Source organism: Carcharodon carcharias, chromosome 7 (genome assembly GCF_017639515.1).
Source record: "Carcharodon carcharias isolate sCarCar2 chromosome 7, sCarCar2.pri, whole genome shotgun sequence".
NCBI classification, from domain to species: Eukaryota; Metazoa; Chordata; class Chondrichthyes; order Lamniformes; family Lamnidae; genus Carcharodon; species Carcharodon carcharias.
Window position 1 is genome coordinate 180,539,701 of NC_054473.1, and position 288,358 is coordinate 180,828,058.

The following is a 288,358-nucleotide window of genomic DNA, read 5'->3' on the forward strand; positions in this document are numbered from 1 at the left end:
CAATTGTGACAAAACACTCTTGAACTCTTAAGAACTGAATGCATACTATGTTTGTAATCACAATCTGTACAGGTTCATGAGTGGGTGTGGTTTTATATAAATGTGTTGAATAAAACGCATTTATCTTTCTATTAAACTTACAAGAAAAACTATCATTTGTCTGTTCCTGACACTTACAACATTCGGGGCAGGGGGTGGGGCGGTGGTGAGGTGGGGGGGGGGGGTTAAAACACCTTGCATTTCCTTTTTAAAACATGCTTTGGTCAGCCAACATATGGGAAAAAAGGGGAGCCATCCCTATCTTCTGTGTACAATATAAAGATAAAAATACCTGGAAAAACTCAGCAGGTCTAACAGCATCTGCGGAGAGGAAGACAGTTAACATTTCGAGTCCATATGACTCTTCAACAGAACCAAGGAAAAATAGAAAAGAGGTGAAATATAAGCTGGTTTAAGGGGGGTTGGTGGGACAGGTAGAGCTGGATAGAGGGCCAGTGATAGGTGGAGATAGCCAAAGGACGTCATAGACAAAAGGACAAAGAGGTGTTGAAGGTGGTGATATTATCGAAGGAATGTGCTAATGGGGACATTAAGGGTAGAAAGCAGGATGAGCAAGGTACAGATAGCCCTAGTGGGGGTGGGGTGGGGGGAAGGGATTGAAATAGGCTAAAAGGTAGAGATAAAACAATGGATGGAAACACATTTAAAAATAATGGAAATAGTTTGGAATAGAAAAATATATATAAATTATTGGAAAAAAGGGAGATCAGAAAGGGGGTGGGGATTGAGGAGAGAGTTCATGATCTAAAATTGTTGAACTCAATATTCAGTCCAGAAGGCTGTAAAGTGCCTAGTTGGAAGATGAGGTGCTGTTCCTCCAGTTTGCGTTGAACTTCAGTGGTCCAGTCCCTTCCCACCTACATCCGTGATTCCTCTGACACCCTACTTCATATCAACAATTTCCAGTTCTCTGGCCCCAACCGCCTCTTCTTCGCCATGGACGTCCAATCCCTCTACACCGCCATTCCCCCACCAGGATGGTCTGAAGGCTCTCCGCTTCTTCCTCGAACAGAGGCCCGAACAATCCCCATCCACCACTACTCTCCTCCAGCTGGCTGAACTTGTTCTCACACTGAACAATTTCTCCTTCAACTCCTCTCACTTCCTCCAAATAAAAGGTGTGGCTATGGGTACCCGCATGGGCCCCAGCTATGCCTGTCTCTTTATGGGGTATGTGGAACATTCCTTGTTCCAGTCTTATTCCGGTCCCCTCCCACAACTCTTCCTCCGGTACATTGATGATTACGTCGGTGCTGCTTCATGCTCTCATCTGGACCTGGAAAAATCTATTAATTTTGCTTCCAATTTCCACCCCTGCATCATTTTCACATGGTCCATCTCTGATACTTCCCTTCCCTTCCTTGACCTTTCTGCCTCAATTTCTGATGATAGACTGTCCACCAATATTCATTACAAGCCTACCGACTCCCACAGCTACCTCGACAACAGTTCTTCACACCCCGCTTCCTGTAAGGACTCCATCCCATTCTGTCAGTTCCTTCGCCTCCGTCGCATCTGTTCTGATGATGCCACTTTCAAAAACAGTTCCTCTGACATGTCTTCCTTCTTCCTTAACTGAGGTTTTCCACCCACGGTGGTTGACAGGGCCCTCAACATGTCCGGCCCATCTCCCGCGCGTCCGCCCTCACACCTTCTTCTCCCTCCTAGAACCATGATAGGGTCCCCCTTGTCCTCATTTATTACCCCACCAGCCTCCGCATTCAAAGGATCATCCTCTGCCATTTCCGCCAACTCAAGCATGATGCCACCACCAAACACACCTTCCCTTCACCCCTCTGGCGGCTTTCCACAGAGATCGTTCCCTCCGGGACACCCTGATGGAGGTCCATTCCTCCATCACCCCCCACACCTCAACTCAATTGAAGAGTCATACAGACTTGAAACGTTAACTGTGTTCCTCTCCGCAGATGCTGTCAGACCTGCTGAGATTTTCCAGGTATTTTTATTTTTGTTTTGGATTTCCAGCATCCACAGTTTTTTTTCTTTTTGCTCCTATTTTCTGTTTGCCTTACTTGAAATTAGAATCTGATTGGCTGGTAGGGCTATTTACAAAGTATTAGAAATATTTAGGCATAGAAGCAGGCCCTTCAGCCCAACAGGTCCATGTTGGTGTCCACATGAATTTCCTCCCATTCCACTTCATCTAACCCTATCAGCTTCTCTGTCTATCCCTTTGTCCTTCATGTGTTTATTCAGCTTTCCCTCGAAATCATCAATAATAGTAACTGGAATGTTTAATTGTTCAGTTGTTCAGTGTTTGATTATGTATATCTGCTGACTGTTGACTGCTCACTCTGTATGATTCGTTAAGCCTGGGGGTGTTCACTTAGAAAAATAAACTCAACTGATGATTACGTTGGTGCTGCTTCATGCTCTTGTCTGGAACTGGAAAAATTTATTAATTTTGCTTCCAATTTCCACCCCTGCATCATTTTCACATGGTCCATCTCTGATAATTCCCTTCCCTTCCTTGACCTCTCTGTCTTACTTTTACGTAATCTCAGCCGTAAGCATGAGAAAGCAGACACTTTTAAGCATTAAATAAAACCCGCCACACAAAAAGTGCATCGTCTCTGCATATCTCCGAGACATAATATACAATGTTCACTTCAACTACTCCTTGTTCCACATGATAACCATTCTTTGGGCAAAAAAGTTTCTCTCAAATATCCTTTTCTTAGTGATCTTATATTTATTGTCTTTGGTTCTTGTCTTGCCCACATTTTCTGTTGGAACAGAGGGGAATTAATGGCGTATTTGACAGGAGCTTTTAAAATTATGAATGGGCGGAGAAAGTGTAGATAGGAAGGCTATAGTGGGAGTATTAACTGGGAGACGGATGCACCAGGCATGGGCAGAGTGAGTACCAGCAATTCTAACCTCATCTTCACGCCACCCATTTCAAACGGGTGAGGAAAGCATAGCTGCCCGACAGACAGGAGCACAAGTTCAGGGGGCAGTGCTGGCTGGCACCAAGAAAAGGCATGTTGGCAAGGTGGTGAATCGTGAGCACTGGGATCTTGGAGGGTCTTCTGCCCCTCCTCTCCCACAAGAAGCATGTAAAATGCCTTCTGCTGGTCCCAGGCTCTCTCCCTGGTGTTTTCACCTGGCAGGAAAGTCATAGTGGCTGTGCCCCATTCAGAATGAAAATTACAGTGGGGTGAGGCATTGATTATGTCGTTGAACTCCCCATTTGCATATTTAAAGAAGAATTTCACAAGTGCGATGAGAGGGAGGATGGTGGAATCAAGGTGGGACATTACAGGTAAATCACCCTTTTGCTTTTAACTGCTCAGTTTCCAATACTTCTTTGTCTTTGCCAACCTTTAGATATTGGTCAGGCAGATGGTTAAAATGACTGGAGGAACGAGGGATGTGGGGGTTGTGGGGCAACCAATATGGGAACAGGATAGGCAAATGGGATCAAAATAGCTGCTCATATGAAGGATTAGCACCAAAATGCAACCAAGCTGTTTGGGCTTGTGACTTCCCTGTAGTTTTATAAAGGACCCCATAAGCAGCAAGCGGAAGATTCTATGGTACAACTGAAGCCAGTTTAATGGACTTGAGACTTTCAGTAACTCACACTTTCTTTTCTATTCATTTCTACTTCGCCCTCTGAAACAAGCGTGAGGTCTTCATTCACAGTAAGAAACCATAATTGTTAATGAATAGCTAGTCACCACAAAGCAGCAATCGATAAAGTGAGTAGAATCCTGAGCTGTTTAGTGCTATCAGGAGAGAAGGGGTCACAGAGAGGCTTTGTGCTCTGGTTAAGTAGCACCTCTGGACCAAATTCACTCTCCTATGTTCTCTAGGATATAGTTGTGCTCAGGGGTATCACAGGACACAACTGGTGATCTCTCTCCCACTGAGGCTAAGAAAATAATAACAACATTTATATAGTGAAGTAAAATGTCCCAAAGAACCTCTAAGAGATACAATAATAATAATATAAAATGAACTTTGAGACAAAGGAGGAGACATGGGGTGGGAGGGCAAATCGAAAGTTGGTCAGAGGTGAATTTTAAGGAGCTATTAAAGGAGGAGGGAGGGGGTTGCTGGTGGAACTGGAGAGATGGAATGAGTGAGGGAAGGAATTTCAGACTGGCAGGGCCTAACTGACTGACAACTTAGTTAGTACTGGTTCTGTTGAAGAGTCATACGGACTCGAAATGTTAACTGTGTTCCTCTCCGCAGATGCTGTCAGACCTGCTGAGTTTTTCCAGGTATTTTTATTTTTATTTTAGTTAGTACAGTTGGGTGAAGGGGAGAGTGGTGCACAGAAGACTAGAGCCTAAGGAATGGAGAGTTTGTTGTGATGGGAGTGGCGGGGATGGTTAATAGTTTGGATGAGGTTACCGAGATTGGGAAGAGTAAGGCTGTAAAGGGTTTCTGCCTGGTAGGTAGGATAAAAGTGCCTCTCAAGTAATTACATTTTTTCCAGAGGTTATAATTGAAGCAAAAGTGTTCAGAGCACCAGTAGAACTCTTGTGATCCTGGGATCTTTAACGTCCAGTCGACAGACAGGCGGCACTTTGTCTAAGATCTTATCTTGTAGACAAATGCCTGACAATATAACACTCCCTGACTGAATCACAAGCTTAAGTCCTGCATTGTGTCTTAAATTAATTAGTCGTTACTGTCTTTCAGATAGAACGTCTGCCCTCCCAGGCTGTTATCAAGTACCCCAAACCACCATTTCAAAGTGGAGCGAGGAGTTCTCCCCAGTACATTGGCCAATATTTATCCCTCAACCAACACTGATAAATGTATTTGGTTAGTTGTCATATTGCTGTTTGTAGAACTGGCTGTGCACAACTTGGTTGCCGCATTTCCCAAAATTACATTAGTGACTGTGCTTTAATAGTACTTCATTGTCTGTGAAGCGCTTTGAGGTTTTGAGTTTGGCGAAAGCACTGTGGAAATACAAGGCATTCTTTTCCTTCTTCTCAACCAACAGTTGCTTCTGCAACATTTTAGGGCACGGATGAGAAGCCACTTGCCTGCAGGAGCCTAGAACTGCGAGCAAGCCCCAGCTGCCATCAACAAACTCCAGACAGACCAGGTATCAAACCCCGTATCTGAGAAACAGCCAATCAGCCAATTGGACAAGAAACAAGCGGTTCAGTTAAAATGCACCCGAGATGCCAAGCAGCCAAGCATCCGCCGCTCCACCACCCCCGTCTGATTAAACCCCCCTCTATCACCGAACTTGCTACAGAGGAGGCATTAAATACCATTCAATGTGTGAGTTGACATTAGGTAGCTATTAATATCTGCCAGTAACCAGTTTGCATGCTAAATAAAGGATCACGCAAAATTTCATAGAACAGAATCATAAAATCACAAAATGGTTACAGCACAGCAGGAGGCCATTCAGTCCATTAGACTATTAGACCGTAAGACATAGGAGCAGAAGTAGGCCATTCGGCCCATCGTGTCTGCTCCACCATTCAATGAGATCATGGCTGATCTGATAATCCTCAACTCCACTTTCCTGCCTTTTCCCCATAACCCTTGATTCCCTTACTGATTAAAAATCTGTCTGTCTCAGCCTTGAATATACTTAATGACCCAGACTCTATGGTAAAGAATTCCAAAGACTCACTACCCTCTGAGAGAAGAAATTCCTCCTCATCTCTGTCTTAAATGGGTGACTCCTTACTCTGAGATTATGCCCTCTGGTCCTAGACTCTCCCACAAGCGGAAACAACCTTTCAGCCCCCTAAGAACCTTATATGTTTCAATGAGGTCACCTCTCATTCTTCTAAACTCTAATGAGTACAGGCCCAACCTACTCAACCTCTCCTGATAAGGAAATCCCTCTATACCCATGATCAACCAAGTGAGTCTACCCTGGACTGCCTCCAATGCCAGTATATAATTTCTTTGTTCGTGGGATGCAGGCATTGCTGGCTAGGCCAGCAATTATTGCCCCATTCCTAATTGCCCTTGTTCAGAGGGCATTTTTAAGAGACAGCCACATTGATGTGGTCACATGTAGGCCACACCAGGTGAGGACAGCAGATTCCCTTCCCTAAAGGACATTAGTGAACCAGATGGGTTTTTACAACAACCAAGAATGGTTTCACAGTCACCATTAGGCTTTTAATACAAGATATTCATTGAATTCAAACTCCACCATCTGCTGTGGTGGGATTTGAACCCAGGTCCCCAGAGCATTACCACAGGACTCTGGATTACCAGTCCAGTGGCAATGCCACTATGCCACTGCCTCCCCAGATCTTTCCTTAGATAAGGGAACTAAAATTATTCAAAGTATTCTAGGTGTGTTCTAATTAGTGCTTTGCCTAGTTTTAGCAAGACTTCCCTATTCTTATACTCCATTCCCTTTGAAATAAAGGCCAACATTCCCTTTGCCTTCCCTATTACCTGCTGAACTTGTATATTAGCTTTTTGTGATGCATGCACGAGGGCTCCCAAATCCCTCTGTGCTGCAGCTTTCTGTAGTCTTTCTCCATTTCAGTAATATTCAGCTCCTCTATTCTTCCTGCCAAAGTGCAAAACCGCACATTTTCCCACATTATATTCCATTATACGCCCCGTGGGCTGGTGTGTGCCTGACCCAATCAGGTGTAAAATCACATGCAGTGACGTCGGGCGAGGGTCCCAACATCACCATGCGCTCTTGTGACCTTTTGGTTGGTGGGCAGGCACAAGAGACGGTGGTGTGCCCGCTGACAATTAAGAGGCCTATTAAGGCCTTCAAGCAAGTAAATTAATTTGTATTTTTTGCTGCCCGTTCAACTGTTTGGTTGGCGGACGGGCGAATAGGCCAGGCAGACTTCGCATCTTTTACGAAACCTCATCCATGGGCGGGATGAGGTTTCCAATGGTAAATAAAAAAAACAGTAAAAACGTTTCCACTTCATTTTAAACATGTGTCCCTTCATGTGCCTGAGTGGCCTGTGGGGACATGTTAATGTCATTTCCAAAATCTTTATGTTCCTTTGTACAATTCTTCAGCTCTCTGAGGCAGCTCTGTGCCTCGGGGAGCTTTCAAGGCGCCTCTCACGTTAGCTGGCCGCTAATTGGCCAGCCAGCATGAATTCACGGTCAGGGGCTGATCGTGGGCAGCGGACTTTTCCCGGCTGCTCCCGGGTGGCCCTCTGTGCCCGCCCGATGAACGGAAAATCTTGCCTGCCAAGTTTTTGCCCCCCACTCACTTAACTTGTCTATAACCCTCTATAGACTCCCTGTATCATCCCCACCGCTTGCCTACCCACCTATTTTTGTGTCACCTCCAAACTTGGTGATAGTACTTCCCTCATCCTTGTCAGTAATATATATTGTAAATAATTGTGGCCCCAGCACTCACCCCTATGGCACACCACTAGTTACAGGTTGCCATCCTGAAAATGCCCCCCTTATCCCAACTCTCTGTCATCTATTAATTAGCTAACCCTCTATCCATGCTAATATACTACCCCCAGCACCATGTGCTCTCATCTTATCAAGCAGCCTTATGCACAGTACCTTATCGAGCCCCTTTTGGAAATCCAAATATATTACATCTACTGGTCCCTCTTTATCTATCCTGATTGTTACTTCCTCAAAGAATTCTAATAAATTTGTCAGGCATGATTCCCACTTCATGAAGTCATGCTGACTCTGCTTTATTATATTATGCATTTCTAAATGCTTTGCTATTACATCCTTTATAATAGACTCTAACATTTTCCCAATGACGGGTGTTAAGCTAACTGGCTTATAGTTACTTGTTTTTGTTTCCCTCCCTTTTTGAATTAGGGTGTTATATTGGCAGTTTTCCAATCCTCTGGGGCTTTTTCAGAATCTAAGGGTTCTTGGAAGATTACTACCAGTGCATCCACTATCTCTGTAGCTACTTCCTTTAATATCACAAGATGCGACCCATCAGGTCCAGGGACATATCGGCCTTTAGCGCCATTAGTTTCCCTAATACTTTTTCTCTGGTGATAGTTATTGTATTTATTTCCTGCCCCCCTTTTGCCCCTTGATTATTTGGTATTTTTGGAATGTTTTTCGTGCCTTCTACTATGAAGACTGATGCAAGGTATTTATTCAATTCCTCTGCCTTTTCCGGGTTGCCCATTATTATTTCTCCAGCCTCATTCTCCATGGGGCCTATGTTCACTTTGGCCTCTCTCTTCCTTTTTATATATTTAAAGAAGCTCTTACAATCTGTATTTATATTACTTGCTAATTTACTCTCAAAGTTTATTTTCTCCCCTTCTATTATTTTTTTCGTAATCTTTTGTTGGTTTTTAAAACTTTCCCAATCCTCTGGCTTACCACTAATCTTTGCCACATTGTATGTTTTTTCTTTCAATATCATATATCCTTAACATACTTGGTTAACCATGGTTGGTTTATCCCCTTCCTTGAATCCTTCTTCCTCCCTGGGATATTGAGAGGCGTGAACTACTTCTGCCATTGTTCATTAACTGTCTTTTCTGCTAAGCTCCTTTCCCAGTCCACTCCAACTAACTCTGCCCTCATTCCTTTGTAATTACCCTTATTTAAGTTTAGCACAGCTGTTTCCGGCCCAAGTTTCTCAATCTCAAACTGAATGTTAACTTCAACCATGTTATAGTCACTATTTCCTAGGGGATCTTTTACTCTGAGACCATTTATTAAATCTGCCTCATTACATATTATCAGATCCAAAATAGCCTGATCCCTGGTTGGACCCACAACATATTGTTCTGGGAAACTGTTGCGAATACATTCTATGGGCACCGGGTGGGTGGGCCTGACCCAATCTCTGGTGGGCGAGGAGCCGATCCCTGCTGGAGAAGCGGGCCCCATGTGACAGAGGTCTCTCATTCCAGGAACCATTCTCACAAACCCTTCCTGCATTTTCTCCAATGACTTTGCATCCTTCCTAAAGTGTACTGCCCAGAATTAGACACAATACTCCAACTGAGACTGAACCTGTGCTTTATAAAGGTTTACTGAAGCATCCTCACTTTTCTGCTGTGTAACTCTATCTATAAAGCTGTGGATCCCGTCTGCATTATTAACTGCTTTCACAAACTGCTGTGCCATTTTCAATGTTTTTTTCTCCCCCCACATACACCGTCAGGTTTCTCTGCTTCTGCTCCCCCTTTAGAATGGTATCTTTTATTTTATATTGCCTTTCCTCACTCTTCTGACCAAAACGTATCATTTCACACTTTGCTGCATTTAATTTCCACATTTGCCACATGTCTGCCCATTCTGCCAGCAGTGGGGGGAAGAGGTGCTCCTTTTTCTACATTTTTTCAGGCTCCAGTTGTTGGTGAGTTTCTTTCTTGTCTCCCAGCTAGGTGAGTGCAACTTCCTCTTGCTTTATCTGTGTAAATTATTAACTAATTAACTAATTAAATAAGTAAGGTTGGACAGAAATGGCAGGGCTGGTGGTGTGCCCTAGCCGCAACATGTGGGAATCTGTGGAATGCACTGCAATCTAGGCGAAAACATGTCTGCAAAAAGTGTTTGCAGCTTAGGCAACTTCAGTTCTGAGTTGCCAAGCTGGAGTCTGAATTGTGGGCATTGCAGGGCATTGGTGGAGGAGATGCTTTGTTTCAGGAGGCAGTCACTCCCCCTGGGTTAGGCAGAACTTTAGAGTTGGTCAATGGTCAGGGACAGGAGGATATGACTGTGAGTCAGGCAGGTAAGGGGAACCAGCATGAGGTGATGGAGAAGCTTCAGCCCTTGACTTTGTCCAATAGGTACGAGGTGCTTGCTACCTGTGTGGCTGAGGAGGTGAATTGTAAGGTGGATGAGCAGATTAACTGTAGCGCTAGTGTGAAGGATGCCATTGAAGAGGGGGAAGTGAAGAGGAATGTGGTAGTGATAGGAGACAGCATAATCAGGGGATAGATACTGTTCTCTGCAGTCAAGAGCATGAATGAGATGGCTGTGTTGCCTGTGTGATGCCAGGGTTCAGGATATCTGCTCAGGGCAGGAAAGTAGAGAGGGTTTTAAACTAAATAGTGGAGGCAAGCGGTCAAATTTGGGAATAGGTGGTAAATCAAAGAGTAGAGACAAGCCAGAAGAGAAAGGTATTAATATAGGATAAACGAACCGTGACAGGAAAGGACAGAGAGTACAAATCTAAGAGTAAATCAGCAGATAAGGCTAGAGGCTACAAAAATAATAAAATAACCAAACTAAGGGCTCTGCATCTGAGTGCACATAGCATTCAAAACAGAACAGGTGAACTGATAGCACAAATAGAAATACATATGTATGATCTAATAGCCATTACAGGGAAATGGCTGCAGGATGACATAAGTTGGCACATGAATATTGAAGGACCCATGGCATTTAGGAAGGGCGGGAAGTTATGAAAAGGTGGAAGAGAGATCCTGTTATTAATTATGCTATTAGCACAATGGATAGGGATGACCTAAGTTCAGGAAACCAAGATGTAGAAGCGATCTGGTAGAGATGAGAAATCATAAAGGCAAGAAGTAACTTGTCAGACTAGGGTACAGGCCCCTAACAGTAACCACATGGTAGGACGGGATATAAAGGAAGAGGCAATGGGAGCTTGTTAGAAAGGTACAGCGATAATCATGGGGGATTTTAATCTACATATAGGCTGGAAAAATCAGACGAGCAAAGGTAGACTAGATGAGGAATTCATAGAATGTTTACAGGATAGTTTCTTAGCAAGCTTTTTTTGTTCAAAAGTTCTCAGTTTCTATGGGGATCATAACGTAACCTTCAAAAAATTTCTTGGTTCCTTTCTGGTGCCAGCTAGGGCGGTGGCTATACTAGGCCTGGTATTGTACATCTAGATAGGATTAATTAATAACCTCATAGTAAAGGCACCCGCTAGGTCACAGCAATCATAATATGATTGAATTTTGCATACAGTTTGAGGGGGAGAAGAATGGATCTAAGACTAGTACTTTAAACTTTAATGAAGATAATAATGAGGGCATGAAAGCAGAGCAAACTAAAGTGAATAGGCAAATTAGCATAAGGGATGAGTCAATAGAGATGCAGTGGCAGACATTTAAGGGCTTATATTTCAGAAAACACGGAATAAATGCATTGCAACAAGAAATAAAAATTCCAAGGGGAGGACTCACCATCCACTAAATAAAGTTAAAGATAGTATCAAACTTAAAGAAAATGCCCCAAAATATTCAAAGATGAGTGGCAGGTCAAAAGATTGGGCAGAATATAAAAACAGCAAAGAATGACTTAAAGCTTATTAAGAAGGGAATAAGGAGAATACGAAAGAAGACTAGCTAGAAATATAAAGACAGATAGTAAGAGTTTCTATAGATATATCTAAAAAAGAAAAGATTTAACAAAGTGAATGTTGGTCCTATAGTAAGTAAGCCTGGGAAATAATGGAAATAATGGAAAATAAAGAGATGGCAGATGTATTGAATGGATATTTTGCTTCAGTATAAAGGATAGAAGTGACATCCCAGAAACAGCTGCAAATTAGGAAATGGAGACGAGGGAGGAACTCACGAAAATTACAATCACCAGGAGAGTGGCGCTGAATGTTGTTGGAGCTGCAGGCTGACAAGTCCCTGGTCCAAATCGAATTCATCCTAGGGTCTTAAAGTAAGTGGCTAGTGAGATAGTTGAGTGTTGGTTTTAATTTTCTACAATTCCCTAGATTTGGGGAAGGTTCCATTAAATTGGATAATAGTGAATGTAACTCCTTTCTTTAAAAAGGGAGGGAGACAGAAAGCAGGAGATTATAGGCCAGTTAGATGCATATCTGTCCTAGGGAAAATATTAGAACCCATTATTAAAGAATGTATAGCACGGCACTTAGGAAACTTCAAGGTGATCAGGCAGAGTCAACATGGTTTTGTGAAAGGTAAATCATATTTGCCCAACATATTAGAAATCTTTGAATGATTCATATGCTCTGTGGATAAAGGGGAACCAGTGGATGTATTGTACTTATATTTCGAGGATGTATTTGATGAGGTGCCATGTCAAAGGTTATTACAGAAAATAAAAGCTCATGGTGTAGGGGCTAACATATTGGCATGGATAGAAGATTGTTTAGCTAACAGGAAACAGAGGGCAGGCATAAATTAGTCATTTAATGGTTGGCAGGATGTAACAAATGGTGTGCCATAAGGAACAGTGCCGGGGCCTCAACTTTTTACAATTTATATGAATGACTTGGATGAAGGAACCAAAGGGATGGTTGCTAACTTTGCTGATGACATAAAAATAAGTAAGAAAGTAAGTTGCGAAGAGGACATAAGGAGGCTATGAAAGGACATAAGTAGGTCAAGTGAGTGGGAAAAGATCTGGCAAATGGAGTATAATGTGGGAAAAAAATGAAATTGTCTATTTTGGCAGTAGGAATAAAAAATGAAGCATATTATCTAAATGGTGAGAGATTGCAGAGCTCAGAGATACAGAGGAATCAGAGTGTCCTAGTACATGAACCACAAAAGGTTAGTGTGCAGGTACAGTGAGTAATTAGGAAAGTTAATAAAATGTTATTGTTTATTGCGACGGGAATTAAATACAAAAGTAGGGAGGTTATTCTTCAGTTATAGAGGGCATTGGTGAGACCACATCTGGGATATTGTGTACAGCATTGGTCTCCTTATTTAAGGAAGGATGTAAATGCATTAGAAGCAGTTCAGAGAGGTTTACTAAACTAATACCTGGAATGGGTGGTTTAAAAACATGAAAGCATGTTAGGTTTGAGGTATTCTGCAGTTTGGATTTTCACAGCAGAACGGAAGAGAGTTACAGGTCACATGGTATGCCTTCATTGAAGCTACGGAAATTTCCCTTGGGTAATATTAGTGGATTTTTATAGTGAAATATCTATAAGGGAGTGTTGCCTGGAAGGTGTTTACTTGTGGGTCTTACCCAGTAGAGAGTCTTTGTAGGAGGATGTTTTGTAAGACTAGGTTTAACTGGTTAACTGTAATCTTGTGTGGTTAGGTTTTCTTCTATTCTTGTTAATAAAACCTTTGCTTCTAATTTTTTAAATCCCAAAAGTGTTACTGGACTTCTTGCTGCTGAGATCAGAATGACCTCTTGCTTTCAGAATACCAAAAAAAAGGGCATGGTCCATAAGCCAAGTTTCCCTTTGGGATTTTGTTTGCACAGCAATTAACCTTGGCTGTGATCATAAGAATGGTTTTCAAGGAATGCAAAGAAAAGGCATGAAATGACGTTGAGGTACCCACCCACCTATGAGGTAAATGAAATGGGACAGGCAATTGGCAACGAATGTGTCATAAACATAAGATCGTCATTAAGAAAGTCCAATAGGGAAATTGCCCAAAGTGTGGTGAGAATATGGAATTTGCTACCACAGTGATGGGGAGATGGCGGTGCAACTGGACTAGAAATCCAGAGATCCAGGCTAATGCTCTGGGGACACGGTTCAAAATTTAAAATCCCACCACGGCAGCTGGTGGATTTTAAATTCAATTAGTAAAATCTGCAATTGATAGCTAGTCTCAGTAATGGTGACCATGAAAGTACTTGATTGTTGTCAAAACCCATCTGGTTCACTAATGTCCTTTAGGGAAGGAAATCTGCCATCTTTACCTGGTCTGGCCTATGCGTGACTCCAGACCCACAGCAATGTGTTTGATTCTTAACTGCCCTCTGAAATGGCTTAGTAAGCCAATCAGTTAAAGGGCAATTAGGGATGGATAACAAATGCGGACCATGCCAGTGACATCCACATCCCATGATAAAAAAATTTAAAAACACATATTAGTTGAGGAAAGTCACATAGATGCATTTAAGAGGAGGCTCGATAAACACATGAGGGTGAGAGGAGGGTATGCTGATAGGTTGAGGTGAATTAGGATAGGAGGATGAGGTGATTGGATGTGATGGGAAGAGGCTCATATGGACCAATTGAGCAGAATAGTCTGTTTCTGTGCAGTGCAGGGCAGCAAGCACAAAGGCAGCAGACACATGGGAACACCACCACCTGGTAGTGCCCCTCTTAGACTCACCATCCTGACTTGGAAATATTTTAAAAAATTCATTTATGGGATGTGGGCATCACTGGTTAGGCCTCAAGGTGGGGGTGAGCTGCCTTCTTGAACTGCTGCAGTCCCTGTGGTGTAGGTACATCCACAGTGCTGTTAGGGAAGGAGATCCAGGATCTTGATCCAGCCGACAGCGAAGGAGCGGCCGATATATTTCCAAGTCAGGAGGGTGAGTGGCTTGGCCGTTATTGTTTCTGGAGCCGAGGTTGATACCAGGTGGTCCATCCAGTTTCATTCCTTTTTGTTGGCTTTTTAGCAGCTTGATACAACTGAGTGGCTAAGCCGTTTCAGGGAGCATTTAAGAGTCACCAAATTTCCTTCTCTTAGTGAACCAGATGGGTTTCATGGCCATCATTAGACTTTTCAAACACAGGCCCCCAGAGCATTAGAGCAGTGACAATACCACTATGCCACCGCCTCCCCTTCACCATCACTGGGTCAAAGTCCTGGAACTCCCTCCCTAACAGCACTGTGGGTGTACCTACACCACATGGACTGCAGCGGTTCAAGAATGCAGTTCACCACCACCTTCTCAAGGGCATTTAGGGATGGGCAATAAATGCTGGCCCAGCTAGCGATGCCCACACCCCGTGGATAAATATAAAAAAGGAATTAACCCAATGTTCTGCTTGCAATCAGCACCATACACCTAGCTCCTCCCGAATGATAGAAAACAAGACATCCAAGCAGTCAGTGTAGGGCAGGACACACAAACCTGTGTCTGGGTTAGAATCATGCTATTCTGATGGCAATGATAGAGACCCAGGAAGGGTCAGAGGAAGCAGTCTAAAAAATATTTTGCACTGAGGGAGCAAGTGGATGCCTTTAGGAAGGTTAAAGATTCCTTCTGTGATCAGTTGCCTTTCTCTAGTTCAGTCTTGGGGTTTTTTTCAACCTCCGACATGACTCATGGGCAAAAGTCTCACCTGCCCTCCCCTACCCCCATTGGAATTTTGGGCTTGATTTTACAAGGGCTGATGCTGTACCACCCCTCCAAATGGACACTTTCACATCCTTTCCAGCCTCCAATATATTTAACCCTATCAGAACTGATTTTTTTTTTTCCACATGAGCTTTGTGCCAATTTAGCACTTAAAATGAGATGGCTGTTTTGGCATGGGGCCCACCGTGGGCTTATTGAACTGCATACTCACTTTTTGTCCAGTTAATTAATCACAGGTGCAATGCATTAGTGCCCGAACAAATAATCATCAATTAAACCAATTATTAAAGGGCAAAACAATAACCTGTTTTCTGGCACTTAGGAAAACCAGCAAAAGTAATGAAAGGCTTTCTAAAAAAAAATCATCAGGTCTTAACCCGCCTGATGTTTTTAATTACTGATTCATTCTTGGGATGTGGACGTGCTTAGCAATGCCAGTTTTTATTGCCCATTCCTAGTTGATGCAACTGAGCGTCTTGCAAGGCCACTTCAGAGGCCAGACACACAGGTATGGGGCTGTAGTCATTTGTCGACTTAGAATTACAGCCAGGCTGTTCAGAGCGATATCAGGCAGCACTTTTTCACACTAAGGGTACTGGGCATCTGAAACTCTCTCCTGCAAAAAGCTGGTGAAATTGTGTGGGGTGGGGGGGGCGGGGGTCAATCGAAAATTTCAAAACTAAGATTGATCAAATTACCTTGGGAAAAGACACTAAAGAATACCAAGCCAAGGTGAGTACATGGAGTCAAGAGTCAAATCAATCGAGATCTAATTGAATTGGTGGTAATGGCTCAAGGGACTGAATGGAGTAACCCTGTTTCGATGTTCTTAGGCTAGACCTAGGGGTAAGGCAATGGGTTGCATTCCCAAAAGGACATAATGAACTAGTTGTGCTTTTACAGGTTACTTTCTAATTCCTAGTTTTTTTTGTCCAACTGAATCCATTTTTTAAAAATGAAAGCAGAAAGTGTTGGGAAAACTCAGCAGGTCCAGCTGTACCTGTGGAGCCAGAAATAGTGTCAACATTTCCAGTCCCATATAACTCTTCTTCGGAACTGAAGAGTGGTAGGAATATGATGGGTTTTATGCTGTTGAGAAAGCGAGGAGGGTCAGGTGGAGCAAAAGAAAAGGTCAGGGATAGGTTAGAGAGTGGAGGAGATTAAATATCAAAGCTGTAATGTAACAAAAGGAAAAGGGAGTTGTAATGGTTGTACTAAAGAAACAAAGCATTGGACCAGAGTAGGTGTTAATAACAGAATAAAGGACAGCTCTGAAAGCAACAACATGAAAACAAGTTACAAACTGACACTTTGTGGAAAAAAATCAAAATGGAACGCAGAGTTCACTGTCGGGAGTCGTTGAACTTAATGTTGAGTAGTGAAGGCTGTGAAGTTCCTAATTGGAAGATGAGGTGCTGTCCCTCCATCTTGCTTTGGGCTTCACTGGAACATTGCAGCAGGTCAAGGACAGAAATGTGAGCATGAGAGCAGGATGGTGAATTGAAATGAACCAAAAGATTGGGCTCATGCTTGTGGGTTTAGTGGAGGTGTTTTGCAAGGTGGTCACCCAGTCTGCATTTGGTCTCCCCATCATAGAGCAGACTATGTTGTGAGCAGTAAATACTGTAGACTGAATTGAAAGAACTGCAAGTGAATTGCTGCTTTACCTGGAACGAGTGTCTGGGGCCTTGGACAGAGAGGAGGTAAAGGGACAGATACTTGTAAGAAACAAGGACCTTTAAGAAATGGTGTTTTTTAGAATTGTGTAGAATCCTCATGGAACTAGCTGGCACAGCATTTAATTCTCTTACTCTCTCTGAAAAGAAACCTAAACAATTCTAAGGAGTCAGGGACCAAGACAAGATAGAGATAAAGGTCACAAAGATTGCGCTCCCCACATTGAGATCTCTTTACTCCTGAACATTCCTGAACTGAAAGCAGAAAGCCTGTCAGGTTACCTTGACAGATTTTTTTTTTTCAATATTCATTCAAGGGATATGTGGGCATTGCTGGCAAGGCCAGCAAAAAAAAAAATCTGTCACGGTAATCTGGCTCATTGGTTTTGAGTCTTTGAATAAAGAGTGGGGATCTCTGTGGCAACAGCTGCCTCCATGCATCAGTCTCCCTGAGGCACCATACTTGGTTACCTAACACCATTTTCAGTAGGTGCGTTGGAGGAACAAGTGTAAACATTTGCAGAATGTTGTGAAGCATGGGGCACAGGAAACTTCCTTTGCACATGTGTCAGTGTTGCCTGATTACCATTGGGAGCAGCTAAGAGTCAGCCATATTGCTGTGGGCCTGCAGTTGGCAGTCACGTGTAGGCCAGACTGGGTAAAGACAGCAGATTTCCTTCCCTAAAGAACATTAGTGAGCCAACTGAGCTTTTATGACAATTATACAGTCACTATTACTGAGACTTTCAAATCCCAGATTTAAAAAAAATAATTGGCAGCTGCTACGATGGGGGTTGAACTCATGTCCCAGAATTAGACTAGGCCTCTGAGAGTAATAGTCCAGTGACATTACCGCTATACCATCATCTCCCCATTTTATTGAGTAGCACTTGAGTAATACAAGCAGCCTATACATCTATATACTCACCCATGGGACACTCATCATTCCTAATGTGAAGAGTATTTCTCTCTGTCCCATTGAATCCTTTTATCATTCACCCTCAGTTCAGCTAATTATTTGTTCTGCATATAGGTACACACTTGATTCCTTCACATCGTAAGCCGGTTACCCTATTGTGCTCTTTGCTGATGCCAAGCTGTTTAACCTGTCATTGTGCACTATTCTGCAGCATCATGCATCCAAAACTAGTGTACATTTTTACCTGGTTATGGAGAGCTTGGCACCTTTCAATGGTATTTAGTGGAACAAGTTGTTCTCCCTGATCTGTGATGTATTTTGGTTGTTTCGCTTTTGTTTTGTGATTGATGCCTGCTTTATTCAGTGTCTTCCTGTATTAGCAGAGAGGTGGAGCTGGATGCTTTGGAGCATTGTGGCAAACTCCTGTAAACCTCAGGAAGGGTGAGGTTAAACAATGATGGTCGTGTAGAAAAGAACCGCAAGGGCTTTAAGTGGAGCGATCAAGCATCGACTCCTGGTCCAGGTTGTTACCAGCTGCTCGGTAGAGTGCAGCGTTCAGAACCAAGGTGACAGAAAGAGTTCAAATACTGGTGTGTAACTTGGAGCCCGAGGCACCCGTTTCTCTTCTATGACCTACACACCGAGGTACAGTAGTGTAGTGTATATGTTACTAGACAAATGAGTAGAAGCCTGGTCTAGTAATTCACGGGATGTGAGTTTGAGAATTTGAAGCCTGGAAATCAAAGGCTGGCATTGGTAAAAGTAACCATGAGGCTGTATAACCCCCAACTGGTTCGCCTGTATCCTTTGAGGGAAGAACCTACTGCCCACACCAGGCCTGAACCTGTATTCGACTTGCATCAATGTGACTGAATCTTCATCGCTTCCTGAAGTGGACTAGCATGTGTTGTATCCAGGAGAACTAGGGCTGGGCAATTAATGCCAGAGATGCCCACATCCTGAGAATTACTTTTGTTTTAAAGTGGAGGCTTCCCTCCTCCCCACCCCCCCAACACTTCCTCAATCCTATGCTATTAACTGCTTGGTTTGAACTCATCTATCCTTCAGTGCAGATTATATTTCTTTCAGACTTAGCACAAAGGAGAACTTGTAATAGCAAGGTTCTGTTTTCAAATCACAGAAAGGTACCCATCATGACTGCGAGCAAATCTGACAGAAACATGAACACAGATGACTTTGCACACTTGGATATAGAGGACCAACCAGAGATGGTGCAAAAACAGCCTTCCAAGGATGATACCAGAATTGAGTGATTATGTCTATCAGGAAAGGCTAAACTGGTTGTGTTTCTCCCTGTAAAAATAAAGGCTGAGGTGTGACATAACCGAGATCTGTAAAATGATGAAGCGGTTCAATAAGTCAGAGAGTCGCTGTGCCAATATGCCATTGAAGGAAGCCATTTGTCCCATCAAGTTCATGCTGGTTCTCTGTGGAGCAATCCAGTCAGTCCCAATCCCCCACTCGATCTCTGTAGCCTTGCAAGCTTATTTCTCTCAAATACCCATTCAATTTCCTTTTGAAATGATTGATCATCTTCCACCACCCTTGTGGGCAGCGAGTGGCAGGTCATTACCACCCCACATTCCCCTGCATCTCTTGCCAACACCTTGAATCTGTGTCCTCTCGTTCTTGTACCCTCAGCAAATGGGAACAGCCTTTTTTTATTGTCTACCTTATGGCCAGGATTTTCCCGTTGGCCTGCGGGGGTAGGCCCTGCCAGCCAGCCCATGAAATGATGGGCGGTGATGTCGGGAGAGTGTCCTGACATCACCACGCGCCATCACGATATTTAGGTGGGCGGGCACACGATGTTCTCCGATGCGCGCCCGCCATTAATTAATCACCCAGTTAAGACCCTTGAGGCAGCAATTGACTACAATTTTTCGCAGCCCGTGTGATCTTCAGGATCTTGCATGCGCGCAACGGGCAGGCGGGTAGGAGATATTTGTATAAACCTCATCCACGGGCGGGATAAGAAGGGTGAACGGGGTTGCGAATGTGACCTTTCAGGTATTTAAGCGTGAAGGTCATTGATACTTGCCTGTGTGAGCAGGAATATTTCAAAACTCATACCCGCTGCTTGGACAGGAGTAAAATCCTTCAGGTCAGGACTCTACAGTAAAGATCATTTCTGGGGCCTGCAGCTTTCTTGAAGCCTTCCCTTAGTCTGGGAATGGGAGTTGTGCTCTCCGCTGGAAGCACCTCCTCTGAGGAGGAAGGGAGGGCCAGAAGGGGGAGGAGGCCAGGAGTCTACGTTCAGTCTCCAGAGGAGCCACCTTTGGGAGGAGAGGCACAGGCACAAGGGGCGCAGGGCCAACAGGAAATCCAAGGCGGAAGGGGCCGCAGAAGATGCCACTATCCCGCTGTCGGGGTATACAGGTGGAGAAGCAGCTACCTCAATATGTCTGAGGTCCAATGCCAAAGAAAGCTCCATCTCTTAAGGGAGACAGTCACCTCCATCTGTCGGATGATAAGCCCTGAGATCTCTGCAAACTGTGTGGGTGGGCACCACATGCCAGTGGCTCTAAGGGTCACAGCTGCCCACAACTTCTATGCCTCCGGCTCTTTCCAGGGCTCGGTGGGTGATCTTTGCGGTGTCTCCCAATTAGCTGTCCAAACTTGTGTCAAGCAGGTGACAGATGCTCTATTTAGGTGTGCATTGACGTTCATCCACTACCACTTGGATGATGCCAGCCAGACACAGCGAGCCAGAGGCTTCATGGCCATTGCTGGCTTCCCCCATGTCCAGGGTGCTATAGACTGTACACATGTGGCCATCAAGGCACCAGCAGGTGATCCCGGTGCCTTCGTCAACAGGAAGGGCTTCCACTCCATGAACATGCAGAGAGTGTGTGACCACAGGATGCTGATTCTACAAGTCCATGCAAGGTACCCAGGCAGCTCCCACGACACCTACATCCTCAGACACTCCCAGGTGCCGGGGCTCTTCAGTGCTCCAGCCCGGCTGGATGGTGGCTGCTGGGTGACAAGGGCTATCCCCTCAGAAGGTGGCTCATGACACCTCTCCGCCATCCTGAGGGGGTAGACGCTGACCCGGGCACACTCCAGGGAGGCAGGGACACCCGGGAAGATCTTCAGCTAGCCCAACACAGATAGACCTTCAACACACGCCAGGGCTGCAGGCTCCACACTCGGTACCTGAGTGCTAAATCAGCCTGGATACTAACATCAACTAAGGCCCTTGTCAATAAAGCTCAATGTCAAACAGCTCACTCATAACATCTTGGCTTCCCATCCACTTGCAGAAGTAAGGAACCACCCTGAGGCATGGCAACATGTCAAAATTTATTGAGGGAACAAATGTAACTTCACAAACCTAAAAAAAAAGCTGTTGGACATCAGACCAAGTCTTCCAGAAACTACTATGGGCCAACATAAAAGCACCAGTGAAAAACCCGTGATGTGCCTAAGGTGCCTTAAATTTACGCTTACAGGTGCTACGTCTGGTACTGTCCCCTCGCTGACACTGGCATCTGAGACAGCCTGCTCACTGTGCTGTCCTGTTGGCCTCGATGACCTTGGCAGATGCCCTCTGGCTTGTGGAGCATTTCTTCCCAGTCGCAGCAGCCTCATTGGATGCCATGGTCACTGGCAGAAGGGCGGAGGAGCTGCTGCCCTCACCTGGAGTGCCCTGAGAGAAGCTCACAGAGACAACAGGCAGCTGCTGTGTCGATGTGAGGTTGCTTTGGACCTCCCTGCTCACCGTGGATGGATGAGCAACAAACTGGTATACTTGGTGCCCAAACCATCTCCCATACGGGCAATGACCAGCTGAGGTCAATACCACTGTGAGGGCTTGCAGGTCTGAGTGCAACCCCAAGAGGCCCTGATTGTTCTCCTGGAGGAGCCTCTCCATGAGAGTCACCACCCTCTCCATGGAGGAAGCATGGTGCTCGGCCATGAGGCTCATTGCATCAGTGATGCTCCGCGTGGACTCCTCCAGCACGGGCACCATGCCACGCATTGCCTCATGTATCTCTGCCAGATCTGCCATACCCTGCTGCACTTCCAGCATTTGCTGTCTCACAGATAACTCCAGAGGCACATCATCAGCCACCGACCGAGCACGTGACCAGGATCCTCCAACTACCAGCGCCCTGGACACTCTCTGTCTCTGTCCACACCTCAAGCAAGTGTGAAGTACCCTCACTGCCCCGGGACACTAACCGAAGATCTAATTCCCACCAAGGTGCTAGTATCTGCGCTGGTGCCTGCCTGGCAGAGATGGTGTGACGCTAGTGAGTGGATTCGCTATGGGGCTTCAGGGGTGAGAGGTGACCCCTCTGCCTCCTCCGCCCAGCCCTGCTCTGGTGAAGCTGAAAGGAAGAAAAAGGGCATTTGACTAGTTTCAGTGCAGACAATGTCAACTTGCATGCCACTCCCCCAGATCATCCTTCTATAATCAATGGTCAACCCATGTTGCTAACTTCAATCACTGAGCATTCAGCAGCCATGGCTTCTGGGACACACATGGAGACCTGAGTGCTCGCTAAACATACCTCCCCGTGGCACCCCAGCCTCACCACCACTGGTGGACCTGGGGGCATGGCCCCTCTCCAGATCCATGGTCTGCCGCTCGAAAGGTGTCAGGATTACCAACTGGGCCTGGCCTTCACCAGTCCATATCCACTCTGCGGAATTGTGCTCAGTCTTCTCCTGAAAAGGAGAGAGGAACATTGATTAGTCCAGTCTGCACCTGAATTCCCATCACGTCCCTGCCAACCCAGCCAGAGTGGGACATTGCGGGACTCCAGTTCTTCGTCACCTCGCAGCTGGCGCACGCTCACTCAAAGAAGCTGGGGCTGACCCACCCCCCCCATTGCCCAAATGCTGCCTCCCTCACATGTGGCACCACAAGGTGTAACGTTGCTAAGCAAGGAGGCACAAGCACGTGGAGCGCAAAGACCAGCAGATGGATTGGTCCCCTCCACCTGGAAGCTCCCCTCCCAGCATGTTAGCACCCTGACTCTGACATGCTTCCCAGTTTCAGCCCTCTGCCTAGGGCAGACCCTTGACTTTCACCCCCATTCTATACTCTGGGTGTCAGTGTCACACATGCTGCGGGTGCAGAACCCATCCTAACTTCACCCTTTCAGGGTGAATGAGGCATGGGCAACACCTGCTGGCACACCCAGCGATACATGCCGTAAGGGATTCAATGCCGTTATTGTACTCAGAGTTGCTGGGGGCTTGGGGGGGGGCGGTGCGGGCGGTGTGGGGAGTGGGGGGTGGTGCTGGGGGGGGAAAGAGTGACGGCTGCATTAAGTGACCTGAGACAACATGGTACTCACCCTCCCCGAGCACAGGAGGTCATTACAGCACTGGACCCATGAACGTTGCACCACAACATGGAAGCTCACACTCTCGGCCACCTCCTCCCATGCACAGTTGGTCAGGTGGGGAGGGCCTCTGCCTCCAATCCCTCGGAATCAGGACCTCCTGCTGTACTGCCACCTCCTCCAGGAGGGCAGCTAGGCACTGGTCGGAGAAACAAGGGGCACACACCTGCTCTCCGGCCTGGCCTGTTCCGCTGGCCTACCTTCCGGACTTGCGTGATGCACAGTAGCCCTCTGCTGTGTTCTTCTCCTGGCCATTGTGAGCAGCCTTGCTAAGGCCTTAACTAGCCCGACCCCATAAAACTGCGATCGGGTAGGTGCCCACCCGTGCCCAATCCCACACAGCCCACCTGACATGGGGAAAATTCTCCCCTACGTGTAATTGGAAGAAAATTTGTCTCACCCACTACTTGATGACAGCTAGGCAGCGCTACTGGATAGAGGAAGTTACGGAGATGAGGGAAAATGTAAAAAGTGTAGAGCCGCGTATCATAAGTCTAAGTGGAAACTAGCTACATGCCTATGGATGCTATTGTCAAGGTGCTGCTTGTAGATGAACAAGAAGAACAGACCAAGGATAGATCTAGAGGTGATAACATGGGAGTAGGAGGTTGCAGAACCATTGATGTTTCCAGGAAGCCTTTAGGCTCTAAGTGGTGACAATCATAAAAACTATTACCTTTCATTCTTCACAGGAAAATCACTGAAAATTTTCCTTATCATTCTTCTGTGAGTCTGTTTGTTGAATAATAGTTTTGTTTTCCAATAATCTTTAGTGTATGCAACTTGGATAGTTTCCTATTCTTTCCTAACCTGGACCTATCCTCCTAATAACTTAACTACTAATCTTCAGTCTTATCCACCCTCAGATAAACTGCACACTGAAGGTCCTAATCGCACCTTTGGCATATAAAAGGTGGGTGTTAATTCTGAAACTTGGGAATGCCTTAATACAGTGGATGTATTGTTCAAGGATTGAGCCATAAGTCCATTAAATCCATTCTCTTCAGCTATCTATTACAGCGGCACTAGTTCCTCTCCATGGAATCTGGTTACCGGGCAACCTTAACACAAGTGTTTGCCTCACACCAAACTAATTCAGCAAGGCTGGCAGGATTATATCAATTGTCACGCAGATATTTTTATTCCCTTTAAAGGAAAAGGTGCATATAAGCATAAAACTTGAATACTTGCCTTGGAAAAGGGAAGGAAAGGTGAACTGCTTTCAGTTTTCTTCTCAACTCCTTACCACTACACAATATGTTGAAAGGGGCAAGGCCGGTTAGCAAAGCAGTTCATAAAGCACATAGGATCACAGTTTCTATGAACAGGAGCCGAGAGCGGGATTTTCGGGGCTGAAAATTCCCACTTGAAGTCAATGGACCTTTTGCCGGTTCATCAAATTTTCTGTCTCACCCGCTCTGATTCCCACAGTAGGCGGGACCAGAAAACCCCACCCAGAGAGTACAAAAGCCAGAAATTTATGCTAAACCTATAGAAAACATAGCCAAAATCTTTCACCCCTCCCCCAATGGTGGGATCCCCCCACGGCGGGGCTGGCAAGCTATTGAAAATCTCTGTTCACATCGGCAGGACTGGAAGATCCCACCAGCGTAAGGCGCTGGAAAATTCCGGCCCATGAGTTCAATACCAGCTGGACTATTGTGTCCAGTCATAGTCATCACGCTTTAGGACGAATGTGAAGGCTTTGGAGAAGGTATGGAAGAGATTTGCTGGAATATATCCAGTGATTCCAGTTACATGGATAGACTGGAGGAATTGGCATGGTTTTCCTTGAAGCAGAGGAGGCTAAGAGGAGATTTGATAGAGGTGTTTAAAATCACGAAGGGTTTAGGTCCAGTAAATAAAGAGGAATTGTTTCCAATGGTTGAAGGGTGGGCAACTGAAGAGCACAAAATTTAAGGTGATTGCAAAATAACTGGCAGGGACACAGGGAAAAATTTCCTTACAAGTGCACAGTTAGGATTTGGAATACATTGCCTGATAGGGTGGTGGTAATCACTCAAACAATAATCTTCAAAAGGGAACTGTTTAAGTATTTGAACAAGAAGTAATTGCTGGCATATGGGGAAAGAGTGGGAGAATAGGATTAACTGGATTCTTCAAGAGAGCTGGCACAAGGGAAAGACTAATGGTATGACAGCGTTTATCGCAAGAGGATTTGAGTACAGGAGTAGCGAAGTCTTGCTTCAATTGTATAGAACCTTGGTTAGACCGCATCTGGAGTCCTGTGTGCAGTCTTGGTCCCCTTAACCTTAGGGAAGGATATTTTTGTCATAGAGGAAATGCCATGATGGATCACCAGACTTGCTCTGGGGATGGCAGCACTGCCCTATGAAGAGAAATTGAGGAAACTGGGCTTGTATTCTCTAGAGTTTTGAAGAATGAGAGGTGATCCCATTGAAACCTACAACATATTTAAAGGGATAGACAGGGTAAATTCAGGTAAGATGTTCCCCCTAGTTGGGGAGCCTAGAACCAGAGAACACAATTTCAAAATAAGGGGGAAGCCACTTAGAACTGAAATGAGATTTTTTTTTTCACTCAGAGCATTGTGAATCTTTGGAAATCTCTAGCCCAGAGGGCGGTGGAACCTCAGTCATTGACTATGTGCAAAGCAGAGATTGACAGATTTCTAAATACCAATGACATAAAGGGATGTTTGGTGGGGGAAAAAGGCATTGAAGTGGATGATCAGCCATGATCGTATTGAATAGCAGAGCAGGCTAGATGGGCTGAATGGCCTACTCCTGCTCCCCTATTCCTATGTGCTAGACCCAGTGGAAGGTGATGTGCTATTCTATGATTCTATAATTCCACTGGGATTTCAGACCTCCCCATGATTATTCTTCATGACTGACCAATAGTGAATGTCAGTCGGTTAAAGGGCCCCGAAAAGCTTGAGGTGACTGAGTAGAGATGGGGTGCCAAACCCAGGGCCTTGCTACTTTGTCGCCTTGTTTCAGTTCATGCAAAACACTCGATCAGAGCTCAATCCATTAGAGGTTCTCATTTTATATAGCACCTCATCAAGCCTCTGGCAAAACTTTGCATGATGTTTCTGAAGTGCAGAGTTGGGCTGCACTGAAAATGTGTAGAAGGTAATTAGGCTGCTCCGAGGTCTCCCTGTGATGAGATTTAGAAAGTGGATCACTTCAAAATTGAGTGGAGAAGAGCTATCCACCAGCACAGCTGATGCAATTTCAATTTATGACTGAATTCACAGCCACGTTGCAAAGGGACACTCAGATATAATAGAAATATTGATCTTCAGCTATTTCAGCCATTTTGAAAAGGGACTTTTGGAAAGGAATTTGCAGGCAAAATTAAAAAGGATTTTAAGATGAATTGGAAGGAGCTTCTCGGACATATTAGGAACGACTTTCCAGAAATAGGTGAGGAATTCTTATTTGCTCCAATATTTAAAGGGAGGCGATGGGACCGAGTTCCAGATGGGACTCACAGAATTATGATTTCACAGAGATAACCTGCTGATATTAACGGTAAGGTGCATTTTAAGTTCTTTTTCCACCAGGTTTATCACCAGCAGCCAGCCTGGGTGAGACAACGATAAACTCTGAAACACTACGGGCAGGAGCAGGGAGGGAGAGTGTGGTTGTGGTGAAGAGTGGTGGGGCTGGTGAGTTGGTCAGGGGGGTGGGGAGGTGGGGTCAGGGCAAGTGGGGCTGCAGATCACGTTGGGGTGATTTTGGGGCTCCCGTGATCATGAAAACGGGGAACTGGCAATCGCAGGGAGGGAGTTGCAAGCGAGCTCCTCAGGCTTGTTCTTTCTGGCCCACCAGCAGTGTTGTAAAGGCCTGATGGGTTCATCCATTCTCGCCTCCTTTTGAGGTCAGAGAAACAAGGGTCCCATGAATAAAATATAAAAAGCCTGTAAAAACGAAGGCACACGGCCTCTTGCTTGCACTGTCCGTCCCACCTTCTGAGGCAAACTAGCTGCCGGCCCCCGACCTGCCACCTTTTCAACTAGAATTGGGCACCTTTGAAATTTTTAAAAAGTTAAACCTCCCACCCATAGCTAAACCATCCATTTTGAGAAGTTAAAATGACCCCCTTTGCTTCTAGATTAGAAACAACCATGTGGTCAATTCTTGTAGACTTGTAAAATGTCTGCGTGTAAGTAGAAGTGCATAGTACTTTTATGTACATTGTACTGTCTACAATGAATAGTCTCTAAACAATTTATACAATGATTTTTCTTTAGATACTCTGACTCAGCGAAAGTATTATTCATTCTGCACTAACAATGTGCAATGAACAGCCATGGGGTGAATAACCAATTCATCTGTTCCGAAGAAGAGAGTCATACAGACTCGAAACATTAACTCTGTTTCTCTGTCCACACATGTTGCCAGACCTGCTGAGTTTTTCCAACACTTTCTGTTTTAATTTCAGATCTCCAGCATCTGCAGTATTTTGCTTTCAATTCATCTGTTTGTTTGGGTGGAATTGGTTGAGGGGGGGGGAAGTTGGTCAGGAGGTTCGGAACATCCTTCCTAAAATAGTGTTGAATGTCTTCTAATGTCTACCCAAACCTACTTAACTAGCAGACCGGGTGTCACCGTGATGCCTTGCTTGAAAGGTGGTATCTTCAATAATTCATTGCTCCCTCAGTACTGCATTATTGTGTCAGCCTAGATTAGATAGCTAGTCCCTCTTGTGTGATGAATTGTAAACAAGTCTAGAGCAGAAGGACAAATCATTCTCCGGGAATTTTCCTGGAGCTTTTCCCACTTTGCTGGCATACGTTCACGGAAAGTATAGCAGTGGCAGAACTTGGGAAAAGTTGGCCCCTGTGACCTCCTGGAATGGGGAAGGAAATTCCCCAGGGTATTTTCTTTTGCCTAATTAGCCCTTGGCTTTTCCCTCCTTTCCTTTTAACATCTCCCAGGAGATCCTGTGGGGAGGAGGGAGGAAAGGAAGAGTCAGGTATTGATGCCATGAACATCATGGTCTGGCAGGGGGTGGGGTGGTGGTGGTGGGGTGGGGCAGACTTGATGGACACGTTGCACATTTTCTGCCTGACAATTTTGTACATTGGTATGTGGCCAACTGTTTTTCCAACAGAACTTGCCATGTGTTGTGGTGAAGGAAGAAATGTCTTTTAGTTTGTGAGTATGTTGTGGAACAATTGAAAGAATTTGGTACATTGGGGTGGATGCCAATATTCTAAATTTTGTGTGAACACGGGTACTGAAGGGGGCATACAGACAGCAGAAACATTGACAATATGAGTGACGGTAAGTGGGATGTAGGATAGCTTTAACCTAATTCGCCAAGTGGGAACCCAACAGGATCAGATATGGAATGCAGGTTTTGCACCCTACCCAATATCACGCTTTGTTGACTGCATTGGAAAGTAATATCAGATGGGGTGGGAAACCAACATTGCGCCCGATCCCATCTATTTCCGAATTATGGGCGGGAAGGTTAAAAGTGCATTATTTCCCAATTTTATCCCTTCCCCCTAAAGGTGCAACGTTATGTCCGCAAATCGTTCAATGGACATTTACCACTCAGCTTGTTCGATTGGCTATTCTTCACACGCGGACCTGGACAGTGAGCATTGACAGTTAGCGTTCATTCACAATCCAATCATGATTTTAAACCCCCTGCACATGCTTTTATACCCCCTATACATGATTTTATACCCCTGTACATGATTTTATACCCCCATACATGATTTTATACCCCTGTACATGATTTTAAACCCTCTGTAAATGATTTTATACTCCCTATACATGATTTTATACCCCTGTACATGATTTTATACCCCTGTACATGATTTTATACCCCCTGTACATGCTTCTCAAAAGAGTGCAGAGAACAGGGGAAACACATCCTGACCTAGTCCAGGGGTGCAAGGCTTAAATATAGTACACCTTCTGCAAATAAACCTAAGGTCAGGCTAGGGATTGAACTTTAAGTCTTCCTCAGCTTTATAATTCTGTTTCTCACTGCCTGAATCAATGTCAGTGCTCCTGCCTTTGCATCAGAACTCTGTAGCCTCCAATTCCACCACAACATTAAGCATATAACCTAAACTAATGCTTCAGAGCAGTGAACTGAGGCTAGTGGTGCATTGTCAGGGTGGGTTGGTGGGGGGGTCGTTGGGGGTGGGGGGGGGGTGCCTTTCAGATGAGATGACTAAAAATTAAAGCCCAGACCCCTGTTCATATTGACGTAAAAGATCCCAAGGTACTTTTAAAAAGAAGAGCAGAATGTTCTCCTGGCCGATATTTATTCTTAACCAACGGCACCAGAATTTGTTGTGTACAAATTAGCAGTAGCATGTGTTTCTTTTTACCCAGAACACCGACTAGCTTTCAAGCGCAATGATTTTTGGCTGTGAATTGCTCCAGGGTATTCTGAGGATGAATCAGCCCCTACACAAATGAAAGTTCTTCCGTTCTTTGCTTTTTAAGAACTGAACCACGAGAGAGACAATTGAGGGTGTATTTTTATCAACTGCAAGACTACTCAAATTGGGCTGGATTTTATCAAGCACTGGAAGAACAGGCTGGAGGCAGGGCAGCCCCACAGAGTTGCAAAGGAGGAGGAGGACAAGGGATAACCTGCCCATCCTCCTCTTGCCGCCGCGGCATTTTACCAGGGACTGGGAGAGTGGAGGACGGCACTGCTACCAGAGGCCAATGGGGGTGGGATGGGGGAAGGGGTGCTCAGCTGCATGGGGGACCTGCCCACTGAACCCTGGTGGCCTCCAGGCAAGGTCGGGGTAAGGGGCCCTCCTAATTGGGTACCCTGTGCCCCACCTGGGGGTCCTCAGGCAGCAACGGCCTGTCAATTACCATATCATTTTTAGGTTTCTGGTTCAATTGGCATCAGAAAGTTTTCTAATAACGTTAGCGGGCATAATGACGACCCACATGACACGATTTTAACTCGCTTTCACCTCTTCCCACTCTTAGGGCTGAAGTTTATATTCACCTGGTGGCATATTTGAAGGTGGGGTGGCCCATGAAATTAAACAGTGGCCAGCCTTCCTGCCCAGCCCCGACTTTCCCCCGCCACCCCCGCCCCCCCCCCCGCCACCATATTACAGGGGTGGGATGGGTAAGGTGTCAGGCAGCCCAGCTCCCTTAGGCCTATTGAAGCCCTTAAGTGGACAATTAACTGCCACTTAGGGGCCTCAGTCCTTCTCTGTTGCAATATTTCGGCCTATGGGGAAGGCGAGCAGCTTGGCATCTTTGACTGCTGCTCTCAGGCAGGAAGGGGTGGTTACCTCCTGTGGGGAGTCCCTTGTGCCCACCAGAGGCACCTGCCCACACCTAAAGATGGTCCCCCACTTGACCTCTCTAACCTGACAACTCCACTCCCATCCCCTCCCCACCTTGCTGATATCTTTCAGCTACGCCCGCCAAAACCACCCAGAACTCCAGTATCCATCTTCACACCTTCATGGGGACTTGTTGTAGCCCAAGCAGTGGCCACTACCCTCTGCTGGCACGACTGGAACCACAGAGCTGCTGGCCAATCCGAGCTCTTTAGGGTGTAAATTCCTCCCTGATGGGGGCAGAAGTCCTGCTCCACATTAATCAACACAACACAACATCCACACCACACACCACTGCACCCCACCGACCCCCTCAGCCCAAGCCCCCGACCCCCTGCCCGCCAGCAAGTGTTATATCACTGTGAGACAGCCAGATTTCATGTTGGAAAATCGCTGGTCAAATTTTAGGTCGGGGTGTGGGAGGTGGGGGGTGCCAGGTAATCCTCCCCCCTGTAATATGCACCCCTTAGTTTCTGTTTGGCGAGTAGCCTTTTCAGTTGTTTGCTGATGAATGGGAAGGTATGAACTGATGCTGAGCAATAGAAAAGTGTGCCTTGGTTGACGTAGGACTACTCTGTGTTAGTGGCATTTTGGGGAAGGGTTCAAATGCGGCTTTTGCATGTGGTTGTTAGATGCTTGCGCTAGTGGAACCTAAGCAAACCTCAATAATGAGGAGCACTGTGGGCCATTGGTGATGCATTGCCCACATCACCATCCACTCCCTCCTCCTCAGAATCATCCAAAATGGCTCTGGGCCTTGTACTTCCTGCAGGTCCAAGCCTCGCTGCTAAGCACTGTTGTGCACAACACAACACACCACAACCATTCTGGAGATCCTGGCCACTGCATACTAAAGGGCACATTCACATCTATCCAAGTACCTGAAGCACATCTTCAATGTGCCAATGTCTTTCTCAATGATGCATCTAGTCCTATGGAATTCGTTGCATCACTCCTGGACATCATTGTGCAGGTTCCTGAACAGTTGTCACCAGTCTTGTTTTAAGTAAGTATCTCTTGTCTTCTACCAGCCAGCCAGCAATTCTGCTTCTGGGTGTGATTACGCCTGGGACGGGGGACTGCCAATGGTCGAAGTTATCATGGGCAACTATCAAGGCTCCTTGACACACCTGCATAAAGATTGTTTTTGATGTTGCACACCGGCTACACATTGGTGGACTGTGAACAGTTGATCAATACTCCTGGGTGACCTCGGGGTGCCCAATTGCCACACACGTGGGGTCGATGATGGCCTGCACTTGTGGGATGCCAGTTAGAGCTGTAGACCTGAATGTCTGCACACTCCGGCTGGCATCATTGCCATTGGGGTTGATTGAATTGCCAGTCCTGGCAAACAAGCCATCGGTCACTTGTCTTATGTATTTATGTGTCGCTGACTGTGAGATCCCAGACATGTTTCTGGTGGAGCCCCAGAAGGAGCCAGAGGCCAAGAGGCTGAGGGCAGTGGTGACTTTGAAAGCCACTGGGAAGGCATGACCATTAGGACCATTTGACAGCAGGCTACAAATACCTGCCACCACGGATGTGATATCTCCTGAGGCACATGAGGACATCTTGAGGAAGCTGAATTTTTGCCTGTGCCAACCATGGTGGTAGGTATTCTTTCCTGTGGGTTGCACCCCTCTGCTGATCCCCTCCTGAGGAGATGCAGGCCTGAGAGTAGCAGGCATTTTCCATTCCTCCTCTGGGTGTTTCCGGTGTTCATCTGAGGCTCAAAGTAACACAGCTTAAGCTCAATTGCAGAATGGATCTCCAAACGTCCAAAGTCAAAATGACACCTCCAAAATGTATAAAGGAACCTCTCAGCACAAGTATGGTGAGCAAGCCCTTTCATACAAGCAGATCAAAAAGCAGCTGAGATGTCAGTATTATTGGCATATTTCCTTCCCATATATCCTCAACCTCCTCAATTGCCAATTTCTTTTCACCTTTGGCTGGTGAGTTTCCATGGGAAACGTGTGGAGCCAAAGTTTAATTCCAAAATCCACTTTAATCATGTTGTGTTAAGACACTAATCACTCATAAGTGATTGGATAAACACATTGTACATTCATTTATTAAGACGAGGCACAAGAGAACAGTTATACATTGGTATCAAGCTTGAAGACATCAGAGCTGTGTGTGTGTGTGCTCTACTCAAAACAAAAGTGAAACTAAAACTGGATCACATGACACATTTCTCTTCTAGTGATGAAATGCTGATATCCCATAAAGGCACATTATCACAAATCTCACTATAATTGAGTGATTAATGTATTGAAATTGATAACCTGTCTCCCTTAAGGGAGTTGCTCATGCGCAGCCCACTGCGCTGCGGTTAAACGCAGAAGTTGTTGGGTTCAAGTTGGCTTCTTGACAGGCTCGCATTTTTCTGGGATTTTACCCCCCCACCCATATACAAATTCAGGTGCTCACCAAATTTAGAATCCCCTCAGTGTCTTAATGGCTCTTAAATTGCTAAACAAATAATGTACCTCCTCAGAAATAAATCAACCCATTCCTGGGTTCGTACACAACAGACAAATTATGCATATATATTCACAGTATTGGCCGTCTGGATTTCCACTGAAGACGAACACCAGATCTATTTAATGCAACGGTGTGTCAAGCTTTGCCTAGCTCCAAACATTATACTGTTATGAGACCTGATATTCTAACGAATATCATCAACTATAATAACAATAGATTTCAGGGGATTATTCAGCATTAAACAGCTCCAACTATAAGAAATAGCACAAGCCAAACAGTTCACAAAGCTCATATTCCAAATTGGTGCAATAGGATAAGATATAGAATTACTGCTGTCTTGTGATTTATTAATGCATATTACAATGTCTTAAATGTTAACATAAAATATAACATTGGGTTAGCTGGTTAAGGAAGGAGAGGGAAGAAATAGCTTTCTAAAACACCATTCGTGACCTCAGGACATCCCAACTGTAGTGCACAGTCATAATGTAGGAATGTGGCATTCAAATTTGCACGCAGTAAGATCCCACATACAGCAATGTCATAATCTATTTTTTTGTTAAAGTGATGTGTGCTGAGAGGTAACCTGTGGCCAGGATACATAGTTAAAGAAGGAGCAGCTGGTTGCAGAAAGGCTACTTGAACCAGGCAGCCCAGAGTGCTTTCCTGACCAGTTTGCTGACAATACGAACAGGAGCTCCTCAGCCCTGATCAACTATTTAATAAGACATGATTGATCCTCAAGCCCAACCCCACTTTCCCAAAGGAAGACACGTCGGTGTGAGTTTTTCTTTCATGTTTGTTTTCTTAAAGCTTGTCCTGGTCCAAACTCTCAGTTGGGGTTTTTATATGGCAACTTGACAGCTGATTGTTCTCTTTTTACAATTAACAGTTTTTAGGTTGATAGGTAATCGATTTATTGAAGAACCACCATAGTGGCAGGTGTTGAATTGTGATGACAATACAAATAAAACAAGTCATCATAATGCACACCCTAGGGCGGATTGGCACCAAGTGCGATAGCGGGCGGGAGAAAGGGCATCTTACCCGCTGGCCGCAATGGCAGCTAATCACAACCTCTCGTCCCAATCCCCTCTCATTAATCATGTATTTCCGGGAATCACGCTGTTTCGATGGCTGGCAGGATCTCATTTGCCCGTCACCTCATCGCTTCATCACACCGGGTGCCACATTTAAAGTGCAGCCGTGCGCACACCTCTCAGGTGTTTCCAGCCGAGGGCTGCTGTACAGATGATATGGCCTTGAAAGGCAAGAAGAAGACAGTAGCCACCCCCCAGTTAAGTGATGTATTCCTCAATGTCTTTTGGATGCCGTGGAGGCCCCGATGTGATGTCCTCTACCCCTACTCTGGCCGCAGGGGGGGCAGCAACATTACCACTCGGGCTTGGTAGGCGATGGCAGAGGTTATCAATGCCAATGCTGCACAGAAGAGGTTGGCCATCCAACACAGATAGAGGATGAATGATCTCACCTATGCCACCAGAGTAAGGCACCCATCTCATCACTCTAAACTCACATGCTCAAGCCCATCACACATTCACTGGCATTTCACCCACTGCCAGCACAAAGCACATCACCCATCACTCACACACACACCCTCACATCTCCATCTGGCCTCATCTCCTCTGGAGGTTGCCTCCTCAGCCCTCACCACCTTGCACAGATCAACTTGCGCCCCCACACACACCCCGGGATACCCCTCCTTCCCCAGTGCAGGCCTTGCCCTGCCGCCTCTTCCCTTGCCTGAGGCCACTTCTCCCCCTTCGCCAAGCAAGCCTTTGCCTTCCAGCCAATGAAAAGCCCCCCCCCCCATCTTATGGCTATTCTGGTAGGTAGTGAGCTGCCCGTGACCTCCCCCTAAAAGTGATGTGGGGTTGCCTGCGAAGCCTGGTGCTGATGACTGTGGGAGCTGCCCAAAGCAAGGGAGGCAAACAAACCTCGAAGTCCCGAGCGAAGGTCAGCTCGCCAGGAGCACGCCACTTATGTACAGTTGTGAAACACGTCAGTGTACAATCATGCTGACGTGGCGATCCAGCGTGCGGTGGGGGTGGGGGGGGAGGATTCCGGTGAGCTGCGCTTGTAATGATATGCAAATATATTACAGTGAGGTTCCCGACATCCAACAGCAGGAATTGAGGCTCGCCACTTTGGCGTTCTCGCCATATTGTCCGCTCAGGCTGCCAAACAGGCCAGGACGCCAATGGGCATGGAAAATTCTGCCCATAGTTATAGACAATCATTAAAATAAGAGTAAAGTATAAAACAACGAAAGACTTGCAGAATCACAAACACTTCAGTGTACAAATAAATAATATGTCAAAAGGTGCAGGTCTCCTTAATTTGCAGAATAAAAATAACAGATCTGCGTTTCATACTGAACTCCGTAGATCCTATTTTCAGAGTGACGGCAAGAGGAACTGAAGTCAGCTTCAGTGTTCCAGGTCAGGCAGTGGAAAGGAAAATAAAAATAGCAGAGATCCTGGATGCTGATTGACATCCAGTTCTCCATCTGAGAGTTTACACACGGATGGCAGGTGAACAGAAGATTGGATTTGACTGTGAGCAGTTGAACAATCTGCCAACACTTGCTGTCCAATCTTATATGTTTTAGTGAGTTAAGGGCATGTGGCACAGCCTGGATGAGTCAGGAGAGGTAGATAAGAGTAAAAAGGACAAATGATCAAGAATATAAGAGGCTGCCAACATGACTACTCTTGCCTGACATGTTTACTAGCACTCTTAAAGGAGGTAACTATATTAGTGCATGAGGGATAGCCACTGCATACACTATATACTTGGAATTTACAATGCATTTAACAGGGTATTTGTTTTGAAGAATGTTTAATGGATCAGAGCCAGAGAAGTGTTGCAATGCTAACTTCTGTTTCGAGGCGAGAAGAACATGTGTGAGTGAATGTTGGAAGTATACACAGGTTCCAACAGATTTGTACCTCAAGTACCAACCAGTTCTTTCAATAGGTCTACACCTAAATATTAACCAGTACTTAAAATTGACCGACACCTGAAAATATACATCAGCTCTTACAATGACCTGTTGTAACATTTGTTAACCACGTGAATAAGCTACCTGGGCTTTAATTAAAGTAGATGAAAGGGCCAGTGCTTCTTAAAGAAAAAACAAAAATCTAAGAGAAACCTGCAGTGATATCACAAGCAGGTTAAATTAAAGGACTTAATAAAACATAAACATGTCCTTTCAGCTCCAATGCTCACTAAATAAATAACCCTAATTCCAAGGGCTCCTCTGTTGTGTTGCGCCCAATCCAGGTGGACTTGGTGAATTTGGAGGACATGAATGCTCGTTTTAGTCCTAATAAGGTACATAATCCTTGCTTCCTGTGCCTGGTCTCTGATTGCTCCTTAATTCTTCGAGGGCAGGATTTTGAGGCCGTCAGGCTGGTGCGGTGGATGGGCTCTGGTGCAGCCGCGAAACGGTCCGCCGCCCGATTCAGGCCGGCCAGGGTGAAACGTGGCTCCGCACCGGCTGGGAGGGGCAGAGCGGGGGCGGCGGCCTTTCGGCCGCTGGGTCCAACGGCGAGTTTAAAAGCAGCCCAGTCGACCCCTGGAAGGCTGCCGCGGAAGGATTGTCTCCTGCACTTTCATAACGGAGCCGAGTGAGGCTGGACACAGAAGGCGGCGGGGGGGTGTGGGGGGGGGGCAGCAGCTCGGGTGGGCACCCGGCCCCCTGCTTTTCTGATGAGCGCCTCGCGGCCCTCCCGGAGGAGGTGGCTCCCAGGAGCAGCACCCTTGTCCCCAAGGGATGGGAGGAAGAGGCCACCGCCCCTCGCCAAGGGGGCATGGGAGGAGCTGGCAGCATTGGCGGGGCAGCCATGACGTGGTGCGGCGTACCTGGGTCCAGTGACGGAAGCGCTTCAATGACCTGCTGTGCTCAGGAAGGGTGAGTACTGCGTTGACATGGGTCAGGGTGCAGAAGAGTTAAGGTGTGGCCATCCCCTGCAGACCTCAGGGGGGGCTAGAGTCTGAGTGCCAACTGTCCATCACGCCGGAGCTGGCCAAGGGGGTGAGCCTTGACCGCTTGGACTGAGTGACTTCTGGCTCGAGGGCTATGGGTCGGATGTGCCCTGCCAGGTTCTCCTCAGCTGGGTTTGGACAGACTACAATGATGCCGAAGGTACAGAGTGGACCAATCAACGCGCCTCTGCTGTTTCAGGAGAAGCCCACAATACTGAAAGGTCACGGGCAGATGTGTGCAGGTGCCACACACGCCCGCCGACTGAAATATCACGCGGGTGCACCCTAATGTCGGGACGCTCACCAGACGTCACCGTGCACAATTAGATGCCCGATTGGGTTGGGCAGGCGCCTGCCCGTAGGGCGTAAAATTCAGCCCCAAGTGTGCAAGGGAAAAAACATGGCATCTCCCATGCATCTGGTCCTGCCAATTGGACTTTTAGCAATATATATTCCGATATCTTGGATCAATAATTACCAGCAACCAGTCCCTCAATGTCGAAATCAGCACCAGGATTGCCAAGGCAGCAGCTGTCATGTCAATGTTGAGGAGCTGAGTATGGACCAGTAAGAAATAGAAAGCTCTGCGTGTACAAGGCCTCTGTTCTCATTACCGGCCTTTACAGTAGTGAAGCATGGGCAACTTATGCAAGTCAAGAAAGGAGGCTGAACAGCTTCCACCTCTGCTGCCCTGGATGTATCTTCGACATCTCCTGGCAAGACTAAGCGCTAAATATGGAAGCACCACAGCATATCTTTTTATCATTCATTCACGGCATGTGGCCTTCGCTGGCTGGGCCAGCATTTATTGCCCATCCCTAGTTGCCCTTGAGAAGGTGGTGGTAAGCTGCCTTCTTGAACCACTGCAGTCCATGTGGTGTAGGTACACCTACAGTGCTGTTAGGGGGTTTCAGGGTTTTAACTCAGCAACAGTGAAGAAACAGCGATATATTTCCAAGTCAGGATGGTGAGTGACTTGGAGGGGAACATCCAGGTGGTGGTGGTCTCACCTATTTCCTGCCCTTGTCCTTCTAGATGGTAGCGGCTGTGTTATTTGGAAGGTGCTGTTGAAGGAGCCTTGGTGAATTCCTGGAGGTGATTGAAGAAGCACACGTGGTTATAAAAACAAAAAATTGCGGATGCTGGAAATTCAAAACAAAAACTGAATTACCTGGAAAAAACTCAGCAGGTCTGGCAGCATCGGCGGAGAAGAAAAGAGTTGACGTTTCGAGTCCTCATGACCCTTCAACAGAACTAGGTAAATATTAGGAGAGGGGTGAAATATAAGCTGGTTTAAGGTGGGGGTGGGGGGCGGTGTGGTGGTGGTGAGACAAGTGGGGGGATGGTGGTGTGGTTGTAGGGACAAGCAAGCAGTGATTGGAGCAGATAATCAAAAGATGTCACAGACAAAAGAATAAAAGAACACAGAGGTGTTGAAGGTGGTGATATTATCTAAACGAATGTGCTAATTAAGAATGGATGGCAGGACACTCAAGGTACAGCTCTAGTGGGGGTGGGGCGGAAAGGCTAACAGGGCAAAAGATATAGATTTAAAAATAATGGAAATAGGTGGGAAAAGAAAAATCTATATAAATTATTGGAAAAAACAAAAGGAAGGGGGAAGAAATGGAAAGGGGGTAGGGATGGAGGAGGGAGTTCAAGATCTAAAGTTGTTGAATTCAATATTCAGTCCAGAAGGCTGTAAAGTGCCTAGTCGGAAGATGAGGTGCTGTTCCTCCAGTTTGCGTTGGGCTTCACTGGAACAATGCAGCAAGCCAAGGACAGACATGTGGGCAAGAGAGCAGGGTGGAGTGTTAAAATGGCAAGCGACAGGAAGGTTCGTGTCTTTCTTGCGGACAGACCACAGGCGTTCTGCAAAGCGGTCACCCAGTTTACGTTTGGTCTCTCCAATGTAGAGGAGACCACATTGGGAGCTACGAATGCAGTAGACCAAGTTAGGGGAAATGCAAGTGAAATGCTGCTCCACTTGAAAGGAGTGTTTGGGCCCTTGGACGGTGAGGAGAGAGGAAGTGAAGGGGCAGGTGTTGCATCTTTTGCGTGGGCATGGGGAGGTGCCATAGGTGGGGGTTGGGGAGTAGGGGGTGATGGAGGAGTGGACCAGGCTGTCCCGGAGGGAATGATCCCTACGGAATGGCACCGGGGGTGGGGGGGGGGCGGTGGGGGGGGGGGGGGGGGTGGGGGGTGAAGGGAAGATGTGTTTGGTGGTGGCATCATGCTGGAGTTGGCATGTTTTAAAGCACACACGGTGTTAGTCCTCTGTTTTTAGTTCCAATAAACTATCACTGTTTGGTCAGTTAATCGGTCTCTCTGCTTGTAATGTTTCAAGCAACATTTGATGTGTTAATATCCAGGGCAAAGCTAGTGTTCCCTGGACAAAGTGAACCTGATAACCAAAAACATAAAAAGAGGCTTGGTATGTTCCTGCAGTGTATCTTGTAAATGGTACACACTGCTGCCACTGTGTGTCAGTGGTGGAGGGGGTACCAATCAAGTGGACTGCTTTGTCCTGGATGGTGTCAAGCTTCTTGAGTGTTGTTGGAACTGCACTCATCCAGGCAAGTGAATAGTATTCCATCACACTCCTGACTTGTGCCTTGTAGATGGTGGACAGGCTTTAGGGAGTGAGGAGGTGAGTTACTTACCACAAGATTCCTAGCCTCTGACCTGCTCTTGTAGCCACAGTATTTACATGGCTAGTCCAGTTCAGTTTCTGGTCAATGGTAACCCTGAGGAATTTGATAGTAAATATCAAGGGGAGATGGTTAGATTCTCTCTTGTTGGAGATGGTCATTGCCTGGCAATGGGTGGCGTAAATGTTACTTGCCACTTCTCAGCCCAAGCCTGGATATTGTCCAGGTCTTGCTGCACTTGGACATGGACTCCTTCAGTATCTGAGGAGTCATGAATGGTGCTGAACATTGTGCAATCATCAGCGAACATCCCCACTTCTGATCTGCTGATGGAAGGAAGGTCATTGATGAGGCAGCTGAAGGTGATTGGGCCCGGGACACTACCCTAAGGAACTGTAGCGATGTCTGGAACTGAGATGATTGACCTCCAACAACCCCAACCATCTTCCTTTGTGCTAGGTATGATGCCAGCCAGCGGAGATTCCCCCCCTCCGCTCCGATTCCCATCCTGTTTTGCTAGGGCTCCTTGATGCCACACTTGGTCAAATGCTGACTTGATGTCAAGGGCAGTCACTCTCACCTCACCCGTGAATTTCAGAGATCCCCAGTTTATTTGCTTTCATGAGACAGCTTGGGCTCCACTGGCTGGGTCACATGAACCAAATGGATTATGGCTGCTTCCCCAAAGACATGCTCCATGATGAGCTTGCCATCAGCATGAGGGCAACAGGTTGCTCAAGTCTGTGATATAAGGATTTCTACAACAAGACATCAAGTTAACTGGGATTAGAGTCAATGCACGCAAAGTCCTTGCTACTGACTAGAGTGCCTGGAGACACGCTATCAGGAAGTATGTGGAAAATGCAGAGGACAAATGAAATGACAAGATGGTGGAAAGAGAGCCCACTGGAAGGGAAAAAAAAGCAGTCAACCTCGGGCCAACACTATTCACCTGTGCCAGCTGTGGAAGGGATTGCCAATGACGAGTTGGCATCTATAACCACAACAACCTATGGTCAATCCAGAAATGATATAGACTCCGGGTGCATTCCATCATCTCTGAAGGTGAATGGATGCCATCATTCATATTCTTGTGATGTGAGAGACACTGGCAAGATAGCATGTATTACCCATCCTTAGGCACATTCGAGGCATTGAGAGTCACTCACAACAACAGCAGCTTGTATTTATATAGCACCTTGATGTAGTAAAAAATCCCAAAGCATTTTGCAGGAACATTATCAAAGAAAATTTGACAGCCATGTGAGAAGATATTACAGCAGGTGAAAAAAACTTGTTAAATAAATAAGTTGTAAAAAATGTCTTAAAGGAAGAGAGAGAAGTAAAGAGGTGGTGACAATTAAGGAGAAAATTCTAGAGCTTAGGCCCTGGGCACCAGAGTCACAGCCGCCAAGAGGCTAGAATTGGAGGAGAATAGAGATTTTGTAGCATTATAGGACCGGAGGAGGTCGCAGAGATACTGGAGTCACATGTAGACCAGACTAGATTGAATTGCCATTTTCCATCTGTGACAGACATTGGGGAACCAGCTGAGCTTTTACAAGAATCCAGCTGCTTTCATGGTCATTTTTTGCTACCAGACCACCAATTATGAGCTCCATAACTCATCACGATGGGATTCGAACTTTCAACTTCTATGTTGCTATTCCATTAAAGTAACAAGCTAAGCCATCAAATCTGCACCACCCACGCAGCACCTCGATCTACCGTCCATTGGTTGTGTGAAGCGTACTTTTACAGCTCTTTTCCAATGATCATCCTGCCTGTCAACTGTGGCAGTGAGAGATTACTGAAACTAGCTCCAAACTTTCAGCGACGCCAGTCACAGCGTTTACAAGAGAATGCTATCCTTAAGCTTGCTCCCTTATGACACTGTGCTTTCTAAGCAATGATCATGAACATAAGAAACAGGAGCAGGAGTAGGCCATTCAGCCCCTCAAGCCTGCCCCGCCATTCAATAATATCATGGCTGATCTGCCCCAAGCCCCAACTCCTCTTTCGTGCCAGCTCCTCCCATAGCCCTCAACTCCCCGATATTTCAAAAATCTAACTACCTCCCCTTTAAATACTTTCAGTGATCCAGCATCCACAACAGTCTGGGAAAGAGAATTTCAGGCATTCACTACCCTCTGAGAGAAGAAATTCCTTTGCGCCTCAGTTTTAAATGACTGTCCTCTTATCCTGTAACCATGTCCCCTAGTTCGAGATTCCTTCACTAGCGGAAACATTTTCTCAACATCTACCCTGCTGAGCCCCCTCAGAATCTTGTATGTTTCAATAAGATCACCCCTCATTCTTCTAAGCTCTCATGACTGAAGGCCTAACCTTTTTAGCCATTCTTGATAAGTCTACCCCTTCATCCCAGGAATCAGCCTAGTGAATCTCTTTTGAACTGTGTCCATTGCCAGTGTATCCTTTCCTAAATACAGGGACCAAAACTGTACACAGTGCTCCAGATCTGGCCTCACCAACACCCTGTACAGTTGTAACAAGACTTACCCAATATTTAAACTCCAGCCCCCTAGCAATACAGGCCAAAATCCAATTTGCCTTCTTAATTACTTGCTGCATCTGTATGCTAACTTTTTGTGTTTCATGTACAAGAACACCCAGATGCCTCCGTGCTGCACTTTTTTGGAGTCTCTCTCCATTTAATTAAGTCTGCCTTTTGATTCTTCCTACCAAAGTTCATGACTTCACACTTTCCCACATTAAACTCCATCTGCCAAGTTTTTGCACACTCACTCAACCTGTCTATATTCCCTTGCAGATTCCTTATGTCCTCATCACAACTTGCCCTCCCACCTATTTTTGTATCATCAGTAAATTTGGATACATTACACTCTGCCCCCTCCTCCAAGTCATTAATGTAGACAGTAAATAATTGAGGCCCTAGACTGATCGTTGTGGCCCTCCACTAGTTATGCCTTTCCAACCTGAGAAAGACCCATTAATCCCAGCTCTCTGTCTTCTGTGTGTTAACCAATCATCAACCCATGTTAATACTTAACCGCCAATACCTTGAGCTCCTATCTTGTGCAATAACCTTTTATGTGGCACTTTATCGAACGCCTTCTGTAAATCCAAATACACTACATCTACCAGTTCCCCTTTATCAACTCTGCCTGTTATATCCTCAAAGAACTCTAGCGAATTTGTCAAACATGATTTCCCTTTCACAAAACCATATCGATTCTGTTTGACTGTGTTAAGCTTTTCTAAATGCCTTGATATTTCTTCCTTAATAATGGACTCTAGCATTTTCCCAACGACAGACGTTTGGCTGATTGCCCTATGGTTTCTTGCTTTTTGTCTCCCTCCCTTCTTGAACAGGGGTGCCACATAAACAGTTTTCTGTGCAGCTTGCTAATGATGCCTTGCAATTGAATTAACCCCTCTTGCAGGATTGCAGCATAATCTCAGAAAGCGTCTCTAGGCTGCAAAGGATGTTTCTCAAACCTTCAGCTCAATCATTGACCTCCTGCAGGCAAGTCCAGTAGAACATCAATTCTTTGACCTTGATGCCGTCAAATGGTATAGGCTCACACCTACAAATAATTGCATAAAAGCAAAATACTGTGGATGCTGGAAATCTGAAACAAAAACAGAACATTCTGGAAAAACTCAGCAGGCCTAGCAGCATCTGTGGAGAGAGAAACAGAGTTAATGTTTCGAGTCCGTATGACCCTTCTTCTAAAACACTCCTTCTTCACCTCTGAAGAAGGGTCGAACGAACTCAAAACATTAACTCTGTCTCTCTCTCCACAGATGCTGCTAGATCTATGACTAATTGCCTCTATATAAAACCTTTCACACAGTAAAACATCCCAAGGCACTTTGCAGGAACATTATCCATAAAATGTAGCCCATGCAGATACTTCTTTTTACTTTACTCACTTGCTTCTCACCCCATTTCAATTTTGCTTTTATCAAATACTCCTTCCTTAAACTTACTAGCTGCAATTCCTTGAGGTGGTAGTACCTGTGCACACCCAGGGGAAGTGAGGGAGTTGGTCATAGCGTGTTGTGAGATTCCTGTGTTCTCCTCTTCTCACCTTGGAAACAACCTACAAAGTAGAGAAAGAGTAAGGTTAACGATTCATTGCCCCAGAGGCTAGCTTCCAGATCAGGGAAGATGATACAACTTGAGTGCATCAGGCAGTGCTGATTGTGAGGATTTGATTCATTAGTCCCTATATGAATGATTGTGACAAAAAGAAAATAGTCACTGGGTGTTAATGCCGTGGCTCCATATCTTCTGGAAATAGTTATATCTTCCAGTCCGCAAAGGATGAGCGCAAACTCTTTTCTTGGGGTGTTGGTGATGCTTTTTCCTCCTGCTACACTGAATTACACAGAATTTACAGCACAGAGACAGGCCATTTGGCTCAACCGGTCTATGTTGCCACGTTACACCGGACTTCACCTTACCTGAATGGCAAGGGCAGCTTTTTCCGGTTGGTGAGCAGGGGCGGGGCCTGCTCGCTGATGCTTAAAGTGACGTGGGGTGACGTCAAGCGTGCATCCCGAAGTGTCCCCGGGTCATTTCGATTTTGAGCTCGGCGAGCATGCAGCCGAGTTGGCTGTGCACCCGCTGACCTGGCAACGGCCTATTGATGTCATTAAAAAAGTAATTGAAATGATTAATGGACCTGCCCATCCAACCTTAAGGTTGGCGGGCAGGCAAAGAGCCCAGGTGGTCTTCTGAAAAAGCATGAAACCTCATCGACAGGAGGGGTGAAGTTTCACGAGGGATTTAAAATTTTCGGAATATTTTTGAACAAAAGTAATGGACGCGTCCCAGCTCTTGTGACAGTGTCACGTGAGGGAACATGTCAGGAAAATTTTTTCTAACCTTTAAAAAATTTTTATAACTTCAACCGATCTCCCTGAGGCGACACCTTGCCTCAGGGAGATCTGTGCGCTCTTTCATGCGCATGTGCTTGTTATGCATTAGCTTGTTCATGAGTGCCATGTCAACCTCCTCTTTATTATCAAGTGCTGTTCAATTAAGAGATTAAGAGGGGAAAAAAAAAACAGATTCTTCCACGTACTATGTCACCCGATAGATCATCGTTTAAAACAGGCGGTAGACGTTCAGGAATTCTTCGTGGAGAACTGTGATCCACGTTAAAAAAAAGTTAATCCATCAGATCAACTATCAAGATCCATGTTGTCAGATGACGGTGGATGACTGTAATAGACTGGACAAGTGGAAGGAATTTTCAACAAATTGAAACAAATTGCGCAGGTAGCGCTCAGCGCTTCTGAGTGGACGTCACAGTGGGCGGGCCTTAATTGGCTCACCCATGTGAAATGGTGGCGCGCCCCCGACTGGGGGTGCCGATCAGCCAATCAGGAACCCCGCCCGTCTGCGCCTGTTCCCACACCACCCCACCCCCCCCGCAGCTGGGGTAAAATGCTGCCCTGTGCCAATCGGTATAACCCCTATCCTTCTATTGTCCATCTCTAATTGCCTTAGGGAGGTGGGAATGAGCCTATTCTTGAACCACTGCTGTCCTCTTATGTTGTCAACTTGTTGACTAGGGCTATCTCGCTTCCTGTCATTGTTCCCCTGATAGTTGTTGGAAGTATAAGATGAGCACATTGCTAATATTTTTATGTTTCCCTCCACTTCGGTAAGCTTAGGCACAGTCCCGTGGGGCACTTGCAGCCCAAGTTACCCTTCTTCATGTGTAAGTTTAACTGTCGAAGGCCATTCATCCACAGGAATCTCAGGACCCAGCCCAATTTCACCCTCCAATGGGCATATTTTCCAGAATTAATCGGAACTGGAAGCCCTTGCCAATTTGTTGAAAATTCCTTCCACTTGTCCAGAGAGGGTGAAGACTATTACAGTCATCCACCGTCATCTGACAACATGGATCTTGTTAGCTGATCTGACTAATTAGCTTTTTTCACATGGTCACAGTTCTCCATGAAGAATTCCTGAATGCTTGCTGCCTTGTTTTAAGTGATGATCTATTGGGTAATGTAGTACGTGGAAGAATCTGTTTTTTTCTCTTAATCGAACAGCACTTGATAATAAAGAGGAGGTTGACATGGCACTCATGAATATTCACCCCAGCTGATTCTGCCATCGTTCTTGACCAAGTGTGATGTGCCAGCCTAAAGAACATAAGTTGAAAAGGGTCCAGTAGATCCGTAAGGTGTACTCATTCAAATGATGGAGCTTCAAACAAACATGCTATTGGTTTGAGCTACTTTACCTATTCAATCAGAACAAAATGAACAGCAATCCTATGGTACAAATTGCCACCCACTAGGGATTAGACTGTGTGGCAGCTCTGAAGTAATTTGACTGTTTTCATACATATTAGATGAGTCAAAGTAATTTATGGAACAAATGGAATCAGAGAATTTCAGTAGCAAAGAGCACTTAGAGATGTTTTAGACTCAGTGAAAAATACAAAAAAAAATATTGTGACACGTGTCTTCAATTTCTGAGCCATTTGATTAAGCCCTTGCTTCTGTAATTCAAAATCTAAGCATAGAAACATTGGAAAAGGAAGAGGCCATTCAGCCTCTCGAGCTTGCTCTGCCATTCAATTAAATCATGGCTGATCTGTATCTTAATTCCATTTATCTGCTTTGCCACCATATCACTTAATATGCAAAGGCAGTCCATTCTACTTTTGACTTGATTCCAAATGTCATCTCTAATAACTAGCGATCTGCAAAAAATGCATAACAAGCTAATTCGGAGGCACGCCAATCAATGTGAAAATACTGGAGTTATTTGTGCTTCGACCAAGGCAATTAGAGCAGTGTGGGTTCTAAGTGAAGCAGATTTAATTTTTGCAGGTTAAAGGGGCCAAATCTGTGTGTTACATTTTACATTCTGCCCTGTCTTGGACTCTCAAACTATTTAATCCTCTGTTCTGGTATCCTTGCCCCTGCTGATGTCCTCCCACCTCCTGACAAAAGAAGTATTTTCCAGGGTATCTATCTAATCCTACACTTCATGTATGATAAAGGTTTGATCAGTTGCTGATGGCGGTGTGACATTTGTCTCCTGAGCAAATCAGGAGTCACACCATCCTGCACAGCATTCTTTACCTGCATTTTACTTAGACTCCTCAATTTAATTTCTAACCAGATATTCATCGAGCTGTCCCCATAAAATGAATTGCAAATTATTGAAACATTAATAGATCAGTTTAATTGATTTGGGAGTTGAGAGAATAGAGAGGTCATAGGTCAAGGAACAATAGGCCTGCTGAGCCAAACAGATTTTTGTCTTTTCAAGCTTTCTAATGTACAGGCGTGACTGTCTGAATGATGGCCTCCCCCTGTGCTGTAAGATTCAATGATTAACTCATCTGACGGTGATTTTCAGATACCAATCAAAGATCAGAAAAGTGGATAGATAAACTCTAACCGAACCTAGAAGTACGAAAGCAACCAATCCAGAATGAAGCAAGCCAGTGACAACAGGAGGAAGCAAACTCAAGGGATGTTGTCACCAACGTTCAGCCGCCAACTTGAATTCACAACCAAGTTGCAATGTACTACTGGAAATAAGGACTTCAAAGTCAAATCCAGTGTTCTGGGGCTTTGGACACCCAGAAGACTTATAATTCCTCCCTGCCCTCAGCACATACAAACATACCCTCCCCCACAGCCCTTAAAACAGATGCCAATAGAGATGTCTGGTCCACTGGTTTGTGTTGGATCATTTGATTGAGTGTGACATCAAGGAGCCTTCAGAAAATTGAAATCAATGGGAATCAGGGGGAAAACTCTCCATTGGCTGGAGTCATCTAACACAATGGAAGGTGGATGTGGCTATTGGAAGCCAATCATCTAAACCCCAGGATATCACTGCAGCTGAAGAAAGCGATGGGATGGAAGGATTTGAAAATAAGGATGTGAGTGTTAAAACTGAGGCATTTCTGGATCAGGAACCAATATACGTCAATGGGGCAGCATTAATTAATGAAAGGGACTTGGAGCAAGTTAGGATTCAGGTGATTGGATGGCTTCAATTTTATGGACAGTGAAAGCTGGGAGGCTGGCCAGGAGAGCATTGGAATAGTTTCAGCAGTGGATGAGCTGAGGCAGCAGTATAGATGGGGATCTTGTTTCGATGGGATTATTTTCCAGCAACCAGTCAAGATATCATCATCTTCATGGGGTTTTAACATATCTGTTGAAAATTCCTTTCCAAATGCTTTTGCTGAGATTAGGTAGCCCTACCCCATCTGAACATCTGCCTAACCTTTTGACTCAGTGTGAGCAACACCACAGGAGATCAGCTAATTTAATTATACTTAAAATATCAAGTTAAGTAAGAGGCTGTTCAAATTCTCTGTCATAAATTTTACAAATTTTCAATCATTATATTTACTGAAACATTCTTTTCATATTCCTTCATTAAAATTAATGGACCTTGTAGCTTTTTCAATAACTCCATGGTAAAGGCTGATACAAATGCAAATTAAAATATTTAATTTAATGTAAAATGCTTAATCATTAGGAGATGGAGCAGCTTTAGAAACTGAAATATGCATCTCCAGGACTCTCCTGAAGGCTCAGTGTGATTATTGAGTGGTTAGTTGAGGTTCCCAGGTTTAACCCCCACCCTACACACACACACATACATATACCACCCTCTCCCACCCCAACCTGCCCCAAGTCTGAGTTGAGGTAATTCAGTTGATCTTCCCATAGACTCATAGATGGTTACAGCACAGATGGTGGCCATTCAGCCCATCGTGTCCACTTCGTGGCCAGAATCTTCTGTTTGGCGAGCAGGGGCGTACAATGACGTCTGTGACATCGGGCACGAGTCCCAATGTCACCGCGCGTCATTCAGATCCTCAGTTTGGTGGGCGCGCAGAGGAGTCGGCTGCATGCCCACCGAACAATCAATTAAGGTCATTTAGATTGGGGAGAATTTTCTTCCTGTTGGGGTGGGGGTGGGGAAGGGGTGGGGGGGGCTGGGTGGGAGCAGGCACAGGCGGGCGCGCAGCTGATTTCCACCCACGATCGGCAGGGCGCTGCCATTTTGCGTGAGTTGAGTGCTCCCTGTGCAGTCTGGGGGAGTAGGCTGAGTCGGGGCCTGCAGCTCTTTAAGGTTGGACAGACAGCTCAGTTAATGATCTTAATTGGAATCTAAATGGCCTTAATCGGCCTTTGGCAGCCAACTCCGCTGCGCACCCACCGAACTGAGGATCTGAATGACGCGTGGTGACACTGGGACACACGCCTGATGTCATTGCGCGTCATTTTGCACCTCGGTAAGCGGGGTCCACCCCTGCTTGCCGAACAGAAGATTCTGACCTATTAGCTGAGCTGTCCGTGCAACCTTAAGGTTGGTGGGGGAGGGGTGGGGTGGTGGGGGGGGGATGCAGGTGAAGAGCCCAGGCACCCTTCATGGATGAGGTTTCATGAAGGGTTTATAAATTAATTAACTGTTTTAATTAAAGTTCATTGTCATGTCCCAGCTTATGTCACATGAGGGGACATGTCATAAAATTTTCTAAAAAAAAAAAATCAAACTAACCTCCCTGAGGCAGCTTTGTGCCTGAGAAAGAGCGCAGGCCCCGACTCACCCTGCACCCGCACAGGGAGCGCTCAGCACTTCCGGGTACACGTCGCACTGGGCGCGCCCGCCCACACAAAATGGCGGTGCCCAGCTGATCGCGGGCAGTGATTGTTTGCGCGCCTGCCCACGCCCACTCCCACCCAGCCCCTCCCGACAGGGAGAAAATTCTCCCCCATTTTTAAGCACTTGACCCATGGTCCTGGAGGCTATGGCAATGCAAGTGAACAACTAAATACTTCTTAAATGTTGCGAGAGTTCCTGACTCAAACTCCCTTTCAGGCATTGAGTTCCAAACTCCCACCACCCTCTGTGTTAAAAAAAAAAATTATCCTCAACTTCCCTCTTAGCCTTCTACCTCCTAAATCTATGCCCCCGGTTATTGGCCCCTCTACTAATGGAAAAAAAAAGTGCCTTCCTATCCACCCTTTCTATGCCCCTCATAATCTTATACATCTCTATAAGGTCACCTCTCAACTTTTGCCCATCCAATCTTTCCTCATATCTCAGACCTTCCAGCCCAGGTAGCATCCTGGTAAATCTCCTCTGCACCCTCTCCAGTGCAAACACATCCTTCCTATAAGGTGGTGAATAGAATTGCATGCAGTACTCCAGTTGTGGCCTAACCAGTGTTTTATACAGGTCCAGCATAACCTTCCTGCTCTTGTATTCTACGCCTCAGCTAGTAAAGGCAAGTACCCCATATGACGTCTTAACCACCTTATCTAGCTGCCCTGCCACCTTCCGTGATCTGTGGATATGCATACCAAGGTCCCTCTGGTCTTCAGCACTTTCCAGGTTTCTACCATTCATGGGTATAATCCTTTGCCTTGTTAGCTCTCCCCCAAGTGCTTAACCTCGCATAAGATAAAAGTAAAATACTGCAGATGCTGGAAATCTGAAACAAAAACAGAAAATGCTGGAAAAGGTGAGCAGGTCTAGCAGCTTCTGTGGAAAGTGAAACAGAGTGAATATTTCGAGCTTGTGTGAGCCTTCTTCAGTGCATTACCTCATTTTACCATGTTAAATTCCATTTGCCACTGCTCTGCCCACCTGACCAGTCCATTGATATCCTCCTGCAGTTTACGGCTATCCTGCTCAATATTTACCACCCGACCAATCTTCATGTCATCCGCAAACTTCTTGATCATACCCCCTACATTTAAATCCAAAACATTTATGTATACCACAAACAGCAAGGGCCTCAGCACCGAGCCCTGCGGAACCCCACTGGAAACAGACTTCCAGTTACAGAAACATCCCTCTACCATCACCCTCTGCTTCCTGCCTCTCAGCCAATTTTGGATCCAACATGTCATTTTGCCTTGGATCCCATGGGCTCTTACTTTCTTGACCAGTCTGCCATGAGGGACCTTATCAAAAGCCTTACTAAAGTCCGTGTCAACCACATCAAATGCATTACCCTCATCAACACTCCTAGGTACCTCCTTAAAAAATTCAATCAAATTTGTCAGCATGACATTCCCTTTTGCAAATCCATGCCGACTATCCCTGATTAATCCGTGTCTCTCCAAATGCAGACATATTCTGTCCCTCAGAATTCTTTCTAGTAACTTCTCTACCACCGAGGTTAGACTGACTGGCCTGTAATTTCCTGGTCTGTCCCTTCCTCCCGTTTTTAATTATGGGACAACGTTAGCAGTCTTCCAGTCCTTTGGCACCTCACCTGTGGCCAGAGAGGATTTGAAAATTACTGCCAGGGTCCCTGATATCTCTTCCCTTGCTTCCCTCACCTGAGCCTGCAGATTTATTCACTTTTAAAGCCGCTAAACCCGCTAGTACCTCCTCTCTCTCTATGTTAATTTCCTCTGATATTTCACAGTCCTCCACTCTGATGTCTATACCTGCATCATCCTTTGCCATTGTGAAGACCAATGCAAAGTATTCATTGAGGACTGTACCCATGTCTTCTGGGTCCACACACAGATTACCTCTATGGTCCCTAATTGGCACTACTCTTGCCCCTTATATATTTAAAAAAAACCCTTTGGGTTTTCCTTTATTCTACCCACCAATGCTTTCTCATGCACTCTCTTAGCTTTCCTAATTTCCTTTTTAGGTTCCCCCCTGCACTTTTTATACTCCTCTAGGGACTCTGCTCTATTGAGCCCTCAGTATCTGCCATAAATGTCTCTGTTTTCCTTAATCCTAACCTTTATGTCCATTGACATCCAGGGTTCTCTGGACTTGCTCCCCCACTTTGTCCTGTACTCTTGCTATTTCTTCCTTGAATACCTCCCACTGTTCTGACACAGTTTTTTCTGCAAGTAGCTGCTCCCAGTCCACTTGGGCCAAATTGTATCTCATCTTAGTAAAATTAACCTTTCCCCAGTTTAAAACTTTTATTCCCGGCCCAACCTTATCCTGTTCCATAACTATCCTAAATCTAACTGAGCTATGATCACTATCTCCAAAATGCTCCCCTACTGATACACCTTCCACCTGCCCAGGCTCATTTCTGAATGTTAGGTCCAGAACTGCCCCCTCCCATGTTGGGCTTTCTACGTACTGGCTAAAAAGGTTCACCTGGATGCAACTTAACAATTTTGCTCCATCCCTCCCTTGAACACTTAAACCACCCCAGTTAGTATTTGGTAGTTGAAATCCCCTACTATTCCTGCCTTATTATTTTTACACTTCTCTGAAATTTGATTACATATTTGATCCTCTATTTCTCCCTGACTGTTTGGGAGCCTATAAGGAAACACTCAAGAGTGATTTTGCTCCTTTTGTGTGTTGTACTTCTACCCATATGTCCTCATTTGATGATCATTGATTCCTTGATCAATATTGCGACTCCCCCCACCCCTTTCCTATCCCTCTCTCTATCTCGTCTGAATACCTTATAACCAGGAATGTTAAGCTGCCAATCTTGCCCTTCCTTTATCCAAGTGTCGGTCATAGCTCTGATATCATACTCCCACATGCCTATCTGTGCCCTCAGCTCATCTGTCTTATTCCAGAGGCTCCTTGCATTAAAATATTCTTATCTAACCTATGTTTCCTTTGCCTTCCAGATTCACTCATTAGCTTTTTAACTTCTAATTCCATCTCAGCTTCTCTCCCCTCTGAACTACTTTTCAGGGTCCAATCCCCATGCCAATTTAGTTTAAATCCACCCCAACAGCATTGGCAAACCTCCCCGCGAAGATGTTGGTCCCGTTCCTGTTCAGATGTAACCAACCCAACTTGTACAGGTTCCCCCTCCCCCAGAAACGGTCCCAATGCCCCAGGAATCTAACACCTCCCCTCTTGCACCATCTCTCCAGCCACACATTCATCTGCTCTATCCTTCTGTTCCTATAATCGCTACTGCGTAGTATCAGGAGGAATCCGGAGATTACTACCTTTGAGGACCTGCTTTTCAATTTCCTACCTAACTCCCTAAAGTCTACTTGCAGGACCTAATTTCTCTTTCTTCATATGTCATTGGCGCCAACATGGACCACGGCCTCTGGCTGTTCACCCTCCCCCATCAGAATGCCCTGCAGCCATTCCGTAACATCCTTCGCCCTGGTACCCGGGAGGCAACATACCATCTATGGCCGCAGGAGCACCTGTCTACTCCTCTCACTAATGAATGCCCTACCATGATTGCCCTTCCACACTTCTTCCTCCCCGCCCCCCCCCCCCCCCGCCCCTCTACTCGAGCAGCTGGACCACCCACAGTGCCATGGCCTCGGCTCTGGTTGACCTCAACAGAGGAACCGTCACTCTCACCGTTTTCCAAGGTCGAAAAACAGTTTGCGGGTGAGATGCACCTGGGGGATTCCCTGGCTACCTGCCTGGTCCCCTTCTTCTGTCTGGCGGTTACCCAATCCCTCTCTGCTTGCACTTCCTTAGGCTGTGGGGTGATCACGTCCTGAAATGTGCTGTCCACGAACCTGTCAGCCTCATGAACGTAGCGTAGCGCCCCCCAGCTGCCGCTCAAGCTCCAAAGCCCAGAGCTTCAATTGCTCCAGTCGGAGGCACCTCCTGCGCACATGGTCAGCCAGGAGTTTCTAGGATTTCCCACATGGCGCAGGATGTGCAAATCATGGGACTGAGTTCTCCAGACATATCTGAACTAAATAGCTTTTATTTTACCCTTACTCCTACTTGAATATGGACAAGATGCTAGATCCTCGACGTGCTGCCTATCCCAGGGTCCTCCTGTCACACAATCCTCTCAGTGCTGCTGACTACCTGTCCCAGGGTCCTCCTCTCCAATTCTCCTCTAGGTGCTGCTGACTACCTGTCCCAGGGTCCTCCTCTCCAATTCTCCTCTAGGTGCTGCTGACTGCTTGTCCCAGGGTCCTCCTCTTGCACTGTCCTCTTATTCAAGGCAAGACCGCTAAAAAGATGACTCAGGCAACCTTGGTTAGGGAAGGGAAGGTCATAGAACAGTGCAGCACACAAGGAGCACATTTGGCCCATTGTCCTATGCTGGCTTTTTGGTAGAGATAACCAATTGGCCACAACCCCCCCCCCCCTCCCCTGCTCTTTCTCCATACCCCCTCAATTATTCCCTTTAAAAGCATATTCCTTTTGAGAGTTACTATTGAATTTCCATCTAGCAGCACCCCACACCCCAGCCCCCCACCCACCACCCCGAACTCCTGAGTCGTCCTTTGATTTTTTGGTAATTAGCTTAAATATTGTTCATGGCCATTTTGTCAGTGGAAACACTTTCTCCCTATCTACTTTATCAAAACCCTTCCTAACTTTGAACGCACCTATTAAGCCTTCCCTCAAACTTCTTTGTTGTAAGAAGAACAATTCCAGTTTCTCCAATTTCTCTGTATAACTGATATCCTTGATCTCTGATATCATTCTGGTAAATCTCATCAGCCATGCTTTCCTGCCCTGATTTCTGTTCAGTGTATCGTGCTGGAAATGCTCGTATGTGGATTTGGGTGAGACTGAGTTCGCAGGGCCTTCACTATGATTGAAAATCTTCAGATACACATGGATAATGGCAATTTGTACAAAGTGTCAGCTGCAGTTCTGAATCAAAACAGTTTACAGTTTAAAACAGCGAGAGGAAAGCTGGGATTTTTACAGTTTAAAACAGCGAGTAAAGAGATAGGATTTTTACAGTTTAAAGTAGTGAAAGGAGAGCTGGGATTTTCACAGCTTAAAACAGCGAGAGGAGAGCTGGGATTTTTACACAGTTTAAAACAGCGAGAGGAGAGCTGGGATTTTTACAGTTTAAAACAGCGAGAGGAGAGCCGGGAGCAGATAGGGAGCAGGCCTGCATGAAAAGGGCAGTGGCAGCAGAGAGAACTTTCAACCTGTTTCTACCTGTCAGAGCTAGAGCGTGACATCACAGGAAAACAGGTAGGTGATTGGTGGGTAACTCTTCCTTGTCTCTTTTGATTGGCCAAGTGGTTTAAATCAGGAGACCTTATTACAGCTGAACAGTACAGTTAAGAAATTAACTTTCAAAATATTTAGAATCCAAATTAATTACTTAAATAGAATAGACTTGGCTGGGCAGGTGATGTGTTGCAGCTGTAATATGTGGGATAAGGTGAACGTCGGTGTGATCAACAGTGACCACATCTGCAGCAAGTGTTGGCTGCTCGAGGAATGTTGACTCAGAGTTGATGAGCTGGAGTCCGAGCTGCGGATGCTGCGGCACATCAGGGAGGGGGAGGGTTACCTGGGCAGTGTGTTTCAGGAGGCAGTCACACTCCTTAGGTTAATTACATCAAACTGGGTCTGTGGTCAGGGATAGGAGAGTGTGATTGTGAGGCTGGTATGGGGATCCAGAATTTAGCTTTGGGAGAGCCTCAGCTGGTGCCCTTGGCCAATGTGTATGAGGTTCTTGCTCCTGGTGTGGACAAGAGCACAGACTGCAGGGAGGATGAGTGAACTAATCACAGCACTGTGGTGCAGAGCGCCATTGAAGTAGGGGGGGGAGAAAAGAGAAATGTAGTAGTAATGGGGGTAGCATAGTTAGAGGGATAGATACTGTTCCCTGCAGCAAAGACAGACAGTCCCGAAGGCTGTTTTGCCTACCTGGTGCCAAGGTTAAGGACATCTCTTCTGGGCTGGAGAGGAATTTAAAGTGGTAGGGGAAGGATCCTGTTGTCGTGGTCCACGTAGGTACCAACAACATGGGTAGGTTGGGAAAGAGATTCTGCTGAGGGACAATGAGTGGCTTGGGGCTAAATCAAAAAGCAGAACCACAAAAGTAATAATCTCCAGATTACTACCTGAGCCACATGCAAATTGGCATAGGGTAAATAAGATTAGAGAGGTAAATGCGTGGCTCAAAGATTGATGTGGGAGAAATGGGTTCCAATTCATGGGGCATTGGCACCAGTACTGGGGAAGGAGAGAGCTGGTCCATTGGGCTTCATTTGAACCATTCTGGGATCAGTGTCATAGTATAACTAGGGGTTGTAGATAGGACTTTAAAACAATTAGGTGGGGGGGGGAGTTCAATTGAAGGGAAGTTTAAAAAAAATCAAAAAGAAACGAGAGAGCAGAGGTGCAGGGTAGTGAAAAGGTGAATAATAATCAAAGTGTGACAGGAAGGGGCAGAAAATATAAGGAGAATAGAGCAGCAGAAATTAGAACCAGAATGAGTAATAACGGTAAAAAGTTGAAGCTTAAGGCTCTTTATCTCAATACACGCAGCATCTGTAACAAGATAGATGAGTTGACACCACAAATAGAAACATATGGATATGATCTGATAGCTATTACAGAGATGTGGTTGCAGGGTGACCAAGACTGGGAACTCAATATTCAACGGCATTCAATGTTCCGGAAAAATAGGCAAAAAGGAAAAGGAGCTGTGGTAGCTTTGTTAATAAAGGATGGTATCAGTGCAGTGGTGGGTAGTGATATATGTGCAATAGACTGTGATGTGGAATCAGTTTGGGTAGGAATAAGGAATAGTAAGGGGAAGAAGTCATGGGTGGGAGTCATTTATCAGTCCCCGGAGAGTTTCCCCACTGTAGGACAAAGTATAAATCGGGAAATAATGGAGGCATGTAAGAAGGGTGCTACAATTGTCATGGGTGATTTTAATCTGCATATTGACTGGGCAAATCAGACTGGCAGGGGTAACATGGAAGACGAGTTTGTAGAGTGCATCAGAGATTGTTTCTTAGCGCAATACACTGCACAAGCCACCAGGAACAGGCTGGTAATGTGTAATGAGGTAGGATTAATAAGAGATCTTAAAGTTAAGTATCCTCTAGGGGATAGCGATCACAACATGGTAGAATTTCAAATTCAGTTTGAAGGTGAGAAACTCGGGTCTCAAACCAGAGTCCTTAACATAAATAATTTGTCTAAAGCAGGCTGGGAAAACAGACTAAGGAGAAGGTCAGTGGCAGACATTTAAGCAGATATTTCATAACGCTCAGCAAAAATTTATCCCGGTCAAAAAGAAAGACTCCATGAGAAGGATGAACCACCCATGGTTAACAAAGATGGTCAAGGAGAGTTTCCAATCAAAAAGGCATACAAAATGGTGAAAATCAGTGGCAGGTCAGGGGATTGGGAATTTTTTAGGAACCAGCAGCAGGTGACTAAAAAGCTGATAAAGAGGCAGAAAATTGATTATGAAAGTAAATTGGCAAGAAATATAAAAACAAACAGCAAGAGCTTCTACGGGTATATAAAAGGAAAGAGGTAGCTAAAGTGAGCATGGGGCCCTTGGAGGATGCAACTGGAGGACTGATAATGGGGAACAGGGAAATTACAGATAATTTAAACCGATATTTTGCATTGGTCTTCTCAGTAGAGGACACTATGAGCATTCCAAAGATATCAGATAAGCAAGGAGCTAATGGGAGGAATGGTCTTGTAATAGTCTCTATCATGAGGTACAAAGTATTTGACAACCTAATGGGACTAAAGGCAGACAAGTCACCAAGGCCTGATGGCCTGCACCCAAGGGCTTTAAAGGAAGTGGTTGCAGAGATAGTGGAGACATTGGTTGAAATATTCCAGAACTCACTGGATTCCGGGAGGGTTGGAAAACCATTAATGTGATGCCCCTGTTCAAGAAGGGAGGGAGGCAAAAAGCAGGAAACTATAGGCCAGCCAGTCTAACATCTGTCATTGGGAAAATGCTAGAGTCCATTATTAAGGAAGAAATAGCAGGACATTCAAAAAAGCTTAATGCAAGCAAAGAGAGTCAACATGGTTTTGTGAAAGGGAAATCGTGTTTGACAAATTTGCTAGAGTTCTTTGAGGATACAACAAGCAGAGAGACTCCAAAAAATGCAGCACAGAAGGGATTTGGATGTTCGTGTGCATGAAACACAAAAGGTTAGCTTGCAGGCACAGCAAGTAATCAAGAAGGGAAATGGAATGTTGGCCTGTATTGCACAGGGGGTTGGAGTTTAAAAATAGGGAAGCCTTGTTACAACTGTACAGGGTGTTGGTGAGGCCGCACCCGGAGTACTGTGTACAGTTTTAGCCCATGTATTTAGGAAAGGATATACTGGCGTTGGAGGCAGTTCAAAAGAGATTCACTAGGCTGATTCCTGGGAAGAAAGGGATTGACTTATCAAGAACAGCTGATCAGGTTAGGCCTTTATTCGTTAGAGTTTAGACGAATGAGAGATGGTCTAGTTGAAACATACAAGATTCTGAGGGGGCTTGACAGGGTAGATGTTGAGAAGATGGTTCCATGAGTGAGGGGAATCTCGAATAGGGGACATAGTTACAGAATATGGGGGCACTTATTTAAAACTGAGATGCAAAGGAACTTCTTCTCTCAGAGGGTAGTGAATGTCTGGAATTCTTTACCCCAGGGTGTTGTGGAGGCTAGATCACTGAAAGTATTTAAAGAGGAGGTAGATAGATTTTTGAAATATCGGAGAGTTGAGGGTTTATGAAGAGCTGGCACAAAAAAGGAGCTGAGGCTTGGGGCAGATCAGCCATGATCTATTGAATGGTGGGGCAGGCTTGAGGGGCTATTTCTTATGTTCTTAAAAGACTGTTGATTCAAGAACCACTACAGAGAAATAATGACAAAAATTTAGGCTAATGCCCCCAGTGTACTGATGGAGTGCTGTTCTGTCAACATTGCTGTCTTTTGACTGAGGCCTTAAATGGAGGCTTTGTTGGCTCTGTCAGGTTAATTTACAATATCCCATGGCACTATTGAAGAAGAGCAGGTGAGTCCTGCCCAGTGCTCTGGGCAGTATTTGTTCCTCAACTCCCAAACACGAAAGAAACATATGATTTGGTTCATACCATGTTGCTGTTTGTGGAATCTTGCTGTGCATAAATTGGCTGAAAGAGTTTCCACGTTACAACAATAATGTTTGGGACATGTTGAGGGGAGCAAGTGGGTGATATTAGTTCCAACATGGAGGCTGAGCCTAGTGTGGAGTCAGTGCCTGGTGCAGGGGACAGGAAACAAAATATTTACAGGAAAAATAAAAGTTTTCCAGTTTTCAGCAACAACAATTTCCATTTAAACAACAGCTTTAAAACATCCCAAGGTGCTTTGCAGGAGGGTTATCAAAAAAACGTTTGACCTCGAACTAAGCAGTGGGTATTAGGAGAGGTGACTAAAAGGATATTTATGGGTGGCTGGGGAGGGTCGACGGAGGCAAGGGCAATTGTGATTGGGGGAGGAAGAGGGAAGTCATGGGCAACAGAGGTCCAAGCTTTCCTTGTGGAGTCTTAGGAACCCTCCCGCTCCTCTTAGCCCACAAGAACACCTCAACGTTTTTACTTTAGAAAAATGCTCACCTGCCTGGATCTCAACTGACCCATAATCCAGTTAAGAGTTGGTTTGCTCAGGCATCAAATTCATCTCTTTCTCCCCATCAGGTCTTCAGTTAAAATAGTAGGTTAGGCCCTGTGACATCATCAAAGCCTGATATACATACTTGGAGAAGATCCCGCTGGCTTGAGGCAGATGTCCCAGGGGCTTTATATTTCAAAGTGGATTGGAATGTGTAAGGCCTGCTTAAGCCCCAAACCCCATTCTACCTGGTGGAAACCAGCCTTGGGGGAATGGGGGAGTTGGGGGAGCAAGTGGGTGATATTAGTTCCAATATGGAGTTCAGGTGAAGCATCTTTACCCAAATTACAAAGGGAGGAATTTTACGGCCCTGTTACAATGGGGGCGGGGCTGTAAAATGCGGTGAGCCGTTCAAAAGTCCATTGACTTTTGGTAGGACAGGAAAATCCTGCCAGCGGGAGGAGCCATAAATTTTCACCCAAAGTAATTCATAGGCTAGATATAGAGAAGATATTTCCAATTACCGGGGTTTCCAAACCTGGGGCCGTGAATATGAGATTGTCACTATTAAATCCAATATGCTATTCAGGAAGAAACGTCTTTACCCTGAGAGCGGTGAGAATGTGGAACTTGCTGGAATGGTCGAGATGAATGCATACATGCATTTAAGCAAAGCGTGAGGGAGAAAGAAATAGAACTACACTCTGGTGGAGGTGGATGAGGTAGGGTTGGGAGAAGCAAAAACAAAAATACCTGGAAAAGCTCAGCAGGTCTGACAGCATCTGCGGAGAGAACACACAGTTAATGTTTCGAGTCCGTATGACTCTTCATCAGAACTGAGGGAATATTCCCTCATTCTCGTATTCCCTCAGTTTTGAGGAAGAGTCATATGGACTCGAAACGTTAACTGTGTTTCTCTCCGCAGATGCTGTCAGACCTGCCGAGCTTTTCCAGGTATTTTTGTTTTTGTTTCAGATTTCCAGCATCCCCAGTATTTTGCTTTTATCTTAGGGTAGGGAGAAGGCTTGTGTGGAGCATTAATGCTGGTACGGACCTACAGGCCAGAATGGCCTGTTCCTGTGCTGTGCACTGTAAAATCATTGCCTATGTTTGAACAGGTAACTATAGGAGGCTGCCGTTTTCCTTGATGTATATCAAGGGATGTTAATTATTCTCCAGATGTAATCTGGTGATGTCTCAGCTGATCACTCTGCTGCATAGTCAGTCATGAATCTGAATGTTGATGATGGCGAAGCTTAATTGGAAGTATCACCTTAAAAAAGAAAACATATTTTGTATTAAAAAGAGTTGGCTCTTTGCTACTGAGGGGTTTTCATCTCTTCGTCTTGGCCAGGATGCGGTCATCAGCAAACATTGTACAGGAGCAGAGAAAGGGGATTCATTTGCAACATCTTATCTCAGGACTTTGTGTAGCGAAACTTGCCATTTATTTGCACTTCATCAGAAAGCTCAAAGGGTAATTAGCCCCTTGTGAACATTCATGATTGCCTATTGTACTGTTCTAATGTGTCAAAGCCTATTTCTGGTACTTTCCTGTATTTAGGAATAAATATGCTCAAACACATCTTTGTGTTTTCAAATCCCCACTATAATGGGCTCTGCTTTAATCAGACACTCACAGATGATGTTTTAACATAACTTTTACTTCACTGAAATATGAAATATGGTGGAGAAGGAAGTCAGTCAGTCCATTGTGCCTTTGCCAGCTCTTTGAAAGGGCTATCCAATTAGTCTTACTCATTCTCTCTTCCCCTTTGGCCTGCAAATTTCTCTTCTGACAGTCACAATTGAATATGCTTCTATCACCCTTTCAGGCAGATCATCACAATCCATGGCTTAAAAGAAAACTTCTCCTCATTTCCCTTCTGCTTGTTTTGTCAATCATGTTATATGTTTATTCAACCTCCTGCTGGTGGTAACAATTTCACAGTTATAACCTGCTGTGCCCACCACACCGACGCCTGTGCTTTACCCTTGTCTGTTCCAGATGGACGTAGTGAGTGCCGCAGGAGAGAAAACCCGGGCAGCGTTTTCCCTGTGGGCTTTTACACCCAGCCGTCAGCCTGAAACAGTCGCTCATTGTGATTTTCCTGGGGCGGCCAGTTAATAATCTGAGGGCGGGCTTGACTTCAGTTAATGACAGTGGGAAGGCTGTCCAAGCTGGAGGACCAATCACAGGCCTTCCAGCTTAACAGGAGCAGCAGGCTGCAATGGAATTGGTAAGTAAGGGGGAGGGCACTTCAAAATGGAGGCATCTGCTCTTAACTTTTTCAATTTAAATTTTAAAAAAGTGGCTTTTGCTGTCAGGCCACCATTGTGATTGGGGGGTGGGTGGGCTAGGGGCGGGGTGGGGGGGGTGGGGGGGGGGAGGTGGGGGTGTCTGGGGGATGGGGAGAAGCCCCTGTACAGGGCGTCTTGCAGCTCCAGCGGCACCGGGCAGGCATGGAGGTGCATGTCGGGCTTACGGGAGCAATGGTCCCCTCCCCTCGCCATGCTGCGGCCAGCTAAACTGGCCCCCGCTGCCCAGGGCAGGCCTTAATGGGCCGATAACAACTTTAATCGGCTACCCGCTGCCTGTGCAAGACGCCTCTGCAAATAAAATGGCCCGGAGGTGGAACAGAGGAACCAGCAGGCCAGCCGGCACTGTCCTTTTTAACGGCTGCCTGCCCCCAAACCCCCCTGCCCTGGCCGGACCTAAAAATCAGGCCCCTGTCGCTCCAGGGAACCATGCACGCGATTTCCCTCCACGGAATGTTCCAGAAGCAAGCCGGGGCACATGTGACGAAAAAGCAGTATAGTGCAAAAGAAATCTAGTCAGAATTTATTAGCCGATCGTCGCTCCACAGTTTGACTGTTGTTGTTGTCATTTATGAAGGCATTAGCCGTGATGGAGATAGCAACAACTTTGTTTACAACACAGATGTCAGGTGGCAACAAGGGATGCTTAATCACTGAATGGGCTCCTTTTAATGAGTTCTGGAGACTGTGCCTTCCTATGTCTTTACCAGGGTCGACGTGAATATCCACGAGACCCAATTCATTACAATCCGACAATCCTTGTCTCCGCATTGTCATTTCTAATGCATCGACAGCCTAGCTTTTCACGGTGAAGGAGTCACTTACTATATTGATAAAATACTTTTAACAGAGCTGCGACATCAAGTTAAAGCTGTGTTACCAGTTTTGTCACATTATAACAAGTTAATTTACAGATAAGATCCCCATAAATGATTGCAGCACACCACAGGCATATTTAGAACTGCTCACAAGGCACTCTGCTCTGTGACTGGTGTAATTTCTAATTTCCATTCAAATTGGAATTGTATTGACTTAATTTTCTTCTGGCAAATTTGCATCTGTTTTAGCAACAGAGGCAGCCTGACTTCAGATCAGCTCAAAGACGACAATATTTGGATCCCTGGTTGCTCATGATTGTCATGCCAGTTGTACAGTTCCATTCCAGCAATTCATCAAACTTGGAATATCAATTTACCTTTGAAATGATCAATCTGTGCAGAGGCAGCCTTTGGCCCACAATCTCCAGTGATCTGGTTAACAAAAAATCTCTTATTGTTCTGTTTTCCTTTCTTCCTTCCTTATCTTCTTTGGCTACGACTTCACGAGTTTTAGCGAAGTGCAAAAATGGGCCAATATCCCACCCTGCCCTTTGCCCCTGACTTCTGCCTCCACACTCTGCAGGAGCTGAGATGACTCAAATTAATATTTTGGACTCGCCTTTCGCAGCCTCGCATTTGTTAGTGGTAATGGTTGATGCGCTCAAAGAGGTGGGTCTGGAAGATGGTTGACCGCTGAATGCACAATTTATCTGGTGAAGAAACGGTAAGTCTAAACAGGAAGTATTTCACTCTTATTAGTGATGTAGATGGCATAGATAGACTTTTTTTGGCAAGTGCTACAAAACCCGTGTTAGTTGAACGCTGCAGAACAGGGCACAACATATAACACACCCTCCATTTCTTCATCCTTTTTGTCAAGACGCTGACATCTTGAAGAAGCTGAAGGTCATTTGAGGAAGACCCAAACATATTATCGGAACAGTTGAGCTTTTGCCTTTTGGGCCTTTCTCTATGTCCATAAACAATTCAAGATTGTTGCATGGATGTCTTTATTATGGGAAAGTGCACTCGGTAAATACTTTAGCTCTACTCTTTGCTTTACAAGACACAGGTAGAAGTTCAAGTAAAACAACATTGCAGTCATGTAAATTATTTCATGTTACTGTGGGCCAAAGTGTCGTTTTTAGACTTTGTGGCTAAAAAATCCAACTCTTGACAATTCTCACATCTCCTGAAGGACAACCCCCAAACTGACAAAAATTGGATACCATGCGGGCTTCTGCATATATTTCATGGTAATCTCTGTTGATTAGATAAATTGTGAATGAAATATGTTCTAACTACTGATGGATCCATTTAGCCCTATCATTGTCAGCAATCAGTCTTAATTGGTTTGACATGGATTCTACTTGCTCTACAGCTTCAGGAGTTGAGGGCAATCAGAAAGTATTCACTACTATATGCTTTGAACCTAATGAAGCATTCAGCACAAGGTCATTCAACTGAACAAATGAGGATAAATTGGCGAGAACTTTGGGCTCCCTAAATGTAAAAAGAAATCGCAGCTATGTAAATAGTGCCTACATTTTTATTTCATTATTTTCTCCTCATTTATGTTACTTCTTCCAGGTTATTAGTGTTCTGAAGGCAGAACTCATTTAAGAATGTCTTACCCTGAGGTTATTTGCTGGTGGCAGAGTGCACTGTCATCTTAGTGGGTACGGGGCAGTGAGATGTTTCTGCTGAAGGGAACTGTCCTCTGTGGGAAAAGAGATGCAGCTTATTATAGTCTGAGTTTAAAATTGTCCCGTTAGCTAACTTGTGACATAGTAATTTCCCTAGTCCTGCACGTTAGTTGCTGAGTAAAACAGTGTGGTTACTATTAGAGAGTGGCATACTTTTGTCATGGAGAATGTCCTGCAGGGAATGTCCCACAGAAGTTGGAAATCAGGAGTCAGGATGAGGATGCTTTTATTCTTGGCACAGCTCATGCAATTAAGCAAATCCCGAATTCTCCATCATGTCATATTTATTCTTCAAGAGACACACACTTAAGAGGATTCAGCGTTCAGTAAACTGTAATACAAAACTCCTTTAATTGAAAACCTGCTTGGTGCCAGAGTAACAAGCCTCAGGATCATTTTTAAAGGAGATAGTTATTTTTGGGAGGAAGTGGAATCATTTCACTCATTGATTAATTCAGAGGTTTTCAAACTGCAACTCATGGGATGTGGGACTATCATTGGTGTTTAATCCAGCCCTTAAAACTGAGATAATTCACTTCTATTAGGAAAAATCACACTGAACACATGAAGGTTCCCATTCACTGACTCTTTATTCCACTAGCACCGAACATATGAAGTAAAAAGAGTTATTTTAAAGATACAAAAACATCAAACATGTTGAGAGCTCACCCTTGATCCAAACCGTTCTGAGGCAGTCTGCCTTCTGCCTTCGTGCTCAAAGCACTGGCTCCACCCATAGCACTGGCCCTACCCCCTCAGGAACCCACTGGAAACACTTCCCAATCCCGAGGGAGACCCAGGGCAGAAAATGTTTACTCACCCGACACCCTCCACAGCTACTGCCACCCGCAGGCGGATCCACACCTGATCCAGCCGTTAGCTTCGACGGCAACCGTGAGGTCCAGTGTTCAGCAGAGAATGTCCTGTAGCGAGTGTCCCACAGAGGTTGGAAATCGGTGGGGGGGGGGGGCGGTCAGGGTGAAGACGCCCCCTGCTACACGCTCTTATGTTATGCTCCAGCTTCCTGTGGGTCTGTAGATTTGGAAACAAAGTGAGGGAATGAAAGAAGGAGGGAGAGAGGGGATGAGACCCAAAGAGAATGATTAAGCATAAGAGCAAGAACAAAGACAATCTGAGAGATTGGAGCTTTCTACCCTGGAGACGCTCAGTCGTTGGGTATGTTCAGGACAGAGATCGACAGATTGTTTTGGACATTAAAGGATAGGGAGACATGATAAAGAGATATGAGGAGCAGCTCTTCATCATTTAACTGCGCACAATACTCATTACTGAACAATCTCTGCCCCATTTTATTTTGTGCTTCTTTGCTGGTTTGGTTTCTCCCTCATTTCTCTCTTATCTCCTTTACTGGGCATTCAGTTGACGGCTATCTGCCATTCACACCTCATCTAGGCATAGCTTTTTGTTTCTTTATTTGTCCCATTTCCACTCCCTTTGGTCTTGAACAATGAAACCTTTCACCCTTTAATCTGTCCTGCCCTCCGTCTGGTTATAGACCTTCCATTTTGTGCTTCTTCCCACAAGCCTCCCTACCCATTTCCCCACCCCTGCGCCTTTCACTTGCTCAAAAACTGTAACATTTCTAACTTAATGAAAGCTTCACAGATCTGAAATGTCATCTCTGTTTTACTATCTCTACAGATGCTGCTTGACCTGCTGAGTATTTCCAGCATTTTTTGATTTGATGCCTGTTCTTTGCTTTTGGATCTGGAGATAGGATTGGGAAATGAAGATGAGGTGGAAGATAGGCCCTGATCTGATTAAATGATGGAGCAGTCTCAAGGGTTCACATGGCCAACTCTTGCTCCCATTTCATATGTTCTTGTATTGATGAAACTGCCCTTCCTTGTATAATCAGATGGAATAGCCTCCAAACATTGAGAAAAAGCACCCCAAACAGCCTCTGCAGTGCAGGTATATTAAATAAAGAAATAGCTTTTTCAGTGGGTCCGCGAATCAATGTGCACATGTAACACAGAGCCATGGCGAATACTTTCTGAACCTTCTCCCAAGTTGGCGATCTTTGCCAAGGCTGCGTGTGCTAAGGGGCTGCATTTGGGTAACAGCAGCCCAATGCTAAGAAGGAAAATTTAAACAAGGTCCCTGCTGCAATTCACTGTCCAGTAATTCACTCCCATCAACACCCCAGCCCTGCAACCCTACCCCCACCACACTGCGTCTTCAGTGGAAAGTGTGTAGGCTTTCACCTTTGCCAATGAGCAGTGATCCAGGGGAGTGGGTCACCCACCCATTATACAACCACTTGATTTCAGTCCACCCATTTTGCTGGAATTAAAAAATCAGCCAGTTTCCATAAGGAGCAGGTCCATCTACTTTGGCAGATTATCGTGCACGTGGGAAAAAGGAATGTTTACCTGTGTTAAAAAACTAAAAATGCCGGAAAAGCTCAGTAGGTCTGGCAGCATCTGTGGAGAGAGAAGCAGAGTTTATTTTTATTCCTTCATGGGATGTGAGCTTTGCTGGCTGGGCCAGCATTTACTGCCCATCCTTAGTTGCCCTTGAGAAGGTGGTGGTGAGCTGCCTTCTTGAACCGCTGCAGTCCTTGTGGTGTAGGTACACCCACAGTGCTGTTAGGAAGGGAGTTCCAGGATTTTGACCCAGCGACAATGAAGCTGCTATATTTTGAAGTCTCTGTGTGGCTTGGAGGGCAACTTGTAGGTGGTGGAGTTCCCATGCGTCTGCTGCCTTGTCCTTTTAGGTGGTAGAGGTTGCGGGTTTGGAAGGTGCTGTGGAAGGAACTTGGTGAGTTGCAGATCACTCACCTCAATCCTGTCCCTCAGTGCTACAGTAACTTCTACCGACCAAGCAATATCTCAGGAGACTGCCAGTGCTCTTTTTCCAATGACAGGCAAACCTTCCTTATTCCCACATGTACAACGACCTGGCAGTGAACCTTGTAGATGGTACACACTGCTGCTACTGTGCGTCAATAGTGAAGGGAATGAATGTTTAAGTTGGGGTGTCAAACAAATGGGCTGCTTTGCCCTGGATGGTTTCGAGCTTCTTGTTACAGCTGCACTCATTCAGGCAAGTGGATCGTATTCCATCACACTCCTGACTTATGCCATGTAGATAATGAACAAACTTTGGAGAGTAGGAAAGCAAGTTACTCAGCCTCTGACTTGGTCTTGTAGTTTTTATATGACTGGTCCAGTTAAGTTGCTGGTTAATTGTAGGCCCCAGGATGTTTATAGTTAGGGGTTCAGCGATGAAATGCCATTGAATGTCAAAGAAAGGTGGTTAGGTTCTCTCTTGTTGGAAATGGTTATTGCCTGGCATTTGAGTGGCACAAATGTTATTTGCCGCTTGTAGACAGAGGTACTTCTACTCCAATGTGAATCAGGGCTGGTCTATGTTCACTGTGTGGGAAGTATTTTTTATTCATTCATGGGATGTGGGCTTCGCTGGCTGGGCCAGCATTTATTGCCCATCCCTAACTGCCCTTGAGAAGGTCATGGTGAGCTGCTGCAGTCCATGTGGTGTAGGTACACCCACAATGCTATTAGAGAGGGAGTTCCAGGACTTTGACCCAGCAACAATGAAAGAACAATGATATATTTCCAAGTCAGAATGGTGAGTGCCTTGGAGGGGAACTTCCAAGTGGTGGTGATCCTGTCTATCTGGTGCGCTTGTCCTTCTAGATGGTAGTGGTCATGGGTTTGGAAGGTACTGTTGAAGGAGCCTAGATGAATTCTTGCAGTGCAACTTGTAGATGGCGCACACTGCTGCCACTGTCTGTCGGTGGTGGAGAGAGTGAATGTTTGTGGATGTGGCGCCAATCAATTGGGTTGTTTGTCCTAGATGTTGCTGAGCTTCTTAAATGTTGTTGGAGCTGCACTGATCCAGGCAATTGGAGAGTATTCCATCACACTTCTAACTTGTGCCTTGTAGATGGTGGACAGGCTTTGGGGAGTCAGGAGGTGAGTTATTCACAGCAAGATTCCTAGCCTCTGACCTTCTCTTATAGTCACAGTATTTATATGGCTAATCCAGTTTGTTTTTGGCCAATGGTAACCACCCACGATATTGAACGTGGGGGATTCAGTGATGGTAATGCCATTGAACATGAAGGGGTGATGGTTAGATTCTCACTTGTTGGAGATGGTCATTGCCTGGCACTTCTGTGGTGCGAATGTTACTTGCCACTTGTCAGCCCAAGGCTCGATATTGTTCAGGTCTTGCAGCATTTGGACATGGACTGCTTCAGTATCTGAGGAGTCATGAATGGTGCTGAACATTGTGCAATCATCAGTGAACATCCCCACTTCTGACCTTAAGATGGATGGAAGGTCATTGATGAAGCAGTTGGAGATGGTTGGGCTGAGGACACTACCCTGAGGAACTCCTGCAGTGATGTCCTGAGACAGATGATTGACCACAGCCATTTTCCTCTGTGCTAGGTATGACTCTAGGACCTTCTGTGATGCCAAAAGAGGGCATCCAACACCGGAGACAAAACCGAGGTCTGGATTGTAGTCCTTCCTTTATCCACATGAGTGGAAAGTGCTTGGTTGCTTGGCATCATGGAAGAGATAGCAATTGCCAGCAGGAGCCCAGATCCCAGCAGTTTAATTGCCTCGCCAGCTGAATTATACCCCCGTGATGCCTGATGGTTGTTGAAATGTTGCAGATTATGACAACAAAGGACAACTGGTGCAACATCTCAGCTGACACCAATATCACCAACAAAGATCTGGTGATTGGCCCAACAATTGATAAGGGCAAATGGTGGCATACTGGTAATGTCACTGGCTTAATAATCCAGAGGCTCCAGGCTGGCCCTGGGGACATTGCTTCAAATCCCACCACTGCAGAAAGTAGAATTTAAATTCAAATATGGAATTAAAAGCCAGCCCCAGTAATGGGGATGATGAAATTATCAACACTTGCCATAAAAACCTATCTGGTTCACTAAAGCCCTTTAAGGAAGGAAATCTGCTGTCCTTACCTGGTCTGACCTGCATGTGACTCCAGACCAACAACAATATGGTTGACTCTTAATTGCCCTCTGGAATGGCTTAGTCTTCCACTCAGTTCATGGGATGGGCAACAAATGCTGGCAATGCCCAGATCCCATGAAAGAATTTTTTAAAAAGTATCTAATAGGAGCAGAAGTCGGCCATTCAGCCCCTTGAGTCTGCTTCGCCATTCAATAAGATCATGCCTGAGCTGTTTGTGTTTCAAATTCTGCATTCCCATCTAACCCCGATAACCTTTGATTCCCTTGTTGAAAAATAATCTATCTACTTCCACCTTAAAAATATTGAATGACCCCACCTCCAACCCCTTCTGAGGCAGACAGTTCGAAAGTCACACAACCCTCTGAGAGAAAAAAATTCTCCTAATTTCTGTCCTAAAAGGGCAACCCTTAATTTTAAAACAGTGCCCCCTAGTTCTGGTCTCACCCCACAAGAGGAAACATCCTTTCCATGTCTACTTTGTCAATACCGTTCAGGATCTTATATACTTTAACCAAGTCACCTCTCACTCTTCTAAGCTCCAGTGGAAACAAGACCAGTCTGCCTAATGTTTCCTCATAAGGCAACCCGTTCATTCCAGGTATCAATCTAGTAAACCTCCTCTGAGCTGCCGCCAACATATTTACACCTTTCCTTAAATAAGGTGACCAAAACTGCACACAGTATTTGAGGTGTGGTCCCACCAATGCCCTGCACAACTGAAGGATAACATCCTGACTTTTATGTTCAATTGCTCTCATAATGAAGGATAGTATTTCAAGTAGAGGCCCCGGTGCTTGAGCCTCTGGAAAATGGTGATCTACACTCAACAGGATTTGGACTCTGCATACAACTCAGAAGGAAGAAACAGTTCAGACCAGTACTTTTATGTTTTTACTGGTATTTTTTTCATTCTGGGAAGGGCATCGCATCTCCTCTGCAGATAGAGTTTCAGGAACAGTCCAGCATGCGACTGTGGTCGCCTGGATCAGACTGTTCACCAATTTGTGAATGAATGTGACCTACGAAAATTTGTCACAGGATTCTAAACAATCTCCATAACAGGCACACAGTGCTGTGACCTGGCTGTCCAACTTGGGCTTAGACTTGTCTAACTGCAAGATGTCATGTGCAAGAAGAAAGAGTGACATTGCCTTGGCCGAATTGTGAGTGTTTGCCATTCCACTCCATCGCACTCATTCTCCATCTTTCCTCGAAGACAGGGAGGAGGTGGGAATTAGGAACTGACTAACTTTAATTTTTAACTGATAATAATTCCCAACATTAATTTTATTTGCATAATTAGTCGAGTCTTTTTCTCTGAAGGATGGTAATGTTCCAGGTATATTAATCTTGGCCTGGAAATAAATCTAATCATACACTGCTGTGTTTGCACAGCGTGTTGCAGTGATGCAGTGGAGTGCAATAAAATAATTAATCACATGGAATTTACATAGTTACTTTATTAGGTATTCTGGCAGAATCCACCAAAGTACTGCGTCTTTGTGAATAAGGCTTACATTAATAACAATATCAGAGAGCCTGGAGATGAGCTTTAATCAAAATCCACATGTGCTATAGGTAAGGTCATGTGTTGGGATAGGCATTAATTGCTTATTGCTTTTGATATTTGCAAGAGAAAAAAACTTGCATAATTAAATATTATTTAAATCTACCTTCGTTCTTGGGGTGTGGCATCATTGGCATGGTTGGTATTTATTGCCCACCTCTCATTGTCCTTGAGAAGATATTGTTGGGCTGCCTTCTTGAATCATGTGGCGAAGGTGCTTCCACAATGTAAGTTAAGGAGCTGCAGGATTTTCATCCAGCAATGATGAAGGAATAGCCATATACGTCCAAGTCAGATGGTGCGTAGCTTGGAGTAGAAGTCAGAGGTGTCGTGTTACCTTGCACCTGCTGTCCTTGTCCTAGGTGGTGAAGGTCATGGGCTGGGAGTTGCTTTTGAAGAAGCCTTGGCGAGTTACCACAGCGCATCCTGTGGATAGGAATCACAGAGGAAGTGAGATTTTAAGCTAATGGATTGGGAGCTGACCACGTGAATGAGTTTGTCCTGGATAGTGTTGACTCCCCTGAGAGTACTGCACGCAGTGAAGCAAACGGGAAATTGAGACAACAATCGGGTCAGCAATGATCTTATCGAATGGCAGAGCAGGCTCAAAGGGCCAAATGCCCTACTCCTGCTCCTAAGTGCTATGTTCCTATGGAGAATATTCCATCATACTCATAATTTGTGCTTTTTAGGTGGTGGAGAGGCTTCACTGGAGTTTAGAAGAATGAGAGGGGATCTCAATGAAACATATAATATTCTGACAGGGATGGACAGACTAGATGCAAGGGTGGTGCCTCCTCTCCGGCTGGGGGGCGGGTGGGGGGGGCTGCTGTCTAGAACAAGGGGTCACAGTCTCAGGAATACAGGATAGATTATTGAGGACCGAGACGAGGAGAAACTCCTGCACTCAGAGAGTGGTGAACCTGTGGAATTCTCTACCACAGAGGGTTGTGGAAGCCAAGTCACTGAATGTATTTAAGAAGGAAAGAGATTTCTGGACTCTAAAGGTGTCAAGAAGTAAGGGGAGAGCGCAGGAGTATGGCGTTCAGATAGAGGATCAACTATGACCATATTGAATGGCGGAGCAGGCTCCTACTTTCTATGTTTCTATGGGCAGAATTTTAAGGTCAGCGGGGGCACACGATTGGCAGGACCGTGAGCAGCTGGGGAAATGGCTCACTGTCCGCGATTGGCCCCCCAACCACGATTTCACGCTAGTGAGCCAATTAAGGCCGGCCCAGCGTGAAACGCGGTTTGGAAGGGCCGAGCAGGGCGGGGGCCTGTGGGCTGCCGGGGTCCAATGGTGACCCGGCGGCCAGTTTAATAACGGCCCGTAGAGGCTGCCGTGGAAAGATGTCTGTTCTGCGTTCTCTTGATGGAGTCGAGTGCGGCTGGAGACGCCAGGCAGGAGGGCAGGTCAGGTGGGCTCTCGGCCCCTCGCTTTTCGGACGAGTGCCTCGCAGTTCTGCTGGAGGAGGTGGCTGCCAGGAGGGACACACCCTTGTCCCCAAGGATGGGAGGGGGAGGCCACCGCACCTCACAAAGAGGGCATGGGAGGAGGCAGCAGCGCTGGTGAGCAGCCATGACGTGGTGCAGCGCACGTGGGTGCAGTGCCAGAAGTGGTTTAATGACCGGCGGCGCTCAGGAAGGGTGGGTATCATGTTGGCATGGATAAGTGTGCAGAAGTTTTAAGGTGTCCCACAGTGGACCTCATGGGTGTTAAGAGTCTGAGTGCCAACAGTCAATGATGCCAGCCATGGCCAAGGGGGTGAGCCCTGTCTGCTTGGACTGAGTGCCTTGCGGCTCGAGGGCCACCACTCAGATGTGCCCTGCAAGGTGTTCCTCAGCTGAGGTTGGCCAGACTGCAATGGTGCAGCAGGGAGAAAGTGGACTAATCAATGATCCTCTGTCCTTTCAGGAGAAGACGAGCCGTAACTAAGCAGAAAGTGCAGGCGGAGGCCTGCCCAACATATTGCTGCTCACCAGGTTCAAGCAGGATGCCCTAGAGATAGGGAACCAGCACACTCCACGTACGGCTGGGCGTGGAGAGGCGGGTGTGCCAGACAAAGGTAAGAGCGAAGTGCACAGAGGTGAGAGTTTCAGATTGTGCAACTGTTTGAGTGTAGCCTCTTCATTGATGGGGACCTCAACCCTGGAGTCCCCATTGATCATTGAAAAATGAGGGCACCATGATGCAGATCTCCACTGTCTCACCAGGGTGCCTGGCATGCACAGTGACAGTGTGATGACTTTAACTAAGGACATGTCCTTGTTCTCCCTTTTAGATTCGCTAGCACCCACTCGCTCTCTGAACCCCGAAGGGCCACCCTTGATGCCAGAGGAGCACCCAGCTTCAGTTGCACCTGCGTCACACCCGATCTCTGAAGCAGGCATCAGTGCAGGTACCAGCACCCCGGTGGGCATTAGATTGGTGGCTAGAATGTCGATGCACATTGGTGAGGGCACTTCACACTAGCTTGAGGGTGCAGGCAGAGGCAAAGAGTGCCTAGGCAGTCACTGGCAGAACGATGCTTAGTTGAAGGCAGGCCTCTGGAGTTGTCCATTAGATGGCAGATGCTGGATGTCCAGCGGGATATGAGGGAGGATTTGGTGGAGATCTATGAGGGTCTGCATGCTATGCTTTCTGTTGTGGAGGAGTCCATTTGGAGTATGAGCACTGCATTGACCATCATGGCCGAGCGCACTGCCTCCTCCATTGAGAGAGTGGCGACTCTCGTGGAGAGGCAGCTCCAGGAACAGAATGAGAGGTTCTTGGGGTTACGCTCGAACCTGCAAGCCCTCACACTGGCAATGACCTCAGGTGGTCGCAGCTCCTCTACCCCTCCTCTAGAAACTGTCGCATCTGATGAGGCCTTGATGACTGGGGAGATGCCAGCCTTGCCATTGGCCGCTCCCTTCCAGGCGGGGACAGCACAGGCTCTACTGGCCAGAGGACAACCGCCAAGGTCATCAAGACCAACAAGATACTGGAGTCAGCAGGCTGCCTCCAATGCAGGTGCCAGCAGGCAGAGGGCACCAAGTCGTAACATTCATAAACATAAGTTTAAGGCATGATGAGTACGAGAGGTACAGTTCACAGCTGATTTTCTGTTTATTTATGTTTGGTTTTTATGTCGGCTGGTATGGACATCAACACCAGTAATTGTAACGTCATAATGATTTCAATGTGGCAACAACATTAAATTTGTTTTGGTTCTGATGGCCTGAGCATACTTCACATCTTTTCTTTCTGGTGCAGGGTATGCCAGTATGTAATGCTGGACATGAGTGGCTGGAGACTTTGTTGCACAGGCACTGAGTGGACCTTGGGTGCAAATGAAAGGGTCCTTTCAGACATCCTGGATGGGGGCGGCAGCCCTGTCATGCAGTTGAAGCTGATCTTTGGCAGCCTAGCTGAAGGACCGTTGGATCAAGGCGTCCCTGGTGTCCCTGGTTTCCTGGAGGTTATAGGGGTCTACCTCGATACCCTCAGTGTTCTCCTCACCCCATAGTCCTCTTCTGGCTCACCACTGGATTCATCATCTGTGCCTATACCGCTGCGTCAAGATTCTCTTCCTCCCGTGGGTACCCCCTTGCCTGTGCCAGATTGTGGAAAGCAAAGCATACAACCACTATCAGTGACATGCGCTATAGGGTATTGTTGTGCTCCCCCTGAACAGTCCAGGCATCAGAAGTGCATTTTGAGAAGTCCTATGGTTCTCTCTATTATTGCCCTTGTGGAGGCATGACTTGTATTTTACCGCTGCTCTGCCTCTATTCTTGGGTAGGCATCATGAGCTAACTTTTCACCCAGCAGTCATCCACCCTGCTGGGCTGGAGCACTGAAGAGCCCCGGCACCTGGGAGTGTCTGAGGATATAAGCATCATGGGAGCTGCCAGAGTACCTTGCACAGACTTGCAGAATCTGCATCCTGTGGTCACACACTATCTGCACGTTCATGGAGTGGAAGTCCTTCCTGTTGATGAAGGCACCGGGCTCACCTGCTGGCATCTTGATGGCCATATGTGTGCAGTTGGTTGCCCCTTGGATGCGGGGGAAGCCAGCAATCACTGCAAAGCCTCTGGCCCACTCAGCCTGGCTGGCCTCATCCATACGGTAAAGAATAAAGGTCAGTATCTGCCTGAACAGAGCTTCTGTCACCAGCTTGATGCAACTGTGGACAGCTGATTGGGAGACTCCACACAGATCCCCCACTGAGCCCTGGAAAGAGCCGGAGGCATAGATGTTGAGGTCCACTGTGACCTTCAGAGCCACTGGCATGGGGTGTCCACCCATACAGTCCGAGCTGATCTCAGGACCGATCATCTGTCTCCTTTGCGAGGCAGAGCTTCCTTCGGCATTGCACCTCAGACATTTGGAGGTAGCTGCATCACTGTCTGTAAACCCTGGCAGTGGGATAGTGGCATCTTCTGCAGCCCCTTTCGCCTTGAACTTGCTGCTGGTCCCGTGTCCCTTGCGTCTGCGCCTCTCGTCCGACAGGTCGCTCCCTTGGAAGTTGCATTGGGACGCCTGGCCTCCTCTCCCTCCAGCACCTCTCTTTCTCCTCAGAGGAGTTGCCTCCAGCAGAAACCACAATCTCCATTACAAGGGTAAGGGAAGGCTGTCTGATACCTGGAAGGGTCCACATGGTCTGAATCCTCCGGGGGCCTTGTAGACACCAAGGGGACCTGAAATGAAGTCTGGAAATGCTAATAATGAATCCCCAAACAGAGATGAAGCTGCCAAGTACTGGTAAATCACTAGCGGAAAACTATGTACCAATCTCCCCAGTACTGACACTGGCAATGCTGCTCACTCCTTTTATCCCGCCCGTGGATAAGGTTTTCAAAGTTGTTGGCTGGCCGCATGCCTGTGTGACGAGCGCAAGATTGCGCGGGCCACAAAAAATTGCTGTCGATTGGCTTTTTAATGGCCTTAAGTGGCCTCTTCATTAAGGGTAGGCACTGCTCCACCACCCGCTCACACCCGCCAACTGAAATATTGCGCGAGTGCGCAATGATGTTGAGACATCCACCCAACATCATTGTACACTGGAGCGGAGAGGACTCGAAACGTCAACTCTTTTCTTCTCCGCCGATGCTGCCAGACCTGCTGAGTTTTTCCAGGTAATTCTGTTTTTGTCATTGTACACTATTCGACGCTGGAGCATGTGGGACGTGCACCAGCACGCTGAGCAAAACCTTCTGCCGTGTGTTTCTATACCGCAATAGCTGTGGCAACTATGTGATTGGTCAAGTTGGGTTCCTGGTCTTTGATGATTCCCCCAGAATTTTGAGGCTGGGGATTCAGCAATGGCCTTATTTTTATACTCATGAAGGGTGAGTGTTGGAGAATGGATTACACTCTTATTTCAGGCACCCAATTTCTGCATCGTGCATTCAGGAGTGTTGTAGTGAAGTAAACTTTCCTCGACCCCATTTGAACAGTGTACCTGATCCTTAGCCTCAAGCCCAGAAGATAATCTCTACCACCCCAGCTTGATGTTTCTCATTTCTGACTTGAACAATTATGAATATCTTCATACCTTTTAGGAGTATAACCCTGAGCATTGGGAATTGAAATTTTTAAATGTAAGATAAGTGGGGAAAAAAAACACGGGTTTGACAAATTGTTAAACACTCCCTAGTTAATTATAATTCCAAGGATGCTCCAAGGTTATTTAAAGGGGTTAAAATTCGAGGCGTAAAAACAATAAACAATAAGTGTTCATCTGGTAGATTCGTAATGGAGCCAAAGCAGATACCCCCATTGGGGATATAAATTATCATTAATTTCCCCAGATCAAACTTTGAAACCATTGGGTGAACGAGGGAAGGTCTTAAAATATCTATATACTTTGCAGATCAAAGTTTGAGATTTAAAATTTGAGATAATTAGTGTACAGTTCTATCTGGGAGATCCCAGGGACACCACTTTGCCATGGAATAGATTGCAGGGAGGTTTTCTTCTCCGGTTTTGAATATTTTGGGCAGAATCGTCCCAGATTTACACCAAGCGCGGTAGCAGGTGGGGAACTGGACATTTTACCTGCCAACCGCAATATCGGATTATCACGCCGTGTCATCCCAATCCTGCCTCATTAATCATGCGTTCCCAGGAAATATGCCAAGTCGCTGGCCGGGCAGCCTCTCATTTGCCCACCCCCGCTGTCACCTCAGGCCTTCAGTAAACTGGTGCCATATTTAAAGGCCGCTCCTGCAAGGAGCTAGCACTCTTCAAGGAAGCTGCTGCAGGGTCATGACTGCCAAAGGGAGGGAACATGCTGCTCCCAGGTTTAACAATGCCTCTCTTGAGCACCTACTGGACGCGGTGGAGACTCACCGCGATGTCCTCTACACCACTCTGGGCGAAGGCCAGCAAGAAAAGTGACAGATCAAGCAGGGGAGGCGGTGGCAGTGGTGGTCAGTGCCCACACCCTGCAAAACAAGCCAGCCACCCAGTGCTGAAAGAGGATGAATGAGCTCCTCCGTTCCGCTTGGATAAGTCACTTTGCTCATCACTCTCAACTCAGAAACCCATCACACATCCACAGGGATCTCACTCACTGCCAGTCAAGGGACATCACCATTCACTCTCTCTCTCACACACACACACACACACGGTACCACTCATGGTACCACTCACCACCCACACGTGCCAGGCAAACTTATCATCTGGTCTGGCAGGCTTCCTGCTTACTCTCTCTCCCTCTCTATTCTTGCAGGACAAACTGGCACACAACAAAAGGGTGAGGTTGTAGATTGGTGGAGGAATGCCTGAAATCAAGGTCCTCAGGGACTTTGAAAATAGAGTCATCCAACATCCAGGCCAGTGAAGACCTGGGGCAGAATATTTCAGTCATTGGGTGAGCATGCGCCCGAACCGAATGAGCATAAAGTGATACGAGACGACGTTGGGCGAGCGTCCCAATGTCATCGCAATATTTTGGTCAACGGATGGGTGCGGAATTCAGCAGCGCGCCCATCGACAATGAAGCGGCCTATTAAGGCCATTAAGGTCGTAATTAAAATAAATTTTTTGCTGCCCGGGCAACCTTACAGTTGCCAAATTGTGCAGCAGGCAGAAGATGTGACCGACCAGTTCCCTGGACATACACATTCTTCGGCAACACTTGTTCTCGGTCATTTGCAAGAACGACAAGCACCGTCTATAGACCCTGGGTCTAGCTAGGTGCCGACCAGTGACAGGTCACTGTGGCTCCTCAGCGATGTGCGTGGGACCCCCAGCCATCCCTTCTTCCTGAGGGTGCTGCTCCTCCGTCTGCCCAGCCAGGCACCTCTGCCGCTCGCTTCAACTTCATTTCCGCTCTCTATTAGCCATGAGGCATACAGCTAAGTCACCGGACTCCATGCTCCTCCTGATGTTCTCCTCCTACAGGATGAAAGAAAGAGACATGTGGGCTAGCTTGGGTGTGCTAAAAAACCCTCTCTTGGTTAAGCCTGAAGGCCCTTTGACGCATCCCAGAGAGTGTTGGCCACCACTTGGATGGCCAGAGTTTAATGCGCTGCCCGTAACCCCACCCACTCTGCCCCAGTTTACCTGACTGATTGGTGACAGCTTTGCCCACTGGACTGCAGGCTGTGCTCACAGCTCAGGCACAGGCATTCTCCTAACCCACGTTGCAAGGCTGCACTGTTAGCTAAAACCACAGGGGTGACTGGTCCAAACTGGGATGATGACATTGCAAGGGGCTGTGAGCACCTCCACCAGTGACTACTCCATGGCCACCTTTAGCAAGGAGATTGTACAACATGCTAAGTCGTCCAATTGTTCTGCACTTGGTTTACCATCCTCCAAGTGCTGTGGGTCAGACAGTGCAATGTGCCCACCATATTGTGTAACCGAGGCTACTCTAAAGCTTGGTCCCACCGAGGTATGTGTCTCTGCACTGGTGGAGCGTATGGGTGAGCATGGGTCTGCAATGACAGTTTCAGCAGATTCCTCTTCTGAGGTATCTTTGGGGCTTTAGTCGAGGACCTAGGTCTTGGACTCCCTCGGATGTTTCTCAGGTGTGCCTGTGAATAGAAGTCAAGATAATTAGTGCAAATCTGGGATGATTCCGCCCTGAACCGTTATTTTTTTTCTTTCGCTTTCATGTAACCTCTGCATTCCTGTGCTTTAAAGCTTTATACGTTCAGAGTAGCGTTCTACATGTATGTTGCCCATTGCAGAGTGAGGTATTAAACATAGAAAATAGGAGCAGGAGTAGGTCATTCGGCCCATCGAGCCTCTTCCACCATTCAATATGACCATGGCTGATCATCTATCTCAGGACCATAATCCCGCTCTCTCCCCATACCCCTTGACACTTCTAGAGTCCAGAAATCTATCTATTTCCTTCTTAAATCATTCAGCGACTTGGCCTCCACAGCCTCTGTGGTAGAGAATTCCACGGGCTCACCACCCTCTGAGTGAAGAATTGTCACCTCGTCCTGGTTGTAAATGGCCCACCCCGCATCCTGAGACTGTGACCCCTTGTTCTGGACACCCCCAGCCAGAGGAAACATCATCCCTCATTCAGTCTGTCCAGCCCTGTCAAAATTTTATACGTTTCAATGAGATCTCCTCTCATTGGACGGGAAGTCTTGTGTTGAGAGCCTCGGAAACCTTTTGCTTTGCAAAACACATCCACTGAGTTGATTTTGTTTCCTGTTTTTTCCTCTCCCCTGAGCCCCAAGCCGGGACTTTGTAAATCTTTAAAACTTCAAGCCATGAGTCTGGTGGTCTCCCATTCCAGTTGCAGTTGTAAACACATCCTTTCTGGGGCCTCTTATGTCTGCAGGTCCTCCTGGTATAAGGTCAACAACTTGCATTGATATAGTGCCTTTAATATAAAACATCCACAACAGGATCATGATCAAATCAAACCAAAGCAGGAGACATTAGGACTGATGACTAAAATCTTGATCAAATGGCTAAGTTTTAAGGAGTACTTTAAAAGAATATAGAAAGGTGGCAAGGCAGAGAGGTTTAGGAAGGGAATTTCAAGTCTTAGGGTCAAGACAGCTGAATGTGTGGCTTCCAGCAATGGGATGAAAGGAAGTGGGAAATGCACAGGAGGCCCATGTTGAAGGAACCTAGAGTTCTTGGAGGATTTTATAGCCGAGGGAGGTTACAGACATAGAGAGGGAGGTGAGGCCATGAAGGGACTTGAATACAAGGATGAAAATTTTAAAATCATGGCATTGATGGACCGGGAGCCAATATAGGTCAGGGGGCACTGGGGTGATGGGTAAATGGATTGGTGTGCGCTAAAATATGGCCCTTGTAACCACTGCAAGATACGTATTATTGCTTAAATATTTGGCGGCTAATTCTCCTTCATCAACTATAACAGCGACGATTTACATTGAGCCCTTCACGCAGAGGCCAGTACTCAGAGCACTTTGATAGGGGGGTTAGAGATTGACAAGTAGAAGACACACAAGATGAAGGAGAGGGGAGGGATTGAAATTACTATTAAAACAATAGTTAGATAAAATGGGATTTGAAGGAAGAAAGGGGGGTGGGAAGGTAACATTCCTCTGGGAGAAAGCTCCAGTGGAGTGGAGAATAAGCAGTAATTCAGTGCCAGATTGGCTGTGGTTCTAGGCTGCAGTACAAGGGAGAAGCAGGATCTCGCTGCCAATTTTATGATCGAGTTACTACTGCATCATTTTTAAAAATGGACAATCTACAGTATGTTACAGGGATTCGTCAGTAAGAACACAACGACGCATGTTTCAGCAGGCACAAGATCACTATGTACTTACTCTGGAACAGAGTGGAGAGTACCAAGGAAAGCATAAATCTGGAAGCACTTATTAATTTCGTCAATGTGAGGAAGAATTCATAATATTTACCAATTAATTAATCACTTGTTAATTACTTATCCAGGAGAGGCACAAACCGTTCCTTCTAAACGTGCAGTTCCACAATCACAAACACCAGGCATTCTGAGTGACTGGTGATATGCCAGCCAGCTACCAGCTAGAAAATGCTCACAGCTGATGGGTGCTCTGCTAAAAACTCATTTCTTTCCCTCGTGCCTTTGTTGAAATGAACATCAGGTCAGCCATGATCTTTTTGAATGTCAGAGCAGGCTTGGGGGGGGGTGCTGTATGGCCTACCCCTGTTCGCATCGCTCATGTTCTTAACGTTGTTCATTGTGGGCAGTGGACAAAGTCAAATATTTTGCATCACCATTTGAGGTAGGTCAGATATGATGCAGGGCAGGTGTAGGATGAGGCTCGCTCTGCACTCGGCCAATGATGCACCTAGACAGATGATTTCATTTGGATTGGCCAGTATTAAGAAATAGAGATAGTTTAAGTAAATTAAAATTTTATTTGTTGATGTTTGGAATGAGTTTTAGCTTTAAAGTTTAAGTCTGATTTGTATTTCTGTTTCTGTGTGTTAAGGGACATCAAATTGAGTTTTAGTTTCACTTTAAAAGGTGCTTGCATTTCTAGTGAGAGTTTTACAACTTAAGAAGTTAAGAAAACACAAGAGTAGAAAAAAAACAGTGCTGTTGCCTTGCAACAGGGTCCAGAGAGGCAGTTCCCTCCCACAGGCACACATCGAAACCTGAAGGGACAGCAGTTTCGAGTACAGTTTTGAAGACTGCTGCCAAACAGAAGCCATCTGGAAGGGACAAATAGCCAGTTTCAATATAAAGTTGGTTGAAAGTAGCTGCCAGGGAGAGACTGGATCTAAAGGGGCAGATAGCAAGTCCCAAGCTAAAGAAGCGACCCCAGAATCCAGGGGAGTGGAACAGGAGAAAGTCCCAAGCAAGCCTTCTAGTCAAAGGAAGGGCAGGAACCTGGAAAAAGTCCTGTTAAGTAAAGTTAAGAGCAAGGGGCAGAAAGAAAGGCTCAAAGCTTCAGATTTAAAGAGACAAAAGCTGCAGGAAGCAGATTTAAAGTGAGAACACTTGCAAGAGGCCAGAACATGCTAAAAAATGGCTGAATATCTGTAACTCTTTGCTATGGGCATGTGAAGCAGTGGTGTGCTGTTGACAGCTGAGTCAGTGAGAGAGAGAGTGTGTGGAAGACAGCTTGAATGCATATGATGACCCAGGGAGGAGGAACATCAGAAAAAGAGTTTGAAACCCTGGAGATGAACCCTTGTGGAAGGCATCTGATAGAAAGCATTGGTTTGGGAGAAGATTCCAAGGCGAGTCCTTGGAGACTGGAGATTGGAAACTCTCGTGTGAAAGACGGAGTGTAGTAAGACTGGTTGACTCATGGTGTACAAGCATCTGGAGGGAGTTGAGGAGAATCCATAGCATCTGGTTGAGGTGACATCTGTCACTTGGCTTCAGAGTGTGGTGTGTCTGACCACGAGGTGCCTGTTGGTTTACATGGACTGTGTACTTACTGTGAACATCAGAGTAAAAGGTAGCTCTGTAACTTGTGTTATCCTTACAAATCTGTATATATCTGTAAAGGTATAGTTGTGGGTGAAGAAGTATTGCAATATAGTTCATATTTTCCTGTTTAATAAATGTTTTACGCTTTTGTTAAAAGTTCATTAGCTGACTCCGGTGTCTCTGTTCAGTAGCCCCTCTCCACGTACCTAAACAAAGAAATAACGTTAGGATCTATCAATCTGGGTTCCACCCTGGGATCAGGCTTGTTCAGTGGCAACATCAGATGGGGATCATAATAGGCAGGGAGGATCAGATGGTCATGCACATAAATTATTTAAAGGAATAAATAGATAAGGCGTTAGCATCGTAGTTCCCAAACTTTTTTCCAGTGTTATCCCATTTTAACATCTTGAAGATTAACTTGGCCCTAGTAAAAACAGAATGGCAATAAAACAGCGGAGTAACCTTCAGTATATAATTATTAAAGTTTGCATATTACAGATCAACACATAACATCAATGTGGAAAATTGCCCAGGTATGTCCTGTACAAAAAAAAAGCAAGGCAGATCCAACCAGGCAAATTACCACCCCATCAGTCTACTTTATTCAGTAAAGTGATGGAAGGGTTCAGCAACAATGCTATCAAGCAAAACTTGCTTAGCAATAACCTGCTCACTGAAGCTCTGTTTGGGCTCCTCCAGGGCCATTCAGCTCCTGACCTCATTACAGCCTTGGTTCAAACATGGACAAAAGAGCTGAACTCCAGAGGTGAGCTGAGAGTGACTGCCCTTGACATTAAGGCAGCATTTGACAGAGTGTGGCATCAAGGACCCCTAGCAAAACTGGAGTCAATGGGATCAGGGGAAAACTCTCCAGTAGTTGGAGTCATACATGGCAGAAAAGGAGATGGTTGTTGGATGTCAATCATCCCAGTTCAATGACATCGCTGCAGGAGTTTATCAGGATAGCGCCCTAGGCCCAGCCATCTTCAGCTGCTTCATCAATGACCTTCCTTCCATAAGAGCGGAAGTGCAGATGTTCACTGATGATTGCACAATGTTCAGTACCATTCGCGACTTCTTAGATACTGAAGCAGTCCATGTCCGAATGCAGCAAGACCTGGACAATATCCAGGTTTGGGCTGACAAGTGGTAAGTAACTTTCACACCACACAATTGCCAGGCAATGACCATCTCCAACAAGAGAGAACCTAACCATTGCCCTTACATTCAATGCATTACCATCACTGAATGCCACACTACCAATGTCCTGGGGTTTAGCATTGACCAGAAACAGAATTGGACTAGCCATATAAATACTTTGGCTACAAGAGCAGGTCAGAGGCTAGGAATCTTGCTGCAAGTAACTCACCTCCTGACTCCCCAAATCCTGTCGACCATCTATAAGGCACAAGTCAGGAGTGTCATCCAACTGCCAGGATGATTGCATCTCCAACAACACTCAAGAAACTTGACACCATCCAGGACAAATCAGGCTGCTTGAATGGCACCCCATCCACAAACATTCTCACCTTCCACCAACAACGCACAGTGGTAGCAGTGTGTGCCATCTAAAAGATGCGCTGCAGGAACTCACCTCGGCTCTTTATATAGCACCTTCCAAACCCATGACTCCTACCATCTGGAAGGACAATGGCAGCAGACACATGGGAACATCACCACCTGGAAGTTCCCCTCCAAGGCACTCACCATCCTGACTTGGAAATATATTATTGTTCCTTCACTGTTACTGAGTCAAAATCCTGGAACTCCTTCCGTAATAGCACTGTGGGAGTACCTACACCACATGGACTGCAGCAGTTCAAGAAGGCAGCTCACTACCACCTTCCCAAGGGCAACTAGGGATGGGCAATAAATGCTGGCCCAGCCAGTAATGTCCGCATCCCATGATTGAATAAAAAAAATGAAAATCTGTTTTTCAAGAGCTTTTTAAAAAATGTTATCTTTTTATGAACTCCCAGACATTTCGGGTGAGTCAAACTTAATTTGACAGAGAGCTTCAAATGAGACAAAATGATATTCATAGTCCCAGAAGCTACAGTTTTAGTGTGGGTTGTGCTGCACACAATGCAATTTTGAAATAAAATGTACTTAATTCACAAGGCAAGTAATTTAGTTGAACATGGAGTAGTACTCCTCCCAGCCCAGGGAACGTGGAAAGTGGAGTGCTTCTGAACAGAAATTGGGCAGAATTTTACTCTTGTCGGGCAGGCACACACCTGACCCGAATGAATGTAAAATGACGTGTGATGATGTCAGGCAAGCATCCCGACCTCATCGTGCATTTGCGCAATATTTCGGTCAGCGGGAGCGGGCGAGTGTTGGCAGTGCGCTTGCTGTCAATTAAGCAGCCTATTAAGGCCCTTAATGAATTTATTGACTCGAATTTTTCATTGCCCATCCAACCCTTTGGTTGGCGGGCGGGCTGAAAGGCCAAGCGTCCTTTGCATTTTTGGCAAAACCTCATCCATGGTTGGGTGACCAGTGATTTTAAAAAAATTAAAAACTTTTAAAACTCATATTTAACATGTCCCTGCTCAAGTGACAGAGTCACATGAAGGGACAATCTTCATCTCCCTGAGGCAGCCTTGTGCCTCAGGGAGCTTTTACTGTGTGCACCCCCACGCGTGGGCACGCTTCTGTGTTCACGTTCCTCCCACCCCTCCCCACCCCCCCGCCCACCCTCACTGCCGTGTGCATTTCACACTGGTTTGCGGTTAATTGGCCAGCCAGCCATGAAATGCATGTCAGGGCCCAATTGCGGGCGGTGGTCAGTTTCACGACCATTCTCAAGCCCGCCCGCTGAGCCCGTCCAATGAGAGTAAAATTCTGCCCATTGGACATGCTACGTCAAGTAGCCAGTCCTTCATTAAGAAGACATTCAACTTAAAGGAAGCCAACATTTCAAAGTTCAAGAGGCAGTGCTGCAAAAAAAAAGCCTTTTGTAAAGGCCAATTTTCAGAAATTGGCCAAGTTTTGCCTCCCAGCATTCCACAGGACTTGGCACTGGATTTAAAAATAGACTTTGAACTGAAATACAGACACAATGAAGTGACTCCTTGAATATGCTAGTCAAGAGGTGCCAGAGACAATCAGACTGTGGATTCAAGTCTGACTGAATGTGTCCCCACACCCCATGGAAATGCTAATTCCAAAAACTGTTTCATTAGAGTGAAACTCATTGACCCACCTGATGACGCTGATAAACCTGAATCTTCCCCATTGAAACACCTTCATATGTCAATGGGCTATTCACGAACCCAAAGGGCTGAATTTTCCCCCCGTTGGGGGGGAAGTTGATGGGCAGATGCATATGGGCGCACTCCCGATCAGCGCCCCCTATCGGAGGTGCAGTGCCATTTTACGTAGACGGGCCAATTAAGGCCCACCCAGCTCCTCACCCCTTTTCTCCGAAACCCACTGTAATCAGTCTCTATCTTTTTTGGTCCAGTTGCCAGTGCCTGCAAAGCATGTTCAGGGTAAGGAGCCTGTACATCAGGTGGGCAGGAGGAAAAACACAGCAAAGCTTGAAGCTGCCACTCACTTTCTCGGCTCAGCCGCATGACCTCCTGGTTTTTCCACACTCCATAAGTCACCCTCGCCTACCTCTGCCTGTGCCAAGCTGGCACACAAACATCCCGGGTCCATGTGTGGCTTGCTGCCAAACATGTTTTCTGAATTTAAAAGAAGTGCTTTGGGGTCACTGTCCACCCCTTGCTATTTGGCGGCATTGATCCTGTATGCCCAGGGGTATCCCACCAGAGCCTCCGGGCGAGGTAGCTTCCTCTCCACATTTGTCAATACTGTCTCAGGGGAGGGAGGGCTTGTGACTCTAAAAGTTATCTCTGTGACCCCATCGGGGGGTCGAGACGCACAGTTTGGGAACAGCAATTATAGATCAAGTGAGTGTGAAGTGAGTGTATGCCTTTAAGGAAGGCTTCAGGCTGGGGTAGACACCATGGAACACAATGTGGTAGGTGTCAAGTCATGGTCAATGTGGTCTTGCGGACTAGTTTTAATCCCCTAGAAGGAGGGAGGGAGGAATTTTCCAGGTTTTCTTTTTTTCTTAATTGGCCTTGGATTTCTGGATCTGGTTTCTTACTTCCCTCAGGAGCCTAAATGGCAGCTAGAGGATAAGGAGCCTCTGGAGGTGATCATAAGGCATAACAAATCTCTGGGACAGGATAGATAGATCAGTTGATCTTTCCCTGTCTGTTGATTTTGTATGTTTGTGCTTTATAATAACATCTACTGCACTACCCTGACATTTCCATTTGTCGCAATGCCTTCTTTGAGAGGGAGCGGTGAGTGCACTACTGCATCTGCCAACCACCCTTCTCCCCCTCCCCCACAATGGCACAGCAAGAATTAGTGAATAGCTGAGTAATAGAAATCAGGAATCTCTGGGTTCAGCTCCCTGTCTGTGCTAGTCATTGAGCTGTGACTGACGGAGTGACAGGGTGCAGAGAAGTAAGAAAATCTGCCCCAATTCCTATTCTTCATTATCATTAAATATAACTCCTGGTGTGTTCTGTTCCTTCTATCAGGTCACTTGTTCAGTGAACACAATTGCACGCCTATCCACTGATGAGTGAGTTGGTAATCAAGATGACATAGACGAGGAGACCATTGTAAAATGAAGCACATGCTGTTTAATCACATAAGGAATGGAGAACTAGCACATGTGTGCTTCTCAAACCAAAACCCTTTCTAAAACTACTGATTGACAATGTAGCCCACGCTATACAGCAATTGGGTAAAACAATCACGTGATCAATCTGCTTACATTCTTAAAAGTGCATTGTGCCTCAGATTACCACATAATGGAAAAGGCAAGTGCTTGAACTTCATCAAAACAATGGACACCAGTAAAAAAAGTTTCTCCACAAATTTGAATGGCTGTTTACTTCATCTCTCATATACATCCCAGAACAAATATATAAAGCTTAGCAAAAGAAAAAGCAGTGTATTTGCTTTTTGATTCCTGGTTAAAAGGAAAACATGTGCATAAGAGACACTTTGTGAAATGAATGCCATGTTAAACCTGACAACTTGGTGAAATTAATAAACTTCTTAGATATCAAGTTAATGAAGTTACACAGTCAGCAGACTTGTATAGTATATTGAAGGATATTGCAGTGGACGCTACTCCGAAACATTGAATAAACTGAGGAGAAGCTACAAGGCATAGAAAACCATGGATATCTTTGTTACGCGGTAGCCACTAGTAGTTGACCTAGTCTACTTCTCCTTCAAAGTTCTACTCAATGAGGGAAAGCAGGTTTGGTGGCAGGTTGCTGCTGCTTCTGGTTTAGCTTCATGGGATGGGTGTATCTTTTTGCTGAGTCATTAAGTGATTCCTCACTACTTGCCTGATTCTGACTGCGATTCAACATCTTTAGCGCTTTGAGGGTGTTGGTGGTGGAGGGGCATCTTGTTTGCTGGTTGCCTTATTCCCATGAGAGGCAGCTCCCTCATCAGTATCCTCTCCTGCCAGACATAGCATACCTCAGTCAGCAGGGGACCCTGCCTAGAGTGTTGATAAGGTCAAATTTCCTAACACCCACTCATGTCATAACATATCCATTTTTTCTGACCTTTGGACAGGAAGCAGGAGCAGAGCTGCTTCACCAGTGGGACACATCTCTCCATATTATTTTCCCCACCCTTTGATTTTGTCCTTCACTAATTCTTTACTCGACATAAATTTAAGCGGCTGCATTCCGTTAAAGGTGTGCAGCAGTTCCTTACCATCTACAGGTCCATATAAACACCAATTGTGCAAGGAACAAACAAACTTATATTAATGAGCTAAACTCCACTGCCCCACAAGGCCAATGAGGCAAAAGGGAAACAGAAATACCTGGAAAAACTCAGCAGATCTGGCAGCATCGTCGGAGAAGAGTACAGTTGACGTTTCGAGTCCTCATGACCCTTCAGCAGAACTAAGTAAAAATAGGAGAGGGGTGAAATATAAACTGGCTTAAGTGGGGAGGGGGGGTGAGAAGGGGGTGGGGTGGTTGTTGGGACAAGCAAGCAGTGATAGGAGGAGATAACCAAAAGATGTCACAGACAAAAGAACAAAGAGGTGTTGAAGGTGTGATATTATCTAAAAAAAATGTGCTAATTAAGAGTGGATAGCAGGACAAGCAAGGTACAGATAGCTCTAGTGGGGGTGGGGTGAAATAAGACTAAAAGGGCATAAAAGGTATAGATAAATGATGGTGGAATACATTTAAAAATAATGGAAATAGGTGGGAAAAGAGAAATCTATATAAATTATTGGAAAAAACAAAAAGGAGGGGGAAGAAACGGAAAGGGGGTGGGGATGGAGGAGGGAGTTCAAGATCTAAAATTGTTGAACTCAATACTCAGTCCGGAAGGCTGTAAAGTGCCTAGTCGGAAGATGAGGAGATGTTGCTAGCTAAGATTAAGCCTGGCATTGTCTTCTTTCTATCTGACTTGTACATAAGGAAACCGGATTTACTTACAGAACTCATTTCCCAGCTGAACAATAGCAATGACTTGCATTTATATAGCACCTTTAACATAGTGCAACATCCCAAGGCTATTCACAGGAGGGTTACCAAATAAAATTTAACACCTAGCCACGTAAAGAGATATTAGGGCACAAGCAAAATGCTGCTGATGCTGGAAATCAGAAATAAAAACATGATTTGGGAATTACACAGCATGTCCGCTAGCTTCTGTGGAGAGAAAGGAATAGTTCATATTTTTGGTTATTCTGATTAAAGGCTGTTGACCTTGGGGGCGATGGTGGCATAATGGTAATGTGACTAAACTTTAAATCCAAGGGTTCAGGCTCATATTCTGGGGACGTGGGTTAAAACCCACCACGGCAGCTGGTGGGATTGAACAAAATCTGAATTGGAACCTATGGTTTTGGTCATGGTAACCATGGGTTGGATCTTACGGTGCCACTGAGGTCAATGGACTTTATGCATTTTACAGCCCCACCCCGGCTAAGAAGGGGAGGTAAAGTTCCACCCATCAGAACTACAGCTGATTGTTGTAAAAACCTACCTGGCTCACCAATGTCCTTCGGGGAAGGAATTGTGCTGTCCTTGCCTGGTCTGGCCCACTTATGACTCCAGATCCACATCAACGTGGTTGACTCTTAACTGCCCTCTGAAATGGCCTAGCAAGCTATTCAGTTTGAGGGCAATTAGGGATGGGCAGCAAATGCCAGTGTTGCTCAAGTCCCTCAAAAGAATAAATAAAAAAAATCTGAAATATTAACTTTGTTCCTCGCTCTCTTCAGATTTACTTGACCTGCTGAGTCTTGTCAACATTGTTTTTCATTTGCGAAGGAGATATTAGGATGGGTAAACATTAAACTTGCCAAAGAGGTATGGAGCGTCTTAACAGTGAGAGAGGGAGGTAAAGGGCCATGAAGGTTTACGGAACGAATTCTAGGACTTGGGCCCTAGGCAGCTGAAGGCACAGCTGCCAAAAGTGGAACAAAGGAACTCAATCCTTTCCTCACTGTTAAAAACGGGTGCAATGATGCTAATGTGATTAGTCTACTATCCTTCGTGAGCAGTAAAACTAAGACGTACAGAATAAAGACTATGTCAGCCATGCACTATTACTGGACCCAAATTTATATCGTGCAACAATTTTGCAGCCAACATCAACAGTTGGCACTAGCATCACTGAATCCCCAACTATCAACATCCTGGGGGTTACCATTGATCAGAAACTGAACTGGACTAACCATATAAATACTGTGGCTACAAGAGCAGGTCAGAGGCTAGGAATTCTGCGATGAGTAATTCGCCTCCTGACTCCCCAAAGCCTGTCCACCATGTACAAGGCACAAGTGGAATACTCCGCACTTGCCTGGATGAGTGCAGCTCCTACAAGACTGAAGAAGCTTGACACCATCCAGGACAAAGCTGCCCACTTGATTGGCACCACATCCACAAACATTCACTCCCTCCCCCACCGACGCACAATAGCAGCAGTGTGTGTACCATCTACAAGATGCACTGCAGGAATTCACCAAGGCTCCTTAGACAGCACCTTCCAAACTCACTACCACATAGAAGGGCAAGGGCAGCAAATAGATGGGAACGCCCCTCCAAGTCACTCACCATCCTGGCTTGGAAATATATCGCCGTTCCTTCACTGTCGTTGGGTCAAAATCCTGAAACTGCCTTCTTAACAGCACTGTGGGTGTACCTACACCACGTGGACAGCAGTGGTTCAAGAAGGCAGCTCAGCATCACCTTCTCAAGGGCAATTAGAGGTGGGTAATAAATGCTGGCCCAGCCAGCGAAGCCCATATCCCATGAATGAATAAAAAACAAAGTTAGCAACACCCTAAAGAGGAGTCTTAAACAAGACACTTAAACTCGAGCTCCTCCAATGAGTTGGATCCCATCGCTCAACCATCATCTCACCATCTGATAAGATACCAACAGTACCAATGCCTATCTACACTGAGCCACGTAGCTCCTACACACCAGGTGTACAGTGAAAGCTGAAAGAAATTTAATTAACATTTCAATTTGCCTGAAATCAGCAGAGCTTCTCAAAGGGTAAAGTAGTGAGAATTAAATAATTAAGGTAATCACACTTTAACAAGCTTAGTGAATTGCCCGAAATAACCGGCACGCTTAATGCCTTGTAAGTGTCACCTTTGTAATTGGCTTCTAAGGTGAAGGGAAATTGCCCAATACAGATAGTTACTCCCCATAAACATGGGCGCTATTAGCAACAAGCACTGTGTACTGCTACTGTGGTAAAGCTGGTTAGTCGTTGGGCAATTTGCTTCTATTTCTGACCTCCTGCCCATGTCTCCTTTCACTCTGCTCATTTTATTTTTACATAACAAAGATTTCTGCTTTGCCATTTGGGCCACAGCCAGGACGTAGAGAAATTCTTGGAGCCCTGGCCTCCTTCCCCTCCACCCTCCCCCACCATTCCCTTGCAACTCTCATCCAAACCCAACACGGCGACTGGGTCACAGTGCTCCCCCGCTCGAACAACACCGTGGGAGCACATTCATCACAGGGACTCATAGACGCTGACAGCTGAGAAGGAGGCCTTTCGGCCCATCGTGTCCGTGCCGGTCAACAAAGGTCTGACTACACTAATCTCAGCAGTTCCGTGCAGTGGCTCTGCAAAACCTCTTTTGAGGGCAATTAGGAATGGATAATAAATGCCAGCTTTGTCAGTGGTATCGAGAATATTTAAGGTAATATTTTGCCTCCCGATCAGCACGAGCTGGGATGTTCACCTGCGGCAGCATTGAACGCTCCCAGATGGAGCTAAGGAGAGCTCCATCCTTAGCTCCAATGTGCCAGTTGTTGTTATTTTCAAACCATAAATCATGAGCAGCATTCGGCTTGAAATATTGCCATTTTGCGAGCAGTAACTTGATGGGATGGCTTTCAGCTTTCTTGCTTTTCCTCTTCTTCTTATTTTCCTGAATCACCTTCAATTAGCTAAAGAAATAATGAAACCACTTTGCTGAGTGACAGTGTAAAACATTAATGAGTGCAAGAAAAGCTCTGTGTGAGCAGAATTTAGAAAAGAATGAGCAAGTGGGATTTTAATATTTAATATAAAAATGTAATAACAGTTGAATGAATTTATAATTCATCATCCACTGCAGACATCGCATTTAATAACACGTGCAGATTCAAATCTCAGGTTACCAAAATACTTCAAAAATGCAATATAGTTACAAGTGTTGCACAGAAGGCACTGGCATCTGCTTAGAGTTTCCTAGCATTATTGTTCTCGTAAATTTCACATCTTGGTATTTCTGAAATGGCTCAGTGGAGAGTTGGTTATTAAAACTGCCGACATTCCCAGCAAGTTCGTTTGCTGGTCGTAATGAGACCATCTCTTCAGGGGTTTGTTACTGTTAAGGGTTTCCTAGTATGTTAATATGTATTGTGGAATAAGGATAAATACCAACACACAGGCCTGATAGAGTGAGTAAGAGAGAGATAGAAAGAGAGAGAAAGAAAGAGAGAACTGGAAATATGCGGGATTCTTTCCAAATCATTCCTGGCAGATTTGTTAATGAGTTTAAAGAAGAGAAGGGTCCTAAAAAGAAAATAAAGATTTGCATTTATATAGCACTTTTCACAATCACTGGACATTTCAAAGCACTTTGCAGCCAATGAAGTACTTTTCAAAATTTAGTCACTGCTATAATGTAGGAAAATGTACAGCCAATCTGTGTACACCAAACTCCCATAAACAACAATGTGATAATAATCAGATAACATACAAACATACGGATTAGAAGCAGGAGTAGACCACTCGGTCCCTCGAGACTCCTCCGCCATTCAATAAGATCATGGCTGAACTGAATGTAACCTCAACCCTACATTCTTGCCTACCCCTGATGACCTTTCACCCCCTTGCTAATCAAGAATCTATCTAGCTCTGCCATAAAAATATTCAAAGACTCTGCTTCCATCGCCTTTTGAGGAAGAGAGTTCCAAAGACTCACAGCTCTCAGAGAAATAATTTCTCCTCATCTCTGTCTTAAATGAGCGACTCTTTATTTTGAAACAGTGACTCCATAGTTCTAGATTCTCCCACAAGAGGGAATATCCTTTCCACATCCACCCTGTCATGGTCCCTCAGGATCTTAAAGGTTTCAATTAAGTCTCTTCTTACTCTTCCAAATTCCAGTGGATACAAGCCTAACTTGTCCAGCCTTTCCTCATAAGACAATCCGGCCACTCATGGTATTAGTCTAGTGAACCTTCTCTGAACTGCTTCAAATGCATTTACATCTTGCTTTAAATAAGGAGACCAATATTGTACACAATGCTCCAGATGTGGTCTCATCAATGCCCTGTACAACTGAAGCATAACCTCCCTACTTTTGTAATCAATTCCCCTCTCAATAAATGATAGCATTCTATTAGCTTTCCTAATTACCTGCTGTACCTGCATTCTAATCTTTTGTGAATCATGCACTAGGACACCCAGATCCCTCTGAAACTCAGACCTCTGCAATCTCTCACCATTTAGATAACAAGCTTCTTTTGTTATTCTTCCTGCCAAAATGAATGATTAAACATTTGCCCACATTATACTCCATTTGCCAGATCTTTGCCCACTCACAACCTATCTATGTCACTTTGAGGTTCCCTTATGTCCTCTTCACAATTTCCTACCTATCTTTGTATCACCAGCAAATTTAGCAACCATTCCTTGGTCCCTTCATCTGTCATTTATATGAATTGTAAAAAGTTGAGGCACTAGCACTGATCGCTGTGGAACACCGCTTGTCAAATCCTGCCAACCAGAAAAAGACCCATTTATGCCAACTATCAACATTCTGTTAGCTAGCCAATCTTCTATCCATGCCAATATGTTACCATCTACACCATGAGCTTTTATTTTCTGCAATAATCTTTGATGTGGCACCTTATCAAATGCCTTCTGGGAATCTAAGTACAGTACATCCACTGGTTCCCCTTTATCCACAGCACATGTGACTCCTTCAAAGAACTGTAATAAATCGGTTAAACATGATTTCCCTTTTACAAAACCATGTTGACTCTGCCTAGTTCCCTTGAATTTTTCTAAGTGTCCTACTATAACAAGTTTAATAATAGCTTCTAACATTTCCCCTATGACAGCCGTTAGGTTAACTGGCCTGTAGTTTCCTGCCTTCTGTCTCCCTTGCTTTATGAACAAAGGAGTTACATTTGTTATTTTACAATCTAATGGAACCTTCCCTGAATTTAGGGAATTTTGGAAAATTAAAACCAATGCATCAACTATCTCACTAGCCACTTCTTTCAAGACCTTAGGGTGAAGTCCATTTGGACCTGGTGATTTGTCAGCCCACACCCCAACAATTTGCTCAATATCACTTCCATGATTATTGTAATTTTCCTGAGTTCCTCCCTTCCTTCCATTTCCTGATTTACAGCTATTTCTGGGATGTTACTTGCGTCCTCTATTGTGAGGGTGGAAGCAAAATTCCCTGCTTAATTCATCCTCCACCTCCCTACTTTCCATTATCAATTCCCCAGACCCATTTTCTGTAGGACCAATGCTCACTTTTTAAAACTCTTTCCTTATTTAAATTTCTATAGAAACTCTTACTATCCATCTTTATATTACCAGCTAGCTTTCTTTCATACTCTAATTCTTCCCTCCTTATTAATCATCTTGTCATTCTTTGCTGTACTTTATATTCTTTCCAATCTGACTGCCACCCGTCTTTGCACAATTATATGTCTTTTCGTTATGTTTGATACTGTCTTTAATATTTTTAGTTAACCACGGATGTTGGGCCCTCCCCTTGGCATCTTTCTTTCTCACTGGAATGTATATATTATGTGTATTCTGAACTATCCCTTTAAATATCTGTCACTGGACTTCTATTGAACAACCCTTTAATCTCATTTGCAAGTTCACTTTAGCTAGCTTTAGCTTTCATGCCCTCATAATTGCCCTTATTTATGTTTAAAATATTAGTTTTGGCACACTCATTTCTCCCTCAAAATGGATGTAAAATTCAAACATATTATGATCGCAGCTACCTAGGGATGCCTTCACTGTGAGGTGATCAACTAATCCTACCTCGTTGCCCAATACCACGTATAGCCTGCTTCCTGGTTGGCTCCGGAACATGCTGTTCTAAAAAATATCCCAAAAACATTCTATGAACTCCGTATGTATGTTACCTTTGCTCATCTGATTTTTCCAATCTATATAATATAACCCCTCTATTCAAGAAGGGAGGGAGGCAGAAAACAGGAAACTATAGGCCAGTTAGCTTGACGTCTGTCATGGGGAAGTTGTTAGAACCGATCATTAAGGAGGTTGTAGTTGGGTACTTAGAAGAGCTCAAGGCAATCAGAAAGAGTCAGCCTGGTCTTGTGAAAGGAAAATCATATTTAACTCCAATTTATTGGAGTTTTTGAAGGAGAAATATGCACTGTGGATAAAAATGAGTCTCTAGATGTGCTGTACATGGATTTCCAGAAAGCATTTGGTAAGGTACATCAAAGGTTATTATGGAAAATAAAAGCGCATGGCGTATCATGGATATTAGCATGGATAGAAGATTGGCTGGCTGACAGAAAGCAGAGGGTATGCATAAATGGGTCTTTTTCGGATTGACAGGATGTGACGAGTGGAGTCCCACAAGGGTCTGTGATGGGGCCTCAACACTTTACGATTTACATCAATGACTTAGATGAGGGGAGTGAAGACATGGGGCTGCATCTTCCAGTCAGCGAGTGGGGTGGGGGGGGGGGTGGGGGGCGAGGCCCACTCGCCTACAGGTAAAATGACATGGGGTGACATCTGGCGTGCGTCCCAATGTCACCCTGTGTCACTTAGATTTTCAGTTCCGTGGGTACACAGCCGACTTGGCTGCATGCCCGCCGAACTGTCAATGGCCATTTAAAGCCTTTAAAGAAGTAATTAAGCCAATTAATGAACCTGCCTGACCAAACTTAAGGTTGGCGGGCAGGCAAAGAGCCCAGGCAGCCTTCAGAAAAAACATAAAACCTCCTCCATGGGCGGGATGAGGTTTCATGAGGGATTTAAAATGCTTATAAAATGTTGAAATAAAATAAATTGACATGTCCCAGCTCATTGACAGTGTCATGTGAGGGGACATGTCAGGCATTCTTTCATTCCCTTCCAAAGATTTTCACAACTTCCAATTCACACCAATCTCCCTGAAGCAACACTTTGCCAATGAGGGGAAAATATTGCCCATGATAGCTAAAGTTGTCAATAAAAAAGATAGGTAGGAAACTATGTTGTGAAGAGGAGGTTGCAGATGGATATAGATAGGTTGAGTGAGTGGGCAAAGATCTGGCAAATGCAGTTTAATGTGGGAAAATGTGAAGCTCTTCACTTTGGCAGGAAGAACAAAAAGCAGAGTATTACTTAAATGGAGCCGGCTGCGTAATTCTGAGTTGCAGAGGGATCTAGGTGTTCTCGTATATGAGTCACAAAAAGTTAGTATGCAGGTAGAGCAAGTAATTAAGAAGGCTAATGGAATGTTATCCTTTATTATGAGAGGGATTGAATATAAAAGTAAAGATGTTATGCTTCAGTTATACAGGGCATTGGTGAGACCACACCTCAAATACGGTGTGCAGTTTTGGTCTCCTTATTTAAGGATGGACGTTAATGCATTGTAGGCGGTTCAAATGAGGTTTTCCAGGTTGATACCTGGAATGAGTGTGTTGTCTTATGAGGAAAGGTTGGACAGACTGGGCTTGTTTCCATTGGAGTTTAGAAGAGTGAGGGGTGATTTGATTGAAGTATACAAGCTCCTGAACGGCCTTGACAAGGTGGACGTCAGAAAGATGTTTCTTCTTGTGGACAAGTTCAGAACTAGGGGGCGCTGTTTTAAAATTAGGGGTCGCTCTTTTAGGACAGAGATGAGGAGAAGTTTTTTCTCTCAGGAGGTTGTGCGACTTTGGAATTCTCTGCCTCAGAAGGTGGTGGAGGCGGGGTCAGTGAATATTTTTAAGGCAGAGGCAGATCAATTCTTGTTAGCCAAGGGAAGCAAAGGTTATTGGGGTTAGATGGGAATGTAGAAATCGAAACACAGGAAGATCAGCCATGATCTTATTGAATGGTAGAGCAGGCTCGAGGGGCCAAATGGCCTACTCCTCTTCCTATTTCTTATATTCCTATGTTCTTGTGTAGATTAAAACCCCCATGATTATTGCTGTGCCTTTCTAGCAAGCTCCCATTATCTCTTCTTTAATACCCTGTAGTCCTACCATATAGTTACAATTATGGGGCCTGTACATCACTCCCACAGGCCTCTATCATTCCTCGTCTCAATGCAAACTACTTCTACACTCTGGTTTCCTGAACTTAGGTCATCTCTCTCCAATGTGCTTATATCAGAATAATTAACACAGCTACCCCTCCACCTTTTCCTAACTTCCTAAATGTCACATACCCTTCAATATCCAGGTCCCAATCTATGTCATCCTGTGGCTATGACTCTGTAATGGCTATCAGATCGTACTTATTTATTTCTTTATACGCTATTAATTCATCTGTTTGTTTTGAATGCTACTTATGTTTAGATATAGAGCCCTTAGTTTGTCTTTTATTAGTTTTATAGCATCTAGCCTTACCTGCTGATTTACTCTTAGAATTGTACTCTTTGTCCTTTCCTGTCATTGTCTGTTCATCATTTCCCATATCCTCTCTTGCCTTGTCTCTTCTCTTTGGTTTACCACATCTTCCCAAATTTGATCCCTAGCCCCCATTATTCAGTTTAGATCCTCTTTACTTCCCTAATTATGTAGCTCGCGAGGACATCAGACCCAGCACGGTTCAGGTGTAGACCATCCCAATGGTACATATCCAACTTTCCCCAATACTGATGACAGTGCCCCATGAACCAGAGTCCACCTCTCCCACGCCAGTCCTTGACCTATGCATTAGTTTCTTTAATCTTATTTGTCCTGTGCCAGTTTGCATGTGGCTCAGGTAATAATCCAGAAATTATTACTTTTGAGATTCTGCTTCATAATTTGGTGCCTAGCTCATCACACTGAGTAACCAGAGCCTCCTTCCTCATCCTGCCTATGTCATTAGTAATCTGCTTTTGTGCTGTTGATTGAGGGGTAAATATAAGCCAGGACATTGAGGATAACTCCCCTGTTCTTCTTCGAAATATTATAAGCTCTTTCACATCCACCTGAGCAGGCAAACAGGACCTCAGTTTTAACATCTGATCCAAAAGCTGGCACCTCCGGTAATGCAGCACTCCCTTAGTACTTGATTTTGATGCTCAAGCTCTGGAGTGGAACTTAAGCAGGGAAACTTGGGGCTCAGAGGTGAGGGAGCTACCAACTAAGCAACAGATGACATTCACCACTTAGCTTGGCATATTTTTCTTCTACCTGAGGAGGATCTGAAACATTTATGTCTAGGCTTTGCGGTCAGCAGTGAAGCAATGAAGTTTGTTTAAAGAAAACTGTGCATAAAGATCTAGCAATCTTTGTAACATGATTTCCCCTCTCCCAACAGCAGTCTGATCTAGCACCAACCAAAGGGCATCACCAGCAGTCCAATGACAATGATATCAGCAAATGGGACAAGCAGCCAATCATATTGAAGTATTCTCAAAGACAGCAAACCAGGAAGTTAAAAGCATTGAATGCCTTCACTTTTAATTTAAGTCTTCTGATCGTGAAATAAATTATGACTATGGATTAAGATGGAAGCTAAAATACTAGAACTAGACCTTGCATTTAAAAAAAATGTTTTTTTATTTCTAATGTGGAAAGCCGGCAATCCCCAAATGTAAAGGCGTGCTTGCTTTTAGCAGTAATTATGAACTTAGCACCTCATTAAAAACCCAGTTACACTTCATTCAACAAGTTGTAACTTTTTCAAAGGTTTTTACAGAGAGATCAATGGCATATAAGTGGCATTTTCAGAATTTCACTGATTGCTTGGGGGTAGCCATCAAGGGATAACTCAAAAGTGCATCCTCTGGAGAAGCAACAACTTCTGGATTTCCATATTTTTCTGCACATAAGCAGGCTCCAGAAGTTAGAGTTTCAGTGAAGTACTCATAGCAGACTCGGACAGGTTTTGCCATCATTACTCTCCACAAATATTGGGCCATTGTTACATGTACATCAGGAGGCGATTCTTTCACTTCTAACCTACAGTAATTTAATGTTATAACTTTTCCTCACTTTCTCTCTCTCCTCTTGGTTATGGCCCATATTTCTATGAACTTTTTTCTGCCAGTTGTCAGCCTTGGTGATAGTAAACACATCTCTAAGTAAAGGTCATGGATTTAAATCCTGCGCCAGAGATTTGAGCGCTTAATCCAGGCTGAGACTTGAGTGAAAGAACAGAAAAGTTTTCCCCAGTGCCGTAACCAACAGTTATCCCTCAACAAACATTACTAAAAATAGACAACCAGGTCACTATTTCATTGCCGTTTCTGGAACTGTGCTGAGTGTACTTTAGTTGCTGTGTTTGCTACATCACAAAAGTACCTCATTGGTTGTGCAGCAGTTTGGAACGTCCTAAGTTCATGATGGAGATGTGTAAGTGCTGTGGACTGGTACATAATTGGGACTTGAACATAATGGTGGGTTACAGTGCATATCAAACTCTTATCTAACTCCCCAATGAATTGCACCAACTTCTACTCTGAATCAGTGCTTCCTAGAACTTCAAATCTTGTCTTCTTCAGTTTTTGCTGTTATGATGTTGCTTTAAGAGAAAATATGCTAATGAGCAGGGAGCCAGGATGTAAACCCTGTGACCAGCAGAAATCGTTACTAGAAACTTTCAGTCTAGCCAGCAGCATGTGGTGTGAAGAAATTGCAACTATATTTTCCTGCTGACAATAGCTGTTGAATCTTTGGCTGGGATTTACTGATCCCGCCCATAGCAGGAACCTTTGTGTGCGGGAGCAGAAAATTTGGAGAGGCAGCCAAAAGTCCATTGACTTTTAGTGGGCCTAGAGAATCCAGGCTGTGGGCGAGACCAGAAAATCAGCCTTTACAGTAAGTCTATCAGCTGAGCAATCCTGTACTACATCTCCAAATAAACCAAATGCACGTTTAGTTTACCAGTCCTGTATGGAATTGGTAAATTTGTATTAAGCAAACATAGGAATGCAACATTTGCTTCCTTTTATAATCCACAAGGCTTTTCGTTTCAGCGAAACATGCTTATTTTTGATTGGCTTTGGGTTGCTGTCTTAGTCATTTCAGCCTTGGCAAGGATAGCACTACAGGCTTTGGTTCCTCATCTAGCTTTATCCACTAAGCGATAGAGGACGTGAGAAAGTAAATGCCAGAAAAGAGCACCCAGCCCACGGAACTGTCCTGTCATCTCGATCTGTCTACCGCACTCATTCACTGGGCACTCATTCTGAGCAATCTGATCTCCCTCCCGGTTTGATACCATTCTATTCCACTACCCTCAACAGAGACAGGAACCTCTCCATTCCTCCTTTGACTGTATTAGCTGGGTTTTTTATTTAGCTTGCTAAGTGACAAAGTCAAACTCACTTTTCTTTCTAAGTGGGAAGGAGCTAGGCCGGTGACACTGGTGCTTAAAACTTTAAATAACTGAGCTTTACAGGGAGGGAGGGAGGGAGGGAGGGAGGTCCCAACTTCCAGCGATCCCTTCCAGGGATTGCACACTTGTGAATGATAGAAACAGACCCGACTGTGACACCCCTCCCCCACCATTGTTAATTATAAGTGCTAACACTCCCCACCACGGTCAAAGCTCTGTGTTGAAGAACGGTCCGTCTGTGCGAGTTTCAGAGAATAGCTGGTACCATATCTCAGCAGGAATGGAGTACTTCAGACAACCAGCAAGCTGTTAAAAGGAGCACAGAGAAAAAAAAAGCAGCTGATATGTAGAATGATTCCTCACGTTTTAATTCAATGGGAATGGTGGGCTTTCTCTTCACAGCAATTAACGTTCCACCCATTATGATTTCTAACCAAAACCCAAAAGTTATTGTCCCCGGCATTAAGCACTACCAGCACCTCGCAACAACAGACACCACCCTCAGCTTTTACAAATTGAACATATATCATTGTTAACAATTCTCCTGCTTATCACACATGTACCAATCACATGGCAAGGATTGGTGAAACATTAATGTGGGTAATTTATTTGAAGATAAGACTATGCACTGATGATGCAGCATCGGCGGAGAAGAAAAGAGTTGACGTTTCGAGTCCTCATGACCCTTCGACAGAACTAGGCGAATCCCAGGAAGAGGTGAAATATAAAACAAAAACAGAATTACCTGGAAAAACTCAGCAGGTCTGGCAGCATCGGCGGAGAAGAAAAGAGTTGACGTTTCGAGTCCTCATGACCCTTCGACAGAACTTGCGTTCGAGTCCAAGAAAGAGTTGAAATATAAGCTGGTTTAAGGTGTGTGTGTGGGGGGGCGGAGAGATAGAGAGACAAAGAGGTGGAGCGGGGGGGCGGGGGTGTGGTTGTAGGGACAAACAAGCAGTGATAGAAGCAGCTCATCAAAAGATGTCAACGACAATAGTACAATAGAACACATAGGTGTTAAAATTAAAGTTGGTGATATTATCTAAACGAATGTGCTAATTAAGAATGGATGGTAGGGCACTCAAGGTATAGCTCTAGTGGGTTTTTTTTTATTTATATAATGGAAATAGGTGGGAAAAGGAAAATCTTTATAATTTATTGGGAAAAAAAAAAGGGAAGGGGGAAACAGAAAGGGGGTGGGGATGGGGGAGGGAGCTTACGACCTAAAGTTGTTGAATTCAATATTCAGTCCGGAAGGCTGTAAAGTCCCTAGTCGGAAGATGAGGTGTTGTTCCTCCAGTTTGCGTTGGGCTTCACTGGAACAATGCAGCAAGCCAAGGACAGACATGTGGGCAAGAGAGCAGGGTGGAGTGTTGAAATGGCAAGCGACAGGGAGGTTTGGGTCATTCTTGCGGACAGACCGCAGGTGTTCTGCAAAGCGGTCGCCCAGTTTACGTTTGGTCTCTCCAATGTAGAGGAGACCACATTGGGAGCAACGAATGCAGTAGACTAAGTTGGGGGAAATGCAAGTGAAATGCTGCTTCACTTGAAAGGAGTGTTTGGCTCCTTGGACGGTGAGGAGAGAGGAAGTGAAGGGGCAGTTGTTGCATCTTTTGCGTGGGCATGGGGTGGTGCCATAGGAGGGGGTTGAGGAGTAGGGGGTGATGGAGGAGTGGACCAGGGTGTCCCGGAGGGAGCGATCCCTACGGCATGCCGATAAGGGGGGTGAAGGGAAGATGTGTTTGGTGGTGGCATCATGCTGGAGTTGGCGGAAATGGCGGAGGATGATCCTTTGAATGCGGAGGCTGGTGGGGTGATAAGTGAGGACAAGGGGGACCCTATCATGTTTCTGGGAGGGAGGAGAAGGCGTGAGGGCGGATGCGCGGGAGATGGGCCGGACACGGTTGAGGGCCCTGTCAACGACCGTGGGTGGAAAACCTCGGTTAAGGAAGAAGGAGGACATGTCAGAGGAACTGTTTTTGAATGTAGCATCATCGGAACAGATGCGACGGAGGCGAAGGAACTGAGAGAATGGGATGGAGTCCTTACAGGAAGCGGGGTGTGAGGAGCTGTAGTCGAGATAGCTGTGGGAGTCGGTGGGTTTGTAATGGATATTGGTGGACAGTCTATCACCAGAGATTGAGACAGAGAGGTCAAGGAAGGGAAGGGAAGTGTCAGAGATGGACCACGTGAAAATGATGGAGGGGTGGAGATTGGAAGCAAAATTAATAAATTTTTCCAAGTCCTGACGAGAGCATGAAGCGGCACCGAAGTAATCATCGACGTACCGGAGAAAGAGTTGTGGAAGGGGGCCGGAGTAGGACTGCAACAAGGAATGTTCCACATACCCCATAAAGAGACAGGCATAGCTGGGGCCCATGCAGGTACCCATAGCCACACCTTTTATTTGGAGGAAGTGAGAGGAGTTGAAGGAGAAGTTGTTCAGTGTGAGAACAAGTTCAGCCAGACGGAGGAGAGTAGTGGTGGATGGGGATTGTTCGGGCCTCTGTTCGAGGAAGAAGCTAAGGGCCCTCAGACCATCCTGGTGGGGGATGGAGGTGTAGAGGGATTGGACGTCCATGGTGAAGAGGAAGCGGTTGGGGCCAGGGAACTGGAAATCGTTGATGTGACGTAAGGTGTCAGAGGAATCACGGATGTAGGTGGGAAGGGACTGGACAAGGGGAGAGAGAAGGGAGTCAAGATAACGAGAAATGAGTTCTGTGGGGCAGGAACAAGCTGAGACGATCGGTCTACCGGGGCAGTTCTGTTTGTGGATTTTGGGTAGGAGATAGAAGCGGGCCGTCCGAGGTTGGGAGACTATCAGGTTGGAAGCTGTGGGAGGGAGATCCCCAGAGGAGATGAGGTCAGTGACAGTCCTGGAAACAATGGCTTGATGTTCAGTGGTGGGGTCATGGTCCAGGGAGAGGTAGGAGGAAGTGTCTGCGAGTTGACGCTCAGCCTCCGCGAGGTAGAGGTCAGTGCGCCAGACAACAACAGCACCACCGTTGTCAGCGGGTTTGATGACAATGTCAGGGTTGGACCTGAGAGAATGGAGTGCAGTAAGTTCAGAGAGAGACAGGTTAGAATGGGTGAGAGGAGCAGAGAAATTGAGACGACTAATGTCGCGCCGACAGTTCTCAATGAAAAGATCAAGAGAAGGTAAGAATCCAGAGGGAGGGGTCCAGGTGGAGGGAGAATATTGGAGATGGGTAAAAGGATCCGTTGAACTTTGGGCAGGAGTTCTCTCCCAGTTCAACGGATCCTTTTACCCATCTCCAATATTCTCCCTCCACCTGGACCCCTCCCTCTGGATTCTTACCTTCTCTTGATCTTTTCATTGAGAACTGTCGGCGCGACATTAGTCGTCTCAATTTCTCTGCTCCTCTCACCCATTCTAACCTGTCTCTCTCTGAACTTACTGCACTCCATTCTCTCAGGTCCAACCCTGACATTGTCATCAAACCCGCTGACAACGGTGGTGCTGTTGTTGTCTGGCGCACTGACCTCTACCTCGCGGAGGCTGAGCGTCAACTCGCAGACACTTCCTCCTACCTCTCCCTGGACCATGACCCCACCACTGAACATCAAGCCATTGTTTCCAGGACTGTCACTGACCTCATCTCCTCTGGGGATCTCCCTCCCACAGCTTCCAACCTGATAGTCTCCCAACCTCGGACGGCCCGCTTCTATCTCCTACCCAAAATCCACAAACAGAACTGCCCCGGTAGACCGATCGTCTCAGCTTGCTCCTGCCCCACAGAACTCATTTCTCGTTATCTTGACTCCCTTCTCTCTCCCCTTGTCCAGTCCCTTCCCACCTACATCCGTGATTCCTCTGACACCTTACGTCACATCAACGATTTCCAGTTCCCTGGCCCCAACCGCTTCCTCTTCACCATGGACGTCCAATCCCTCTACACCTCCATCCCCCACCAGGATGGTCTGAGGGCTCTTAGCTTCTTCCTCGAACAGAGGCCCGAACAATCCCCATCCACCACTACTCTCCTCCGTCTGGCTGAACTTGTTCTCACACTGAACAACTTCTCCTTCAACTCCTCTCACTTCCTCCAAATAAAAGGTGTGGCTATGGGTACCTGCATGGGCCCCAGCTATGTCTGTCTCTTTATGGGGTACGTGGAACATTCCTTGTTGCAGTCCTACTCCGGCCCCCTTCCACAACTCTTTCTCCGGTACGTCGATGATTACTTCGGTGCAGCTTCATGCTCTCGTCAGGACTTGGAAAAATTTATTAATTTTGCTTCCAATCTCCACCCCTCCATCATTTTCACGTGGTCCATCTCTGACACTTCCCTTCCCTTCCTTGACCTCTCTGTCTCAATCTCTGGTGATAGACTGTCCACCAATATCCATTACAAACCCACCGACTCCCACAGCTATCTCGACTACAGCTCCTCACACCCCGCTTCCTGTAAGGACTCCATCCCATTCTCTCAGTTCCTTCGCCTCCGTCGCATCTGTTCCGATGATGCTACATTCAAAAACAGTTCCTCTGACATGTCCTCCTTCTTCCTTAACCGAGGTTTTCCACCCACGGTCGTTGACAGGGCCCTCAACCGTGTCCGGCCCATCTCCCGCGCATCCGCCCTCACGCCTTCTCCTCCCTCCCAGAAACATGATAGGGTCCCCCTTGTCCTCACTTATCACCCCACCAGCCTCCGCATTCAAAGGATCATCCTCCGCCATTTCCGCCAACTCCAGCATGATGCCACCACCAAACACATCTTCCCTTCACCCCCCTTATCGGCATTCCGTAGGGATCGCTCCCTCCGGGACACCCTGGTCCACTCCTCCATCACCCCCTACTCCTCAACCCCCTCCTATGGCACCACCCCATGCCCACGCAAAAGATGCAACACCTGCCCCTTCACTTCCTCTCTCCTCACCGTCCAAGGATCCAAACACTCCTTTCAAGTGAAGCAGCATTTCACTTGCATTTCCCCCAACTTAGTCTACTGCATTCGTTGCTCCCAATGTGGTCTCCTCTACATTGGAGAGACCAAACGTAAACTGGGCGACCGCTTTGCAGAACACCTGCGGTCTGTCCGCAAGAATGACCCAAACCTCCCTGTCGCTTGCCATTTCAACACTCCACCCTGCTCTCTTGCCCACATGTCTGTCCTTGGCTTGCTGCATTGTTCCAGTGAAGCCCAACGCAAACTGGAGGAACAACACCTCATCTTCCGACTAGGGACTTTACAGCCTTCCGGACTGAATATTGAATTCAACAACTTTAGGTCGTAAGCTCCCTCCCCCATCCCCACCCCCTTTCTGTTTCCCCCTCATCCGACGCCTCAACAAGAAACTTTTTCTCTTTCTCTCAAGTGCTAAGGAACGCAAGCTCCAACAACTCATCGACACCAACACCCATCTAGGACCGTCCACCCCTGCCTGTCCCTCCGTCCCCACCCCATCTTCCAATCCCAGCCCCAGCCGTGTATTCACTATACCCCCTGACTTCCCCCTCTCCGATGCTGAACGTTCAGTGCTCAGCAAAGTACTTAGTTTCATACCCTTACGCCCTCACATTAATGAATTTCGGGCTCGGCACGATGCTGAACCCCTCTTCCGCCGTCTTCGTCTCCGAGCTCACTTCTTTGGGCAGGAGTCCTCTCCCAGTTCAATGGATCCTTTCACCCACCTCCAATATTCTCCCTCCACCTGGACCCCTCCCTCTGGATTCTTACCTTCTCTTGATCTTTTCACTGAGAACTGTCGGCGCGACATTAGTCGTCTCAATTTCTCTGCTCCTCTCACCCATTCTAATCTCTCTCTCTCTGAACTTACTGCACTCCATTCTCTCAGGTCCAACCCTGACATCATCATCAAACCCGCTGACAAGGGTGGTGCTGTTGTTGTCTGGCGCACTGACCTCTACCTCGCAGAGGTTGAGCGTCAATTCACAGACTCTTCCTCCTACCTCTCTCTGGACCATGACCCCACTACTAACCATCAAGCCATTGTTTCCAGGATTGTCACTGACCTCACCTCCTCTGGGGATCTTCCTCCCACAGCTTCCAACCTGATAGTCGCCCAACCTCGGACGGCCCGCTGCTACCTTCTACCCAAAATCCACAAGCAGAACTGTCCTGGTAGACCAATTGTGTCAGCTTGCTCCTGCCCCACAGAACTCATTTCTCATTATCTTGACTCCCTTCTCTCTCCTCTTGGCCAGACCCTCCCCACCTACACCCATGATTCCTCTGACACCTTACCTCACATCAACAATTTGCAGTTCCCTGGCCCCAACCGCTTCCTCTTCACCATGGACGTCCAATCCCTCTACACCTCCATCCCCCACCAGGATGGTATGAGGGCCCTTAGCTTCTTCCTCGATCAGAGGCCCGAACAATCCCCATCCACCACTACTCTCCTCTGTCTGGCCGAACTTGTTCTCACACTGAACAATTTCTCCTTCAACTCCTCTCACTTCCTCCAAATAAAAGGTGTGGCTATGGGTACCCGCATGGGCCCCAGCTATGCCTGTCTCTTTATGGGGTATGTGGAACATTCCTTGTTCCAGTCCTACTCCGGCCCCCTTCCGCAACTCTTTCTCCGGTACATCGATGATTACTTCGGTGCTGCTTCGTGCTCTCGTCAGGACTTGGAAAAATGTATTAATTTTGCTTCCAATCTTCACCCCTCCATCATTTTCATGTGTCCATCTCTGACACTTCCCTTCCCTTCCTTGACCTCGCTGTCTCAATCTCTGGTGATAGACTGTCCACCAATATCCATTGCAAGCCTACCAACTCCCACAGCTACCTTGACTACAGCTCCTCACACCCCACTTCCTGTAAGGACTCCATCCCATTCTCTCAGTTCCTTCGCCTCCGTCGCATCTGTTCCGATGATGCTACCTTCAAAAACAGTTCCTCTGACATGTCCTCCTTCTTGCTTAACCGAGGTTTTCCACCCACGGTCGTTGACAGGGCCCTCAACCGTGTCCGGCCCATCTCCCGCGCATCCGCCTTCACGCCTTCTCCTCCCTCCCAGAAATATGATAGGGTCCCCCTTGTCCTCACTTATCACCCCACCAGCCTCTGCATTCAAAGGATCATCCTCCGCCATTTCCGCCAACTCCAGCATGATGCCACCACCAAACACATCTTCCCTTCATCCCCACTGTCGGCATTCCGTAGGGATCGTTCCCTCTGGGACACCCTGGTCCACTCCTCCATCACCCTCTACTCCCCAACCCCCACCTATGGCACCACCCCATGCCCACGCAAAAGATGTAACACCTACCCCTTCACTTCCACTCTCCTCACTGTCCAAGGGCCCAAACACTCCTTTCAAGTGAAGCAACATTTCACTTGCATTTCCCCCAATTTAGTCTACTGCATTCGTTGCTCCCAATGAGGTCTCCTCTACATTGGAGAGACCAAACGTAAACTGGGCGACCGCTTTGCAGAACACCTGCGGTCTGTCCGCAAGAATGACCCAAACCTTCCTGTCGCTTGCCATTTCAACACTCCACCCTGCTCTCTTGCCCACATGTCTGTCCTAGGCTTGCTGCATTGTTCCAGTGAAGCCCAACGCAAACTGAAGGAACAACACCTCATCTTCTGACTAGGCACTTTACAGCCATCCAGACTGAATATTGAATTCAACAACTTTAGGTCTTGACCTCCCCCCTCCATCCCCACCCCCTTTCTGTTTCTTCCCCCTTCCTTTTGTTGTTTTCCAATAAATTATATAGATTTTTCTTTTTCCCACCTACTTCCATTATTTTAAAATATTTTTAAATCTTTTATGCTCCCCCCACCCCCACTAGAGGTATACCTTGAGTGCCCTACCATCCATTCTTAATTAGCACATTCGTTTAGATAATATCACCAACTTCGACACCTATGTGTTCTTTTGTTCTGCTGTCGGTGACATCTTTTGATGATCTGCTTCTATCACTGCTTTTGCCTACAACCACACCAACCTCCTCCACTTCTCTCCCCCCAGCCAACCCCACCCCCCCCACCACCTTAAACCAGCTTATATTTCACCCCTTCCTGGGATTCGTCTAGTTCTGTCGAAGGGTCATGAGGACTCGAAACGTCAACTCTTTTCTTCTCCGCCGATGCTGCCAGACCTGCTGAGTTTTTCCAGGTAATTCTGTTTTTGTTTTGTATTTCCAGCGTCCACAGTTTTTTGTTTTTTGTTTTTATGCTCTGATGATGTTCACTGGGAGGCTACATAGACACATCTGCCTGTAGGACTGCTGCAGTGTTCTGTCTACAGAGTTGTGGGATAATTCATCACATTCTGTCCTGTAGTGTGTAGTGATGGATATCAGTTTAAGCAATGCCCCCTTACAGCCACATGTACAGCAGATCCACGACAATTTTCATTCCAAGTACTTGCCATTTCAGTATGCATCAGTTCCAATGCCTAATAATTCACATGAATTACTATTCCCACCGTCTACCATTCCATTACTTGGTTCTTTTAAGATTTTCTGTCCTTAGTGCTCATCATTCCCAGTGCATGTCAATCCCGGAACTTTGCTATCCCATGTATTTTCCAGTGCCTGAAAAATACTCTTATCTTTAATGAGAATGTGCACTATTTGTCACCAAGAGTCTTTGATAGTCTTACTTCTGCTAAATGTCAGTTCTGAAGAAACTGTAATAAATTGCTGCTTAGTATATTAATGTATTATTGAAGTATTTTCAGTTACAACAACTGCAAATTAATGGCTCATCTGCTGTGAAATGAAATGTAATGAGCACAGGATATTCCTTTTGAAAACTTGATGAAGTTCCTTGACAGAATAATAATTATATTACTTATAATAGTGCAGCTCCTGAAATACAGACTCGGCACTTCAAATCCCACTTGTGCCAGTCTTCGCATTTATTCCATTCTTTCTAAATCTCTGCAATTATCGCCAGTGTCTGAGTTTGTCGGCACGATCAGAATTTCTTGCATTTTTCTCCTTTCCGCTTTTTGTTTTGAATTTTTTCTTAGGGTGGGGGTGAAATGGGTGCCTATTTGCCCTGAGAAGATTGCGGTGGACATTTTTCTTGAGCCCCATGCGGTCCTTGCGGTGATAGATTTGCGAGGCTTTTGTTCTTATCACGGTGTTCACACAATAATGTTAGGTAACCTCTGTAATGTGCGTTTTTACAGGTGAGTGGCCTGGTAGAGCACTTCTGAAGGTCTCAGCTGTGGCTCAGCCAGTACTGTTCTCACCGCTGAACTATAAGGTTCTGGGCTTAAGTCCCCCTCCAGGGCTTGAGTACAGAAGTCAGGGCTAACACTTCAGTATTGAGGGAGCATTGCGCTACTGGAGGTGCTGTTTTTCGGATGAAAATATTCAACCATGGTCCCATCTGCTTTTCTGGATGGATATAAAAGGTCCCATGGCACTATTTGAAAGAAGAGCAGGGGAGTTATCCCTGATGTTCTGGCCCATGCCTGACCCTCAGTCACCAACACAAAAAAAAACGATTATCTGGTCATTATCACACCGTTGTTTCATCCATAAATGTTAGCAGAATCTGGATGTTAGTCTCCAATGCCGACACAACACGACTAGAATTGAGGATCAATCATGTCAGGTGAAACTGATACCAAATGTAGGCCAGAGGTTGATAGGAGCAGCAGGCTTGCTTTCCTCTGAAGGACATTTAGTAAATCATTCGGAGTTTCACAACAATCTGGCAGGTTTCACAGTCATTTTCTCACAGAAAGGGTAGTGGAAATATAGAATTCTTTCCCTCAGGGGGCTGTGGATGCTGGGATCAATAGAAAATTTCAGGACTGAGCTCCACAGATTTATGCAAGGGATGTTATCAAGAGATGTGAAGTAAAAACAGGTAAATGGAGTTAGGACACATCGGACATGGACTGATTAAATAGCAGAATTGGCATGAAAGGCTGAATGTCTTTCCCCTGTTTTTATTCCTCACTTATTTTTAGTACTAATCCACAAATTACTAAATTCATTAAATTTCACACATTCCGAGATGGGATTTGAACTCATGATTTTAGTTTGCTCGTACAGCAGCCCGAACTATCACTAATTGTGTCAACCATGCTTAACCACTGGCTTCATTCAGCAAATTTCTCCGATCTTCTCCTAAGTCTGTCATTTGGAATTCCACCACTTCAAGTTTCACCCTTCTCCCAGTGGGAATGGGTAATCATTATACCGATGGCCGGTTTGCCCCAGTGTGACCCCACATTTACCAGTCAACCGCCAGTGGTCAGTTTCAGTGTGGGAGGTCAAACAGTGAATGTTGACAGGCGTGACAGGCTATTGAGGTTACAGGAGGTACCTCAAGCCAGCAGCACCCTTGGTCCTCATGACAGTTGAAAGCTGAAACCTTCTGTGAAGGATCACTAGGTGGTGACCAACAGCACATGGTTCCCCCTGCCAAGAAGCCTCCTGATACCATTGAACCTCATATAAGGAAGCAATGGCCACTTCAGAACCTTATCCTCAGACCTGTCCTTTTTCTGAGTGCAGTGATGAAAATTGATAAAAGGTGAAAATACTACCTGCCAGCTCTTAGCTACTTTGTTAATAAGTGATGCCAAGCATTATCATGCCGAGAGGAAGGGAAAATTGGAACGCTTTACCCTTTAATGCATAACGTAGAAAAGGCCAAGGCAACTTTGGTGAGTACATGCGTCATAAAATAGGCTGTCTGGTCGTTGGAGAAATATGGGCTGAAGAAGGCAAATCAGAGGTCTTCCAGCGGTCCAAGTCTGGTTAAGTGACCCTTGCGTTACGAAAGTCATCTTACCTTCCCGTCAACAAGCAGAGGTCAGGAGCTCCGAGTCCCGACAGACCTTGGAGTTTCCGCACGGGCACAGGCCAAGCGTGGGCTGCACGTGCGGGGTTCAGCGTTTTGAGTTCTTTGGGCCGAGGATGAGCCCACCATGCCTGCTTCGAAAGGGGTAAACAGCGCAAAAAAAAAAAAATGGGTCATGAGGCCGGGAATGGAGCACCCAGGGATGGGACGGGGTGGGGGGCAGCGAGCAGTCCCCACTGAAGCGGGGACAGGGAGAGGTCCCTAAAGGTGAGTCCCAGACAGAGGACAGAGACAGGACCCAGTTAGGTTAAGGAAGAAAGAGAGAGAAGAGAAGGAGCCTCCAATCAGGGAAAGGGACTGCGGTTGGCAAAGTTTAAGTGATGGGGGCTCAGGAGAAGCCCTGAGGACCTAAGAAGGCAGCAGAAGGGTGGTGACTCCACGCTGCGGGCCGTTGGGGCAGTAGCGTTCTGCTCAGCTTGGCTAAAGCGCTGGGCCAGGATTTTCAGCTCAGTGCACAGGCGCGCGCCTGACACGTCTGAGCATGAAATAGCGCGCCACGATGTCGGGCAAGCGCTCCGATGTTGGCGCGCACTCACGTGATATTTCGGTTGGCGAGCGCGCGTGCAGAATTCGGCAGCACGCCCGCTGACAATTAAGAGGCTTCTTAAGGGCTTTAAGCAGCTCATTAGGCTGAAATTTCCTGTTGCCCATCCAACCTTATGGTTGGCGGGTCGGTGAATAGTCCTTTGCATTTTTTTGCAAAACCTCATCACGAGCAGGATGATGTTTCCGACAGTGAACGCATCAGCAATAAAAGCTTTTAAAACTAATTTTTAACATGTCTCTCTTCATGTGACAGAGTCACATGTGGGGACATGTTTATATCGTTCGTTGGTTATTCATTTTTCATTCCAAAATCCTCCAGCCCCCTGAGGCAGCTCTGTGCCTGCAGGGAGCTTTCACTGAGCGACCACCACGCATACGCTAACTTCTGCGCTCATACACCTCCCGCGCCCCCCCCCCCACCCCCCACCCCCACCCCCCCACCCAGCTCCCCCCCACCCTGGCAGCACTGAGGCTCCCACTGCGTGTTTCACGCTGGCTGCTCATTAGTTGGCCAGTCAGGGTGAAATCACAGTCAGGGCCCGATCGCGGGCAGTAGGCCATTTCACAGCCACTCCCGGGCCCACCCACCACACCCACCCGACAAGGGAAAAATCCTGCCCCTGAAATTGTGCTTATACCTTTAACATTGAGAGCAGCGGTCGGGAACTTCAACTTCAGACCCGAGAGCAGGCTATACAAATGTAGATTGGCATTTTTACATTCTTTGGGCCCGGTGCTCCTGTGCATAAAGAAAAAGCAGCTTGAAAATCCAGTTCAGGTGACCGGGAGGGGAGCACCATAGAAGACAAGTGTCCCAGGCAGGGGACAGGGAGAGCAGACAGGGAGAGATCCCAAAAGGGAGTGGGAACAAGGAGGGGGTCCCAAAGTGGAGAGGTCCCAAAGGGAGTGGGGGACAGTAGAGGTTCCAAGAGTTCCAGGGAGGAGATGGGCACAGGAAAAGGCCTCCAGGGGAGCAGAGAAACAGGCTCCAAAGAGGGAAAGGGCTGCGGGGAGAGGACTTTCAGTGAAGAAGACAGCCGAAGGTTGGTGACTCTGTGCTGTGGGCCGTTGGGACAAAGGTACCCCTTTGGAGCAGTAGCTGTTCTGTTTGACATAGACGATGAACTGAGACAGTTGGTGCTTGACTGTATATTCGGGAAGCCAGGGGGACGGAATCTCAGGAGATGAGGTTGAAACCCTACAATGTGGGCCGTTGCTGATGCCATCCAAGTTGGAGCAACTTTTGGAGAGAATTCCAAGGCGAGATCTTTGAAGGTGAAGATTGGAATCCCTCGCAAGAGAGGGAGACAGAGTTTCAGTGAGACTGATTGACTCACAGTGCTTACTGACACCTGGGTAGGTTGTTGAGAAGTCCATGGACTCTGTATTGGCTGCATCTGCTATCTATTGTTTAGTGTGGTGTGTTCGACCACAGTTTGCCAATTAATTCACTTGCACCTCATACTTAGCCTGAACCTTTGAGTATAAGATAGATATTGCAAATTGTTTTATCTTTCTGACCTCGTCTAGTAAAGTTTATCTTGTTTGTTCAAAACCCGTGCAATCTTGTGGTTTTATTCACTGGGAAAGTATCTTGAATCTCAAACCCTGTCTACATTTAATGAAACAGATCTTACTAAAAACTTGGGGGTCTGCTCTAGGATCATAACACCTGTTAATTCACATGTACCTCATATTACCCCTGAACGTTAGAGTATAAGACAGGTATTGTAAATTGTTTTATCCTTCTGACTGCTTTGGTGGTATAAGGACTCAGCAGAGACTTTGGTTTGGTACACCGATCGCTTTTTCAAGCGCTCACAGGGAGAAGACTCTTTTCCACAGGGTCAAGAGAATTCTGAATTCCACTGCAAACAACAGCAACTTTTCTGCTCAAAAAGCACAAGTAGACAATGTGTTATTCTGCACATTCACATTCAGAGTAAAAAATCGCAGACACTGCTTCAACCATTATTCTTAGTACCTATTGCAGAGTTCGGCCTTCTGTTACAGTCACTTGTCTATCACCCCAGTTGTAAGAACTGCTCTCTTCCTCTAGTCCCAGGCCCTAGTCTTTTCTGGCTAGAGGTCATCCAAATGCATCCTCAAGTAGCTGAGCTACTTGACTATATTTATAAAACAAAAACAGAATTACCTGGAAAAACTCAGCAGGTCTGGCAGCATCGGCGGAGAAGAAAAGAGTTGACGTTTCGAGTCCTCATGACCCTTCGACAGAACTTGCATGCTTAGCTTGCCTACCCACCCTGCGCTTTTCATTGTCTAGATCACAATGTTCCATCCTAGACTCAGTTCCCGAAGTCCAGCATTTAACAATTTTGGCCAAGCTTCCCAGTGCTCTCTGTGTTTAGTTATGTTAGCCTGTGCTAGCGTTCGTTATGTGCGATCCTAACGTACTCCCTAACACTGACCTTGCACGGTAACGTTTATTTCTGTTTGTTGAAAACCCATGGAATCATGTGGCTTTATTCTCTTAGTAAGAGCCTTGAATATCAAACTTTGCCCACTTTAAACAAAACGTTATTTGTCCCTAACCGGATCTTACCAACAACTTGGGGGTCTGGTCTAGGATCATAACACTTGGCTCAATAATTTATGCTTAACTTTGCAAGTGAAATTCTGCATACAAAGGACAAAGTTCTAGGGTACCATGAACAGGAGAAATAGTGCATAAATTTTCACTGCAGATACTCGCTGCAGAAACCTTTGGATTGATATGAGAACAGCCCTTTTATTCCAATCATCAACAAAGGTCTCTGATTTAAATGCTTGCTAAGTTTGCAGTGCTGTTGCAGCTGTAATCCTATTGGGGACCATGATGTGTTGTCTGTTCTAGGTGAAGCCAAGTTTGTATTTTAAATGCCTTTAGCGTGTAGATAAGGAGGAAGACTGAGGGAGGCAAAGAGCTACACAGCTTTGGGTAGATGGCACAACAACGTGCCTTTATATAGCACTGTTGGCAGTGTAAGACACCCCAAGCCTTATGACAGAAGTGATTATCAAATAAAATTTGACACCGAGCACACAAAATGATATTAGGACAGGTGACCAAGAGTTTGGTCAAATAAGTTAGTTTTTAGGGGCATCTTAAAAATGGAAAGAAAGGTAGAGAGGCAAATTTATATCTACCTTCTCCTTCATATGTAACTTTCAAATTAAATCTCTTATTAATAACACTCTTTGGGCATAAGGAATGCAGATTTCCAGCATCTGCAAGCTTTCGCTTTGGTTTCAGTGATCAGGAAAGATAGTTTAGCGACAGATTAAAAAAATAGCAGAGAAACTGGAATAGACTATCACTAGTTGGGCAGCAAACGTCAGCACACGCTCAATGGCTTGAAAAGCTGCCTCCTGTGCCTCAGTTTCTATCATAGAAAGGCTGAAAGCAGTAGGTTGTGAATTGTTTCAGACAATCAATACAAAATTAATCAAGCAGCTGAGGAGTCCCTGAAGAAAAGGAGGGTGTGAATTATGAGTGATTTTAATTATGCAGGAAATAAATGAAGTGGTAGGGGAGATATTCAGAAAGTTTAACTGATTCAGTTTTGATTAGAACAAGAACAGTGTTCCAGATTTTGAGGCAGTGAGGGAGCAGTGAGAGATTAAGAATAGGATCAAACACAAAAAGACACACCATAAATATGTAGGCCCTCAAATGATAATCCCAGGTCCCGGTTTCTTGCCATAACTTTAACAAAGGAGTTGGAAAACCCCAAGTAAAATGGTGGAAACAAGGTTCCTCCTAATGGAGTTACATCATGCCTGGATGAATGCAGCTCCAACAACACTCAAGAAGCTTGACGCCATCTAAGACCAAGCAGCCCACTTGATTGGCACCCCATCAACGAACATTCACTCCCTCCATCACCAACATACAGTGGCAACAACATGTATCATTTAAAAGATGCATTGCAGGAACTCACCAAGGCTCTTTAGACAGTACCTTCCAAATCCAGGACCACTACTATCTAGAAGGACAAAGGTAGTAGACACATGGGAACACCACCACCTGGAAGTTCCCCTCCAAACCACTCACTATGCTTGGAACTACAACTCCATTTCTTTACCGTCGCTGGGTCAAAATCCTGGAACTGCCTTCCTAACAGCACTGTAGGTATACCGACAGCAAATGAATTCTAGAGGTCCAAGAAGTCAGCTCACCACCACCTTCTCAAGGGAACTTAGAGATTGCAATAAATGCTGGCCTAGCCAGTGACACCCACATCCCACGAATGAATTTTTAAAAAAGAAACTAGGCGGATCCTGGCAGAATAACAATGCGAAATAGTAAGATCCCACACATGGCATTGGGTGAATTGACGAGATATTTTAGTTATTTATTACGCTGTCAGTTGAGGGATAAAGGTGCCTGCTGTTTGAGGTGCTTCATACAATATCATTGTGAAGTGAGTTACATGGAACGACATCGCTAAGGTTTAAGTTATATTATAGAAAGAAGAAGTAGTCACTTACATTTATATAAGATAAGGAATATGAGCAGGAATAGGCCATATGCCACCCGCCCCCCCCATCCCCCCACTCAGCCCCCGTGAACCTACTCTACCATGATATAAGATAACGGCTGAATTTTTACCTCAACTCCATTTTCCCAACCTATCCCCATATATTGTGTTTTCCTCAGTGTCCAAAACCTAGGTCAGATGATCTAACACCTTCCCCAACCACATAACGTCCCAAAGAGCTTTACAACCAATTAATTACTTCTGAAGTGTAGTCGGTATTGCAATGTAAGAAATGGACAATGTAGTGTACAAAAACTATACACATTGAGAGACATGGTGCACTGTTATAGCACAGCCATGTATGAAAGAACTTGCCAGCACTGAAGTTCATAATCTCTCCCAGCTCGCATGAAGTATGCAGTACTTGTGCAAACGTTATATGGAATAGCATTTTCAGGAATATACTTCAATCAGACACATTCCACTGAGTGTTATTCTGCATGAAGTAGTTAGGATATAATGCTTGATGGTTTTATTCAATCCTCTCCACTGACTACCTAATGGTTGATTTCTCATGTCTATGGTAGTGCCCTTTGTGGTTGCCATGGCGCTTTAAGAGAAGAGGAATTCCTGACGAGGGTTGAAAACCATATTTTTTCATTAAGCTAAATAATCCAGATGAGCTGGAGGGGGTCATTCAGCTCCTTGAGCCTATTCCTCTATTCAACTAGATCATGACTGATTTGTACCATACTTTTCTCTTGCTTTGATTCCATATCCCTCACTCACCAACCTGAACTTCTTTAACTGGGGGAAGGAATCCCAGATTTCCACTCATCTTTGTGTGTAGTGTCCCGACTCACTGAGGACAGCGCGCTGTAATATCAAGCTCCACTGTTCCCCGAGCCACGACAAATGTGAAAAGTTTGACCAAACCACCAGATTGCCCCAGTTCTACCGAACTGTTTAACTTAGGCTTACAGAATACAAGCACCAGGCTTGTAAAAGTATTAAGTAAAAAACTGTTCAATGAACAAATTGCCTTTAACTAGTGGCAAAAGAAAGAAATTTGAACTGCTAACTTCTAACATTATAACTTAAACTCTACTCCTGAGGCGTGAGTATTAGCCAGCTAGTTATTTTGGCAGAATTACTGGAATCTTACAAACACAAGAGAGAAGAGAGGTTTTAGGTCTTCCCTCTTTGCAGGCTAAGAGCTGTTCTCCCTGTACTGGTACCAAACAAAACCCCGGTCACCTGGTCAGGAGCTAATTAAAATGCCGTCATCAGGCAGTTCCCCTTAGTCCAGCGCTTCTTTCTAGCACCATCCTGTTTTTTATGGCACATTTTCTTTCAGGGTAGCAGTATTGTAGCTATTCCTCATCCTCTTCTAGTGAACATGTCTTTCAACAGCAGCCATTGTAGTTTTTAAAGCCACAGTCCAATTTTAAAGCCACAGTTCAAGAAAAGATATAAATAGGTTCTTTACAATAGATGTGTTTCCTGGTTTCACCCCTGAACAGCCTAGCTCCAATTTTAATTTTATGTTCTCTTACTCAGAACTTCGCTACTGGAGGAAAGAGTTGCCCTCTATACCCTATCAGATCCTTCAAATACATGAAACATTTCACAGACTACAGATGTAGAAGGAATTAATGGTAGGCTAATGTTTATTCTGTGCTAGCACCCAAGGGCTGTTTTCCTATTTAAAATGAAACAACAAAAGAGTTTTTAATCGTCCTTTACAAAAAGTCATCTGGAATTTCCATAGGGTTTCCCGGGGTGATATCAACAGCAGATTGGTAGAAAAGGCAACGCAGGTGGAAATGAGTAGAGGTTTGTGCCATTCTCCCCAGCATTTAGAACAGTGGATAGCTTCCTGCAATTCCTTCAATGCCCCCTGAAGTGGACCAGGAAGCCACTCAGTTGTCTCAAGCCACAACGAGTGCTTCAAGATGCAAGTCCACCACCATCTGCTCACGTCAGCTACTAACTGATGCCAAATTTGCCAGTGATGCCCATATCCCAGGAATGTTTCTTTTTTTTAAATTCAGTCATAACACTGCAGTAATAAAATTAAGCTCTAAAGCTGCACTGATCAATCTGTATAGACTCCTTCATGGAACAATGATATGATACAGCTGCAGAATCTTACAATGCAGCATGTTCTTTGAAGAATCTCTGGCACTTAAGGGAATCAAGGTATGTGAAGATGGAGCAGGAAAGTGGAGTGGGGCAGAAGATCAGCCATGATCTTATTGATTGGCGAGGTAGGCTCGACGAGCTGTATGGCCAACTCAGATCACAGAATCACAGAATGTTAATGGCACAGAAGGAGGCCAATCAGCCCAATGTGTCTGCACCAGCTCTCCAAATGATCATTATGACCTCGTGCCATTGCCCTGCCTTTTCCCCATAACCTTGCACATTATTTCTATTCAAATAACCATCTAATGTCCTCTCGAATGCCTCTATTAAACCTGCCTCCACCAGACTTCCAAGCTGTACACTCCAGACCCGAACCGCTCGTTGTGTGAAAAAGTTTTTTTCTCATGTCACATTTGCTTCTTTTGCAAATCATTTTAAATTTGTGCCCTCTCACTCGTGATCCTTTGATGAGCAGGAACAGTTTCTCCCGACCGACTCTGTCCAGCTCCCTCATGAGTTTGAACATTGTGCTCCTGTTTCTTGTCTTCTATGGGAACTCCACAAGAGAAATGATATAGTCTGGCAGGGCTGAAAACCACAGGCAATCTCCAGCCCTGGGAATAAGTAACAGGAATGCCAAATTCCACGAGGGCCAGAAGCAACAAACGTTCAGTCATTAACCGAGCAGGGCAAGGAGGGTGGAGAGATCCTGGGAGACTCCATGCAGCTGGGGATAACTGGGAAGGAGATGTGAGAGGTCATAGGCTGTCACTTCAGCTTCTATGAGGAGCATTGCATTGTCAGGGCCGATGTCTCTCAATAACCTTAGTTCACGGTCAGTGCCTGATCAGCCGATGTAAAAGCTTGCAGGCCACGATTGAAATAAGGAGCAAAGAGTTCTCCTGGTGTGCTGAGAAACATTACACTCTCAACCAACAACACCAAGACAGATTATATGGACACTATCCCATTGTTGTTAGTGGGACACTTGTATGTCAATTGACTGTTGGGCTTGCCTGCAGCAGAAGGAACAACTATTCAAAAGAAAACTCTTGGCTGAAAAATATTTTGGAACATTCTGAGGATTTGCTAAGATGCCACATATAAGTGCAAGTGCTTTCTTGTAGGCCCAAACACTCGAAAATTGATTTGGGATGAAGGTGATGTATCAGAATACCAGTCCTACTGCTGTCGCTTTGCAGCATCTAGTTCTTTCTTAAACTAACCCCATAGCAGCTGGTGGAATTTAAACTCAATTACTATGATCTGGAATTGAAAGCTAGTCTCAGTAATGGTGGCCATTAAACTATCAGCAATTGTCTCAAAAGCCCGTTTGATTCACAAGTGTCATTTAGGGAAGGAAATCCGCCATCCTTATCTGCTCCGGCCTATATATGACCTCATATCTACAGCAATGTGGTTGTCTCTTAACTGTTTTCTGAAATGGCTGAACAAGCTAGTCAGGTCAAGGGCAGGAAGGGATGGGTAACCAATGCTGACCTTGTCAACGTTGACAACTCATCTGTTACAACCGGTTCCTGGGCAAGATCTCCCAATTTGTTATGATCCCAGATGAGATACCCCAAATTGTTAACTTCCCGAATGGGACCCCAATCTCTTTATGCTCCCAGGTGAGGAGGAACGAACTGGCTCCCCTTCTTTATTCAACCCCCTTGGTTGGTTGCAACAAGATTAATTTAAAAAGGATCTCTTCCCTCATGGATACCTTTCCCCAAACCAAACATATTCATGTTTTAGAAGGAGCCAATTTAACCAGCCTTTCTTGAGTCAAAGAAAGAGTAAGTTACTAAAACCCGAGAAAAAATAATAAAAATGCATCACATCTACACACATCAGAAATGAGAAGCTGAGTCCAAAAATAAAAGTTAAAAAAAGTATACCAATCAGTCTTTGAACTGTCCGTGAGGAATAGATGGCAAAACATTGTGGCTGTTAGGTTGGGAGAATCTGGTAGAGTTGAATTTGGCAGTTGAGTAGTTGGTTTGGAGACACTTGGTTCGACATGTTAGCTGAAGGAGCTGTCCCCGTTTCCCTTTTTGACTGTAGCTTTGCTGACCTGCTTCTCGCCAGAGAGAGAGAGGAGAAAGAGAGACTTTTACCTGCAAGGTACAGGGATGCCAGTTGCTGTTCTTCTGCAGTGACCTTCACAGCACAAACTAGCACACCAGAACTAGAACACACCAATCAGGTTTGCAGCTGGCTTTTTAACCCAGTCTCTTGTGTATTCCTGGAATGGAAAAAAAAAACAAACATATCTTTTGCCCAGAATCTACTTTCTTTCAAGTCAGAAAATTTCCACATTCTGAGATATCTCTCAACAGGAGATAGTTTCTGCTGAGATTTGGTAATCAGTCTCCCTTGTCCCGCAACTGCAGGAAATTAAAGTTCAGTCTTATGCATTGCATCTCTCCCTTTCGAGTGTTTCTGTCTTACTGAGGCCTTGACACCTTTTTATGTACGATATTTCATGTTTTCTGGGCTAGTAGTTAAATGTAATTGATAGGAAATAGAGACTGTTTAGGTAAGCCATATTGATAGTTATGGGTGTTAGGAATGAGTTTTAGCTTTAATGTTTAAGTTTGATTTGTATTTCTGTATCGCTGTGTTAAAAAATGTCAAATTGAGTTTTAGTTTCACTTTAAATGATGCTTGCATTTCTGATGATAGTTTTACGACTCAAGGAGTTAAGCAAACATGAGTAGAAAAGAAACAGTGCTGTTGCCTAGTGGGAGGGTGTACAGAGAAGTAGGTTCCTCCCACAGGCAACACACAAAACTAGAAACAGCAGTTTTGATTTGGAAGCTTTTGGAGTTTAGTTGGTTTGAACTGCAGGCAGAAGCAGCCTAGAAAGGACAGATTGCCAATCCCAAGCTAGATTTGGTTGAAAATAGCTGTCAAAGAGAGAGACTGGAGCAAACTGGACAGATAGCAAATCCCAAGTTAAGAATAGATCCCAAAATCCAGGGGAGTAGAACAGGAGACAGTCCCAAGCAGACCTTCTAGTCAAAGGAAGGAGAGGAAACTGGAAAAGGTCCTGTCCATGAAGTTAAGAGTGAGAAGCAGAGAGAAATGCACTAGGCTTCTGATTTAAAGAGACAAAAGCTGCAGGAAGCAGATTTAAAGCCAGAACAGCTTGCGAGAGACAAGAAGGTCCAAAGATATGACTGAAGGTCTGTGGCTCTTTGCATTGGACATCTGAAGCAGTGGTGGACAATTGATGGCTGAATTGATGAGACAGAGGATGCATGGAAGAAAGCTTGAATGTACGTGGTGACCCAGGGTAGAGGAACTTCAGAAGGAGAGTTTGAAACCCTAGAAGTGAACACTTGTGGAAGGCATCTGAGAGAAAGCGTTGGTTTGGGAGAAAATTCCAAGGTGAATTCTTGGAGATTGGAGATTGGAAATCCTTGTGTGAAAGATGGAGTTCAGTGAGACTGATTGGCTCATATTGTAACAAGCGTCTGAGGGGAGTTGAGGACAGATCCATAGCATCTGGTTGAGGTGGCATCTGTCAATTGGTTTCAAAGTGTGGTGGGCCTCACCACAAGGTGCCAATTGGTTTACGTTGACTGTGTACTTACTGTGAGCATTAGAGTGTAAGAGAGCTTTATACTTGTGCTATCCTTACAAATCCGTATACATCTATAAAGGTATAGTTGTGCATATAGGAGTATTATAATATAGTTCATCCTTTTTTGTTTAATAAATGTTTTATTCTTTTGCTAAAGGTTCACTAGCTGACTCCAGTGACTCTGTTCAGTAGCCCCTCTCCACGTATCTAAATAAATAAAAGTTAGGATCTATCAAGCAGGGTTCCACCCTGGGATCAGGCTTATTCAGTGGGGGATCATAGCATAATCCATAGGAATTTTCCAGAAAGTGGTTACTTTACATTCTCAGCCAGCTTTTGCTTGTAGGTCTTTTAAAAAAACACATGTCTTACTTAAGAAGTTCAATATATCTGTAAGTAATTCGGGGCTATGATCCGTTGTCATGACACTCCCCCACACGATGAATAAAATGAGATTCATTCTCATTTCATTACAAAGGGAGAAAAAAATTATAAAATAACAAACACACTCACACACACATTCATTCTTCTAGCCTTGGTCAATATTATCTCTTCAGTTCTAACCAGGCCTCTTTAGGTTCTGGACAAGTCATCTGCACAGACATTTGATTTCCCAGCAATGTGGGTGGTTTTTAGGTGGTTGGTTGAAGATACAAATTCCAGTGGAATAATCTGGCATTCTGTGTCTTAAACTTTTCCACAAAGGTTAACGGGTTGTCAGTGCGGACTGTGGTCCCTCTGTATCCATTTCGGACATATATCTCAAAGTGTTAGAGAGCCACTAATAAACCAGCGGTTTCCTTCTCCACTGTGGAGTACCATTTCTGATGCGTGTTTAGGTTTCTTGGAGAAGTACCCGACTGGTCTCTCTATCCCTGATTCTTCTTCCTGAAGGAGGACAGACTCACATTGATGACTACTTTAAATGCTCGGTCAAAGTCGGGAACTACCAGTTCAGGCTCGCCTATTAAAACAGCTTTCAGTTTTTCAAAAGCAGTCTGGCATTTCTGAGTCCATATTACCTTTTCTTTTTGTATAATAGGTCTGCCAGCGGGGTGACTACTATGCTGAAGTTTGGGACGAACTTGCAGTAGGACCTACACATCCCAAAGAATGTCATGACTTCCCATTTCATTGTGGGAATGGGGAACTGTGCTACTGCTTGTGCCTTTGTAGCCCTGGGCAGTAGTTGTCCTTGACCTGCTATGTGTCCTAGATAGGTCACCTGAGCCTTGGTGAACTCTATCTTTGCAAGATTGACCACTAAGTCAGCTGACTAATTTCTGGAACAAGGCGTCCAGTTGCTCTATGTGATTTTTGCAGGTGTCGCTATATACTAAGACGTTTAGGCACACCACGCAATTGGATAAGCCTGCCACTAACTGGCTCATCAGCCTTTGAAAGGTAGCTGGGGCATTTCAAAGTCCAAATAGCAGGACTCGACACTGGTATAACCCACCTGGAGTTACGAAGGTGGAGATTTCCTTCACACGGTCAGTCAAAGGAACCTGCCAGTATCCCTTGAGTAAACCTATCTTTGCAAAGTAGCTACTTTACCTATCTTATCTATGCAGTCTTCCAGCCGGGGTATCGGGTAGGAGTCGGTCACCGCATTAACTTTTCGGTAATCAAGGCAGAGCCTTGTGGAGCCGTCAAGCTTGGGCACGAGCACATCTGGGGAGTTCCAGCTACTGCTGCTAGCCTCTATTAGTTCGTGATCTAGCATGTATTTAATCTCTTCCCAAACCTGGGCCAGCTTTTCTGGGCGGAGGCGAAAGGGATGTTGCCCTATGGAAGGGGCCACTACCACATCCACATCATGTAGAGCTAGTGTGGTGCAGCCTGGCTTGTCTCTGCATAAGCTTTAAAATGCAGTGAGCAGCCTCATCACGTCCACTCGCTGTCCTGCACATAGGTGGGTGAATAAGGAATCTAAGTTCGCTTATATCTCCGTGTTGGTTAGCCAGATGGTAGGGGGTTCAGTGTAGGCCTCACCCATATCTCCCTCCAATTCATCCCCACTGCCACTCTCACCCTCTAGGTTGGTGGCAATGGGGCAGGCTGTCACCTGCTTGTCCCCCTCTCGGCTGTGATATCACTGTATCATGTTGACATGACACTGATGTTGCTTTTCCACATATCCCCATCTTGGGTCTCAATTAGATAGCTAATTCCCCAAGCTTCCTTGCTACTCTGTATGGGCTACTAAGCTGGGCTTTTAAGGGTTCACCTGGTATTGGTAGGGGCCCTAACACATGGCCTCCTGGCTGAAAGGATCGAGCCCCAGTATGTTTGTCTGCCTGTTTTTTCATAGCTGTCCACTCACATGAGTCGCTCCTGGAACACTGTTATGCAGTCTAACATGGAGACTTCCTCCTTCTGTTCTAAAAACCTCTCCTTGATTCGTTTCAGAATCCCTTGCATTTGGTGCCTGTAAGCTAATTCGAATGGAGTAAAGCCGATGGACTCATTGGGTGAGTCCGTGATAGAGAACAGAAGAAAACCTAGTCCTTTATCCCAGTCATGGGGGTACTCAGGACAGTATGCCCTGATCATTGTTTTTAGGGTCTGGTGGTACTATTCTATCATCCCCTGTGACTGCAGGTGATACGCTGAAGACCTCAGCTGAGTCACACCTAGGTTACCCATGACTTTCTGGAACATTTTAGACATGAAATTTGAGCCCTGGTCCGACTGGATCTTTGTGGCAGACCATATCTGGTAAAGATTGGGTCAATTCCCTCACCACTGTTTTGGCTGTGATGAAATTTTAATAATTTTCGTAATATTTTTCTGATTTATTGTGAAGTAGGTTTATGGGTGTAAGTATAGGTGGTTCTGTCTGTGTGATTTAATTACATTTGGAGTCAAGTAGGTAGCAAGTTTGGAATTATCAAAAGAAGCTAGGTGTAGAAATGCGCTTGACATGTTAATGAGTAAACATGGATGCTGGCTTAACATATAAGATGTGAAGGGAATTTGTATTTTTAGATAAATGAAGGGATTGTTTGGATTTCAAAGGGATCTTAGTCTGTTTATAACTAGCCAGATAAGCAAGGCTAAGGAGTGTGTTTATTTTTCCCAAATGTTACTGACAATATTGGCAAAATGAAAGTTTTATATTATGAGGAAAATGCTACTTCAAAACACATGAACAATAACTTTACATATTAAAGAGAGAGAAACATATATGAAGGAGAATGAAAGGCTATGTGAGGAGTGGGTCATGTAAGATCTAAGATCAGCAGTGTGTGAAATAGCCTTCAAGAAGCTTCCAGCCATTTGTGCTTAAGTCTATGTAAAATAACTGAAGCTGGAGAAGCCATTTGGAATTCCACGGTCAAGTGGGTGCTATGTTAACTTGCTGGTTTTGGTTTTAAATCTAAAATCTATTTTGGATGATTGCCTTAAAGCGGGTATATAACTGGGAGTCAGGTTAATTCATTTTAGGAGTTGTTATGGCAGTAAGTAGTTGTAGTCTTATGTATATGTTTGAAATCTTTCATTTTGTTAATAAACATTTTAATTTATTATTTAAAATCTCTAAAGACCTTGGTGGACTCATTACTTCTGAATTCAGTGCACACATCATCTTGTAATAAATTCAAATTGCAAAACCATTGTGATAGCATGACCAAGTTTCCTTTGTGGAATTGGTCTGCTTGGCACATATCATCTGCCACATCATACCATGGTAGGTATAGTTCTCAGGGGAATAGCCTCTGGAAAGCAGGTAGACACGGCCATGATGGTAAGCATATATTGGTAGCCCGCTCTTGTTTTAGGCAGGGGCCCCACACCAACACCTTGCTGAATGGTTCCCCAAAAGCTGATATGGGGAATTTTAGGAGTTGTTATAGCAGTAAGTAGTTGTAGTCTTATGTACGTGTTTGAAATCTTTCATTTTGTTAATAAACATTTTAATTTAATATTTAAAATCTCTGAAGACCTTGGTGGACTCATTACTTCTGAATTCAGTGCACACATCGTCTTGTAATAAACTCCTGATATAGATGCAGATTTTATTGCAGGCTGTGGTTTTCCCACAACCTGACAGGTGTGGCAGGTTCTGCAAAACCTTATTACATTTCTGTGGAGGTGTGGCCAGTAAAAATGATGGCTGATACAGGCTTGGGTTTTGCATATAACAACATGCCTGAGCCATCAGAATTTCATGAGACAGCTGTAATATTTCCCTATGGTTCTGCGGCGGCCCCACTACCTGGTGGATCACTGTCCACTCCTCGTTTGCAGGTCTGTGAAGGATCTCCATTTCCTCATCACCACCTTATTTTTAATATAGTAGTTTCAGAGACTGATTCTGCCTTAGCTTCAGTGTGTGCAGTCTGAGCTAATGCTTTTAACACTGGGTCAGCTTGCTGGGTCACTACCAAGGAAGATCTATTTATTACCTCCTTAGGGTTTTCTAGACTCCTGAAAAAGGTTTCAGATAACCAGATCTTAGGGTCTTCGGTCTGCAGTACCACCTCAGCTTCCACTGACAGAGCTTCTCTTGCCATAGACCGCTTTAGCACGTAGTCAGGAAAAACGCAAGTACTTTATCTTGCAGCTGTTCTGTCTCTGGCCTCAGTAGGCTTCTCTGAGACCACTGGGGTGTTATTATCTTTGATACCACCAGGTCATTGTCGAGGAGCAGGTCAACCCCACCCAAAGGCAAACTGGGGACAACTCCCACAGTCACCGATCCTGACACAAGGTTGCTCTCTAGATGCACCCATTATAAGGAGATGGGCATGCACCCTCCTTCAATCCCCTTTACCAACACCTTGGCACTGGCTGTGCTCTCTGGTGGAAAGGTCATGCCTTTACCCAGCAGTAGAGTTTGGCTGGCCCCCATATCCCTCTGTATCACTACAGGTTTACTCGCCTCGCTCTGGGGAATTGTGGCCACCCTTCCTTTGGATACAAATATCCTTGTAATTCTCAGGGATTTGGTCAAGTTCATCCACACTCTCCGAAGTGCATCCATAGGGATTCACAGCTGGAGTCAGAGCCATAGCCTGGTCTGCTATGTTCTCTGACTGACTCCCTGTCTCTGCACGTGGTATATGCGCCCTGATAATTCCCGTAGCATCCAGCAGTTAGCCTGGAGGTGCCCTACCTTTTGGCAGTTAAAACACTCAGGCTTCTTGGCCTCGCTTTTCATTTCAGCTTCACTCTTTCTGTTCTGAGGAGGGCCCTCAGCATTTCCCTCTCATCCATGGCCGCTCAGTTTCCAATCACTCCCTCCATCTCTATCCTTTCCAGTTGCCTGGGGATGATGAGGGGAGTGTCTCAACTGGGACAAGGGTTTGTGGATCAACTCATAAACATCAGCCCGGGTGGCTGTCTGCCTGGTCCCTGTTACCCTCTGTTCTTCTAGGTGTGTTCTTATTGGGAAGGGAGTGGAGTTTTTAAACTCCTCAAGGAGAATTATTTCAAGGAGGTTCTCGTAAGTGGCCTACATTTTAAGTGCCTGTACCCACTGGTCGAAAGCATATTGCTTAAGCCTTACAAATTCCAGGTACGTCTGTTCAGGCCGTTTCCTGAGGCTACGAAATTTCTGACGGTACGCCTCTGGCTCCAACTGCTATGCACTTAAAATTGCCCTTTTGGCCTCCTAGTCAGTGGCGCTTTCCTCAGGCAAGAGAGAGTAAACCCTGTGAGCTTTTCCTGAAAGTTTACTCTGCAGTAATAGGCACCAACGTCAGGCCAGCCACTTTAACCTGCTGTGCTAACTGCTCAAAACAGACAAAGACAGCTGTTTCATCAAACTTAAGGGTTAAATGAGCATCCTCGCTCCTGAAATTCTAATTTCTGCTGCTCCAACCTGAATCTCTCCACAGCTGCTCCATTCATTTCATGGTCTTCAATTTCATGGCCTGTAGGCCGCTGGCCACCCCTTTCAAAATTTCAGGTTTTCTGGCTTTCGAGTGCAATTCTAATCCAAAGTGCCTTGGCAGTTCTTTTAACTGTTCGAGGGACAGAACCTTTAAAGCCTCAAAAGTATCGTCCCCTAATTCTCCTAGAAAAGCACGACCATCAAATGTGGGCATTTCTACACTTTAGCAGTGCAGACTCAAGAAAAACCTTTTGCATTTTTTGAAATTAGTCTCAAAGGAACAATTTTCTTTCCTCACTCAGACTCTTTTGTTTGATCTTTGGGAACTGTTCTGGCACCAAGCCCCCGATTTGTTATGTTTGGCAAGGTTCCCCAGTTTGTTATGATGCCGGATGAGATGCCCCAAATTGTTAACTTTCCAAACAGGACCCCAATTTTCTTATGCTCCCAGGTAAGGATGAATGAGCTGGCTCCTCTTCTTTATTCAACCCCTTCACTTGGTCAGAACAAGGTTAATTTAAAAAAGGACCCCTTCCCTCGTAGATAACTGTTCCCAGTCCCAAGTGTATTTATATATTAGAAGGAGTCAATTTAACCAGGCTTTCTTGATTCAAAGAAAGAGTAAGTTTATTAGTTACTAAAACATGAGAAAAAAAATAATATAAATGCAACACATGTACGCACAGATCAGAAATGAGAAGCTGAGTCCAAAAAACTAATGCTAAAAAGGTGTACAAATTAGTCTTTGGCTTGTCCACAATTATTGTGCGGTGGTCACTCCTACCAATACTTTCATGGACAGATGCAGGCAGGTTGGTAAGGATGAGGCGAAATGTTGTGGCTGTTAATTTGGGTGATTCCGATAGAGCTAAATTTGGCAGTTGAGCAGTTGGTTTGGAGACGCTTGGTTCGACAGGTTAGCTGAGGAGCTGTCCTGTTTCCTTTTTGACTGTGGCTTTGCTGACCTTCCTCCAGCCAGAGAGAGAAGCAGAGAGAGACTTTTACCTGCAAGCTGCAGGGATGCCAGTTGCTGTTCTTCTGCGGTGACCTTCACAGCACATACAAGCACACCAGAACTGGAATGCATATATCAGGGGAGGCGATGGCGTAGTGGTATTGTCACTGAACTAATAATCCTAAGGCCCAGGGGACCTGGGTTCAAATCCCAAATTCCATAAGGACCAATGATGACCATGAAACCATCGTTGATTGTTGTAAAAACCCATCTGGCTCACTAATGTCTTTTAGGGAAGGAGATTTGTCGTCCTTACCTGGTCTGGCCTACATGTAACTCCAGACCCACAGCAATGTGGTTTTAACTCTTACATGCCCTCTGAAATGCCCTAGCAAGCCACTCAGTTGTATCAAACTGCTACAAAGTCACAAAAAGGGAATGAAACCAGACCGACCACCCAGCATCGACTGAGACACTGGAAATGACAATAGCAATTTCAGCCCTGTTGACCCTGCAAAGTCCTCCTTACTAACATCTGGGGGCTAGTGCCAAGATTGGGAGAGCTGTCTCACAGACTAGTCAAGTAAAAGCCTGACATAGTCATCCTCACAGAATCATATCTTACGGATAACGTCCCAGACACCACCAGCACCATCCCTGAGTATGTCCTGTCTCACCGGTAGGTCAGACCCAGCAGAGGTGGCAACACAGTGGTATACAGTCAGGAGGGAGTTGCCCTGGGAGTCCTCAACATCAACTCCAGACCCCATTAAGTCTCATGGCATCAGGTCAAACATGGGCAAGGAAAGCTCCTGCTGATTACCATGTACCACCCTCCCCCTCAGCTGATGCATCAGTGCTCCTCCATGTTGAACACCGCTTGGAGGAAGCACTGAAGGTGGCATGGGTGAGAATGTTGCCTCGATGGGGGTCATCAATGCCCATCACCAAGAGTGGCTCCGTAGCACCACTACTGACCGAGCTGACCGAGTCCTAAATTGCACAGCTGCTAAACTGGGTCTACAGCGGGTGGTTAGGGGGGCAACAAGAGGAAAAATCATACTTGACCTCATCCTTACTAACCTGCCTGCCACAGATGCATCTGTCCATGACAGTATTGGTAGGAGTGACCACCGCACATTTGTTGTGGACAGAAAGTCCCGCGTTCACACTCCCTCCCTAACAGCACTGTGGGTGTACTTACACCATGTGGACTGCAGGTGTTCAAGAAGGCAGCTCACCACCACCTTCTCAAGGGCAAGAAGGGATGGGCAATAAATTCTGGCCCAGCCAGTGAAGTCTACATCCCGTGAATGAAGTAAAAAAACGGTTTGCAGCTGACTTTTTAACCCATTTCCTTGCGTGATCCTGAAATGGAAAAAAAAAACATATCTTTCACCCAGAATCTGCTTTCTTTCAACTCATACCATTTCCACATTCTGAGATATCACACAACAGGAGATGGTTTCTGCTGAAATGTGGTAATCGGTCTCCATTGTTTCCACAACCACGAGAGAATATAGTTCAATCATTTGCATTGCATCTGTCCCTTTCAGGTGTCTCTGTCTGGTGTAGGCCTTGACACCTTTTTAGGTGCAACATTTCTTGTTCTCTGGGCTAGTTGGTCAAATGTAATCCACATAGGAATTTTCCAGAAAGTGGTTACTTTGCATTCTCACCCAGCTTTTGTTTGTAGGTGTCTTTAAAAAACATGTCTTACTTAAAAAGTTCAATATGTCTGTAAGTAAATCGGGGCTGTCATGGCACATTAAAGAATAAATAAAAGAAATGTGATGGCCTCAGTTCACCCTAGCTACATCTTCCTCAGTATTGATGAGAATCAAGCCTTATCCTTCTTGTTAAAATTATTCTCTATTTTAAGGTGATATTTTAGATCTGATTCCAAAGGCTGAAATTTAATTACTGTACGATAGAAGAACAAAGTTCAGGTGAGGGTCAATCCACTCAGGTGGGTTTACCTAACAAATATTATGGTCAACTTTTTTTTTTAAAGAATTAAATTTATATGGCACCTTTCACAATATCAGGACATCCCAAAGCACCTTACAGCCATCAATAGTGTTTTTGAAGTACAGGTATTGTAGGAAACGCAATAGCTAATTTGCGCACTGCAAAGTCCCTAAAACAGCAGTGAGATAGTGGCCAGGTAGTATGGTTTTAGTTGAAGAATAAATATTGGCCACAATGCCCTGCACTTCTTTAAATGAGTTTCACAGGGGACACTTTATGTTCACCAGAAAGGGCAGGTAAGGTGATATTTGAATACCTCATCTGAAAGGCAGTACCTCTGAGAGTGCAGCAGTCCCTCAGTCCCAAGTAAGAGCTTCAGCCTAGATTTCTAGAGTGGGATTTGAACCCACAATCTTCTGCCTCGGAGAGGAGGAGGCTACCCACTACACCACATGCATTAAGCACTTTGAATGCCACAAGCTCTGAAGTTAAAGATAAAGTAATTCTTTCTTTAATATTACTCTCAATTCTCAGCACTGCTTGACAGCCATACTCGATGGAGAGCATCACAGCTAGATCTGAGTGAAGCTCCTCCGATGATGCTGTTTGGAATGTAAATAGCACAAAGCACAATCAAAGCTCTGTTTCATACCCAGTGATTGGCAGTGTCTAAAATAGTCTCTAATTTAGTGCAACCATGCAGCCAAATGTAATCCCCTGTGGTCTGAACAAACGAAGATGGATCTGACAGAAGATGGTACTGTAATTAGAATCAGTGATCCAGTTAAGAAGGGAAGAGACACTCAAAGAAAAGGGCAATGAAATGTCCTAGTTAGGATGAACAAATATGAAAATTGTGAAAATACTAAAATTCCATCACTGATTAATTTCCCGAATGCAGTGCTAGATTTTTTTTTTTTGGCAAGGCGTGTGTTTAAGGACAAAGAATCAATTATATAAAAATAATAAACTATAATGAAATGAGCAGCAAATCTAATAGCCACTTACTGACAAAATAGGAGGGGGAGATAATCAACAGGTCAGTGAATATCTGAGGGAAAAATTACAGTTTTAACTTCTCAGATGGGATGCTTTGCTGGCCCAAATCTTCTGATCTGGGTCGGAGCCCCTATTTCTGACCCTGATCAGACGAGTGAAAAACCCACTTGCCTTCTGTAGAACCATGCTCCGGGAGGCTTCTTTGTTAAACAAAACGAGGTTTATTTACGTGAGAACTTCCGGGGCTGCTTGTATCCAGCCAGCCCCCTCATACTGCCATTTTGGCCAAGGAAACCCCTCCCTGGAATTTATTCCCCCGCGCCAGCCACACATTGGTCGAACAAATCAAGTGACCCCCTACTCAGTTGAACTGATCTTAAAGCGACAGCCATCACACCTTCCTCCAATGGTCCTTCCAAACTCACTCGGTGCAGGAAACCTTGGAGACATCAGCGCAGGGAATCCGTGCTGAAGCCACAGGCTCTTTTCATGGCAATAGCTGCCATATCCTGGTCAGTAAAGAGTTTAAATGTCCCAAAGTTCCTTTGAAAAGCTAAGGAGAGAAAGTAAGTGGGTAAGGGGGTAGGTTGGCAGCTGGGTAGGGTGTTAGGGTAGCAGGTGAGTAAGGAGTCAGGGTGGCATAAAAACAGAAAATGCTGAAACAGCTCAGCAGGTCCGGCATCAACTGTGGAGAGAGAAACCGAGTTAAAACGTTTTGAGTCCGTGGTGACTCTTTGAAGAAACTCAGAACATTAACTCTGTTTCTCTCCCCACAGATGCTGCCAGACCTGCCGAGCTTCTACAGTATTTTCTGCTCTTTACTTCAGGTTTCCCAGCAGCACCTGCACTTTGCTTTGATCATAGTCAGAATGGCAGGTGGGTGAGATGGTAGGATGGTAAGTGCGTAGGGTGGTAGGTGATTCGGGAGGGGTAGTAGGGTCAGGTCGGGAAGGGTCGTCGGATCGGGGCTTACTCAGGCTGGGTCAGGGGGAGTGGTCAGGAGGTCGGGGAGGTGACGGGGTGTTGGGGGGGGTGGTGCAGTTCCGGTGGAGGGGGGTGGGCGTCAGTTGTATAGTTCCCCAGGAGTTAGACTAGGATTTCTCTGCCTAACATTTCCTGGGTAATATCCAGGTAAGTAAGTCAGAAGCGTCTGAAGTCTCCAACCCTAACTCAGAGTTGGAGACTTTCTCAGGGGGTCCTGGGCAGCATGGAATTGCCCGTCAGAAGTTCAACCTTCCCAGGAAATTCCCATGGGGTCAATGCGTTGGGACACCTGAGGGCCCAGAACGAAAAAGCAGTAAAAACTGGGAAATAAGGATACTGGTCCAGACCAGTCTTGTATACCTTAAAATGGAGCACCAATAAAATCTCAGAAATACTGGTCTGAACTGTTTTTACTTTCTCGGCGGGGGGGGGGGTGGTCCAGTAGTGGCCCTTGGGGGGTAAGTTTGGTCTCCAACAATCTGGAGACAGGGAGATCTGGGCCAATTATTGTGCGCGTGTGTGTGGAGTCCAGTTCTGGTTCTTTATTTATTTCACTTATTTATTTATTGAATTCACAGCCCATCTGGTCTAAGCCGTAGTTTATGCTCCACATGAGCATCCTCCTACTCTATCCAATCCTATCAGCATATCTTTCTACGCCTTATCCCTTATGTACTTATCTTACTTCGCTTTAGAGTTGCCAACTCTCCAAGAACGGCTGGGAGTCTCCTGGAATTGACATAAGTCTGCTGATGGCCAAGGCAGTCCTCCTGGGAGATTTTAAAATGCAACATCAGTGGCGGAGGGAGAAGGTGGACATGCCAAGGCAGAGTTTTTTTTTTCTCTCATCTATGTTTGTGTGGTTTGCACCATGTTTAATGCAGGCAGCTGACACCGCAGGTGTCCATGTGTGGGGCCTCTGGCTCCGCCTTGGTGTTTGCCGGAAGTTCAGGCACTCTGGCTGGCCGCTTCCGAGTGGAAAGCGCAACACTGAAGCGCTCCGGCTCCGACTGGCTATAACAGCTCTCCGGCCCGGAACTTTTAACTGATCCAGGGGCAGCTGGACCTGGAGCTGGCAGTTTAAAGGTATGCTCTCCCTTCAACCAGACAGCCCAAAACCAGGGGAGGGGGCTTATCATCTGGATAATGTGCACTCCTCTTGTGTAGGCAGGGAGATATATCCAAGAGGGGATGTGAGAACATGTTGGTATTTTCAAGTGTTCCCGGACCTGTTCACGCCACTCTGCCTGCTTTCCGTGACATTACTTCCAACGACGTTTCCTGGAATATATCCAGCTAGAGCTGGCAACCCTACTTCCCTTTAAATCCATCTATGCTATTTGCTTCAACTATCATACAGGAGGCAAATTCCACATTCTTAACCAAACCCTGCATAAGTGTTTTGATTTTAAAAATCTCATTTTTGTTTCCAAATCCTTCCATGGCTTCGCCCTTCCATCTCTGTAATCTCCTCCACCCTCACAACTCTTCTTGTTATCTGCACTCCTCTATATCTGACCTCTTACGCATCCGCGATTTGAATCACTCTGACATTGGTGACCAAACCTTTCTTTGCCTAGGCCCTAAACTCTGCAATTCCCTCACTACCTCTCTCCACCTCCCTACCTTGCTTTAAGATACTCTTTAAAACCTACCTCTTTGACCAAGCTTTTGGTCATCTGACCTAATATCTCCTTATGTGGCTCGGTGTCATACTTTGTTTCATAATGATCCTGTTAAGCACCTTGGGATGTTTTATGACGTTGAAGGCGCTATATAAGTTGCTGTTGGTGAGATTTTTCATGAGGTTTATCAATGAGTACACGTTTATGCCACTTAGTTTTGGAGGTCCCCTACATCTACCCCTTCATAATTTTAAAAGGTCTTTATTAGGTCACCAGTGGGCCTTCTTCCTTCGAGAGAAAAGAGCCCCAACATGTTCAGTATTTTCCTGTTTCCTTTCTATCTCTACCATTTAAATGACATTGTAAGATGACAGTGGGAGAATGTATGGAGAAGACTTTTCACAACAGGTGCAAATGGGATTGGAAATGTTATGGGATCAGACTGTGTGTCTGCTTGATAAGAGTAAAAGGGTAAGCCCAGTGGAGCACTTGGCTTTGACTTCTACTTTTGGCTCCACATGATGCTGGCAGATTCAGGGACAGTATGTCTGGTACTATTTAAAGGGCTGCAGCACCCATTTAACGGAAAAGTCATGTTTGAAGTTGTCAACCTCAGTTGGTAGCATTTTCTCATATTCTTCAAAAGGAAGGGTATACTGAATGAGGAAAAACATGGATATGATTCTCATCAGGAGAAATACTCCTCACGTTCATGCCTATTACTGGTGATTATGTGAATAAAAATTGTAAAGATGTCAATTTGACATTAATGAATTTAAAAAAAATCAGAGTCTAAAATATTCACATTCCACCAGCAATTTGCAAATTTCAAAAATTATTAGACAGTGGAAAAGTTGGCATTTATGGAACATAAAACAGAGAGAGAGAGAGACACACACTCAATAAATCATTTCTGCAGATGTTTTACCAGCACATTACTATCTTGAAGGAAAGAAAGTTAGAACACTATCTTCAAAAAATCTTTCGTATTAGCTTTCTCACCTCCTCATTATCCCCTTCTGAAAATTTTGACTCCACTGGGAGCCTCTAAGCTCCAGTGATACTCCCAATCCTCATCAAAGTGATCATTCTTATGGATGAGCCGAGAGAGTGGCCTGGGTTTTGTCAAAAGCGTTTTGCTCCCGGCATCCTAACCAAAACCGTGCACCATTTACACTCTCTCTCCTACCCGTTTGCAGTACGATTATGCAGGCTATTCCTACCATCTGTGTTTGGAGATTCTCTGCATATCAATGACCCAAAACTCGAGACTTCACCCAAAACAACTGCACTTAGTTGTTTGAGTTCTGTTACAGACAGTTCAATAATACTTATCCCAGTGACTACTCACCCCATGCTTTAGTTGTTTGGTTTCCCCGAGGATCAGACAGGATTGGGTGGTTGATCCGTTCTTGTCCGTTCTCTGTTCAGATAGCTGACCAGGCTATCCCCCTTCCTTAACAAAAACCGAATTACCTGGAAAAACTCAGCAGGTCTGGCAGCATCGGCGGAAAAGAAAAGAGTTGACGTTTTGAGTCCTCATGACCCTTTGACCGAACTCAATGTAACGTCAAAAGGTAATGTCTTAATGTAACACAACTGATGATTGGTGTTTGGTTAGAATATCATTGAATAAGTTGAAATTTGGCAGTTTGTAATTGCCCTTATGCAGTGGTTGCTTGGTGGAACAGGGGACATATGGGGGAGGTGCTGAAGCAAGCAGATGTAGGAGGAGTTTGGCCAAACTTGCTTTCAGGGACTTCCTGCTCTAGGCAGGGTGGCCGGGGGTGGGGGGGGGGGGGGGGGGGGTGGGGGGGGGGGGTGCGGGGTGCTAGTGACGGTGCATGATTGGTTCCTTTCTTTGATGGCAACGGTCCATGTTTGGCTCCTTTCTCTGAAAACGAAGGTCAGTGATTGGCTCATTCTCCCCCTTCCTTGTCTGCAGCTGCAGCGATGACCTCGAGCTTAATGAACACTGTGCATAAATTGGCCTCTGTTTCCTGCCCTGCCAAATACACACTTTCTGATTGGCTCCTTGCTCTGATACAATGGTCCATGATCGGCCCATTTCTCTGATAGCGATGGTGCATGATTGGCTCCTTTCTCTGAAAGCGATGGTGCATGATTGGCTCCTTTCTCTAAAAGCGACGGTGCATGATTGGCTCCTTTCTCTGATAGCGATGGTGCATGATTGGCTCCTTGCTCTGATAGCGACGGTGCACGATTGGCTCCTTTCCCTGATAGCGACGGTGCATGATTGGCTCCTTTCCCTGATAGCGACGGTGCATGATTGGCTCCTTTCCCTGAAAGCGACGGTGCATGATTGGCTCCTTTCCCTGAAAGCGATGGTGCATGATTGGCCCCTTTCTCTGATAGCGACGGTGCATGATTGGTTCCTTTCTTTGATGGCAACGGTCCATGATTGGCTCCTTTCTCTGAAAACAAAGGTCAATGATTGGCTCATTCTCACCTCCCCGGCCACCCTGCCTAGAGCAGGAAGTCCTTGAAAGCACATTTGGCCAAACTCCTCCTACATCTGCTTGCTTCAGCACCTCCCCCATATGTCCCCGGTTCCACCAGGCAACCACAGTATAAGGCCGATTACAAACTGCCAAATTTCAACTTATTCAATGATATTCTAACCAAACACCAATCATCAGTTGTGTTACATTAAGACATTACCTTTTAACGTTACATTGAGTTTTAAGCCAACAACTTTACATGATATCTGTAATCAAAAAGGTCACAAGCTGGAAAGTTAGCCTGATAAATAATGTCAAATAGTAATTGTAAGCTTAGCTTTTCCCTGTATCCATAAAAAGCTTCCACAATGTAATGGCCCTTTGATTATATTGGAAATGCAGCAGCTGCCCACCTTTACAACTAAAACTCTAAGTGCTGGTGGCGTTCATGGAAAACACACTCGATTCAGAGGCAGGAAAGCTTTTCATTCATGTTACCCGCTGCCGACCGGCAACACAGCAGGTATGAGTGAGCTATAAAATAGCCTCCTGGTCAAACAAATCAAACCCGCTGTCCGCCCCTGGGTTGCGTCTCCACCCTTCTATGCCCCCAGCTCCACTCCACAGCATCCCTGATTCATCAATGACTCATCCCTGCCAGTCCTGAATCTCCATGCAAACTGCCGTTCCCCTGCTCCCCTCCCTCGGGCTGTAGAGTCCAACAAGGAAAACTGCTGTCTTTACCGCACCAGGCCCAACTGGTGCGAGTCACCCTTAAGCAAACGTGAACCGGGTGCCATGAGGTTTTCGTGGCCCGCTGACTTTATGCCGAGGGTAGGATTTTATTTAAATCTGTTTCAAGCTAATGGCTATTCGTGACATGCAAATGTATTGCAAGTTGGAACCCACCACAGCCCAGCATAATGCTCAACACACTGCAAACACGGTGCTGGCTCCATCCCTGCATCTCAACCCACCATCAGGAAATCAAAATTTTGGTATCTCTACTAATTAGGTCACACTGTATTCCCACTCTCCATAAAACAACCCCCCCACCCCCCACCCCAGCACCCACCACCCTCCCTCCATTGTGTTTGGATAGGTACTCTGCCATGTGATGGTGATGGTACATTTCAACAGAAATGACTTGCATTTATATAGCACCTTTAACACAGGCAAATGTCCTAGGTTGCTTCTCAAGAATGTAATCAGGCTCAAATCGCTACCGAGCCAAAGAAGGAGCTCTACGGTGAGGGTGATTAGAAGAGTGATCAATGAAATAGATTTCAAACATAGTTTTAGGGCACAGACAATGCTCGAGAAGTTTCAGGAGGGAATTCCAGACAGTAGGCTTCATCGAGACAGTGAACATTGAAAGGGAAGTATTGACTGAGAAGTGTGATTGAATGTTTGAGGACAGGAACTGAGCACTCAAGAATTTTAACAGCATGTATGGAGTTAGGAATTCAGGGTGCATGTTTAGGACTGTGTATGAGGCAGACAGAGGAGGAAGACCTTTAATGTCCTAGTAAGTAAGCACAAGAAGTATGATTGTCGTGGCTGCAGTAGTAGGCAACACTCATGCTCAATGGGCTGAAATGGCTTATAGTGGCCATCTGCACATCCATCAGGTCAGTTGAATCAGTCTCTCTGTCAGGTATCCATGCACAAGATTAATATGTTGCTGAAAAATCTATATGAAGCAGAGGTAAATTGAACTAGGCCTAGAGGCCCAAAATCATTGTCTAAAAATAACATCAATGCAATATCTTTACAGAAGATAATCCTTTAGACTTTTTGACAAGACAGTTCTAATAATAGATTTTAATGGTGTACTGGTCAGTGGAAACTGGCAGTGAAGAAATTATAGCTACTTAACTCCATGGGTCCCATGTCCAGTTGCGTCTTAATTACACTTTTATCTTTGGAGTTGCTTCTGATGCATCTTTGCATTTTTAAATGCAAGAAGAAAATGAGAGACGCCTCCCTCTTAGTCTCAGCTTCCAAATTTCATTGGAGCACTAATTGACTCTACTGATATATTTACAATCAACAGTCCTCTGAACTCAGTCCCCCCCCATCACCCACTCCTGCCCCACCCCATGTTCTTTTTGACTCCTTTCTCTTCCCTACAACCTCACTCGGCCATGATTGTCATATAGTCTCCTGCTTTTTTCTTGGATTTTAAAATGGTATATCCTCTTTCTTTCCCCACCTCTCCTTTCTTCTTTTCACTATCTGTGGGCTACTCACACTCGAGGATGGGCTCATTTTATCACAACTTCCTGATTTACCTGTGCTTTCACTCATCTAACCCTTGGTGGTGTCTACACTGTGGACTCAGTCACTATCCCAATTTTATATGAATTGTTCCACACATAAAGTGACCTTAATGTAATAAAATGTCCCAAGGCACTTCACAGGAGCGTAATCAGACAACATTTGACACTGAGCCATTGTGTTTTCCTCACAGCAGAGAAGGTTAAGAGGAGATTTGATGGTGGTGGTGGTAGTGTGTTGCAGTTCATTCCGGGAGTCCGAGTTGCTGTGGCAACATGAATTTTTACAGATTTTAGTCTGGAGCTATGGAGAGTGATGGTAGAGCCTCCAACTTTCTTTCCATCACGTTGCTGACCAGGAACGTAGGAACTTAGGGGCAGGAGTGGGCCGTTTGGCCCTCTATGTCTGCTCCACTTTTCAGTAAGATCATGGCTGATCTGATGATGGGCTGATCTGATGATGCTCTCAATTCCACTTTCCTGTCTGTCCCCCACCACCCCATAACCCTTGACTTCCTGACAAAAATCAAAAATGTAAAATTCAATAACCCAACCTCCACTGCTTTTTGGGGAAGAAAATTCCACAGGCTAACCACCCTATGAGAGAAATAATTTTTCTTAAAAAGGAGAGCTCTTATTCTTAAACTGTGCCCCCTAGTCCTAGTCTCTCCCCATAAGAGGAAACATCCTCTCAGCATTTCTCCTGCCAAGTCCCCTCAGGATCTTACATATTTCAATAAGATCACCTCGCATTCTTCAAAAGGTAGAGGCGCAACCTGTTCAACCTTTCTGCATAGGATAAGCCTTTCATCCCAGGAGTGAGTCCAATGAATCTTTGCTAAACTGTTATTAATGCAATTCCATTTTTTTTTTCCAAATAAGGAGACCATAACTGTACGCAGCACTCTAGGGATGGGATTTTCCAGTCACGCCAGCGGTGGGCATCATTGCGGGCAGGCTGGGAAAATTTGGAGAGCTGGCGACTTTTAATGGCTTTCCAAATTTTCCCATCCCACCTGTGATGATGACCGCTGGCATCGGGGCCGGAAAATCACACCCTACATGTGGTCTCATCAATTCTCTGTACCGCTGCAGTAAAACTTTGCCACTTTTATATTCCATATTGCAATAAATGACAACATTCCATTTGACTTCCTTATCACTTGCTGCACCTGCAAACAAACATTTTTGTGATTCATGCACCAGGACACCCAGATCCCTCTGTACTGTTACGATCCCAGCTGACCTTAATATTGGACAAGTCAGGTCTCAGAGTGAAACCTGGATGGATAGATCCTGACTTTTTTTTTTAGAAACTGTGGAGGTAAGTTCCTGAACAAATTCACAGGAGTCTGCTGAGGAACTTTTAATACAAAGAAAAAAACATTTATTAAACAAGATAAATTAAGTTTATTATAACAGACAAAAAAAGACATAAGAAAAGCGTTAACAAAGTGAGCATTGGTCTTTCAAGAAGTGCATCTGGGTAATTAACAATGGAAAAAAGGGAGATGGCAAATGAATTGAACAGATATTTTTGCATCGATCTTCACTATAGAGGGTACAAGTAACATCCCAGGAATAGCTGTAAATCAGAAAATGGAAGGGAGGGAGGAACTCAGGAAAATTCTAATCACCAGGGAAGTAGTACTGAGTAAATTGTTGGAGCTGCGGGCTGACAAATTCTCGGGTCCTGATGGACTTCATCCAAGGAACTTAAAAGAAATGGACACAGAGATAGTTGATACCTTGGTCTTAGTTTTCAAAAATTCCGCAGATTCAGGGAAGATTCCATTAAATTGGAAACTAGTGAATGCAACTCCTTTATTCAAAATGGGAGGATAAAGAAAGCAAGAAGCTACAGGCCAGTTAGCTTAACATCTGTCATAGGGAAAATGTTAGAAGCTATTATTAAAGATGGTATAGAAGGGCACTTAGAAAAATTCAAGGTGGTCAGGTAGGGTCAACATGATTTCGTGAAAGGAGCATAGGGCAGAATTTCGCCGTCGGCAAGCAGGGGGGGCAGGGCCCACTCGCCGACGTGTAAAATGACACGGGATGACATCGGGTGGTACCCCCGACATCATCCTGCCCCATTTAAATTTTCCGGAAGGCGGGGACGCAGCAAAATCAGCTGCAGGCCTGCCGACCCGTCAATGGCCACTTGACGCCATCAACAGGATCATTTAACTAATTAAGGGACCTGCCCATCCAACCTTAAGGTTGGCAGACAGGCCAGGAGCCCTGGCAGGAACTAGAAAAAACCTGAAACCTCATCCAACGGCGGGATGAGGTTTCATGCAGGGTTTTAAAATTGTAATAAAGCTGTTCTGTAAATTATGAACAATGTCCCAACTCATGTGACATTGTCATGTAAGGGGACATGTAAGGGACTTTTTTTTCTTCTATTTTTAATATTTTTCAAAGTCCAGGAGATCTCCCTGAGGCTGCACTTAGCCTCAGGGAGATATGTGCTCTTTCGTGCGCATGCGAGAAAGAGCGCACTCTCGATTTCAGGGAATCCCACCCCCCCCCGCCCCCCCCAAGCCAGGCACAGGGAACGCATAGCTCTTCCTGGCAGACATCACGCTGGGTGGGCCTTAATTGGCTCGCCTGCCCGACAGGCAGAAAATTCTGCCCGTAATGTTTAATCAATTTACTGGAGTTCCTTGAAGCAGTAACATGTGCTAGAGATAAAGGGGAACTGGTAGATGTACTGTATTTCGATTGCTAGATGGCATTTGATAAGGTGCCACATCAAAGATTATTGCAGAAGATAAAAGCGGATGGTGTCAGGGATAACATATTGGCATGGATAGAAGATTGGCTAGCTAACAGGAAACAGAGAGTGGGCATAAACAGTTCATTTTCTAGTTGGTAAGATATAATGAGTGGTGTGCCACAGGGATCAGTGCTGGGGCCCTAACATATTACAATTTACATAAATGACTTGGATGAGCGGGCCGAAGGTATGGTTGTTAAATTTGCTGATGACACAAAGATAGGTGGGAAAGTAAGTTGTGAAGAGGACTCAAGGAATCTGCAAAGGGACATAGGTAGGTTAAGTGAGTGGGCAAAGATCTGGCAAAAGGAGTACTATGTGGGCAAATGTGAAATTGTCTATTTTGGCAGGAAGAATCATGTCATTTAAATGGTGAGAGATTGCAGAGCTCTGAGATTCAGAGGGATCTGGGTGTTCTCGTGCATGAATCACAAAAGGCTAATATGCAGGTACAGAAAGTAATTAGGAAAGCTAATAGAATGTTATCTTATATTGCGAAGGGAATTGAATACAAAAGTAAGGAGGTTATGCTTCAGTTGTACAGGGCACTGGTGAAGTACCACATATGGAATACTGTGTATGGTATTGGTCTCCATATTTAAGGAAGGATGTAAGTACATTAGAAGCAGTTCAGAGAAGGTTTACTAGACTAATACTAGGAGTGGACAGGCTATCTTAGGAGGACATGTTGAACAGGTTAGGCTTGGATCCGCTGGAGTTTATAAGAGTTAAGAGGCGACTTGATTTAAACCTTTAAGATCCTGAGGGGTCTTGACAGGGTGGATGTGGAGAGGATGTTTCCTCTTGGGGAGAATCTAGAAGTAGGGGTCACTGCTGAAAAATAAGGGGTCGCCCATTTAAGGCAGAGATGAGGAGAAATTTTTTTTTCCTCTCAGAGGCTTGAGAGTCTGTGGAATGATTTACCTCAAAAGACAGTTGAAGCAGAGTCTTTGAATATTTTTAAGGCAGAGCCAGATAGATTCTTGATTAACGAGGGAGTGAAAGGATATCGGGGGTAGGCAGGAATGTGGGGTTGAGGTTACAGTCAGATCAGCCATGATCTTATTGAATGGTGGAGCAGGCTCGAGGGGCTGAGTGGCCTACTCCTGCTCCTAATTAATATGTTTGTACATTTGCATGCAAGGTCGGAAGGATCTCAATAAAAACAAAAGGGGGGAGAATGTTTCCTATGGCGGGTGGGCCGGGTGGGATGGGAGGGTGGTGGGCGTGCAGCTGATCGCCACCCGCGATCAGCGGTGTGCCACCATTTTACGCGGGCAGGCCAATTAAGGCCCACCCAGTGTAATGTGGCGGCCAGTAGCGTTCAGTGCTACTGGTGCAGGTGGGGGGAGGAGGGAGAGTCGGGGCTTCAGAGTGCGCCAGCCCAGGTAAAATGGCGGCACACAGTTGATTGTGGGCTGCGGGCTTCCAATCCACATTCAAAGAAGCCGCCTTGGAATTCTCTCCAAACGTCTCTCCCACTTGGATGGCTTTAACAACGTTCCGCCTCCACCATTTCAATCTCACCTCCTGAGATTCTTTTCTTCTGGATCTCCGCATACGCTCAAGCTTCACCTTCCAAACACACTTTCAGATCTTCGACCATGCCAAGCAGAAGCCCACTGCTCGAAAAGGCTTGCAGTAAGGAGTCACTAACTGTCGCTTGCCTCTCCAGATCTTCTAGCTTTTCTCAAGACCACTTTGCTCCAAGTCTGCTCCCCGCAGCTTTCTGTTTAACTCGGAGTCAATTGCTCTGCTCCTTTCTCTCAACTTTGCTTAACAGGATCTACTTCTGACTTCCATCCTCGTCCCTTATCTCGTGGGATCTGTTTCTGATCCCCGTCTTTGTTCCGGCCTGGGACCTTCTTCAGGAACCTCTCCCTGTCCGCCTCCCTGTGTCCTGCTCCCTGGGACACTTTCTCTCTAATGGCACCCCTTTTTAGGTCACCTGACTTGCCTTTTACACCATACGAACATACAAACATCTGAACATGTGAGCAAAGAACAGGAATAGGCCATTCGTCCCCTTGAGCCTGCTCCGCCATTTAATAAGACCATGGCTGGTTTGATAGTAACCTCAAATCTGCATCCTGCCTACCCTCAATAACCTATCACCCGCTTGCTTACCAAGAACGTATCCGCCTTTGCGTTAAAAATATTCAAAGACTGCTTCTACTGCCTTTTCAGGAAGAGAGTTCCAAAAACTCACGCCCCTCAGAGAAAAAACTTTGTCTTTTCTCCATTTTAAATGGGCGACCCCTAGTTCTAGATTCTCCCTCAAGAGGAAGCATCCACTCCACATCCACCCTGTGAGAACCCCTCAGGATTTTATATATTTCAATCAAATTGCCTCTTACTGTTCTAAACTCCAAGCCGACAAGCTTCAAAACTCCAAACTTACAAGCCTAACCTGTCCAATCTTTCCTCATAAGACAACCCGGCCTTTCCAGGTATTAGCCTGGTACTGAACAGCTTCTGACGCATTTATATCCTTCCTTAAATAAGGTGACCATTACTGTACTGTGTACTCCAGATGTGGTCTCATTAATGCTCTCTATAACTGAAGCGTAACCTCCCTACTTTTGTATTTAATTTCCCTCAAAATAAATAATAACTTTTTATTAGCTTTCCTAATTACTTTTACTGTTTCACTTCTTTTCCTTTCCTCTTTTCTGAGCATGTGTGCAGGGCTGGTACCTGGCCCAAAGACGTAAAAATGAATGAACTGCGCATGTGCGGCCCTTTCCCAGCTGGCGCAAGCGCAGGAGTACTGATGCCCGGTGGTCACTGTAGCTCCCGAACTCCACACTTCTGACCTCCAACTCCGATTTAAAACTAAGGTAAGAATCTGGAGAGCGTCACAGCACCACATAGCCCTGCGATCTTTGGAATTCTCTATCCCATAGGGCTGTGGAAGCTGAATCACTGAGTATGTTTAAAGCAGAGCGTGACAGATTTCTAAATACCAATGCCCTAAAGGGATAAAGGGGTAGTGTGGGGAAAAGTCATTGAAGTGGATGATCAGCCATGATCATATTGAATGGTGGAGCAGGCTCAAGTGACTAAACAGCCTACCCCTGGTCCTATGTTCCTAATCTCTCTCCATTTAAATTGTATTCTGCTTTTTTATTCTTCCGTCAAATTGCACAAGTTTATGTTTTCCCATATTAAACTCCATCTGCCAATTTCTTTGCCCACTTGCTTTATTCCTTTGTAGACTTTATACCGCCTCTTGACAACATATTTCCTACCTATCTTGGTGTCATCGGCAAATTTAGCTACCGTACCTTTGGTCCCTTTCTCCAAATCATTGATATAGATTGTAAGTAGTTGAGGCCCCAGCACTGATCCACGTGGCACTCCACTAATTACAGCTTGCCAACCGTAATATGACCCATTTATCCCTACTCTCTGCTTCCTATTAGCTAACCATCTTTGATACTGATAAGTTTTGGTCCCCTTATCTAAGGAAAGATATACTGGCATTCAAGGCAGTGCAGAGAAGATGCGCTTAGTTGATCCCAGGTATGGAGGGATTTTCTTATGAGGAGGGATTGAGTAGGTTGGGCCTGTACTCATTGGAGTTCAGAAGAATGAGAGGTGACCTCATTGTAACATATAAGATTCTTAGGGGGCTTGTCAGGTTAGATGCTGAGAGTTTGTTTCCCCTTGTGAGAGAGTCTAGGATCAGACAACATAATCACAGAGTAAGGGGGTGCCCATTTAAAAAAGCGATGAGGAGGAATTTCTTCTCTCAGAGAGTAGTCAATCTGTGGAATTTTTCACTGAAGGGGGCTGTAGAGGCTGGGCTGTTAAGTATATTCAAGGCTGAGAGAGACAGATTTTAAATCAGTAAGGGAATCAAGGGTTATGGAGAAAAGGCAGGAAAGTGGAAGGGAGTGGATTATCAGATCAGCCATGATCTCACTGAATGGCGGAGCAGACTCGACGGGCCAAATGGCCTACCTCTGCACCTACGTCTTATGGTCTTATGGCCTAACCATTGCTTTATCCATGCTAATGTGTTACCCCCTACACCATGAGCTCTTATTTATTACTAAATGCCTTTTGGAAATCCAAGTAGACCATATCCACATGTTCACATCCATTTGAATCTGAGGCTTCTGACACAGAGGTAGGGACACTGCCTGATGTGCCAGAAGGGCCTAAAGATTTGATTGAGATGTTCATACTTATGAATGGATTTGATAGAGTAAATTAAGGGGAATTTGTTTCTTGTAGCAGAAGGGTCAGTGACCAGAAGGAGCAGAATTAAGATTCCGAAGAAGAGTCACATTGGACTTGAAATGTTAACTCTGTTTCTCTCTCCACAGATGCTGCCAGACCTGCTAAGTTCTTGAAGTACTTTTTTGTTTTTAGTACAGAATTAAATTGGTTGGCATAAAAACCAAAGTTGGTATGAGGAAATATTTTGATTACACAGCGAGCTATGATGATCTGGAATGTGCTGGCAGAAAGAATGGTGGAAACAGATTCAACAGTAACGTTCAAAAAGAAGTTGGATAAAAACTTGAAACAATGATTAAGTGGATTATGGGGAAAGAGCAGGCAAAGTAGAACAAATTGGATAGTACTACCAAAGAGCCGACACAGCCATGATGGACTGAATGGCCTCCTGAGTGTATGATTCCTATGACATTATGACCAACAGATATCAGGTGACCAAAAGCTTGGCCAAAGAGGTAGGTTTTATGGGGTGACTTATCGGAAAGGAGTGAGAGAGGCGGAGTGGTTTCATCAGGGAAATTCCAGGACTTGATGTTACACTGCTGCTGTTGCTTGTAGCTACTCCTGCCAGGGGATCTGCTGTCATGGTATGTCATGCTCATCTGTCTTACACCATCCTCACATAACTATCGTAGCTCGTCTGCACCCGCTCTGTGACAACTTACAGTTTGATCATTTATCATATACATCCTCGATCATGTGTTAAAGTCCATTAGAAATGGCTGCAGTCATTAAAGGAAGGCTAATTCTTGGAGCCATGGTTATTGTATATGCATTTTCTTTAAAGTATTCCTGTTTTGTAGTGGTTTCCTGTCAGGAAAACAGATGAGTAGATTTCTACCCCTCGAGTATTTGCTGAAAATTGGGGAAACACAAGAAATGCTGAGAGAAGAATGAAAACTGGATGTGAATATTTAAAAGCTAGCCTGTTCCGACGATATTCCCTATGGATTTCCATGCTGTTTCAGCTTTAAAATGGGGATTACACAGATCGCCATGAAGGAGGACATGAATGGAATATAAAAAATTAACTTGTTAAGATTGCCTGTTACAGCATACTGCGCACCATTGAAATCAACATCCCCTTTAAATGCAACCTATTTTAATACTTAAAGCTGCAGTAACCTTCATTAGGAACATGAGAACATAGGAACTGGGGTAGGTGCCTTGAGCCTATACCGCTATTCAGTGAGGTCATGGCTGATCTGTATGCTAGCTCCATTTACCTGCCTTGGATCCATAATACCCTTGGCTAGAAAAACTCTCATTGATCTCACATTTAAAATTATTAATTGAGTTAGCATCTGTTGCCTCTTGTTGGACAGTCCCCCACTCTTCCATCCTTTGCAAGAAATATTTAGCAATTTTCTCCTCTAAATGGCCTTTAAGCATTCAGCAATGGCAAGGTGGTAACACTTGTGTCCTTGAGTCAGAAGCTCAGGGGTAGAAGCCTCACCACAGGGAGCTGAGCACAAAACCTACACTGACACATGAATGCAATAGTGAGGGAGTGCTGCACTGACTGAAGGGTTGTCTTTCAGGTGAGACATTAAACCAAGCTGCCATCTGCCCTCTCAGGTGCATGTAAAAAAATCTGATGGTATTATTCTCCTCACTGTGCTCCCCAACATCCAAATTCAGATTGCAAGATCATTATAATACTGCTGATTGTGGGAGCTTGCTGTGTATAAATTGCCTGTGTTTCCAAGGTTACAATGGGGTCACTACTCTTCAAAAGTACTTAATTGGGTGTAAAGTTCTTGGGATATCCCGAGATTGTAAAACGCCTGCAAGCTCTTTCTTTCTGATGTAACATTTACAGCTAAGTACCTTAAATTCATAGTATTGATCCCATTCACAAATCACCCCTAAATGTCAACTTGGCCAGATTGTTAGAATTGTTGTCTTTATGTCCGAAAGGGTGAAGACCAATTGAAGGACTTGAACACATAACGCAGGCTGGCATTTTAATAGGGAACGAGGGCAAGATCTCTTTCAAGTCCAATTGGAAGGTATCTTAAAGATAGATTACCATAGATTTTAGCTGCCAGAGAAGCAAGAAGGTAGACTTGGTGAATCTAAGGGTCTGTTTCAGATTTGAGATTTGTCTGCATATCAACAGTGATTAAACTTTAAAAGCAGTCCCTTTGTTATGAAGCAATTTGAGATGTCGTACGGATAGGCATGACATGATGTAAGTTTATTTCTTTCAGAATTACTTTCTCCTTTAGCTAATTCATGTTAAAATTAGTGACGCAAAAAAGTAACCATCCCCCTTTTAAAATTTCAAAAGTCAGCAGCTTTCCACCAGCGATTCTGCAGCCATTAGAGTAGCATTGAGTTGGAGCACTGGGACAGGTAGAGCCATCGGTAAGACTAGAATTAAAGGGATTGTGAGGGCAATTAGTTGACTTTTGTTGGAGTATTGTTTTGATTGATACAGTTAGTTTGGAACGTTTGTTTTGTGATATGGCCAAGAGGACACAGTGTCATTCAGTAACAGAGGTAAAATAAGATGTAAGGCTGTTGTTGAATGGAGAGTTAGGGTTGTGTTCACTAGTAATGCGGCCACTAGAACTGATCACAGACAACGCCATCAGGAAGGCAGCGTTGGTTTCCTCTTTTCTTCCCCTTCATCCTCCTCCTCAGCTATTGCCATATAACTGGTGGCAAGGGCTGCTTCCCCATGATGGCGCAGTTGCAGGCTACAACAAATCATAAACATAAATCTCAAGGCTCCTCCAGAGCAGCTCAGGCAGAAGCATTGTTTAAGCATCCCAATGGTCTGTACAATGAAGTTCAAATGTGCTTGGGTTTCTTACTGGAGTCATGAGCCAGCTGGTCAGTGGATAACTACCCTCTGCTTTCTCTTGATGGCTCAGCAGCCTGAACCATGCTGCAGAATAAAGCCATTGGCAGCTGCCGGAATATCCGGCATTGACTTGGATGATGCTTTGATTATGGTCGTACCACAGCTGGAAATTGAGGTAGTTGAAGCCTTTGCCAATGTGGTAGATCTCTGAATTTACATACTACACCCACAAAGTAATGCGTGCGCATTCAATGGCATCCTGTACCATGGGGACGCCCATTATCATGGCCAAGCCCTGCACTCACTCCAGATACTTCTCTAGAAATAGAGAATGCAATGTATGCCTCTCTGCATCAGCAGCTTCTCTTACACAACAGTTGGATGACGAACTGTCAGATGTTGGAAATGTTGCCTGCTCCAGTTTGAAAGGGGTCTGATGCAATGAGATTCATTGCGACAGGCATCTTTACAGACACTGACAACGCTGATCGGCTAAGAGGCTGCAGGCCTTGCTGAGGTTGAGAACGGAGAGTTGTTCCCTGAAGACCCCTGTCTCGGAGCCTTTCTCTTCCTTCTCCCTATCTGAACAACTTGTCCTCTCTTGAATTGCCTTTGCTCGTTCTCCCTGTCATCCTACAGGCCAAGGTGGAGGGCGAGGGTAGATACTATAGCACCCAAGAGAGCAAGTGGTCTAAGCAGAACCCTTGAATTCCAAACCAAGGCCTTCGCCACATGCCCTGAAGGGTTCATCAACATTAAGTCGCAGTACAAACTTCCAAATCCCTATTAACTCAGCAACAGCCAATAAAATCAATCAGCAAGTAACCTAGGGGACGCTTTCTGCTGCTGAACACATGTTCAGCTGTGCCAAGGTTAAGTAAGAGAGGCTGTTAGCTGGAATATTCAGGTTAAAAATGGAGTCAAGTCAGCATTACACACTGACTGATATCTCAATCTTCCAACTCTACATATTTCCAGTGCACACTCCTAGTGCCCGTACAGACGGTGCATCCAAAATTGCCCCGGCATGGCACACACCAGAGATTTATACACAGCGCAGATGCCAATTTGGGGTCTGAATGGCACCCCCTAGCACCAAAAATATAGATGCTACGCAATCAAATTTTGTGGTCACTGTGTCGGTAAAATGCAAATATTTTAATTGCAATAACACTAAGAGCAGATCTTCAACAATTATTCATTCCAATCTGGACCATTTCCTTGAGCCATTTGTCAGTGGAATGTGTAAAAGCACTGGAATTGTTATACTTTTTTAGGTGGGAACATTATTCAAGCAGATGACCTATTGCCCATATCTCACTTTCAAAGCAGAGACTGTTTTCAAAGGGTCTTTATTTTATAAAAAAAAAGACCTCCTGTGCATTTGATGTGCTGGCTGTTTGGTTTAGTCTGGCTGTGGGATACGATGACATCTCCAGAGGTATATTTTCACTTAAATCCTGTAAAGATTCTACTCTGTTGGTTTGCCAGAAAATCAGACTTTTATCTCTCTCTGTGAAAAGCCCTTGTTTTATCTCAAGTTCTGTGACAGAATTTTCAAAAGAATCTCATCTGACTGGTTTGCCTGCTTAACCCTTTACAAACTAGCTTCTGACTGCTTTATTTAGACTTTCATTGTTAGCTTCTATGAAGAACAAATTGAATGTATGTGGATTTTAACATAATAAATTGTCCAGAGGTGCTTCAAAGGACTGATTATCAAACGAAATTTAGCATCGAGCCACATAAGAAGACACTAGGATAAAAGTAAAAATACTGCGGATGCTGGAAATCTGAAACAAAAATAAAAATAGCTGGAAAAACTCAGCAGGTCTGACAGCATCTGTGGAGAGGAAGACCGAGTTAATGTTTCGAGTCCATGTGACTCTTCATCAGGACTTCATCATCTTCTTAAGAAGATATTAGGACAGGCGATCAAAAGCTTTGGCCAAAGAGGTAGGCTGTTGCCATTGTTTATGATACAGTTTTAATATGAAGCTGCGGAATGTCAGTTCTCGGGTTAGATTGACATCCCAGGGTTGATCAATTGGCTATCTTGCAACAATTTAAGATGACATCTGTAAGCAATTTGCCTCTTTGAGCAGATTTAATTAATCTGAGGGTGTCCATGGCAGTGGTCATTGTGGAGGTTTAAATGATCTGGGGAACTCCTTTCGAGTGGTCATTGTAGAGGTTTGTCGCTAAGAAAGGACTTTGGATAAAATACATATCCTTTCCTGGAAATTACTCATGGTGATACTTATGGATAAGGACTGCTATTCAGGTCATTAAAGTTTGCCCAGACTCAGCAAAAGATGTCGATCTTGGGTCAAGTAACACCTTTAAGAGCAGATAAGGACAGCTTGAAGTGTATGGTATTCCTTATACAAACACACAGGGGTATAAGGAACAAAGTGAATATATTGTGGCAAAATGGGGCAATTGTACCACATTATAACTGTTACTGAGACATGACTGCAAGATGCACAGGACTGGAAACTGAATAAACGTGTTATAAGGTCTTTGGAAAGGAGCAGGAATGTGATAGAGGGGGAGGGCTAACATGAGTCATTAAGGATAAAATTACAAACAGATTTAAGACCATAATGAGAGGTTCCCGATACCAGCTGTGAAAAGTCAGAATGTATCAATGCAGAGCTTAAACAAGCATTTAGTCAAGGCAGACTGGTGAATTTTACCTTATTGTTGTGGCACAGTGAATGGTAAATGCTGCGCTGCTCAAATCCCAGAGGGAAACTTAAAACAACTGCACGACTATTTTACAATTTGTATTTATTTCGAGATCGTGACTTGAATTCAGTAGTAATAAGACCGCTGAGTCTTATATGTTCCTTATCAAACTAAATTAAACCCTTATTAGATAAAAAAAATTATGTACATACATAGGTTTACAAATTCCAACTATGATAATGTTTAAATCCCCTAGTTAATCTGACTCCCAGGGCTGAATTTTCTCCCCATAGGTCGGGCAGGTGCGAGCACGAACCCGATCGGCGCCCCCAATCGGGTGCGTGCTGCCATTTTACATTGTCGGGCCATTAAGGCCCACCCAGCGTGGCGCATGTCTGGAAGCACTGAGCGCTCCCTGTGCGGGGGGGGAATTCCCTGAGGGGTTCCCTGGGCTCTTTCATGCCTGCGCGCAAAAGAGTGCAGAGATCTCCCCGGGGCACAGAGGTATCACAGGGAGATTTGTTTCAGTGCTAACGTTTCAAATAAAGGTTTATAACACTTTTAAAACTTGTCCCCTCATGTGACACTATCACATGAGCTGGGGCATGTCAGGGAATAAAAGTATAAGTTTTTATTACATTTTAAAACACTTCATGAAATCTCATCCTGCCCGTGGGTGAGGTTTCATGAAAATTGCGAAGGTCGCCTGGGCTCTTTGTCTGCCGCCCCCCGCCAACCTTAAGGTTGGGCAGGCAGCTTCTTAAAAGCTTTAATGACTTTCTTAATGGCCTTAATAGGCCTTTGACAGATCAGCGGGTGCACAGCTGACGCGGCTGCGTGCCCGCGGAACTGACAATCTAAATGACACACGGTGACATCGGGACGCCCACCCGACATCACTGCGCGTCATTTAATGCATCAGCGAGCAGACCCTGCCCCTGCTCGCCAACAGGAAAATTCTTCCCCAGTTACACCCCTGTTAAGGCAAGAGTAAAACACATAGATTTCCACAGACCCAGGCAAAGCACACACCCTGGACAGTTGAATTCAAAATGAGTTTTTCTCACCCATGGTTCCTGGAAGACAGCAGCTTGAGGTTTGGATGCTGGAGGCTTTTCACACTTGTGTTAGATCTTAAGATGCCTGCCCTTACATAGAGCCTTCTCTCCTTTCTACATATTTTCCCCTTTAAATGCAAATTGCCAATGTTTCACTATGTCTTTGGGCTTTACCTCTCTAATAATAAAAATCTATCATAGTACTAATTTTACCAGTGATCGTTCGGGAAAATAAACACACTGCTTCTTAACTTTTTCTGGCTAGGTGTAACATTTCACTCCCTCTTTTGAATTCAAGATACTTTGATTTATTTAAAAATGCAAATGTTCCCTTTGTCCCTCACATTCTAAAACTACACCCATGCTCACCTATTTAGCATTTCAAACCTAGCTTCTCTTCTTATATCAAAGCCTTCCAACCAGCTGTCTTTAATTCAAATAAGTCCTCGCCCCCAACACACACTCACACAGAACTATGGACACTGTCCCCACTACTACTCTACTTTACCATAAATTCCAAAAACATTCCGAAAATTATTATATCTCCCTGACATTCCCCACTTATTAAAAATGAGCTCTCATACTTTAAAAAGATGGCTTCTTTATCTGAATCTATCTTATATTACCTCCTATACTTATTACACTATTACATTACCAGTTGCATGTATAACATAATTATATATATATATATATATATATATACAAATCCTTGGTATCAACAGAAATCATTCCAGTCCAGTGTCCAGGTTTTTAAACGTTCAATTTTCTCTTTAAGCTTCAAACTCTTGTCAATGCATCTGCAATCAGATTTTCTCATCCAGCTACATGTGTAATCTGTAGATTAACTGATTATAGTCATAAACTCCATTTGAATAGCCTTGCACTTTTGTTTCAAAATTTTTTTTAGAAATTTTAAAAGATTGTGGTCTGTATAAAGAATTATTTCTGATGAATTGTTTGCAAACATAAATTTCAAAATGCTGCAGTGCAAACACCAACCTTGTACATTCATGAAAAATACTCCATCAGCTTTTCAATTCCACTGTCACCTTCATGTAACAGCACGGTCCCAATGCCTATATCACTTGTGTCAACGGCCAACTTAAATTGCTTGGCATAATTGGGCACTGCCAAAACTGGTGTTGTAGTTAGTACAGTCTTCAAACTGTCAAATGCCTCCTGATACTCCTGTGTCCATTGAAGCTTCTTGTTCATTTTTAATAGTTCAGTCAATGGAGCAACCACATGGCTAAAATTTGGTACAAATTGCCAGTAAAACCCATTCATGCCCAGAAATCTCAAAACTTCTCATTTTGTGGTAGGTATGGGGAAATCCACAATAGCCTTTACTTTTTATTTCTTAAAGCCATCTTACTATGTTCAATGGTATGATCTAGATATGTATCTTGCGCTTTTGCAAACTCAATTTTAGCCAAATTCATCACCAAATTAGCTTCTTGTAATCAACAAAACCATCCTTCCAGGTGCTGTAAATACTCCTCCCACATTTGACATGAAAACTATCAAGTCGTCAATATAAACAGCACAATTGCTCAGACCTACAATTACTTTGTTTGTCAGTCTTTGAAATGTTGCAGGTCAATTTTTCATATGAAACAACATGACTTTAAACATATATCATCCACTTGTGATCACAAAATCCAACATTCTCCTTTGCTCGCTCTGAAAATGGTACTTGTCAATATCCTTTTACAAGTCAATCTTTGTGATAAATTTTGATTGTCCCACTTTCTCAATGCAATCTTCCAACCGTGGTATAGGATATGAATCTGCTTTTGTCACTGTATTCACCTTTCGATAGTCCACATACAGTCTTTGTGTTCCATCCGGTTTTGGTACCAGCACAATTGGTGAACTCCAATTACTGCAACTAGGCTCAATGACATCATTTTGAAACATGAATTCAATTTCTTTCTGTACCAGCGATAATTTTGCCAGATTTAATCTATAGGGATGTTGCCTTATTGAAGAGGAAACTCCTACACACACACACATCATGTATAGCTAAATTTGTCCTCGCCAGCTCATTCCCACAAATAGCCTTGTGCAATAGCTTCCGCAAATCACTTTTACACTTGCCTGGAAGATAACTTAATATTATGTTTAAATTTTCAAGTACCCCCTCTTTATCCAATTTGATTTGAGGATAGCCAATTTCAGAATCCTGCATTTCCATCTCTTTCTCATTATCTGCCAGCACTAACACCTCCTTTTGGTCCTTTTCCCTGTCAAAGTACTTTTAAAGTATATTTACATAACACACCCTCTGCTTCTTTCTTCTATCTGGAGTATTTATTAAATAATTTACTTCACTCAGTTTCTTTTCAATCCTGTAAGGCCCATTAATACTTGCTTTTATCGACTCACCCAATACTGGTCACAGAATTAGCACTTTCTCCTTAGCAACAAAATTATCAACAGCCCAGGCTGTTCTCATATTCCTAAGTTTCTGCCTGTATACCTCAGGAACCAACTCATAATTGTGTTTTTTACCGCATCATAGTTAACCGACATTTCTTCTTGTGCTCTGCCCACCAACCGAACAGAGATGAAGCTGCCAAGTCCAATAAGTCACCAGCAGCAAACTATGTACCAAACTCCCCACTACTGACACTGGCAAAGCTGCTAACTCTTATTATCCTGACCGTGGATGAGGCTTTTGAAATTGTCACCTGGCCGCCTGCCTGTTTCACCCATGCGATGAGCAGAAAAATCACACGGGTAATGAAAAATTGGTGCCAGTTGGATTTTTAATGGCCTTAAGTGGCCTCTTAATGAATGTCGGGCATGGCCCCGGCACCCACTTGTGCCCGCCAACCAAAATATCATGCGAGTGCATGATGACGTCGGGATACTCACCTGATGTCATCGAGGGCTATTTTATGCCCAATCGGCTCGGACGGGCACACGCCCACCCACGGGACATAAAATTCTGCCCCTTGTCTTCAAAGAGCCATCAGGCAGCCCTGCTTGGAGGTGTAAAGACCAGTGGTGCACTTAACTGGTGCAGAATAAACCGATCATGGCACCGTCCTGGGCGTTTTGTACAAACATGCATGACAATCTTTCAGGGGTTATAAAGCAAATGAACATTAATGGAATAGATACCTGTTTGATTGATGAATTGTGCGGTGATCTGAGGGCAGTTTGATAACTATAGGTATGCAGTCCATAACTGTCTGAATCTGTGGGAATGCAGCCAGAGGAGCATATCAGAGGGCCCCCTCATCCTGACTAATCTCATCAGTAGTAAAGCAGACATAAGTAGCTGCCCTGGCAAACATGACATCGATCATTTGTGAGATGGCTTTACTCACTTTGTGCTCATTGTGTAGCTACCACAGGACCAGTCTTGTGGCTATGTCCTTCAGACATGGACCACTTGGTCAGGAATGATGTTACCAGTCGGTGATGGACATTGAAACCCCCACCCAGAGTACATATGCTCTTGCTACCCTCAGTGCTTCTTCCAAGTGGTGCTCAACATGGGGGAGCACTGATCCATCAGCCGATGGAAGCTGGTAACTGGTAATCAGCAAAATATTTCCCTGTGCATGTCTGACATAATGCCATGAGACTTCATGACGCCCAGAGTTAAAGTTGAGAACTCCCTTCCAGCCATATAGCACTGTGCCGCCACCTTCAGTGGACCTGTCCTGCTAGTGAGATTAAGAATACATGGAATACAATCAGGGATAGACTGTATTCCATCATTAACTATTTACAAGCCTCAAATATTTACAATTTATATCAATAACTTGGATGAAGAGACCGAATGTATGGTTTCTAAACTTGTGGATGACATCAAAGATAGGTAGAAAAGTGAGTTGTGAAGAGTGCATAAGGAGTCTGCAAAGGGACATAGATAGGCTTAGTGAGTCGGCAAAAATTTGGCAGATGGAGTATAATGTGGAAAAATGTGAATTTTTCCACTTTGGCAGGAAGAATAGAAAAGCAGCATATTATTTAAATGGAACAAGAGTGCACAACCCTGAGATACAGAGGGATCTGGGAGGTGTCCTGGTACATGAGTCAGGAAAAGTAAGTATGCAGGTACAGCAAGTGATTAGGATGACAAATGGAATTTCATCATTTATTGAAAAGGGAATGTAATATAAAAGTAGGGATGTTTTGCTACAGTTCTACAGGGTGTTGGTGAGACCACATCTTGCGTACTGTGTACAGTTTTAGTCTCCTTATTTAAGAAAGGATATAAATGATTTAGAAGCAGTTTAGAGAAGGTTCACTTGACTGATACTTGGGATAGGGAAGGTTATCTTATGAAGAAAGGTGGGACAGGCTGGGCCTGTATCCATTGGAGTTTAGAAGATTGAGAGGTGATCTTATTGAAACACATAAGACCCTGAGGGTGGATGCTGAAAGGGTGTTTCCGTTTGTGGGAGAGACTATGGGGCACAGTTTAAAAATAAGGGGTCTCCAATTTAATACGGAAATGAGAGAAAACCTTTTCTCTCAGAAGGTCATGACACGATCTTCCCTAGAGAGCACTGGAGGCAGGGTCAATTAATATTTTTAAGGCAGAGGTAGATAGATTCTTGACTAACAACAGAGTCAAAGGTTATCCAGGGTATTGGCTTATAAAGTGCAGCTGAGACCACAATCTGATCAGCTATAATCTTATCAAAATGCAGAGCAGGCTCGAGGGGCCAAATAGTCTACTTCTGCTCCTAATTCATATGTTCATATTCAACAGAATCATGCCTGATGTGGGACAGGACAAGCCCAAGGATGGTTCTGATCTGGGACATTGGCTGTAAGGAATGATTTGGTGAGCCAGGTTATTGTTTGACTCGTCCATAGGAGAACTGTCATAATTTTGGCACAAGCTCCCAGATGTTAGTGAGGAGAGCTTTGCAGGAATGACTGGGCAGAGTGTGCCTTGGTTATGGCTGATGTTTTAAGTAGAGCCTGGGTGGGACGTGTGGTTATATTCTTGTCAGACCTTTTCATAGTCATTTGATGCCACTGAGTGGTTTGCTAGGCCATTTCAGAGGACAGTTAAAAGTCAACCATACTGCTCAGGATCTGGATTCACATTTAGGCCATAATGGGGAAGGACGACAAATTTTCTTCCCTGAAGGACATAATGGACCAGATGAGTTTTTACAGCAATCTGGTCATTTCCATGGTCACCATTACTGGGTCTCGCTTTTTTAATTTCAGATTAGTTAATGGAAGGTATCTATCGTGAGGAGAATGATCATAATAATCAGAATGTAGTTCATATTGGTTATTCCACAAATCAGCTGATGTGCATCCCATGCAATTAGATTTTTAGTACAATTACTACATTTAAAAAGCATCTTAGGGCAAAACCTTACAGTAAATCATTAGTTGCCACATGCAATAAGTGTAATTAAAAAGTGCAATTACCATGCAATTGCATGTCACTATAGAAAATGGAAGGGTAAGAGGTGGTCCAACCTAATGGAAGGCTTCCAATGTACAATCTGTGATATGAAGACAGAAATGCACTGGGCCAGCATTAGTCATCAACACACTGATTTGCAGAAAACGCAGGGAATTAAGTATGTCTCCTTCTCAGGAACCTAAATGTAGAAAATCTACTTGTTTGGAAATTAAGTTCGGCTCCTTTCAGAATTAGAAGTAAAGCACTTGATTTCGATAATATTCGTGTCAAGTTTGGTAATTAATTAAGAACTAAAGCTAGCGAACGTATATCTGACAAGAGGAGATCTGTTGAGGTTACACATTTAACATAGTGAACCATTCCAAGGTATTTCACAGGAACATTATAAAACATTATAAAAGTGTAATTTAAACTAAAGGCAACTACAGAGATATAGATTCCTCCATGGGAGGGCTGGTGAGCCATTGGAATTGCCGCTCACATCAGCGGGACCAGAAGATCCCACCATTGTGAAGGGCTGGAAAATTCTGGCCATTGGGTCAGATGATCAAAAGCTTGATCAAAGAGGTAGGTTTAAAGGAGGGTCTTAAAAGGAGGGGAGCATGGTAGAGAGGCAGAGAGGTGTAGGGTGGGAATTCCAGAGCTAGGCAGCTGAAGGCATGACCACCAATGGTGGAGCGGTTAAAATCAGGGACGCTCCTGAAACCAGAATTGGGGGAGCGCAGGGATCTCGGATGGTTGTGGGACTGGGGGAGATTAGATAGAAAGGAGCTAGTCCATGGAGATGAAAACAAGGAAGACAATTTTAAAATCAAGAAGTTGCTTGTCCAGAGCACCAGGTCAGTGAGCACAAGGATGCAAGTGGAATGAGACTTGGCACGAGTCAAGACAATACCAAAAACAATGAAGTCATCTGAACTGGACAAACAATACCACAAATCTTTGAATAAGAACACAAGAGAAAATAAAAAAGTGTAATTTAAACTAAAGGCAACGAGGATGAAAGGAATTTTAAACTATTGATTGCAGAACTTGAACTCACTACATTGTCAAATGAACCAAGATGCAGGCAATTGATCTTATCAAGAACATCACTGAAGTATTAGCTGTAAGTAAAAAACTAAATATATTGTTAACAAAAAGAGTTATCAATCTATCAAACGCTTTAACAGCTCAGGTGCATGGAAAAGATATGCAAAGGGAAAAAAGCTGATTTCAAAAGACTCAGATCCCTTTTAAAACTGAGAGGAAGAGATTGACCAGGCAAACAATAGACAGTCCTACGCAAATCAAATGTCCATTAATCAAAAACTAGAATTATCCTATAAAAATAAATTATTCAATCCTACTAACAGCACAGATATTAATAAATTCACAGTCTGTACAAAAAAACCCTTACAATCTAGCTCTCATGAATTAAGTGAGTGAGACTGAAATTAACTCAGCATTAGAAGAAATGAAAACAATATTACTGCTGCTGGCCTTGACATTATGTCTGTAGAAGACTTGAATATAGCTGGAACCAATTCTACCCTGTTGCCAAGACTCTTGTCTCTTTGGATTAATGCTCAGTTCATTCCAGAAACTTTGAAAACTATTGCGCAGTACTCATCCCCAAAACAGAAGACATGGATTTCCAGAATAACATAGATAATTGGAGACCAATTTCAATTGGCCTGACTCTATCTTTTTTATAAAAGTATTGCTAAAAGGTTATCTAACTCATTTTGGTAGAACCCCAGGCAGAAAGGCTTTATCATGATAACACCAGGTTGTAATCATAACTTAACCATAATTCAAATTTGGTACGAAGGAACCAAAAGTAAAACTGGACATAGTGTGTATAGATCTTGCTAAGGCCTTTGACTGGGTGGATCATCAACTGATTTCTAAGGGCTTAGCTAGAACTGGGGTGGGCAAAAGGTTCCTAAAGCTGATAGAAGAAATGAATTCTAGAACATCAACAGCTAATGAAGGAAATGCTGACAATTATAATTAATAAGGACATCAACCATCATCCAGCTCTCGCCATTTCTTTTTGATACAATAATAGACCCTGTTCTTTGCTCACTTGTAAAAGATGACTCAGATATCTGGGTGAAGTTCAATGGCAGCTCAAAGAAATGCATATCACTGGCATTTACAAATGCCTTTGGGTTTTTAAATAACTCCCACTGATTCTAGAATCTTCTTGCAGAAAATGGGACAAGAACACTGTGGGGCTCCATACAGTGCTGGAGAATAAGCCCTCCTTGTGTCTGGAGAAACCCGGAATTTCCTGCCCAAAGGAAGGTAGAACTTTTGAAAAGATATATGATACGTAGAACTTATAACACAAGGGTCACAAAATACACTCATCGCCTTGGACAGCGTAATCGAAAAAGCAGTTCAGAAAATCTTACATGTACCTCATGACATCCCGGATGGAAGACTCTATGCCAGAGCAAGAGATGGGGAATTGAGGCTACCAAAGTTGGAACTGCAAATTGAGTTGCCGTTGAACAGAAAAGCTCAAGAGCCTGGAGAAATTCACGGATTCTAAGAGCTTCTTCTGAATATCGTGCAATTAGTAATGAGGAGAAGATAGATAAATTGAACAACCCGCAAACCCTAACTAAGGGCCAATGAAGAACTGTCCAAGAATGTATCCACTACAAATAATGGAAGGTCTAGATTCTGCCCCAGCTGTACTATCACAAAATATATATTTTTAATTCATTTTACAGGAAGTGGGCTTCACTGGCAAGGCCAGCATTTATTACCCGTCACTAAGGTGCTGGAGAGCTGCCTCCTGTTGACTTTTTAGCATTTGTTGATACAACTGTGTGCTTTGCTAGGCCATTTCAGAGGCCATTTAAGAGTCAACCACATTGCAGTGGGTCTGGAGTCATATGTAGGCCAGACCAGGTAAGGACGGCAGATTTCCTTCCCTAAAGGACATTTGTGAACCAAGTGGATTTTTACGACAATCAACAATGGGTTTATGGTCATCACCAGACTTTAAATTCCAGATATTCCTTGAATTCAAATTTCACCATCTTTCGTGGCGGGATTCAAACCCAGGTCGCCAGAGCATTACCCTGGGTTTCTGGATTACCATCCAGTGACAATACCACTATGCCACCGTTACCTAGTGAGAGGCTGAAGACGAAGAGGACCACTAGCAATGAATATTCTAATTGGAAAAGCTTCTCCTTCAAGAAATGAATTAAACATTGATATCAGGGTTTCACGCTGACTTATTAATATGATGATAAAATAATTGGTTCAGTCTTATAAGTAAAATGAAACAATCAATTTTATTAATGCTATTTCAATAAGAGCTAATTTAAATGCCACTAAGTTTACATTATTATTGACAGAAATCAAAAAAATTGCAGGAATTGTAGTTTTAAAACAAAATTGTAGTTTTAAAACAAAACTTTATCTCATATATAAGCAAGCTGCATTTTGGTGAAGAAAGCCAGGATTAAGAAACAATAAAAATCTTGAAGAGTTCAAAGAAACAATGGTAGAATGGTTGGACTTTTTACACACATTGCGCCTGTTTCAGCTAAACAAAATAAGTGACAGCCATTCACTGGTTCATTCCTCAGAGTAATACCTTGACCAATCAGAGTCAAGCTGCCTGGCTTAAATTTCAAACAATGCTTGAGAGTTAACTGTCAGCCACCATTAATTGCTGCATTCTCCATGGCAACACCTCTACCAATCAGAGTCCATTTGTCAACCAATCAGCCCGTTCTTCTCATATAGCATAAAGTTGTTGCTTTCCCTGATATTGGTATTCTTGCAATTGTCCTGGTGAGTGCAAGACGCAAAAGCTTTGACAAAATGTCTTTGTTCAGCAATACTCAAGTTCTGTACTACCAAACGACAATTTGGATAGAGGATTATGGGGATAGTGATAGCACTGCTTAATTTTACTTTTTAGAGGTGATTGTGAAAAGGATTGAGTGCTTCTCAAAGTAGGAGATCTTACATGGAACAGGTTCGAAGAGCAAATTGGCCTTTCCCCATTCTAAATTTTCTTACATTATATATCCCTGACCAGTTGCCTTTGCTTGGTCTGATGGCTCCATGGGGCCATCGGTCTAGAAACCAGCAAGTTCCACACAACATTGAATCATATCTATTTCCATTTATCAATTTAACACATAAAACTCTTTCTTACCGGATAGTCTTCTCCTTAGATGCATTGAAAACCTGAAAAAAAAGTTTTGGGAAAGTAAACAACATATTTCAGTGAAGTGGTGTTACACTTGAAGGCAATTTTTTTCATCGGTTATGACACAGAGCAGCTGGTGTTAATGAACTCCTCGAAAAACTCATTCTCCAATCTGCCCTTGAAGAAGATTAAAGCTTTAGATTGTGTTGGCTCCCTCTATGATGAATAGCTTCATTTTTCTTTTGGGTTTCTTTCTCGGGCTCCATTCTTCCAGCTTGCCTAACTAATAACTTTCTCGGTCGGTGAAGAGCTGAACATTTCCTACCTGTTGATTTTCTCATTTAAGGGAAAGTTACATGCTTTCTATCAGTGGCTTCTGAGTCTGAAAACTACTCTTCCATCACATTTAAAAGAGTTGAGTGCAACTATTTCTCCATCGGCTCTTCATTGCCTGAGGTGGGTATTAACCCACACATTGCTCAGAGTTCCAGGGCATTTTGTGTTTCTTGGGTCCACCAGTTCTCATGATTCTGGTTGATTCATTACAGAAGAAGATATATGCCACAGAAATGAAACTGTTAGGTGTCAATAATTTGGTTATGGGGTTCGTGGGGTCTTGCCTTTCCCCTAAATTACTGTGTGTCAGCTATGGCTATGTGGGTAGGACCCTTGCTTCTGTGTCACAAGGTTCCAGGTTTAGGTGCCACTCCAGGACTTATGCGCAAAAGTCAAGGCTGATACTCCAGTGCAGCAAGTGCTGCATTATTGGAAGCGCTATCTTTCAGATGAGATGTTAAATCCAGGCCCCATGTACCTGCTTGGGTGGATAAAGAGATTCACTATTTCAGTGAAGAGCTGGGGAGTTATCCCTGGTGTCGGTGAACATTTATTGCTCTATTAACAGCATAATAAAGATTATTTGGCGATTATCACATTTCTGCTTTTGGGAGTTGCCTGTGTGCAATTTGGCTGTGTTTCCTACGTGCAGCAGTGACTACGTTTAAAAAGAAGTACTGTAAAGTGCTTTGAAACATCTGATAATCATGAGAATTGCTATCTAAATGCAAACATTTATTGCTTCTCCTTCTTGAAACATCATTCCTACCTCTTTTCTGCTGCATTCTCATCAGTCAAAAATAACCACTCGTGTGTGTATAAAACAACTTTAGCATATTGCAGCATCTCAGGATGGTTCATAGGAACATTATCGAGCAATATTTGATGCCAAGCCACATTGAGGAGATATTAAGATAGATGCCCAAAAGCTTGATTAAAGAGATAGGTTTTTAATGGGCATCTTAAAGGAAGAGAGAGAGGTAGAAATGCTGAAAGGTTTGGTTGCCTTGGGGCCTAGGTAGATGAAGGCACAGCCACTAATGGCGCAGCAATTAAAACAGGGATACATATGAGGCTAGGATTTGATATCTAAATTATTTAGATATCTCAGAGAGTTGTAGGGAAGGAGGAGTTTAGAGAGATAGGGAGGGGCAAGTCCATGGACAGATTTGAAAACAAGGATAAGGATTTTAAAATCGAAGTGTTGCTTCAGATCCTCCAGTATAAGTTAACGAGCACAGGTGTGATAGATGTTAGGATATGAGTTAGGATGTGGGTACTGTAGTATAAAGGGTTAACAGATGGGATATGCTAATATATGACATAGATGTTGATGCAGCACCGATATTAGTCAGTCATGTGTTAGACTCGAAAGAGAGAGATTGGAGCGCCATGCCTACTCTGCAACCTGTTTAGAGATAGTACTAATGCACTTACCAGAGTATGCAGTCTATCCGCTAAGCATCACGCCAAGAGTCTGCAGATAAGAAGGACCATCTCAGAACATGGTGGCAACAGTGGAGACATCAATGTGAAAAATAAATTGGTGTTATTGAGAAACCATGAGTGAACAAAGCCTTGATGGCAGCTCGTAACAAATCAATGGAAGAAGGAGGCACACTGGACAGAGGTAACGATGACCATGCCTGGTACACGGTCCCTGCCCATTTGACTGCCTTGAGGGCCCATAGAGAGGCCAGCAGTAGGAGTTATTGAAACGCCATTTTCTCCGATATCGAGCAGCATTGGGCCTTCACTCTAAAAAGCAGGAGTCAAATCATTTCCTGCCTTTATGCTGAAGGTTCAGTAACAGGCGACATTCTCCTGAGGCAGAGTGTGGAGGAATCCACCACGGACTTTGAGACTGTTCACAAAGCCTTCGACACCTACTATAGACTGAAGTGAAACTTAGCTATAGAAAGAGCATGTTTTAACCAGAGATTACAATGACCTGGGGAATTGATCGAATTACTTCTAATCAAACTATATCACCTAAGCTAGTCCTTGTGGATACAGGGCGTTGAAGGGTGGGCTAATCCATGATCGCACAGTCGTGTGTATCCAGGATTAAAAACTCTCCAACTTTCTGTAGACCAAAGATGATTTTACTTTGGGTCAAGTGGTCCAGTATGCGAGGCAGACCGAGCTTAGGAAATATCACCGTGCTATAATTCGGCGCAACTCTGAGTCTTCACATGGCTCCATTGACTGGTTGGGTTTACAGGTAGCAGCCACTAACCCCCACAAGAAAGCCCGCCAAACTGGGCGAAAAAGCAGGGAGCTCCGCACCAGCAGCCATTTTGAGATGCTTGCAATGTGGCATGAAAAACTAACATCGACATCAGGACTGCCCAGCAAGGGGACGCAGAATGTTTCCAAAGTGGCAAAACTGAACATTTCAAGCATTTCTGAAAATCCAGCAACTTTAATCAAGCTAGAAGACAATAAAATATTTATGAAACACACTCCATCTAAGAAATGGGAAATCAAGACAAAGACAAAATTACAGAGTTCCTAGCGGAAGGCGACAGTTTTAGTCTGGACTATTGGTCAGTTCCAGTCCATGTTCAAGACTTGGGTAACACCTTTAAAATTGATACTGGAGCATCTGTTAACATATTAGCAGATGATCTGGGCTGGCTTCAGCCAGTGACCCTTCATCCACCAGACATCAAATTACAAGTTCCAGGCGGCACAGACCTTCCAAACAAAGGGGAAGCAGACAGCTGATTCTCTCTGTATCCTCCACAATCAATGTACATCCTAACTGACTGGTGATGTTGGCATGCTTCTTGGAATCCAAGAAAGGCCAGATGATGCACATCATTTTCATGTCTTTCATGCAGCAACCTTTAATCTTTTATCTGGAACCTTTTGTTTTGAACCTTAGAATTCAGAAGCTGAAGAAGTTTACACAATCAGTAGGAAGTTCCTTTCATCTGCAGAGACACCATCCACTAGACCCCGGGCAGAGATTGAATTTATGAATCTCTCAGTTTTTCATAAATTAATGTGTGAAGAGGTAGCGGAGACAGAAGACACTGCGGTGGACAGTGTCCATTCACATGAAGACCTGCTGGGCTTGAATTGGCTCTTCCTGGAAGAAAGTAATCAGGAAGAAGCCCTTGCGACACTGAGTGATCTTTTGGAGGTTGTGGTCTTAGAGGGTGATTCGTCTTTCCAGTTGATAGAAGCACCATATGAAGTCTCTGCTGTCTTTTTAGAAGAGTCAGCTGTGTTTCTAGTGGCTGAGCAGCATTCAAATCTTTGTTCCACTGAACCTACCAATGTATTGCCTAGCCTATCTCCTGTTTTCCATAAAGCGTCTTTCAGAGAAGGTGCCCTTCCTGAGTCCATGTCAGAGTCCATGGCAGAGCTAATACCCTCAAGAGGTAAAGGTCAATTGACACTTACACTTCAGTCCCATGAGGGGGCATATGACACTTCCTACCTGAGATCCTGCTTTCTTGGGCCCAGGGGAGAGGCTCCTTGAGAACTTTGGTGCGGTTTTCTGGTCTGGACTCCCATGGGCAGCAGTCCTCCTATGAGCTAGATGACCCCAATCTTGGCTCGCCAGGAGCTCAGTAATTTCCTCCCCAGTACTAAGGCACGCTGCTCATTTAGCCTATGCTTCGAGTACTCCAGTGTCTACCCAAATGGTCCAGGAAGGGTAAAATATGGAGAGCTGCCTCTCCTCAGCTTCTGTACTCCTTTGGGCACAGGAGATTACGTATGGCAGGAGGAATTATAATGTGCATTCAGCAAACCCAAACTCTCAGTGGATGCAGAGAAAAGGGATGTTTGAAGGAAATATGAGTCAGAGATAAGGCTTCAGCACAGCAGCACCAATTCTATGATCTACAGAGCCTTCAAATGAGGTTCCCCATTGGGAGTGCAGGATCAATGAATTTATTCTCGTGCATGGTAGATTTTCATGTCCTGGTGCTATCCATTAACTGGTTTGAGGTATAAATCCTATCAGAATCAGCTTAATTCTGTGCTCCATTTATTGGGGAAAAAATCTTTCCACCCACACACTGTCTCTCAGTAAAATCATCACACATTGTACAATCAAATGCAAATGTAATCAGATCCACTTGCATGCAATAAGCAGGTTTCCTTGTTAATGCCCTGATGTATGTAGATTTTGCTATGGTCCAGTTTTGCTGCTTACTCATTCTCTAATAAGAGAGTTGATCTTGTTATTTACTTTGCTGGTTCAGTGCAATGTTAAACCAAGGCTACGTCTGCCACTTCAGGCCGACGTGAAAGGTCATGCGGCACCATTTCAAAGGGGAGCTCTCTCTCTCAAACAAATAATCTGGACATCATCACATTATCACAAATCCACCTATCTGTGCAACCTCAAGTGCAAATTTGCTGCCATATTTCTTTGACGGTTTATATGTTTAAAGAGAAAAGCACTTCATTGGCCATAATGTGCTGCAGCATGTCCCGAGTTTGTGAAATATAAAAAATAATCTTTCTTTTCTTATGCTTGTAATTCACACACAAGCAAATATATCAGAAAGAGGGCAGTGATAATTGGTTGGTGTACACATTCATTCATTTGTGGTGGTGAGGCATGCAAACCAGACCACACTGCCTGGGTTTTACAGCATGAGAAAGGGTCCATGTGACAAGTTGGGAGCAGATGGAGAGGAAGGTTAGTTCCATGCAACTGCAGAACTTGCCATGCCCCTAGCCAAGCTAGTTCAGTATGATTGCAACACAGGCATCTACCCAACAATGTGGAAAACTGCCCAGGTATGTCCTGTACACAAAAATCAGGACAAAACCGACCCGGCCAATTACCATTCCATTAGTCTGCTCTCCGTCATCAGTAAAGTGATGGAAGGGGTCATCGGCAGAGCTATCAAGTGGCACTTGCTTAGCAATAACTTGCTCACTGATGCTCAGTTTGACTTCCACCAGGGCCACTCAGCTCCTGACCTCATTGCACCCTTGGTTCAAACATGGACAAAAGAGCTGAACTCCCGAGGTGAGGTGAGAAATACTGCCCTTGACAGCAAGGCAGCATTTGACACAGTATGGCATCAAGAGTCCTAGCAGAACTGGAGTCCACAGGAAATAGGGGGAAACTCTCTGTTAATTGGACTCATACCTAGCACAAAAGGAAAATGGTTGTAGCTGTTGGAGGTCAATCATCTCAGGTCCAGGACATCACTGCAGGAGTTCCTCAGGGTAGTGTCCTCGGCCCAACCATCTTCAGCTGCTTCATCAATGACCTTCCTTCCATCATAAGGTCAGGAGTTGGAATGTTCGCTGATGATTTCAGAATGTTCAGCACCATTCATAACTCCTTAGATACTGAAGCATGTCCAAATGCAGCAAGACCTGGACAATATCCAGGCTTGGGCTGACAAGTGGCAAGTAACATTTGTGCCACACAAGTGCCAGGCAATGACCATCTCCAACAAGAGAGAATCTAACCATCAGCCCTTGACATTCATTGGCATTACCATTGCTGAATCCCCCACTATCAGCATCCTGGGATTTAGCATTGGCCAGAAACTGAACTGGACTAGCCATATAAATATTGTGGCTACAAAAGCAGGTCAGAGGCTAGGAACCCTCAGCAATAACTCACTCCCTGACTCCCCAAAGCCTGTCCACCATCTACAAGACTTAAGTCAAGTGTGATGGAATAATCTCCACTTGCCTGGGTGAGCGCAGCTCCAACAACACTCAAGAAGCTTGACACCATCCAGGACAAAGCAGCCCGCTTGATTGGCACCCCATCCACAAACATTCACTCCCTCCACCACTGATACACAGTGGCAGCAGTGTGTACCATCTACAAGATGCACTCTAGGAACTCACCAACCCTGCTTAGACAGTACCTTCCAAGCCCACGACCACTACCATCTAGAAGGACAAGGGCAGCAGACACATGGGAAAACCACCACCTGGAAGTTCCCCTCCAAAACAATTACCATACTGGCTTGGAAATACAGCGACGTCCCTTCACTGTATTGCATCAAAATCCAAAAACTCCCTACCTAACAGCAATATGGGTGTACCTATACCACAGAGGCTGCCGAGGTTCAGGATGACAGCTCACCACCACCTTCGCAAGGGCAATTAGGGATGGGCAACAAATGCTGGCCTAGCCAGTGATGCCCTCATCCCATGAATGATTAAAAAAGAGCTGAAGTGCTGCTAACAGCTCCATGCTACCAAGGGGGCTGGGCCTCAAAGAAATCCTGGGAGTTGTTGGTAGCTCTGTGCTGCTAAACGTTGGGGCTCAGAAAAGCCCAGGAGCAGTGCCAGCTCAGTGAAGCTGGCTGTTGGGGCAAAGGAAAGCCCAGGAGCAGTGGTTTTCTACTCACAGTATCTATAGAGCTAGAATCATGCTGGTAATTAGATGCTGGGGTGCAGCCTTGGGGACACAGTGGAATGCCATCTTGGGAGAAGAGATTGAGCAACTGGGATGTGAGTAGTCATTGGGGCTATCTGAGTTGAAGTGGCTGTCAAGGGAAATCAGAAGCTCTGTCCTTGAAAGAGAGGATCTGAAATTTCCTGTGAGGAAGACCATGTTTTTGAAGGATTTTGTGACTCACAGTGATTACTGAAAACTGGGGTGGGTTGCTGAGAAATTCATAGGAACTGTCTTGATTGTGTCTCATTTAGTGCACAGTTGTCGTGTACTCGACCACAATTTTCCTGTTAATTCATGTTTATTGCATGTTAATTCTGTATGTTGGAGTATAGAGTAAATACTGTTGACAGTTTGCTTTGTTGACTCCTGTGTAATAAAATTTCTTCCGGTTGCTCAAAACCATGGAATCTTGTGGCTTCATTCTCTTAGTAAGTAACTAAGATTTCAAATTTTGTCTACTCTACAGCAGAAAAGCTACTGGTCCCTCACTGGATTGTAACAAAACTGGGGGTCTGGTCTGAGATTGTAACACAATTTTAAGAATAGCAAGGGAGTTCTTTCCAGTATCCTGGCCATTCCATCATTTATCTCATTGCTCCTGGTAGGACCTTCTGCCTGTTGACATTTTAAATACCATTTATAAAAACCATATCACAGTTGGTAGCATTCTTTTCTCTGAGTCATTAGCTCAAAGATTCAAGTCCCACTTGTAGGGGGTGGTGGTGTGTGTCAGCTTCACCTCTGACTTCTGAGCGGTCTGAATCGCTCCCACTCCCTGGGTTCTAGACCTTGGACTTATTTGGGGGTTGTGACAAAGTGCAGCAGACAACTGGTTTTGGTGCAAGAAAAATTGAGTTTATTGAAGTCACAAATGCATTTATAACATTAGGATTACACTGAGATTATACAGACCTACAAAGTACACTTAGTTATGAATGTGGAACACACAGCATAACGAGGGAAAATCACGCTACTAATCCCCTTACCCTTGTCCCACCCCCAAAACCTAACTAAACTGAACTAGGAGAGGTCAGGGATCATGCTCACCAAGCCAGGGTTCCTTGACAGTTCGAAATCCAGCCAGGTAAGCCGGTTGCAGTTTTGGGGTACGCTCTTTGTGTCCTCTGGGGCCTGCTGTCCCCATGTGGTCCTGGTCTGTGGAATCTGTGAAGGTTCTTCAGTTGAGGGGAAGACGCGGTTGTGGGTGGTCGATCTTCGTGGAGGGCTGCGGTTGTGGCCTTGTTGTCTTCGGTTGATCCTGCCACCTCATGTCCCTCGCCGTGATATTGTTTGTGGGCCTGCAAACCTCCAGATCTTCTTGCTTAAACTCTGTTTCAACCGCTGCCAACTGCTCACTGCCTGCTAGCTGGTTTCCCTCTCTCACCCTTCTGCTAGCTGACCGGGCCAGTTATACTGTCTTTCGAATTTCTTTTCAGAATCTAAATCAAGGATAGTTCTTGGCTTGATTTTGGTGGGCTTCCCCAGGTGATTGTTGTCTCATTGTTTTTAATGGGCTCGCATGATGTTTATCATTGTCTTCCTGCCCCCATAACTAGTTTTGAACTGAAAACTATTGTATGTGTGGACTATTGATGGGTTCACATAATTGAATTGATTGTGCCTTCTTGCCTTAGTAGTTAGTAGCGATTATTTATGCAAGATTTTGATGGGCCTCAGTTTTGTGTGAGGTGAAGTCTTTCTCTGGGTTGATTGTATTAAAGGGAAGAATGTGTATTCTGTCTCCTCTTGTCCGGTTTCAGGCAAAACAATCCACACTGCACTCAATAAGCTCGGGCATGTGCAGCCCCAGGCCTTCATGGGCCCAGCCTCTTGTCTGCAGGGTTTAACACTTAACTCAGCAGTTTAAAAGTCCAAAAGTCATATCCTTGTGGATGAAATGAAAAATGTGGGAATTTTGAGAACCCTTCACACTCTGGAGCTTTGAGCACCTAATCCAGGATATCAGTCCAGCACAGTACTGAAGGACAACTGCATTATTGAAGATGCCATCTGTTGAATGGACTGTTAAAAAGAAGGCCCCGTCTGCTCTCGAAGATGGACGTAAAATATCTCACGGTGTTATTTGTAGAAATGAGGGGCAGTTCTTACTGATACCCTAGCAAAATATATATCCTGCATCCAAAATCACTGAAACAGATTATCTGATCGTTACCCCATTATTGTTTGTGGGATGTCATTGTGTACAAATTGACTTATGCATTTCCTACATTACAACAGTGACTAGACTCCGGAAGTACTCCATTATCTGTGAAGCACTTTGGAATGTACTGAGGTTGTGAAAAGCTACATTTTTCTTCCCTTTCTTCGATCCCACGTGTGTCAACATTGAGCACAGATTGACTGGGTTCTGCTGCTCTTCATTATCAAATAGCCTCCTGATATTAACCACCTGAGTTCAACGTTTGAACATGGAGAATACTTCTGTAGGAGAGGTACTGGAGATTGGAAAATTACTGTTTAAAAATCCTTGTATCAATGTAACATCCTAACGCAACTTCAATGTCTCAGTGCTTTACAATAACTCTTGTTATATACAGCACCAACTTGCATTTGCATGCAATCATTAATGTAATGAAACATGCCTGGGCATAAACACATTAGCAGGTCTGCTGCAGCACCATTCAACAGTCAGTCAGATATGAGATAAAAGGATGAAAAACAATCATTTCTTCATCAGCATCTGAATGTGTTTGTTAGGGTGGAATGATCTAAAACTGGGAATTAACGAACACAGAATTAACAAATTGTAACTAACAAAAGATAAATGATGGGATTATTAATGCATTGTTAAACAACAATTTACATAACTGAAAATCAGAGCTGTATTATCTTTTTGATTTCATCGGTGTGAAATCAAATACATTTCACAGCTAAAATTTCCAGTTCCGTCTGTCAATCTAGCCCTGAGTAAAATGGAGTGAGTGCTCACATATTTAATCTTATCCTAAATCTCCTTTGATCACACAGGTCAGGCACATGAAAGAAATGTTATGTTACTACATCAGTTACATAATAAATATCCTGAAGCCTCCAAGCAAAACTGTCAGTTGTGCACAATCACCTTGGTATGTAACTGAAGTATTCCCTCTTGATCAAAGGGGTAATCCAGCATGTTATGGGCATCTTGAGTGTAAAATAAAAGACCAACTTCGATTTTTAAAAATCAATCTTTTTTTTCAATCTGACAAGAAATCCTTTGCTTCTTGCCCATTGTCATATTTCGGCATGTGATTCAACTAGTAATGACTTAAATGGATGAATATTTTCTCTCTCTCTCTACCCATTCCATCCTCCCTCACAAATACATATCGCTGTAAATCTGTTCCACAAAAGCTTTCCATTGTCTCAGCTGCAACACACACACATACACACATGCATATATACACATACATGTATGCATACACACACACATGCATGCATACACACACACATGCATGCATACACACACACACACATGCATACATACACACAAACATGCATGCATACACACACACACGCATGCATACATACACACACACACGCATGCATACATACACACACACACACACACACACACACACATGCACACACACACACACACGCATGCATACACATATACACACACACAATGCCAGCTTTTGGATGTGATGTTAAACTGACACCCCATCTTCCCTCCCAGGTGGATGTCAAAGATCCCCGTGCACCATTTTGAAGATCGTGGGAGCCCTCCTGGTCAACTTTATCCCTGACCCAACTAAAAACAAATTATTTGATCATTAACACGTTGCTCTTGGTGGGCAAGTTGGCTGTTGTATATCCTGCATTGTAACAGTGACTTCACTTCAAAAGTACTTTATTATTTCTAAAGTGCTTTGGAACACCCTGTGGACAAGATAATGGGCCATAAAGATGCAGGTCCCTCCTCTAAAATACCATGTACAGATATGATCCCCCATTTGTAAAAAATATATTGTTGCTTTTTGAGAATGGTACAAAGGGAGTCAGAAATAAAGTGACCTGTCAGAAGTGTAAGTTTCGGGGAGAGTAGTCTTTGATCACGGTCTTGCTTTATTTGGTAGAGAGCTTTCTAGGGAATTCAATGAAAATTTTTAAAATAACGAAACAAATTGATCAAAGTGTTCCAGGCAAATTATTCTAAATGGTGAAGGATAAATGAAAGACATTGCTTAAAAGTTGGAAAGTTGTGATTAATCAGGTCAAACGGTAGGCTAAGTAACCATGGAAAACTATGACAGCAGTTTAAATGGATTTGTGAGATTTGGAACAAAAACAGAATTACCTGGAAAAACTCAGCAGGTCTGGCAGCATCGGTGGAGAAGAATTTGGATGCATTTCTGGGTGAAGGAGGGATTGAATCCAGCCGGAAACTGCTTTACATTTTCACGTGCTGGTGAACGGGATCGTGAGCAGGCTGATGACTGAAGGCTGATCTATTAAAAAGGAACAAGGAGCGGGTTAGCTGGGCCCATTGGAAATTACTTGTTACTAAAACCCCTTCTGTCTTCAATGGTCCCTTAATCAGAAGCTGAACAAGAATGGTTAATGGCCTATGATCTCTTTTCATATTGATCGAACTTACGTGGATTGCCGAGATAGTTAAGGTCAATAATCTTGGGTGAGAACTGAAAGCAAAGGAACAGCCTCTGAAGATCAGAGACTGATGTGAATGGTTGTAACTTCCTATTATGAAGGAGCTGGTTGCCTCATGGTGTTCTGATGAAGGGTGTAACATGCAAACCATTGTCTTTTTCTACAGCTGCCAGTTGACCTGCTTTCCAATAAATTTCCAGGTTTCATTTCATTATTTTAAAACGTGCATCTGTTATATAATTTACAAATCTGAACCAAATCGGTCAAACACAGAATGTGGTACGTGACAAATGCGATGAGGCAGTCTTCAACTTGCTTGCCACTGACCTGTAGCCTTTAGTAGAACATCCTCTTGACCTGCCTGTGGCTTCCTCTCTCAGCTCACGACCAACATTGACACCCTTAACTATTGGTCCTGCAGTCTGAAACTTGGTTTGCTCTCATTTTCAGACTCAGGTGTTATGACTTGTGATCAGCCCCAGTGAGGCAGGCAGCAGACAATCTTCATGCTGTTTCCTCATTTGAATGAATGTAGAGTTCAACCGAGCGCTGGCTGGCAGAACCCTCTGCAAAGTGCCCAGCAGCAGACAAGATGATTACTTGTTGCTACTAGCCTACCTATCTTAAAGGGGAGCTGCATGAAGGAAGCTGCTTCTGACTCACTCTGCAGTAATTGACTCAAAGAAGGGGTGCCCTAAATGGAGTGGCAGAGAGAGGACTCGCCAGTTTGCAGATGTGGTATTAGAGGCATTGGTCCAGGAGGTGGACAGGCGGCCATGTTTCTGCTGAAGGCCAGGAGACCCTCTAGGACCACCCTCAAAATGGAATGGGGACAGGTGGCCAGAGAGGTCAATTCGAGAGGTCCCACCCCAAGGACCTGGCAGCAGTGCCACAAGAAGTTCAGTGACCCTTACATGGGTACCCAAGGTCAGTGAATGCATCTTCCAATGACATCTCTTACCCGCTGCACCACCAACCTCTCACACTGCTCAATGTACCACACGTTTATCAATTGCCCAGAGGCACTCTCTAGCAATCAGGACTCGGGCCTAACATTCAGATATTCCACCTTACTCTTAGACCCACATCAGATCCTCAGCTATAGCAGGCACATCATCCATGAACAGTGCAATACAATCATTGATATTCTTCCCTCTCTCTTGCAGGGCAAGGTGCAGGACATAACCATTGGGAGCAGAGCAGGTAGGCAGGGGTGCCTACATCACCTAAGACTGTTGAAGGAGATACAGCACCATATCATGGAGCTGGCTGTCCCAGAGTTGGGTCCATCTTTCACCATTAAGAAAATTCAGGATAATAGTATATTTCTGCCTTATGCTTATTCTCGAACACCAGCTCCCCTCATCCTGCTATCCGGCATGAAGTGCAAGCTGCATAGGGTGTGGCATTGGATCCCTTTTAAACCCTTACTCCTTCCCTCAGCCCAACCCTCCCATTCTGCATTTTGGCTTTGGCAGACTCAATCCTGCCTCAATCTTGCCCTGTCAGATCAGCCTCATGAGGGAGGGTGAAAGCTGCACCGCACCCTAGGTGAAGACGCTCCAGCATTTGATCTGTCACTTGCAGCCACCAACTCAGTTTCTGACACTGTTCATTCATTAGAGGGCAGTATAGACTCAAGATCTGAACATGGTGAGTCATCGAGCAAGAGTGGGCTGCAGCAAAGTTGAGGGGAAAGGGTGGCACATATGAGAGACCACCAGAGTGTGAGGTCGCAGACAGGTTCTGCTACAGAAAACTCAGATGGGGACTTTGATGGGGCAGAATATAGGAGAACGCTGATAAACATGTACAGAAATGCCCGGCAGGTGTGCAAGATAGGCTCTTGTCACTGTCGGGGGTTGAAGGAACCTGGCTGCAAAGTGACTCTGGGTATTCAGAGAGCTTGGAGCTCATCCCTTCCATTCTGACATCATGACAGCATTGACGGACTCAGCCACGATGCAATGTCTGGTGGCCAGTGTCACTGTAGCACAGGCAGAAACCATTTAACACCTCGGTGCTGCGGTGGAAGTTGAGACAAAAGGCACAATATCCATGCTTGATGCTATGTAAGTGCAAACTGGCTGTGTGTCTGTGTTCAGAGGGGCAGGCAGCCTCTCACAGCAGTCCAACCACCTGTCTTCCAACAGATTACTAGGACTGCTGAAGCCTCACCCTGCGGCATTGGCAGGGGCTCCATTTAACATGAATCTTCTGTCTTCTCTCAGGATGGCAGCACTTATTTTCCACTTCTGCCACTCCTTCTGCTGCATCTCAACCAGCCAGCCCAGGTGGCTGCATCTCATGCCAAGGTGGTACAGTCCAAAGCCAGGCCCTCAAGGTCCAGAGCCTCTCAAGGGCATCCTAAAAGGCCATCAACAATCTTCCCCATTGAAATTCAGCAGCCTTCCTCTAACTATGCAGCAGCCACTGGGGTAGCAGTGTGTAGAAAGCACTAGGCTAGGCAAAGGCACCCACAGGACAGGATTTAAGGGAATGCACAAGGGTGAGTGGTCATTTTTTATTTGTATTACTGGATGTGTTTTGGATAAAGTTGTTATGGAAAGGGTTTTGTTTGCAGATTTTATTGTAGGATCTTGGTCAAGTGGATGCTATGATGGGACTTTACAGGTGGGTGGGGAAGGTGGGGAATGGTAACAATGGGATGACATCTTAAGGGAATTGATGTCTCGGTAGACATTCATGGAATGCCTGTCTGGAGCAAAGGGATTACAGGCAGGCTCCGCCCTGCCTCTTCTTCCTCTTCCTCCTTCTTTTCCTCCTCCAAGGTGGTCCCAGTAGGCCAACTGGCAATGGCTGCATCCTCGTAATGACGAGATTATAAACGATGCAGCAGACCACCATGAGCTTGGAGGTGTGCTCTGGCGAGTAGTGTAGGGCTCTTCCTGAGTTGTCCAGGCAGCAGATCATGATGTTTGGGACAAAATCCTGGAACTTCCTACTTCCTAGCACTGTGGGAATATCTTCCGCCTTACAGAATGCAGAGATTCAAGAGGGTGGCTCACCACGATTTTCTCAATGGCAACCAGGCTTGGGAAATAAATGTCTCATGTCTCAAGAATGAATAATATAATTCCATTTGTTCCTGTGAGGAATGATTAAATAGACTGGGCTGTTTTTCTTTTATTTGTTCATGGGATGTGGGTATTGCTGGCTAGACAACCCTAACCCATCCCTAATGCCCTTGTTCAGAAGGCATTCAAGAGCCAATCACTTTGCTTTGGTCTGGAGTCACATGTACATAAGGATGGCAGATTTCCTTTCCTAAAGGGCATTAGTGAACCATGGGTTTTTACCACAATCATTTTCATGGTCGTCATTAGACTTTTAATTCCAGATTTTTATTGAATTCAAATCCCACCATCTGCTGTGATGGGATTCAAACCTGGGTCACCAGTGTGTTATCCTTGGGTCTCTGGAACACTAGTCCAGCGGCAATACTACTACACCACCATCTCCCCCACCTCTCTGCAGTTTAGAAGAATGAGGTGATCTCATTCAAACCTACAAAACTCTTACAGGCTTCGACAGAGTAGGTGCAGGAAGGATGTTTCCTCTGGCTGGGGTATGTAGAACCAGGGGACACAGTCTCAGCATAAGAGGCAGGCCACTTATGACAAGATGAGGAGGAATTTCTCCACTCAGAAGGTGGTGAATCTTTTGAATTCTCTACTCCAGAGAGCTATGGAGGCTGTCATTAAGTATTTTAAAGACTGAGGTCGATAGATTCCTACATATCAAAAACAACAAAGGATATGGAGATATTGCAGGAAGATGGTGTTGAAGTAAAAGGTCAGCCAGAAACTGATCTGGACTAATCATACAAATGCTGTGGCTACAAGAGCAGGTCAAAGGCTAGGAATCGTGTGACAAGTAACTCACCTCCTGACTCCCCAAAGCCTGTCCACCATCCACAAGGCACAAGTCAGGAGTGTGATGGAATACTCCCCACTTGACTGGATGAGTGCAATTCCCACAACACTGAAGAAGCTGGACACCATCCAGGACAAAGCAGCCCACTTGATTGGCACCACATCCACAAACATTCACTCCCTTCACCACCAACGCACAGTAGCAGCAGTGTGTACCATCTACAAGATGCACTGCAGGAATGCACTAAGACTCCTTAGACAGCACCTTCCAAACCCATGGCCACTACCATCTAGAAGGACAAGGACAGCAGACACATGGGAACACCACTACCTGGAAGTTCCCTTCCAAATCACTCACCATCCTGACTTGGAAATATATCGCCATTCCTTCACTGTCACTGGGTTAAAATCCTCGAAGTCCCTCCCTAACAGCACTGTGGGTGTATCTACACCACATGGATTGCAGTGGTTTAGGAGGGCAGGTCACCAGCACCTTCTCAAGAGCAACTAGGGTTGGACAATAAATGCTGGCCTAGCCAGTGAAGCCCATAACCTGTGAATGAATTAAAAAATCTCATTGAATGTTGGGGCGGGTTCGAAGGGCTGAATGGCCTTCTCCTGCTCCTACTTCTTGTGTTCTTATTACTCCATCTTACAATGTGTAAGAGAACTTTGAAGAGTAGCCCTTCAACATGACTATTTGGGTTTGTTTCTCAGTCGTGACCTGACTAGAGGGGAGGCTGGATGAGTTGAGGTGCAAAGACTCCACTGTTGGAGTCAAGGCCATTGAAGCAGTCAGAGCCTCTGACAAGCCTTTTTTTCTGAAAAATAATTCATCCCACGTACATGGGGGGAAGTTGGGAATGGGAGGGTGCGGGGAGGCAGTTCCAAGATGAGGCAAACATCACGAGTTGGGAGGATTACACTTTGGGCAATTCCCCCACTCTCGCCCATCACTAATGCTGGCAAATGTTGGGGTCCCTGGTGTGGGGGATACGAGGAGACAGAGCTGTAGTGATGCTTCAACTGACAGTCCTGCGCTAACAAGGTGCCCTCCTAATCCTACAAAAACCAGCAAGATTAGCACTCGAGGAACTGGTGGTCACAATCCTAGAGTAACTGCCGAGATGGCATTGTATAGATTTTTGGTTCATTGTCTTCTCTTTGGATCAGTCCTTAGAGTTAGTTTTGGTTCAAGGTCCAAGTTGTTAGCAGGCTCAATATTTGGAAATAGGATTTTAGCATCTCATTGGCTAGTAAAAAAAAGGGAAGAGTTCACTGAAGCATCACTAGACTTTGCTAATTGTGATATATGCTGTACAAAAATTACAGACTATACAGCTCATTCTAAAATGTACCTTCCAGTGGGTTTGCCAGTGGGAAGCCTGTAAAATTCCCCAGGTGACCTACCTACCACCCTTCCACCCACCCCCAATTTGTCTGCAACTCTGCAGGGGGCTTGTGAGTTCCAGGGCAGCCCACCCACCCTCAGCCCAATTGACAGTGACGAAGGAGTTCACAGAGAGTGGGGAAGCCTACTGGTAGGTCAGCTTGGGCCTTGAGCAAGAGAGATGGGGTGGGATGGTTGCATCTCCATCACTAAATCCTTCTCCAGATCAAGTACCCCTGACAGATCTTGCCCCCACCCACCCTCGGCCCCACCCCCAAGGAGATTCTCTCTCTCCACCTGACCTTATCATCAGGAACACCAAACCCCTCTCTTCAGGGTGGGAAACCCCACCACCCATTAAATTCTGCCTCCTTCAAATATTTGTCCAACTTTTTCCGTAAAGTTTCCACACTATCTACCTTTCCTGCCTTCCTCAGGAACCCATTGACATTCTGCATAAAGTAGTTAAATCTAAAGTTGTGAAAATTGTGGATATATTGCTAGGGTTCAATTTAACCTTTCTCTTAAGAATACTTAACTCATGAAGGATCTCTGCAAGATTTCTCTTCTCCAGTGCAGACAATCCCAAGCTATTCAAAGAACTCAGGCACCTTAAGAAAGCTATCAAAGAGATTACCCCTTTCTCCATTGCTTACAATGCTGCAGTGCAGTGATCAGAGTTATACACAGTGCACAAGCATAGCCATACTTTGGTGTTTTGTCACCTCCTGGGACTTGTGCTCTATCCCTCTGGCTATATATTGGATATATACTCCTGCTACACACTGTGCTCTTGACTAAAGTGACTTATCAATCAATACTCCCGATCCCTCGGGAACTGTGTCCAGGAGATGACTTGGTTTACATTCCCACTGTTTATTTCTCATCCTTGGATTCATTGCCTCGCACCTGTCCACATTAAATGTCATTTAGGTTCATAAGAATTGTGCAGTTCAGAAGGAGGCCATTTGGCCTATTGTACCTGTGTTGGCTGTTTGAAAGGGCTTTTCCATAAATTCTACGCTCTCGCTCTTTCTGTGCATTCTGCCAGGGGCAGAGCATGGGAGACTAGAAGCTGCATGGAGGTGGCCTCCCAGTAGCTTCCCAGGATGGTTTGGGTTGGGGGGAGGCTGGGGGGGGGCGCGGGGGGTGCGGGGGGTGGGGGTGGGGGGGGGGGGTGGGGGGGTGGTGGTTCAGTGGAGTTAGCGGCTCTATGTCCTGAAGAGGGCACTCTGGCGAGGAAAGGCTGCCATGTTGAATGCCCTCATGTTCACCAGCCTACCTCAGCAGTGGCCACCTCTCCCACAGGAACACTTGAGTCTCCAGAGCCACCGACCCTCTGATCCAATCTGTAATTGGACGGCAGGCCTGGTTGTGGCCAATTGAGAGGCCACCTCCAGGAAGACTGTCAATGTGGTCACACTGTCCATCTTCTGTGCGGGCTTGGGACTCGCATCTGGTCCTGGGCTTCGGACTTGCATCTGGTCCTGGGCTAGGGACTCACATCTGGTCCTGATATCGGGACTTGCCCTTCCAACAAAATCCCAGCCGATGTTTCAGGTCGATGACCCTTCCTCGGCCATAATCTAACTGAATAGTGGAACAGGTTCAAAAAGCTGAACGGCCTACCTGTTCCTACGTAGTCAACAAGGTTCCATGTCAATCTGTTACATTGCCAGGCATATCCCCCATTCTACCCTTATCATCAAGCTGGGGGGTCAACATTAATTCATTGAAGAGTGTATGAAATCCATTTCGGCCTCCTCTTGTGGTCTCCAGCATCACAGGTGTCAGTCCTCAGCCAATTCATTTCAGTCCATGTGATACCAAGAAATGGCTGAAGACACTGGATACTGCAAAGGCTATGGCCCCTGACAACATTCTAACAATAGTGCTGAAGACTTCTGCACCAGAACTAGCCATGCCCCTATCCAAGTTGTTCCAGTACAGTTACAACACTGGCATCTGCTCGACAATGTGCGAATTTTCCAGGTACGTTCTATCACAAAAAGAGGGACAAATCCAACACAGCCAATTACCACTTGATCAGCCTCGTCTCGAACATCAACAAAGTGATAGAAAGTGCGATGAAGTGGGGCTTGCACAGTGATATCCTGCTCACTGATGTTCAGTTTGGGTTCTCCCAGGGCCACTTAGCTCCTGAGCTCATTACACCCTTGGTCCAAACATGGACATAAGAGCTGAACTCAAGAGGGAAGGTGAGACTGAACGGCTTGGACATCAAGGCAGCATTTTACCGAGTATGACATCAAGGACCCTAGAAAAAGCGAAGTCAATGGGAATCAGAAGGAAAGGTCTCCATTGGTTGGAGTCATACCTAGCCCAAAAGATGGTGGTTTGGTTGTTGGGGGTCACTCATCTCAGTCCCAGATATCACTGTAGGAGTTCCTCAGGGTAGTGTCCTAGGCCTAACCATTTTCAACTGCTTCATCGGTGATCTTCCCTCTATTGTAAGGTCAGAAGTGGGGCTGTTCGCTGATGCTTGCAAAATGTTCAACACCATTCATGACTCCTCAGGTGCTGAAGCAGTCCATGCCCACAGGCAGCAAGACCTGGACAACATTTAGGCTTGGGCTGATAAGCGGTATGTAACATTCATGCCACACAAGTGCCAGGCAATGACCATTTCCAATAACAGTGAACCTAACCATCTCCTCTTGACATTCAATGGCATTACCATTACACGATCCCCCACCATCAACATCCTGGGGGTTGTCATTGACTAGAAACTGAACTGGACTAGCCTTATAAATACTGGCTACAAGAGAAGGTCAGAGGCTGGGAATTCTGTAGAGAGTAACTGCCCTCCTGACTCCCTAAAGCTTGTCTACCATCAACAAGGCACAAGTCGGGAGTGTGATGGAATACTGTCCACTTGCCTGGATGAGTGCAGCTCCAACAACACTCAAGAAGCTCAACACCATCGCTTGATCGGCACCCTATCCATCAACTTAAATATTCATTCCCTCCACCACTAGGACATAGTGGCAGCAGCATCTACAAGATGCACTACACCAACTTACTAAAATTTCTTTGACAACACCTTCTAAACCTGCGACCTCTACCACCTAGAAGGACAAGGCAGGAGATACATGGGAGCTCCACCAACTGCAAGTTCCCCTCCAAGCCACTCACCATCCTGACATGCAACTATATTACCATTCCTTCACTATCACGTGATCAAAATCCTGGAACTCCCTTCCTAACAGCACTGTGGGTATACCCACACCACATGGACTAAAGCGGTTCAGGAAGGCAGCTCACCACCATCTTCTCAAGGGCAATTAGCAATGGGCAACAAATGCTGGTCTACCCACATCCCATGAAAGAACAAAAAAAAGTTGCTGTCTTTTGGTTAATGTTAAACCAGTGCCTCGTCTGTCCTATCAGCTGAATCCAGGAGTCCTATGGTACTGCTTTGAAAAGCGCTGGGTAAATCTCCCATGGTTTTCTGGCCAATATTGATCCTTCAATCAACATCACATACACAAAAATATTCAGTCATCACCTCATTGCTGTTTGTGGGAGCTTGCTGTGCACAAACTGGCTATTGCAATTCCTACCTTACAACAGTGACTGTATTTCAAAAGTAATTCATTGTCAATAAAGCATTTTGGGATGTCCTGAAGTCAACTAAGGCACTATATAAATTCACATTTTTTTTTCTTTGTAACCACATAAGTTACAGCTATAACAAAAACAGAATTACCTGGAAAAACTCAGCAGGTCTGGCAGCATCGGCGGAGAAGAAAAGAGTTGACGTTTCGAGTCCTCATGACCCTTCGACAGAACTTGAGTTCGAGTCCAGGAAAGAGCTGAAATATAAGCTGGTTTAAGGTGTGTGTGTGGGGGGCGGAGAGATAGAGAGACAGAGAGGTGGAGGGGGTTGGTGTGGTTGTAGCGACAAACAAGCAGTGATAGAAGCAGATCATCAAAAGATGTCAACAACAATAGTACAATAGAACACATAGGTGTTAAAGTTAAAGTTGGTGATATTATCTAAACGAATGTGCTAATTAAGAATGGATGGTAGGGCACTCAAGGTATAGCTCTAGTGGGTTTTTTTTTATATAATGGAAATAGGTGGGAAAAGGAAAATCTTTATAATTTATTGGGAAAAAAAAAAGAAGGGGGAAACAGAAAGGGGGTGGGGATGGGGGAGGGGACTCACGACCTAAAGTTGTTGAATTCAATATTCAGTCCGGAAGGCTGTAAAGTCCCTAGTCGGAAGATGAGGTGTTGTTCCTCCAGTTTGCGTTGGGCTTCACTGGAACAATGCAGCAAGCCAAGGACAGACATGTGGGCAAGAGAGCAGGGTGGAGTGTTAAAATGGCAAGCGACAGGGAGGTTTGGGTCATTCTTGCGGACAGACCGCAGGTGTTCTGCAAAGCGGTCGCCCAGTTTACGTTTGGTCTCTCCAATGTAGAGGAGACCACATTGGGAGCAACGAATGCAGTAGACTAAGTTGGGGGAAATGCAAGTGAAATGCTGCTTCACTTGAAAGGAGTGTTTGGGTCCTTGGACGGTGAGGAGAGAGGAAGTGAAGGGGCAGGTGTTGCATCTTTTGCGTGGGCAAGGGGTTGTGCCATAGGAGGGGGTTGAGGAGTAGGGGGTGATGGAGGAGTGGACCAGGGTGTCCCGGAGGGAGCGATCCCTACGGAATGCCGATAAGGGGGGTGAAGGGAAGATGTGTTTGGTAGTGGCATCATGCTGGAGTTGGCGGAAATGGCGGAGGATGATCCTTTGAATGCGGAGGCTGGTGGGGTGATAAGTGAGGACAAGGGGGACCCTATCATGTTTCTGGGAGGGAGGAGAAGGAGTGAGGGCGGATGCGCGGGAGATGGGCCGGACACGGTTGAGGGCCCTGTCAACGACCGTGGGTGGAAAACCTCGGTTAAGGAAGAAGGAGGACATGTCAGAGGAACTGTTTTTGAATGTAGCATCATCGGAACAGATGCGACGGAGGCGAAGGAACTGAGAGAATGGGATGGAGTCCTTACAGGAAGTGGGGTGTGAGGAGCTGTAGTCGAGATAGCTGTGGGTGTCGGTGGGTTTGTAATGGATATTGGTGGACAGTCTATCACCAGAGATTGAGACAGAGAGGTCAAGGAAGGGAAGGGAAGTGTCAGAGATGGACCACGTGAAAATGATGGAGGGGTGGAGATTGGAAGCAAAATTAATAAATTTTTCCAAGTCCTGACGAGAGCATGAAGCAGCACCGAAATAATCATCGATGTACTGGAGAAAGAGTTGTGGAAGGGGGCCGGAGTAGGACTGCAACAAGGAATGTTCCACATACCCCATAAAGAGACAGGCATAGCTGGGGCCCATGCGGGTACCCATAGCCACACCTTTTATTTGGAGGAAGTGAGAGGAGTTGAAGGAGAAATTGTTCAGCGTGAGAACAAGTTCAGCCAGACGGAGGAGAGTAGTGGTGGATGGGGATTGTTCGGGCCTCTGTTCGAGGAAGAAGCTAAGGGCCCTCAGACCATCCTGGTGGGGGATGGAGGTGTAGAGGGATTGGACGTCCATGGTGAAGAGGAAGCGGTAGGGGCCAGGGAACTGGAAATTGTTGATGTGACGTAAGGTGTCAGAGGAATCACGGATGTAGGTGGGAAGGGACTGGACAAGGGGAGAGAGAAGGGAGTCAAGATAACGAGAAATGAGTTCTGTGGGGCAGGAGCAAGCTGAGACGATCGGTCTACCGAAAAAAAAACCCACTAGAGCTATACCTTGAGTGCCCTACCATCCATTCTTAATTAGCACATTCGTTTAGATAATATCACCAACTTTAACTTTAACACCTATGTGTTCTATTGTACTATTGTTGTTGACATCTTTTGATGATCTGCTTCTATCACTGCTTGTTTGTCGCTACAACCACACCAACCCCCTCCACCTCTCTGTCTCTCTATCTCTCCGCCCCCCACACACACACCTTAAACCAGCTTATATTTCAGCTCTTTCCTGGACTCGAACTCAAGTTCTGTCGAAGGGTCATGAGGACTCGAAACGTCAACTCTTTTCTTCTCCGCCGATGCTGCCAGACCTGCTGAGTTTTTCCAGGTAATTCTGTTTTTGTTTTGGATTTCCAGCATCCGCAGTTTTTTTGTTTTTATCTCTGTGTTTAATTGACTGCCATTGCTCTTCAAGAAATGCCTATCTCCTTGAAGAAGTTCTGTTCCTCTCTGCGACAAGATTTCCGGATTTCTCTGTTGCCTTGTTCACCTTCATTGCTTTCCATTTCTCTCCTAGTGTTTGACAAGGTGTTTACTAAAACCCGCTTTCACAGCCATATCTCCTTTCTCAGTGACTGTCTCCGTCTCCGACTTACCCCACGTGGATTTCAACTGAAATTCCACCCCTCATGTTTCGAACCCACCCAGGATTACAGGTATCTCCGGGACATAAAACGTTTCTCGGACTGCTGTTCCCGTCACATTCTGAAATCCACTCTCAGTGCCATGCGCCGCCATATGAACACACTCGACCTCTCCCTCCAGCAGCACCGCCGTACCCTTTTTCAAAGCTGCGCGTGCCCCCAGTTTCATTTTATCCTTCGGCTCATCCGACGCCTCAACAAGAAACTTTTTCTCTTTCTCTCAAGTGCTAAGGAACGCAAGCTCCAACAACTCATCGACACCAACACCCATCTAGGACCCTCCACCCCTGCCTGTCCCTCCATCCCCACCCCATCTTCCAATCCCAACCCCAGCCGTGTATTCACTATACCCCCTGACCTTCCCCTCTCCGATGCTGAACGTTCAGTGCTCAGCAAAGGACTTAGTTTCATACCCTTACGCCCTCACCTCAATGAATTTCGGGCTCAGCATGATACTGAACTCTTCTTCCGCCGTCTTCGTCTCCGGGCTCACTTCTTTGGGCAGGAGTCCTCTCCCAGTTCAACGGATCCTTTTACCCATCTTCAATATTCTCCCTCCACCTGGACCCCTCCCTCTGGATTCTTACCTTCTCTCGATCTTTTCATTGAGAACTCTCGGCGCGACATTAGTCGTCTCAATTTCTCTGCTCCTCTCACCCATTCTAACCTGTCTCTCTCTGAACTTACTGCACTCCATTCTCTCAGGTCCAACCCTGACATTGTCATCAAACCCGCTGACAAGGGTGGTGCTGTTGTTGTCTGGCGCACTGACCTCTACCACGCGGAGGCTGAGCGTCAACTCGCAGACACTTCCTCCTACCTCTCCCTGGACCATGACCCCACCACTGAACATCAAGCCATTGTTTCCAGGACTGTCACTGACCTCATCTCCTCTGGGGATCTCCCTCCCACAGCTTCCAACCTGATAGTTGCCCAACCTCGGACGGCCCGCTTCTATCTCCTACCCAAAATCCACAAACAGAACTGCCCCGGTAGACCGATCGTCTCAGCTTGCTCCTGCCCCACAGAACTCATTTCTCGTTATCTTGACTCCCTTCTCTCTCCCCTTGTCCAGTCCCTTCCCACCTACATCCGTGATTCCTCTGACACCTTACGTCACATCAACAATTTCCAGTTCCCTGGCCCCTACCGCTTCCTCTTCACCATGGACGTCCAATCCCTCTACACCTCCATCCCCCACCAGGATGGTCTGAGGGCCCTTAGCTTCTTCCTCGAACAGAGGCCCGAACAATCCCCATCCACCACTACTCTCCTCCGTCTGGCTGAACTTGTTCTCACGCTGAACAATTTCTCCTTCAACTCCTCTCACTTCCTCCAAATAAAAGGTGTGGCTATGGGTACCCGCATGGGCCCCAGCTATGCCTGTCTCTTTATGGGGTATGTGGAACATTCCTTGTTGCAGTCCTACTCCGGCCCCCTTCCACAACTCTTTCTCCGGTACATCGATGATTATTTCGGTGCTGCTTCATGCTCTCGTCAGGACTTGGAAAAATTTATTAATTTTGCTTCCAATCTCCACCCCTCCATCATTTTCACGTGGTCCATCTCTGACACTTCCCTTCCCTTCCTTGACCTCTCTGTCTCAATCTCTGGTGATAGACTGTCCACCAATATCCATTACAAACCCACCGACACCCACAGCTATCTCGACTACAGCTCCTCACACCCCACTTCCTGTAAGGACTCCATCCCATTCTCTCAGTTCCTTCGCCTCCGTCGCATCTGTTCCGATGATGCTACATTCAAAAACAGTTCCTCTGACATGTCCTCCTTCTTCCTTAACCGAGGTTTTCCACCCACGGTCGTTGACAGGGCCCTCAACCGTGTCCGGCCCATCTCCCGCGCATCCGCCCTCACTCCTTCTCCTCCCTCCCAGAAACATGATAGGGTCCCCCTTGTCCTCACTTATCACCCCACCAGCCTCCGCATTCAAAGGATCATCCTCCGCCATTTCCGCCAACTCCAGCATGATGCCACTACCAAACACATCTTCCCTTCACCCCCCTTATCGGCATTCCGTAGGGATCGCTCCCTCCGGGACACCCTGGTCCACTCCTCCATCACCCCCTACTCCTCAACCCCCTCCTATGGCACAACCCCTTGCCCACGCAAAAGATGCAACACCTGCCCCTTCACTTCCTCTCTCCTCACCGTCCAAGGACCCAAACACTCCTTTCAAGTGAAGCAGCATTTCACTTGCATTTCCCCCAACTTAGTCTACTGCATTCGTTGCTCCCAATGTGGTCTCCTCTACATTGGAGAGACCAAACGTAAACTGGGCGACCGCTTTGCAGAACACCTGCGGTCTGTCCGCAAGAATGACCCAAACCTCCCTGTCGCTTGCCATTTTAACACTCCACCCTGCTCTCTTGCCCACATGTCTGTCCTTGGCTTGCTGCATTGTTCCAGTGAAGCCCAACGCAAACTGGAGGAACAACACCTCATCTTCCGACTAGGGACTTTACAGCCTTCCGGACTGAATATTGAATTCAACAACTTTAGGTCGTGAGTCCCCTCCCCCATCCCCACCCCCTTTCTGTTTCCCCCTTCTTTTTTTTTTTCCCAATAAATTATAAAGATTTTCCTTTTCCCACCTATTTCCATTATATAAAAAAAAACCCACTAGAGCTATACCTTGAGTGCCCTACCATCCATTCTTAATTAGCACATTCGTTTAGATAATATCACCAACTTTAACTTTAACACCTATGTGTTCTATTGTACTATTGTTGTTGACATCTTTTGATGATCTGCTTCATCACTGCTTGTTTGTCGCTACAACCACACCAACCCCCTCCACCTCTCTGTCTCTCTATCTCTCCGCCCCCCACACACACACCTTAAACCAGCTTATATTTCAGCTCTTTCCTGGACTCGAACTCAAGTTCTGTCGAAGGGTCATGAGGACTCGAAACGTCAACTCTTTTCTTCTCCGCCGATGCTGCCAGACCTGCTGAGTTTTTCCAGGTAATTCTGTTTTTGTTTTGGATTTCCAGCATCCGCAGTTTTTTTGTTTTTATCTAAGTTACAGCTATGTTCCAATGGCAGGAATTGAATTTTTAAATCCACGGGTGATTTACAAATAACATGAGTGTGTCACTTTAATTCATGGCATAAAAAAGTAAACTTTACACCTCCAGTTACTCACCGAATTACATTTAAAATATGTATTCAGTATTGAGAAAATAACGATTAATTTTTGTCACCATTAGAGACTCAGTGCCGCTCTTTACTCTTTCATTGCATGCTTAGGGAGTAGAGGAGAAAGGAGCTATCGGGAAAAAAGAGCACTGATAGGCACACTATTGCAGGCTGAGTGTAGGCTGTATCTGTGCCATTGTTGAATGTCCTCAGGATCAAATGCTCCAAGCTGTTTTTAATGGGTGGATGTTGTACACTCTTGTATAGAGTGATAGGCGATAGGTTTTTGAGTGTCCCTGGGAGAAAACTGTAGAAGCTGGTCTCACAATTAATAAGCCAAAAGCAAAGAATTGCAGGTTGGTATCGCCACGTGAACCTGTCTAGGGCAATGTAGCTTTTCAGAATCCAACTCTCGGCACATCCTGATGTTTCATTTTAAATTTCTATTTAATTTTGTTCTTTTTGCTTTGTTATAGGATGATACAGCACAGAAGGAGACCATTTGGCACATTATGTCTGTGCCAAATCTCAGGAAGTGTGACCAATTAGTTCCAATCCCTTGTTTTTTCCACATAGCTCTGCAAATTCCTCCTTTTTAAGTCTAAGCTACAATGTTTAAGGTAAATAACAAAAAGAACTAGAGGTGACTTGAGAATTTATTTTTTGCAGCGAGTTGTCATGATTTGGAACGCACTGCCTGAAAGGGTGGGTGAAGCAGATTCAACTGTAACTTTCAAAAGGGGATTTGATAAATACATGAAAAGCAAAAAAAAAGCAGGGCTAAGGGGAAAGGACAGTGAATGGATAGCTCGATCATAGAGCCTATACAGGCAAAATGGGCCAAATGGCCTCCATTTATGATGTAAGAATCTATGATTCAATCTATCCAAATTTCCATTGAAAGTTACTATTGAATTTGCTGCCACCATCTCAGTGCAGTCCAGAACAACATGACTCACTGTTCTCATAATTATTCCTCACTTAATTGTTTTAAAGAGCAACCTGACTGGGCATGCTCAATTCTAAGAGCACATTACTAAAATAGTTCTCATAAAAAGAAAGAAAGATTTCTCGCCCTAGAATAAGTTGGATTGATTTGATTGCATTGGAAAATTTAAGACTTTGGGTCAGTTTCAGGAAGTTGGCCGCATAAGCGTTGAAGGTTCCTCAAGGCAGGTTTAGCAAATACACAGAGATTGAGTCTCACTTTCCACCTACCTAAGGTTTCCAACTCTTTGGAATTGCCTTAATTAAAGATTAATCTCCTGGATGCGGCTGAAAAATCATAGGGGTATTTAAAAAAGTGCTTTTTTTTAAGTTTCTTCAAGCGCTTTTGTTTATTCATTATTGAACACTAGGGACAAATAGGCTGTTTGACTAACAAGTCAAAGAGCTTTCAACAGGTAAAGAAGAGTCCATTCATATTCAACCGGAATGGGAAGCACCAGCTCAGGTGTGTCGGGCAACCAATCATAGAATAATACTGAACTGAAAGAAGCCATTTGGCCCATTGTGGTTCTGGTAGGGATATCTAATTAATCCCACTCTCCTCTTCTTTCCCTAGAACCCTGTAATTTATTTCCCTCACATAATGGTGGGAGTGCAGAGACAGCATAGTTGCAGAGACAAGAGAGAATGTAACTATCTCCCCTTAACAGTTAATGGCATTACCATTACTGAATCCCCCATCATCATGGAAGCCACTATTGAGCAGAAGCTTAACTGGACCAGCCACATAAATACTGTGGCTACAAGAGCAGGTCAGAAGCTTGGAATTCTGTGAACTCACCTCCTGACGCCCAAAGACCGTCTTCCATCTACAAGGCACCAGTCAGGAGTGTGATGGAATACACCCCACTTGCCTGGATGAGTGTAGCTCCCACAACACTCAAGATGCCCATCATCCAAGGCAAAGCAGCTGGCATAATTGGCACCCTATCCAACACCTTAAAAATTCACTCCCTCTGCCACTGGCACAAAATAGCAGCAGTATGTACCATCTACAACGTGCATTGCAACAACGGTTTTGACAGCACCTTCCAAATCTGTGACCTCCACCAATTGGATTACAACAGGGGCAGATGCATGGGAACACCAAGACCTGCAAGTTCCCCTCCAAGTCATACACTGCCCCGATTTGGAACATCGACATTCTTTCATTGTCATTGGGCCAAAATCCTGGAATTCCCTTTTTAATAGCACCGTAGGTGCACTTACACCACATGGCCTGCAGCGATCCCTTAAATACATTTATGCTATTCGCTTCAAGTACTAAATGTGCAGTGAGTTCTACATTCTAATTACTGCATGAAATTTCTGCTGAATTCTCTGTTGAATCTCTTGGTGACTACCTCACATTTATGGCTCTTAGTTCTGGTCCCCTGTGCAACTAGAAACAGCTTTTCTAGATTTACTCTATCGAGCTTTTTCATCATCTTAAAGACCTCTATCAGACCATGACACACAAACTGGTCTTTTCTAGAGAAAAGAGTCCCAATCAATTTGATTTTTTTTCCTTAGCTCTTATAACATCTGACCATATTTTTATCCCCCTTTCTAGTGCTTCTGTACCCTTTTTATGGAGGTCAAAACTATCCAGCATATTCCAAATGTAATCTAATCAAGGTTCTATGCAAATCTAACGTGCCTTCTCTGTTTTTCAATTCTATCCCTGGAGGAATTAACTCCAACGTGCACTGCTTGTTTTCTTATTAAACCACTGCAGTGCTTTGCTGAACATAATCATTGGTCAATCCAATGGAATTCCATGGTTGCCAATGGCCTCTTAGGGCTCTGCACCTGGGAGGAGGAGGATGACCTTTAACCCATACCATCACTTTTAGCATTTTGGGTGCATATACTCCCAATGCTCTTTGTTGCTGTACCCCACTTAGAAATATATTTTCCAAACAGTTTCTAGCTTCCATATTCTTCCAACAAATATGTATCACCACACAGTTATCTTAATCAAAGTTAACTTGATGATCACATGACCATTCTCCTTGTTGACTAATATCTTCCTGTATTTTGTCACAGTACTCCTCTATTAACTACACCTAACTATAGCTCCAATTTGGAGTCATTTGATATTTTAGAGAACATATTTCCAATCCCCAAGTCCCAGATGGTGTGCAACAGTTGTCCCAGGACTGATCCTTGTGGAGCATTGCTTGCCATCATCTGCCAAGCTGACTAACTTACGTTTACGTCATTGGACACTACAGAACTGAGGGGTTTTGATGGAGCAGATAGGGAGAAACTGTTTCTATTGGCAGGAGGGTCAGTAACCAGAGGACACAGGTTTCAGATAACTAGGGGGAAGATGAGGAAAATTAATCTTACCTAGTGCATTGTTCTGATCTGGGATGCACTGCATGAAATGGTGATAGAAGCAGAAAAAATAGTAACTTTCAAAAAGTAATTGAATATATACTTGAAATTTAAAAAGTTACAGGGCTATGGGGAAAAAGCAAGGGAAAATGAGACTATCTGGATTCGCTCTTTCAAAGAGAAGGTACAGGCATGAAGAGCCGACTAGCTTCCTCCTGTGCTGTAAGATTGCTTGATAATTATTAATCTTCCTGCAATGTATTTATAGCTGATGCAAGGAAAAGCATATTCTCAGATGCACCCTGGTTGGAAAAAGCAACCAGTTAGCTCTGCAATTTAAGATGCATGATCTTAGTGCTGATCTGGCCTTGGGAGTCAAGGATAGCATTTTTATATATAAAAAATGTTAAAAATTGGTATAATCACCTCCGAGTACCAAAGTGACTTATTGAGTGTTTGGAGACACATACTAAATCTTAAACTAAAGATACCATTAGCTCTAAGTGTTAAATTCTGCTGAAATGAATCTGCAATAAAATACAGATTACCAAAGCATAAGTGAGCTGCTGGCAATCTGGAAAGGATTTTCATGTTCTCCTGTGGTTTGCTGGCTCTTATCATAGAGTGTATCCTGCCTGTCATACATCATTTCAGGGAGACGCGTAGGATGCGAAGCAGCCTTGAGGCAGCTACAGACATGTGTCACTTCTCGTTAAAGGCACAGCAATATATTTGAGAGAGGGTCACTTATCTGAGTTGCTCCAGGTTGTAATTGCGTGTATATTTCCTTTTCCCTTCTTCGTTCATTGATTGTGGTTATTAAGGAGAGGTTCCGAAGGATGGCTTGTTTGTATGTGCACCAGGCATTGCCCCATGTGTGGCTTTGTGATGAGGTCCATGATGTAACTCTATCACTGCATAGAAAATGGAAAAATCACTTAAGCAGTTTTTAATATATATATAAGTAAAGTGATATCCAACAAGAATTCTCTAGTCTTCCCGTCATTTAACATATAAGCCTCTCACATTGCATCTACCCCCAGTGCTCCTTTCCAAAATTTTTAAACTACACACTTCCTATTGTACAGTAACAAAAGTATTTATTTTAAGTTCTCCTGTCTCAAAGCAGCTGACTCCAAATAAGTGCATCACTTACATTGTGTGAAAGACAATGAAGAGAATAGGAAGCTGGCTATAGAACAGAGTCCCATATACCCTTGCTCTTTCTCCATAACATTGTAACTTTCTCCTTTTGAGGTATATATGCAATACCCATTGATTCTGCTTTCACCATTCTGTCAGGCAGTGGATTCCAGATTCTAACAATGCGCTGAATAAAATTATTTCTCTTCATCTCTCCCTTAGTTTATTTGCCAATCATTTAAATCTGTGTGTTCCAGTTACTGACCCTCCTGCTGGTGTACAAAGTCTCTCCCAACCTACTCTATCAAAACCCCTCAACCTTGTAGTGTTCAAGGATGTTGAGTCTAAATGTTTTGGATCATTGCGAAAATCTATGGCTTGCAGTTGATGCATTCCTATGACTAGATTCAGGTGTCAATGTCAGGACACCACATCTTGAGAGGTTTAAAATAGTTAAGATGAGTGATTGTTGTACCCAAAGCATTCAATATTTTGCATCCAGGCCTAAAAATAAATTGTACAAATCTCTCAAGTACTCAATGTCACCTGGTGTGCAAACTTTTACTCTGCTGTCATACAGTGAGGGCTGCTTTGGACAAACTCTAAGTCGCTGTGACTGGACCCCACCTCACCCCAACCCAACCCAACCCCTACATCCCACCAAATTATTTAAAGTTTTGTGTTTATATATTTAGGTAAATAGGATTGCAGGTTTCAATGTTTGATGGGACCATTTCCTGAGGCTGTGTATGGCTTTGTTCTCATCCCACAGCAGCCAATCAATACTGCTGATTCAGTGGAATATGGGACTCCTCAATTTAACAGGCTAATTCCCTGTAATCACACCGAATTGTTTTTGGGAGAAAGTGTCCAAGAGCGAGAGCACAGAAGTGAAGTGAATGAGGAACAGAAATGACACTCAGGTAGAAGGCAGAGCACAGAGATAAGGAACAAGGCATGAAAACAGGTCCCTTCAAGGAGTCGGAAGAACAAAACAAAAGGGATTCATTGGTACGACCTATGAAATTAGCCAAAAATGAGATAAAGGAGAGGACACTAGGCAAACATAACTGGAGTTAAGTATTAGTGCAGGGAGGTCAAAGAGGGAACAAAGATGAATAGAACATGAACAAAGGCAAATAAAGGTGAATGCTGTTGGAAATCTGAAAGAGAAACAGAAAATACTGGAAAAAATCAGCAGACCAGCAGCACTTACAGTGAATGATGCAAAGGGAAAATCATGGTAGAATAAGCTTTCGTATTGATCACTAGAATTGCTACAAATATGCCCAAGTAAAATAATATTTCATAGAATCCACAACACCAAAACAGACCATTTGGCTCAACTGGCCTCTGAGGGTATTTACACTCCACACAAACCTCCTCCACTCCAAATATCTCTTCCACTTTGCCTCCATGGATAGTCCCCTGATGGTGGGCTTGCAGGCAGGGTAGCCCTTCAAATTCCCCGGGTGCCATTCCTGCCGCCCTCCCACCTGCCCCCGACTTGTCTGCAATTTGCTGGGGGTGGTGCGGAGACACCTAGCCCACTCTCACCCCAGTTGGTCACCTGAGGTTCGCTCTCCATCTGGCCTCGGTTCAGAGGTTGGCAGGGGGAGTTTGAATTATTATCACCACGACTGGGCTCTGGGTGTCTTGGATCAAAGCGAGCTTGGAAACCATACTGTTGCAAACTAGTGAACGTTTATTGACTACTTACACCATTTACAGAGACAGACTTAGCAGGGCTATATTAGAACCTTCTTCCCTGAGATTCCAGTTACATGTGATCTGACATCAGCTGACAGTGCTAATGATGCACTCTAGCTATTAGAATATAGCTAATTAATCCATTTTACTGCACCTCCCCCAAGTATTTTGTTCTACTCATTAACACTAATTATGTACAGATCCTGCTTCCCACTTCCCTGACAGTCTCTTGTGCCAGTGGCGTCAATCTCTGACCACGTTCCTGGCTCTCCTCGAGGATGTGTAGGATGTGTGCTCTCTGTAATCTTCTCCTTGGAAGGTACCAACCTCCGCAGACAAAAATTTCTGCTTCTGGTTTGCAGTATAAATGTGAAGAACAGGTATTTTCAATTCTCTTTTTTCTCTTTCCCTTCTTTGTGATACTTTGAGGAAAGATTGGACTGCTGGCTACTCTTACTTGAGAGAATGAAGCTTGTTCAGCTCCTGTGAAGATTTGTACAGCTGCAGAGGTCTATAAACTTCTACTGCTGCAGTGAACAAAGTATCACGTAATGCCTTATCCATGAACAAATCAGATGGACGAAGAGAAGGATGAAGAATATTCTAAAGAAAAAATGACGATTGTCCCATTAGTACTGTAGGAATTTCTTTTTCTCTAGGCAGTGCTTCAGCTTGCACACTCTCTTCGGTGTGAATTTGCTCTTCAGCAAGCCTGAACATCTCTGGAACTTCATCAGAATGTCTGTTGTCACCAGCATCAGAAATGGAAGAAACATGCAGAGGCAGAGAAATTACACTTTCCTTCACATCTATGGTGTTAGTAAGATCTGTAGTAAGCACCTGGACAGTTTTTTTGATCTCCAGGTTTAACATCAGGTTCAACGATAACAGGGATTTGTTCTACAATGGTTACAGGTGGCAATAGCAAGAAATTCTGGTCTTGGTTACTCAATGTACTAAAGAGTTACTGCATCAGGTTGTCGTTATCTTCAATAGAATGAACAGATGGATTCGCGTTTTTATCACCTTCCTCAATAATATGCTGATCCCCTGCTCAGCTGGGGTCTCATCCTCATCATCTATCTTGTCTTCAAAAAATAAAGCAAGGTTCACGATCTCCTGAAGCAAATCAGAGGTACCAGTGGTTATCATCCTTTTCCATGCTCTCCTGGAAGAGAAAATTAAGGTCTTGAATGTCATCTCGTGGCTGATCACCTTCATCCTTGGTGCACCTGGTTCCTGCTTCATCTAGCCTCATCTTAAAAAGAGAAAGGAAAGATCTACAATGACATCCTGTGGTTGTAGGGATGGCATTTTGTCTTTGAAGACTGATTCACTATGTTCTGAGTCAACTCGAGTTTCTTCTGCAACTGATCAAAAAAGATGCAAAGCTATACAATCTTCTCCGCTCAAGAAAGAACAATGTTGATTAGGAATGACATATAAAGCATTGGTGAGCTCTATACCATTATAATGAAATGCAGCAGTCACCTCTCCTTGCACCTTGAGCGGAATATGTGCTGCAGGGTGATGTGGAATGGTTGACGGCTGGAGAAATTCAGGCATCAGCCAAGGTGTGGCATCGGAAAGAATGGACACATTTGTCTTAACATTTGGCTTCCAGCCATTAACCCTGATATCTGCATGACAGAAATACCCTTGCAGCTCTGTCACTTCACCTAAGAAGAATACATCCTGTTCTTCAGTATCTTCTGTTTCCTGGACACTTGCAGATTGCAATGGTCTGTCTTTAAATTTTTGACCTTGATGGGAGTTTCCTGCTGCTGCGGTACGCTATTTCTAAATGCCTCCTCTTGTGGCAAATGTGGTACTCAGCATTAAGGCTTGGGCAAGACTTGCGCCGATGAGGGGTTTTCCTGCCATAACGCAGGTAAGGAACAATGGTAGCGACGATGCCCTCTTCATCCTGGGTCTGTTTTCTGGCAGGCGCACTGATAGCCCTGTGAATCACGAATTGGACCAACTCAGTGATCTGCCTCCAGGAAGGCTCCTTATTATCCCGGAAGGAATAGCTTGTTTTTGCTTGCAAAGTTCAGCCTGCCTTTCTAACTGTACTCTTTTAGTCAAAGCGAGATCTTCTATCGACTGCAATAAGTCTGACAATGCTTCGACTATCACCCTCACTATGATGCAGGCTCTGATGAGCCCCTCTCTCAATGTCCCATTTTCACAGTTATCTGCTAAGCAATACAGGTTGTTTCAGAAAAGAATCAATATTCTCTCCAGGTACGTGGCTGCGCCGGTTGAATTTTGTCTGGTCTATTATAATATTGCGCCATAGGCTAAAGTAGGAACCAAAGGCTTTGACGACTCTTTTGTATTTAGAGGTTTCCTCCTCAACCTCCTGTCTTCTTAAAATGTCATTGGCACAACTGCTGAGTGAATAAAGGAGGCTGCTGACCTGATCCTTATCTGTTTCTGAGCAAATCAGAGGCAGTCCAGTATTAACCGAATTGGTGATGTCAGTTTCTCCAGGTTGCAGCTTGGTCCAGGCCCTTTGCAAGGTCCGGGGGCACGGGCAGAGGTAAGACTTTCTCCGTAGCTCTGTGCACTTGTAGTCATCTGTTGTGGGTCTCTAGTAGCGATTACTTGCTCCAATTGCTGCTGCGAGCATTTCTTGAGTGTGCTCTGCTGGGCCAACGACTTTAACTTTTCCTGCCTTTAACAGCGTCGACTGGGATCCTTAGTAAATGGTCGCAGACCGCTGCCACCATGTATTATTAATATGATCGGGCTCTGGCTGCCTTGGATAGAAGAGAGCTAGAAATCATGCTATTGCAAACTCATGAACATTTCTTGACTATTTACACTATTTGGAGAGACGGACTTTAACAGGACTCCATTAGAACCTTCTTCCTTCAGGTTCCAGTTACGTGTGATCTGACATCATCTGACATGACTGATGATGTATTCTAGCTATTAGCATATGGCTAATTATGCTACAGAGTTCAGGGGCAGTGGAAATTCCAGCAGGTAACCCGCTCAGGCCTTGCAAACGAAAGGGGATACTCCTCTCTTCAGAGCTCCCTTTCAACATCAGGTGGCTCCCACAAACTCTGCACCCCAGGAATGCTCCCTCCCCCACAGCCCATCCATTAAGACCACCACCCCACTCTCCCCATCCACCCTTGGCCTCCCTGCCATAAGAAACCCCCAAACTCCCACCCACACACTTACCTGGTCCTGGTCTCTGGGACCTAGAATCTGGTGATTGCTTGTTGTCCAAGTCCTGGCCATTGTTGCCACTGGTACCAGCAGCACTACCAGCTAATCAGATTACCTGGCAGCTGTCTGAGGTGGGATTTCTGCCCGAGTGAGAGGCAGCTGTCCCATCTCGAGCCAATTAAAGCTCCTTTGTGCATTAAATGGCGGCGGAGGTGCTGTGATCAGTGCGGATACAATCCCTGCTGACTCTTCAGGTCTGGCTGGGAAACCCTGCCACCCAAAAAATCTTGCTCCATATCTCTGGATTCTCTTCATCCTCGTGTATGCGACAAGCTTCCTTTTAAAAAATATCAATGATCTCTGCGTTGGTCCGCGATTCTCTCACCATAAACACATTTCTCTTAAATTCTTCATTAAATGGCTATCCTACACTTATAAATAAATAAATCATTTATCTCTCAGTATAACTTTGCAGTACAGGTCGAATATCCTTCACCCATAAATCCGGAAGCCGAACACATCCAAAAGCCACAATCTTTTTGAACCTCATCGACCTTTCATGCGGGAGGTCTAATTGCTTGTCTCCCTTGATTACCTTGCATTTTTTGTGGTGAACATGTGAAAAAGAAACTTTCTCAGGTTCCCTGTATTTATTATTCAGTGATACACCTTACTTTTCTAGCCACTTTATTTACTTTAGGCTACAGCTAGCCTAGGCTTAAGCTATTGTAATATAAGTTTATATGCGGTGTCCAAAAACTGAAATCCAAAATGCAATTGGTCTCAAGGGTTTCTGATTAAGGATACTTGACCTCTATAGTAGTGAGGGTATCATGGTGCCCAGGGTATATGTAGTGAGAATGCAGTTGGAACTGTTTAGCTTGTACAACAAAGTGTCAAAAATTCAGATGATTGTAAAACGGTGCAATGAAAAGTCTTACATTGCCCATTAAATTTTCCCCTTGGTTAAACAATTGGAGTAAATCTCTAATCAGATCAGGTTATGGATTCCCAGATATTGGTTGTTCTGTCCTTATCCCCCTTTTGTACAACCCAATAATTCAGAAACCAAGCAAACATTTTCGATTGACACAGCTTTGATTTGCTAGTTCCACGAATAAGGCAATGGTTTCTTGGTGGGTTGGGACCTAAGTTCAGAATCCCTTGTTTGGAGTGAGACAGAGAGGTTCAGGGGGGGTAATTTCAGAGATTAGGGCTCCGGCAGCTGAAGACATGGCTTTCAATGGTAGATCAAAGGGAATTGGGGGATACAGAAGAAGCGAGAATTGAAAGAATGTAGAATTCTTGTAGGCTTGAAGGAGAGTAGGTGGTGGGGCAAATCCATGGATGAACACAAGATTGAGAACTTTAAACTTGAGTTATTGCTGGCACAGGACCCAATGTAGTTCAGCGAGCAAAGGGATGGTGGGTGAAAGGACAGCAGAGTTTTGGATGAGCTAAAGTTTACAGAGGATGTAAGATGGGAATGAGATCAGAGGAGAATTGGAGCAGTCAAATTTGGAGGTACCAAAAGCATGGATTAAAAAAAAAATGCGATTGTAGCACATCACAGAATTTTTAAAAATACATTTCAAAATGCAAATGCATTTGAATTCTTCTTTGTCACGTACACCTGCACTGATCTCAAGATGAAAGCCCAAGTGGTGGTACAATTTTCCACCTCCTGATTTCCCTATTAAAGAGAGAGGTATTCAGAGTGTACATCAAAGGCAGGAGTTAAAAAAACATTCGGTGAATCTATACAACATTAAACTTTATTGAGAAGCAGATGTATGGGCAGCACTTAAAAGTTTATTGCTGCTTCCTTCCTTTACGGAAACTGGGAATATGGATTTAGTAATGAGCAAAGACACCCTCGAAAATCAATCTTTCATGGTTTGATTAGAACAGTTTAGTAGATGGCACAGTCTTGTCTATCCTTTCAGCAGTGAGCTGTCTGCTTAATCTCTCTCTGCAATGAGGGCTCTGCTTCAAGCACAGTCCAGAGAACACAAATTTGGAACATAATAAACGGTCATAATTATTTACTAATTGGGAGGCTCCCTCTGTCAGATGCGCTGACTATGGATTACTCTGTAGAGCACTTTACCAAAAGGCACAGGCCAGAATTTTCCCGTCGGAGATTTGGGGGCGGGGCCCGCTTGCCGAGGGGAAAAATGATGCGGGATGACATCGGGAGGAACCCCCAACGTCATCCCGGTCCCTTTAAAATTTTAGGAGGGCGAAGTCAGCTGCCCGCCCGCCGACCTGTCAATGGCCAATTGAGGCCATTGACAGGGCTCTTAAAGTAATTAAAGGGCCTGCCCGTCCAACCTTAAGGCTGGTGGGCAGGCCAGGAGCCCCGGCGGGCTTCTGATAATACATGAAACCTCATCCACCGGCGGGACAAGGTTTTCATGTTCCTTTTTAAAAACGTTAATAAGTGTAATGTTATATTTATTAACATGTCCCATCTCGGGTGACATTGTCACATGAGGGAGACGTTAATAATATTTTTATTTTTTCTATTTTTGAAGTTTTTTAGACTGCCGCTAATCTCCCTGAGACAGCACTTAGTCTCAGGGAGCAGTGTGCTCTTTGACAGCTGAGGATTCCCTCATCACCCCCCCACCCCCCCCCCACCCACCCCCGGCACAGGGAGTGCATAGCTTAATTGGCCCCGACCACTCAAAATGGTGGCGGGCCCCGTTTCGGCAGCGGGCGCCGGCTGTCCGCCCACCGCCGAGCCGGTGGGGCCCGCACACCCACCAAGGGCAAAATTCTGCCCACAGCAATCCTGCCTTTGAAAGAAGTAAAGAATCTGTATGGTAAAAGCAAAATACTGCGGATGCTGGAGAGCTGAAATAAAAACAGAAAGTGCAAGGAAAACTCAGCAGGTCCGTCAGTGTCAGTGGAGGGAGAAAGAGCTTAACTGAAATAAAAACAGAAAGTGCAAGGAAAACTCAGCAGGTCCGGCAGCGTCAGTGGAGGGAGAAAGAGTTTAAACGTTTTGAGTTTAAAATAGCATTCTCCATTATCTCAGGAGGCCCCAAAGCACTTCACAACCAATTAAGTACTTTTGAATTGGAGTCACTGTTTGTAATGTCAGAAATGCATGGGCTGATTTTTGCACAGTAAAATACCACAGACAGCAAAACGAAAGAAAGGCTTGCATTTACATAGTGTCTTTCCATGACTGCTGGATGTTTTAAAGTGCTTTACAGCCAATGAAGTACTTGTGAAGTGTAGCTGCTGTTGTGATTATGTAGGAGGTGATTATGACCAGATAATCTGTTTTCGTGACGGTGGATAAGTATTGGTCAGGACTCACCGTTTTCCTTCATCCCCAGAGAGTAGGTAGGGGCTCGATTTAACATCTCCTCCCTCGCGCCCTGGATTTCCTCTTCCCTAACCTCTTTGCCCTTGCACTCCACCTCAAAGCTTTGCCTCCGACCATGCCTTCAGCCACTCTCCCTAACCTCTGTCCCTCAGCCTGGTTGGTATTCACTGCAGTCATTGTGAAGCACGTTGGGATTATTTGTTACTTTAAAAGGGAGCTATATAAAGGCAAGTAATAAAACAGCCCAAATAAATAATTGGTACAGTAATGTTTTAACCATAGAAGTATAACCAGGTTGTAAAACATGTGGTAAGGTGGTGTAACATGCACTATTAATTACATTAAATACCAGGTATAAATCATTTAGAAATGTTCAATTATCTAAGCGTTTATATCTTCATCCTAACTCATGTATAATTCTTATTTATTATTCTGAGGGAAGTAACGTCACTGAGTAATGAGCATGTATATTAACTCAGAGTGTCTTCAAATCATAGCAAAGTGACAATATTTCATTTTAAGTATCCAATAAATAGCATTTAGCAGCCGGCCATCAGGCTGCAGATTTAGATTCACAAGAATTGGAGTGAAGTAGGAAAGGTTTACAAAGCTACCAGAATCCCAAAACCTTCATCACACTTTGTTTATAGTTTATAGTTGACTATAAATAAAACTAAACATTTACTTGTAATGTTTCCCTTCATTGTAACACTTAAAATATTTCATTAGCTGTGAAGCGTTTTGGAGTGTTCTTCGGACATGACAGGTTTTTAAAAATTCATTCGTTAAGACGTAGTAGCAGAAGTAGGCCATTTGGCCCATCGAGTCTGCTCCACCATTCAATGAGATCATGGCTGATCTGATAATCTTTAACCCCACTTTCCTGCCTTTTCCCCATAATCCCTGATTACCTTACTGATTAAAAATCTGTCCATCTCAGCCTTGAATATACTTAAGGGCCTTTTCCTGCCCATCCTCAATTTTTAGGCTGGCGGGGGATGTTAGATCAGTGGGGCAAACGCTGTTCGATCTCAGGCGGTAAGGAGGGGTGGGGCCCCTCCGTCAGAAGCCCCCTTCTGACTGGGAGCAACATTCTCTTAAGGCCCGGTGACCTCTGGACCTCTCTCCCACCTCAGCATATCGTCCGAGACTCCAATCACCCACCTCGTGAGCCCCAGGTCTTCCCTACCCACCCCACCCTGGGACAACTACCACTTACCTCTCCTCTAGTTCCTGGCGCTTCATTCCAGGCAGTCCCCTGCAGCACCTCTTCAGGCCACTGCGGCTCTGTCCTTGGAGGGACAGGAGAGCTGCTGGCCAATCCCGTTAGCGCATGAACTGGCATCGGGCCTGTAGGAGCTGGCGGAATATGCTCCCCGCCGACTCTTCTGATGGTGGGTGCCAAGCCCCCTCCATCCTGAAAATTTGGGCCACTGTTTGCGCTGGTCAGCAAATCTAAAACACGGCGGGGGGGGGGGGCAAAGTCTCAAGATAAGGAACCAATCATGTAGGACTGAGATGAAGAGAAAATTTCTTCGCTGTGAATCCGCGAATCTCTGGAATTCTCTTCCCCAGAGGGTGGTGGATGCTTTATCGGTGAATACATTTACGGCTGGAATAGACATAATTTTGGTCTCTCAGGGAATTGAGGGATTTGGGGAGTGGGTGGAGTTGAAGTCCAAGGTCAGCCATGATTGTATTGAATGGCGTAGCAGGCTTGAGGGGCTGTGTGGTCCACTCCTGCTCCTATTTCCTATGTTCTTGTGACAACAGAGCAGTGTTTACTGTAACTCATTTTCTGCCTTTTCTGTGTTATATAACTCTTGGAATTCTTGGTGCCCTGCGTGACTTCCAAGATTAAACTGGTGAAGGATGCTTCCTGTCGCACTATGTCATTGTACCATCTATGAACAGACATCTCTAATGTGTGTATCAGAACAAGAATGACTAAATTTTAAGATGGTAAAAGGAAACTGGTGGCGGGGTGAATGGGGGACAGCAGGGATGTGTGAGCTGCAAGTGAGTTCAGTTCCTCTGTGCTAGGGAAAGGATAGATCAATTCCTGTCCTACTCAACCTCCAGCATTATGTGTTGAAAGTGTGCATGTGGGTGTCAGGTTAGGGCAAACCATAAGAACAGGAGGATGCCATTCAGCCCCTTGATCCTGTTCCACCACTCAATTAGGGCATGGCAGACCTGCTTTGATTCTGTAACTCAAAGAACGCTTACCCAGCAAAAGTTTTGAAATTTTCAATCTACTCACCTGTTTTTGGGGTGAAAGAGAGTTCTAGATTTCCACTACCTTGGGGTGCGAAGAAGTTCTTCCTAATATCAACTCTGATTGGCCTGGCTCTAATTTCAAGGTTATCCCCTCTTTTCCTATACTCTCCTCATCAGAGGAAATAGTTTCTCTCCATCTTCCCTATCAAACCCCTTAATCATCTCACACTCCTCAGTTTAATCACCCCCTAACCTTCTGTACCCATGGCAAACAGCCCTTGTCAATGCAACCTGTCTTTATAAATTAACCCTTTTAATTCTAGTATTGTTCTGGTATGAGGATCCTTAGTGATGTTGCCATGGTGAAATAGGTGGCAGGTTTCTCTTTCTTTGCTCACAGGTGAACACTTGGATTTGGGACTAAGGGGCAGCTACCAGCAGTGGGGATTGACATGATTAAATATCTTTAGGAGAGGAGGAGTGACATACAGAGCATCACAAATTAACATATTTTTACACACTATGGGCACACTCATTAATTGATATGTTATTATAATGTTCAGTAAATAAGTATTTTCATGATAGCTGTAATTTAGGAAGCAGCACTACCCTTATATCAGATCCAAATCCTATAGCAGAGCAAAAACAGAATTACCTGGAAAAACTCAGCAGGTCTGGCAGCATCAGCGGAGAAGAAAAGAGTTGACGTTTCGAGTCCTCATGACCCTTCAACAGAACAGGTTCTGTCGAAGGGTCGTGAGGACTCGAAATGTCAACTCTTTTCTTCTCCGCCGATGCTGCCAGACCTGCTGAGTTTTTCCAGGTAATTCTGTTTTTGTTTTGGATTTCTAGCATCCGCAGTTTTTTTGTTTTTATCTCCTATAGCAGAGCCTCCATTGTCAGCATGGTGTATCTCAGGCAGTTGGCTGAGCTCCATCTGTAATGTGAGGGATGGACTACATGGAATGAAAACAGAGATTCTCCCTAGATACACACAATGCCATAGATGTAAATGCAGATCATAGGGAATGGGTAATGTGGTTCAAACTTATTCTGGGGCAGGGGACACAGTTTCAGTCACAGTTTAAAGCCTGAGAATGACTCTGGAATTGTTTGTTCATGTAGGTTATCCCCAGGTTTTATTCCTGCTGTCCTGAATTATTTATCATCAGTGTGCTATGAACTCAACTAAACAAAACTAGTGATGAACCATAGAGGTAAGGAAAGTAACAATTCAATTCCTGGCCTGGTTAAAACTAACCATGATTACTGCTCCATTACTATTCAGTGGCTCCTTCTGGAGTGTGTGTGTGTGTCTCTGCATTGTGTACGCGTGCGTGTCTATAGATATGTGGACATCAGGTCAGGATAAGTTTACACTCTGCCCCACTATCAGACAGCCTGTTAACAGTTGTTCTCCTGGAATGCACGACCACTGTGATGAGCTGCCAGAAGGCTACTTAGACTTAGAAGGCTTCCCACAACTCGAGATACATGAGGCTGATGAAGCACATGGTTACCCTTGTTTTCTCCAGCTTGATTTTCCCTGACATAGGTCATTAGCCTGAAGCCAAAGACTTAAGCTTGAGGAACACCACTCCGAATTAAGCATGGCTGACCAGGAATCTCTCCTGCTCTTACCACTTGCCATAGGTACATTGTAAGGATTTCCACATTGATAACCAACTTGATCAGCTGCGATATGAACGCAACTTCCATGGCCATCAAGTCCTGGACTCGGTCTCAAAACCAGAGATTCTGGCTCAGGGAGGGACGCTACTTCACCACAAGTCATCCTCTGGAAGGTTACTGTAAACCTTGAAGTATTAGCATCCATCAGTGGCTTCAGGAGAGGGGGAGGGGGAAAAGAAGGGAGGGGGGTGGTGGGGGAGAAAGAAACACCTAAAATGTCATTTCATAAAGACTGAGGGTGAGGGGGGCAGTTATAGAGATGCGAGTGGAGCAAATCACAGTCTGATTCATGTGGGAACGCTCAAGGAAATCCTGTTACCATTTAAAAGGTGTATTATCGGATGCGAGTGAGTACAGGCAACAATTCATCTTCTGAGTATTTGATGAATGCAAGAACAAATGTGTATTTGTCAAATGAACTGGATTATACTCGCGTACCTGGTTCAGTTATTCCCTGGCCTCATGCACCTTCACCTACACAAGGATAATTGTCACAGGGGAACAGCTGCATCTGAAAAATAGGGTCACAATTCCTTCCTATTTCAGCTGTCGTTAAAATTTAGTTCATCGTTGACTGGAGTAGAGCTACTTTGGCTCTTGAACCTGTAATTTATCTCCTTGCTTTGGATAGTGTGAGCACACAGCTCATTTCCAGGTCACTGCTACTGCTCCCTATGTCCACTTGATAGAAAGAGCCAGGAATCACAATTTTCTTTCTCTTCCCTTTAACCTTCTTGATCTCTCTCTCTCTCTCTCTCCCATTCCCAGAGATTGAGCTCTGTCTTGCTACACACATCATCTCACAGTTGGAACAGATCTTTTTTTGTTTGCTGTCCACTTATTTATTTATTTTAATTTGGCCTCTGCTTTTTTGTTCCTCTCTTTCATCTTCCCAGCTGTTTCTTTGTTCCTGTTTCTCTCAGTGCCAGTCTCCTTTTCTTTACCTCACTCTCTCCGTTTTACTTTTTGCTCTGCTAGTCTGCTTTTATTCTCATTTCCAATGCTTGCCTCTGTCCCTTACCTCTTTCTTTCTAATTTCTTTGCTCTCTTCTTTTTCCTGTCTCATGTTTCTCTCTTTCCACTCCTCCTCTACGCTTTCTTTGTTAATGCCTATCTTTGTCTATTTTTCTTTATTCCATCTTAACCGTCTCTCCTTATCTCTTTTTGTTCTCTCATGTTCTGTTTATCTTCCTCCCCTCTTCATTTGCCTTCACAACTGCGCCTTTTCCCTGCCAAGGGGAACTTGCAGTTGATGAGTTTGCTTCCTTCTCTCCATGCTCTCACTCTCTCCCATTCTCTCTCTCCTCTTTATCTCTCCTCTACTTTCTCTCGGTCCATCACTGTCTCTCTTTCTGTGTCTCCCACCCCCCCAACTCTTTATCTCATCATACTATCTAGGGACATGGAAACATTCACAGGTACGAGGGAACTGTTTCCCTCAGTGGATATTGCACAGGTACACAAAGTAATCCTGAGTTTAAGTGAATTGCAAAGCACCAGGTGTGAGTGAATTTTTTTTTCCACCGGTTGTGGATTTCACTGGCAAGGCCAGCATTTGATTCATTCTTGACTGGAGAGGAGCTACTTTGGATCTTGAACCTGTAATTTATCTCCTTGCTTTGGATAGTGTGAGCACACAGCTCATTTCCAGGTCAATGCTACTGCTCCCTATGTCCATTCGACAGAGCTCAATCTCTCTGGGAATGGGACAGAGAGAGATCAAAAAGGTTAAAGGGAAGAGAAAGAAAATGTGTGATTCCTTGATTAATTGCCCTTGAACTGAACGGCTTGCTAGGCCATTTCCGAGGACAGTTAAGAGTCAACTACATTGCTGTGGTCCAGGAGTCAAGTGTAGATCAGACTGGGTAAGGATGGAAGATTTCCTTCCCTAAAGGGCATTAATGAATCAGATGGGTTTTTACAACAATCGATGACAGTTTCATGGATCACCATTACTGAGCTATCTTTCAACTCCTGATTAATTAATTCAGTTTAAATTCCATCAGCTGTCGTGGTGGGTCTTGAACCCATGTCTCTAAAGGATTAGGCTGGGCCTCTGGATTTCCAGTCCAGTGACATTCTCACCCTCCTTTTTCTTGTAGTTTGCTCTAGAGAGTGAACAGCTCAGCTGAAACATGCCAACGTCACTGTTTATGGTGCGTGATAAAACACACAGTGAAAGGGCTGACTTGTATTAAAAGAAATGTTACACAATGTTGCTTGCAGTTGATTTCAGTTTACGATTTGCTGCAGGTATTGTCAACTCTCATGCATTAATACAAGCAGAAATGAATTGGCAGCATCTGAAGGGGAGCCTTTTCAAATGAGTTGCTATTTCTCTTATTTCCATAATTGTATTCTGATGTTTATTTACATTCCCCGACAGACATCATTTAGCATTTGCACTATTCAGATTGAAAATGGAACAGTGAACACTCCAAATTACAGTCAGATACATGCGATATGCTTGGGTTGTGTACAGACTGTAGAAATCTCCCTGGGAGTCATCATTCTCTAAATGTCATCATTTCTTAACAATAAAATAGGTAAGCGACTGGAAAAAAAAAATCAGTGAACTTAAATTAACATCGAAGTTTTCAAATGTCCATGTGGCCCATATGACAAAGCTCTACCCTTAGTCCTTAAAGATTTTTATTACCTTCTTTTCAATTCAAAACAGGTGAAACATTTGCCTAATAGTCTGCTTAAATATGTATTATCTTCATGGATGTGCCAGCTGTGCTTCAGTTGTTAGCTGTCTTACCTCTGAATCATAAAGTTCCAGGTTCAGGTCCCACTCCAAGGCTTGGGCACAGAAATTAAGGCTGACGTTCCAGTGCAATACTGAAGAAATACTGTACCATCTCAGTTTTTGGATTAGGCATTAAACCCAGTGTCCCCTCTGCCTGCTTGTGGGTGGTTATAAAAGATCCTTTGGCACTTCTTGAAGAAGAGTTGGGGAGTTATCCTGTCGTATATTGCAAGAACTGAGCACTTTTTTTGTATTACCACCTTTACTGCCACGTCTGCTTGGGAGGTGTATATAAAATTAGGTTTTCTTTATTCACTTACGGTATGTGGGCTTCGCTGATTAGGTTAGCATTTATTGCCTGCCCCTAATTGCCCTTAAGAAGGTGGTGGTGAGCTGCCTTCTTGAACCATCGCAGTCCTCGTGGTGCAGGTACACGTGCAGTGCTGTTAGGAAGGGGATTCCAGGAATTTGACTGAGCGATAGTAAAGGAATAGTGATGTAGTTCCAAGTAAGGATGGTGAGTGGCTTGGAGAAGTGGTGGTGGTGGTGGTGTTCCCATGTGGCTGCTGCCCTTTTCCTTCTAGATGGTAGAGGTTGCAGATTTGGAAGGTGCTGTCGAAGGAGCCTTGGTGAGTTCCTGCAGTGCATCTTGTAGATGGTGCACACTGCTGCTACTGTGCATAGGTGATGGAGAGAGTGAATGTTTAAGGTGGATGGGGTGCCAATCAAGCAGGCTGCTGTGTCCTGGATGGTGTCAAGCTCCTTGAGTGTTGCTGGACCTGAATTTATCCAGGCAAATGAAGAGTATTCCATCACACACCTGACTTGTGCCTTGTAGATGGCAGACAGACTTTGGGGAGGCAGGAAGTGAATTACTCAATGCAGGATTCCTAGCCTCTAACCAGCACTTGTATTTATATGACTAGTCCAGATCAGTTTCTAATCAATGGAAACCCCCAGGATGTTGATAGTGGGGAATCAGTGATGGTAATGCCATTGAATGTCAAGGGGCGATGGCTAGATTCTCTCTTGTTGGAGATGGTCATTGCCTGGCACTTGTGTAGCATGAATGTTACTTGCCACTTCTCAGCCCAAGCCTGGATATTGCCTAGGTCTTGCTGCATTTGGACATGGACTGCTTCAGTAACTGAGGAGTTGTGTATGTTGCTGAACATTGTGCAATCATCAGTGAACGTCCCTACTTCTGAGCTTATGATGGAAGGAAGGAAGCAGCTGAAAATGGGTGGCTCTAGGACACTACCTTGAGGAAATCCTGTAGTGATGTCCAGGAACTAAGATGATTGACCTCCAACAACCACAAAAAACCTTCCTTTGTACTAGTTATGACTAACCAGCAGAGAGTTTTAGCCCTGATTCCCATTGCCTTCAATTTTGCTAGGGTTCCTTGATGCCACACTTGGTTAAATGCTGCCTTGATGTCAAGGGAAGTCACTCTCACTTCACATCTGGAGTTCAGCTCCTTTGTTCATGCTTGGAACAAGTCTGTAATGAGGTCAGGAACTGAGTGACCCTGGTGGAACCCAAAAGGAGCATCAGTAAGGAAGTTGTTGCTGAGCAAGTGCCACTTGATAGCACTGTTGATGATCCCTTCCATCACTTTACTGATGATTGAGAGTAGGCTGAAGGGATGGTAATTGGCTGGGTTGGATTTGTCCTGCTTTTTATGCGCAGGACACACCTGGGTAATTTTCCACATTGACAGCTAGAGCCATTGTTGTAGCTGTACTGGAACAGCTTGGCTTGGGGCATGGCAAATTCTGGATCACAAATGTCTATGGCCGGAATATTGTCAGGGCCCAAAGCCTTTGCAGTGTCCAGCGCCTTCAGCCATTTCTTGATATCACGTGGAGTGAATCGAATTGGCCAAAGGCTGGCATCTGTGATGCTGGGAACCTCTGGAAGAGGCTGAGATGAATCATCCACTCGGCACTTCTGGCTGAAAATTGTTGCGAATGCTTCAGCCTTATCTTTTGCACTGATGCTCCTCCATCATTAAGGATGGGGATATTTGTGAAGCCTCCTCCTCCAGTGAGTTATTTAGTTGTCCACCACCGTTCACGATTGGATGTGACAGGACTGCAGAGCTCAGATTTGATGTGTTGGTTGTGGATTTGTTTAGCTATGTCTATCGCTTGCTGCTTATGCTGTTTGGTATGTAAGTAGTCCTGTGTTATAGCTTCACCGGGATGACACCTCATTTTTAGGTATTCCTGGTGCTGCTCCTGGCAGGCCCTCCTGCACTCTTCATTGACAGAGGGTTGATCCCCTGGCTTGGTGGTAATGGTAGAGTGGGGGGATATGCCGGGCCATGAGGTGCTAGGTTATGGTTGAGTGCAATTCTGCTGCTGCTGATGACGCAGTTTTGAGCTGCTTGATCTACTCGAAATCTATCCATTTAGCATAGTGGTAGTGCCACACAACACAATGAATGGTATCCTCAATGTGAAGACACAGAGCAATCGGCAGCTAAATTCACAGTCACAGAGTCAGAAATGCAGATGCTACTGTTGCTATGGTAGCTACCACCCATTCAATTGCCACATTTCCATTCAAAGTGCTACACCTGTGGGAAAGTCGGTCATACAGAGACAGCAGGAGTCGAGGAAATAGTAATGCGCCAGGTTGCAGTAAAGCTCCGGTTTGTAGCCATGCATAAAGTTGAGGTCGTGGTCGGCCTAGAGCTAATTCAGTAGTCTGGAGATCTGCGAATGCGTATCTGGAAACAGAAGCTGATTTTATCGAGCGGTAAGATCAAGGCTCATACTCAGTCAGACAGCAAAAAAGACAGCACATGGAAGATGAGAGGACAGGGCTGGAATAAAATTCCAGTGCTGACAGTAGAAACGAAAGTCGGAGATTCACAACTTTCTTTTGTTATAACCACAGCCAATGGTAAATGCTGAGCTGCTCAAGTCTCAAAGGGAAACTTGAAACAACTGCCATAGCTGTTTTGCAATTTGTATAAATTTCAAGATGCTTGCCTTGACTTCATGATTAGTAAGACCACCGAGTCTATAGGTTTCTTACAAAAACTAAATTAAACCTTCATTAATAGAAGAAATTATTTTAAGTATACGCATAGACCTACAAATTACTACTATGATAACTTGTAAATCCCTTAGTGAATCTAACTCCCAGTCACACTTTGGTTCCAGCAATAGTAAGACACATAGATTTTAAAAGGCCCAGGCAAAGAAATATGATACCCTGAACAACCAATTCAAAGTGAGTTTTCTTAACTTCAGTTCTTTGTAGACAGCAGCTTAAGACATAGATGTTGGAGGCTTTTTCACAATTGTTTTAGATCTTAGAATGCCTCCCCTTATGCACAGGCTTTGCTCCTTTATATGTATTTTCCCCTTTGACTGCAAATTCCCATTGTTCCACTATGTCTTTGGACTTTACCTCTCTAATACTAAAAATCTCTCATAGTACCAATTTTACCAGTAATATTTGAGAAAAATAAACACACTGTTTCTTAACTTCCCCTGGCTCGGTGTAATATTTTGCGCTCTCTTTTGAAATTAATCCAGTCTTGTATTATTTAAAATGCAAATGTTCCCTTTACACCTTTGTTTACCCACTTAACTCTTCAGACCTAGCTTATCTTCTGTTATATATGGTGTTACTAAGTTCCGCAAATACTTGTACAGTAAAAGGCTCATTTTGTTAACTGACCACCAAGGCCTTTCAAAGAAGAGGCCACTGTCCCGAGGGGCAGCAGAGCTTCAGAGATGAGGTTGATTTTGATGGCCCATCAGTATGAAATTAAATATTGTAAATTAGCGGAATATGCAAATGTGGACATTCTTTCAAGGTTTCTCATGAAGGCTGATTCATTTTTAGCCACTGAGTTACCTTTAGATTACTTTACATACACAAATGACACTTTGGTGTCTGCTGGAGAAATTTACAAGGATGATGCTCAGTAAAGTGCTCAGTTATGTTGTAAATGGCTGGCCTATGGAGTATGATAACGAAAACTTGCAAAAGTAGAAATTGAATGAGAGTAGATCAAGCCTTTCTCCTATGGGGTTTAAGAGTCATAATTCTACCAGTGTTTAGAGAGTTTTTTAGAGTAACTTCTTCAAGAGCATATGTACAGGGTTAGTTCGTTTGAGAGCAATAGCAAGAAACTAATTTTGGTATCCATAGAGATATTGAAGAGCTGGTAAAAAGTTGTGAAGTGTGTGTCAGAAGGAGTAATGATCCAACCAAGGTCCCTTTCATTCCATTGTCAAACACATGGGAACAAATACACGTTGGTTTCTTTGAAATGGAAGGGAAAGAGTACCTTGTTTTGGTTGATAACTACAGCAAGAGGCTAAATGTTGGGTCTATGCACAGTATATCAAGTGCCAAAACTATTGTGGTTTTTGAGAAGTTGAGTTGAAATTTATGGGTTGCCAGAGTTGTTGGTGTCAGACAATGGTCCACAGTTTACATCAGAAGTGTTTAAAATATTTTGAAGTTAGAATGGAGTCAAATAAACTCTAATACCAATATATCACCAAGCATTAAATGAGCTGCAAAAAGAAGTGTGCAGATTGTGGAGAGGTCTTTGCACAAGTATTGCTAGGTGAGAAGCAAGGCAGTAATTTCCACGTTGCTCTTCTTCCACTTCCTTCTTTCTCCCATTCAACAGTCAGATCGCAGATCAGGCCTGGATTCGAATTGGTCAATGAAAAATCTTTATTTATTAGGGGGAAGTGGTGGTGTAGTAGTTGTCACTGATCAAGCAATTGAGAGATCCACTTGTAATGCTTTGGGGGTCTGTGTTCGAATCTCACCATGGCAGTGGTGAAATTTGAATTCAATAAATGTCTGGAATTAAAAGTCTAATGATGACCATGAAACGTTTGCAGATTGTTGTAAAAACCCATCTGGTTCACTAATGTCCTTTAGGGAAGTGGGGGGTGCTTGTGCTAGAATTGGGAGAGCTGCCTCACAAACTAGTCAAGCAATGGCCTGACATAGTCATACTCATGGAATCATACCTTACAGTTAATGTCCCAGGCAACACCAACCCTGGGTACGCCCTGTCCCACTTACCGAACAGACCTGGCAGAGATGGTGGCACAGTGGTATACAGTTGAGAGGGAGTTGCCCTGGGAGTCCTCAACATTGACCCCAGACCCCATGAAGTCTCATGGCATCAGGTCAAATATAGGCAAAGAAACCTCCTGCTGATTACCACATACCATTGCCCCCTCAGCTGATGAATCAGTGTTCCTCCATTTTGAACACACTTTGAGGAAGCACTGAGGGTGGCAAGGACACCGAATGTGGGGGACTTAAATGTCCATTACCAAGAATGGCTTGGTAGCACCATTACTGACCGAGCTGGCCAAGTCCTAAAGAACACACCTCTTAGATCTTAGACTTGGTCTGTGGCAGGTTGCGAGGGAACCAACAAGATGAAAAAACATACTTGACCTCATCCTCACCAACCTGCCTGCCACTAATGCAACTGTCCATGACAGTATCGGTAGGAGTGACAACCGAACTGGAGAAAAGTCCCGTCTTCACATTGAAGATATCCTCCACCGTGTTGTGTGGCACTACCACCATGCTAAATGGGATAGATTTTGAACAGCTCTAGCAACTCAAGACTGGGCATCCAAGAGGCACTGTGGGCCATTAGCAGCAGCAGTAGAATTGTACTTGAACACATCCTGTATCCTCATGGCCTGGCATATCCCCCACTCTACCATTACCACCAAGCCAGGGGATTAACTCTGGTTCAATGAAGAGTGCAGGAGGGCATGTCAGGAGCAGCATTAGGCATACCTAAAAATAAGGTGTCAACCTGGTGATGCTACAACACAGGACTACTTGCGTGCTAAACAGTGTTATCAGAAGGAATGGACAGGGCTAAGTGATTCCACAACCAAAGGATCAGATCTAAGCTCTGCAGTCCTGCCACATCCAATCGTGAACAGTGATAGACAACTAAACAACTCACTGGATGGGGGAGCCTAGCAGATCAGTGCAAAAGATAAGGCTGAAGCATTTGCAACAATCTTTAGCCAGAAATGCTGAGTGGATTATGACCTCCTCTGGAGGTTCCTGGCATCTAGTCTTCAACCAATTCGATTCACTCCACGTAATATGAAATAACAGCTGAAGACACTGGATACTTCAAAAGTTATGGGTCCTGACAATATTCTGCCAATATTACTGAAGACTTGTGCCACGCCCCTACACAAGTTGTTCTCATACAGCTACCACACTGGATCTAACCAGCAATGTGGAAAATTGCCCAGATATACCCTGTACACAAAAAGCAGAATAAATCAAATTGGGTCAGTTACCACCCCATCAATCTACTCCCAACCAACAGTAAAGTGATGAAGCGGGTCATCAACATGCTATCAAGCAGCACTTCCTTAACAATAACCTGTTCATTGATGCTCCGGTTGGGTTCCACCAGGGTCATTCAGCTCCTGAACTCAATACAGCCTTTGTTCAAACCTGGACAAAAGAGCTGAACTCCAGAGGTGAGGTGAGAGTGACTGCCCTTGATATGAAGGCCACATTTGACCAGGTGTGGCATCAAGGAGCTCGAGAAAAACTGGAGTCAATGGGAATCAGGGAAAAACTCTCAGCTGGTTGGAGTCATACCTAGGACAAAAGAAGATGGTTGTGGTTGTTGGAGGTCAAGCATCTCAGTTCCAGGGCATCACTGCAGGAGTTCCTCAGGGTAGTGTCCTTGGCCCAATCATCTTCAGCTGCTTCACCAGTGACCTTCCTTCCATCATAAGGTCAGAAGTGGGGATGTTCGCTGATGATTGCACAATGTTCAGCATCATTCACAACTCCTCAGATACAGATGCAGTCCATATCCGAATGCACCAAGACCTGGACAATATTCAGGCTTGGGCTGACAAGTGACATATAACATTCGGGCTACACAAGTGCCAGGCAATGACCATCTCCAACAAGAGAGAATCCAACTATCACCCCTTGACTTCAATAGCAATACTATCACTGAATCCCCCACTATCAACATCCTAAGGGTTACCATTGACCAGGAACTGAGCTAGACTAGCTATATAAATACTGTGGCTACAAGACCAAGTCAGAGGTTAGGAGTTCTGCAGCGAGTAATTCATCTCCTGCCTCCCCAAAGCCTGTCCACCATCTACAAGGTACAAGTCAGGAATGTGATGGTATACTCTCCACTTTCCTGGATGAATGCAGCTCCAACAACACTTGAGAAGCTTGACACCATCCAGGACAAAGCAGCCCATTTGATTGGCATCCCATCCACAAACATTCATTCCCTCCATCACTGACACACAGTTGCAGCAGTGTGCACCAACTACAAGATGCACTGCAGGAACTCACCAAGGCTCATTAAACAGCACCTTCCAAACCCATGACCACTACCATCTAGAAGGACAAGGGCAACAGATAGATGGGAACATCACCACTTGGAAATTCCCCTCCAAGTCACTCACCATCCTGGTTTGGAAATAAATCACCGTTCCGTCATTGTTGCTGGGTCAAAATCCTGGAACTCCCTCCCTAACAACACTATGGGTGTACCAACACCATATGGACTGCAGCGGTTCAAGAAGGCAGCTCACCAACACCTTCTCACGGGCAAAATGGGGTGGGCAATAAATACTGGCCTCATTAACGACGCCCACATCACATGAATGAACAAAAAAAGATGTTTTTTAATGCTTTTTTTCATTTATAGGATGTGGGTGCTGCTGCCAAAGCCAGCACTTATTGCCAATCTCTATTGTTCTGGAGAACATCTTGAGCCTTCTTCTTGAACTAATGCAGTCCAAGTGAAGGTACTCTAACAGTGATCTTAGGAAGGGAGTTCCAGGATTTTATCCCAGTGACAGCAAAGAAGCTACAATGTAGTTCCGATTCATGATGGTGTGCCGCTTGCAGGTGGTGTTGATCCCATGTGTCTGTAGCCCTTTCCCTTCTAGGTGGTGGAGATCACAGTTTGAAAGGTGCTGCTGAAGGAAGCTTGGTGAGTTGCTGAAGTCTACTTTGTTCATGGTACACATTACCGCCCTAGTGAACATATGCTGGAGTGAGTGAACGACTAAGGTGGTGAGAATAGTGAGATGGTCTGGGCTCCCACATTCCGAGACTCCCCTTCCTTCATAAAACCAGGCCCAACTTGAAATTTGGGGCTATAGTTGGCCGATGAAGCAAAGGAGTGAAAGAAAGTATCCTCCTCTCTTTCCCAGCTCCCCACCCTGCACTCAGAAAAACAAGTGGGTATTTTGCTCCAGGGCCTGGTGAACATTGCTCTGCTGGTGCATGAAAATCATAAAGATGAGATTCATCCTTCCTCTGCAACTTGCCCCATGGGAGAGAGTGATTTCAGTATTTCAGAAAGAAGTGGCTTGCCAGCACTCTATAGTAGTGTGTGTTGATGTGAAGCAATTACTCAGGTCTTTGAAATACATTTATAAGCATTGTATAGAAACAATTGTACAAAAATAATAGGGGTGTGTTTTTATGTAAGTGCCTTAGCACTTGAAAATACCTCAAAGCACTGCACCTAGAATAGATTGTCTCTGAAGTGCAGCACATGATCTTAAGTGGGCCATTGGTATGGTCGCTTTTTTTGCAGAGCAAGATCCCAGAACACTGAAACAAATCAACAGCCTTTTGAAGTTAAATGCAGTAAATGTTGGAAACATTCAACAGGCCTGTGGAAAGGGAACCGAGTTAATGTTTCAGTTCAATGCCCTTTCATGCTTCCTGGATAGGACATCCCAAATCCATGTCCTGCACCACTGAAAGGAACACCACCACCTCCAAGTTCCAAGCTCCTCTCCAATTCGCACATCACCCTGCTGAGGAAACATACCACCACTCCTTCGTCATCACTGAGCCAAAATCTTGGGATACTGTCCCTCGCAGCACTGTGGTAGCACCTGCCACATGAGCTGCAGTGTGGTTCAGGAAGGCGGTTCACCCCCACCATTTCAAGCACAATTAGAGATGGGCAATGAATACTGCTTTGTCAGTGATGGCTACAGCCCATGAATGAATAAAGAAAGAACTGAAAGTAGCTAGATATTTAACAACTTTGAATTAAACACAGAGCCAGCCAAAAAAAAAACAATGGTGAGATGTTAGGTTTGGTGGAGGGTGAAGAACAAAAAGGGCTAAAGAATGATTAAGGGATGGTGTTGCAGAAAACCTGAAGAAGGAGGCCAACCTAGAAAATCTTCCAAAGCGGAGGAGACTTCTGTGGCCCAGGAATGTAGCAGAAAATGGGTTTGTAAACATTGGTGGTATTTTGCTTTTAGTCTTTTGATGGCATTGGTTGATGGAGGAGTGTTGGACAGGAGACAGGGAGGTCATTTTAAAATTGTGCCATAGGCCACCAGTGTCCACAGGACCCACCACAGCTGTGGTTTTCATACCTTATCTGATGGACAGTAGCATTAATTATGCAACAACACCTTGAAACAGCATTGGAGTAGCAAGCTGGATTGGGTGGTCAAATCCTGGAGTAGGATCTAGACCAACATCATTTGGTCATTTGGGATTAATTTAACAGTTTCTCATGCAATTAAACTTGTGGTTAATTGGTGGCACTCCTGCCTTGCATGTGTATATGTGATTCCCCCACCTTTTGCTATCATTTCCTGGGCTAAAGTGCAATATTGGGAAAGAGTTGCATCAGTTGGTGGTTCCTTTTAATCAGACCTTATTTTGCAATCTTGTATCAAGCTGCTAATGTTTGGTTCTGAAAGAAGGAGCATAGATTTCAAGCAGTCAGTTATGTTTCTTTCCAAGATCTCTATTTGAACACAGGGCTTATAGAAAAATGCACCACACAACATTACCAGAATCTGGCTGGGCACCATCCGTGTAAACTGTGTGAATTTCCTCACTCTTTTCTTGTGCATCATCCCTGGCATGCTCAAGATTTAGGCACCATATATCTTGCCTGGTTGTCTCATCTGCTTTCCAGTTAATTGAGGCTGTACCTCAGAAACTAACTCATAAAATTTACTTCCCAGCTTTATACTCCTGAAGCCAATAGAATTTTTCTTCCTGCATAGTCATTTGATGCTGTTAATCAAGTAGAGTTGAGTCCAGACAGAATGGACAAGCAAGAGTTTATGGTGTCTGACAATATGCCAATTTTAAAATTACATTCTCGTTTTCAAATCCCTGCACAGCCTGGCCACATTATACCTCGGTCACCTTCTCCAGTCTTCTGAGATCTTTGTGATCGTCCAGCTCTGTCCTCTTGGGCATCTCCAATTTTAACTGCTCTGCATTTGGTGGCCATGCTTTCCAGCTGCCTATAGGCCCAAGTTCTGGAATTCACTCCCTAAATCCCTCTGCCCCTCCACCTCTCTCTCCCTCTTCAGGCTGCTACCAAAAACCTATCTCTTTGATGTAGCTTTTAGCCACGCATTTTGATAGCTCCTTATGTGGTAAATTTAGCCTGACTGTTCCTCTGAAGCACATCAAAAGTGCTACATAACGACTAGTTAGGTACACCTGAATCGATTGCGCAGTCCTGATCCATTCACAGAATGATCAATCCTTTCCCTTGATTTTTCTGTCTGAGCACACTATTTGGTTAACAGTACAAAATGCAAGGAAGTAAAATGCAAGTTGCAACAGAACAGTGTTATCCTTAATAGAGAAAAGATGGAGGAGGATTGACGGACTCCATCCTTGCATGCTTCTCTCACTTATCAAGTCCACTTTTTCAATTTTGTGAGACTGTGCAAACTTTCGATTGCTATTTTAGCTGAAATGACTGATTTTCAATTTGCACTGAATCAACAATACCAGTATGCAAACTCGGTCAACAGCTCTGAACTCAAAGCTCCTGTGTAAGCACAATGAGTCAGGAAGATGAGCTTGCAAAAAATATTGTATCCCACTGGGCAGAGGAAAAAAGGTCCATTTAGCCCTAAATCACTGCTCCTTATGTTGCTCAGGTACAGTCTACGTCATCAGGGACTCTAGTCTACCCTTGGGGCAAGGTTCTATCCGCATATGGCGTGATCTCTAGTGGTAACTAAAAATCTATAGCATTCATCCATTCTAACATCCTGGTTATGCAACACTAGACGTCTTCATCCCATGTCAATATATCACCTAATACAACCATTAGAATTCTTGGGAACATTTGATTATTACTCCTAACAAGAACCTTTCCTTTTTACTATACCGGAAAAATAACTTTTGTATTGCTGAACAAAAAGACATGTCTAAGCTTTTCATCTTGCACTCATCAGGATACTTGCAAGAATGCCAATATAAGAGGAAGACAACAATTTATACCGTATGTAATGAGAATGCTGATCGGTTGGCAAGTGGCATTGCCATGGAGAATGCACCATTGATGGTGACTGGTAGTTAACTGCTGAGAATTGTTTGACATTTAAACCAGGCAGTTTGACCCTGATCAGTCAAGGCATTGGCCTGAGGATTGAATCAATGAATGGCTGTCACTTGTTTTGTTTCACTGTCAGTGGAACATTCTCTATGGCAGTGCCACTTGCCAACTCACGAGCACTCTCTTCACATAAAGTATAAGTTGTTGTTTTCTCCCTTATATTAGTATTCTTGCGAGTGTCCTGATGAGCACAAGTTGTAAAGCTTAGACGTCTCTTTTTTTCAGCAATACTCAAGTTCTGTACTAGCTAATGAAGAAAAGATTTTTGTATTCATATAGGGCCTTTTTACAACTTCAGGATGTCCCAAAGCACTGTTAGCGCCAATAAAGTACTTTTTGAGGCATGGTCATTGTTGTAATGTAAGAAACATGGCAGCCAATTTGTGCATAGCAAGATCCCACAAAGAGCAACGAGATGATGGTCAGATAACCTGGTTTTAGTGATGTTCATCGAGGGTTAAATGTTGGTCAAGGGTTAAATATTTGTTGGCACACCAGGCAAACTCCCCTGCTTGTCTTTGAAATAATGCCATGGGAAATAATGCCATTCACCCAAGAAAGCAGGCAGGGCCTCAGATTCACTTTTCACTGGAAAGACATCATCTCCATTAGTACATCAATTCCTCAGCCTACATTTTTGTGCTTAAGTCTGTAGAGTGGAACTTGAACCCTAACACAGAGGTCAGAGTATTAACAACTGAGTTAAGTCTTGATAACAGTTGTCGACCATGAGCAGGATCTATCATTGACAGGATTATGCAATTTGGGTCAGGGCCCCTATGTTATGGTCCAATAGGGAGTCTGGACCACAAAATTTGGGGGAAACAGTCACCCAACATGAATTTTCCTGGAATGGCCACTTACTGGCCACAGGGCACACTTGCCATGCAGTTAAGGATGGTGGGTGGGATCTTCAAGCCTATATGACACCATCCAGTGTCAAACAAACTACAGTCTGCCATTACAATTAGGGGAGAGAGAACAACTTTAACAAACTTGAATTAAAGAATGCACAAGGTTGCCAGACCAACGTTGTGGAAGAAGGAGCCCATCCACAGGGCTGCCTGTGGCCATGGCTATGACCATATAGGTAAGGAGGGCTTCAAGGCATCCTAGAGTGCTAGGCACCCTGCCTGCTCTGGGGAAGCCTCTGCCAGGCAGCTGGGCTATTCCCATCGCCATGTTGGGCCTCACTAGAAAATTCCAGCTGGCCTCTGATGATAGGTCTTAATTGGCCTATTACTAACCTCAATTGGTTCCCCGTGACTTGAGGGCAGGTAGACCTTCTGCGCCCGATCCTAACTCCCTCAGGGAAAATGTGCTGGGGTAGGATGGTGCCTGCTGGCCAGCATCACGAAATTGCCCAACGCCCGCTTTGCAGCCCCCAGCAGCCTACGAAAATCTTGCTCCATATCTGATCCCTAGGTCACACTCAACCGACACCAGCAGAACAACATGCTGTGGTCCTCTTATGCTGGTGGTCGGACACAGGCACCTGGATCGCTCCCTGATTGGGGAAGGATTACATATCTAGTGTTCTTTATTCTAACAGGATGGTTATAAGGAAAAAACTAGTTGACTGTTGAAGAATTTCATTGTGTTATAATCTAATTCTAAATGAAACACCAATTAGTGGTGAAATATCACCCAAGGGATATGTTGAAAATAATAGCCCATTTTGTTTGATATCTATCCCTTTCCTCTCTGGCATATTAATATATATTTTTTTTAAGTCAACCACATTGCTGTGGATCTGGAGTCATAAGTAGGATAGCAGATCCTCTTCCCTAAAGTACATTAGTGAATTGGATGAGTTTTTGTGGTTGCCATCTGACCTGTAATTCCAGATTTTTATTGGATTCAAATTTCACCATTTGCTGTGGTGGGATTTGAATGCAGGTGCCCCAGAGCACTCTGGAATATTAGTTAGTGAGAATACCACAATACCACTATGCCACTGCCACCCCCCTCCCCCACCCCCACCCCATCCCACCCAATCTTCCCTTCCCCCTCCTCCCCTGTAAATTGTGAAGCAAGTAAGGGATTCTGATTCTTGACAGATAATCATGGGTCTGATACTGATTGGGTTGTGGAACCTGTGTAATGGATAAAAGTCACCCACGCTGACATTTTGTGCAACTGAGAGTTCTGTGTAACCACCTTGCAGAACCTAAATAAATAATCAAATACCAACTCCGTGGGGTGTCATTTCATGACTATCTGATAGCACTTAACTCTGCTCAGGGGCCTAAGTGTATCATCTAGGCTGACACTCCCAGTGCAGTACTGAGGGAGTGCTGTACTGTCAGAGGTGCCGTCTTTCAACTGGACATTAAGCCGAGGCCTTGCGCTCTCAGACGGACACAAAAAAAAAAATCCCATGACGCTATTTTGTAGGAAAGCAGGGGAGGGCTTCCTGTTGTCCTGGCCAATATTCATCCCTCAACCAACCTCACTTAAACAGATTATCTGATCATTATCACATTGCTGTTTGTGGAGTTTTGTAATGTACAAACTGGCTGTCACGTTTCCTACAATGGTGGCTACATTTCAAAAGTACCCTGTTGACTGCAGTAAAGCACACTGAGACATCCTGAAAAGTGCAATATACATGGGGCCCTTTCTTCCAATTGAAATTATCGCACAAAAGCTCAGTCTCCTCGATGTGTCTGGCACTTATGAAACACGTAAGTTTCCAAGTGGGCTGTAAGAGCAAAATTGACTCACTTACGTCAAACCTTTATTCCGAAAATTAATTGTGTTTTTTTCTTTGTAGTACTGGAGCGGATTTGAAGTGAAGAATTATTCTGTGTTATTGCTGATTGAGTAGCACATGTAGCATGTGTGTTTGAGCACCTGCGTGTGTGTGCGTGTGCGCATCAGCCGATGACTATTCTTTTCCTGGTCAAGGGCAGCATGCCAACCAAGTCCACAGCAGCATCTGATAGCTTGGTGCTTACACCTTCTCTCTGATGTTCGGGTCCTGCTCCAGGAACCTGAGCACAAAACCCAGACTGAGAGTTCCAATGCAGCACCGAGGGAGTGCCCCACTGCTGAGGGTGTTGAGCTTCGGATGAGGTTTCAAGCCAAAGTTCTGCCTGCCTTCTAGGTGGACAGAAAAGATGCAATGGCATTACTCCAAAGAAAAGCAAAGGAGTTTTTCCCCTGTATCCTAGCTAATGCTAATTCCCAAACCAACATGTATCTGATCATTACCATATTGCTGTTTGTGGGACCTTGTTGTTTCCCAACAGATGGCCACATTTCCAACATTACAACAATCACCACACTTTAAAAGTACTTCATGATCTGTAAAGTGCTGAGATTATGCTGTAGATTTTCTTGACTATATTGCTGATTGTTTTTTTTAAATCAGTCTCAGGTAAAAGCAAACACAAGACCAAACAAAATGGCCACCAAGTCAGTAGTGTTTACAGAGATCGAGGTCCTGAAATAACGAACTTTTTGTTTATGATCTCAATCCTAAGCAGTCAGTCAAGAGTCACTCTTCACAGTAATTGCACTTGATAACACATTTAATCGAACAAATGAGCTTCTCAAACGGAGGGAGTTCCGCAGGGAGGAAGGGGCACAGGACCACAGGCTAGGGGAAGCATTGGGGAGCTGACCAATGCTGTCATCAGTGAGATAAGTTTTGGGGGAGGCTTTTGGAGGAGGGAGAGATGTGACAAGGCCAAGGTGTTCAGGGGGAAGAGTTCCAAAGTGAAACCTTTGTCACTGATCAGAGGGCAGGGAAAGAGGTGAGGAGAAAAAGCCTGAGGTCAGACCAGTGGAGGGTGCAAACTGTGATACAGGGCTGGAGAGGTTGCAGAGGCAGGACTGGGGCAAGGTCATTGGGAGATACGTAAAAGAAAATGAGAATTTTTAAAATGAATGAGTCTGGGGGTAGAGGAGGATGGAATGAGAAACAGTCCCTTCATGACTTAAAACTTCTTGTCTTTCAAGTCAAAGATGACCATGTTCATCATCTGGGATAGGGTTCCAATGGGTAGATAGGTAAATATTAAGGCTGATCTGTGGTTCTGCTGAAAGTAGGGCAGGATACCACAGATGATTGAACTTTAGATGAGTCGCTGACTCTTGATTTCCTCTCCTTGCATTTTCTCACAGCCTCTGATATGCACTTTACCTTAGAAAGAGACTGTGCCCTTTTTTTATTTGGCTGCATGAGGTCCAGCAATCCTGGCCAAGTTTCTCCCACGACAAACGCAGTCAGACTCATGTCTAGCGGCAAAGCTCCAGGGGCTGATGCTATCCCAACTGAGTTCAAAGCTGGAGGTCAATGCCTGGTCAAGAAGTTCACTGAACTCTTCAGTTCATGTGAAAGCATAGAACCATCCCTTGAAAATACAAAGATGCCTCCTTTGTCCACCTGTGCAAGCAACAAGCAACTCGCCAATCTTGCAACATTCAGTGAGAAATCTCACTCTTCTCCATCACCAGCAACATTTTCACCAGAATCCTTCTGAACCACTTAGTATATTGCAAGGCTTAAATCTTCTTGTTGTGGAAGGGAAGGTTTACAACGAACATATGTGACATTTGAAGAGGTATCAATGCAGACAAAGACTGCGGTAATTTGGCTAATTTAGAATTTTTTGCATGATAGAGCCAAGGTACTTCGGAGAAGCCAACTCTGCAGATGATCATGACATGGCCGAGGGTTTTATCAGCACCATCATGTGTGTACGTTTGTCTTTTGGCACTCTGTCCATACCTCTCCCTCTCCCTCTCTGCTTCTCTTCCACTGCTTCTTCATTTCTCTCTGTCTCTTTCTGTCTCTCCCTCTTTCTGTGAGGCCATGGGTAAGTCACACCTCACTCCCACCATTATCTGGTAATTTTACAAGGTTTTAATGGCTTTTTCACTTTTACAATAGTCTGTCTGGATTTCCTGATGAATCAGAAACTGCAGTGATGTGAGTTTCTGTCCCCTGCAGAAAACCCTGTACCTTTGAGACTCACGTAATCTTCGATCAGAAATGCCTTTGCTGTGCTTCCAAGCCTAATAGGAAGATATTATTATTAACACATTATAAGCTGAGCTGGACTCGGACTCTGAATTAATTCGCTGGATTCACCTGTAAAAAAATAAATAATTAGGGCATGTGCAGAACAGCAGACACTTAGGTGCAATGGAACTATCAGTCTGCAATTTCTCACTCGAACTAATGTCGAGAATCTCTTTACCAACAGTCTGTAGGACACCCCAGAACTCTCTTGCACTTCCATTTCAGCCATACATTTACTCTTCTGTCTTTTGTCTCCGTCTCTCAGGCTTATTATTCAAATTTTAGCCCTGCTCCTGGATTGTGTGGGGAAACTTGAGTTCGGCGTGAAATACCTGGAGTATTATCTTGCAGACCTCATTCCTCCTGGTTTCCAGTTTGAATCTCTATAAGCTCCCCCATGAGGTCTTCTAACACAGTTTGGGAGCCAAAGTCAAAAGGATGCCTCCTGAAAATCAGAAAAGCTGGAGCTGGGTGCCCACCTTGGGGCTTTTCCCCCCTCCTTTGGACAACAATCCTCCACTAAGTGAGGAAGGGTGACCGCCAGGGTCCGGAGGCCTGCATTCATCTAACATGAGCCCATGAGGGCCAGTGTAGCTCCAACATTCAGCTAAGTATGGGACGCCTTCCTGCCAGTTAGCACCACGTTGTGCTGAGTGAATTCAGTTCGTGGCCAGCGAAGTGTTCAGAAATGGAAAGCGGCTCCCGCAAGATGGGCAGGGCAGGGACCCAGATTTGAACAAGTTGCTCTAAATGACTTTAACTGTTGTTGACTTGCCACCCAGATGCCAGCGCCTTATTCAAAATAAGGTGGCACACTTCCAGGTGGAAATGTGAGCATGTTACCTGCTGCCATGTTAGGAGCTTAGTAGGCCAGTTAGTGCCTGTAAAATGGGTCTGTATGAATGAATTTCTAGACCCTTGTTGTTATATAATGCTCATGACTTAGCAAATCCACCCAAGGTCAGTCCACAAAAACATAATCATCAAACAGCGGACACCTTTTTTGGTCAAAAAAGGCAATGTTAAGAGCGGTGACGAAAAGCTTGGCCGAGCCTCTCTCGGCCTATATGTAGTGACAATACCAAGCAGCTTATCGAAGTCCCTCGCTACACAGTCTCTCTATTTCCCCTCTGTGTCTCCACGTACCTGAAGATGCATTGTAAGGAGACAGCAGAGATGTATAATGGGAAAGCAGTCAGCAATGATGGTCCTTTTGTGAAGAGCTGAGTTTTTCCTTTAGTGTTGTAGGGTGACTAAGTTGTGCTATCAATGATAGAGTTGACCTGCAGACACTTCTTGGGTGGAAACATTAAGTTTATTTACAATATACTCAGCAGCAACTACATGTGTGCTTTCAACTCCAACTCTAACTCTGCACTGACTGCTGAGGTAGCCTGCGCTACTCTCCCATTGGTTACTACAGATCATGTGATCTGCCTTAACAAGTATTATCCTTAGAGATACATTGGACCATAAAAAAACCATAATTACTACATTTACTGATTATGGGACAAATCCTTTCTCACTTTGTCCAGTGTGATTCAATGCGTGGATAATCTTTACTCCTTTTTGACAGTGCCCAGTAATGAACATGAGCCCAGATATCCAGTTCTGTACCAGACAGTCTGTTTTTTAGCCCATCTAGGGGGTGGGGGGGGGGGGGGTGGGGTGATGACTTAGTGGTATTGTTGCTGGACTAGTGATCCAGAGAATCTAGGCCCCCAGGTAATGCTCTGGGGAATCCTGCCACGAATCCCGCCATGGGGAATGGTGGAATTTGAATTCAATAAAAATCTGGAATTAAAAGTCTAACGATGACTATGAAACCACTGTCGATTGTTGTGAAAACCCATCTGGTTCACTAATGTCCTTTAGGGAAGGAACTCTACTGTCCTTACCTGGTCTGGCCTACATGTGACTCTTAATATGTCCTCTGAACAAGGGCAATTAGGGATGGGCAATAAATGCTGGCCTAGCCAGTGATGCCCACATCCCATGAATGAATAAGTTTTAAAAATGGTCGCTCTCTGGTACTGGATGGCTTCACATTTGGCATTTTAACGCTTATTCCACTTACGTTAGTAAAGCACCAGTTAGGGTCTGTGCTTGTTCCTTTCCCCATCTGCTGGAACCTCGATGTAATGTACGTGATGATGTTATTCCGCTTTCAGTGCTGGCCACCCTACCATTGTCCGCATACTTGGTTTAATAAAGACTATTGTAAACAGCAAAATAAAAGCCTCGCTTACTTTGTGTTACGACATGAGAGGGGACACGTACCTGTAAGTGAAAACAATTAAAAAGGATTGAAAACAAAAATAAAAATAAAAATACCTGGAAAAACTCAGCAGGTCTGACAGCATCTGCAGAGAGGAGCACGGTTAACGTTTCAAGTCCGTATGACTCTTCAACAGAACTAAGTAAAAATAGAAAAGAGGTGAAATATAAGCTGGTTTGAGGGTGGGGTGGGGGGGTGGTGGTGGTGGTGGGACAGGTACAGCTGGATGGAGGGCCAGTGATAGGTGGAGATAACCAAAAGATGTCATAGACAAAAGGACAAAGAGGTCTTGAAGGTGGTAATATTATCTAAGGAATGTGCTAATTAAGGGTAGAAAGCAGGAGGAGCAAGGTACAGATAGCCCTAGTGGGGGGTGGGGTGGGGTGAAGGGAAGGGATTGAAATAGGTTAAAAGGTAGAGATAAAACAATGGATGGAAATACATTTTAAAATAATGGAAATAGGCAGGAAAAGAAAAATCTGTGTAATTTATTGGGAAAAAAAGAGGGAATCAGAAAGGGGGTGGGGATGGAGGAAGGAGTTCATGATCTAAAGTTGTTGAACTCAATATTCAGTCCGGAAGGCTGTAAAGTGCCTAATCAGAAGATGAGGTTCCTCCAATTTGATCCTTTTCTCAGCCAGGTGTCTTAATTATAGGATATAATTACTCTGAATAACAATGGTGAGGAACATACTCCCCGGTTTATGAGGGGAGCTGGGAAGCTGCACCTGGCCAACCAGAAATTAAACAAAATGCCAGAGACGCAAGATTTGGAGAAGAAGGCATTTGTTTTTTTTTTAAAAGCAGTAATTAGATATGTTTTCCACTTTTCAGTGCTCATTCAGTAGTGCCTGATCAGTTGCCATTATAGGCACGAGTTAGTATCTAAGATTTGTCAATGCGGCCTCTGTCATAAGACACAGCAGGGACACTATTGCTTAGTCTTGGTGTTCCCGAAAGTGCTGTCCCTGGTGTTGTGTGGTAGCCTGTTGGTGCACAGCAAGATCAAAAAGATTGCAGTGAGATGAGTGGCCTGTTAATCAAATTTTCTTTGTGTGGTATTGGTTCGAGGCACGAATGTTGGTTCAAGTGCAACTCCTCCATGGGCAGGATGTTGAGTTAATGAGGACTCCTGGCCGTTATCCAGTGAATCCCTGCTGGAAGGTTGTGATTGCCAAGTGGGGAGAGGATCTTGGGGAGGAGACAAGTCAGGGTTGACCAGCCTTCTTTCTTCTTTCGAAGCAGGAGCCAAATAAATAAAAGTTATTCCCAGTCAGCAAGTAAAATGAATATCTTAATGTATCATGATACAATGGTGATTCACACAAACAACAGTAACTTGCATTTATATGGCACCTTTCATGCTGTAAAACATCCCAAGGCGCTTCACAGGAGAGTTATCAAACAAAATTTAGCACAGAGAAAACGAACATACCAACATACAAACACACGAATTAGGAGCAGGAGTAGGCCACTTGGCCCCTCGAGCCTACTCCACCATACATTATGGTCATGGCTGATCTGATTGTAACCTCCCGCCTACTCTTGATAACCTTTCATCCTCTTGTTTATCAAGAATCTATCTGCCTCTGCCTCTGCCTTAAAAATATTCAAAGGCTGTTTCCACTGCCTTTTGAGGAAGGGAGTTCCAAAGGCCCTGAGAGAGAAAAAATTCTCTTCATCTCCTTCTTAAATGGTCATTCCCTTATTTTTAAGCAGTGAGCCCAGGTTCCACTCCAGGCTTGATCAGACAGGTGATCAAAAAGTTGATGAAAGGTGTATATGTTAAAGGGTGTCTTAGACAAGGAATGAGAGAGGCTGTTAGGTTTAGGGAAGGCAATCCAGAGCTCAGGGACTAGATGGCTCAAGGCTCACCCAGCAATGGTGGAGTGTAGGAAGTGGGGGAACGCACAAGAGGTCAGAATTGGAGGAACACGGAGATCTCAGAGGACTGTAGGAGGTTACCGTGACAGAAAGGAATAAAGTCATTTGTGTGACACCACATTACTACTATTATTGTCACTAGGTAAACATTGGATGTTAATATTGGGAACCAGTCGTGGCCGTGCATAATGCAGGGAGCAAACACTGGCATTTACACTCCAAGCTACAAATGCCAAGCACACCTCTGTTTTTCTCTCTGATTTCTCCCCTTCTGTGTCCTTATCTCAATTCTGACTCATACTGAAAAGAATTAAACCTTATAAAGCATCACTGTGCCCATCTTTATTCCTTTGGATGACAGGTTAAACCAAGACCCCATATGCCTGTTTTATCATGACATTATCCAAAGGAGAGCAGAGAGCTTGCCAACATGGCCCAGCGATGCAAAACATTACATGAACCGGTCATTCACTCCATTGCTGCGAGTGGTGTGTTGCCACGCTCAACATAGCTGTCATATGTTACAAAAATATATGTGTTCTTTGACATACAAGATAAACTTTAGAGGATCCCACTGAATCCAACACTGATGACAGAAGAGTCATCACTAAGGCAACGTTTGTAGTTTCAAGATCCTGCCCAGCACTAGAGTGAACAATCTTAAATGCAAGACTGTGGGAGTGCTACATTGGCACCCTGATTTGATGAATGTTAAAAATCCCATAGTACTACTGGAAGAGGACACGGAAATTTCCCACGTATCATTCCTCCCCTAAACAGATTAACTGGTTATTTATCCTTTCGTTGTTTTTGGGATCTTACTTTGTACAGAAGGACTGCAATACTGTGTGCATAACAACAATGTGTACCATCCACAAGATGCACAGCAGCAAACCAAGGGCAAGGACAAGGGCAGCAAACACATTGGAAAACCACCACATGGAAGTTCCCCTCCAAGACGCACACCATTCTGAGTTGGAACTATATCGCCGTTCCTTCAATGTCACTGAGTCACAATCCTTCGACTCCCTTCCTAACAGCACTCTGTGTGTACCTACACCACATGGACTGCAGCGGTTCAAGAAGATATCTCACCACCACCTTCTCAAGGGCAAATAGGGGTGGGCAATAAATGCTGGACTGGCCAGCAAAGCCTGATCCCATGAATTTTTTTTTAAATTGCCTGTGTTTCAAAGCAATTGATTGTATCATTAGATTGGGGGATGCAGAGGTCTTGGGGGGTTGAATGTTCTATTCCTGTTCCTAAGGTTCCTCTGTATGTGAAATATTTATAAGGTTTTTCTGAGACATAAGCCAAAGTATTATATAAAATCAAATAGTTTATTTTATGTTTTATCCCTGATAATGCTTCCGTGTAGAGACACATTTAATTAGTTGAAAGTCTAGGCAGAACAAAGGATGCAAAGGGTGTTGGAATATACTGAAGACTACGCATTAGACAATGTTTGACTCTCTGCTATGAGGCTGTCAAACGTCTGTCTTGATAGTCAAGCTAATTCTTTTCAATATATAAAATGGGAGTGTGGAGTTGTCAGCTCTATAGTTTTAATGATACTAGACAGAAAATGAATGTTTCAAAAAGAATTTACAGATATACCAATGACTAATGTAGTTACCGTTATTCTTCTGTTAATATGCAAAGCTGGCCCACACAAGATTAGATCATTAATATTGGGCCATTCCCTTTCCACCCATTTTGCCAGCCCACTCCTTTTCCAAGACGTTTGCCCATCTTAGAACAAGGTCATGTTCAGCCATCACTCATTGACCAATATTAAAACTCAGTCCAACAGCACCTAAATTTTAAAATTTCCATGTGTGTTTTCAAATCCTTCCATGGCTTTTTGTCCCCCTATCTCTGTGGTGTCCTCCAGCCTTCCAATATCTCAATTTTTTTGCAGATCCCAATTTTCTTCTCTCCACCATTGGCAGCTGTGGTTTCAGTTGTCTGGGCCTGAAGCCCTGAAATTCTCTCCCTAGACCCACCTGCCTCTCTACCTCTCTCTCTGCCTTTAAGATGCTCTTTAAAATCTACCTCTTTGATAGATCTGCCCTATCTCTTTATGTAGCTCCGTACAGTCCTGCGGGATACTTTACCATATTAAAAGATGCTATATAAAGGCAAATTGCTGTTGTTGTTATTTTGTCCGGAAGGTTATAGTGTTCTGAATTGCTGGGTTATGGTGTCATTGGCACCAGTGTATTCTGGAACCTTACCAATTGGCATTAGCATCTCTGAATCCCCTACTATCAACATCCTGGCTATCATAGCAGAAACTGAACCGGACCAGCTATATAAATACTGTGGCTACAAGAGCTGGTCAGAGGCTGGGAATTCTGTGGCGAGTAACTCACCTCCTCACTCCCCAATGCCCGTCCACCATTTACAAGGCACAAATCAGGAATGTGGAGTGTGGTGGAATACCCTCTACGTGCCAGGATGAGAGCAGCTCCAACAACACTCAAGAAGCCCGACACCATCCAGGACAAAAAATCCCACTTGATTAGCATCCCATCTACCACCTTCAGCATTCACTCTCTCTATCATGGATGCACAGTGGCAGCAATGTGCACCATCTACAAGATGCTCTGCAGCAACTCATCAAGGCTCCTTAGACAGCACCTTCCAAACCCACATTCTCTACCACCGAGAAGGTCAAGGGCAGCAGACACATGGGAACACCACCACCTGCAATTTGCTCTCCAAGTGACTCACCATCCTGACTTGGAAATATATCGTCTTCCCTTCACCTTCGCTGGGTCAAAATCCTGGAACTCCCTCCTTAACCGCACTGTGGGTGTACCTACACCACAGGAACTGCAGTGGTTCAAGAAGGCAGCTCACCACCACCTTCTCAAAGCTACTAGAGATGGGTAATAAATGTTGGTCTAGCCAGCGACTTCCCACAAATGAATAAAAGATAAAAACTCAGTGTGCATTAGCAGGCTCCTTGACTGAAGAGGTGGGGTGGAAGAAGATTAGGAGCTGGGAATGTTGAGGAACAGGTAAGAAATTGCAGGTAAAGCCAACTTTGCTTTTACCCAACATGTTTACAGGCAGAAGTTAATTTTTCCTACTTAAAATCTAGGATGACACTCCAGCATGGTACTATGATAATCATAAAATCAAAAGAAATATGGACTGGAGTTGACCATTCGGCCCAACGAAACTACTCAGCCATTCAATAGGATCATGTCTGATCTGACTATGGTATTAACTCTTCTTTCCTGTCTTACCCCATAACCCTAGGTCAAAAATCTGTCTAACTCAGCCTTGAATACACTCAGCTGAGAGTGCTACACTGATGGAGGTGCTATATTTCAAATGTGATGTTAAACAGAGGTCCCAGTTGCCCTCTCAGGTGGATGTAAAATATCCCATGGCACTATTTTGAAGAAGAGCTGGGGAGTTCTCCTCAGTGCACCAGCCAGTGTATGTCCCTCGATCAGCATCCCAAAAAACAGGTTTCCTCGTCGTTATGGCATTGCTCTTTCTGGGACCTTGCTGTTTAATAGAATGCTATGTTTCCTCCATAATAATAGTGACTACACTTCAGAAAAAAATGTATTTCATTGCGTGCAAAGCACTTTGGGACACCCTGAGGTCATGAAAAGTGCTACGTGAAAGCAACTACTCCCTTCACTTTTTGACCTTCATGATCTCCGGCTCAGTAATGCTGAAACTAACAGGTTTCTCTCTCCGTACAGTTAGAACGAAAAGAATTTACCTGTCAGATGTCAATCTGAACCGCTAACAACGACTTTGTGCTGTGTCACAGCTGGGTTGTGCTGTCCAAAATGTCTTTGTCAAAGAGATGGAAACAGCGATGCTGCAAAAAAAATAAAAACCATTAGCTGTTCAACGAGTCATAGATAGGCTTCCCAACACCCTAAAAGGGAACCGATTTTTATCTCACAGCTCATTCTTTTGGGGAGGGCTATTTTCTTCTGCAATTTGTTTTCCTCCGGTATTATTTCCACCATCAATATCAAGATGAAGGCACTTATTTCCTGCAGTAAGAGCATGTTAGGAGAGAGGGTGAAATTGTGTCAGACACAAAACAACAATTTCTGACCTTTTCAAGGTCTAATTGAGACAATGCGAGCAAAAATTCCTGGTGATTATATTTTGCCTGCTGTAATAATAATTTCAATAAGATGAACATGGGAGTACTTGTCTCTTTCACTGGTAACTGTGAGAGTCTTCACTAATCAAAGTCTTCTGCGCATTTTTAATGTACATTCGACCCCTGGCTGTCGTCATAGCTCAGTGAAGGTGGAGAATTCTGCCAGTTTGGTCTTCTAGGGACTTTCAGACACGAGATGAATTTGAAAAGTGCATGTCACTGTGCCCAGAAAGCCCAGCAAGGTGACCAGACCCCAGCTGCTGTCCAATGACTGCAGATTAAAACATGCACTTATGTGAACATTGCCCATCCCTAATTGACCTCGAGAAGGTCAAGGTGAGCCGCCTTCTTCAAATTCTTTTGAGCTGTTTCTTAATGGTCCTGTGAAGCATCTTGGGATGCTGTAGATGGTACAGGTGGGAGATAAATGCAATTTGTTGTTGAGCAGAGATGCGATGCTTTGTATCTCCGTCTGATCATATCGAATGGCTGAGCAGGTTAGACAGGCTACTCCTGCTCCTAAATCTTATGTTTTTATGCATCCTATATTCTTTCCTACAATGCATAAACAGACCGGGAACAAAAAAATAAAGCTGCTTGTATAACAAGTGTACAAAAGTACAACATAAACCCGCCGCTGTCATGACACCCGCAGAGATTAACAAACAACAAAAAAAAAACAACCAGCGGCAGGATTTTGCCTTCGCCAGGCCAGCCCAGGATTGTCCGCAAAGCTGACTGCCGCCCGCGATCGGGCCCCAACATGGAGTTCATGCTGGCTGGCCAATTAACGGCCAGCGTGCGCTGCAGTGCTCAGCGCTGCCGGGGTGGTGGGGGTGGGGGGGGCAGGAGGAGCGTGCGGCAGAATCCCTCCTTGAGTCACAGAGCTGCCTCAGGGAGCTGAAGATTTTGAACAATCAGAATAACGGTCTTAAAAAAGGGACGAAAACATGCCCCCCCAACCTCATGTGACACTGGCACACGTGAGCAGGGGGCACGTTAAATATGAGCGTTAAGAGTTTTCAATCACTGGCCGAAACCTCACCCCGCCCGCGGGTGGAGTTTCGCCAAAAATGGAAAGGCTGCTTGGCCTTCTTGCCCGCCAACTGAACGCTTGGACCTGCAGCGGAAAATTCCAAACAATTGGTTGATTGAGGGCCTTAATAGGCTGCCTAATGGCGGGTGCACGATGGCGTCGGGACGCTCGCCCAACGTCATCTGCGTCACTTTACTCTCGTTCGGGTGGGGCGCGTGCCAGCCTGACGAGCGCCATGTTCTGCCCCGAATTTACCAAAGGAGCCCGAAGGGAAGAAGCATTCAACACACAAGGCTTCATCTTTCCTGTAACTTTTAACTTTGATTGTTCAAGATGAATTAACAGGCAAACCATGATCCGTATGAATTACAGATTAGATGGCAGATAAAACAAAGATAGAGCTCATTGATTTATCAGGCAGCCGACTCGGCGCGTGTGGCACCAACCGCAGCCACAAAGTCCTTCAAAGCTCTAACGCTCCGCAGCCAGAATCCCAGCTCCGTCAAGGATTCTCCTCAAACCGCAGCTCACACTCAACCCGAGTTCCACGGCTACAAACTTCGACAAAATGGCGCACTTCTCGCGAACGTTCTCAGCCTCTGCTCTCATCAGCCTTGGCTCCGTGGAACCCACCAGATGCACCTTTCCCTGGCCCTTCAGCAACGGCCTTGTGCTCTGGATGGCTGATTCTGATCGTTGAATCGCTTTGAAGTAACAGAAACCGTTGTCTCTGCTACTCCCCATGCCCAGACCCAGCCTTCCTGGTTTCCCCTTTTTAAACCACACCGCCACCTTCTCCTCCCTCCAAAACCTGGTCACGCAGGCCCATTTTCACACTGTACCCCATGGTCAAGGGATCGTTGGCTTTTGCATCAGACTTCTGGATCTTAAAACCGTACTTATCCTTTTGTACAACAGGTCAGTTTTTGAGCTGCCAAGTTTGACAACTTCCAGACATCCACCTCTATCGTTCTCATGGAGCACTCCTTGCAGTAATAGGTTTCAGACAAAACTGGGCTGCCGCAGATCAGCGCCACCCCCTGTAGGACCATAGTTACACTCATCAGAGATATGTATTAACATGCATGGCCTGATTCAGGAGTTGCAGATCAAGCATTTTCCATCATATTTCTCATATAATCATCCAATAACAACTCTGACCTGCTTTGCGCAGAAGATTGGGTCAGGTTGGTACATTCCCGTCACTTACTGCATCTGGTACCACTGTAGCCCGAAAGCACTAAATGGCACCACTTCCAACGTTTCGGACATCATCACAGAACCAATACAATTTTAAAACTGTGTCATTGCCGGGCTGAGGCCCAATGTAGGCCATGGGTGATTAGTACCTGTAGGGGGCGGTGGTGTGTGTCAGCTTCACCTCTGACTTCTAGGCGGTTCAAATTGCTCCCAGTCCCTGGGTTCTACACCTTGGACTTATTTGGGGGTTGTGACAAAGTGCAGCAGACAACTGGTTTTGGTGCAAAAACTGAGTTTATGGAAGTCACAAATGAACTTATAACATTAGGATTACACTGAGATTATACAGACCTACAAAGTACACTTAGTTAAGAATGGGGAACACACGGTATAATGAGGGAAAATCATGCTACCAATCCCCTTACCCTTGTCCCACCCCCAAAACCTAACTAAATTGAACTAGGAGAGGTTAGGGATCATGCTCACCAACCCAGGGTTCCTTGACAGTTCGAAATCCAGCCAGGTAAGCCGGTTGCAGTTTTGGGGTACGCTCTTTGTGTCCTCTGGGGCCTGTCTTCCCCACGTGGTCCTGGTCTGTGGAATCTGCGAAGGTTCTTCAGTTGGTTGGAGGGCGTGGTTGTGGGTGGTCGATCTTCGTGGAGAGCCGTGGTTGTGGCCTTGTTGTCTTCGGTTGAGCCTGCCACCCCGTGTCCCTCGCTGCAATGCAGGCCTGCAAACCTCCAGATCTCCTCCCTCCGATTGGCTCAGTTCTCTGCTTAAACTCGAATTTAACCACTCCCAACTGCTCACTGCCCTGTGTCAGCTTTCAAAACTGCTCACCCTTGTGTGTCACCACCGCACCCCCCCACCCCCCCCCACCCCACCCCACCACCCTGCCTCACTCCTGGCCCAGTTATACTGTTTTTTTCAAATTTCTTATCTCAATCCAAATCAAGGATAGTTCTTTACTTGATTTTGGTGGGCTTCCCCAGGTGATTGTTGTCTCATTGTTTGTAATGGACTCGCATGATGTTTATCATTGTCTTCCTGCCCCCGTTACTAGTCTTGAACTGAAAGTCATTGTATGTGTGGAGTATTGATGGGTTCGCATAATTGCATTGATTGTGGTCTTCCTGCCTTAGTAGTTAGTAGCGATTATTTATTCAAGATTTTGATGGGTTTCAGTTTCATGTCTTCCTCTGGGTTGATTGTTTTAAAGGGAATAATGCATATTCTGTCTCCTCTCATTATCTGGTTTCAGTTAAAAGTCCAAAAGTCATATCCTTGTTGATGATATGAAAAATGTGGGAATTTTGAGGACCCTTCATACTTGCTGCAGATTGGGGTGTGGGCAGCAGAGTTGAGCTCACGTTTATGAAGATGGGAGATGGAAGATGGGAGGCCAGTCTTTGCCATAGACTATTACCATAGACAGCTCTAGAGGCACTGAAGACATGGATCTTATGGGGAGAACTTTTGGCTCTGTGAGCGGGGGTGGGGCCCGCTCGCCAAGGCATAAAATGACGTCGGGTGATGTCGGTTGTGCGTCCTGATGTCACTGCGCGTCATTTAGATTTTCAGTTTGGCGGGCACGCAGACGACTGGGCTGTGTGCCTACCGAACTGTCAAAGGCCTGTTAAGGCCATTAATCAACTAGTTAACCCTATTGAGAAAGCTGCCCGTCCAACCTTAAGGGATGAGGTTTCATGAACGTTTTTGAAATCTTGGAAAAATTTTTAATGAAGTTAATACACATGTTCCGGCTCATGTGGCAGTTTCACATGAGGGGGCATGGTCTAAAGATTTTTTCCTCTTTTATTAAACTTTAGAAACTTTAAACTAATCTCCCTGAGGCACATCTGTACCTCGGGGAGATCTCTGCCCTCTTTCGCGTGCACACGGGAAATACTACACTCCCGGCTCAGGGAACACCCCCCCCCCACCCTACCCACCCCGCCCGCACAAGTTTCCAGGTGCACGCCGCCCTGGGAGGGCCTTAATTGGCCTGCCCACGTAAAATGGCGGCACAGACCTGATCGTGGGTGCCAATCGGGTCCGCGCCCGCCCCCACTTGCCCCCACACAACCCCCCCAACGGGGCGATAATTCTACCCTGTGTTCCATTCACGTAAAAATCTACTGAACCCTGGACGTTACCCTAAGTGTTTTGGTTTGAACAGATCACAGCTCTAAACAATTAATCCTTCCGCAGTGCCCAGCTTTTCACCACAACCAAGAGCCTCTCTGTAGTGGTGAAAATAGCGGGAAATGCCCAAAACTCGCAAGCCCTGCCCCCCCTTTTCACAGGGGCAGAGCATGTGTCATGCATGTGCATTTTAGGGAGGCAGCTGGTCATGTAAATCATCAGCTGCTTCTGCTGAAGTGGGGTTCTGGTAGTCTTGAAGAGTGAAACCAGGGCCCAGATTTTCATCCCCGGGTTGGGTTTGCCGAGTTGGGAGATTTCCTGGCCTGGCCAAAACAAACTTTAAAAATGCCAGCCCACAGGTCAAATTTTTGGTTAGCGGGGAGCAGCCTGACATAGGAACCAAGGCAGGCAACCCCAGAATGAAAGCAGAGAATGCCGGGTGCGAAGGCGGGCTGGGTGCAAGTCCTGCTTTTGTGCTTTTGCAGTGTTTAAATAAATAAAAAATAATCGTAAAACCAAAAAACCATCTCTCTGGCCCTCAACCCTCAGCACCAGCACCCAACCCCAACGGCCGCTCACACCCCATGACAACTTAGTGCTCCTCCACCCACACCCCATTGCCCCATTACCCCATGTCAACTTAGTGCCAACTCATGCCAACCTATGCCACCACCCATTACCCTTTGCTCTTACCTCCTCCATGCCAATTCATCTAGTATCCTTGGACAGTTCCTTGACAGGTTTGACTCTTCCTGGACATGTTGACAGCTTTGACAGGTTTAACACTTCCTGCATATCTTTGACAGGTGTTATGCTTCCTGGAAAGGCTTGACAGCATTGACAGCTTTGACAACCCTTTGGCAGCTTGACAGTTGTTTAAGAGTTCCTTGAGAGCTGTACAGTTCCTTGACAGCTGGACAGCTGTTTTACAGCTTGATAATTCCAATAAGTTTGTGCACAAAAAGTGCATAATCATGTCCACTTTTAACGATCATAAAGAGTGCCTTACCTCTCCCAAAGGTGTCCTGGGCTCCTATTAAAAGGAGTACCTTACCTCTCCAAAGGGATGCCCTGGCTTTCCAAATGCATCCACCAAATTCAGACCTGATCTTACCTGTTCTATTCAGCACAGTCCAGATTCCACACTCCTGTTCTTCCAAAATCCCACTTCAGTGGAGGCAGCTGGTGATATAAATGGTCATCTGCTTTCGTGAATCACATATGCGCAAACCATGGCCCAACCCCGGCCCCTCCCCACGTCGATGGCAAATGCTGGGTTTGGGGGCAGAACTTAGAAATTTTGGCCAGTTCAGAGATTTTTGCCATGATGGAGAAGCTCTCCATTATGGTGAAAATCTGGGAGCTGAAGTGTGTATATTATACCTGGTAAGAGCAGGTATGAACTTTGCAGATTCATTTGAATAGCCAGGGTACCCTTTCTGGAGATGTAAGGTACCCCTTTTGATCTGGTCCTGGGACAGCTTTGGTGGAGGTAGGGTGCCCTTTGGGGGAGGTAAGGTGCCCTTTGGGGGAGGTAAGATTTTCTTTTGGAATGATTAAAAGCAGGCATAAATGTGTGCAAAAATGCATAAACCCACTACTGTCAAACTCATTGGAACTGTCAACAAACCCGTCAAAATCAACTGTCAAAGCTGTCAGCAGCACCTATCAAGAGGGCCTGTCAAAGACAGCTATCAAGTCATTTAAAAGCCTTGCCCTTTTAATCTTTGGAAAAAAAAGAGCCTGGAGTTTGTGAAAAATGATCACGTGCTATTTCACTCTGTTGACATTAGCCTGAGGGTTTCCATTACTGGATTAGTGCTGCATGACTGATTTCACAACCATCCATTATCTTGATAGGGTGCCTGCCATTTCACACTTCCACTGTATGTTATAGGCTCTTTGATGTGGGACTATGAATTCCAGTGCTTGTTGTTAGAAGGGATTGTGCACTTGAATGAAGTGAATTGAAGTGTTAATTGAAGTGTTTGAATTAAAGCATTTCAGTGTACTGAATTTGATAGGTGGATAGAGAGAGGAAGTATTTCCTCTGATGTAGAAGTATAGAAAAGGGTACATAACCTTAAAATTAGAGCCCTTAGATTAAATAGCCAAACAGCACTTACTGTCTTGTCTCACATGTCAAGCAAGTTACCAGAGGCTGACATGAATGATCCCTCTCCATGAATCAGCATTTTCAGGAGGAGAGGGGAGAATATTGGCAAAAAAAAAGTGCTAATGCCAGCAGGCAAGGGGTCTGACCTGCAAATTTAGTACCTATTAAAGAATTAAAGACTTTGATTTATATCACACCTTTCACAACTTCGGATCATCCAATGAACCATGTTTGAAGTAACTGTGGTAATGTAGGAACACGGCAGCTAGTTTGCATACAGCAAGGTTCCACAAACAATAACGAGATAATGCTCATTATAGTGTCCTTTCTGACCAATTATTGTGAGAAACATCACAGGAGAACTGCTAGTCACTTTTGAAATTGAAGGAATAAACATGCATTTATATAGCGGCTTTCATGATTTCAGGATGTCTCAAAGTGCTTTACAGCCAATGAAGCACTTTTGAAGTGTCCTCACTGTTGTAATGTAGGAAATGTGGCTGTCACCTTGAACACAACAAGTCTCCACAAACAGCAATGACAAAATGACCAGATTATTTGCTTTCGTGATTTTTTTTTGTCTAGGGCACTAGGGTAACTTCCCTGTTCTTCTTGACAATATTGCTATAGGGTCCTTTACACCCACATGAGAGTGCAGATGGGGCCCATAGCAACTGAAGGCATAGCCTCTCCCACTGTCCATCAGGGGTTACATGATGCTCTTGGATTAGCCTTAAGCGCAGATAATTTGGGAAGGTGGTGGGGGTGGTGGTGGTGGAGGGGTGGAGGGGGCTTCCTGTCAAGGGTATTTAGGGTATTTCAGGACGAATTAGGGAAGTCAAAAGGCTTGCAAGCAAAAATATATGTGGATCCTCAGGAAAGACCTGTGCCTTATGCGTTGAAGGAGAAGGTGGATGCAGAATTGTACCGGATAGAAAAGCTGGGGCATCATCGAACCTGTCCAATTCTCGGAATGGACAGCACCCATGGTTCCGGTGCTTAAGCCTGACCAAACTATACGCGTTTGTGGGGACTATAATTTGACCGTGAACAAGGCAGCAAAACTAGATAAGTGCCCTCTTCCAAGGATAGATTACTTATATGCAAAGCTGGCTGGAGGCAAATCCTGTACAAAATTGGTCATGAACCATGCTTACCAACAATTAGAGCTGGATAATACGTCTGGAGGATATGTGTGTATCAGCACGTACATGGGTCTTTATCAATATACTCGCCTACCCTTTAGAGTATCGCCTGCATGTGCAATCTTCCAAAGGTCAATGGAGAGTCATTTGCAAAGACTCCCCCAAGTGATAGTGTACCTAGATGATGTTCTGATCACAGATCACCGAGACCGAGCATTTGGCCAACCTGGGAGAAGTGCTAAGGAGATTCATGGAAGCCAGCACATGATTAAAGAAAGAAAAATGTACATCCCAAACACCAAAAGTTACTTACCTGGATCACAGGGTGGATGCCATAGGTTTGCATCCGGTAGAAGAGGAAATTTGGGCAATAAAAGATGTGCCCTCACTGTCCAGTGTAATGGGACTTAAGTCATTCCTGGGTATGATGAACTACTGTAGCCGCTTCTTGCCAAACCTATCAACTCTGTTAGCACCATTGCACCTGTTGTTAAAAAAGAATCACCATTGGTCGTGGAATTCACAACAGGAATAAGCCTTTATGAAAATATAGAAACTATTGCATTCGTCATGCTTATTGGTACACTATGACCCATCAAATGAATTTGTATTAACATGTGATGCTTCTCCTTACGGTGTAGGTTCTATGTTAGCACATAGAATGGAAAATGGGTCTGAAAGGCCTATTGGCTATGTCTCGAGAACCTTCTCCACAGCCAAGAAGGGTTATTCCCAGTTAGAAAAGGAGGGTTTCTCAGTAGTATTCGGAGTGAAGAAATTCCACCAGTACCTGCATGTTCACCATTTCACCATTGTGTCAGACCATAAACCATTACTAGATTCATTCAGTGAGGATAAGGCCATTCCACCAATAGCATCAGCAAGAATACAACATTGGCCTTTGATACTATCTGCGTATGGGTATACCTAAATTTACCATCCTGGTTTACATATTGCAAATGTGGACGCATTCAGTTGTCTCCCATTGCCAGATAGTTTTCTACATGCTCCTGTTCCACAAGAAGTGGTGCTAGTACTGAATTTCCTAGATTATTCGCCTGTGTGTGCAAAGCAAATTAGAAATTGGTGAACAGAGATCATTGTATTGCAAGGGTGGTCAAATTCATCTGTATCTGAAGAGGTGAGACCATTCCATGCTTGAAAAACACAGTTAAGTTGTCAAGATGGAATCTTGTTGTGGAAATCAAGAGTTGTCATCCCTTCACAAGGAAGAGAACCACTCTTGACAGAGCTTCACAGTGCGCATCCAGGCATATTGAAGGTGAAAATGCTTGCGTGAAGCTATGTCTGGTGGCCGGGTATAGACAGTGACTATAAAGCATGGTCAAACACTGTGTCAGTGTCAGCAACAATAGAAGTTGCCTGTTTCAGCTCCACTGCATCCCTAGGAGTGGCCTGGTCGACCCTGGGTTAGAGTAGATTTTGTTTACGTAGGACTATTCTTAGGTACTAGGTTTTTGTTGATCGTAGATGCACATTCTAAACAGACGGATGTATACAAAGTCAGATCACTAACATCAAGCACAGCTATCAAGCACCTGCATCATTGTTTTAGCATGCATGGCCTACAGGAAATCATCTTATCTAATAATGGTACAGTCTTTACCAGTACAGAGTTTCAGAGATTCAGGAATTTAAATGGAAGCAGATATATTAAAACAGCCCCATACCATCCCTCATCAAATGGGTTAACTGAAAGAGCTGTGCAAACTTTCAAATCTGGAATGAAGAGCTTATCAGAAGGCACTCTAGAAGCTCGACATTCTCATTTCCTTCTTAGTTATCGTATATCACCTCATTTGACTATGGGCTCAACACTGTCGGAATTATTGATGAAGCTCAGCCTACGTACAAGATTAAGTCTGTTATCACCAAACTTAGAGGGGAAAGTAGAGAGGAATCAGACAAATCAAAAATTGAATCACGATATACATAGCTAACCTCGGAGATTCACTGGAGGAGACACAGTACTTGTGTGGGATTATGGAAGTCAACCTTGTTGGGTTCCTGGAACCATTGCCTCTTGAACTGGTCCCTTGTCCTTCCAGGTGGAAGTGGAAGACAGATTGTTCGAAAACTCATGGCCCAATGGCCCATCTTCAGAATAGATAGACACTCCAACAACCAACTATTTCGCCTATGATTAACGTTTAACAATTCATCCCTGAGGCGACAGATCAACCTAAAACAGACATGCCCAAAGACTCTGCAGAGTTGCCAAACCCTGAACTGCCACTTTCTAATGATGTGTCTTGTGTTGCAGTTCCTGATCATGTCGATCCTATGGTAGCATCTCAAGTGGTAGAGCAATGCCGCTCTAACCAAATAAGGAAAGCACCTCAAGAGACTTAACCTTCAATCACCTGAATTGTATGTACGTATATGTTGTTGGATATTCAAATGTTCTCTGTAAATAGAAACTATAAAAAAAAGCTAAAGGGATGGGGAAATGTAATAACTGAAGGTATAGCCTCTTGTACTATCTATCAGAGGTCACGTGATGTTCTTGGAGGCTCCGACCAATAGGCCCTAAGCACGGGTAATCTTTGGGGCGGGGGGGGGGTGCTAGTGCAGGGCTTCCTGACAAGGATCCTTTCAAGCATGTAGCATCTGAAAAGCTCTCTGTAATTAAGTTTATCTGTTTCTTGTTGAAACCTGCCCAGCACATCAAGTTATTACAAGGCCTCAACTTTACATCTCATCTAAATGACAGCACCTCCATGACGTGATGAAACAAAAGGCTGGATTAAACAAACACTAAGTTTCTTGCTCACTTGTTCTGCTTTTCCTGTCCTTATCATTTGAGAAGATTGGATTGCTGTTTGAGAAAATCTCCTGGAATAAATCATTACGCACTGACAGTCGATTGCTTACATTTTCAGATTTTATTTAATTGGAGTGAGTTCTCAAACTTATAAATAATTGAAAGGGATCCACTTTGCTGACATTAACAGCTGCTTGCATTTTCAGCTACATTAATCAAATGGCGAGACGTCGGTGCAGGCCTGTGTCAGGTGATTCAGCCCTACAAACCCCATTCTCCACCCCCCCCCACCCCCCCAATCCCCAGTGGACATGCATCAAACGCTTTGTCACTGATAATCACTGTCATGATGACATCATTCTGTCAGACGCAACCAGCATTCTCTCCCCCCGGTGAGCTTCTGAGACAACGAAGTAAAAAATGACAGGAAGTGTTGGGTTCTCCATAAGAGAAAAAGGAAAAACAGTCTTGTCGATGACCAAGAAGATTTGCAGAAGTGACACTAGACGGGATAAAGTGATGCACTGATGTCTTGATACAAGCGTCTTGAGAAGCACTATATTGGGCATTGTGACAGATCCTCTGGCTGTCTTTATCAAAAAACTTTAACCTAAATCTGTCATTTTGATAGCGTTGCAATATGGACTGAAAAGACTGAAATGATTATATAACCAATCAACTTTTGCATTCATACTTTGATTACAGTTTTGTCTGTTATGATGTGAGAATGCACCCAAGACTCAATGGGATTAAGTCAAATTGGGCACTATGAAAATTGGTAGCTTGACCTCTGTGGAAAGACTAGGGGTAAAGGAGTAAAAATGTAGTAAAGGCCAATTCACCTGTGAAGCGACACTTAACAGAAAATCAGTATTAAGTGTTTTCTGTACCTCATTCCTACAGGCAGGATATAAGCAATGAGGGGTCAGGAAATATTCCAATGGTGCCAATATCGATGAGTATCAAGACACTCACAGGAGGAATCTCATTAAAGAAATCTTGAGACTTCTTCTGATATCATGAGGTCATCATTGTAGTCAGGGGATAGAGAAGCCTTAAAACGGTGTAAAGATGCACCTGCCTGATGCTTATGAAATATATGGTATGCTTGATGGTCTTGTAAGAGTCAGAAAGGGCAGTTTGAAACAGTTCATAGGGACTCTGTCCATTGAGTGGTGACATCACCTTTGACCACTTGCAGAGTTAACCATGCAGGGAGTATCTAATCCCTGATCACGACAGGTTTTGAACACATGTACAGAGGGGTATAGGAAAGGTGTACCTTTGCTTTGTTCCTTGCTGTACAACTAGACATTGGACAACACATCAGAGGTTATGTCTTTTCCCCTGAGCATATGATCAGTTGTCTAGGTGTAAATATTGTCCCTCATTGTGGTATTGTGAGTATTGTTCAGGGAACTTGCAACTTTTAGTCTCCTGGCTGAGTTAAGGACAGAAGGCCTGGGTGAAAGAGACCAATGCTTTTCTCTGTGAATTAAAGTAAAGATTGAGGGACAAGGCTAGGAATTTTATGGGAGATTCAGCTTTGCGGATATCACCCAGGCAACTGGATGTGTATACCTTTGATCTCATGGTTTAAAGTAAGATAGGGAACTGAATGAAAGGGAACTGTTGCCCTGTAGATTAAAAGGTAAAACATGAACTGGATTGGGAAGATTCAGTTTCTGTGGGGTTTTTATAAAATGAGGACAAAAGTGAATTGAAAGAAATCAGTTAGTAGGTTTTGTTTTTCACTGATGGGTCCTACATGATATTATTCACCTGTTTCTCAACTATCAGAGTGCTATTCGTATTCTTGTGATTTTGAAACATAGAGCAGAATCGTCCCAGATTTGGACTAAATGTGGTAGCGGTCAAGAAACAGGATGTTTTACCCGCTGACTGCGATGGCGACTTTTCATGCCATATTATCCCAATCCCGCCTCTTTAATCATGCATGCCCAGGAAACATGCCGCTACCGCAGGTGGTCTTTTATTTGCCGGTCCCGCCATTGCCTCACCAATGGCCCCAAAAGGCAAGAAGACTTCAGCCTCCTGGTTTAATGACATATCCCTCGGGTGCCTTTTGGATGCAGTGGAGGCCCACCGTGATGTACTCTATCTGCGCTCTGCGCAAAGACCAGCAAGCAAAGTCACCAATCCAGCATGGGAGACAGTGGCAGCAGTGGTCAGTGCCAATGCCCTGCAAAAGAGGACAGTCATCCAGTGCAGGAAGAAGATGAATGGTCTCATCTGTTCCGTCAGGGTAAGTTACTTTTCTCATCATTCTCAACTCACAAACCCGTCACACATCCACAGGGATCTCACACCTCAAGGGACAACACCGCTAACTCTCACACACACACCCTCACATCTTCAGGCTCATGTCCTCTCGAGCTCACTTCCTCATCCTGTCCATGGCTCCGCTCACCACACAATCATTCCACTCAGTGCCATGTGTCCTGCTCACACTCTCTCCATCTGTTTTCATGCAGGAGAAGCTGGCTCACAACAACAGGGAGAGGTCCAAGACTGGGGATGGAGTTGCCTACATTAGGCCCCTCACTTGCTTTGAGGAGTATGCTATCTTGCTGAATGGTGAGGATGTAGACCATGCCTGCGGTGACGGTGAGGTGAGCGGCGAACACTCTCGTAAGAATCCTGCACCACATCCCCTCTTTCAATGCAAATGTGAGTGCTCTCTTTCCTGCTTTTGACTCTGCTGCCATGCGCTAATTATCTCCACTTTGGTTCACAGGGAGCTCTGCCAAGCGACCTACACCCTTAGTCAGCCAGTCCCTCAGCTCCATCCATGTCCTTAGCTCCAGCCAAGAGGACACCTCCTCCTTCGAAGAGCTGGAAATAAGCAGCCTGGAAGACCCGTCACAGTGCTTACCCACACCCTGCACCAGCGCAGAGACATACATTGCGGTGGGACCTAGATCTAGAGCAGGCTTGTGTTCACAATCTGGTGGTCACCGCACAGGCATGGCAGCAGGAGGAGGCAGGTTCAACCGAGCTCCCTGGCACTCGGAAGACTGCCGGGGAAGAGGCATTTGTGAGGTCCGAGTCAGATCCTCCAGATTTGGCTTTCCAACTCACCCTGGAGAGTCAGCAGAAATTGGGGGAACATCACGCAGAGCTGTTGGAAGACCTCAACAGAGTGACATGCGAGTCGGAGGAGCGCGTCCACCTGCTCTCTGATGAAGTGGTGCCCACATGTGTACATATGGGGAGGATGATGGATGCGGTGGAAATCCTGGCCCAGCAGAACGCAGAGATATGTGCAAACCTGCACTCCATCGCGGTAGCCACTGGTGAGTTCCTGCAGTGGCAACACGAGAGGGAAACAGGGCACCTTGACATTCCCTGAGACGATCCTTCCCCTCAAGGAGTCAGGCCAGGGGGCTCAGGCACCCAAAGGGGGGAGGAGCGGCTGCTGGACACCCCCAGGTCCACTCAGGAATCTCAGAGGCTGTCCTCTTCCTCCAAGATCCCTTTTCCTGTGACCCCCTCAACATCAGCCTCTGTCACCGCAGAGGGAGCATTTGGCCCACAGGAGAACGGTCAAAGCAAGCTGGAGCCCCCAAGGCTTCGGCTCTCCAAAGGACCCACGTCGAAGTCATTGGAGGCAACCGGGCCAATTATTGCACAGGCTGTCTCAACCCCTGCTGCAGATGTCAGGGCAGCACCTAGAAGTCTAAGGCGTTCAAAAGTTAAGACATTCTGGTCACAGATGGTTGCACGGGTGAACACATTTTGTCACTTTACATTCTGAAAGTATATTCACTTTCACTGAATAATGTGTAATGTTGTCTTTCAGCTTTGTTGATAGGCTTTGCGAATCCTTCCACTGCATCCCACCACCCCCCTCCCCCCACTCACTTGCAGTCCAGTTGCACGCAGCTGGCACATGGTGATTCTGGAGGGAGAAGTGTGTGTGTGCCAGGGCCTTTTGTAGCCTCGTGCAAGCATTCTCCCACACACACAGATTCTTCCCGCATCACACTTATCTCAAGGTGCTGAGTATTTTCAGTGCGGCCTGCTAGGGTTCGCTTTCAGGTGACCATCTGAGCTGACTTGCATCACCCACTGATCACACTCCCATGCAGCATCTGTTCTCGCCCAGCACAACTCTTGGCTCACTTTTGATTTAGCCAGCATGGTGCATCTAACATTTTACTTTAGGTCCCCTGTCCTTCCCCCCGCCATTCCCCATAGCCACCCATTCCCTTTCCCCCATCACTATCGACCCCTCTGGTGTCAACTTCCACATCCCCACCATCACCCACCAGCCACAACTCTTTTCTTTCAGGGATGTCCAGGTGAATGTGTACTTTCCTGTCCTTCCCAAAAATCCCAACCCCATCCATATTGACCTCCCCGACCTATCCCTTCCCACCGCCAGGATCCGTGCCTTCCTCCAAGTCTCCACCAATCACACTCAACGTCCCTTCTATCTATACCATTGCACCCTCGCTCTCCCACCCTACCACCTCACTCTGCCCTCAGTCATTCTCACCATTCCCTCCTACCACGCCCACCTTCAATTCAGTCCCTAGGAGGCAGTCATGGGCTCAATAGCACCCTCCCTTGCACATTCACCTGGACATCCCCCACTTCCAGACTCCTTCCCCCTCTTGGAACTCCTTCACCTCTTGGAACTCTATCTGCCCCTCCACTTGGACTCTACCCCTGCCCTTAGAACCGCTTCCCCCACGCACACCCCACCTGCTGCCCCCACCCTTAGTCCTCCCTACCTCCTTCCTCAAGCCTTACTTATTCCTCCAGCCTTTCTTCCTCCCCCTTCCCAACTCCTTCCTGCACCTTTACTTCTCCCTCCCCTGGACTCCTTCCTCCCCCAGACTCCATCCCCTCTCCGGACTCCTTCCCCCATCTGAACTCCTTCCTTTGCACCTTCCGACCCCCTTACACCTACCTCCCCAGTTGCCATCTTCTCCCCTGTTACCTCCTTGTCCCGTACTCCCTCCCCCCACACAACCTCACCCCCTCAACACATTTGTTTCCCCACCCACCTCCAACATCACCCCCCCCACGCACCACCCCCCCCTCCCCCCAACGACACACCTTCCTCTCCCAGTTCTACCTGGACCTTCCTCTCCAACCCCCTGGTGCATCTTCTTCTCCCAAACCCAGACGGACCTTCCTCTCCAGCCCTTCAATGATCACCCATCGTGAACAGACCCTTAACAGTGACTTTTCACCATCCATGAGCTGCTTCGTGGCAGAGCCACGTCCATGAGAAACAACCTAGATTGGCATGGAGATTCCTCCAGTGTGCCATTGCTGTGCGACTTCAGCACCTTCTGCTCCTCGGATGTCCACGATGTAAGCAAGAGCCCCATTGGTAACTCCTGACTTCTGCATGTCACACCTGTCAAGACTTGTCCTGCACCGGTGCGTGCTCAGATGATCCAGTGTGTGGGGGGGGATGATTCCGGTGAGCTGGGCTTATAATGATATGCAGATGTATTACAATGAGGTTCCCGGTGTCCAACAGCAGGAAATGTGGCCCCCCATTGACGGGTAGAGCGGATGACGACAAACTGGTTTCACGACGTCGTGAAACTGATTTTAGGCCTTCTTGACATATTGCCTGCCCACACTGCCAAGCACATCTGACACCAGTGGGCATGGAAAATTCCGCCCATAGTTCAATAAAATTTGTTGAAGAATTTTATAATCCTTACCTTTGCCAGCATCATTGTGTATTCTACTCACGTCTGAGCCCTCCTAACAGTTCAACTGCTAAATGAAAACACAGAAAAGATGGGGAGACATCCTAGGCTAACAGTCATGAATATAGAATAAACATTAGCATATCCAACAGAGAATTCTTTAACTCAGAGAGTAGCATGAATGTGAATTCACTATGAAAGGAGTAGTTGAGATGAATAGTGGGGATGCATTTGAGGGAATGCTAGATAAGGAGAAAAGAAAGAAAGACTTGCATTTATATAGTGCCTATCATGGCCACCAGATGTTTCATAGCGCTTTACAACCAATTAATTAACCAATTAATTAATGTTGAAATATAGTCACTGTTGTAACGTAGGAAATGCAGCAGCCAATTGACAGACAGCAGGCCCCCACAAACAGCAATGTGATAATGACCACATAATCTGTTTTCTGGCCGGGGGGTGGGGGGGATGTTGACTGGGGGCTCAATATCGGTCAGGAGACCGGAATAACTTCCCTGCTCTTCTTTGAAATAATGCCATGGGATTTTTTTTACATCCACTCAGTTTAAGGTTTCATCCGAAAGGCATCCACTTCTGGCAGTTTAGCACTCCCTCAGCGCAGCATTGAAGGGTCAGCCGTGACTTTTGTGCGCAAGCTCTTGGGTTTCAGGGGAAAGAACTCAATTCCAGGATCTTGTGTCTCAGAAGTAAGAGTGCCATCAACTGAGCCGCAGCTAACAGACTACAGAACTGACAGAACAGAAAGATATCCTGATCAAATGAGATGAAGTGGGGTAAGGAGAGGCTCATGTGGAGCATAAACGTTAGCACAGACCAACTGGGTTGAAAGGACTTTCTGCTCCATTAATTAAATACAATTTAACCTAATGGCGGAGTTGGTATTTTAAGTTCAAATCCTTTGCGTGGTGATGAAGAACCCACACATAACTTGCTAACTCTGTTTCTCTGCATTGGTGCTGCCTGAACTGCTAAGTATTTCCTTTTTTTTTGGCTTCAGATTTCAGCACCAGCAGCATTTCAACCCCAGCCACCCCACCCCATCAAGCATAGGGATGTTGAGAATACAATACCTACAAGGCAAGTCCCAAAGCCCATGTAATTATTTGTTTTCATGTTCTACTTTGCTAAAAACCAAGAAAGACTTGCATTTATTTCATATAAGCACCTGTCACAATCTTAGGACATCCCAAAGCAGTTTTCAGGCAATGAAGCAATTAAAGTGTGGATGCTATTATAGGAAATGTAGCAGCCAATTTTCACACTGCAAGAACCCTCAAACAGCAATATGATAATGACCAGCTAACCTGTTTTAGGTGTTAGTTGTGAGATAAATATTGGCCAGGACATTGGGGAAAATTTCCCTGCTTTTCTTCAAAATAGTGTCACACGATCTTTGACATCCACTTGAAAGGGCCAAGGTTCAACATCTCTTCCAAAATACCTTAGACATTTCAGCACTCCCTTAGTACTGAATGGACTGTCAGCCTATGCACTCGCATCACTGGGGTGGGAATACAACCCACGATCACCTGACTAAGAGGCAAAACCTCTACCCACTGAGCCACAGCTCACACCCTTTAAGCAAGATTGTTATTGAGCCATTCAGTCTTTGGATTGGTGATGGGGGAGGTTGGTGGTGTGTTGTGGTCATTGGTCAGCTTCTCTCTCACAGTCGTCGCACATCATTAATCGAACGTTAACTCAGTCGTGATTTGCAATGTGATAGACTTGTGCTGTTTGGAGATCTTCAACAGAAATTGTGGACAAAAAAACTTGCCTCTGTGATTTGCTCTCCAGCCATTTCTGGACTTATATGCAAACTTGTAACTTTGGAGTTAATTTAGGCTCGACTTGGATGGAGCGTCTCCGTTGTGCGCAAAGTGATTTAGCCACTTGCCTGTTCAATTCAACAATTACACAGAGCTCGATATAAACAAAGTCAGCATAACAAAATTGCTTTGTGCTCTCAGGAAATCACATTGCAGGAGGTTGATCATGACATGGAATAAATACACTGATTCATTTCAAAAATACACCCAGCTTATTAAATATTAAAGCTTTTCCTAATTTCTCAACAGACAGACTCTCCAAGCCAGAGTGGCTGAAAATGACCATTGCACAAATACCTTCCAATCACCAGCTACTATAGGTTTTCTGCCTTTAATTATTCATATGGTGGCCTTTGCAGCATTGTAAAATAAAGCTTTATTGTTGATTATTGTATTGAAAAGAAATTTAGATCCTTTTTTCATTCCTCAACAAATTTATGGTAACATAATTGTGGAATGATCCAGAAAAGAAACAGATCTCTTTCGAGCAACTATTTAATTCCCTTTCAAAAGAATGTATAGATTCTGCTTCAACAGGAGTTTGATAGAAAGAGTTGAATCTATATAGTGCCTTTCATGACTACCAGATGCCTGAAAGTGCTTTTACAGCCAATTCACTACTGAAGTGGATTCACTGTTGTAATGTAGGAATTGTGGCTGTCAATGTGTACACAGCAAACTCCCACAAACAGTAGTGTGATAATGATCTGATAATTAACTTTTTTTGTGATTTTGAGGGATAAATATTGGCCAGGGCACAAGGGATAACTTCCCTGCTCCCTTTGAAATAGTACCATGGGATGTTTTACATCCATTCATTCTCATCAAAAGGCAGAACGTCTTGCAGTGCAACACTCCCACAGTACTGCACTGGAGTCTCAGCATAGATTTTTATGCTCAAGTCTTGGAGTGAGCCTTGAAGTTAGAACCCTGTGGCCCAGGGATAAGAGTTTTGCGACCTGAGCCATGGCTGACATGCAACTAAAATGCTAGTCTCAATCATAATGATCATGAAACTATTGGATCAGCGGGGCTTGCTCCCTCAACCACAGCAACGTGGTTGACTCTTAACTGTCCTCTGAAATGCTGTAACAAGCCACTCAGCTGTATCGAACTGCTAAAGGAAAAATAAAAGCACTGTGGGTACACTTACACCATGTGACTGTTTCAAGAAGGCGATTCATCACCACCTTCTGGGAGGTAATGAGGGATGGGCAATAAATACTGCCCTTCCTATGATGCTCACATCCCAAAAACAACAAAAAACCAGAACCTTAGTTTGATTGCATGTATGATTTAACTGTTCTGTTAATTTCTGTTGTCTATACCATTCTGGTAACAGGAAGTAAATGAATGAAAAAAAGAAAAATGATCAATTTCAAATTTTACAGTTGACCTAGCAGCTTCAACAGCTTAGCAGTATATATAAGGCAGGTGAAAGCCCTCTGTTATAACTATGGTGCCTTTATTTTTAAATACAGGGCTTTCAGTGCATTTCTAAGAGGGAGTGCTTCATTATGGGGGTCCTGTCTTTTTGGTTGAGACGTTAAACCATCCATTTACACCTGACTATTGAGAAGGATGTAAAGAATCAATGCTTTTAATTGACAAAGAGCTGTGGAGGTCTCCTGGTGCCTTGACCAAAATCCTTCCTTCGATATATCATTAAAAAAGTTATCTGGTCATCTGTCCATTCATTGCTGCTTGTGTCATTTATCTTCTACAAGCTGGCTATATGTATTTGCCTCTGCAATAGTAGTAACTGAATCATAACAGTAATCCACTTTCGTTGTGTTTTGGGATGCCTGGAAACTATGATGAGGTGCCAAATAAAAGCAAGCTCATTCTTACTCCCAAAAAGTGCTCACCAGCACCATTACACTGTGGTGAAAGCACAGGGAAACACGAGGCTGCACAAGACTGTCCCTCAATCCAATTGATCATGACTGAGTTGTATCTGAACTCAATCTACTTGAGTCCATTACCCTTGGTACCATAACTCAACAAAAAATGATCAATTTCAAATTGTACAGTTGACCTAGCAGCTCCAACAGCTTTTTGTGTGGTGGGGTGGGTGGGGGGCGGGGGGAGGTTCCAGGCTTCCACTACCCTTGTGTAAGAAGTACTTCCTGACATCAACCCTGAACAGCCTAGCTCCAATTTTAATGTTATCTCCTTGTTCTGGGTGTCCCTCGATCAGAGGGAATGGTTTCTCTCTACCTGTTCTATCAGTTACTTTAACATCAGTGCGTAGAACCACTCATAAACAATAAAAGCCAGCCTTGCCATTAATGGGGCAGGGATTGGGGTTTGCAGGGTGGGCGTTGGTGGTTAATAGAGTTAAAACAAGTGAAACATTGTTGGAAGAGGCAAAGGTCGTCTTGAATAGGCAGTAAAAAAACAAAAGGGGAGTGAAAGCATTTCAGTTCATCGGTGAAAAGGCAGCAGCAAAAGGGAAAAAGAGGTGGAAGTGGCTCTGAAATAGAGACAAATTAAGTGTGAGTTCAAACCAATAGAGATGTGGTGTAACTTGGACTGGGGTGTTCCGGCCCTGTTGTAGCGGGACCCGCCACAGGAGATTTGGTGGCCCAGCCAAAAGCCCATTGACTTTCAGCGGGATCGGAAGATGCCAACGAGTGGAGGCAGAAAATCATGCCCTTGGTCTTTTGAAAAAAACTAAGGTCCCCAACATTTCACTCTTGTTCACGTAATGGGGTCAAATCTGAGTGCCTTTGACTGGACGTTCGTGGAATCAAAATGGGGTCAATAGATTTTCTGCCCTGGGACCCGGTTGCTAAGGCTGGTGCCATTTTGAAAGGGGCCTATTGTCAGGGGTCCAAAGCCCCCACCCATTTCAGGGAATAGGGTTGTTTTAATATAGAAATCAGGGGTTTATGATGCAAAGGTTACCCTATTTGCCAAGATAGGTCAGAACTGGGCAGAGCCTGCACTATTCCCTTTGCCAGCCATTTACCCAAATGTCAAAATGGGCCACACTAGGGAATAAATGAGTAATTTGGGTGATCTGGGATGTGAGTAAAATTGTAACCTTGTTGTGTAGAATTATTGTTAGTCATCAATAAGAACCTCCTTCCCTCTTCTTGGTGGCCAGATGAGGACAGCTACTGTAATTCCTGTTTGTCATCAGCCCCCGCTTATTGGCATGTGCAAGAAATTCAATATTTTAGCTCGTTCGCAAGGAGCTTGAGGACCCCTTAATATATATCAGATTTATGTAGCACCTTTAAACTAGAAATAAATGTTCCAAGACACTTCACAGAAGTGTAATCAGGCAAAAATCAGGACTCAAGGGACTTAAGTTGATAATTTTTAACCTCAGGCGGTCTGCGAAATCCTGGCATGAGAAAGCCGAGATTTCCCTTTTCAAACCTGGGAGCAGGAGCCTATCACGACTTTAGCAATTTGCCTGTGACTTTCTGTCTGTTCCAGAAGGAGAATATCAGGATCAAATTATGTATGGCTTGAGGACAAGATTGCTTTTTAAAGGCGTTTTCTGTCAGATTACTTGATTGCCTTTTTCAGCCCTGTACAGTTCCTTGGCCTTTCAAAGGCTTCCACCAATTCAGATACGTGACTGCCTCCTTAAAAGACGCATCTGCAAGGCTTCATTCAACTGAGCAAAATTTGCATTCAAAATGTAATTAGTGTCAGGCATGCTCAGTGGGTAGTGCTTTCACCTCAGAATCAGAAGGCTTTAGGTTTTAAGTGACACCCCAGAGACTTGGGCACAAAAATCTTGCTAAACACTTGCAGTGCAGTACCGCGGCAATGCTGCACTCTCAGAAGTGCTGTTCATTGGATAAGACCATGTCTGCCTGCTCAGGTGGACGCCACAGATCCCCTGATAGCACCTTGAAGAGGAGCAGGGGAGTTTGCCCTGGTACCGTGGCCAATATTGATCCCTCAGTCAACATTACTAAGAACAGGCTATCTGATCATTATCATGTTGCTGTTTGTGGTACCTTGCTGCGCGCATATTGGTTCCAGAAACTGCAATGAGATAAATGACCAATGATTCCTTTTTCCCTGTTTTTGTTTAAGGAATTGGTGAATATTGGCTAGGACACCTTTATTACTAGTTAACATTTCCAACCACTGGTTAAACCATCCCTTTCAGAACCTGCCAGTTTTGATGTATGTCCCCCGCACATTCTGTTTCCCTCTCACTCTTCTGTTCTCTCAGGGCCAGGGATAATGGAAAGTCAAACATGAGAGAGAAAAGAAAGAGGGAGTGTATGTGATCTGCTGTAGGGAGAGAGAAAAAAAAACTGATGTCATTTGCTGTAGCTATTAACTGGACCACCTCAAAGCGAGATGCAGCAGCAGTGAGAAAAAAAAAAGCACCTGTCATGCAGTCTACAAATTGTGTGGTCTGAGGGCCTATTAAACCAGACAGGAACGCAGCCTACAAAAGCAGGAACAACGTGATTATACCTCTGTTGCTTATCACCTATTGACTGTTGTCACACTGCACCTTTCCATTTCCTCTAGAAATAAATTAAAAGTCAGAATTAATTTGCTTGACGGAGGGTGCAGGTGGGTTTACGTGTCACGGGCTGAATTTATGAGCTTTTCAGAAAAAAATAAGTTAACCCTATGATGGGGGAAATTGCTTATTTTCTTTCTGTTGATGGTTTCTTTGAGGGGGGTGGGGGGAGGTGCGTGGGGGGAGGGTGCGCAGAGATAAGGATCTGATTGAAATTTAGAGAGTGAGAAATTGAGGTCCTGTACTGGTACAAGGTGGATCAAGGCCTCTCATTTTATCTCAGCGTACAGGGAGATGAGCCGAGCGTGTCTGACGGGAGATAAACTTTAGGAGGCGGATCACCTTTGGAAATAGTGAATGAATTAAAGGAATATACTGTTGAAGTGATGGCAACACAACATCGTTAGTGCTGCTGTAATATCTGCAGCGACACAAGCCTGTGTGGTTTCAAACAACGAGCTTTAAAATACATTGACTAATAACAGTATAATTCCGCTCTTATTCTGCTGCTCTACAGAAATGCATTAAATAACAAGCATTAATGGAACACGTTTGCTCTACAAAAATCAGACAAAGTCAGATAGCTCTAACCTTTGGAAGGAACAAGCAATACATTTGGCTATCTTTTGCTCCAATTACTCATAAGCAGCATTTTTCTAACTCTCCCAGCAAGTTGGCGCCATAGCTACCAGTGTATAATCTCCTTGATCTCCAACCCTGTCTTCTAATTTTCTCTCTTCTCCTCTGTAAGGCTCTGGTTCATCCTATGTTATCAGAGTACAGCTTATTTACGGTTGTGCATGGTGCCTTCTGATGCTACACACTACACTACATTCTCAGGTTAAGGTATATATGAGTCACCTAGCAACTATCCCTAATCAAGGTATGGGCTTTCTCTTGACCTGGGGGCCTGTTGTTATTCTGCAATTTCAGCAATCTCCACCTTTGAATCTCCAAGCCCTTTTGCTCCCAGAACAAGGAAACAAGATTCAATAGCTCAGAGCTTCTGATTTCCAGATGGTCGTAACCAAGGGGTACCCCATATGATGTGCTGGGGGACCCTTGGAAATCCCTACGCATTGGCTATGTGGGAATTGCCAAGGAATATTTGACTTCCATTGGGAAATTCCCCTGCTTCTGGAACCCTCCAAAACTTTGAGTTCGAGTCAGAATGTTCCAACTCACCAGAATAAGTACCCAGGAAAGGTTAGGAGGATTAAAACCAATTCTAACTCCTGACTAACTATACTACAGACACCCCAACTCCCCACTGGACTCCCATAGCTAGTCCCTTTGACCAGCCAAATGTCCCCTGACCTCCAGATTACCCCTGGCTAACCGCCGGCACCCCGACCATACCCCGATTTTACTCCACGGACCTCTCTAACCCCAAACATACGACTACACCCCAAGACCCTGACTACCTCCACTGACTCCCAACCCACCCTATTCCCTCACTTACCTACCACCCTACCCCCTCACTTACTTACTTACTTACCTACCCCTCATCCACTTGCCAGCTTCACAAAATGACTTTAGGACATTTAAACTCACTGGAATATGACACCCAGTGCCGTAAAAAAAAAGGGTTGACTTCCCCTGATGATCCTGCACCAGGAGGAAGTGGTCCCAGAACAGGTACGCTTGGCATTTCTGAAGAGGGGCCCATCCGGATGTCCGGGCGAGAAATGCGGAACTCTGGTGAAAGGTAAGTGAATAGAAGTGGAGTAGCAATCCAAAGGTGATTCCCTCTCCTCAGAAGATTCAGCTCAATATCCAAGCACAGCACCCTTTTCTCCACCATTGGCACTCTGGCCTGAATTCTGGACTGGAGCAAAGCAAACTGGGATAACCTTGACTATTTTCTTACAGTACTTTAATATTGATTTTAATCTAACAGTGGCCAAAAAGGGAGAATAAGAATGGAAGAAGAAGGAAAGAAAAACTGTAAGGACCGATGTGTCGTTGAATGAAGGAGAAAACAAGAGACTGGGTTGAAGACGAAAAAGCATGAATTAATATTCTCGCCAATAATTATAGCAAACAGGCCCATTGATACCTGTACCAGTCAAATAATTGACTGGAGAAAATTCAAGGTATGAACAGACGTTGTGAGCACAAACCTGGTACAAGGAAATAGATTCTCGTACCTCTGTATCATCACTTCTCTCAGAAACATCTCAAAGTGCTTCATATGATTTGAAATTCAGGCATGATTATGGCCTTGGTAAATGTGACAGCTGTTTTTTTTTAATGTATGTGATTCTAGTAACAGAAACCTGATGGCTGACTGGTCAATCTGCTTTACTATGTCATTGGTTGAGAAAGAAGTGTGGGCTTGGACACTGGGAGAACAACCTGAAATAGTGACGTGGGAGGTGGGGGTTGGGGGGAGGGGGGAGTAGAATTTCCACCTGGACGATTCTGATCACTTCCTGTAATTTAAAATAAATGCAAACAAAGTACTGGGATTCATTTCTAGAGAAATAGGAAGTTATGTTTAACCAGTATATAAGCCACATTTGGAGAATTGCTCACGGTTCAGATCCCAATATTTTAAAGAGGTTATGAACTACTAGAGAAGGTGCATAACAAAGATTCACAAAGCTGAGAGGTTATCAATTATCAGGAATGGGTGAGGCGGTGGCACAGTTGGATTATAACTGGGCTAGAATTCAATAAAAATCTGGAAAACAACATCTAATGATGATCAAGAAATTATTGTCAACTGTCATAAAAACCCATCAGGGTCATTAATGTACTTTAGGGAATCAAATCTGCTGTCTCTACCTGGTCTGGCCTACATGTGACTCCAGACCACCGTAATGCGGTAGATCCTTAAGTAGCCTCTGAAATGGCCTAGTAAGCCGCACAATTGTATCAAACCATTACAAGATCTAATTGCTCACTGACACTCAGTTTGGGTTCTGCCAAAGCCACTCAGCTCCTGACCTCATTACAGCCTTTGTTCAAACATGGACAAAAGACCTGAACTCCAGAGGTGAGTTGAGAGTGACTGCCTTTGACATGAAGGCCGCGTTTGAGTGAGTGTGGTATCAAGGATCCGTAGCTAAATTGGAGTTAATGGGGATCAGGGGGAAAGCTCTCTGCTGGCTGGAGTCATGCCTAGCACAAAGGAAGGTGGTTGTGGTTGTTAGAGGTCAGTCATCTCAGCTCCAGAACATCACTGCAGGTTCCTCAGGGTAGTATCCTCGGCCCAACCATCTACAACTGCTTCATTAATAATCTTCCTTCTACCATAAAGTCAGAAGTGGGGATGTTTGCTGAAGATTGCACAATGTTCAGCACTATTCGCTGCTCCTCAAATACTGAAGCAGTCCATGTCCAAATCCAAGCTAGGGCTGACAAGTGGAAAGTAGATTTGTGCCACACAAGTGCCCGGCAATGACCAATTCAAACAAGAGTGCATTACCATCACTGAATCTCCCACTATCAATATCATGGGGGTTACCATTGATCAGAAACTGAACTGGACTAGCCATATAGATACTATGGCTACAAGAGCAGTTCACAGGCTAGGAATCCTGTGGTGAGTGACTCACCTCCTGACTCCCCAAAGCCTGTCCACCAAGTCAGGGGAGTGTGATGGAATGCTGTTCAGTTGCCTGGATGAGTGCAGCTCCAACAACACTCAAGAAGCTCAACACCATGCAGGACAAAGCAGCCCACTTGATAGGCACCTCATCTACAAGCACTCACTCCCTCCACCACCGGCGCACAGTAGCAGCAGAGTGTACCATCTACAAGATGCAACGCAGGCACCCACAAAGCCTCCTTAGACAGCACCTTTCAAACACACGGCCACTACCATCTAGAAGGACAAGGGCAACAGACACATGGGAATACCACCTGGAAACTCCCTCCAAGCCACTCACCATCTTGACTTGGAAATACACCCCTGTTCCCTCACTGTCATTGGGTTAAAACCCTGGAACTCCCTCCCTAACAGCACAGTGGGTGTACGTACACCACATGGACTACAGTGGTTCAAGAAGACAGCTCACCACCACCTTCTCAAGGGCAATTAAGGGAGGGACAATAAATGTTGGCCTAGCCAGCAATGCCCATAATCCCATGAATGAGTTAAAAGAAAAAGGAAAGACTGTACAGCGGGGATTCTTTGCTCTCAAAAGAGAAGGCCAAAAGGTGACTTATTGGGGTCTTTAAAATTTTGAAGGGATTCAATCCGGTAAGTGCGGGGAAGATGTTTCCATTTGTAGGGAAGTGAAAAACTCATGGTCATGAATAAAAGGAAGGCACTAATGAATTAAAATCAATAGGAAGCCAACAGGAATCTGGGGAAAACTCTCTATAGGAATTATACCTAGCACAAAGGAAGATGGTTCTGGTTGTTGGAGACCAGAAATTTTAACCCAAGGACATTACTAAAGGAGTTTATCATGTTAGTGTCCTAGGCCCAACCACCTTCAGTTGCTTCATCAATGACCTTCCCTCCATCATAAGATCAGGATTGAGGATGTTCACTGGTGAATGTCACCACCATCTTCTCAAGGACAATTAGAGATGGACAATAAATGCTGGCCTAGATATGATGCTTGCATTCTGTGAACAAATAAACAAATAAATAAATAAAATGATTGCACAAGGTTCAGTTTCATTTGCAAATGCTCAGATACTGAAGCAGGCTATGTCCATATGCAGTAAGACCTGGACAACATTCAGGTTAGGCTGATCAGTGACAAACAACATTCATGTCAACCAAGCGCTACAGGCAATGACTATCTTCAAGAAGAAAGACTTTAACCATCTTTCCTTGATGATCATTGACATTAGCCCACGACCACCTGGGGGGAAGGGTTGGGCGGGGGGTCACCCTCAACCAGAAACTTAACAATACAAGCCGTATCAGGACTGTGACCACGAGAGGAGGTCAGAGATAGGAATTTTGCACCAAAAGACATTGGCAGCAGACACATGGGGACATCATCATCTGCCAGTTCCCTCCAAGTTACCCATCATCCTGACTTGGGAATACATTGTCATTGCTTAGGACCTCCCTCCCTGTCAGTACAGTGAATGAACACAAACTGCAGTGCTTCAGTAAGAGAGCTCACCAGCACCTCCTCAAGGAAAATTAGGGATGGGCAATAAAGGTGGCCTTGCCAACAATGCTTAGATCCCATAAATGAACTTTAAAAAATTCCAGAATGGAAGTTCAGAAGAAATGTTTTTACCCAGAGACTGAAATAGAAGTGTTCTAGTTAAATTCCTGAACTTCTGTTTAACTGGGATTGACATCCACTGCAAAGTCTTAAATCCTTGTCATGAATGGCACCAGGAAGACATTATTTTAACAATAGATTTATCAAAATGTCCAGTATGATTTGGTTGCCATTCACAGTGAAGCACTACACTGACACATTGAAATGCACTAGCTTTCAAAACAACATTATATTTTTCAAATAAAAGAAAACTCTCCCTCTCTCATCTTCTCCCTTACTTTCTTGAACACTGTCCCCATTTCCATCTCATGTTCTATCCTCTTGTCCTCTTTCTTGTGTTTCCCCATTTCATGCTCTCCCTTTCTCCATGCTCCACACTTTTTCCATGTCTCATGATCCCCCCTTTATTCCTCTCACTCTCCATCTTGTGTTCCTCTCTGTGCACCTCTTTTCATGTTCCTCTCTGTCTTTGTTGTTTGCTCCTCTCTTTCTCTGTTTCATATTCCCCTTCTCTCTCTCTCTCTCTCACTTCCTTCTTCTCCCTTCTCCCTCCCATGCTCCCTTCTCTCTTTCTCTCTCTGTGTTTCATGTTCTCTTGTGTTTTTGGTGTATAGTCACTGTTGTGTAGGCAACTACTGCTTCTGTTCTGCATCTACTTCATTCTCATTCTTGTAAACCTGCCTTAGAGGCCAACTCTTTGACCAGGCTTATAGTCCTTCTAATATTTGCGCTATATTAATACCTATTTGTTTGCCTGATTATACCTCTGTCAACTGCCTGGAGACATATTTCTATGTTAGATGCACTTTATAAAAACAACTCGTTGCTGTTGGCACTAAATAACTAATTTGTGTTGGATTTTTTTTTAGTGCCTTTGGTTAATGAATGATATTTAGACAGGACCAATCCTCTAAATTAGAGGAGCTCATATATCTCAGAGAGCTGTGGGGCTTGAGAAGATTACAGAGAAATGGAGGGATGAGACCATGGAGAAATTTGAAAACAAGGGTGAAAATTTTAAAATCTAATTGAATTTTATAATCTAGGCATTACTTGACTGGGAATCCAGACAGGTCAGCAAGCACCGAGGTAATACAGGAATGGGACTTGGTGCAAGTTAAGACAAGGGCAGCAGAGATTTGGATGACCTCATATTTATGGAGTATGGAATATAGGAGACCAGCCAGCAATGTGTTGAATAGTCAATTCAAACAAAGGCATGGATGAGCATTTCAGCTTTAGATGAGCTGAGGCAGGGGCAAAGTCAGGTGCAGCTATAGGGGTGGAAATAGGTAGCCTTAACAATGGAGTGGATATGTAATCAGAAACTCAACCCAGATTATTTGTGACAAAGAAGGTGGGGGGGGGGGGGGGGGGGGGGGGGCGGGGGGGGGGGGGGGGGGGGGGGGTGGGGGGGGGTGGGGGGGTGGTGGCGCAGAGTTGGTAGCAAGGGAACATAATTAGGAGCGGTTCTGAAGACAATGGTTCAGTCTTCCTAATGCTTAATTTGAGGAAATTTCTGCTCATCCAGTATTGGATATCAGATAAGCAGTGATAATTTAGCAACAATAATGGTTTGGTGGTGTCAAGTTTGTGTCAGACTAGATTGGTGAAGATTGAAGCAATGTCATTTGATGTATCCCTCCACCACCAACAACTGTCCCCCACCCCTGACCATGCTAACTCTGAAATGATGAAACTGCCCTCCCTTGTGACCTTTCCTCCTCACTGTTAAAAATAGACTGGAGATGCAAAGATGTCTCAAAAGGAGCTACAAAACACATCTGGCAAGTTTGAAAGATGTTTCGACACCAAAGTAGCTTTTATTCTGTCCAAACTGACCAAGTTGCATTCTTTTCACCTTGGAGGTTTCCTTCCATTTGCACCCCAAACCTCATCGTCAGAGAAACAGCATCCTCTATACCAGTGTGGCATTTCCACTATGTGGTGCCTTATGTCTCCTCCAAGAACGTGAAGCCCAAAATACTACCCACTGTAAAAAGACCTGGTGTGCCCTTGATTTGGATCCCTTAACAGTCTTGTGGAGATTGTACAAAGTCTCTTTCTCGCAGAACCATGAGCTGTTAGACAAGAGAAGACATTTATACCCATTTGCGTCACTTAGATCTGTGCCAATATCCTGAAGGTGAGCACTAGGCTTAATGGTCATGCCTTTGGACAGGAAGACTGCACAATTATAGTAACAACGTAAAATATCTTAAACTATTGCCATAAGGAATCAGATACAATCATGGAGTGCCACATCCATTGAAGCTTGCAGCAGCCTTTGCATTAACAATGCTTTCAGAATGTTTAAAAATCTAATCTTCACATAATGATGGTGTAGCCCCACTGGGTTTTTTTTTTCCATTTGTTTTATACAAGTGCAAATGCCCAGTGAGGACAATGGGACTTGCATCAATGTGTAGCTGTTGGATTCTATTTATACCGGGGTATTTTGGAGGTCAGGATTGTTTCAAAATACTGCATGTTGAATGATATCTCTGACGTGCTGCATATTGGATTTTTCTTATTATTACATAGCATTGTTAAACTGAGTTGACAACCCCGGGAGAGTCAAACACTCAAATGGCTAAAATTCAGCCACAAAAGAAATGTTTTTGCATGACTGTGCCAGAGTTTGAAGTTTTGAATCAAACTCTTTTATTGTATAGTTGTTGCTGCCCCTCAAAGCACACAGAACCCAACTGGCTAAATGCTGCAGAACATACATTATTCGCTTTCAATAACGTTTTTTTCCCGTAAGATTTCTTAAAGTGGCTGAGGCACCAGGTGCTACAAATTTATCTTCAATGTGCTACTTTGATTGTTGTGTATAGCGAGTCCTTGGCAACAACACAAGGTGAGTTATTGACACTTCTACATGTCAACAGCAAATAAGCAACCAGTGTGATAGCTTTCTGAGTAGGTTTATGTCATGTTTGACTCCAGGGAATTGGTTCCTCCACAGAACACAATGCGTCGGAAAGGATAATTTCTTAAATGTACATGAGAAGAAGAAACAAAAGAGAAGAACGAGAAATTAAGGCACTTTTTCTGACCTTGGAACATGACAAAGCGCTTCACAGTTAAGCGAAGCTACAGAGTGCAGTTCGGAGTTTTTATCGTCGGAAATGCATGTAGTTTGTACACAGCAAGTTCACTCAAACAGAAGTGTGATAATGATCAGGCACTCTGCTTTAGATAAAAACTAAAAACTGTGGATGCTGGAAATCCAAAACAAAAACAGAAATACCTGGAAAAACTCAGCAGATCTGGCAGCATCGGTGGAGAAGAGCAAAGTTGATGTTTCAAGTCCTCATGACCCTTCAACAGAACAGTTCTGCTGAAGGGTCATGAGGACTCGAAACATCAACTTTGTTCTTCTCCGCCAATGCTGCCAGACCTGCTGAGTTTTTCCAAGTAATTCTGTTTTTGTTTTACTCTGCTTTAGATGTTGGTTGAGGGATAAATGCTGGCCAGAACATCAGGGCGGCTATCCTGTTCATCTTCAAATTCTGCCACAGGTTTTTTCTACACTCATCTGAAAGGGCAGAGGCGTCCTCAGTTTAAGGTTTCATCCAAAGCATAGATTTGCATTATGTAATGCAATAGGTCACCCATCTGATTCCACCACTGGGCCTTCTCCTATGTCATAAACGTTTAACCCCAAAGGAAGCAAAAGGCAGGAAAAAAATGATAGCATCAGAGCAGTGATATGGAAGGCAAAGAGAAGGGAGCACATCCAATCCACTAGCAGTGTAAATGAAAATTATGGGGAGTTAAATAGCCTAAGGGGAGGTATGCAAAACCACATTGCAATATGCAATACTGAGAGGTGAGGAGAATTGAAGGAAGCCATATAATAGACTATGGGAGAAACAAGTGTCGGCATGCATCTAACTAGAGGAAGGACAGCACAGACTTACAGGGGGAGAAGGAAAGTTGCTACTCACTAAACCAGACTGAGCTGCTGACAAATTCAGGCAGACTCTGAACCAATGCAAAAACATTCCTGAGCATCCTGCTTCTACTGAAATTACAGGATCCGAACAAGATTCAGCAAGAAAGCTTTCATCACAATTTTCCCATGCTGCGTAATGACTTTCACTCTGGGCCTTCCAGAGAAAACAACAATCGAGAGCTTTAAGGAGGCCTATAATTTAATGTCAAACTCAAACATCTTCTAGAGGAGACATGGTACACTCTACATGAACCGAAGCTAATGCACAAGGGATGGTTATCTTTAATAACAAATGACCAATATGGATTGGAAATGTAGGGCCTTAGGATTCGTGCTGTTAATATTTGCAAAGCAGAAAGAAGTAATTGATGAATCAATAGGTTTATTGATGTCTGCATCAGATGAGTTGCTTCCTGCAGATGTTAATGAAATCTTGAGTTTGAAATGACAAAATGTAATTTGTGCAAGCTTTGGCCTCAGGCACTTCTAGGCAAAATCATGTGTCACCATCTGAAAACTCTTTAAAAAGTAATGCTTGGTTTGCTGCAGAATATGCATGGCACATCAAGTAAAGAAGGACAATCAGATGTCATGATGTCAAGCTGTATTTCCACCTGATGCCGGTGTTAAAATCTCAATAACATCTTCTATCTACCTATGGAATAGAAAAGAAAATTTCAGTGCTCTTGACAGAAAGGTGAACAATGGAGACAGCACTAAAGAAGGAAAGGTTCAATTAATGACGCCCAAAAGCTTGTTCAAAAAGATGAATTGCTAAGATGGTCAAGGAAGAGCAAAAAGAATTATGGAGGGACATGTGCCCTTTTACCTCCTCCCTTCTCACCATCCAATGGCCCCAAATGCTCATTCCAAGTGAAACAGAGCGGGGTAGCTATATGGATTGAGGATGTTACAGAGATAGGGTGGGGTGAGGCTATTGTGGAACTTGGGCCCAGGGATGAAGATTTTAAATTTGAGGAATTGGAGGATTGAGAGCTAATGTAGGCCAATGAGGACACAGGAGAAAAGGGATAGGGACTTGGTGTCATATAAGTTATGGCAGCAGAGTTTTGGCCACAAGTTGGCCAGTTTTGCCTTAGAGATATCAGGTCTAGAAGTGACAAAGTTTTATATGAGGGTTTCAGTGATTTGATGGGCCTGTGTAGGGATTGGAGGTGGAAGGATATGGATCTTTCTGATAAAGAAGGTCTCAGGTATGAAGTAGAATTTTGCCAGTCTTCTGATTCAGGAACAGTCATAACATCTACCCAAGTACTCAGGCCCTCAATTTTTAAAAAAAGTTCACATTGGATTAAAGCTGAGAGTGAATGTGTTCTTGGTGTGAATTCACAATGTCAAAGTATTTAGCAGCACAGTCTGAACATTTGGAAATAAAAGTTCAGAGGCACAAGGCTGAATCTTACCAGTCAGGTGGAAATGGGTAGCTGGGGGACTTTCCCCCTGAATTTTATGGATGGCAGCCAATTAAGTGGCTGCTGACAGGGCTGTTATTTGGTTCAGGATAGCAGCCCACCGCTGTGAGCTGCTGTCCCAATCAGAGAGCTGCCAGGAGTGGTAGTCTTTGCTGAGGCAGGCAGAGACCCCACAACCTATAGGGAGAACAAAAATCTATATTAAAGATTGAGGGCCCCAGTACTGAGGGGAGAAAGTCCTCCAGGGAAATCGCTGGTGCCCTGCCTGCTCCTTCCTTGCCCATAAGCCCCTTTTTGTTTTAAAGCCCCTTCCCCTTCGGGATGCTGCAGCGAAGGCCACCTCCATTTAGTTGGCAGCCTTCACACACAGAGGGAGAGAATCATTCTGCCATGGGCAAATTGTTACTGACGGTCAGAAAAAATGGCCCTTAATGGGGCCTTTGCATAGTCAAATTGCTTGCCCGCTTCCTCATGACGATCTCCTGCCCAATTCCAGTTCCATCTGTTAATAGGACCCAAGCCTGTTGGTGAATCCAAAGCTAAGACACGGAGCTTTTATTTACTGAAAGACTTGTTCAGTCTCACAGCTCCCCTCCCACTCAACCCAGTGTCCCAGCTATCCCTTATTTGTATGTGCTCAAAGCCAGTTAATACCATCACCTGTTTCTCTTAACCTTAACAATGTAATTTGACAAGACATTAACACTGCTGTTGGTAATATTCCCCGACAGCGGGACAGGGTCAGGGAGTCAATCCGACCTGGTTCCCTGTGTTTTTACTGCCCCATACCCTCCATTTCATTCCCACATCCTGGGGGCTTATAAAATTTGAATCAAGTAAGTATAGTGCACACTGCACAGTTGCTGTTATCTATTTTATTGGACACTATTACTTCCCAGTAATTTACTGCTGATTCAATCCTGCTAATCTTGGAGTGACTAGAATGCACATATACTACTTCTGTGAGGTTGACGTCTTTCCTCACAAGGAAGATACAGGTGAGGAATGCCATTTTCCACATCACAGCACACCCATGTAGAAAAAGACCCACAATCCTCTGCCAAGCCTCAAGTAACTACAAGGTTTTTTTGCACCAACAATTCATTTCACTGCCAATCAGTTTTTTGTCTAAAGAAGCATTTCTTGACATTGTTCCTAAATTTGCCCTTTTTAACTTTGAGCCCATTATTCCCTCCAACCGCCCCCCCCCACCTTCCCCTCGAGTCGACCCCACCACCAGCACCGCTACTGTCACGGTTTAACTTGAAGTAATGTTTCATATTTAACCTTTCTTTACTGGTTATTGCCATTTACTAGTTTTTGATCTGGTTAGCTGCTTTTCCTCAACTAATATTCATCAGAAGGAAAAATCAGTTGAAACTAGTTGAAAACTGCAACTGTATCAAACTGGCCTCTAACCAGAATGGCTGGCACTCACTGGGAGCAAGGGCCCGATTTTATCAGCCAACATTGGCCGTGACCAGTTGTGATTTACTGGGAACAGTTGACTTCACTGGGAACCAACTGGCTGAAGTCTAGACACTGTTAATCTCTGTATGGTAACCTACATTCTGTGTGTCAAGTATGTCTGATAACAGACTAGTGTTCCCCATTCTTGTTTGCTATCAGACTAATCTGAGTTTGTATACCCTTTCCCATGTGCTGGTTATCAAATTTTGCCAGGTTGCTCTGTGTTATCAGACTCTTTGCAGAGCCTCCACTACCAATATCCATTAACTGCATGTAGAAAGAGAAAACTTTCAATCCGGACTGGAATTTGGATCAAGATATGTGTTACAGACAGGAGGGGGATTCATTTAAACAGCACGCGTTTCTCCTCACACCGTCTGTCCATAAACAAAAAGGTGTTTTGATTTGTCTCCCTCTTTATTAGAGGTGGCGTATTTCCCAACCCCTCAGCTTTAGTGTGATCCAATTTTCTATTAATAACTTCGCAGTAACTTTGAGATAGGATGAATTGAAAGGGTTGGTTTATTTGCACACACTCAAAACACAGAAAGGAGGGTCGCAACATCACCCCCTCAGATTCATAAAGTAAAAGAGGGATAGAGAGAAGAAGGATTTACAATACAGAGACCACAGAGACAATTAATGTTGTTCCACGTGGGTTCCAGAGCCCAGAATTAAAGTCCAATGAGATATTCTTTCATGGTGGTCAGTGAGCTGAAAACCAGTGCTGTATAATTCACATACCCAGTGGTGCTGACTTCACACAATGAGATAGACATGCAAAGGTGAATCAGTCTTTTAGACAATGGTACAGAATTTCCAGCAGAAGCAGTATGGGTGTGGCCAGATGTTCCACCTGGGCAGAGCTCCTTGTCTGTGAGGCTACTAGTCAGAAGGTAGAGAGCAGACTGAGCTATTCAGCTCAGCAAAGCAACATTAACTTGTTCAAAAAGCCAGACGTATATGTCGCATGACTCCCATCTCACCACCCAGTCTCCACCGGTCTCCCACAAAGGATGCTTGTCCATCATTTGGAATGCGGCTGGGTTTCGAAGATTGCTAAATGTTTCAGCCATTACGAATCAAAAGAAAAGTTGCAGGGCCTTTTGTCTTATCATACCACCAGTCTTCTTCTGACCAACCTGGGTTACTAAATACAGTTAGCCTTGTATAGCTCTCTTGGAAGTTGGACGTTGTGGTTCACAGGTGGTTGTTAGTGGCTGCTCAGAGATAATGAGGTTTCAGTTTCCCTGAAACTGCAATGTTGCTTCTTTCGTTCAGGGGTCACAGACAAACATAGTTTCAGCCGTTTCAAGGATTTTTGAAAAAAATTATGAAATAGCAATGAGGATGTCTAGATATATTTTATAAAAAAATATACACGCTGAGGTCTTAGTTCCTCACACATGAAAGGCAAGTATCTGACTACATACAATATTTTGCCTCTTTGGTAAAAGGCCAATGCAACTCCCTATAACAGACTGAACTTGCAGATATTTCCACATCCTCTGAATACACTGAGTGTTGGTTTTGAGGAAACTTGCCAGTGGATTTTTAATGTACAATAATATCTTTCACAAAAGACAGCCACAAAGTTATTCCATTGGATCTAAAAGTGTAAGATGAAGGTACCAAACATTCTAACAAAATTTGTCACATTTGAAATCCAGGAGTAGAAAGGATCTTTTTTTCCAAGCAGACTGCTGACCAATATGATTTGTATCAAGTAGGCACTGCTCATCACATGCGATTCAATTCTTTACATCTAAGGTTTTGAGATCGAACATGCTAAGATCCTTGTTCACAGTAAATTATTCTTCCAGGTGACTACTTTTATCCGTGGCAGCTATCTCTTGTTCTAGAAATGGAAAATAGCAGAACCAATACCTTCGGCATCACAAGTGATTTGAAAGCTTCGTCTCCATCTGCATTCTAGGGGTAAATAGAACAGGTAGGGAAATTGAGCAAAGTGCTGCACTAAGAAAGAGATGTCATTGATTTGATGGACCAAGGTGATAGTTTATTTTTCAACAGTGTTTTAAGAAGCAGTGTTGAAGACTAATATAAAAGTAGCATTTTTACAGATTGACAGCCAAAGCCAATTTGCCTAAAGTGAACTTGGCTACACAGAAACGATGTTTGTAATAGGGAAAAAATTCCAATGTCACACTTCACTTATATAACTGAATGAAGTAAAAAGCCTGCTGTAATGAATTTACTGTCCATTCAACATGAAAATTGGAATGGTATTCTCCATTGTCTCGCTCACAGGACTTATGCAATGTGCCTCCCTGATCAAAGAGTACAGTGCCTCCAGACATAAAGCATTCATTCTTTGATCGAGCCTCTCTTCCCTTGTTAAAGGGGTCAAGCTTCTGAAGAGTCTGTGTGTCCAATGTGTCAATATCTGTCAAGCTGACTTCATCATTCACTCGTCCCTTTTCTCCTGTTGCCTTTCATTATTTCTTAATGTAGATTTTTAAAAATTATTATTCTTCTGTCATCACTGAGACAAGTCATTCATTTGAATTTCCACACCTCATCAAGTTTTCAGCAATCTTCAGGAATGGGTTACCTTCACTCAGTAGATGTTGATGAGGCTCTATTTTCCCCTGTCAACTATTAATTCAATGTCTATCTTATTCCTGACTTACAACTCCATCAGCCTACTTTTTAATGCAACAAAACTGCTGATTGAATGATATCTGGTTGAGGCAAATTAGGTTTTATGGTAAATGATAATGGAAAAAAAGTTAGGCACTGAGCTTTTGCCTCAAGGTCCATGAGAGTGATAGTGACAGAGACTGTGAACCCAGGAGGACAGAAAAATGAAAGATCTCAGTTGCGTAGCAAAGAAAGCAATGGTACACAATCCTCATCCACAATACGATGATTTACATTCCTGCTATTTATTTTTCTCCAGCTGTACGATGGGCAACTTACTAAAGAATAAGTACTCAGGGTTAACAAAGTAATGGACATTGGCAGTGCTATTAAGCAGCACTTACTCAACAATAACCTGCCAGAACAATTGGGCTCCAGGCCTTATCAGAATCTTGGTCCTAACATGGGTCAAATAACTGAATTACAGAGGTGAGGTGAGAGTGACTTCCCTTGAAATTAAGACAGAATTTGACTAAATGTGGCATCAAGGATCCCGAGCAAAATTGAAGTCAGTGGGAAGCAGGAAAAAATTCTCCACTGCCAGAAATCATAACTAACACAAAGGAAGATATGGTTGTTGGAGGCCAATCATCTCAAATCCAGGACATCATTGCAGGAGTTCCTCAGACTAGATTTTGGAAAGGTCCCACCCAGCAGATTAGAAAAGAAGGAATGTAACACCTTTATTCAAGAAAGGAGGGAGGCAGAAAGCAGGAAACTATAGTTAGCCTAACATCTGGCATAAGGAAATTGCTAGAATCATTTAATAAGGAGAATACTTAGAAAATCATAATGGAATTAGGCAGAGTTAACATGGTTTTTCTAAAGGGAAATTATGTTTAATTAATTTATTAGAGTACTTTCAGGAAGTAACAAGCAAGGTGGATAAAGGGGAACCTGTAGATGTGGTGTACTTGGATTTCCAAAAGGCAGTTAATAAGCTGCCACATCAAAGGTTACTGTACAAAATAAGAGTCCATGGAGTAGGGGGTAACATATTAACATGGATAATGAACTGGTTCGCTATTAGGAAGCAGAGAACAGGGATAAATGGGTCTTTTTCAGGTTGGTAAGATGTAAAGAGTGGAGCGCCACAGGGATCACAGGGGTGTTAGGCCTCAACTGTTTACAATCTGTATCAATGACTTGGATGAAGGGACCAAACGTATGGGAGCTAAATTTGGTGATGACACCAAGAGAGGTAGGAAAGTGAGTTGTCAAGAGAAGGTGAAGAGTCAACAAAGGAATATAGATAGGTTAAGTGAGTGGGCAAAAATTTGACAGTTGGAGTGTAATGTGGGAAAAAGTGAACTTGTTCACTTTGGCAGGAGGAATAGAAAAGCAGTGAATGATTTAAAGGGAGAAAGTTTGCTGAACTCTGTGGTACAGAGGGATCTGGGTGTCCCTGTACATGAATCACGAAAAGTTGATATGCAGGTACAGCAAGTGATCAGGGAGGCAAATGGAATGTTGGTGTTATTGCAAAGGAAATGAAATATAAAAGTAGGGAAATTTTACTGAAGTTTGACATTCAATGGCATTACCATTGCTGAATCCCCCATTATCAACATTATTGGGTTTACCATTGATCAGAAACTGAACTGGACTAGCCATAAAAATAATATGGTTGCAAGAGCAGGTCAGAGGCCAGGAATCCTGCGGTGAGTATCTCACCTCCTGACTCCCCAAAGCCTGTCCGCCATCTACAAGGCACAAATCAGGAGTGTGATGGGATACTTTCCACTTGCTGGGATGAGCGCAGCTCCAACAACACCCTATAAGATCAACACCATCCAGGATAAAGCAGCCCGTTTGATTGGCACCCCACCCACAAACATTCATTTCCTGTATCATAAGAACATAAGACTTGGAGCAGAAGTAGGCTATGAGACCCATCAAGTCTTTAAAACTTTCCCAATCCTCTGGCTCGCCACTCATCTTTGCCACATTGTATGTTTATTTTTTCAATTTGATGCTATCCTTAACTTACTTGGTTAACCACCGTTGGTTTATCCCCTTCCTAGAATCCTTCTTTCTCACTGGAATATATCTTTGATGTGAGTCATGAAATATTTTCTTAAATGTCTGCCATTGTTTATCAACCTTCTTTTCTGAAACCTCCTTTCCCAGTTCACTCCAGCCAACCCTGCTGTCATCCCTCTGTAAGTACCCTTATTTAAGTTTAGCACAGTTGTTTCTGACCCAAGTTTCTCACTCTCAAACTGAATGCTAAATTCTACCATGTTATGGTCACTGTTTCCTAGAGGATCCTTTACTCTTTACCATTTATTAAACCTGCCTCATTATACATTACCAGATCCAAAATAGCCTGATCCCTGGTTGGATCCATAACATGTTGCTCTAGGTAACTGTTCCGAATACACTGAATTCTTACTTGTTGCTACCTCTGCCAATTTTATTTTCCCAATCTACATGAAGATTAAAGTCACCCATGATTAATGTACTACCTTTTTGCATGCCCTCATTATCTCCTGATTTACTCTCTGTCCTACAGTATAGCTACTGTTAAGGGACCTATAGGCTACTCCCACCAGTGTCTTTTTCCCCTTGTTATTTCTTACTTTCACCTATATGGAGTCTACATCTTCCGATCCAAGATCATTTCTTGCTATCGTACTTATTCCATCTCGTACTAACAAAGCTACCCCACCACCCTTTCCTTCCTGACTGTCTTTTCAAAAAGTCACATACCCTTGAGTACTTCGCTCCCAGCTTTGATCTCCTTGTAACTATGTTTCTGTATTGGCCATAAGATCATATCCATTAACCTCTATTTGTGCCACTAATTCATTTATTTTGTTCTGAATACTATGTGCATTTAAGTAAAGAGACATTAATTTTTCCTTTTTACCATTTTTTCCGCGTTACCCTATTTTCTGCTGTTATTTTATGTCTGTGGACTCTGGGCAGGATTTTCTCGTCAGCGAGTGGGGGCGGGGCCCGCTTGCCGATGCATAAAATGACACGTGGTGACGTCGGGCATTACTCCCGACATCACCGCGCCCCATTTAAATTTTCAGGTAGACGGGGGCTCAGCAAAATCGGCTGTGGGCCCGCCGACCTGTAAATGGCCAATAGAGGCCATTGACAGAGTCATTTAACTAATTAATGGACCTGCCTGTCCAACGTTAAGGTTAGCGGGCAGGCCAGGAGCCCTAGCGGGCATTAGAAAAAGCATCAAACCTCATCCACAGGCGGGGGGATTTCATGTAGGTTTTTAAAAATTTTATTAAAGATTTGTTAAAAATTATGGACATGTCCCAACTCCTGTGACAGTGTCACATGAGGGGTCATGTCAGGGTTTTTTTTTTATTTTTAATATTTTTCATTGTAAAGCCGAACTCCCTGAGGCAGCACTTAGCCACAGGGAGATGAGTACGCTCTTTCATACGCTTGCGCGAAAGAGCACACTCTCGGGTTTAGGGATTCCTCCCCACCCGCACAGGGAGAGCATAGCGCTTCTATGCGGATGTCACGCTGGGTGGGTCTTAATTGGCCCATCCACGTAAAATGCCGGCACACCTCCGATCAGGGGCACCAATCGGAGGCGCATCGCTGCGCACCCACATTTCAACTTCGCCCCCGACGGGAGGAAAACCTGCCCTCTGTCTCTTTCTGTCACACTCCGGGTATCATTACCTAAATAGCCCTGCAATGCTGCCATATCCTTTTGCTTTGTCAACCTACGTATCCCCTCTGCAGAACCCTCCCCCTCCCACCCCTATTTAGTTTAAAGTCCTTTCCACAGCCCTAGTTATTCAATTCTCCAAGACACTGGTCCCAGCACAGTCAATTGAAGTCTGACCCACCAAAACAGCTCCCTTCTACCCTAGTACTGGTGCCAGTACCCCATGAACTGAAACCCATTCCTTCCCATACCAATCTTTGCGTCTTGCATTTAACTTCTTGGCTTTATTCATTCTACACCAGTTTGCCCATGGCTCAGGTAGTAATCCTGAGATTATTACCTTGGAGGTTCAGCTTTTTAATTTAGCTCCTGTTCAGATTTTTTCAGCAGAACCTCCTTTCTAGTCCTATCACTGTAGTTGGTACCAATGTGGATGATGATAACTAGATCCCTCCCCTCCCACTCCAAGTTCCTCTCCAGCCCTGAGGAGATGTCCTTAACCCTGGCACTGGGCAGGCAACACAGCCTTCAGGACTCATGCTCACAGCTGCAGAGAACATGACCTATCCCCTTAATTACACTGTCCCCTCCCACTATTAAGTTCCTTTTTCCTCCCCCCGCTTGAATGGCTCCTGTACCACAGTGCCATGGTCTGTTCGCTCATCCTTCATGTAGTCCCCGCTCTCGTCCACACAGCTTGCAAGAACCCATAACTGTTGGACAATTGCAGGAGCTGAGGCTCCTTGAATGCTACCCCCTGGGTCCCCAAACCTGCCTCACCTGCAGTCACACACTCTTGTTCCTGATTACAGATCAATGTTGAATTACATAATTTGAGGGGTCTGCAGCTTGGACTCCAGCTCCTCAACTCGGAACCAAAGTTCCTCGAGCTGCAAACACTTATTACAGATGTATTCACTCAGGATCACCTTGGTGTCCAGCAGCTCCCACATGCTGTAGCAGCAACACATCATCTGTCCTGCCATCAATATTGTAATTTATTTAATTTATTAATTAATTACACTAGTATCCCCGCTCTTTACACTTGAAGAATCCTCCACACTTTATTGTAATTAATTATTTTTACACCAGTATTGATCTTATACGTAACAAGCTATTTTTAAGAAAAAGAGGGAAAAAAAGATTAGAGACCTAAACACAAACTAAAGACCTTACTTTTACTTTTACACCACCGATACACAGTGGCAGCAGTGTGTACCATCAACAAGATGCATTGCAGAAGCTCGCCAAGACTCCTTAGACAGTACGTTCCAAACCCATGACCACTGCCATCTAGAAGGACAAGGGCAGTAGGCACATGGGAACATCACCACCTGGAATTTCCCGTTCAAGCCACTCACCATCCTGACTTGGAAATACATCGCCGTTCCTTCACTGTCACTGATTCAAAATCCTGGAACTCCCTCCCTAACAGCACTGTGGGTGTACCTACACCACAGGGAATGCAACAGTTCAAGAAGGATTTTGACCCAGTGACAGTGAAGGAACAGCAATATATTTCCAAGTCAGGATGGTGAGTGTCTTGGAGGGGAACTTCCAGGTGGCGATGTTCCTATAGGCGGAATTCTATGGCCCCATCTCAATGGGGAGTTGGCTGTAACATGTGCCGAACCATTTCAAACTCCATTGTCTTCGGATGGATCGTAAAATCCCATTGGCATAAAATTAAGGCCCATGTATCTGCTTCCATTAACTTTCTAGGTGGTAGTGGTCATGGGTTTGGAAGGTGCTGTCTAAGGAATTTTGGTGAGTTCCTGCAGTGCATCTTGTAGATGGTACACACTGCTGCTACTGTGCATAGATGGTGGAGGGAGTGAATGTTTGTGGAAGGGGTACCAATCAAGTTGGCTACTTTGCCCTGGATGTTGCCAAGCTTCTTCAGTGTTGTGGGAGCTGCACCCATCCAGGCAAGTGGGCAATATTCCATCACACTCCTGACTTTGTGCTTTCTCGATGGTGGACAGGCTTTGAGGAGTCAGGAGCTGAGTTTCTCGCCACAGAATTCCTAGACCTTGACCTGCTCTGGTAGCCACAGTAGTTATATGGTTAGTCCAATTCAGTTTCTGGTTAGCTCCTGGATGTTGATAGTGGGAGGTTCAGCAATGGTAATGCTATTGAATATCATTGGCTGATGGTTAGATTCTCCCTTGCTGGAGATGGTCATTGTCTAGCATTTGTGTAGTGCATATGTTACTTGCCACTTGTCAGCCCAAGCCTGGATATTGTCCATGTCTTGCTGCATTTGGACTGCTTCAGAATCTGAGGAGTCGTGAACGGTGCTAAATTTTGTTTAATTATCAGCGAACATCCCCACCCCGGACCTTATGATGGAAGGAAGGTCATTGAGGAAGCAGCTGAAAATGGATACTACCCTGAGGAATTCCTGCAGTGATGTCCTGAAACTGAGATGGCTGACCTCCTTGAAACATACAAGATCTTGAGGAAACTTGATCGGGTGGATATGGGGAAGACAAGAACGAAGGGGCACAGTTTAAAAATAAGAGGTCTCTCTTTTATGATGGAGATGAGGAGAAAACCTTTCTCTCAGGGAGCCGCTAGTCTGTGGAACTTTCTTCCCCAGAAATTATTCATTGAGTTTATTCAAGGCTGAGTTAAACAGATTCTTGATAATAACAGCAGTGGCCGGTTATGGGAGCCAGACAGGAAAGTGGACCACAATCAAATCAGCCATTATCTTATCGATTGAAGCAGGCTCAAGGGGACGTCTGGCCTATTCCTGCTCCTGAGTCCTATGTCCCTATGTCCTAATCCCAACCACATCCAGCTGCTTCATTACTGACCTTTCCTCCATCATAAAATCAGAAGAAGAGATTTTTGCTGAATATTGTAGTGTTCCCTACCATTGGCAACTCCTCAGATACATGAAATCATCTGTGCCCATATGCAGCAAGATCTGGACAACATTCAGCCTTGGGTTGATAAGTGGCGAGTAACTTCTGTGCCACACAAGTGCCTGGCAATGACCATCCCCAACAATAGGAAAAACATACATCTCCCCTTGACATTCAATTCATTGCCATCGCCTGATCCCCCTGCCATCAATATTCGGAAGGCATCATTGGCCAGAAACTTAATTGGAGCAGCCATGGGATACTGTGGTCAGGGGTTGCATATTCTGCAGCAAGTGGCTCACCTTTGTGACTTGCCAAAGCCTGTCCACCATATACAAGGCACAAGTTATGTGCAATGGAGTACTCCAGTGCCCAGGTGAGTGCAGCTCCCAAAACACTCAAGAATCTTAATAGTGTCCAGGACAAAGCAGCTCACTTGATCAGCACCCATCCACAACCTTAGGCATTTATTCTCTCCACCACTAGCGCACAGTGCAGCAGTGAGTACTGCAGTATCCTAGAGGAATACATTAATAGATATGTTAATGAGACTATGATGATGTTAATGATGCAACTGTGATATCAGTGGTCAGATGACTGAGAGTCTCTAAGAGAGGTAGGCCTGAAATGCCATGTGCTTACCTTGAGGTCTTTGTAAATAGTTCTTGATAAATTATTTGAAGTTTAACCATGCCAATTATCTCAAGTGTGTGGTAAGGAAAGCAAGGCCTCATCAAGGTTCAGTAAGACTAGAAAGCAAGGTATTAGTAAAAGCTCACAAATGCTCAGCAACAACAGCAAAATATCTGATTGTCATTATTTTGGCACTGGTGGTTAATCATTATTTACATTTGGTTGAGAGCTTTCAATTGGATTATGAGCCCATAGAGCTGCAGTGAGGCACCCTATAAGTAGAACATTCCCTGTGCTTAGTCATTTCACTGCTTAATGTTGGTATCTTCTAAGCTCAGGAAGAAGAGACCCCAGATGATAAGGAACTAACCATGCACAATGAATCTCATTATGCAACAATCACTGCTAAAAAGCTTACTTCTTCTGTATTTCATGGTATTGCACGCTACTTCTGCACAGCAGTTCATGTGTATTATTGGACTGCAGTATCACCAATTGCACCAGCAGGGTAATTCTCTCAATTTATACTGTAACATCCCAGTTAGTAAAGGTTTGGACTTTGACAAGGAGCTAGCTATTACTATTTGACATCATTTTACAAGTAATGGAACTGTGAAGGATTTGATTACCTGAAATGCAAAGGGCCATATGACCACACCAAATAGAAGCTGGAATCTGAGCCCATATTAAACATCATATATGATTACTACAGATGTTACCATTTAATAATCAATAGTCAGATGACCGAGAGTCTCTAAGAGAGTTAGGCATGAAATCATCTGTGCCCTGAATGCTATGTGCTTACCCTGAGGTCTTAGTAAGTAGTTCTTGATAAATTGTTAGAAGTTTAACCGTGCCAATTATCTCAAGTTTGTTGTAGGAGAGCAAAGCCTCATCAAGGTTCAGTAAGGCTCGAAAGCAAGGTATTAGTAAAAGTTCATGAATGCTTGTCAACAACAGCAAAATATCTGATAGTCATTATTTTGGCACTGGTGGTTAATCATTATATACATTTGGTTGAGAGCTTTCAATTCCATTAAGAGCCTATAGTGTTGCAGTGAGGCACCCTATAAGTAGAACATTCTCTGCCTTTAGTCATTTAAATTTGGTTGCCCAAAAGAGTTCAAAATGTGAAAACGTAGGTTCGATTTTAAGGCTCTTTCAAAAGGTTATTTCTTCCTTTCAGTTTTATTAGGCCGCCTCAGTAATAAATGGCTCACATTTTTGGGAAGTTAGTGAAAGGTGTGGAACAGGGTGGAGCATTTTGTCAGCCAGGGGGGTGCTAAAAGCTTGGTGCTGGAAGGGAAAGTTTTCACTCCCAATCACTGTCAAGTCAAGGCAGGCCAGCTGAAAGCACTTACATGCATCATGGGGTTTTGACTGAGCTCAGATTTGATGTCCTTCTCCATGTCCCACAGTTGAATAATCTGCTGAGATTCACCTCAAAGATTGCAGGTGAATAAAGGCTATTTGGTCAAGGCAAGGGAGAATGATTGATTTTTATATAACCACACCCTCACAGGGAAATAGCAGATGGAGTGAGGGCTAGGGGGTGGGATTATGACATTACCAGTGTTCAAAAGGCTCTCCCAGAAATTAAAAAAAAAATTGTCAGTTTTTTTTTTGGTATTGCATTAACCAAATCATATGATTTTGTCCCTTATGTTGGTAATGAATCTGTCAGCCCTTGTTTAGGGCTGTTCAGTTATTTATGACTTGTTAACTGAATGGTAAAAGTCTGATTTTAAAAGTTCAAGTCCATTTGATTCTGCAATGGTTTGCAATGAATTTTCAGTGCTAATAAAGCAAACCTCAGATTTCATGTTCTGACACCTCCCCTTGGTTAGGCTCCTATCATGTACTTTGTTCGTTCCTAGGCTTTGCAAAAGGTGTCAAAGCCCATAAATATAGTTTCACAGAAAGGCTTTCTTCTTGTAAAGGATTAATTACTTATCATGAGATTGGATACATTGCTACGCTGTTTTGCTGGTCACGTCTGGGTCAAGGGAACACAATGGATTTATTTCGGCTGCCATCAATGCCAGATTAATTGATTGATTGAGTTGAAAATTGGACATCTCAACCCAGAGGAGGAGGGTATGAGATTTTAACAAACGCATGACTATTAATACCATTCCTTTGCTGTCGCTGGGTCAAAATCGTGGAACTCTCTCCCTAAGAGTGCTGCGGGTGTACCTACAGCGCATGGACTGCAGCGGTTCAAGAAGGCAACTCACCATCACCTTCTCAAGGGCAGCTAAGGACAGGCAATAAAAATGCTGGCCCAGCCAGCGACGCCCACATCCCAGGAAATAATAAGAAAAAAAAACGATGGCTGAGTGTTGCTTGCATCCACTCTTTCAATCTTACATCTTGAAAAGGAAAGGAACAATAGCATTGGCACTTCCAAATGTATTGTGTGACTTTGTACCCCCCCAAGCCTTTTCAAAGGTATCGTACAGCAAATGGACAGGTTGCTGTTGCATATGAAAAGGAGTCAAGCCAAGTGCGCTCACTTGTTGCATTACCCGAGCACCTGACACCGTTACCCAAGAGCTGGAGCCTCAGGAACATTTTCAAGCACACATAAGGTGGTCAGCACATGGTTTGCTCCTTCCAATTAAAAGCTGCCTTTGTAAATAATCCTCCTTTTTAAAATATGTAGTAAATAAAAATTAAAAATGCGCACTTAGTTTTAATGATTTTTCGATGCAAGGGTTCCTTACAGCAGGGTCCTCGGGACTCCAGGACAATCGGGGTTTGGGGGTGGTGGGGGTGGTTAACAACAATCGGTACAAAGGGAGAGAAAGAAAGACCAGACACTTGGGTTTCCTGCCAAAGATTGCGTGCTTTGGGTAAAAGCCTGGCTCACTGCCGTACTCACGCGCCAGTGAACGTTCACCAGAAATGAGTCAGGAAATGCCGGAAATACACAGCAAGTCAGGCAGCATCTGCGGAAGGAGATGCACAAGCAAATGGCTGGATTTTCAAAGACTGGCAGGATCCAGACCCAGTGCACGCTGATTTCAGAATCATGGTCATCTCAGGCGGCTCCAGGAAGGTTTGAAATTTTCATCGAGCTGGCGAGGGGATGTGGTACAGGGAACCCGCTTGCCTCTGATTATCAGCTCATTAAATGCCTTATAGGAGCTTATTAATGGGCCAGGGCGCAACTTTTGAAGGGCAAACTGCTGAACATGAATAGTTCCATGCACGTTGGTGCCCAGCTGTTGAGTTCATCATGCAGGCAGGTGGACATTTCTTTGCACATGTTGAGAGCTGTAGTATGACGGGCCAACTTGCGTTGGGTGGAGCACTCTACCCTTAATTTGCCCATGTGGCCACTTTCCTATGTATTAACGTGTGGCTGACGACCTGCCTGTTCTAATTGGCAAGGCAATGACAATGCCCCAACATGGCTGCCACTGGCACCAGATAGGCAGCTGCCATCTCCTGGAGGTGCTTGTCACCACTAGTTTCAGGCCACTGACCTTCTGTCAGCCTGCAATAAAACCCTTACCGACAGCAGCTGTGTAATGGTGGCTACATTTCCAACAATTCTCCACGCTCTAAAAACAGCTCTATCCATTTCCCCATGGGCTGAGAGTGTGTAAGCTCCTCATGGGCCAAAGGTGGGGCATTCTGGGCGGGCCTGCTAATCGGGCATCAAGCTCACCCGCCCTGTTCTAAAAATGGCACCTACGTTTAAAAATAACTTGGCAAGGCAGCGCATTGGAGGGGCTGGTTCGGGACGAGGAATTCATTGGGGTATCAAGTTCCCAACCCTGCTTTGAAAATCCGGCCCAATATTTCGGGTCAATGAGCTTTCGTGGTTTACCAGGTTTTCCAGAGGTGGCCTTGTGAAAAATCAGCAGACAAGGTAACATGTGCAAAAGAGTAAATCATTGCAGGATTGTTACTGCAAAGAAGGAAGACATTCGGCTCCTTGTGTTGATCCTGGCTCTTTGAATGAGCAATTCATCTATTACCCTTCCCTCGCCTTCTCCCTGTAGCCCTGCAGAAATAACCCAATTCCCTCTTGAATGCCTCAAGTGAACATGCTTCCACTACACTCTCAGATCTCAACCACTTGCTGGGTGAAAAAGCTTTTTCTCATGTCGCCATTGCTTCTTTTGCCAATTGTCTTAAACCTGTGCCCCTCCAGCTCTCAATCCTTCCACCAATGGGAACAGTTTCCCCCTATCGCTCTGTCTTTACAATTTTGAATATCGCTATCAAGTCCTCTCTCAATATTCCCTTCTCCAAGGAAAACAGTCCCAACTTCTCCAATCTATCCACATCCCTGAAATTCCTCATCCTAGAACCATCTGGCCCTTTAGGGAAGGAAATCTGCCGTCCTTCCCTGGTCTGGCCTACATGTGACTCCAGACCCACATCAATGTGGTTGACTCTTAATTTACCTCTGAACAAGGGCAATTAGGGTTGGGCAATAAATGCTGGCCTAGGCAGTGATGCCCTCATCCCATGAACAAATAAAACAAAACAATGTATGTGTCTGTGTTTAGATTTTTATGTCATTCCCCCCATGTCCAAATCTTGACCTCTAAGAACACTGGGACTATATAAGTGGTCTCTTAACCTTGCCTTAGTGCTAAATCTCTTGTCTCTAAGTCAAACGTTGTAAGTAAATTTCAGCCATTAGAGCATGAAATCCAGGCTGACCCTTCAGCGCAGGACCAAGGCCCATTCTGCTCTCTCAATTTGACGTTAAAGATCCCATGGCACTATTCACAGAAGAGTAGGGATATTCCCCACATTCTCCTGACCAATTTTTATAACCAACCAACACCTTTAAAAGAGATTGTTGTTTGTGGGACCTTGCTGTGCGCAAATTGGCAGCCAACTTTCCTACATTATAGCAGTGACTACACTTTAAAAAATGTTTAATTGCTGTAAAGTGTTTAGACTCATACTGAGGTTGTGTAAGGTGCTATATAAACGCAAGCTATAAACAGCACAGTATTATCTCTGAGGTGAATATTGTATGAAGCAGACCGTAAATTTTTGCCCGGACATCAATTTTTGTTGTTTACTGCTCTAGTAGAAGCAGATTCAAGAGCAAATTTAAAAGGAGATTAGTTACATACTTGAAAAGGAGAAAAAAATGCAGGAATAGAAAATGGCAGGATGAGGTAAATAGCCTCCTCCTGAGCTGTATGACTCTATGTATGCTTACGTCTCTATTTAAGAGACCCAGTGCCTCCATTAAGCATCCTGCAGACAGATAAGTTCTCTCTACTCTACCCTGGTAATAATGTTCCTTTAAATCAAACTCTTCAGAACACAGTTATTGCATTGATTCCACCCTTCCCACTGCAACTTCACCTCCACCTCCCCACTAGCCACCGTTCTGCTCTAGTGAGGTGTATTTGCCACTTCAGTGCTAGGTTAGAGAGTGTTTCTACAATGGACTGAGGTTCACATGGAGCTGGACTTAAAGTTCCCAAGGTCGTGGGGGGAACCAGACAATCAGCAAGAGACTTCATCAATCTGCCTGCATTGGATTCTCGATCTCAGAGGTGCAAAGATTAATATATCCCAAAAGTAAACTGTTTCCTCATTACCTTTTCCCCCAATTCGAGTGCACTTGATGCATAGCATGTTGTTTGTTACATGTCAAGACCCCCTTGTTTCAAGATGGCCAAGATTTATATTACCCCTTTACCTTCTCAACATTAAAAACTAAGGATGATTCAGCTTTCTGACATGCTGGCACACTTTCTCTTTCTCTCTCCTGCTCTCTCCTCCCTAAAGTTTATCCCCCTACTCCCAAAAGTTTTATATAAATAAAGCCCCCTCCCCCCAGCTTGTTCAAGGGGATGATATAATGGAGATAGAGATAGCTGGCACCATCATTTGTCATGATCTTAGTGCCCCAAAATTAACAGGATTGATCGGACACATTCTTTCTACATGCTGCCTTGTTCTGACTGAACCATCACTCAAAAGATGTCCAGGCTGGATTTTATCAAGGCAGCAGAAGTCCTATCATGGAGGGGTGGGGACAAACCTGCTTTGGTGGGCAGCAGGACCCATGGCTACAAATATTGGCAGCAGCCAATTAAGTAGCTGCTGCCAGGGCTGCCATCCCTATTACAGGTGACCGCCTGCCCCCAGGGCCTGCCAGCTCAGTTAGAGGGCAGGCAGCTCAGCAGCCTCTACAGCACCATGCCTAGAGGTGTATTCTCCTTGGGGTTGCACCTGCAGGATGAGGGTATATCGATGGCCATAGGGTCTGGGAGGTGGGATCTTGGGGCCCCGGGTCCAGTCAAGCAGGCCCTGGCGAGGGGGTGTTGATCGCTGAAGGTAGGCTGCATCATTGTCACAGGGATTGGTAATTGCAGCTGGGGATCCCTTCGTGGGGTAAGGAGTGCCAGAAAAGGAGGCCCCACTCTGGAGCCCACGGGGAGTCCACCAGGGTTTACTTGGCAGCCTCCCCAACATGCAGAGAGCCCCTACAAGCACTTGTAGAACGCCACCAGAGGCAGGAAGAGACCCTTGATTGGTCACTTAAGTGGCTTGCTCCGGTTCCAGGTTCCACCTTTCCCACTGCTGGCAGAATGACATGGTAGCAGGAAGACGATGGGCACAATGCCCACCAACTTCTGTGCCATTTTGCCAGTCTTCCTGCCTCCCAGCCCATTCCCAAAAGGTTAACTGCTAAAACTCAGCCCCTTGAACCTTTGGGAAAATGAACTCCACCCAAATAGGAGAAATCAGTTGCATGAGAATTTGTTAGGCATTATAACTGAGCACAAGCAAGCACCTCCAGGATACTTAACCCAAGCTAAACAAATCTCAGTGCAATAGCATAAGATATTTAGGTTCATCCTTTTTTTGTAAACCTGTTCTTAATAATTTATTGACAAATTTTAACAGAACAATAGTGTAATTTGACAGATCAAAGGAATGCAATGTAAGCAGCATAAATAGATTTTCAGAAGACATTCAATAAGGTGTCTCACAGGAAATTCATTGAATAGATTCAGATGAATGCTGTAGGTGCCAATAAAACTCAATGGAGAGAAACATTGGCCTCCAGACAAGAAATGGTGTTTGGGTTAATAAGTTATTCTGGAAGTTGTTATGACAATTGCAGTTGGTAAAGCAGTGTTATTTAAAATTCCCAGAGGAAAACTTTAAACAACTGTCATAACCTATAATTTTAAGTGTTATGTCTGAGATGAGACGCTAAAGTCAAGAATCAGACCACCAGTTCTCGAGACTTTACGTTAAACTAAATGAAGCATTCTATTAATTTACACAGGTTAAATATATATATATTATATATATATACACACACACACATCGCTTCAAATTACTACTATTATCACTTTTAACAAATTCTCAAACTAATCTCCATTAAGGCAACAGCAACCCATAGACTTAACCAAACACCAGGCAAAGCATTTTCACCTAAGAAATTCAAAATAAGGTTCCTTTCACTTTGGTTCCTGTGGAGACAGTTGGAGGCTTGCAGCTGCCTTTTCATCTCACATTGCCTCTGCCCTGCACATGCGAAAACTGCTAAAGTTATACTTACCACTGCCCATTGAATGTTAATTCTCATTGTATTGACAACCTCTGAACTAAACCTCCCTAACAGTAAAACCCCTTTCATGGTACCTTTTTTTTATTAGTAATATAAACATATGGCTCGGCAGCTGCTAGATAGATATTATTTTTCTCTTGGATGCTCTATTCAAAAAATGCAAATACACGCTACCTCTCTGTTTACATCTCAAAACTAGTACATATCAAAGCACCCAGACTAGCTGTCTTTAATCCAATTAAGAGACACCCACAGACTAAACCTCTATTTTAAAAGAAAAATCTTTTCCAATAATATTATATACATTAATAGTTCCATGATAAAATGACAATGTTTTGGAAGTGGTGTAAGTAACCCAGGAATCAGATTATTTAATCTTTGATCCAGGAAGCACAATAGTGTAGATTAATAACAACACAAAAACAAAGGCTTTGGCGAACAGCTGGGACAAACTTGATGGGCAGAATGGCATCTTTCCTTACTGTAAGATGCTGTAGTTGCATGAGAATTATACACATCAAGTTTTCCTGGTGGCACAAATGGTCTGGAAGGAACCATGAAATTCCTGGTTTCAGTGCCTTGTCTGTTGTCCTGTTGTTACTTAACTCAACTAATAATCTAGAAAACATGAGTTCGGATTCCACCATATCTGTTTGAAAAGTTGAATCGCATTTAAAAAAAAATTCTAATTAAATAAAAGTGACCACGTAACTAACTGATTGTCATTAAACCGACCAAAATTAATACCACGCTTTGGGAAAGAAAATGTACCCCCCCCCACCCCACCCCCCCCCCCCCCCCCCCCCCCACCCACAACCCCACGCCCGCCCCCCAACCCCCTTGCCTAGTCTGGCCAACACGCAGCTTTAGCCTAACAGAAACGGTTCACTCTGAAACTGCTGTTGCAAGTGGCCAAACAAGCCTCTCTCTTGTGTCCAGGGCATCTACCAACGGGCAATGAATGTTGGCCTTCAAGGAAGAATGAATTTAACTAAAACATTATCGAGAAATTGGTGAATTCAACCAGGGTTCCCACCCCCAACCTACTGAATGAGCCTATTGGAAAGCTTCTATTTTTCAATGTAGAGTGATATCCACCATGCATAAACTATTAGCTGACAGTCACTGCCAAGCGTCACACATGAAGAATGGTCATTTATGCAAGAGGACTGGAGTGCACACAGCATCTGTAGAACTGCACCTTAGCAACAGCGAGGAAAAAGGTGGAGAACAATAATCGTATACTTGATAAGTCCAAAAGGCTTGTCTTCATCACACGGTAGCATGTCATTCGAATGAAGGAGATAAGCTACAGCTGATGCAACAACAATAACAGTTTGTTTTTCTATAGCACCTTTAATGTAGTGAAACTTTACGGTAGCATTATCAATCAAAACCTGATATGGGACCGCATAATGAGACATCAGGTGACTAAAAGCTTGCTCACAGAGGTAGATTTTCAGGAATGTCTGAAAGGAGGAGAGAGGGGTAAATAGGCAGTGGGAGGGGTGTGTGGGGGTGGGGGTGCGCGGGGAAGGGTGCAAGAAGAGAATTCCCCAGAGCTTTGTTCCTCGGCAGCAACATGGCCAGGGGTGGTGGAACGATGAAAATCAGGGATGCACAAAGGGGCGGAATTGGAGGAGTGCGGAGATCTCAGAGGGGAATATGGCTGGAAGAGGTTATAAAGATGGGGAAGACCTGGGCCTTGGAGAGATTTGAAAACCAGGAGGAGAATTTTAAAAAATGAGATATTGCTGGACCGAGAGTCAATGTAGGCCAGCAAACAAAGATAGACAGGACTTTAATTGGGATGTGGCCAGCAAAGTTTCGGATCAGTATAATTTTGATCAGTACAATCAGTTCAAAACAAAGTGAGTGGCTGGCCAGGGGAAATATCAGGTTTGCTGAGCCCAGAAGTAAAAAAGATATAGCTGATAAGTGTACCTCCCAACCATTCATTTAATAGGCAGATGTATATAGTAAACAGTAATGAAAGCTTGTATTAGCTCTCATGTCTTTATTGTGTCACATCAATAACCGAGTTAATTAAAAATAGAAGTCATTGTGGATGCAGCAAACATCACTAAAAGCATTAACAAAGGGATTTTCAATGTGCTTTGCAAAAAAATCATAAATCATGATTAATATAAATCATGACCATGAAACAAATGAGAATATCAAGGAGATGCTAATGGGTTATTGTATTAACTATGTTGTCAGACTTGTGCCAGTTACCTTTCTTTTAGAATTTGCAGTTGCAACAAAATGTGCAGGGATATTGAGCTGAACTTTCAGTGATCAATGAGGCGGGGCCAGAGGGGCGGGACCAGAGGGGCGTGGGCCTGGAAATTCCCAACGCCCGTCCGGTACGTCAGGTTTTACCGGCACGTTCCCACTTTTGAGCCATTTTTTCAAATAGGCTGCACTGGGGTCTCGAACCCACAAACATCTTGGAACATGGCCAGTGACAGGAGGCAGCCTCTTGGCTGCAAAGGATGGGGGGGCGGGGGGGCAGTACTCCAGAAACAAATAAAGTCCCCCCCAGTGCCTGTTATAAGGTTGTATGTTGTCTCATGAAGAGGTCCAGAGGCTTGTATGGGTGAACAATAATTGTTTATTAATAACACATAACTACATGTTCAGGGTACAGTCCTGACTAGGTGCTATCTTCATGCCAACTTCTCCCAGACTCACTGCGACACTCTACTAATCCCATGTGACTCAACATCATAATGTGGCTGGCACAGTTTCCCCAGTCCCATGTTAACTCTTAGCGTCCTGAACACTCAAACACTACAGTGCCAGTGTTAAAAGGTGGCTGCAGCAGCAGTTGCAGCCTGCACTGTGCACAAGTTCCTCCTCCATTAGGGTGGTCTGGCAGCTGTAGACATTGTGACTTTAAAACATTTTGGATGTGCTTTGTGGGTGTCACCATCTTGAGGCACGCTCCCTCTCTCTCTCCTTTACCTGCATTGGCAGCTCTTTCAGTTCCTCTTTCAGGGCCTCCTATTTGTCCTCCAGTGTCAGGGGCCTACCCTCCATCGTTAACTGGATGGAAAGTGTGCAATTTGGCCAATAATTGGTCATTCCCCTGAAAATTGTGCTGAGTGACTATTTCCGACACGGTGCAGAATCGGGACCAGAATTTGAACCTGGCTTGGGGTTTCCATGAATTTGTTACAGCCTGCACTATGGTGATCCCTCCTTGGCTGAACAACCGTCACCCTCACCCCGACCAATGGGTCCATTAAAGTTGAACCCTTCACCGGCTCAACTGCTGACATCTGCTCAAAGTGCTCTGAACACACCTTGACTCACCTCTCTCGGCTGTGGCCTCCAACTCTTCACCTTGTGGCTCTCCTGGTGCCCTGGCGTACTTCTCTCTGTTGTGATTCTCGTCCGCCTGTGGAGCCCATGGGACCACCATTAATTCAGAGGGGATCCGAAAAATGGCGGCAAATCGATCATTTATTTGCCACAATGAGAGCTGATAATTGGCCTGATTTGGAATGCGGGTCGGCTTCCATCTTTTGGCCTCACTCATCTTCTATAATGTTGGAATCAATTGTAATGCCGTTGGGAACCTAACCTGATATCATCACACCCTATTTTCCCCATATCGAGAAAAAATTGTCCACTCTCCACTGTAAGATTCTGCCCTTAAAATTTCAAACGTGCAATAAAATATAATTGGCTCCAGCCTGAGAGACAAGTTTGTCATTCCAAATAAACGTGTTTGGACTGAGGCAAGACAAACATTGTAGGAGATTCTCCTTCTTTTGACCGTGTTGCGCATTATTTTGACAATCAACTTGCAGAGCATTAAATAAAGTTGCTGAAGAAAGAATCAAATTACCAGCTGCAGAGACTCCTTACAGTCATTTGCATGACTTTGTACCAGCAGATAGATTCCATCCGATTGCATCATTCCTCTGGATCATAAGGTGTCCTGTTGGCTTTGAGGGGGTTTTTTGAACACCTAATTGTGATGGCAACACACGAGCGAAAAGTTCAGTCGTGAGGTTATTTTAATGAGATAATGTCAGAAGAAGTTTAATAAGTCGTTAGACAAACTATCGCAATAAACTCAAGCAGTGACTCACAATCTAATGTGGGTTCCTGTATTATGACTGAACGGGGAGCGCATGGTGATTTCTCTTCTTGTAGGTTTTGGCTTCGGGCTCTTCTCTGTTTCTCTCTCTCTCCGTCTCCCTTGTCTCTTGTCTTGTTTTCTAAAATTCTCCACTGCACAGCAACAAAGCCTGGGCATCTTTTACCCTGGGTCTTATCCAACTAACCCCTCCCTTTCCCCAGTCATCTTTAGTTTCATGTTGGAGCATGCTTTCTTTGACCACCCAGGAAGAATGTCTGTGGCTGTTGTTAATCTTACATATTTAGGTATGTACTGCTTTGTATGTACTAGTCTCTGAATGCTTTTACACAGAGCTATGGATCTATAGAAAAGTTACTGCACAGAAAGATGCCATTCAGCCCATCA